General features: G+C 40.6%; 1 protein-coding gene across 1 annotated transcript; it reads left to right on the plus strand.

The window, feature by feature from the left end:
* The first annotated feature begins 49,242 nt into the window (after positions 1–49,242).
* LOC124555001 lies at positions 49,243–181,792 on the plus strand. Its single transcript, XM_047128744.1, has 16 exons — positions 49,243–49,312; positions 124,210–124,297; positions 131,307–131,439; positions 138,061–138,197; positions 144,309–144,430; positions 149,067–149,211; positions 155,645–155,757; positions 162,571–162,796; positions 162,884–163,003; positions 163,720–163,895; positions 169,277–169,410; positions 178,262–178,401; positions 179,378–179,459; positions 179,565–179,709; positions 179,833–180,031; positions 180,227–181,792. The coding sequence occupies exons 2-16, from the start codon at positions 124,216–124,218 to the stop codon at positions 180,376–180,378; spliced, it is 2,106 nt and encodes a 701-aa protein (XP_046984700.1). The 5' UTR covers positions 49,243–49,312; positions 124,210–124,215; the 3' UTR covers positions 180,379–181,792.
* Positions 181,793–241,555: the final 59,763 nt, after the last annotated feature.

Here is a 241,555-nt window from a genome sequence, read left to right on the forward strand (position 1 = left end):
AATGGGGGTCTACGAATTAGTGTGAAGACATAAACATTTTCATAAAATATGTTTGTCTGCATGGTGGTCTTCTGCAGCAGCTGTTAAATATAAATTATTACTGAGGTTTTCGTTTTAAGCTTACTGCAATTAAAGAATATTTTTCAGCAGACGCGTCTCGCTTTTTGATCGTAAAGCATCCACTTTGTGGTCATTCTGGAAATATGGTAGAAATAACATTTCTAAATTTTTGTTATTTATTTCTTCATGAAATTGGAGCACAGCTTACTTATACTGTTTTTGCCTCTTGTTTACGTATTATGAAGTCCACTGTTTTCTCCTTAGTTATTAGTGAAGGTTGAAATTGAAAGAAACTTGGTTGTAGTTTCACTTTCGATAATGTCTTCGATTTTTCTTACACTACATTTGTCTTTTTTCCACTTCACTTCATTAACTATAAACATTACAAGAGCGACAGTACTGTAATTTCACTTGTTCCGCACTCAACACAGTGTTTATATTTATGCATTTTTTTACCGTGTACGTTGTGAGTACTACCAACGTGTGAATGCATTTCTTGTTTCTCGTATTTGTGTGTGTGTGTGTGTGTGTGTGTGTGTGTGTGTGTGTGAGTGAGAGAGAGAGAGAGAGAGAGAGAGAGAGAGAGAGAGAGAGAGAGCGACGGCAGACAGAGAGAGAGAAAGAGCGACAGAGAGAGAGAGAGAGAAAGAGAGAGTGGGAGAGAGAGACAGAGAGAGGCCGACAAGGCAGACAGATTAGAGTAAGGGGGCAGAGAGAAGGAAATAATAAATTTCCTTGCTAAACGATTGAGAAAATGAAAGGAGTTAATAAAATCTTGAGGTCTTTTACTATACCACCTACCACATAAGCAGTGAGCTCATTGTCATCTTTAAATCATTTCCCTAGTAGATGAGCCTTCAATCGTCCCAGCTGACGTATACCTAATGACATTTTCATTCCTTTTAAGAGGACATCGTCTTCATGCAGTCTTGTTTGCATGTTCTATATGCATAATAAAAAGGATTTTTATTTCTTTAGTATTATTTCATGTCCCTCGCACAATATGAGTGGTGGGTCAGGGATCAGCGGTTCATAAATCCAATTCCCCGGTCAAAAAATTTAAAAGCCCATAAAGATGAAACAATAAAATTAATGAATGAAATATTAAATATTTCTAAATAAATATAAGACGAATTTCGTTGATGGTATGCATATTGCTTGACAAAAAAGTGAAGCACCCACAGTGGGAGGAAGATACGAAATGAAACTTCGCCGGTCCAAAGGGTATGTATTGTTATTTCAGTGATTGCAAAATCGAGTAAAATTTGTGAAGAACTTGGCAGTAGGAACCCACTTGTCACAAAAGTGTTGCATCCCCTCTGGCCTGGATGCATGCACTAATTCGACAGGGGAGGGTGACAAAATGACGTTGTATTCCCTCCTGAGGCAAACTGGCCCACAACTGTTGCAAATGGTCCTTGATGTCATGGATACTGGCGCTGGGACGGAATTGACGTCCAAGATGGTCCCACACATTTTCTATCATAGACAGATCTGGGGATCTTGCTGGCCACGGTAATACGTTAACATCATGCAGATAGTTGATAGAAACCCGTCTCATATGTGGACTACCATTGCCATGTTGAAAAACGGCACCACCATACTGTCGCATGGGAGCTAACATATGAGGAGGCGGGATGTCTGACGTTGCATTGTCAGAGTTCCCTCAATTGCCATCAACCATGTCTTGAAGTCATACCTGATGGCTCCCCACGCCATAACACCAGAAGTAATACCCCTGTGTCCCTCAAAAACATTGGAAGAATGGGACCTCTCTCCACGTCGTCGACATACTCGACAACGATTGTCATCCATGATAGTGCAGAACCATGATTCATCACTGAACACAGTGTGAAGCCATTCATCAACACTTAATGCTTCCTGGTCAGGGCACCACCCGAAATGCAACTGTTTGTGGTTGGGCGTAATTCCATAGTTCAGCTGCTGCTGGTTTCTGGTCAGTGATGTGGGATGACACAGAATGTTGCAAGAAGTCCGTTACTTATAGTCAGATGGCAGATGAAGATGCAAATCAGTTACGATGTGCTTGGTGCACAATACAGTGATTAGCCCTTTGTGGTAATTAGGCGTGGTACACATGAACGTCGACAAAGAGTACGCCTGCCCTCACATTCCCATGCTGCCCAACATTGAATTGCTCTCACATCCCAGTGCCCCAAAAATCTGGATATTGCACGATTCAACCAGCTGGTCAAATGGAGACCCACAACGAAGTCCCTTTTCAAGTTCTGTTAGCTGCTGATAGCACTGTCTCAAACATGCATGCGGCATCACCATGTCCTGCACGGTGATCACTCGACATGACTTCTTTCATGCCACTTACGCCCAACCAGGCCTGGCAACAATGCTAAACCTGAACAATACTAATGCTCTCTGGTGGGCGTTCTACCTATCACAGAGAACTGCAACTCTAACCATTTACATAGTCGTTGATGGCATGTATGTTCACGAGGCTACAAAGACATCTGATCATGTCTTCTGGGTGCTTCCCTTTTTTTCAGTCATTGTGTATAAGATTAAGTGTTGCGTTTAACTCTTTTAAATTAGACTCTAAAGCTAAAACGTTAAATACAACAATAAAAAGGTATTCCAAAGTGGTTGCAAAGAGGTAACGATCTAAAACTGAAAAATTGCACTTTCTCTAAAAAGAACTCAAGGTATTCTCGCATTTAACAGTTTCTCCGTTAAAACGTCAGTTATCGACATATAGCTGTACAATGCAATAGTACTGTCACCTTTCTTTCCTAACCCACTCAAATATATTTATTCAGCAACGAACGACGAAACTTCTGCTGCTACCATCTCTTCCTGTTCCATTCGTGAATGGTGGGTGAAAAGAATGTCTTTCTCGTTGTGATCATTTCGTGATAACTGTGTGGGATGCTGTAATCGCTACAAACGTTTTCTTTAAGCCGTATGTAGAATAACACAATTGACTCGCTTTCGTGTTGTTCACAGATGAAGTCGTTTTTGCAAGATAGAGTGTGTTCAACAGAAGAAAAAGCTGTCTACGACTTAATGAAAACTCATACACACTCTGTCAATACAATTTCGTTGTGGACATATGGAATGGTAGTGTCATCGATTATGTAACTTAAACTTACTTACTTCCCGATACACTCAATGTAGTCATGCTCTTTTAACATGTCCTCCCACATATCCTTGAGTACGTTGTTTATCTCTCGGTAAAACCACATTAAACCACATTAACCACAATATTCTCATTGCAGTCATTTCGCGAGACGTACGTAGGAGGAAGTAACATGTTTACTGAGAAGACATAGAAGAAGGAGTAAACAGATCGCCTCTCAGCTCCGTTTTCTCAGAGTATCGATCCCCCCCCTCCAACACCCAATATTGTTGCACCATTCACGAATCTCCCAGTCTTCAATATATACCATTTGCATGTGTCCGATTATGAAATATAAAAACCGTTACATCACAATTCAGGCGCTAATACAAAAGCGTACCAATCCCTCGTTGTTTTAGAATAGTGGTTAAGTCAAGATTGAAGACGTCCAAAATTGAGTTTATGGCGTATCCTCCGCCATATAGACAGTTCGTGTGTCCATGAAACATTTATTTGGAAAGATGGACGAAAATTGTTGTTTAGTTGCACACAGATGATATCTATCTGGTACTCACACACACACACACACACACACACACACACACACACACACGCACACGCACACGCGCGCGCGCGCGCGCGCGCGTTTCACTTATGGGACTCCACCAATCAAAGTCTTGCAGTTTTGTGACAAATATGCCGTCTACTAACACAATACATTTCAAGATGTGTTACAGAACTCTCCTCTGGATCACTTCTACTGTTGCAACTGTGTAGCAGATCAGTCACAAACAGTCCTTGAACATGATTACTTTGTCAGTAGCAGTGTTCTGAAAACCACTTCTTTTGCAGGTGCATGAATCCGAGCAAAACATATCTTTTGTTTTGACTTCCTTTCACGCTTTGTGGTTTTTTAGTGGATACAGGAGCGAGGAACAGATGCTTTTCATCAATAGAGGATTCATATATTAATTTGCTCTATGTCTAATATCAAATACTGAAAATAATACATAACTTTGTTGCGGTAATTGCAGCGTCAGCTGCTAACAGTAGATTTGAATGCAGAAATATATTCAGATACAAAAGATTTATAAATGTGTCGCTCTTCAATAGAGGCCTGCCCACTCAGAAAGTCTGTAAATGTTATTCAGGTGGCAAACACGCAAAATGGGGGCAGTGCATGAATGTTCGAGCTTAAGTACACCAGCTGCAGGAACTCCGGAGAGGGGATGCTTGTATCTCATTGACGGCATCGTAATAGTGCATGGCAGCGCCCTTGTGCCACGGTGGCTGATGTAACACGGCGGCATAATTGGCGGCCCGCATATTCGAAAGTGTGGCCGACTATATAGCAACCGATACTGCACTCTTCTTCTGCTTTAGCTTCTTCCTGTGTGTTTTTTGTATGGTACTTAATGTTTGCGGCATTTGCGTACAGCAAGGATACAATGACCGCGGCCCGCAGGCACATGCGGCCCGCAATTGATCTGATAGAGGCCCGTCCCTAGCCGTTCGTACTTGTAATTATATTTAACCTTATGTTTCATTCCTTCCCAAACTTATTTTCGTACTTTCAAGATTGCAGCACAGTCAGCAATAGTGATAATCTAATATATAAGAAACTGTCAGCCTCGATTGCGGTAATGAAACCAAGCTTTACCTAGGTTTCAGCCCAAATAACTGAGCCTTCTTCAGAAGATATACCTGAATCTATAATATGTCTAAGAGGGCATGGTCTAGAAATAAAACTGAAACAGCCTGAATAGGCGTACTCACGTGTTAAAAATGAGGTACATAAGTCAACACCAAGACTTAACTTAAACTCTGGCGTACGCCTCGTCTCCATGGACGGCGTGCGGTGGGCCTCGGGAGCTCACGTGAAACTAAATTTCATTTGAGAATACGACAGGTAAAAAGCTTTGGGAAATACAACGTATTTCTCACGGGAACATATGGGTGGATTAGGGTACTTATGGGGGTACACAGACAATCATTTTTTAATCGAACAGTGCACGAGAGTGGGAAGGAAAGGTAGTAGATAATACTGGTATGATGTACCCTCCCACTTGCACTGTACAGTGGCTTGCGATGTATGTGTACAGGTGTAGAACGTTTTGTGGGTGATGGAGATGTCCATGTGAAGGCAGTAGCCAGTTCAGGAACACCTGTGGAGGATCGGTACAGAGACTGCCAGTTGACCTGAACTTAAGTAAATGTAACTATTGCACATGAAGAGGACCAGATTCATCATGTGTGTACAGACGTGCAACAACTTGCAAGCCACTCACTGTAATTATGTAAAGGCCGTAAATTCAAAAATAATGTGCAGTGACGCAAGTTGTTACTCCAAATTGAAATCTCCCTATCCCAATTCCAGACAGAATGGGCCAAAAGAACACATTTCTATATGGTTAAAAATAATTATAAGAACGAATGAGGAGGGGCGGGCCACACTCAGATCAACTGCAGGCCACGTGCAAAATCACCATAAACTTTCACTTCCATAAAGAAAATACCTAGGAGAAAGCCAAAACAGAAGAAGAATACGTTTTACTCGGATTCATTCCAGAAATATTAAAGGACTGCATTCCACCCATGACAGAAGTGGTTTTCACACATAATTACTGACAAAAGTCGCATCTATTTAAATGATTCAGTGGACAACTCCACAACACTGCTAGGAACGTATTACGTCAGTAGAAAGAAAGGATTGCATTTCTCATGAAACTGCAAGACTCTGATTGGGAATGCCGTATGTGAGTATTCGACGAGTGTGTGTGTGTGTGTGTGTGTGTGTGTGTGTGTGTGTGTGTGTGCCAGATAAACCCCATCTGCATGCTACTAAACACAATTCGCTTCCATCTTTGCAAAGAAATGCTTCTAAAATAATCATCGCATTGGACATGTGCACTGCCTGCATGGGAGAAGTTATACACCACTCTACCCTAAATCCGCTTTTGGAGTTCTCCGACCTTGAACGCTACCATCAAGTACAACTGAACATTTATAATATGCATAGCGGGTCTTCGCCGTCATAGGAATCGAGCAATTTCGTAGATGTGGAATGACTTTACCACTAAAGTAAAATAACGAGGGATGGGTACGCTTTGGATGATCACCTGAAGTTCAATTTAACGGTTGCAGAAAGAGAGAGAAGTTCTGACGACTACAGATCTCGCGAAAAGACTTCAGTTAGAAAATTGTGGCAAACACGGTTTTACCAAGAGATATTTTTACCACACCCCTTTCGACGAACAGTGGGAGGACATGTTGAAGGTGTCTTATTCACACGACTACGTTTAGTGTATCGGGAAGCAAGTTTAAATCTCATAATCGATACACTGTTACCCAAATATTCACAATGAAATTGTACTGATAGTGTGTGTATGGGTTTTCGTTATCCCATAGATAGCTTTTTTTCTGTTGAACACACCCTATCTTGAAAAAATGTCCTCATCTGTGACAATACGAAGTCAGGAGAATTGTGTTATTCTGAATAGGCTTACAAAACCTGTTTTCGGCTCATCACAGCATCCCACACAGTTATCACCAAATGATTACAACGACGAAGACATTCTGTCTACGCGCCATTCACGAACGGAAGAGGGTGATATGGTAGCAGTAGAGGTCCTGTCTTCCATTTCTGTATAAATATGTTTGAGTGGGGTAGGAAAGAGAGGCGATAATACCGACTGCATTGTACAGCTATACATCAATGGCTGAGGTTTTCATGGAGAAATTGTTGAATGAGAGAATATAGGGCAAAGTGGTATTATCCACAAAAGAATGGCTTACGAAACACGTTTTTAACTCGTCACGCCATCCCACACATGGTTGGCTCAAATGGCTCTGAGCACTATGGGACTCAACTGCTGAGGTCATTAGTCCCCTAGAACTTAGAACGAGTTAAACCTAACTAACCTAAGGACATCACAAACATCCATGCCCGAGGCAGGATTCGAACCTGCGACCGTAGCGGTCTTGCGGTTCCAGACTGCAGCGCCTTTAACCGCACGGCCACTTCGGCCGGCTATCCCACACATGTCTCACGAAACGATGACAATGAAAAAAGCATTCGTTACACAGCCATTCACAAATGGTTTGTGGTGCTAGAAAAAAAGACGTCATATTTCCTGCAAAACGGGATTGCACTCTGATCGGGAATTCCAAAAGTGAATGTTCCACCTGCGATTGTACACCAGATAAATCCCATCCTGTGCTATGACTGGTTGAGCCAATATTTCACTGCTCTGATTGGTTGAAAAATATAGGATATCGGTGACTGTAGTTTTAATGGAAGATTTGTTAATGGAAAGAAGCGATGTCCTTCGAAAACAGGGGGAAGGGGGGGGGGAGGGGGGCCCAGGCTGAAGGGCGAGGTCATTGTCGCTTCTTCTAAGTGTTATGAGCAAAAATATTACTCCCTTACATACATACACACACACACACACACACACACACACACACACACACAACTATATGAAAAAACGTAAATTAATTACGAACTACAGTGTGCACACACTTTATTCAACATGTAAACGTCTACAGTTATTCAGATTTAGGTTATGACATGTTCGATATTCCTGCCACCATTGGCGATGATGTAGCGCAGACGAATAGCGAAATTCTGCATGACCCGCTGAAGTGTCGGAACATCGATGCTGTGATGACCTCCTGAAAGACTGTTTTCTGCTCAGCAGTGGTTTTGGGGCTATTGCTGTACACCTTGTCTTTAATATAATCCCACAAAAAGGAGTCGCATGTGTTCAGATCCGGAGAATATGGCGGCCAATTGAGGCCCATGCCAGTGGCCTCCGGATACCCCTAAATCAGAATGCGGTCGCTATAGAACACCTGCAGGACATCAAACACTCTCCTGCCTCGATGGAGTCGAGCATCGTCTTGCATGAACCACATCTTGTCGTAATGAGGGTCACTTTGGATAACGGTGATGAAATCATCTTCCAAAATCTTCATGTACCAGAATGAGATTTTCACTCTGCAGCGGAGTGTGCGCTGATATGAAACTTCCTGGCAGATTAAAACTGTGTGCCGGACCGAGACTCGAACTCGGGACCTTTGCCTTTCACGGGCAAGTGCTCTACCAACTGAGGTCCCGAGTTCGAGTCTCGGTCCGGCACACAGTTTTAATCTGCCAGGAAGTTTCTTCATGTACCGTTCGGTAGTCGCCGTATCATCAAGGAATATTGCACCGATTAATCCGTGACTGGGCATTGTACACTACACAGTCACCCATTGAGAGTGAAGAGACTTCTCTATCGCGAAATGCGTATTCTCAGTCCTCCAAATGCGCCAATTTTACTTATTGATGAACCTATCCAAATGAAAGTGGGCTTCGTCCCTAAACCAAACCATGCACGTGCATACTAATTCCCATCACGCCCGGCAGCCAACCCTCCAGTTTGAACGTCCTAACGCAAGCCGTTCAGAAGTTATGACGTTTTTATTTCATATAGCTCAATAACTGTCACCCTGTATTAAATGCAGTGTACCTCCCAGCATTCAATGTACAATGGCCTGTGTAGTATGTGTATTTAGATAGGACGGCTGTAACAGCAGAGTTTTAACGGTTTATTTTTTCTCACTGTGATATCAGTCTTACATAGCCAGAGACAGATCGAGGAGGGTGGGGGATCGAGATGGCTTTTTAGCTAATGGGATAGCTCTGTTGTTTGTGATAAGAATTACCGATAATATCACGAAACACCTTAAGATGCATACAGTACCATTTATAATACAGAGAAATGAGAAACCACCCTAGGAATTCCATAACTATGTGCTTAGTACAGCTTCGTTGTGCAGCTATTCGATTGTATTCAGTGAACCCATACACGACATGTGTGTATTAGTTTAAAAAAAGAGAGAGAGACACAACCGAGCAGTGCTGAGTGCAAGCGTGAGGGCAAAGGGTAAAGTAGAAGTTGCCATCGTAAACAGGAAGTACCGTGAGTAAATGGAAAATGTTTGTTTCGAGACGAGATATACAAAACATACCGTCCACAATTTGTGGTCTACGTAGATATTTTCAGTGCAATACAATGAAAGCGGTGCATTAAACAATGTCTTTCAAACGATTTATTTTTTATGCGAGTTTTATGCCACTGGCTTTGTAGGGTGATATGAAATGTGACGTATTTGTTTACACACCACAAGCAACCAGGAGGAATGTAAAATCGTGCTTGTGGTCAGCACCGATCCGTAGAGCTATTAGAAAGGAAGTGGTCGAAGCCATCATCACATACAGGGGAACCCCAATGCCGGTTGCTACGAAAGATGGCCGCAGCGCAGTGGCCTTCGCTTATCTGTCTCTGGGCGCTAGGTGGGTGGGAGGGATGGGGTGGAGAACCCGTCAGCCAATCAAGAGAACACGATATGTGTACTCTTAATGTCCCGTTTACCCATGTGCACTTCGCAGCGCTCAGACTGGCTCTGGCACGCACTGTAGTGGATAATCTCCAGTCGCCAGTGTTAGCAGCAACGGTTATGCCGTAGGAATACACTGTTCCGAGTACAGAAGCTATTTTTATTTCTTTGTTCTTAAATAAAGTGCACAGTTCTCTCTTTACTGTTCTTACCCCTGTGGTAGTGGCGTGGGTTAGGAATATTAACGATGCATATAAAAATAGGAAGAAGAAATAAATACCTTGAGGTTTGCCAATGGCATGGTAATTCTGTCAGACACGGCAAAGGACATGGAAGAGCAGTTGAACGGAATGAACAGCACCTTGAAAGGAGAATGTAAGATTAACATAAAAAAAAGCAAAACGATGAAAATGGAATGCAGGGTGTTTCCGTAAGAGAATGCAAAAGTGTAACAGGACATAGAGAATACTCCACTGAACAATTTGAGGTAGGTAACCTGGGATCAAAGAAGCCAGCTTAAAGAGATACAGAAGTAAACTTGTATACCGCTTTGTCTAGCAATACCATTTTTCAGCTTATTTGCAACTAACCTGCGTAAAAGTTTACACGTACTGTGCTTTTTATTTACATGTACATTCTTTATTTCCTGGAAGGAAAAAAGGAGAACGATCATGATTACTAGGAAGTCATGATGTAGGTTTTGTTTACTTTACTTCTCCATAAGGCGGCTCTGTTCTGTAGTTTTTACATTGTCCCATGACAGAACGTGCTATGAATCAACGACAGACCATTCATTCCTTAGTGCTATTCATAGACGTAAAGTACAATACGATGGAGCAGTGTCAGTACAGTTTCGCAGATCTCACTGACATGCACCTCGTGTATGGGGCAGTACGTTGCAATGCTCTCGGTGCTGAAAGGTTGTACAGGGAACAATCTCCTAACAGGCATCATCCGCCACGACAAGTGTTTATTTTTCTCTATCGATAAATGCGGGAGGCTGATTCATTGGCAAGGAGAAACGAGAGACCTGGCAACATGAGGACCACTCGCACACCCGATTTTGAAGAGGAGGTGCTGGGTCGTGTAGCAGCGGACCCGCTACAAGTACTCGTCGTATTGCACGTGAAATGGGCGCTGCACAGACTAGCGTATGGCGAATACTCCATGAACAACAATTACACCCATATCTCCCCCAACGAGTCCATGCAATGCTTGTGATTGACTTTGCACCAGAGGTTACATTGTGTCATTGGTTGCTCCAACAACGAATTGATCGACCAGATTTCCTCACAATCGTGCTGTTTACTGACGACCTCTCATTTGATAGTGATAGTATTTCGGACGGCAGGGACAGCCATGTGTGGGATGAGTAAAACCCTCACGCTGTAGTAGGGTCACACCATCAAGCACGTTTTGCCGTGAATTTCTGGGGCAGCACTGTAGGCGACAACCTCATTGGACCACATCTTCTGCCTGGCCGTCTGAATGGTCACCTGTTTTTGAGGTTCGTGCAAATAATTCTGCCTGAGTTGTTGGAGAATGTACCCTTAGCTGTTCGTGTGAGGATGTGGATACAACATTCTGAGACATCATGGGATGACCAATTTAGTACTGAATACAGCAGCAGATTGAGAAGTATATTGCAGTAATTACTCAGAGATGAAGAGGCTTGCATAGGATAGACAAGCATGGAGAGCTGCCTCAAACCAGTCTTCAGACTGAAGACCACAACAACAGCAACTTACCTTTCTTTGTAGAAGCGCCCCCCCCCCCCCCCCAATTGTTTTTACACGTCTCATATAATCTTACAGCCTTAGGGGACCTGACAGTAACGTCACACACTAATAGTTCTGGGAGTAGTTCGTTCAAGTGAAACGTAGGACTGATGCAACATTTCTTGTGTAATGAAGCGAGAGACCAGGAGACGAATACAGTAAGCAGATTCAGAAAGATGTAGGTTGGAGTAGTTTTTCGGAGATGAAGAAGCTTGTACAGGATTGCAAGAAAAGCGTTGCTGAAGAAGAGAAATTAGTTAACATCGAATATAGAGTTAAGTGTCAGGAACTCTTTTCTGAATGTATTTTCCTGGAGCATAGCAATGTGTGGAAGTGAAACATGACAATAAATACCGTATACAAGAAGAGAATACAAGCTTTTGAAATGTGGTGCTACAGAATAATACTGAAGATTATATGGTTAGATCTGGGAAATAATGGGGAGGTACTAAATAGAACTAGGGAGAGAAGAAATTTGTGGTACAACTTGATTAAAAGAAGGGACTGGTTGATAGGATACATTCTGAGACATCAAGGTACCACCAGTTTAGTACGTGAGGGAAGTGTGGTGTGTGCGTGTGTGTGTGTGGGGGGGGGGGGGGGGGGGGGTGGAGGAAGGAGGGTAATGGTAGAGGGAGAATAACAGATGAATACAGTAAGCGGATTGAGAAGGATATTGCAGTAGTTAGAGATGAAGAGGTTTGCATAGGAAGAAGAAGCATGGAAAGCTGCATCAAACCACTCTTCGGACTGGAGACCACAACAACAACTTACCTTTCTCTGTAGAAACTGCCCCCGCCGTTATTTTTACAAGTCTCATATAATCTTACAGTCTTAGGGGACCTGACAGTACCGTCACACATTAATAGTTCTGGGAGTAGCTCATTTAAGTGAAAGGTAGGCCTGATGCAATATTTCTTGTGAAATTAAAATTGTTTTTAACGGTGAGTATACGTTTAATTTCTTAAACTGTCGTGATTTAGTAACTGGTTGACATATATTTTTATGTAAGTCTTCCTGAAAAAATTGACTGTGTATGAATTAATACAGAGAAAAACTGACGCTGGCGCTGTTGTTCAAGCAAGGTAAAGACCAAGAATGCCAAGTCACCTCTTAGAATGCTGTGGACACTAAGGGAAGGACCAGTAGGAACACACTGCACCGGTGGGGGAGAGGAGGCTCTATTATTGGGTTATAAATTACCATCTTTATGATGGCATTTGTCGAACACAGGGGTAAACATGAACCCAAGTGCACTATTCGGCCGCCATCTTGGTTATAAATAATCGTAATTATAATGACAGTTGTAGACCATTAATTGCTGTTATAGTGACAGTTCTTGCCCTTTAATTACATACTATATGAACAAAACAAGGGTCCAAGTGAGCCGTTTGTTGACATAATGGTCATTAATTTAAGCTAGAGCAACTGGCTGGTTTGGCCGCGGTGGTCTCGCGGTTCTAGGCGCGCAGTCCGGAACCGTGCGACTGCTACGGTCGCAGGTTCGAATCCTGCCTCGGGCATGGATGTGTGTGATGTCCTTAGGTTAGTTAGGTTTAAGTAGTTCTAAGTTCTAGGGGACTGATGACCACAGCAGTTGAGTCCCATAGTGCTCAGAGCCATTTGAACCAACTGGCTGGTTTGTTTAGATAAGAGAATGATGCTCCTCCCATTGAGGTTGGACTACTACAGTCCCGATACTGATATAGAGTGTGAGTAGGTGTACAGTTGGTGGACTGTGTCGGTATAGAAGCAGCAGTGTGAAAGAAGTGTAAATTAAAAGACAAATAACAGAATGGCTGGAGTCGAGTTTCTGGATAGTGAATGATGTACAGAGGTGTTTAATGTGAGTGAAGAGAGGTAGGAATTTGATGAGACGGTAAAGAATCGCTGTAATTGAGGTAAAGAGATGCGGAAAGTGAGCTAGAGTGTGTAAAGTTCCAGGATTTCAAGGGAGCGACAGAACTTCGGTGGATCGGATATCTATGATGCACTGGCATAGAAGAGAATAGTTCAAATCATTGTTTCGTAGGTGTGGATGATATTGGAGGTTTGTATTGATTTTAGTCCGTTTTGCACTTTTTGCTGGATGGTTAAAAGGTAGGGCTTCCACGTTAGATGCTGGTCGAGTGTTTGGCTAAGCAGAGAGAGGATGGAATCTTGGTGCACAACAACAGCAACATGAGGGATATGGGAATTGACGTTGCTAATAAAGGATGGACGATTGCTGCGGACAGGTGCAATAAGGTGAACAGAGTTGAGAAGAAATACATATGATGGAGTTTGGAAAGAAGGCTAAAATGACATACGTGAGCACATACTTTCTCAAGCTCAGGGAATACAAAAACTGCAGATTTTTGGTTATTAAGATGGTGGGATAGGAGTTGACTGGGGTACAGGAGTTGGTCATCAGAGGATAAGCTGGGACAGAATGGCACACCGATTAGCTGATATGCTGATTTAGGTGTTAACAGGTGCGATGAGAGGAGATGCATTCAAAGATGTTGTACATTCGTCATTTTTTCCGTTTTCTGTCGTTCCTTAGTTGCTTCAAAATTCATGGTGGTATGTTCCGCCTTTGCAACTAAATGAGGGCCTGTTTATTTTTTTCCGTAACTATTTCGCTTCTTTTATTTACAAGGCATCTTCAGTGACCTGTAAAACATGTTTGTTTTTATACATATAATAAATGCATTATCTAATAGTGCAGGTATGTTAATATGTTACCTTTTCTCATGTAATGTTGTTTTTCAGGATAGAAACGACTTTTGTATTTCGTGAGGTTAAATTATTGTTTGATGTTACTTACGATTTCCGTTGTTGTTAGTTCTTGTGTGTCATCCTAGAGATGTGTTTACTCTGTCTCCATATATCAGACGACCAGTTTTTGGCGTTTTCTGTCCCACAATTATCACAACACTTCCCAGTGTAGTGAATGTGTGTGTGTGTGTACAGTGTGTAGTGTTGCCAACTATCTCTGTGTGTGTTTATCTTTCGTCTTTGTTGTGTATAGGTGGTTTGATATTCATACATTTGTTGTGTGTGTGTGTGTGTGTGTGTGTGAGAGAGAGAGAGAGAGAGAGAGAGAGAGAGAGAGAGAGGAGGGGAAGGGGGATTAAATAATTATTTATTTTGGTTATGTTTTAAATTTCTGTTTGTTATGGTTTTAGTGACTAACAGTATCAGTGAGTTATGTTGATTTCGTCATTAATTACTTTCTTTTTCATTGCAAGGGCTCTTTGCATTTGAAGCAAGAACACTGCACTGTACATTGAACAAACACGTATGAAAAGTTAAAACACTCACTAACAAAAATAACCGGGATGAAAAACACAGCGTACAATACATCCATCTCCAGAAATTCCACCCAAAACTACGAAACCTCATAGATAAGGAATTAAAAGAGAAAGTAACACAACTGTTCTAACAAAAAGCCTCAGATACAATATCAGTACAAAGATAGACAACAACTGCACACAAAACTGATTTTAAGAACAGGAAACATCTTGACAGAGGCAGAGAAACAAGAAAATAACGCTGTAAATATTGGGCTAGCACACGAACTAGTGAAGGAAGACGTAAACAACTAATTCGCCATATCAAAGAAAGAGCAAAACAGGAAACTTCAAACAGAAATAAGCAATTAAAAGAAAAACTGCCCTCTAATAACATCACAGTAACAAGAGTCGATAAAGGTAACAGCACAGAACTAATCAATAAAGAACAATTGTAGAAACTACCAAAGATTTCATCTCTTCTAACAATATCACAAACTGAAATCTGATCTAACAGCATGTTTCCAGACACACATACACAACAAACTTAAAAACATTAAACATATAGTCAAAGATGAACAAAAACGACACATCATACAGAAGAACCCAAAGGTACTAACACTCAGAAGGCAACACAGAGTCCACGACGCTGTAACTCCAGTGAGCCCCGTTATTAATTTCATGAATGCTCAGTCATACCATGTGGCAAAACATATGAAATGGTTCAAATGGCTCTGAGCACTATGGGACTCAACTGCTGAGGTTATTAGTCCCCTAGAACTTAGAACTAGTTAAACCTAACTAACCTAAGGACATCACAAACATCCATGCCCGAGGCAGGATTCGAACCTGCGACCGTAGCGGTCTTGCGGTTCCAGACTGCAGCGCCTTTAACCGCACGGCCACTTCGGCCGGCAAAACATATGAACAAAATCATAATGCAGCGCTATGAAATGTAGAACAGAAGAACATTGAAAATCACAAATGAACTCATAATACAAATAAAAGACTTACACATTTCAAAAACAGCATCACTCATTTCTTTTGACATGGAGGACATCAAAACCCTTAAAGTAATCACATCCAAAAATTACTACCAGCAGAGACGTCTAGTTGATCTGCGATGTGATTGATTGTGATCCGTCGATCACATCGAATTAGAGTGTCCACACATTTCAACATTGTAGGAGTCACACTTGCGTGAGGTCGTCCAACACGTGGGAGGTCAGACAGTTTTGCGAGACCTTGTTGGGATGATGACAGACGCCTCGGCCAACGACTCACCATGGTCTTGGTCACTGCCAGCTCACCTTACACATTGTGCAAGCACCTATGAATATCTGCGATACAAATTCCGCGTCTCTTTTTTAACCGAAATTGGCTGAGAAAAAAATGTGCTGCATTACTTATTCAACACCCCTCAAACATTTCTTGCACACAACAATAAAGAGAGACAGCAACAACCACACATTTGACATCATCTGAAAGCCAGCAGCCACAGACACAGTGTTTCATGTCATTTCCAACTGCGCACAAAATTAAAAGTTAGCAGTCCTGCGACACATGCTGCACAGTGTAAGTAATATACAACTCAGTAAAGAAAATCATGAAAAAGAATTACAAACAATACAACTCACAGCTACAAACGATGGTTATAATACCCATATAGTACAAGAATTCAAACACAAAATCAAAACAAAACTAAAGAAAAATAAAAACAAGCAGAGAACGCAAACGCCACAGAACCCCACAAACAATACAGACACCGTAGCACACACAGAAACTCAAAACACTAGCACTCATCACACGACTAACAGAGAGAAGTGGTACACCTTAACACACAAAAGCAAATCAACATACAGAATAGCAAATATTAGCAAATATACCAAACAGACAAAGATTACAATTTTGTTACAAAACAAGAAACACACTCCGGTCACATTTACAAACAACAATAAACAAATCAGACAAATACCAAGGGGCAGGTATATACCAGTCAGAATGTCAAGAATGTGAATCAGTGTATCTGGTAACTACTCGCAGGAATTTCAAAACTAGGTAGAAAGAACATATATGTAACTGTAAGTATGAAAACAGCCATTCTATGTTTGCTGAACACCTGATATAACATCGACATGAAACATCCAACATGGAACAGGACGTGAAAATTATTAGAGTGAACAATCACAACAAAAAACTCTTGACATTACAGGAAACGTTTCATATACAAAGAGCCCATGCTATTCATGAAAGTGATTAATGATCAAATCAACATAAGCAATAACTCACTGATTATGTTAACCACTAAAACAACAGCAATCAGAACTGAAAAACATAATGAGACTACATAATTAATTAATCATCTCTCTCTCTCTCTCTCTCTCTCTCTCTCACACACACACACACACACACACACACACACACACAGACACACACAAAATAATACACTCACATATAATAAAACACACACGCGCAAAACAAATGAACAAATACACAACAGAAATAAAAGACGAAAATACACTGCGACAACTGTTAACACCACACGCTGTAAACATACACATTCGTCACACTGCGAAGTGCAAGTGAATTGGTGCAATAAATGTGGGCGACAAGACGCCGAAAACCGGTATTTGGAGTGTGGACTTCGTGTAATCATATCTCCAGGATGACGCACATGAACTAACAACATTAGAAATCCCAAGCAACTCCAAACGATAACTTAACCTCACGAAACTTGGGCTGCAAGTGGATTCCAACCTGAAAAAGAAGAGAGTGACGTGGAGAAACGTAATATATTAACATATTTGTCGCAGTGGTAACACCGGTTTCCGTCAGTTCACGGAAATTAAGCGCTGTCAGGCTGGGCTAGCACTTGGATGGGTGACCATCTAGTCTGCCGAGCGCTGTTGGCAAGTGGGGTCACTCAGCCCTTGTGATAGAAACTGAGGAGCTACTTGGTTGAGAAATAGCGGCTCTGCTCTCGTAAACTGAGGATCCGTATCCAGTGACACGGCGGCCGGTTGGTTCGGGCGGAATATATATATATAATGTGCGATTAGACCCTGTTGGATCACGCAAAGCTTCTTGATTCGTTTTCCTTTTTTTTCCATACTGCTGTAATTTTTTCTGCATGGGCTCCCTTTCCTTTCCTCTGTCCATTTTGTTCCTGCGTCCTTCGGAGCTTCATTCTCTGACTTAACTTCCCATCTGTCAACTTTTTGTTTAAATACCTTTCTGTCCAAAATAACTGAATAATTAATCTGAGCTTTTTGTAGGTCCTTTCTGACCTCTTGTATCCAGGGTACAGTTTTAACTCCTTCTATGCATTTAAGAATTTTGTGCGTAAGTCTTGTTTTGGGAAACCTACAGACGTGTCCATAAACTTTTAATCACCTTCTTCTAATGTCTGCTGCAAGGCTGGACAATTTCTCAGTTGTTTGACGAGATTTTAGTCCATAGCCCTCTTATGTTTCCTTTGGCCATAGTTCTGATGATTTTACGTTCTTCCTTTAATAAGTTCTCTAGGTCACCTTTTATGTGGACTGTCAGGGTTTCACTGGCATACTGGACTTCAGGTTTTAGTACTGTATTATAGTGCCTAATTTTAGTGTTTTTGGACAAGCATTTTTTATTGTACAACTTGTAGGTTCTCCCAAGGCTCCCTTTAGTTTTTGGAAAAATGGTTCATATGGCTCTGAGCACTATGGGACTTAACATCTGTGGTCATCAGTCCCCTAGAACTTAGAACTACTTAAACCTAATTAACCTAAGGACATCAGACACATCCATGCCCGAGGCAGGATTCGAACCTGCGACCGTAGTAGTCGCGCGGTTCCGGACTGAGCTCCTGAACCGCCGGCTTTAGTTTTTGGAGGCGAATGTTTTGTACTATTTTCTCTCGCGCCTGAGGTTCAAGTACTTCACCTAAGTATTTAAAATATAGGACTCTATTGGTGTGACCCTATTCTGTAGTCAGGTTTTGGGTGTCAATTGGCCGGCCGAAGTGGCCGTGCGGTTAAAGGCGCTGCAGTCTGGAACCGCAAGACCGCTACGGTCGCAGGTTCGAATCCTGCCTCGGGCATGGATGTTTGTGATATCCTTAGGTTAGTTAGGTTTAACTAGTTCTAAGTTCTAGGGGACTAATGACCTCAGCAGTTGAGTCCCATAGTGCTCACAGCCATTTTTGGGTGTCAATTTTTGTGGCGATGAACTCAGACTTTAGGAAAAACATTTGCAGACCAACTTCCTCTGCACATTCTTTAAGGGTTTCAACCAGTTCGATTGCTGTTCTCTCATCATCTGCTAGTAAGACCAAGTCGTCAGCAAAAGATAAAAATGAAATTCTTACGTCATCCTTGACTCGCCCCATCTGTATAGGTTTCCAGCAGTTTTTATTCTTCAATTCCTTTTCCCGTTCGCGGATGACCTTGTCCAGCACAAGTTTGAATAGGAGAGGAGACTGACCATCACCTTGTCGGATGCCAGTGTTGATCAGGAAGGGCTCGTATACTTCACCCATGAATTTCACCTTGAAGGTAGTATCGGTCAATGTTTCTTTGATGAGGTTAAGCGTTTTTGGATCGAACCCTTGTTCTTCAAGGATATCAAATAGTGCTTGTCGGTCAACTGAGTCGTATGCCTTTTTAAAGCCAATAAACGTGCAAATTATTGGGCTGTTTCTACTTTGCATTTTAGCATGGTCTTTAGATTGAAAATTTGTCCTTTGCAGGATCGACTGGGGCGAAAGCCACCTTGGTATTCACCAGTTTTATTTTCCAGATGCTCTTGTACTCTTTGAATAAAACAGGCTGATAGAAATTTGTATGCGACCTGAAGTATGGATATGCCTCGATAATTATTTACATCAGATTTGTCTCCCTTTTTGTGTAACGGATGAATAAGCGCACATTTCCACTCCTGGGGCAATTTTTCCGTCTCCCAAATATCTGCAATGATTTGGTTAACTCTCTGAGAGAATTTGGTCCTAGAGTATTCAGTAGCTCAGCAATTATCCCATCTTCACCACATGTTCTATTGTTTTTGAATTTAATAATATGTTTGTGAATTTCTTCTTATGTTGGTGAGGATGATTCAGGGTGCGTGTAAGAAGGTCTTTCTTTATGGAATCTCGAAGGTGGTTACGGACAATTAAGGAGTGTTGAAAAATAACGTGTCAGTTCCTTACAGTTTTCCTGGTTAGTGAGTGCAAATTTTCCAGTCAGATTTCTTGAAACATGAATTTTGTAGGCTAGATCCGCGAATTTTTTCTACAAAAGTTCTGTAAAAATCTCGTGCATTGTAGTTTCGGAAGTTTTCTTCGATTAAGTTCAGTTGGTTTTTCAGGTATTTTCTTTTAGTCTGCCTAATGATTTTGCCACTTGTTTCCTAGTTCCACAAAAGTATTGAAGATTTTCTGGTAAAGCATCTTCAGTGGCATATATGTATATAGCGTGTCCCACCTAACTCTGCCACTTCAAATATCTCTGGAACAACAATAGATAATCAAAAACGGCTTTCACGAGCATGAACGTACGGCAGGGACTTAGGAAACCAAATACTACGCGAAATTTTAAAACGTAAACAAATACTATTGTATTTTCAACACCAACTTGTGTATTTTTAAAAGGACACCCCTATTATTTCTTATGCAATCAATAGCATGAATAATCACAAAAATAATGGTGTTGGTTGTATCGCAATACGTCAATTACATCCCGAGAAATTGCGAAACGAAGTTGACACTTGAAATAAATGAAGCGCACAGCTAGCGCACGCCCTGACACTCAAGCGTGCACCTCATGCTGCTGGTAATCGTGATGTGATTGACGTACTACGTCAGTGGAGTGTTAGTGTATGGTGTGGTATTGTATGACAACACATCATTGGCCCAGACTTCATTGATGGTACTCCTAAAGGAGGATGGTTTAGCCCCTTCTTGAGCTGTACCTTACTTGAACCGGTCCACCTCTTATAATGTGTCAAATAATGCTGTGTCAAAATGATGGATGTCCTGCGCATAATGTTTATTGTTGCGAAATGACAACTAGAGGTACAGTTAGTGGTAACACACTTGGTTTCACGTTTCTAAACCTCATAAGTTCTGAAATATGTGGCTTGTAAAGGATAGCAACGGCGTCACAGTTTCTGACGTAATGCCTCGCATGTAGTACTGTGCTAAGAGCAGGGGTTGCCTGCACTGGCGTCTGTCTGTATCCTGCCGTAAACGTATCTACCTGGTCTGATGAACTGCTCTCATACTGTAACGTAATTCACATACGTTGCCACATTAAAACCTGTTTTCTTGGGGCTTGCTACATTTGCCGTCATCTGGTCGATATACCGGCCTTCAGTAATGAAGAAAAACTAGATATTATTTTAATTTATGGCGAATGTCACAGAAATGCAACCGGAGCTGTGACGCTGTATGCTGAACAATACCCAGATCAGCGGTGTCCGTCACGTCGAACTATTGGCAACATCTGCAAGACACTCACGGAAACAAGAAGCTGGACTCCCACAAAACGTTGACGTACAACGCCAGCGACTGGCAATGAAAACGATATTGCTGCTCTGGCTGCTGTAGCGCACAATCCTCAGGTGGGTGTACGAGAAATTGCACGGGGTGTAGGACTAAGCCGCAGTAGTGTGTGCAGAATCTTGCATCGGCATCGGTTTCACCTGTTTCATACCTCACTGTACCAAGAACTGTACGGAAATGACTTTGAATCCATATCTCACTGCACCAAGAACTGTACGGGAATGACTTTGAATCCAGCATTGCATTCTGTCGTTTTGCACTTCAGCAGTACCAAGTAATCCAGTATTCCTAAGCAGTACATTGTTTACGGAAGAGGCTTCATTTACAGATCATGGTAATGTGAATCTGCGGAACATGCACTACTGGTCCGTGCAAAATCCCCACTGGATTCGCCAAGTTGCTCATCAACGACAGTGGAGCGTCAATGTTTGGTGCGGTATCATTGCTAACTGTATTGTAGGTCCCTATTTTTACCGTGGAACATCGAATGGACGGCGATATGCATCATTTCTTCAACACATACTAGCGCTCCTCATGGAGGATCTAGGATTGGAAACTCTTCTATCAATGTGGTTTCAACATGATGGATGTCTCGCACACAATGCAAAAGTTGCCAGAGACGTTCTATATGCGAGATTTCCAAATAGGTGGATGGTCGGGAAGGTACTGTGCGATGGCCAGCACGGTCCCCCGACTTGACGCCATTAGACTTCTTCCTCTGTGGCGCAGTGAGAGACAGAGAACCCCTAAGGACAGTAGAGGATATGCAACATCGTATTACTGCGGCGTGTGCGGCAATATCTGTAGGAAACTCTACAATCTGTGCAACATTCTCTCGTTACCATCTGCAAACGAGTATTGATGCAAACGGAAGGCACTTCGAATATATGTTGACGTGACACTGTTTCATTGGTCAAGATGTGGGTGTATTTTCTATGCTGGATGTAATGCACAACAATACAGTTGCTGTGGGCGACATGGCACTAGGAAATGTGTTTAGCATAGTGAATTTAAGTGTGTTATTTCTAATTGTAGTTCTAGTCGTCATTTCACTAGAAAAAACAGACATTTACAATTTAGAAAACTTTGCGTTGGACATGTTACTTGTTTGCTTTTGTGGACTGGACATACCTTCCCATTGTGTGAGCCCCTGACACAGGCAGCGTGAAGTGCACACTTTAGTCTCAGGACGTGCTTTAGCTGTGCGCTTCATTTATTTCAAGCGTCAACTTCGCTTCGCAATTTCTCGGGATGTATTTGACGTATTACGATGCAACTAACGCCATTATTTTTGTGATTTTTCATGCTATTGATTGCATACGAAATAATAGGGGTGTCCATTTAAAAATATACAAGTTTGTGTTGAAAATAGTATTTGTTTACGTTTTAAAATTTCGCATAGTATTTGGTTTCCTAAGCCCCTGCCGTACGTTCATGCTGGTGAAAACCCGTTTTGTATACCTATTATTGTTGCAGAGATATTTGAGGTAGCAGGCGTTTCTAGGCGCTACAGTCTGGTACCGCGCGACCGCTACGGTCGCAGGTTCGAATCCAGCCTCGGGCATGGATGTGTGTGATGCCCTTAGGTTAGTTAGGTTTAAGTAGTTCTAAGTTCTAGGGGACTGATGACCTCAGAAGTTAAGTCCCATAGTGCTCAGAGCCATTTGAACCGTTTGAGGTGGCAGAGTTAGGTGAGACACACCCTATATATACATACAGGGTGTTTCACTAAATGTGTTTGCCTCTGTTAGTTACGAAATAATAGGTGACGGAAATATTTATTGTGGTAGGTCACCATAAGAAACGTTACACTGTCTGCGGAGCTATGAACATACTTTATTGTGTTATTATTCAAAGAGTTACAGCAAAAAGATACAATTTTTAAATGGAATAATAGTTGTTTCTATCATGCACTGGAATCAGTATCACCAGCTGTGTATACATCGATTTAAATTACACTCCTATCACTTTTAGCTTTGGAGCTACAACCCTTCGAAGTTTCAGGGGCAGATACCACAGACTGTACATAATACACGGCAGTGTGGTGGATGATGGATGTTCTGGCGGTGGAAAATTGATTTAAATGAGATATTCAAATGTGTGCCCAAGTTCCTGAATGCACAATTCAATGAGCCTTCTAAAGGATCTGCGGACGAGATGTAACATCGCCGGTGTCACGGAGCAACATGCGTCCTCGATGCGCTGTTTTAGATCATCTGGGGATGTGGGCTCAGTGACATAAACACGGTCCTTCAGATATACCCATAAAAAGAAATCTAATGGTGTTAAATCGGGCGACCTTGCAGGCCATGAATGAGGACCATGGCGCCCCAATCACCTTCCTGCAAACCTGTTGTTTAGTTCTTCCACAACAGCACACGCAGAATGGGCTGGGTGACCATAGTGCTGCATCCACATATGGACTCTCGTGTGTAGACACACATGTTCAAGGAGACCACCAAAACTGTCGACTGTAAACGCTCGATATAACTCACCCGTCAGTGTACCTGGGAAGTAGTGTGGACCGATGATTTCATCCCCAAGGATTCCACACTATACATTAATAGACCACCTACGTTGACGGTAGACAGGTCGTACCCACCGAGGATTGTCTGCAACCCAGTAGTGCACGTTATGGCGATTCACTGCACCATAATTTGTGAACGTGGACTCATCAGAGAACATAACACCTTGTAAAGTCTCCAGCGTGAAATTACGCATGGTCCATCCACAGAATGTAACTCTTGCACGGAAATCGTTCCCATGGAGCTCCTGGGTCAGTGACAGGCGGTACTGGTGAAACCTGTGGCTGTGTACTATACGCCACACAAATGTGAGAGTGACACCAGCGACTGCAGCAACGGCTCGTAAGCTGACATGAGGATCGTGGTGTACTTCAGCTAAAAGAAACACCTCCGGTTCCTCACTTCTTGCAGTTCTTCGTCTGTTACTGCGGTACATTATCAAGCTGCCTGTTTATGGAAGTCGTTGTTCGGCACGTAAGAACGTAATGGCTGCCGGAGCTCTTCACCTAGGATTCCTCACGGCGTACGCCATGGCTGCTTCAGTGGCATCGTGTCGGCACTCACCGAGCATCAGCAACATGTCAACTTACTCGTTGTTCGTGTATGCCATCTTCATCCGATGTCGGTAACTGTGGTATATTGAGCCTCGTTTGTTTGTGTGACTCGAACTGTCGGGTATACGGCCCTGTGCGGCGACAGTCGGCAGTCTAACAGCGCATCGAGGAAGTTTCTCGCTCTGTGACACCGGCGACGTTGCGACTCGGCCGCACCACATTTAGAAGGCGCATTGCATTATGCGCAGCGTGTGTGGTATCTGCCCTTGAAACTTTGAATGGTTGTAGCTCCCAAACTAAGAGTGATAGGAATGTAATTTAAATTGATGTATACACAGATGATGTTACTGATTCCAGTGCTTGATAGAAACAACTATTGTTCCATCGCCTGAAGCAAATCGACGGCCACGAATTTCGTTATTCAGGGCGCCAAAAACATGTAACAGCACGGGGAGGGATCGGAACTTATGGAGGATGTGTAGGGGCTTCCCAGCGAAACTTCTGCAGTGTACTCGAAACAACCTTGACAACTTTCTTCGGACGAAGAGGTGCATACCTGTGTACAATCATGTTTCCGTAGGCAACAGCAAATATTTATCCATGAAGGTATTGATCGTCTTGTCTCACAGTGGGATAAACGTATTAACAGTAACAGTAATGGCGATTATTTTAGAACTAATAAACAATTTACTTATTTTTTTCATCTGTCTCTTTTTCATTTGAGTACCCTTTTATGTAAACTCTAGTATACTGGCAGGCCGTAAAGCAAATTTCGTTATTTCGTATCTTTCCTGGTGCTGCAGTTTTAAAGGTCAGCGATGTGCAATAGAAATGATATAGTATAAAATGCAAATGGCTGTTTATTTTCTTTTACACACTACTTAAACCAAGTTACGCTCAGGACAACACACACACTCACGCCCGAGGGAGGACTCGAACCTCCGGCGGGAGGGACCGCGCAATTCGTGACAGGGCGCCTATAACCGCGCGGCCACTCCGAGCGGCGCAAATGGCTGTGGTGCTGCTGGTGTTAAGATGATGATGATTACGATGTTGCATCTACCAAGTCCCTTGATGTCATCCCCAGTAAATGTTCTGCGCGTAAAAAGAAAATATGGATGGATGGGGCGAAACAAGAAAACGCATGTATAGGGTGCACTTGAACTCCACCGACAGAATTTCTAAGGTTGTTCAAGGATATTTTCGAAGTATTTTGGTATAAGTGACCTAAGGTCCCCAGTGGCCGGTTACTTAAATTGCATTGAGTTAAGCAGTATACGAGGTTCATATTGGCTATCTCTTCATCAGTAAACCTACCCAAACTGAGTGTATCACTGTTACGGTAAACTGACACTGCCGGAGAAACAAACACGAGACAGAACCGAGTAATACTGAATGCAAGCTTGAGAGCGAAGAGTAAAGTGGCCATTGCTGTTGTCAGTACAAAGTACCATGAGTGAACGGAACAAGGTTGTTCCCAAACAAGATACACAGCGCATGCCGTCGAAATCTCCATTGTTGTACAGATATTATCAGAGCAATGCAGATACAAAGATACGTGGGGGTAACAAATCAAACTAAATGCAATTATTCTGTAAAGAGACAACGGAGACCACGGTTCTCTTATACAAAAATATCTCTGAACACTCTCTGTACTTCTGTTGATGGAGTTCTGGGTCACAATATAGTTAAGTTACCATGTCTGGGAGCGGGAAGATGATGGTGGGCTGGGCAGTGGGATGCAGTTGTTAAGCAGTTCAACACTGATTTCCAATCTTAAGTAGTCACTTAACTATACTCTTAGAAACTTTTGCTAGATTCTTGTTAATATGACAACCCCGTAATTCAATAATTTGTTCTTTTCGGCGTTTTTCTTATATATATATAAAGCTCATTAATATTATTTTCTTCTCGATAACACCATGCAGTCAAAACTAGTGTACAAAACTTAAACACGAAATTAACGTTCGTATGATATGTAATTTTCAAGTAACATAGCTCGATGAAAGTTGGACCATACGTAGAAAGAACTGCTAGAGTACAGAAGGCAACTGAAAGGAATACGCAATGAGATGAACAGAAACGACACTTTTATTCAAACGCAATAATTACATTGCAGTATCCTCGATTTATGATGGTCCTCTACGTATTACAAAAGGCACGACATGTTTCTGTGATCTCCACGGAGGCCGGCCGCCGTGACCGAGCGGTTATCGGCGCTTCAGTCCGGAACCGTGCTGCTGCTACGGTCGCAGGTTCGAATCCTGCCTCGGGCATGGATGTGTGTGATGTCCTTAGGTTAGTTAGGTTTAAGTAGTTCTAAGTCCTGGGGACTGATGACCTCAGATGGTTGGTTGGTTTTGGGGAAGGAGACCAGACAGCGTGGTCATCGGTCTCATCGGATTAGGGAAGGATGGGGAAGGAAGTCGGCCGTGCCCTTTCAGAGGAACCATCCCGGCATTTGCCTGGATTGATTTAGGGAAATCACGGAAAACCTAAATCAGGATGGCCGGACGCGGGATTGAACCGTCGTCCTTCCGAATGCGAGTCCAGTGTCTAACCACTGCGCCACCTCGCTCGGTTGACCTCAGATGTTAAGTCCCATAGTGTTTAGAGCCATTTGAACCATTTTTTGATCATCACGGAGAGCAATGTGCGCTGTGCAACGTGCGCTCATGCCAGAAGTTTTTGTGGTACGGCCCGCATCTCGTGGTCGTGCGGTAGCGTTCTCGCTTCCCACGCCCGGGTTCCCGGGTTCGATTCCCGGCGGGGTCAGGGATTTTCTCCGCCTCGTGATGGCTGGGTGTTGTGTGATGTCCTTAGGTTAGTTAGGTTTAAGTAGTTCTAAGTTCTAGGGGACTGATGACCTTAGATGTTAAGTCCCATAGTGCTCAGAGCCATTTGAACCATTTTCTTTTTTTTTTTTTTTTTGTGGTACATACCTGCACCAACGCGGTTAACAACTTCCGGATGGTCGTTGGGGCATGAGAATGTACTGCAGTATGTCTCCCCACACGTGCTCGGTATGATTTAGGTCGGGGGAAAGTGACGCCAGTCCATTCGCCCAATTTTCTCTCGAGTCAAGAGCTCCACCTGCGCTGTTCGATACGGTCGTGCATTCTCACGCATGAAAATGAAGTCAGGGTAGAATGCACCCCTGAAACGACGCACACAGGGAAGGAGTATAGTGTCACAATACCGTTGACCGGTGAGTTGGCCGTGTTCAAAGATTTGGAGCTCAGTACGCCCATGCAGCATTATGCCTCACCACACAATACCACCTGAACCACCAAAACGATGATGTGCGACCTAACGCGTTAGTGAGAACAAAAGATAATAAAGATAACTTTTCAACAGCATGACTTTACTGACATAACAAAAACTAAACTCACTCTATGTAGTGGGTTGTTGTTATACTACACTCATGATCATAAATTAAGGATAATGCTGATACATGGTGAAACAACGCTCTGGTGGGCGGTTTGCGGGTTTAAATCATCTCGAGGTATGACCATGCGGTGCATCTGACTTGCGGTCGTCGCACGGTGGCGCTGGCAGCAGTCCACATACGCAGAGGTGTGTTGGTGCATGTCAGAGTACGGTGCAGCGAGTAAGTGTGCAGACGTTTCCAGACGTGCTAATGGTGACTGTGTGTTGAAAATGGCTCAAAGAACACATATTGATGACGTTATGAGAGGTAGAATACTTGGGTGACTGGATTCTAGTCAAACACAGCAGGTCGTAGCACGGGCCTTCCGTGTGCCACATAGCGTGATCTCAAGATTATGGCAACGATTCCAGCAGACAGGAAACGTGTCTAGGCGCTACAGTACGGGACGTCCACAGTGTACAAAACCACAAGAAGACCGATATTTCACCATCAGTGCCCGTAGACGGGCACGGAGTATTGCACTTAGCCTTGCTCGGGACCTTACCGCAGCCACTGGAACAGTTGTCTCCAGACACACAGTCTACAGACGACTGAACAGACATGGTTTATTCGCCCGAAGACCTGCAAGGTGCATTCCACTGGCCCCTGGTCACATGAGAGCCCGTTAAAGCCTGGTATCAAGGACACAGTACATGGTCATTGGAACAGCGGTCCCAGGTTATGTTCACGTACGAGTCCAGGTATAGTCTGAACAGCGATCCTCACCGGGTTTTCATCTGGCGTGAACCAAGAACCAGATACCAAGCCCTTAATGTCCTTGAAAGGGATCTGTATGGAGGTCGTGGCTTGATGTTGTGGGGAGGGATTATGATTGGTGCACGTACACCCCTGCATGTCTTTGACAGAGGAACTGTAACAGGTCAGGTGTATCTGGACGTCATTTTGCACCAGTATGTCCACCTTTTCAGGGGTGTTGTGGGTCCCACCTTCCTCCTGTTGGATGATAATGCACGGCCCTACCGAGCTGCCATCGTGGAGGAGTACCTTGTAACAGAAGATATCAGACGAATGGAGTGGCCTGCCTGTTCTCCAGACCTAAACCCCATCGAGCACGTCTGGGATACTCTCGGTCGACGTATCGCTGCACGTCTTCAAACCCCTACGACACTTCAGGAGCTCCGACAGGCACCGGTGCAAGAATGGGAGGTTATACCCCAGCAGCTGTTCGACCACCTGATCCAGAGTATGCCAACCCGTTGTGCGGCCTGTGTACGTGTACATGGTTGTCATATCCCATATTGATGTCGGGTACATGCCCAGAAAACAGTGGCGTTTTGTAGCACATGTGTTTCGGGACCGTTTTCTCAACTTATCACCATACCGTGGACTTACAGACCTGTGTCGAGTGTGTTCCCTATGTACCTATGCTATTAGCGCCAGTTTTGTGTAGTGCCACGCTCTATGGCACCACATTCTGCGCCGGCCGGAGTGGCCGTGCGGTTATAGGCGCTACAGTCTGGAACCGCGTGACCGCTAAGGTCGCAGGTTCGAATCCTGCCTCGGGCATGGATGTGTGTGATGTCCTTAGGTTAGTTAGGTTTAAGTAGTTCTAAGTTCTAGGGGACTGATGACCACAGTAGTTAAGTCCCATAGTGCTCAGAGCCATTTGAACCATTTTTGAACCACATTCTGCCATTATCCTTAATTTATGAGCATGAGTGTATATGTGAACCGCAGATATCAATCTAGAAACCTAGCGCAGCTGGCCTCGGCACCGGAGTCGGCATGGCTGCACATCCCTGTCGGTTACTTTCATGACCTCATTGACTCTCTTCACGTCTCGCGCTGCGAAAGGTGGTTATTCAGGCTTTTGACAGCTGATCACAATATTGTGACTGGGTCCTATATACAACACTGCCAACTGATGGGTCAATGTATTGGTAATGTGTACACAGGGTGTAACAAAAATGTAAGGCACAAATTGCAGGACACATTTCTCACACGTAGACGAAGAAATTATGTTATATAAACAGTGGTCTGGAAATGTTTTGTTTCTAGGTTACAACTCATTTTCTCCAACTCATTAATCACGGGGAAGACACACGAACAGAACACACCAGCATACCACATGCAACTCTTTCTCACAGGAGATGTTCAATACGCCTTCCTTGGGCATTGTTGCATCCGTCAGCCTGCCGCCTATTGAAGTTGTGTGTTTCACCTCTCGTCATAAGAGAGTACATCCAGCATTGTGGAACAATTAGAAGCGGTTTGCTTATCTTGAGACTGCGTAACTGACAGCGAGAAAATACCCGGATTTTATTCATCCACAATTTGAGAACAAGAGCACTTAGCGACTACTAACAAACTTAATACACAATTTCAAACCCTTAGTAATCGTTTTCTCACTGACAACCCCACAAATTGATGAAAGGAAAAAAGATTTTCGCGTACTGCATTTTCGCTGTTCATGCAGTCAGACTTCAGCATCAGACATGACATTCATTATTACTTCTTTAATACAGATTCTATTCGAAAAATATCTTACGGACGGCAGCAGCGTATACCACTAAATACACGAGCAAAATTATATCATTGTACGTCACACAATTCAGGAGATATGAAGTCATAAAAATTTAGATAAGTGAAAAACTAGCTTATGCTCAAAATAGAGCGCCAATTACCCAGATTATATTCATTCATTGTTTTATAATGAGAGCAATTAGGGACTTCCAACAAACTTGAGGTACAATTTCAAGCCGACCGATGTGGTCGAGCGGTTCTAGGCGCTTCAGTCTGGAACCCCGCAACCGCTACGGTCGCAGGTTCGAATCCTACCTCGGGCATAGATGTGTGTGATGTCTTTAGGTTAGTTAGGTTTAATTAGTTCTAAGTTCTAGGGGACTGATGACCTCAGATGTTAAGTCCCATAGTGCTCAGTGCCATTTGAACCATATAATTTCAACCCTTATCTAAACTTATGCTCGCTTACGTATTTCACGTCAAATATTTAACGCATTATCTCACTTGCAAAGTAATCAGATTTTGAAATTGTTTTATACATGGGAGCTCGATTCTTTAAAGAACAGGAGAGTCACAGGTTGTCTCTAAACCAGGGGTAGTCAAACTTTTTTGCCTACCGCCCTCCTGTGTATCTCTGTTTGTAGTTAAATTTTTTAACCGCCCTCAAGTTCTACAGTAATGGTGTTTTATAAAGTAAGAGAGTAAAATATAAAAGAGAGTAAAGTACAAAATTTATAAAGCAGATTTGCAGCAAGTAAAGCCTATAATAACAATTACTTACCAAATATTTTATGTCAAAATTTTATGAAAACCTAAAGAAAATATATTTTTATTCCCCGAGCGTGTTCCGCCCATCATGAAAGCTGGAATGCCCACTAGTGGGCGGTAGGGACCAGGTTGACTACCGCTGCGTTAAACAATATTTCAACTTCTTCTGTTCTCGCGGAGACCTTTTGCTGTAGATCAACATAATTGTGACATTCAATAGGACGGCTAGTATCATCTGCGAATGATATTGCCTCTGCCACTGACAGCTGACATGGTTAATGATGTACAAAAATCAAACATAACATACGGCCTAATAGAGTGCCTTGGGATACGTCTTAACTAATTTTCCTGTACGTGAGAAGTAATTTCTTATTTCATGACGTTTATACCATATTTTATCTGCCATAAAGGTATGAGCTAAAACCAGTTCTAGGCAACTCCACGGATACCATACTTGTTTAATTCCCTAAGCAGTAAATTGTGGTTCATCAAATCAAAGTCATAGACAAAGGTATAAACAGTCCACGGTATAAATCATCTTCGTCTACAGCATTAAGGGCTTGCTTCAAGAAGTCAAGTTCAAATTCAGTACATTTCTTTTTCCTGTAGGCAATTTGAGGATTAACAAATATTATATTTTTATTCAAAGGTAGATAATTTTTCATGGATGATACTTTCAGTTGTTTTAGCAAAGCTAGGTAATAGTGAGACCTGTCTACGGTTTTTCGTGTCTTGTGTATCATCACGTCTTTACAGTGGTTTTACTATTGTCTGTGTTAGGTTGTTTTGGAATGTTCCTGTGCGAGATGAAACACTGATGATATCAGTTAACTGAGATCCAGTTTTGCTTGAACTTTAACGGCCTTATCTTATATACACTCAGGACTAGATGTTTTATGTATATACATACAGTTTTTTTTTTTTTTTTTTTTTTTTTTTTTTGCAAGGGCGTGCTGAAAAGTAATGCCTCCGAATTTTTTATGTGAAAACGATCAATGCTTTTTAAATAAGAGATTTTACATCTTTATTCTTCACTTTACACATTTGCAGCCCTCTACCGTTAAAGGTCTTCGAATTGTAACATGGAGTATGTAACATGGCTGTGTGTAGCGTAACTACACTGGTATACAAAATTAAATTGCGTTTACTTTGCCACGAAACACTATAATCAGGTGACCGTAAAGTAGAAACAATATAAAGAATATACAACATGAAGAACTGCAGCATGCATAACGGTAGACAAAAATTTTCTTCTTTTTTTTTCGACTTAACGGATCTACACACACATTCCGACAACTGGTTAATGCGCTCAGTATGGGGTGTGACCACCTCTGACAGACATACAGGCCTGACAAACGATGGGGCATGCTGTGAATGGTGTCATCAATCTCATGTTGAAGCAATAACGCCCATTGTTCCTGTAGCGTTGCTCGTAAGTCTTGGAGAGTGGTTGGTGGATGCTGACGTGAAGTAATCCATGTCCCTAGCGCATCCGACGTGCTATATGGGATTCAAATTGGGAGAGCAAGCAGGCCGCACCAGGAGTGCAGTATCTTCCATTTCCAAGAAAACATGAACACCCATGCTCTATGACGTCGAGCATTATCTTCCATCGATAAGAACTCTGGGCCCATAGCACCCAGCAACAACCGCACATGAGGTCCCAAGATCTCGTCACGATACCTGACAGCAATTAAACTTTGCCGATTTAACAGCACAATTTCATGAAGAGGTTTTCGAGTGGTCAACATAATCCCTGCCCACACCATATCATCCTCGATATCAGTCTCTTTACACAACGGGTTGGGTCCCGAAACCGTGTTCCACATTTCCACCAGATGCGAATCCACTGAGAATCACTCTCCAGACCAAATGAGGACTTATCTGTGAAAAGAACATTGACCCACTGTTCGACCGTCTAGGTGGCATGTTGACGGCTCCACTCTAGACGTTCCCTTCTGTGAAGACCTGTCAGAGGTACACATACAGCAGGTCTCCGACAATAAAGGCCACTCTGGCAAAGCCATCTGTACACCGTTTGCTTCGATACAACACATCCAGTGGAAGCTGCGAGGTCAGATGCCATGCAGTACAAAGCCGGTACCGTTGTGCCCTTATAAAATAACGATTCTCTCTTCCTGATGCCGGCCGGTGTGGCCGAGCCGTTCTAGGCGCGTCAGTCTGGAATCGCGCGGCCGCTGCAGTCGCAGGTTCGAATCCTGCCTCGGGCATGGATGTGTGTGATGTCCTTAGGTTAGTTAGGTTTAAGTAGTTCTAAGTTATAGGGGACTGGTGACCTCAGATGTTAAGTCCCATAGTGCTCAGAGCCATTTGAACCATTTTTTTCTTCCTTATGTTGCATGTGCTTGTCCCCGCCCTGGTCTTCGGGATACACTTTCGGTCTCTATAAATTGTCGCCACATCAGAAAAACAACAGAACATTTCACATTAAGCCATCAGGCCACATCAGTTTGCTGCTTCCATTCTTTGCATGGCTCTCCACTACAGACGGCCTGATACACGCCTTTTCTGTGACATACTGCCCTGTCTGTGACTGTGTACACAGCGATTGTAAATGTGGGATCACTCGGCAAACATTATCCTGTTTGATAGGTGGCCTGATGTCATCGTTGGCGTGGTGGTCCGTTGACCAGGATGCCATCTTCCATGCAGAACACGATCGTACGGACATCTGTTGACAGGTTGTATGATTATATCTTGAATTAGACACAGGACGGAGAAACAATAGTTGGTTGCTTTAATTTTGGACACCGGTGTATGTAGGTGCGTGGAAACAGCGTGTTATAAAATCGAATTTCGTATTCGAAGAGTTCGACCACACATGGAGCATCCTCTCCTTCAGCATGACAATGCCAGACCACACACGATAGCTGCAAACTCTGCAACAGACCGACGACTTAGGTTCACAGTTTTCTATCATCCCATACAGTTCCGACTTGGCCCCACCCGATTTTCATCTATTTCCAAAACTTAAAGAACGCCTTCGACGCATTCACTTTGATAGTGATGAAGCAGTGCAAGCAGAAGTGAAGTTGTGGGTTCGTCAACAAAGTCAAACGTTCTACAGTGACGGTATCAACATACCCGGTCTCTCGTTGGAAGAAATGTGTTCGTCACCAGGGTGACTACGTTGACGCACAGATATGTAGACATAATGACAGAAATGTAGAAGAGTTTTCACATAAAAATTTCGAAGGCATCACTTTTCAGCTCGCCCTCGTACTTCTCTTCCCGTCTCTGGATACTGAAGATAGGTCTTCATAGGATATGGGTTCCGCCTTTTTGCAAACACACAGTTTTTTCTTCTTGCCCAAACATGTTTCAGTACATCTGTGTTATCATCAGAGGATTTTTGTTTATAGAAAACTGCAATAAGTGAAAATATTTTATGTCACAATTGATTTAACAAAGTGAGGCCCAAAGAAAATTTTTGTTCGTTTTGCTTCTTACTGTGATTTTACATTATATGGTTTTGCAGGACCATCTGTCTGGTGTCCTGCACTGATAGCACGTCATCCGAAAACCATACGATGTATGCCTTGATATTTAAAAATATGTGGTTTCTCTCTCTCTCTCTCTCTCTCTCTCTCTCTGTGTGTGTGTGTGTGTGTGTGTGTGTGTGTGTGTGTGTGTGTATGTAAGCTCTTTTAACTGTTTGTGTTGCCTTTTCTGTAAAGTTCACACACACACACACACACACACACACACAGAAGAGAGAGAAAAAGTAAACAAAATTTAAATTCGGCGTCAAATTCTCTCGGGAACAAATTAACGCCGACGGGGGTAGGAAACGCAACTGCACAGTGCTCACCCCGATTTGCGAATTAAAAAGGCGTTTATAAAGAAACAAATTACACAAAGTACATTAATATGTGTGTGCAGTGTCATTGGAACCTTAAAGAAGAAGAATCAGACACAACAAAACCTGAGTAGTAACAATTATACACGCAAAACATTTTGACACGCCAAAATCAGGTTTTTAAAAATCGAGGGCTGTGTTAACTCGCCGATGAAATTTACATTTACATAGGTTGGTTTGCAGATGACAAGCTATTAATGCAGGACACCATACAGTTGGTCCTGCAAAACCATATAATGTAAGAGACAAAACGAACAAAAATTTTCTTTAGGCCTAAATAGTTTTAATTTTTAGAGTTCTGAATAAACAAAAACCCACTGATGATGGCACAGAGGTGCTGAAAAATGTTTCAGCTGCAGATCCAAAAGATGAAGAACGTGATACTTTCATTGTATAGGATTTTCACATAATTAGTTGGGTCATATCTCCCGTGTGGGGTTGTTAGAGCCCCCATCTGGCGCCTCCTCAGGTGGCGGATAGGAGAAAACCTCCCAGATATGGATGGTACTGGGGAAATGAAATACTCATAGTGGAGCAAATACTAACTTAGATGTCTTGATCTTAACAAAAAAGTCTTTAACATTTGTGATGTCCAACAGAGATCACCACAATCACCTTCAATTTGAAAAAAATCGTGATGGAACAACAGGAAAAGTATTCACTGCCTCAGGCCCCAGAATATATTCTGGGCTTTCCCTGTCATCGGATTCTGGGGAACCAGGAACATCATGAAAACGAGAAGAGTCGGTGCTTCTCGAAACCTCTTCGAAAACGCTATATTGGCATACTGAAAACAATATTCGCTGGTTGAGACAGGCAAACTCAAACAACTTGCGGATGTTTCGGGAAAAATTTCACACCAAAATACTCGCAATACAAGAGACGCGTGTCACAGACGAAAACCACTTCAACACAGGGAACTATAGGATATACAAAGGAAAACCGGCTGCCAGAAGAGGAACACCAACAATGTTTGGCACAGGATTTGAAGTTCATAAATCAGTCATAGGCAACACCCTACATTTCAGTTCAGTATCAGACAGAATATCTAAAATAACCTTCAAAACGGAAACAAAAGCCATACAGTCATCAGTGCATGCACCTACAAACGCTCACAACAGAAAGAAACCACAAGAAGTCGAAGATTTTTGGGAAGACACGGAAGAAATAACAAATAAAATACCAGAAATACATGTTAAAATTGTATTAGGAGACTTCAATGCACAACTAGGCATAGAGAAGTAGTACAAACAAATCACAGGCACACACACAGCACAAAAACGCACCATCGAGAATGGAGGACATCTCATACATTACTGTCAAAATTTTAACTTAAGCCTGCCGCTGTGGACGAGCGGCTCTAGGCGCTTCAGTCCGGAACCACGCGGTTCATACAGTCGCAGGTTCTAATCCTGCCTCGGACATGGTTGTGTGTGATGTCCTTAGGTTAGTTAGGTTTAAGTAGTTCTAAGTCTAGGGGACTGATGACCTCAGATGTTAAGTCCCATAGTACTTACAAGGGAACCTCCCCATCGCACCCCCCTCAGATTTAGTTATAAATTGGCACAGTGGATAGGCCTTGAAAAACTGAACACAGATCAATCGAGAAAATAGGAAGAAGTTATGCGGAACTATGAAAAATCAAGCAAAATATACAAACTGAGTAGTCCATGCGCAAGATAGGTAACATGATGGCGAGTGTGAATACAGGAGCGCCGTGGCCCCGTGGTTAGCGTGAGCAGCTGCGGAATGAGAGGTCCTTGGTTCAAGTATGCCCTCGAGTGAAAAGTTTTCTTTATTTTCAGACAATTATCAAAGTTCAGGCACTCACACATAATCAAATTCACTCTCCAATATTCCAGGACATGTTCAGATTTCCTTGGACATATGCAGGGTTTGATGGTCTACACACGGAAAAATTTGAAAACGTTAAAAACATATGTTTTGACAGAGCACAGGGAAAACTGTGCGACTGTGAAACTGTTGCATTCATTTGTTGCAGTTTATGTGACAAACTCTTACGTTTTCATCACTTTTTTGGGAGTGATTATCACATCCACAAGAAAACCTAAATCGGGCAAGGTAGAAGAATCTTTTTACCCATTCGCCAAGTGTACAAGTTAGGTGGGTCGACAACATATTGCTGTCATGTGACGCACATGCCGTCACCATTGTCGTATAGAATACATCAGACGTGTTTTCCTGTGGAGGAATCGGTTGACCTATGATCTTGCGATCAAATGTTTTCGGTCCCCATTGGAGAGGCACGTCCTTTCGTCTACTAATTGCACGGTTTTGCGGTGCGGTCGCAAAACACCGACGCTAAACTTATTACAGTGAACAGAGACGTCAATGAACGAACGGAGAGATCATAACTTAAAAAAAAGAAAAAAAAGTAAACTCTTCATTCACGGGAAGACTTGAACCAAGGACCTCTCGTTCCGCAGCTGCTCACGCTACCCACGGGACCACGGCGCTCCTGTCTTCAGATTAGCCATGATGTTGCCTATCTTGCGTTTGGACTACTCAGTTTGTATATTTTGCTTATTTTTTTCATAGTTCCGCATAACTTTTGCCTGTTTTCTCGATTGATCTGTGTTCAGTTTTTCAAGGCCTATCCACTGTGCCAACTTATAACTAAATCTGAGGGGGCTACGATGGGGAGGTTCCCTTGTTAGAGCCATTTGAACCATTTTTTTAAATTAAAAATTATGTCAACGCAATTTAAAAATTCAAATCTAAACATCACTACATGTAAAATGCCCAAAAACATATGGGGAGTATTTTAGATAGATCGTGTAGCCACAACAAATAAAAATACAAGCGAAATGCTGAATGTGAGAACGCGCAAAAGGATTCTTCGAGTCTGGCCGTCACTTGCTACAAGTAAAAATTAGGCCAATAGCAAGAAACAGAAAGGTAAAACAGAAAAAATATAAGATCAGACCCAGGATATTTAAAGATAAATAAAGACAAAATTATTGAAGTAATTAATTTAAGTTCAACATAAAATTGGACACACCTAGTGAAGACAATTCAGAATTCAATGCGTTGGGGTCAACCGCATAGGAAACGAAAAGGTACAGTAGCTGGTGGAGCGCAACTTGTGACCTTGCCATTGAACGTAGAATCCAGGCCTGGAAAAGTTTAGCAGTAACAGAACAAAAGAGGCGTGGTAGGATTTTCATAAATTCCAAAAACAATCCTCGAAAGATATTAGAAGAGTGAAAAAGGCTTATGACAAAAATAGACTAAATGAAATAGAGGAAGACCGCAAGAGAAATAACAAGAGAAATTTCTACAGAATAATCGGAGAAAATATAAAGGATTATCAGCCTCCAAATATTTGCTTCAAAAGAACAGAACAGACGGATCTCTGGAAACAAATACTGAAGAAAACTGCAAAATTCCTAAAAACTATTTTGATAAACTCCTCAACTGTGAGATTCCTAAAGAATAATTACACTTCACGAAAGCAGTACCAAACCCAGATTCAGAACCGCATTCAATAACAGGGGTAGAGCAGATTATAAAACAACTAAAAACATTAGAGCCCCAGGAGATGACATCTCCAAGACCTGGAAACTCAAAGGTCAAATCTCACGCAGAAAATCCATAAAATCCTCACAGAAATATGGAATACAGAGAAAATTCCACAAGAATGGAAATGTTCGTTGATTCACCCACTCCACAAAGAGAGCGACAAGACAGCCCCTCATAACTACAGACGTATCTCATTATTACTGGTGACCTAAAACATTCTCTCCAAAGCATTACTCAACAGATTAGAACCACAATCTGATACAAAGACAGATGAATATGAAGCAGGCTTCAGAAAAGGAAGGTCGTGTGTTGAACAGATTTGGAACCTGCGAACGCTCCTGAAGGTCAGACAACAACACAGTAGTCACATTCGTGGACCTTAAAAAGGCCTACGACTCCACAGACAGGCAGATTCTCTTTGAAATTCTAGAAGAATATGGAATAGACTGGAAGACTGGAACACTCATACAACAGACACTTACAGACACCACATCCAAAATGAAAGTCATGGGAGAAATCTTAGACCCATTCGAAATACATACAGATGTCAGACAAGGAGATGGTCTCTCACCGCTTTTATTCAACATGGTCTTGGAAAAAATTGTCAAACAATGGGAAGGAAAAGTAAAAGGAATTAAGTTAGGAAGTACCTACGCAAAGAATACGACCATAAAATGCCTGGAATTTGCAGATGACCTGTCGATACTCAGCGAGAATAGACAAAAAGCACAAGGAGCACTGGAATACTTACATGACGTCTCTGTCAAAACATGTCTATAATATCACGTGAGAAAACGCAGTACATGGAAAGAAAGAACAGCAACTACCAAGCCACGTACACAACATACGTAAAAGTTAACAGAGTGAAAAAATTCAAATATCTTGGTGAATATATACAAACAGGATGATCAAACAAAGCATCCAACATAGAAGGAAGAGAAAAATTTCAGAAAGCGTTCAAACTGACATGGATGCAGTACAATAAAAGAAATATTTCAAGACAGGCCAAACTTAGGCACTACAGCACAGCTGTACTACCAGAAGCACTCTACGCATCAGAAACGACCACAATCGGAGCATCAGGCATCACAGACACAGAAAAAAAAATAGAACTCAAAATCCACAGAAAAATTTTTAGAGCAGTACACAGAGATCGTATATGGATGAAGAGACCAACCAAAGATTGAAATGAAGGCACAAACAGACTCACTGACATGATCAGAAAACGCCGACTAACATTCTGTGGAATATACATAGAATGAATAACCACAGACTCACAAAGAGGAGTTTTGATGTATTAAACAGTTCAGTCAAAAGCATCAATTGATTGCAAGAAATAGAAGAAGATCTAAAACAAGCAGGGACCAGTATTGAAATGATAAACGAAAGAGACAAATTCAGAAACAAAATTATGAACACGAAATTTGAAGTAAGAGAAAGGAAGAAAACACGCAAAATATGGACAGAACAAAGGAAACCTGAACGCAGCCAAAGCATGAAGAGGTTTTAGGAATAGAAAAAGAAGAACGAAACAAGAAAAAAATGAATAATCATGTAATATTCAAGTTAACCAATGTCCTGGAGGCAAAAATGTGCAATAATAATAATAGTAACTGAGTTTCTCTATTTTCATGTGTAATGACTGAAATAATGATGTACATATTTAACAGTATAGCAACAAAGGGTACCTCATTGCATCGTTACTCAAGGTCTGTAGTTTCGAAATTTTTTGCACTAGGTTACAATAATTTCTCAAAGTTTACAAAGGTAAAGTGATAATTCTTTTCACTGCCTGATGTCTGATCGTCGTTTGCGTAGACTACTTGCAAGGTTCCTAATTGTCGATGAGCGTGGGACTGTACTCACTCCTTCTTCTGCATAAACTTACCTTGTGACAGATGGGTGTGTTCGTCGTACGCCAGTCTGCTTGACTTCAGCTGTTTCATTGGTAAGTCCTAAAGGGATGACCACACTGAGATATGTTTGTAATTCCGTTTTACTCATTTCATAGCCGAGATCTACGTAGATGTGGTGGGCCAGTATTCGACGGCTCCGGAAGATTATCCGATAGCTTTACGTCTGAGCTTCATTTACTTTGGCATTAATCTGGACAATATGAGCACTTTTCAGGCTGCACGAAAACGTACGAAAGGAATCTGCTATGAGCACGGTTCTGTCCACGCTACTCGAGAGGTTTCAGCAAGCCTCAGGTAAAAATTATCTAGCGAAAGCAGTATAATTTGCCTATTACGTAAATGCTTATTCCGCAGAACTTCACAAGATGTCTGTTATTTTATTTGAACCACCATCCTTTTAGAAAAAATGATCGAAGTACGATTTGGATTAATCGGAGAACATATGTCTAATTGATTTCAATCTGCAGCTTCCATGGGATGAAACATGTTCATTACGCTCACACGAGCGATTTTCCTTTAACTTACGTATAAGACTATTTTATCTGTAGATGACAGTATGGAGAACTGTTCAAAAGTATTGGATCCATTACACGGTGAGCTGACAAGCAATAGTAAAAATATTCAGAGAAGCTTCACACGGGTAATTAAGATACATTATTTTAAATAAAAGAACTCTGGGAAACTGGCAATGAGTGATGCTGTTTCCGTCTGCAGAAGGAGACAGGTGGTCTTATAAAGTGCTATTGAGTAATATACAAGTTCATATAATCAAAAATAACATAAAAATTTTTGCAGCCTCCAACGTATCTCATATTTAGGAAGCGGAAAAGCAAGGTTAAACTAATTATTACAAGCACCTAGGCATATAAATAATTATTCTTCCATTTACGTATCTATGACAGAAACAAAATAAGGCTCCGGTAGTAATGAACACATCAGAAAGAAATATGTCAGTCACCACAATAACGTATGGGCATACGGTAATATAAATTACTCGAAAATTGTAGTCAAGTCTTTAAGATTTATTGTCCACACTACAAATCTCATTTAAAGTCTCGTCAACGACGAGGTCATTAGGAACGTGGCACCAGACGCTGGAACAGCGTCTGTGGTCCAAAGAGTAAGACCATTCCAGATATGTGCTAAATCTAAATCTGGTTGCGTGCATGCAGTTTTTCGTGAATATAAATACAAATTTCATACTGCACTTAATTTTTAGCGATGAAGCGACGTTTTGTCCTACCGATCGCAGTGCGAGAAGAATTCAAGCATCACGCCGTTGTGGAGCACGAGCGAGACCATTCCTTAGCGTGCGTGTTTTATATCATTTTTCACACAATGCTTTATGGCGCTTTACTTTTAAAGAGAAACGCGATTAAGAGAGAAATATCTGGAAATACTGGAGGCTTGGCTTTCTCATAATTCAACAAAGACTTGACTAACACAGAGCATCCACTCGCTGGCACAACGTTCGATAGTTGCTAAATAACACCCTCTCGTCGATGTTTGTTTGACTGTCAGATGTCTCCAAACACGATACAGTTGGACATGAAAAAAAGTGTTTTTCTTTCATTTTGACTGATGGCCATTAATGAAATAAAAAATAAAAAGACACAAAGCGGTGATATAAAGCCACACAGGAGGAAAGTGAGCATGGTAAACCATATACAGTGGAATCTCGCTTCACGAGCACCTCCCACAATGAGCAATTCGCATAACGAGAAAAAAGAAATTTTAAAAAATGTCTGGCTTAACGAGCGATGGTTTGCATAACGAGCGACGACGATTTAGTGTAACGTCACCAGCCATTCGCACGCGACAGGGGAAACGTTCAACAATAGGAACACCATCAAGCGTTTTGTGTAAGTCTGCAGGCTTTCGTGGCCGTTGTCACTGAAGTTAAAATCTTCTGGGTTATTAGGCTGCGTCATATTTCTTCTAAAATGATCGACGTTTCAACCCCTCTGCTGGGATCTCCCTCAGGATCTTCTGGTGTCGACTACTGTTAGAACACCTTTCATTGTCGGCAGCGACATATGAACAATGTCTTTAGTACGTACTGCAGTCTGGGTTCAGCGCTCTTTTTGTTATCATCTTAGCGCAACTTGTGATCACACATTTTTCTAAACTTGTGTTCACACAGTGTTTTTTTGTGTGCAAATTTTCATAACTTTCTTAGAAATGTCCCAGAAGACAAAACCGCAAGAAGACGCCGGCAAGAGAAGGAAAATGACCTTAGAAATGAAACGTAAATTCATTGAAAAACGCGAACGTGGTGTGAGCGATGCTGATTTAGCACGCACATACAATCGCCTTACATCAACTCTTTGCACTAGGACAAGACTAAGGAGACAGTTGCTTCAAAGGGCGTGACAAGAGAATCTAAACAACGGTTTTGTCAAAACGTTGCTCCTTATATGGATAAATGAAAATCAAATGCAAGGTGACTCTATTAACGTGAACATCATTTGTGAGAAGGTGAGGATGATTCCCGCCGACCTCGATAGAAAGATCCCAGGGTCATAAGCAGTCGAAGAGGTGTTTAAAGGAAGCCGTGGATGGTTCAAGAAGTTTAGGAAAAGAACCGACATCCACAGCGTTATGAGGCACGGTGAGGCAGCCAGCTCCGACACAAAGGCAGCAGAGGACTTCATCAGCAACTTCAAGATGCTCGTATATTCTGAGGGTTATCTGCTGCAACAGGTTTTTAACTGTGACGAGACGGGTCTATTCTGGAGAAAGATGCCGAAGCGTACCATTATAACAGCAGAGGAGAATGCACTGCCCGGTCACAAGCCAATGAAAGACCGTCTCACACTGCTATTCTGTGCAATTGCAAGCGGCGATTTGAAAATTAAACCGCTGCTTCATTACCATTCAGAAACTCCACTAACCTTCAAGAAGTCCAGAAGAGCAGGTTAAAACTGATGTGGAGGTCCAACAACAAGACTTGGGTTACACGTGATCTTTTTTGTGATTAGGTCAATTAATATTTGCTTGAGATGAATCTGACACTCTATGTCTTGCTTATTATGGGCAACGCTCCTGCCCATTCTCCAGGCGTACAAGACCACCTCCTTGAAGAATTTAAATTCATCAAGATACAATTTCTGCCTCTCAACACCACTCCGTTACTCCAGCATATGGACCAGCACATTATTTCTAACTTTAAGAAGCTCTACCTTAAAGCGGTCTTCGAGCATTGCTTTCAGTTGACTGAAGCTACCAATCTCACTCTCAGAGAGTTTTGTAAATAGTACTTAAACATCGTTTCCTGCGTCAATATGATCGAAAAGGGGTTCCCAAGAGAACTCTCGCTTGTGAGTGGAAGAAGCTTTGGCCGGAGTGCGTTGTCCAATGTGACTCTGAGGCATTTGAGTCAGTACCTGTGGAGCCTGTAGTCAACGAGATTGTATCTTTGGCCGAGAGCATGGGACTAGAAGTGGATAACAATGATATCGATGAGCTTGTGGAAGATCACAGCCAAGAAATGACTACCGAAGAGCTTATGGAGTTACAGTGTGTTTCACAGGAGGAATTTGCGGAGAGGAGTTCCACAGAGGTGGAGAAGGAAGCGGTAACAGTAAAGCAGCAATCTTCTAGCGCAATAAGGGAAATGCTGAAAGCATGGGAATCGGTTGCATCGTACACTGAAAATCATCACCTCAATAAAGCAGTGGCTGCGCGCGCTACAAATTTATTTTACGATAATGCTGTGTCGCATTCACGCCAAGTGTTGAAGCGTCGGCAAAAAAAAAGAATATAGATAGCTTCCTAGTAAAACGGAATTAGTTACATATCGTGAATAATAAAGTACATAATACTGTGCGCTGCCTCGGGCATGGATGTGTGTGATGTCTTTAGGTTAGTTAGGTTTAAGTAGTTCTAAGTTCTAGGGGACTGATGACCTCAGAAGTTAAGTCCCATAGTGCTGAGAGCCATTTGAACCATAATACTGTGCGTATAATTTCCTTTGAGTAAATGGCGTGGACAAAACTTTTAGTACTTTTTGCTGCACGGAACACATTATCGTATTGCACATTAATTTCTGTGGGATAACTGTTTCGCTTAACGAGTGTTTCGCACTACGAGTGATAAATGTCGTGTGACTAGGGCCTCCCGTCGGGTAGACCGTTCGCCGGGCACAAGTCTTTCGATTTGACGCCACTTCGACGACTTGCGCGTCGATGGAGATGAAATGAAGATGATTAGGACAACACAACACCCAGTCCAAGAGCGGAGAAAAATCTCCGACCCAGCCGGGAATCGAACCCAGGCCCTTAGGACTGATATTCTGCCGCGCTGACCACTCAGGTACCGGGAGCGGACGCACTACGAGTGAGATTCTGGAACAGATTATGCTCGCTATGCGAGGTTCCACTGCATGTAGTCTGCAGAAAGCTGAGTAGGTCACAAGGTAATAAGACCTTAACTGAATACAAAATAACTTTGTTGATCCAAAATTACGGGTTCCGGCGTATGCCATCATCAAATAATCCTTGCATTCAAGATAAGATGAAACACTGCCAGTACTGATGAATATTTACGGGCTACTGCACAAACAAACTGAAACAGAATCAATCAACCGGGAGTGGAATTATAACTACTGATGACAAAAGTAAATTATGTAATGTTTAAGGCTGCTACGACTAAACTTCCGGCTGACCTGAAGTGACAGTACCTATACGTTTAGGTCTGATGTATTTCTGAACTACTACCTGCTAAGGATCTTGCTCGGATTTAATTCATTCATTCATATACTTACTTTCATCCTATTGTACATACGTATCAATGACACAACGGCATCAACAAGTCGTAGCATATGCATAACTTTATTTAAAAAATTAAATTTTGAGATCCCATCATGAAAATAACCTTGAAAACAACAACAATAATAAATTTTGTTATTATTTAAAACGATCCTTCGAACTTTTTTACTATAGAAAACAAGTACGGCGTGGCCGAGCGGTTCTAGGCGCTTCAGTCTGGAACCGCGCGACCGCTACGGTCGCAGGTTCGAATCCTGCCTCGGGCATGGATGAATGCGATGTCCTTAGGTTAGTTAGCTTTAAGTAGTTCTAAGTTCTAGGGAACTGATGACCTCAGATGTTAAGTCCCATAGTGCTCAGAGCCATTTGAAACATTCGAAAACAAGTATTCGTAATTTTTTCTTTCTGATTTTATTTATTTATTTTTTTCCTTTCGTCACAGTTCTTTTCATTCTTTCGGCCCGTTGTCTGCTGTGTTCCTCAGTGATCGTTCTTCATCATTTGATTTTCTTTTCTTGAAAACAGAGAAAATTTGTGTTTTGCATATTTCTTTGCTATGAATGCCATCATCCGATATAACCATTTCTTTAAATTATTTTTTTTAATGTCATTAGACCATTTATTTTTGTTGGAATACTGAAAAGTCTGTTTGTTAATTCTACGTTGTTCCATTCATATCTGTGATTTGTTTCTAACATCCTTCAATTTAAGTATAAGCCTACTGAAAATGTGTGTTGGAGAATGTTGTAGCCTTTTTTTAACAGGGCTTAAGCACGTTTTCATTACACAAATATCGTTCCTCTGTCTTGGTTCACACAATGGATGCTACTGTTCCCTTTAAATGACTACATGTTGGCCACAACTCTCAATAGCGAGTTGATATACCGCAATATGTGTGTAAGACTAAATAACTTGTTTAACTGAGTGCACCTGAGTTTCATGGATTAACAACACGTATATCGCTGATGGCTCTGTTTTATTCTAAATACGTGCTTTTCGCTTGATCTAAGTTGCCCCAACATACTATCCCGCATGCTGTCAAGGAATGGAATCAGCAAAGTGTCATACTCAAGAAAGCGTCCACACCCTTCATAATTCGTAATAGTTGTGACTGTCGACAATAACATTGTTTCAGATTGCAGCATGTGGTTGCTTTGTACCATACTGACTTATCCATGTCAAACATTATGTACAGTTCTATATTCCTAACCACGGCACTGTTCGTTACGCATCTGATATGTTGCTGTTGTTGTTGTTCTTGTTACGGCAGCCATCAGTCCGAAAATTGATGCAGCTCTTCACGGTAGTCTATCTTGTCCAAGCCTCTTCATCTTTGCATAACTATTGCAACCTTCGTACTTTTGTATTGACTTTCTGTCGTCTCCCTCTAAAATTTTAATCCCACTCCCATCTCGAAACTTCCCTCCACTACCAAATTAACAATTCCATGATGCCTCAAAATGTGCCCTACTAACCTATCCCTTGCTTTATGGAAATTGGCCACACAGCTCCTTGCTCCCTAGTTCCCCACAGTACCTCATCGTTCTTCACTCGATCTTCATACCTAGTCTTCTACAGCACCTCATTTCAAAAGCTCCTATTCTCCTCTTCTTCTGTACTGTTTATGTCCACGTTTCAAATTCGAAACAAATAGTTTAAGAAACGTTTTCCTGACACATAAATTTGTACTCTATGTTTACATACTTTCCTTTTTCATGAAAGTTTTTCCTACTATTGCCAGCCCTTTTTATTTCTGATGTTGTTAGTTACTTTGCTGCCCAAATATCAAAAGTCGTCTGCTACTGTCAGCGTATTATTTCCTGAATTCCCTGTACATCACCTTATTTAATTGGACTACATTCCATTATCCTTGTTTTACCTTCGATGTTATTCATCTTACAATCTCTTTTAAGGAGCTATCCACCCCGTTCAACTACTATTTGCAGAACTTTGTCGTCTCTGACATAATTACGGCATCGAAAAACTTTAAAGTGATTATCCTATGTGGTAAAGTGTTATGGTAGGATACTCGTGGTTAGCAGCTATCAATGGATGAACATTTTTCAATGAATCGATGTAGACCGTCTGACTAAAAGTATCAGGACACCTATTAGTACCTTAACATGGGTCGTGTGCATCCTTCGCCCTTATGACGGTTTGACTCTGTTGGCGACACCTTCAGTGAGGTATCTGAATGTCTGTGGATGGTGATGATGTTTGGTTTGTGGAGCACTCAACTGCGCGGTCATCAGCACTCGTACAAATTCATAATCTGTACGCAGTCCAATCTAGACACTTTCACGAATGATGACGAAATGATGAGGACAACACAAACACCCAATCCCCAGGCAGAGAAAATCCCAACCCGGCCGGGAATCGAACCTGGGACCCCGTGATCCAGAAGTAGCAACGCTGGACACTAGACCACGAGCTACAGACAATGTCTGTGGAGGGATGGCAGCCCAAGGGCCGACACCAGAGAAAGTAGTGATGTTGGACGTTAGGGTCTGGAGCGAAGTCGACATTCTATCGCATCCTAAAGGTGTTCCATTGGGTTCAGGACTGGATTCTGGGCACGCTATTCCATTTCAGGAATGTTATTGCCTCGCAGATTTTGCTTTATGACGGGATGCATTGTTATGTTGATACAGTCAATCATCGTCTCAGAACTGTTCCTCTACTGTAAGCAGTACACAATGCTGTAAAATGTATTCATACCTTCCACATGTAGCGTGCTCTTAATCACAATAAGAGGATAACAGTCTAACCACGAGAAACACCCCCATATACTGAGTAACATCACCTCCTCCGTACCACACTGTTGTCACTACACCTGATGGCAGGTAACGATCACCAGCCGTTCCCCAAACCCTTTCATATGTTTGTATGATTCAGCACTTCAAATCACTCGTTTCCAGTCATTCACTGTCCCGTGATGTCGCTCGTTACGCCATCTCAGGCGTCTCTTAGCACTGGCTACAGAAATTTATGGCTTATGGGGTACTGCTCGATCATTGTACCCTACTTATTTTGACTCCCTACATACGGTCCTTGCTCTAGACAGATTGCTGGTAGCACTTTGTAACTCACAATTGATTTCTCCCGCTTTTCCATGAGATTTTTACAGCCATCCTTCGCAGTGCTCATCGGTCCCTGTCCCGTCAGTACTAGAGATCTGCCTGGTATTTGTTTAGCTGAGGCTGTTCCATCGCGTTTCCACTTGACGCTCACATCACCAATAGTCGACTTTGGGAGTTTTAGAAGGGTTGAAATGTCCGTGATGTATTTTATTTTTTTTATTCAGGTGACATCCACTGAATAGTCTACCTCTAAGTTACTCAACCCACCTAACCGACCCAGTCGAAGCGTACTGTTTCTCTACTGACAACACGCCGGCCGCTGTGGCCGAGCGCTTCTAGGCGCTTCAGTCCGGAACCGCGTTGCTGCTACGGTCGCAGGTTCGAATCCTGCCTCGGACATGGCTGTGTGTGATGTCCTTAGGTTAGTTTTAAGTAGTTCTAAGTCTAGGGACGGATGACCTCAGTTGTTAAGTCCCATAGTGCTAAAAAGAAAAAAAAACTACTGACAACACAACACTCCCCCCAACCACCCTTCTTCTTATACTGGCGGGTCCGCCTTTCGTGACTTGTAGTGGTCACTTCCACATTGCGTAAGGGTGTCCCTAATCTTTTGATAAGGTACGGTATACACGAATGGCTTCCCAGTTACATCTAATGATGTAGTGAATATTCCAAAATCGATTTGGCGTGTTGAGTGAATGATCAACGTCAATAAAAAAACATTGTCACAAGTTATGTCTAAATCTACAAATGCTGCTTGTGATATAAAATTCATGTCACATATACCTTTCTCTGTCATGCAGTTTCCAGAAATTGTAGCGCATTTTAATTTTCTGAAAATTGTATTTTTTTCCGGACGTGTAGTAGGGCTAATCAAACTTGCAGACGTATTCTGTATTACATTCTGTTTTCATTGACACATACAAGTACTTGTACTAGGAATGTTCTTTCAGGAAGAGGCAGTATTAATGGCGTAAACAATGAGATGAAAGACGCAGGATGGAGCTGCATCTCGCCCACCGCCTCCCACTCCCAGCCAACAATGGAGCAGCAGCGGCGGCAGCAGGGAGCAGTGACCATGACGCGGCCGCAGCAGCCGCGGCCAATGGCGGCGCGCCTCACCTGCAGACACCGTTGGCCACCACACTTATAAAACTGTGGCGCCGCCAGACCCACTGCCAGTTTGCCAAGTGCAGTGCGCCGCTACCGCACGTCTGCTCCTCAGCCTCGCCTACAGGTACGTGCTCAGATGGTCACCGTTACACACTCCATCTTTATAACAACCGTTACCTTCGACAGGTAGATTTGGTACATTTACCTACGTGTAGTTTGCCACCACTGTTCTTTCAATTCCGTGCGTGTTTTAACGTAAAAAAATGCCTGTAAAAGGACACGAAAGTTTACGTTCTCTCTTGTCTCGGCCTCCCAGTTTTTGCAGCGAAGCGCTTCGGATATTCCTAGAGAGACCGAAGCACTTCCGCATCACTTCAAGAAATTTTAATTTAATTGTTGTGAGATACTGGCGTCTGTATAACGCCAGTCCGATAAAACACCAAATTAGAGCGAAGTTTCTAAAACGTAGTATTTTCTTTTACATTAAAGATTTTATTTGTGCAGTTGTTTTACAGTACTCCATGTGATTTAAAATTCTTTGATCGTCCTCGATCTAATATTTCATCGTATTCAACAGTTATAATATTGGTCCCGCTTGTCATAGAGGAGCAACGACGAAGACTCTGCATTCCCTCGGTCTCAAAATACATAAATCGTGATTCGTGGTGTAGACAGTAAATGGCAGAAAGAAGGTAAAGGGATCAAACAAGAATTTTGCCTCTACGTTTACTACTGTCTGTGTCAGAAATGTAGTGCTGCAGATAGTAACTCTAGTTTCTGTGATAGTGATTTGTTGGCACCAATATTTATTTAGAAGTTCCGCTTTATGCTTCCGAAGCTAGCTACTTTAATCAAGGAGTATTCTGAAACTGATAAAGTAGCTTAGCAGAAAATACTTCCAAAATTTTCTGGACGCGAATCTCTTCCTTCGTATTTGCGCGCAGCAGCACGGAAAATTATCAGCATACTATGTTCTTCTTTCTCTATCTTAACTTTATTTTTTAGCGTGTGCGCGTCTGAAAACGAATTTTTATTGTTTGGTATCAACTTTCATAGTTCTTAATTCTCAGTAGCATAATTTCTGACGCCGTATTTGTTATGACTGAAGTTACACGCAAACCAAGGTGGGTAGCCGGCCGCGGAGGCCGAGCGGTTCTAGGCGCTTCAGTCCGGAACCGCGTGACTGCTACGGTCGCAGGTTCGAATCCCGCCTCGGGCATGGATGTGTGTGATGTCCTTAGGTTAGTTAGGTTTAAGTAGTTCTAAGCTCTAGGGGACTGATGACCTCAGAACTTAAGTCCCATAGTACTCAGAGCCATTTGAACCAAAGTGGGTAGTATTTTCGAGCAAACTTTTGTTTAATTGGCTTCCGGAATGTGACAATACAGCCATCTCTACACTGGAAATGTTATACTACAGTTTCTTTCGACAATTTAGAGTATATATTGGTTTAAGTCGAACCTTGCTACGAAGTTACATAGGCTCAACAAAGGACAGATTTCGATATAAAATAAATTTTACATCCACGGTATACAGAAACGATGCGAGTGTTGTATCCCTGTCTTTTTTTTCCCTGTCGTTAATGTAACTGACAATGTTGCAATAGTCATTCGTGACACAAATTATACAACTTTCGTGCCCTAGAAATTTTCCGAACTATTAATGTTAGTAGACTGGTAATTCGCTGCAGTCTGAAAAAAATTCCAAGTGAATTTCGTTTCTCTAAAAAAGAATGCATTACACAGGAGGTTCGCAGGAGGACTGTAGCGTTAAAGTTCAGTGAACCTGCAGACCGTTCAGTATATTAAAAGTTCAGAACGCTTTCATCGCCAGACCAACTGGTTCCCCACGTATCAGAGTGTGATATTATCCAGGTTAATGTTGCGGGCCCTTGCTAATAGGGCCACCTTTCTTCGTGTAATGCTGTCGATAGTCAGATAAACAGTTCGCCAGCGGCATCCTAGGTGCTTTTTTATGAGTTTTTGTTCACCTTATCTGTATTCTAGGAAGTGCCTCGAGATGTTAATAGGCAGTCTGTAGGAAACAAGAATCCAGAACTGTTTACTCTGTAGCTGTGACAAAAAGTAACCTCTGGTGGAGGTACTCCAGATCTGGATCGTAGCTACCGTCGGAATATAAATTGTTAGAAGCGCTTCCAGTCTATGGAATTGTTAGTGTTTAATTTCCCATATACGGCTGTGTCATTAAATCTGCTCGGTTTTTTCTTGCTCTCTTTTGTAACACTTCTTTTTAATCTTTAGAGGGAAGCTACCTCAGAATGGTCGAGGACTGAGGGGAGAATCGGAGGAGACAGCAACACACGATGAATAACTCACCTGGAGAAATTTATACTGACTCCCTGAAAACTTAATCATGACGGTCACAAGGGGCTCTGCCAGCCATCTCGCTGGTCGCAGTTTCGATCTTCCTAGTGCTTCCCAGACGGCGAAGTTACTGCAAGCGTCGCTCAGAATAGCCGAATGGGACTCAAACCGAGCTACTGTTCGATACGTCCTGTATATTGCCGCGATGCACACTCACCAAATAACAGAAATAATTAGGGGAGAACTTTTGCGAAGATTGTGAAGTAGGGGAGAGAAAGCCTCATAAGTTGCGGGAGCAGGTCGTCAATCGAACGTGGGTAGTTTCGTCGACAGGAGCATTGTCCGCGAAACGCGAGCTTCCGGGTTCGAGTCCCGTCTCAGCTCACAGTTTTAAACTGACTGGAAGCTGAAGTTTCAAAATAACTTGTTTCAACCTAGACTAGTAGTACAAATAATTAAGTAATAATGCTTATTTCTTCATACATACTTTGCTTTGTATTGATTTTTGCTGCAAATCTGCCCATTGCTGACAGGTTATAGATTCTAGAAGGATAAGGCTGTGTTAAAACACACACTTTTTTCCCGAAAGTAACATGTGTCCTATGCATTCATTGTAGTAAAAATGCGACGGTAAAATCTCGATAAGAGTCTTTATTTGAAGTACAGGGCTTTGCGACATGGTCACTTCCTGAAACTGACTTTAACAAACTACTGGCGTTACATTTCAGCGCTCTGGTTAATTTACCTACAGGACCCAGTACTTCGTAATGACAGAGTGGCCTTTTTGCGAGGTAGGGGAATCGCGTTTGACACTGGATTTTTCTGCTGCAAGGAAGGCGGTCAGTAACGGTGTTCCCTGAAACTCGTGAGGTCAGCTGAAGAGCGGCGTTCATGCGGAGAAGGCGCCTCGCAGAGATTTTATTACAGGCCACGCTATAGCAGTCTACCAGGCCGTAACACTAGAGAAGCTTTGGTCGAGTACGAAGAGTGGTGTTACCTCTTACTTCTTTTTTCTGAGACCGCATTGGGTAAGACACTGGAATAAGACCTAGAAGAGCGAAGAAAATCAAGTTAAAAGTAAGCCTTATATGACAGGAGCTTTCCTAGCCAAAATATTTCGTGATATACCGACTGTACAACGGTACTCGTAGTTTATTGGTGCCTTCTTCATGGGGCAAAACTCCATTTACAAGCTAATTAAGTAGAAACAACTACAGACGTGTTTTTTTCTGCTTCGCAATGCGTCAGTATCCCAGTCTGACAGAATGTGCGGAAGATATCAACTGTAGCCAAATTTAAGGAAGAATTTCAGGACTTACTTAGAGTGATTTGCGAAAATCGTGCGAGATTTAAATCAAATTACCCGGTCTCAAATTCCAACCCAGCTTTTCCTGTTTAATCGCCCAGTATTGCACCGATGGGCTCGGTTGAACGAAATTAATGCAGGTCTAAAAATTACGGATTCTATCGTAACTCTTCGCTGTCGTTCTCCTTAAGACTTGAAATTGAAACAGATGTCTTCACAGTAGCTTTCCGTACAACTTTGGCTTTCGTGGCTGTTGCAGAAATAGCGCACGTATACATGTAAGCGTATTTGCATTAAGCCTTCAGTACTTCTACATCAATATTTGCAGTTTTCAGGAGAGAAATACAAGGAACATCAGTCAGTGTAATACAGAGAGCTACTGACGGACGTTCGTCTCTCAAGTCGATTTCTGCACAGGATCTGCGTCACTCGTCACGAAAATGGCATCAGTTTCTTTCTTCCAGCATACGAACATGAACGTTGAATGGAATTTATGACGCAAGTTACTATTGTTCGCTGGGGAGATGTAACAAACCTTATACGGATGACAGAGAAATTTCTTTGAGATTACGAACTAACAGTCAAAAATGAATACTTAGCTGCTGTTTTCTTCTTGTTTATATAAACAACTTACACCTTGTAGTGATTACGTAAACCCAACGCAGTAACTACTGTTCGGAGTAAATACCTCCAATTTCAATGCGTATATAGAATTATGCGGTACTCTCTCGAATATCCAAACAGTAGAGTGACGCAGGCAGCTAGGACCAGTTGCTCTGCAGTTTCCACTTGAGTTTTATTCACCAATGACCGCATGTAGCCCCACGGGAAATAAACATTTGGAGTTAAATTCGATGATTTCGCTGGCCATGGAGCACCAGGTAAAGTGCTCCATTCAAATGGATGGCAGCAAATAAGGTTATGTTAGTTGATCGTGTATAATTCCACCCGACAGATGATATGAGACTGCGGTATTTTATCACACCGAACGTGTCTATTGTAGCAGCTCATAACGTCATCACAGTTGAAATAAGTTTCAACCATGAAGAAAAAATGGCTTCAAATGGCTCTGAACACTATGGGACTTAACATCTGAGGTCATCAGTCCCCAAGAACTTGGAACTACTTAAACCTAACCAACCTAAAGACATCACACACATCCATGCCCCAGGCAGGATTCGAACCTGCGACCGTACCGGTCTCACGGTTCCACACTGAAGCGCCTAGAACCGCTCGGCCACACCGGCCGGCATGAAGGACAAAAGGTCACGTACTGTCAGCAGTATTCATTTCCGATCATTGTGTTTTAATCCCAAATGCTGATTTTGGGATCCTCCCCTGTCTTTATAGTTTTAAGACTGTAGGCTTGGAACACACTGTATAGGGAACGCAATGGAATTTCGTCTGCCTGTCGTGGAAAACTTGTCCGTCTACCCGTGTTCGAAGCAATATCGCTTCGATTTCGAAGAGGATCCTTAGCAGAGAAATAGGTGCACTGCAACGGCAACGGCGACGGGCTCATCCAGCAACGCCTTTTTTAACGCTATCTACGCTTCAGTTGCATTTGTTGACAACGAGTAACCTACACTCAGAACGGAAGAAGTCAAAGACGTTTTCCGTTTGGCTTTGGACGTTAATTTACAGAAATGATACTGTCACCAAAATATTAGTACCGTCCCTATGGCAAAGTCTGAGAAGCTTATGAGACAAATAATGATAACAGTTATCCGTAGCTTAACTTTCGACTCTCTCTTAATTTCTATTATCCATCATACTGAAGTGTGACAACTTTAAGAAACTAGAAATCCTCTCTCGATATCTGTTGCCGATATTTGTCAGTTAACAAACTAGAAACATCAACTTTTGAGCAGATTTGCGCTCTTACTAATTTCGTTGCTCCTCGTTTCCCTCCTGAGCCTGTAATCTGCTATCACAAGTTTCACATTGTAATTGCGAAACTCTTAAAGATCAAATTAAATCGAATTGGTGTAATTTTCACTTGTTATTTGCACACCCCATCTTCTCTTCCGTTTGAAATACGCGTATAGGAAGCGTAACAAGCGCCAGAACATGTTGTAAATGATTTGGAAAGAGCCGAAGATATTTTTTCTCGGTTTTTAACTTCGCCTTTTACGTCATTTCTGGGAACGACGAGGGCATAATGAGCTGTGTACGATTCAAAACTAACATGCCGTGATTTAGGGAAAATGCGAAGTATCGAAATCGGAGTGGTTTAGTTTTACTTCTTTGTTCCGAAACTTTCCGTACTGTTACATATGTGACTCCATATGAGAAATGTTAATTTAATAAAACGTCAGTAATAGACGAAATTATTACAGTGGATTCTCACCGGTGTAACAGTTAAGCTTAAACGAAAATACTGTGGTATCGGAATGCGACGGTAGCCTTTCTGCAGGAAGTGTAGGACACAGCTTTGACTTCCGTGTCTTCCTCCCGTACCCAAGTAGCGTCGTCAAATTTCCGGCCGGAGGCAGACACTCCCTCTGCACACTGCTTACTGCTCACGGTCGCATTGTCTGTCTGGTTGCCTTCTATGGTAGGCCGGGGGTTCTTTCCTCCTGTACTAATTTGGCATTTATTTCTAGGAAAGTCGTATGAACCATTCCCAAAACGTCTTGGAGAAACAAACGGATCTCGCGTAATCAACAGAATTTTTTTATCGAAGAAATAATAAAAACAAACAAAGTTAGCAGTACCCTTACGCACAGATTTGCTTACCACGGCAATGAACTCGTCTATTCGTATGCTCAGTGATGTTTGAGATGTACATTCCAACGAGGTTTGCACAAAACAACACAGAATCACTCAAGAAACGTTGTTCTGAATTTACTCAACTAGTCGCACACTGGAATTCAATAATGACAGCATATTCAATAAATTCTCTATACAAAACGATCATATGAAAAGCATCTCACGTACCTTATACGATTGCCTTCAAGTACAACGAGAAATACTCCGTACTTTTCAATGGATGTTAATATGATGGCGAACTACCGTCCCGGTAATGGCTTAAGCCACAAGTGCCACTGATGGCGATTTGACAAATTTTCATCCAGTAAGTGTGTTTCGTAGGCTTTCCAGAATTATTCCACAAGGAGATCTCAGTTTTTGTATGACATATCTAAACGTGAGTTTGTGAGAAGTGTTCCCAAAAATCACCCTTTCACACAGCTCATTCTGACTGTGCACATGTGTCTGTGTGTGTGTGTGTGTGTGTGTGTGTGTGTGTGTGTGTGTGTCTTTTCTTGATTATCTCTCAAAATATGTTTGATAGCTAAACATTTCTCTACAGTAATTGCCTTTATAATAATAAAGGTCGTGAGTATGGGGGAGGGGGGGGGGGGGGCGGTGGGGCTGGAAAAGCTAAATTTTCGTTCTGAACACAGGACTGTAAATATACACAAATTGGATGTTTTCGCACTAGCTCGATGAGTTGTGAATCATCCATTTTGAGCATCAAAACTGTCAGATCGAGGTGAACTGCAATGACAACGCTCTCGATCACGAGCGGATATTATGGCTCGACTGCTCGACAGAGCATCATCTCAGCCGCCGCAATGGACTCGCACCTTAAGGTCAGGTACGAAAATGAATCACTTAATTCCTTAGAAGGGGATGACCTAGATACAGAGGTAACACAGACTTTTCCTAATTATCTCAATAGATTCAATATAAGAAGCACTGATAGAATCATTTATGGGAAAACGGGAACATGTAGTGGCAGAGCGCTTCGATCAAAGGCTTACACTGGATGCAGAGATAAGACTGTTTAAGAGGCCGTAGTTTATATGTTATTACATGTGACAGGGAAGCACGTGCTGTTTTGATTAGACTATCAGACACATTTTCCAGGAGAGAGGAAGTGAACAAGAAGCTCGGTAATGTCAATCAGGACTGCATCATTGTAAACCCTGCGTCAGATGAGACAGTGTAAGGAAATGATGTTTGACGTCAGCATTAGTAATCTAACTCCTTTGTTCCCGATGAGTACCAGTGGTTCCGGCTTCGTAGTCGCCCGCTGAGACCGAGCGGTTCTAGGCGCTTCAGTCCGGAACCGCGCTGCTGCTACGGTCGCAGGTTCGAATCCTGCCTTGGGCATGAATGTATGTGATGTCCTTAGGTTAGTTAGGTTTAAATAGTTCTAAGTCTAGGGGACTGATGACCTCAGATGTTAAGTCCCATACTGCTTAGAGCCATTTGAACCATTTTGAACCGGCTTCGTGCGCACTCCAGCAGAAAAAAGGATAACAGCACGCTACATCTACAGGGTCTCTAAAGATAAAAGGCAAGCTGAAGTCTGTGGCGCAAACCAGTGACTGGGCTACTGGCCTGACTGCAGGCAGAGTGCAGCCTTCCTTCACTGCGGCACTAGGAGGGGTAGGGTGGTGGATTCATCGAACCGGCGCCTTTTACCCCAGAGAATGATCCATGGTGCTGATTTGATAGCAGGCCGAATGGACCTGGGGCCATCCTGGAGGGACTAGAAGGAGTAAAATCCGCACTCCTATCCAGGATTGAACCCGGGACCTCCAGGAGTGGAGTCTGTTGCTCTACCTTCTTTTTTTCCCATAGACCACCTCGGCCACCAACAGGATCTGTCGTGGGGACAAAGGAGAGAACCACAGCGACATCCTACGTGCCAAAAACCTGAAGACCAGTGTTAATCCTACACTAACAGTCAACAGTTGTAGAATGAAAGAGGCTACATTTATCGAGACTGAAACTCGGCGTCGGATTCGAATGATGTGGACTTCATCATTCTAGCAGATGTTGACAGTCAATCTAGGATTGACACTGGACTTCATGTTTTTACTGGCTGTGATCAGTAGACTGCCTTTTATCATGTGCAAATAAAACAATAGCGGGATTATCCGAGCGGTCTGGGCGCTGCAGTCATGGACTGTGCAGCTGGTCCCGGCGGAGGTTCGAATCCTCCCTCGGGCATGGGTGTGTGTGTTTGTCCTTAGGGTAATTTACGTCAAGTAGTGTGTAAGCTTAGGGACTGATGACCTTACCAATTAAGTCCCATAAGATTTCACACACATTTGAACATCTTGATAAAACAATAACAGCGTAATGAATAATTCCTACTTAAGCCTACTGTCGTCTCTTTAATTTTCTTACTGTATTTTACCATAGCTGCCAAATTCTTTTCATTATTTTTAATGTTTGCCTCTAGTTAAGTTGTACGTTGTTTTTGTTAATCTCACACTCTCCTTTTCTCCTATCTTTTCTTCTTCTCTAGATCAGTTTCTTTTCATTAATTATTTTTCTACTTTTTAAATAGTTAAGTAGTGTAACGAGGTGGTGGGTTTCGGGGCTGTTCAGATAATTGCACATAAAAGAAGGAAACAGTTTTATTTATGTATTGTAATAGTAACGATAGCAACTGTGAAACGCGGCCTTCAGCTGCTTCTGTGGTGCATGTTACACATAAAAATTAAACCAACTAAACTCCGCCCACCGGTCTTGGCAGCCCCAGCGGGGCTTCATTGGATCGGTATGAAGCACACCGCTCGCCTAACCGTTGTGTTTTCGTCCCATGGAGCCGCTACTACTCGGTCAAGTAGTTCTTCAGTTGGCACCTCGAAGCTGAATAAACCCGTTTCAGTCCTTCTGTCAAGAAAAACATTGCTGGCAGTACCGGGAATCGAACCAGGTTCCTCTACATGAGGGACAGCCATGCTAATCACTGTCTCTGTTTATCTCTTTTTTTTTTCGTTATTCGTCGTTGCATGTGTTCGAGGCGGACGTCGCATGACACCTGTTCAAGTCCATCGTTGATCCAGTTACTCATTCTTTTTACTACAGAGGGCAGTTAGCGCTCTGACCGAACAAGATGAGCCACCATGCCGGCAAATAAATATAAAGTAAGTAAAAAGACACAGTAAAGGTGGCAAAACAGTTGCGCACTAATACAACAGGGCAAATATTCCTCTAGTAATGCACGCTGTGTCGTTTATTTTGTGCTGAACTGGTAGAAGAAGCTGTGACACGTTTACGGCTTCGCAAGCCGCTGAGTGGTGTAAACTTTTCAGGATGGGTGTCCATGACTTCTGTATTGTTGGTGTAGCTTCTACCGCCACCGTAGTTAACTGTCTCATGGAAGAACAATGTTCAATGTCCAGTACTGCCAAAGAATTTTTCTTGGTGGGAGGATTGGAACGGGTGTGCACTCCGTTATGCAATGGTCGATTTGCAGGGCGATGCTCTTACGCAGCGAGGGTGATGCGGAGGTACCGCACTGTTGCTCTCTGACACTAATAAACGCAAGACTGTCAGCCACCCAGTGTTATTTCAGCTTTCGTATTGGCTGCGACCAGCGGAGGAAGGAAGGGAAGATTGAATTTAATATTCTGCAAGCGTCGAGGTTATGGGAGACTGTTTTTGACTGCTGTTTCAGGTGAATTCCGAAGTTGATACGGCACGGAGATGCGGAGTTATGCTAGCAGAAATAGGGTGAAATGCTGATGATCATAATGGTTAGGTGCGAGGCGCAGTAGACAGCTCAGGGTCTGCAAGCGAATGTAGACATTCGCGTCTTCAATATGTGGTGTCCTTCCGTGTCGCAGTTAAAACGGCTGCAGGCGACCCGTTATCATAGAATAGAATTGCATTTGTATTAGACAATTCCGCCATATTTTTATATGCTAAATAGCCACAGTGCATCTGTAAAACCATTCATCAGCATGAGGTCGTCAACTTTTGATGATACATGCTCTCAGACAATGCTAGTTTCCATAAGCTTAAGGACAGTTCTGAGGAAATCAAATTGAAATTGAAATGCACAAGTTTCCCACTGCAAGACAAGTGCTCTGCTGTTACTTCTTCTCGCTCACAAGGAGTCCCAGGCCACCGATAACGCAAGTTACCATGAGGCAACGACCACTTACACTCTCATCTTCGTCACCAAGACCAGAGACCTTCCGGCCAAGTTATACGTAGCATTTACCAAAATACAGTGGCATTCATCTCGCTGGATTCATTACTGCTGCAGGTGAACATAAACCGAGTTTCCACTACCAACATTAAGTTGGCTCTTAGACTACAATTGCAGCTCGTAATTGTCTGAGATGATGCCGAATTAAGCTCCATCCACGGGGTTAACAAAATATTAACAGTCGCGGAGAGCTACTGCTAAAGTGTTATTACGACAGCGTCGATGACTGAGAACTGCACGTACAGAGCCATAAGTGTCTACGCCGCCATAAACACAGTCTGGAAATAATTATCTCCCTCCTCCGATATTCCAGACCTAATAGCATTTCTTAGCGAAGAGAATTTCCTCAAGGCCTATATGGTATGTAAGAAAGAGTCGCAGTCCCATCTGAAGAATTTCTGTGGACAAAAGTCGACTGAAGATAATAGGTCTATTAGTGAGCCATTTGTGAGTTCCTCTAGTACCGGAGTTATAAGTAGTCATGTTCTTTGGCAATACAAGTAAAATTGATTATCACCACACCCCTTATTTTCGTTCCCTTGCGTCTGTTTTCTTTCCTAAACACGATAATAGCTGCGGAAGATCAGAGTTATTACATAAAACTGGAGAAAAAGAGTTGTTCAGCCATCCAGCTATCGCCATTTTACTTTACTGGAACAAATAGTTCAACAGATAGTGATCTAGCAATGTTTCACATCTGAATAAATATGGAAAACTACTGGTATATGAAAGGCATATAACAGATTCCGGGTACACATTTGGTCAGTTCATCCACAAGAGATGATTAAACGATTTAGATAAATATGTTTAGAAAGCTGTATCTTCTGTTTTCCTCGCCCTTGCAAGTTTCACAATCATTCCTTTATTTACATAACAGGAGACGTTGTTGTTAATGTCGCTGTTCGTCTTCTGCAGTGCAACCGATAATTCAATACAGTACATTTTTGTTGTTAGTAATCGTTGTAAACTATACTTGTAACGAGGACTCTTTCGCTGTTTTCGGTTGATTCAGCAGTTGAATACAAGTATTTGTATTACGTCTCTGTCCTCGTGTACCGTCACTCGAATCAGTAATTAACTATCTAATGAGAGAAAACAAGAAAGATTGGACATTTTATTTCCAGAGCATAGTCGAAAATGAAAGATTCTCTTAAGTAAAATGATGTTTAGCTCCAGTAAAACTACACTATCAAAGGAGAAATAACCCAGCCAACCGGTTGCAAATAAGTTTGACAGAAACATTAACAAAGATGAAAAATGTCATGACATCGAAAGGTTACTTGCGTACAGTTACACTGCGAGCAGGCAATAGTCAAAGTTACGAGCAGACACGCTCAAGTCAAAAATTTAAAGTGAAAAATGTTCCAGCATTTGGTAGGTGTATCTTGCAATGAACATCAGACTTTACGGTCCAGTGGCTTACATTGCTGCCACGAAAACAGGACAAGTTGCGAGCCTTTCGGGTGCGGACATTTGAGACATTATAACAGATGTAATCGAATTAAATACCTCTTAATTACGAAACAACAAAATTCAAAGGGTGAGAGCTTAACGAATCTTTGAAAGTACAAAATAGTCAAGCAAATGAAGTACAACTGAGAGCCATCTATTAGGCTTTACAGAAATGGCCATGACATGAAGTCCAGAATATTGTAGAATATTTATACAAACAGCTGCACAGTCCAAAAAAACATCCCCATGAAGGAAACTTTAGTAGTACGTATCTATATGAGGTTGTAAGAAACAGATGTTTCGGAACTAGAGGCAGAAAAACATAGTAAAAAATAAAGAAATCAAAATTTTGCGAGTAGTGGATTAAAGCCATAATTCGTTACGTAACTGCTTTTTGAGGATGAGGCCATTGTTCTTAGAAATATGCTTGAAAATCTCCAGCTCTTCGAGTACGTCGTGCCCCTGACCTTTCTTTTCCCTATGTAAAATGGAAATTTCTTCAACACTTTTCGACTTGTGACCAGAAATTAACAAATGATCAGCAAAGTGGAATTATGTACATTAGAGCCTCTTTTTCCCAACAAATGTTTCTTGTACCTGACACTGTAAGATCTTCCAGTTTGCCTTACTTAAAATCCGGACGCGTACCGCAAGTGATCTAATAAACTACGCTAAGTACCCGTACAGGTTACAGCGGTGGAATTCTAATTATGGCAAGAGATGTACTCAGTAGTAAAGCCGCATTATAAAAAAGGAGAAAGGGATAATGTAGACGATTATAGACCTATTTCTACACCATCAGTGTTTGCTAAAGCTATTGAAAAAGCTGTGTATGTAAGGATAATTGGTCATTTTATATCACATAATTTGCTATCAGATGTACAGTTCGGCTTTAGAAGTCGTTTAACAACTGAAAATGCTATATTCTCTTTTCTCTGTGAAGTACAGGTTGGATTAAACAAAAGGTTTGGAACGCTAGGCAATTTTTTGATTTAACTAAGGCGTTTGATTGTGATGATCACGAAATATTGCTCCAGAAGTTGGACCATTACAGAAGTTAGCTTATTGAAAATGGATGCAGCTGTATACTGCACACCTTTCTACACAAGAGTTAAGGAAGCACGACTCAAATGCAGATTGGGTTTCTGCCGAATATTAACTGAGTGAAAGTTGCTAATTACTGGGATTAAGCTGATATCGTTAACAAGAAACGACAGTAAAGAATATATATATTGAGAGGCCAATGTCAAAATACCCAGACTAGTGAACAGGGATCGACAAGAGGTTCGCGAACTTACACCACTTGATGCCCGAACTGCCCGTTTCTGAGCCAAAAATAGCCTTTTAAAAAGGGACGAGTTACTCCAAAATATAATACCATACGACATAAGCAAATGAAAATAAGGGAAGTACACTAATTTTCGTGTCGAGCGATCACTTACTTCAGATACAGAATGGGCATATGATTAGTGAAACAGAACAGTTCAAGTTTCTAGGTGTTCGGGCAGATAGTTAACTGTCGTGGAAAGCCCACGTTCAGGATCTTGTTCAAAGACTTAATGCTCCCATTTTTACTTTTCAAACGGTTTCTGAAGTAAGATATCGCTCGACACGAAAATTAGTGTACTTTGCTTATTTTCATTTGCTTATGTCGTGTGGTATTATATTTTGGAATAACTCGTCCCATTTTAAAAGGCTATTTTTGGCTCAGAAACGGGCAGTTCGGGCAATAAGTGGTGTAAGTTCGCGAATGTCTTGTCGAACCCTGTTCACTAGTCTGGGTGTTTTGACATTGGCCTCTCAATATAAATATTCTTTATTGTCGTTTCTTGTTAATGATATCAGCTTATTCCCAGAAATTAGCAGCTTTCACTCAGTTAATATTCGGCGGAAACATACATTACCTGATCGAAATAATCCGAACACGGCTAGGTAATGTTGATTTGACTACAAGATGTCTTGAAAGGGGAACCTGACAATATTAAATGAGGCGGGGAGTATAGTGTTGTCAGTAGAGAAGCAATTACAGCAGAAATTGTCTGTCAGGAGAGCTTAGTGACTTCGAACGTGGAATAGTCATTGGATGTCACCTGAGTAACAAATGCATCAGGGACATTTCAACCCTTCTAACACCGTCTAAGTCGACTGTTGATGACTTGGTTGTGAAGTGGAGATGCGAAGTAACAACCACAGTTAAACCAAGACTAGGCAGACATTACGTACTGACAGACAGGGACCGTCGAGTACAGCGGACGGTGGTGGTAAAAAATCACGTGAAATCAGCGAAAGGAGTCACTCGTGGATTCCGTAGAGCTACAAGCAGTTGAGCTAGTTGTGAGTAGGGAGTTAAAAAGAAGCTGTAACAATGGTCGAGCAACCCCTGATATGCTATAAATTTCTGTAGTCAGTGCCAACGGACACTTGAGACGGTGTGAAGAAGGACGCCACTGGACACTGGGTGACTGGAAACGAGTATTTTGGAGTGATGAATCACGTTATACCCTTTAGCAATCCGATGAAAGAGATTGCCTGGAGTACACTGCCTGCCATCATGTGTGGTGCCAACAGTAAAGCACCGAGGATGTGTTGTTACAGTATGGAGGTGTTTTTCTGGTTAGATTGTGGTCCTTTTATTGCGCTTAAGAAAACGCTAAATGCGGAATGTATGAACACATTTTACAGCAGTGTGTACTGCTTACAGTAGAGGAACAGTCCGGAGACGATGACTGACTGTATCGGGATGACAATGCACGCTGTCATAAAGCAGCGTCTGTGAGGCAATGGTTTGTGGACAATAATGTTTCTGAACTGGACTAGCGTACCCAGGGCCCCGTTCATAAACCCAATGAAACAAAAAAATGGTTCAAATGGCTCTGAGCACTATGGGACTTAACTTCTGAAGTCCCTAGAACTTAGAACTACTTAAACCTAACTAACCTAAGGACATCATACACATCTATGCCCGAGGCAGGATTCGAACCTGCGACCGTAACAGCAGTGCGTTTCCTGGCTGAAGCGCCTAGAACCGCTCGGCCACAGCGGCCGGCCCAATGGAACACCTTTAGAATGTATTAGAATGTCGACTTAGCTCCAGACCCTATCGTCCAACGTCACCAACTTCTCTCGTTTCGGCTCATGATGAAAAACGGCCTGTCATCCCTCCACAGGCATTCAGAGACCTCACTGAAAGTGTCGCCACTAGAGTCCGAGCCTTCATAAAGGCGAAGCGTGGACACGTCCGATATTAACGTCCACTAGTCTGGATACATTTGATCAGATAGTGTATCTTCCTCGTGATCTTTACACTAGTCTTTCAAAATTTTGTATTCATGTATACAAGTGTAAATAATACGAGGACGATATTCAACAGCGATGTCATTTTCAACCAAAAGCAACAAAATCCACAAATTCGATTTTTTCGAAGGTCCTGCAATGATCAACTAATATACTGAAGATGAAGCTGTGCTTCGAAATGTACTTTAGCGAATAAATACGCTCTTAAAGAGAGAATTGACGGACTTTTAGATTAGGATTTCAGTTTTTATTTACAATGTATGCATGAGAAACTCAGAATCGAAAGAAAAATCTGATGACGCGTGTTTCTTACAAAAGAGAAGACTGTCGATAAGGCGTCCAGCTGAGCGGGCACAGGTGCGTGCGGTTCGTTCCGTTGTTTGACAATGAGGACATGACGGTCACGGCAACGGGATCCGGCGACCGCGAGCGCCAGCACCAGATAACGTACAGGAATGCTTCCCCTACCCTCAGCCGGTCCGCCCCCACCACCGGCGCTCGCTCGGCCGGAAGACTCCGGCGGACGGCACGGCACGGCACGCCGCGCGTACCGACCGGTTACCTCCGCGCCCAGCCACGCTACCGGGCTTCCTTTTAAAAAATACCTGTTCCGGTCGCTCATTGAGGGGCCTAGCAGCACCACGTCAAACGCTGACTCTAATTATCTATCTCCGTTAGTTTCCTCGCCTTTATCTGTGTCCGGACATAAGTTTATGTGAAGTGTTTAGCAGGTCTTCCGCACACTACGTTTACACAAGACACAACTTCCGGAAGACGGAAACCGAATTTCGGAAACCATTTATCGGTGTCGTGTTCACATGTTAAGGCTTCACAGACTGACTAAATACGGCGTCTGGAAATCAGGCGTTCTGGTTTCCGATTCGCTCACCACAATGGCTGTTTCCCTTCATTTAAATTACACGCTCAGTGTAACATATCTACTTCTTCACTGGACCAAAACTCACTCCATCCAGATTAGCCGATTTTTTTAAGTAACACGTTTAAAAATCGGTTGTGCGTTTACATGGAAGAGTTTGTGGAAGTGGGAATTCGGCAGCTAGAACCGGATTTCCGGAACCGGTATTGTAGTATTTACGCGACCAACCAGAAGCGGTATTAGGAAATCGGTTTGCGGAATCCAGTTTTGGGAATCCCATGTAAATGTAGTAATAGGAAGGTCTTTGAGGCTGGGCAACGAAGGACTTATCTGTATCTGCTAGGGCCTGCGAAAGAACCGTTTGCAACACTAATTATGATAGCATTTCCCACTGTACAGTATAGTCTCGGTGGTACGATTTAGGCTTCTGTCCGATACAGATGTTGTTCTAATCATCCGTAAGTTGCAAAAGGCATGTTGCGTTCAGTATAGATCTGTGGCTGAAATGGACAGCCAATCACGAGAAATACAAAATTTGAAATCCGGTAAAGTTCAACTGATAGAATTGTTATGTAAATAAATAAATATACTGTTCACATATTCCAAATTCGCAACAGTTTTCTTGGGCATGTGGCACAGTGAGGAAAGTACAAAAGTGGAGCATAGACGAATGGGGAATCATTCTAATGGGGAAATCTTCTCACTTAAGCGACTCTGACAAAGGGTAGACTGTTATGGCCCAACGCCTGGGAACGAACATCTCTCAAACAGCGAAGCTCGTCGGCTGTTGGCGTCCTACTCTCGAGAACATCTGCGGAAAGTGGTTGAAGGTCGGTCAAACCACGAGTAGGCGACAAAGTGTTGGGTGTCCACGCCTCATCACAGAACATGGAGGCTTGAGGCTTGCCCGTACTGTTAATCAGGATAGGTGTTCCACATCTGATGTCTCCTAAGTTTCCCTATGTTCACTGAAAGACATCCTCAGTTACGATTTTAGTGGGGTGGGATCATCAAGATTTGACCGTGGATCAATGGAAACGTGTCGCCTGGTCGGACGAATCATGCTTTTATTACACCAAGTAGATTATAGCGTTCGAATATACAATCATTCAGGCGAATGGCTGCTCGAAACAAGCACCGCGCCACGGGCGCAGGCCGGTCGAGGCAGCATTATGCTGTGGAGGTATTCACCTGAGCTTCCATGGGACCTGTGGCAATAATTGAACACACCATGACAGCAGCGGACTACGTGAATATTACTGCGGACCACCTGCAACCAATCATAACTGATGTCTTCCCGGAGGGTGATAACATCTTCCAGTATGACAATGTCCGTGTCACAAGGCCAGGATCGTACTACAGTAGTTTGAGGAGCATGATAATAAAATCACGTTGATGTCTTGGCCTCCAAATCTGCTTGATCTGAACCTGATGGAACACATCTGGGACACTACTGAGCGCTAGCTCCGCGCCCTCAAACAATCAGCCAGTAACTTACGTGACCTATGCGTAGACATCTAACGCCGCATACACCCAGAAAACTACCAAGGCCTTGTCGAATCTCTCTCACGCAGAGTCACTGCTGCATTACGTTCCCAATGTGAAGCAACACGCTATTAAACAGCTGGTCATAATTTTTTGGCTTATCGGCGTAGCTTCACTCGATCAGAAAATAAAATTGTATATTGTCATGCAGAATCCGGAATCAAGTAACAGTTACGAGAGCAGGATCATCAACAGGAACTAACATTTCACACTGAAAGAAAGTTTATTAAGCACATATAAAATACACGCTGAGCTGATCTGTCTCTCTCCAGAAGGTGTTCCTGTTCGTACTTATACAGAATGTTCTGGCAAATTACAGTATTTCATAAATAATTAAGTGCCTCCAGAAACATCGAAGCATAATTAATAGTAGGAGGTGGGATTCGAACCGAGGACCCGCACGTCGCTAGCCAGTTACGCTACATAGGACAACACAATGCACGTGGTAACATTGATGACACTTTCTGACGAACAATTCTGATTTTCTCGGCCCTTTATGTTGTGATACGAAGGTCTGTGCAGTATAATATGCTGCAGCCCGGAAGCTACCGATTATGAAATGGAAGCAGTTGATTCAGTACTCGCCACGATCCTTTTCAGCCCACAGCTCTCGCGTTGTACATGTCGCTGCACGTACTCACAGTACTAACTGTTGCCGCGAGACAAACAACCTCTTTCGTACTGGATCACCTACGCATCTTTCATATGGAAACAAAATACTGTTTTCAAGTTTGCTGAAACAGTTTGCCATCTGCAAAGCTGTTCATATAGCACACGGAGTGAGACACTAAACGAGCCTCCATACACAGAATCCTGGTTTCAATAATTCTTTAGAGTAAACTTCAGTATAAAATATAGTGCTCTAGTTTATTGCTTTCGATCTACTCCTCTTCATTTATCTCTTTTTTTATTCTTCCATGCCTCGAATTCCGCAAAAATTTGCGAAAGTAATGTTATTTTACAGGACAAACATATATTGTAAAGTATTGTCTTTAGTCTTCTTCTTTTGTCTTTATCCTGCAGCTAACTTACACGGGTTCGTCATGTTAATTATCGTAAATTACATTCTTAATGATAGTGGTTGGACCGATGCCCTTCTTGTTGCCACTCCTTAGCACGCAAAAACGGAAGTTGTTTACTCCATCTGTCTGCGTCTAATGTTATTCACCAGAAAGTTTGCGAAAGTTTCCCTACATGTTTTCAAATCACGTAACTGAGGCGGGACGTGGGTACCGGCCCAGTATTCTCCCAGATGAATGTGGAAAATCACTTATAAAACCACAACCAGTCCTCGTCGTTAATCCGCCTGACGGGTTCGATCCGAGGCCGGCACGCTCTCCTCAAGCACGCGCAACTATGCAGGCGTTTAGAAATGTCGATAAAACCCAAATCGTTGAAGCTGTATGCTACCACAAAAGGTTGCACGTTCATGGGGCTTGTTGAGCAGAAGTAATCACGGGCGCGTGACTTTTTTATGTCACTTCTGTCACCTAATAGTAATATCCTAGAAGTCGACGGTACCGTGAGAAGCCTACCGATATGATATTCCCTCAACTTGCATTCCAACTGTTAAGGTCTTCTAGGCGTCCAGCAAAGGGGTGCGTGAATAACAAGTTGCTTACGAACGAATAAATGCTGGTCGCAGATTACCCCACTGATATTTTCATATGCAAGGTGTAACTTCCCATGTCATTTTACGGTACGACCATACCATGAACAACAATTAATTTTGTTTGGGGTCTAAGCTTCGTCGATTTTTAAGTCATCGAGAGACCCATCTAACTAACTGTCATTTATTGTAGCTATGCAGAACTGTGACTGCGTGAAATAGTTATTTGTATTTTTCTGCTACCAGTCACATTTATTTATTTTATGTTTGATTTATCACATTGCAACTGAGAGATCTTTATGTAATATCTGTAGGCATAAAAAAATAAAATGTGGATGGTAGCAGTAAAATACAAATAATATCTGATTCTGGTTTCCTTACTCAAAAAGCAACTGCAATTTCAATTTTTAATGGAAATTGCACTGCCTTGTGAATCAGAAGTTGTGTTCGTGAAAATAGTGCGAGAGGTTAAGGCGGAGGCTGTGAATCTACAAGGCCATTCAAAATCAGACTCGAGCTGGTCTTTTCGTCACTTTTCAGAAAATGAAACTGAATCACGACACGTCTCCGTTGACTTAGAACCCCGCAGTGAACACAGAACCCGAACGTAAAAATTAATGATGAAACATCAAATTTTTTCGCCACAACTGATTGAGACGACGGATTAGTAAAGTCATTTGATTCGCATTCTAGAGTATCAGGATTAAAATCCCTTTCTGGTGATCCAGGTTCAGCTTCTCTACGGTTTCCCTAAATTACTTTAGTGAAATGCTAGGATGGCTGTAGCCATAACCGATATCCTGCTCCAAACATCTCCAGTATAGACTTGTTTCCAATCTCTAATGACCTACTCGTCGAGAGAACGATACGTCCTTATCTCCCCTTTTCTCGCCATATTCCAGTGAGGACGACAAGCACAGCCACCACCGTCTCGAATAATGATGAGCATACAAATTTACTGACAGGACTGGAAACTGGCAAAACGTTGTCTTTCCGCGGGAAAGGCATAAATATGCGACCCGGTCGAGCAAGCAGCCAGTCTCAGGGAACACCTGATGAAGACGTCAAGTAATGACGTCGAAATATCGTGTTTGGAAGACGCTGATATCCGGCAGAAAACCCGATTTCCACGAGTAGATTGTTTGTATTTAACATTTACAAATAATTGAATATAAATCCCAGAAACCAGTTTACTGATATATACAATTTCTGACGATCCTAGAGCTACACTCAAGACCTCGAGTCACCTGGATCGTACCTGAGACTGAATAATTGTATCTTTCAGTCACGATTCTGGCAGTCGTTTGCAGATTAGTGTTTAGCACGTCCTTTTTGCAATTTTACTCGAAGGGGGAGCCTGTTTTACATTAAAAAGTTAGTACTGTTATAATCCACGAAGCCAACAATTTGTATGTACGGTTACAAAGCTAATGTCACATGAGAACAATTTCACTAGCGGTAATTGTAATAGGGGATGGCTTACTTAGGTAAAAAGGTACGGAAATCGGGAACATAAGCTTTTGGTCTGATTTTGATGTATCTGATTTCGTAAGATAATCGGAGCACTGATAAGATACAGTGGAGCGCTAAACAAACTGGTATAGGGTTGCACTTTCAAATACAAAAAATGGTTCAAATGGCTCTGAGCACTATGGGACTTAACATCTATGGTCATCAGTCCCCTAGAACTTAGAACTAATTAAACCTAACTAACCTAAGGACATCACACAACACCCAGCCATCACGAGGCAGAGAAAATCCCTGACCCCGCCGGGAATCGAACCCGGGAACCCGGGCGTGGGAAGCGAGAATGCTACCGCACGACCACGAGATGCGGGCTTTCAAATACAGAGATGTGTAAACAGGCAGAATACGGCACTGCAGACGGCAATGCCTATATAAAACAACAAGTGTCCACTGCAGTTGTTAGATCGGTTACAGCTGCTACAACGGCAGATTGTTAAGATTTAAGTGAGTTTGAACGTGGTGTTATAGTCGGTGCACGAGCGATGGGACACAGCATCTCCGAGGTAGTGATGACGTAGGGATTTTCCCATACGACCATTTCACGAGTGTACCGTGAATATCAGGAATCCAGTAAAACATCAAATCTCCGACATTGCTTCGGCTGGAAAAAGACCCTGCAAGAACAGGACCAACGACGACTGAAGAGAATCGTTCACCCTGTCAGAAGTACAACACTTCCGCAAATTGCTGCACATTTCAATGCTGGGTCATCAACAAGTGACAGCGTGCGAACCATTCAACGAAACATCATCGATATGGGCTTTTGGAGACGAAGGTCCACTCGTGTACCCTTGATGACTGCATGACACAAAGCTGTATGCCTCGCCTGGGCCCGTCAACACCGACATCGGACTGTTGATGACTGGAAACATGTTGCTGGCAGGACGAGTCTCGTTTCAAATTGTATCGAGCGAATGGACGTGCACAGGTACGGAGACAATCTCATGAACCCATGGACCCTGCATGTCAACAAAGGACTGTTCAAGTTGATGGAGGCTCTGTAATGATGTTGGGCGAGTTCAGTTGGAGTGATATGGGACCTCTAATACGTCTAGATACGACTCTGACAGGTGACACGAACGTAAGCGTCTTGTCTGATCACCTGCATATATTCATGTCAATTGTGCATTCCGACGGACTTGGGCAATTTCAGCAGGACAATGCGGCACCCCACACGTCCAATATTGCAAAGGAGTGACTCAAGGAATACTCTTCTGAGTTTAAACACTTCCGCTGGTCGCCAGACTTCCCAGACATAAACATTATTGAGCATATCTGGGATGCCTTGCAACGAGCTGAGATCTCCACCCCTCGTACTCTTACGGATTTATAGACAGCCCTGCAGGATTCATGGTGTCAACTCACTCCAGCACTACTTCAGACATTCGTCGAGTCCGTGCCAAGTGTTGCGGTACTTCTGCGTGTTCGCGGGGGCCCTACACGATAGTAGGTAGGTGTACCCGTTTCTTTGGCTCTTCAGTGTATATCGTAACACGACATTTAGGTCGTATGTGCTTTACTTTTTGGATTACTCTGCCAGCTGCTTCCCGGTGAGATGAGAAGGTGAACACTTCATGCATTTCAGAGAGAGAGAGAGAGAGAGAGAGAGAGAGAGAGACCTACAGTGTTATGTGACAAGCTACCCCGCAGGAAAGTGGAACATTTACTCGCTGCTGCGCACCACAGACGAAAGTGAGCGCGTTTCGTTGTCCGAGAGAAAGTTATGTAATGTCGCAGGAGCTGTCCATTCTAGGCGCCTGTGAAAACCTTCAGAGGTGCATCTTATTATTATGTGTGGCACACCTATCACCAAAACGGAAAACGACGGACAATCAATTTTAAATTATTCCATCGGCGCAGTTGTGTGGTAAATATGTTCAAATGTGTGTGAATTCCTAAGGGACCAAACTGCTTATGTCATCGGTCCGTAGACTTACACACTAATTAAACTGACTCATGCTAAGAACAATACACACACCCATGCCCGATGGAGGACTCGAACCTCCGGCGGGAGGGGCCGTGCAGTCCGTGACATGACGCCTCAAACCGTGCGGCCCCTCCGCGCAGCTGTGGCAAATATTTTAACGGACTATTTTGTACACCCGAAGAACTTTTTATCAGTTTTAAGAGAGAAAAGGACACAAACTACAGTTTTTCTACAAAAATTTATTTATTATGAGTCAGTTGTCGGATTTTTATACCATAGTCAGGTAACAAATGACTATCGTCCACAAAGAAGGTAATGTAAAAGAAACCAATCCCTGAAACGTATAGTATACAGGGCAGAATGCATCAGATCGAAACGTTGTGCTCCTAAATATTCAACATTTGTTACATTTCTGCATCGATACACTAGATAAAACTGTTTAAGTAGGAACATAACCAATTGCTGTCTGCCTTACAGGAGCATTGCTATTTTCAGCATGCCTTAGCAGTAAGAAAAGAGAATGTTTAGTGTTTAACATTGTGTCCACGTTTAGTTGATGAGAGAGAGAACGACTAAGGATGTGGGAGGAAACCAATCTTCTCCTTTGTAATGAAACCATTCTATCATTCGTCTATACCAACTAAGAGAAAGCTAATTGAGCATTTGACTTTATGGATGCTCCTCCAGAATGCACGCGAAGTGTGATAACCACTGCGCCATCTCCTTCGTCAGCAGCACAATCAATATATAATACCGTCGATGCAGTCTACAAGCAATCAGTCCTGATAGTCTAGCAGTACAGGGCGTGCTTGGAAACCGAGAGGTCCCAGGGTCAAAGCCTGATCGGACCCCGGAAATTTCCTGTCTCTCATTAACCTAGCTAGCCAACACCTATCAACGATGTGAGTAATCACCAGCAACGATATGTGATTCGAATTCCACGTTAATCTGTGGGTCTCCTTTCGCCGGTTAGACAACTGAGGTAGGTTAGGGACACGCAAGTCGCCGAAGAGGCGTCCAGTTGAAAGACATACACCCGGCAATTGAACCACACTCTATTATTATTAGTCTTCGAGACGGATCAGTATCATCCGTGCTCTCTGCAGATATCATAGTTGATTGGGAGACCATTTGATGTCAGGAGATTGGAAGGAGGATTATCTTCTAACATTCCGTCGACGACTAAGTCATTAGAGTAGGGCACAACCTCGGACTAGACACAGATAGAGAAGTATGGAAGGAAATCAGCCCTACTGTCAACGAATTCTTCCTGACATTCCTCTTAAGCGACTTAGGGTCTATACAAAACCTAAATCTGGAAAACCGGACGGAGTTTTGAATTCCTTTCCCTCCGATTACGAAGCCACTGTGCCACATCGCAGGCATCTTAGGAGGGGACCTGTCGTATCAGTGCGTACTAAGGACAAATGCTCATCATAGCTAAGCAGTCAGATGGATGGAAATGTAAAAGCGAGTAGGAAATAACCTCGAGGACAATTTGAGTATAGTTTGTCCATCAGGTTCGGCCAGTGGAGGCAGAAAACTATGCAGCTGCATTCGATTCTGCGATGCTTATTTTGTAAACGTGCAAATAATCACACTCGCTGGTTTGGTCCATCATCCTCGTTTTTCCACGGAGATTTAATCCATTTCCGCTGCGCAAGAGGTGTATTCAGTTTTGTGTGTTCTTTTTTTCCGGTTTGGGTATTATTAGCTATGAGGCGATCGGAGCCGGCTGGTAAGGGCCGCTAATTGCAGGAAGACGGAGCGGGACTGCTGCACGTAGAGCGGCTTCCCGTTACGTCGTGGCCTGGCCTACTCCCGCCGCGAGCGCTCACTGGAACCGAAGGCACTAGCTGACATCGCTGGAATCCCATTGTTTCCACTGCCGAGATAGTGCTGGCCAACGAGCTGAGAAAAGCAGCACACCTAGCCGAAACCTATTACGGTACGCCTTTATCGCACCATTCGTCCTTCTTTCTTTGGTATTGCCTCGTAACATTACTCCGTCTTCAGCTCCTACTATTAAAGCGCCTTTCGAAAGGTAGACTCGACAATGTCTTCGTTTACTTCACACCAGGATGATCACAAGTAATTTCGTGTTATCTGTTTAATATCTATACATATTATAAACTGGAGTCCCCGACCGCGATTTTCTGTCTGTATGTGAACGCAAAACTCACGAACTGCTGTAAGGATTTTGATATGGGTTTCACTAACAGAGAGACTGATTCACGAGGAAGGTTTGCGTATGCAGCTTATAACTGCTGGTATATAAGTATGTAATTTAGAGGATTACAATTATTGAACTGTATAAAATAAACTTAAATTAGTTACAGACTACGGCGTGCACGCACTTTATTCAACATGTAAACGTCGCTACAGACATTCGGATTTAGCTTATGACATATTCGATATGCCTGCCATCATTGGCAATGATGTGACGCAAACGAATAGCGAAACTCTGCATGACCCGTTGAATTGTCGGAATATCGATGCTGTCGGTGACCTTCTGAATGGCTGTTTTCAGCTCAGCATTGCTTTTGGGGTATTGCTGTACACCTTGTCTTTAATATAGCCCCACAAAAAGGAGTTGCAAGTGTTCACATCCAGATAATATGGCGGCCAATCGAGGCCCATGTCTGTGGCCTCTGGGTACCCTAGAGAAAGAATGCGGTCCGCAAAGTGCTCCTCCAGAACATCAAACACTATCGTGTTTCGATGGGGTCGAGCTCCATCTTGCATGAACGACATCTTGTCCAAATCAGAGTCACTTTGGATAATGGGGATGAAATCATCTTCCAAAACCTTCATGTACCATTCAGTAGTGACCGTGCCGTCAAGGAATATCGCACCGACTATGCCGTCACTAGACTTTGCACACCACACATTCACCCGTTGGGGATGAAAAGACTTCTCATTCGCGAGATATGGATTCTCAGTCCCCCAAATGCGCCAATTTTGCTGATTGACGAACCCACCCATATGAATGTGGGCTTCGTCGCTAAACCAAGTCATATTAACATCGAAGTTCCGTTAGTCAGTTCTGTGGACAATAGTGTTGGCGAAACACAACCGCTGTTCCATGGTCCTGAGACTAAATGGCTGATGAGTTTGAATTTTGTATGGGAAGAGATGCAGGTCTTCAACAACAATTTGTCGCAGTGCCTCCCAGTTGATTCTCGCCTGTGGAGTAGCTCGTCTGATCGATTTCCTGGGGCCGGTTTGAAACACAGCGCGTGTCTTCTCGATCTTTTCAGTCGTTTTCACACATTTTTGGATGACCGATATTGCCAACACTGTCTTCACGAACACTACCCTTTCTTTCAAACTTGCGAATCAAATTCTTGATTGTTAGCACACTTGGACCGGTTGTCTTCAGCTTGAACTCGGTCGCAAACTTCCTTTAAGCCGCAGGTGGGCTGTTATTGCTCGCCTAGTAGGCCTTCACAAACGCCATACGCTCAGGCACGTTGTTGCACCGTGACATTTTCACGATCAAATGACCGACAACAACAAGGCGCGGGGTGCTCATGCAGAGACTAATTCTCATCATGCCCCGCGGCCAGTTTGAACGTCCTGACTCAAACCGTTCAGAAGTTATGACGATTTTATTTCATATAGTTCAATAATTGTCACCCTGCGTGTATTGTTATATCTAAACTGTCGCAACGAGTAACAGGAAAGTAGCATGGGAGAACTGTAATTTCAGTCCTGGAAGATTTAAATCATAAAGAGATATGAAGAAGATTCCAACGGAAAAGTAGCAAGTGCGCATATTCCACAGGCAGCTACACTTAAACAGTGAAGGACGGCGTTGGTGTTCTACATAGTCGCCGTACTTCTTCAGACATTGCTATTAGTGACACATACAAGCATCGACACCGTCATCTGTGTAACGACATCGTTGTGTTTTACCTATCACACAAGTAAAGCGTATACGCGAAAATTACGGGGTGCCAGCTCTGTGCTCTGACACTCATGATTTCCGTCCGTGTCGGCCATTACCGAAAACTTGGCAGTGGGTTCGCAACCGATTTGAACCTCCAGCACGCCGTCAGATCGTGAGTTCACGTATATATGCTTTAGTACAACGATAAAACAAATGCTTAAAGAAGCATGAATGTTGTGTTTAAAAGTAATATGGTCCACTGCCATACAACAGTGACTCAGTGTACCTCACATTGGGAAAGAATGGGGAAGAAAAGCTACCATGTTCTTTCAAAATAACCATCAAAAAATTCCTTAAAACGATGTAGGAAAATTACGGAAAATCTGTATTTAGATGGTCGGACGAGTATATGAACCGATGTCCTCCCTGACGTGAGTCCAGCAGCACTGGAAATGGCCGTACGGGGATTTGAAACGTCGTCCTCCTCGATGTGAGTCCAGCGGCATCTTTGTAGTAATTTGTGAAACTGATCCTTCTTCAGACGCGTATCTGAAGCATCTCGCCCGACGTAGTTATTATGTTGTTTATTACGATAATGTATATAGTTGGTCGTTAAAATTGTTAAGCCAGGAAGGAGAGCAAATAACGAAATTTTACTTACTCCACACACACAGTGTAGTAGGGAGAATACATTATTAAATTTGAGGTTATTTGGGATTATGAAGAGTGCGAAATATAGTACACAGATCTACCTCCTCTGGCAACGAGTCGGACTTAGCTTGGATGACAGACACGGCCATGTCATTCCCAGCTGCTTCATTCTATGCCAGAGTTCGTCAACCGTAATGACTGTCGAATGTTAGCGTGCCAGTCTCTCGTCAACCAATGACATCAAGGAAACCTCGAAGCCAGGGAACAGGCACCGACCTCTAGATGTCGTCACACTATTCTTGTGGACACGTGACTTGCTGCGAACAAGTCCATGTCCTGACCCAACGTATGAGACGTGGCTGTACGATCCTGCACGGTCGAATGGACAATAAGTCTACCTTCGCGGAAGCCAGTCGTACGGAACCGTTGAGATCCTGCATGGTGCTAAGAATGACCCTCCTGAACCCATCGGCTCCATATTCACATGACAGTCGTGGACCCCCACCAATGCGAAAAGTAACATGACACAATGATAAACTGCTGGCTCAAAAGGGCACAGTCCTGCCGCTGTTGAATTCCAGCACGTGCTGTAGACGGTTCTCTTTCTTGCACGACGCATAACATGATTTTTTCACTAACAACAGACATTAAAATGCTATTTCTGAATGAGAAACGCGCACTTGTCTTTCCTAATACACAGAATGCAGATTGTGTCACTCCTGTGTGCATTGTACGGTTGCGCTGTAATGCTAATCATTTGCATATCCCAACTTCTAATACACTGCATGCCAATTTGACGTTCGTTGCATGCTGTCTTCATGGTGTTGCGATTTCAACGACCAGCAATGTACTTGTGAACCAGATAACAAAATTAGATGAGAGAAGGGTGGTACACTAGCAGGTACCGACCAGGGCTGCACCGAACGAAGTGATACGATCGTTAGTAGCAGATTCGACGGGTATCCAGGAGAGGCAGGGTCCACCTTCCTATCCAGGTTTCCAGCTTTGCGTTTCTGTTTTACCCTGAGGGAAATGCCAGAATAGAACATATGCGGATCAGTAGTTGTCGTGGAGCAAGTAGTCAGTTTTACATGCAGTACACAGCGTCCAAAGTCACACAGTGCACAGTATGTGAAACTGAATACTTGCTCCGCAACTATGATGACGTTCTGTAAATGAAAGAAGCCAGATGTCACTGTGCAAAAGTGCGACAGCAGACTGTAAAATAAGATGTTATCATAAATCATATTTCAAATTGTTTTTTGGAACCTCTTTTACTAAATATGGTGATTGACACAATTCGCACTTCATTTCACTTTAGGAATTTTCACTGAAGTCTAATATTTTCTTCGTGATCTTTCCTTAGCAACTGGAATTTAATACACAATAAGAAATATTTACTGAAATATCCTAGACATGCATCGTAATTTAGTGACAAAAATACAGGCTTACCGAGTATAGGACCAGATTTATGACTGGATCCAGATTTTTCTTGCAGAGAGAGGTCATAACGTTGCTCTTAACGGAACAAAATCGACAGATGTAAAGGTAATTTCAGGAGAGCCCCATGGAAGTGTGATAGGATGGCTCTGAGCACTATCGGACTTAACAGCTGAGGTTATCAGTCCCCTAGAACTTAGAACTGCTTAAACCTAACTAACCTAAGGACATCACACACATCCATGCCCGAGGCAGGATTCGAACCTGCGACCGTAGCGGTCGCGCGGTTCCAGACTGAAGCACCTAGAACCGCTCGGCCACACTGGCCGGCTGAAGTGTGATAGGACCGTCACTGTTAACAGTATTTATAAATGCTCTAGTGCATAACGCCGGACGCTCCATGAGGCTGTTTTTAGATTATGCGTTAGCCTATAAGAAGGTAGCAACGCAAGAAGACTGTAGCGAACTACAGAAAGACCTGCAGAGGATGGACTGGTAGTTGACCCTAAACATAAATAAATGTAACCTATTGCACCTACGTAGCAGAAGAATCCACCGTTGTACAATTGCATCATTGGTGACAAATCGATGGAAACGGTAACTACCGTAAAATATCTACAAGTAACCACCCAGGGTGACCTTAAGTGGAAACATCGCACAAAAAAAAAGCAGGAAAAGCAAAGGCCTAGTTGAAATTCATAGGAACAATATCACGCAAATGTAATTCAACCACAAACACTTGCTCGACTGATTCTTGAGTGTTGGCCAGTAGTCTGGGAACCTTGCCAGGTTGGATTAATAGAAGAGATAGGCAAAATACAACGAAGAGCGACACGGTCCGTCACGGGATCGTTTAGCCCGCGCGAGACCTTTCCGACAATGCTCAACCAGCTACAGGGGCAGACGCTGCAAGAGAAAAAAATGGTTCAAATGGCTTTGAGCACTATGGGATTTAACATCTGAGGTCATCAGTCCCCGAAAACTTAGAACTACTTAAACCTAACTAACCTAAGGACATCACACACATCTATGCCCGAGGCAGGATTCGAACCTGCGACCGTAGCGGTCGCGCGGTTCCAGACTGAAGCGCCTAGAACCGCTCGGCCACAACGGCCGGCTCTACAAGAGAGGCGTTGTGCATCACTGAGAGGTTTTCTATTAAAATACAGAGAGGGATCGTTCTGGGAAGAGTCGGGCATCTTTTTACGTCCTCCCACATACATCTCGCGAAATGATCACAACGAGAAAATTCGAGAAATTGGAGCTAGTACGGAGGTTTACCGACAATCACCCTTTCAACGCGCCCTTCGCGAGTGGTACAGGGAATGGAGGATCAGATATGGGTATCAGACATATGTCTATCCTCTGCCACACATCTTAAGAGGACTTGCACAGTATAAATGTAGCTATAGATATCAATTTTAAGTTGGCAGAAAATACGACCACTCTCTGTACGGACGCAATACTGTTATGTATCTTTTCCAAGCCAGTAGGGACAGGTTGTAGGAGAAATAATTATTCCATCCAGATTTCAGTCGTGTGCTATAATTGCAGATTGAATGACATCCGCTGTCGTTGAGACGACAGCATTTTTGGAAGACGTTCTTAACAGCACGGGAGCTGAAATACTCTATTCACCGCCAGACATAGAAAGGTGGGTTGGACTTTTCCCACATCCGAGCATAGTGTGGCAGTCGGAAAAGCTTTCAAATATTCAGATGGAAGTAGTGAGAACTTTGAACGTCATTCATTTGCAAATTAGGTTACACCTGTTACTGTTACGTGACAGCACTGAAGAAGGCTGCAATTAATGGTAGAGAGGTCTGAACCATAGAGGGTAGCGTAGCGGAGAGACAAGCTGATTGTTCTGCAACCACAAGTTGATTGGCTAAAAGGCCTCAAATGTTAAACAAATTTCGAGAATTGCGGACAGTCCACCGGGACCAGGTCTTGACCTGATGTCGGCATATCCGACCTTCGGAGGAAAATGCCGTTGTTTTATGGAGGCAGCGATCCTGCAGTGAAGACTAATAGCCAGTAGCTAATTTCCAAGTCGAGTGTACGGCACTTAGAGCCAACGGGTGCGAATATTCGGAACTTTGAATTAGATAGGGGAGGAGGTGCTGGTCGAAGAAACGGATATTAAGATAGGAACATATGATATTGTTTCCGTGGGACCTGAAGTGCGTTTATGACAATCACATCTCGAACACCTACCCAAGACTTGTTATCAGCTGAGAATGTTAAAAGATGCTATTTGAAGGTTAAACGGAAACTGCCCACGCTGTAGGTTCTCATTTCAGTGCCCGGATCTAGAAATTTCCACGGGTACCGCAGGAGTACACCAAGATCAGCGATATGAGTTGTCTAACAGGTCAAAGAGGGACTCTCGACTCTTATTAAAAATTATTTCGTTAATACGCCAAAGCAGAGAACTGGCCTGAGTTAACCATTTAATAATTCCCACGCCAAATAGTGCAATTACGTCGCGCAGCAAGATCACGAGCGCCGCGAACGAGTGGGTGTATCGATCTCCACACGGAGCTATTTTTGCGAATTGCACACTTAAGAAGATAAGGGAATTCTTACAGGGTCGCAGGTTTAAAAGTCTTATAAGCAGTACGAACACCTTGTTACAAACGTATGCAAGTCGATGTCAGAAGCGATACTATTTCAGCACGAGGGGAGAGTGTCACGGACGTGATAAGGATTTGGGTTGACATCATTTAAACAAAGGCATTTCTCGCTGCGGAGTGGATCTTCTCACGAAATTTCAATCACCATCTTTCTGCTCCGAATGCGAAAATATTTTGTTGACGCCAGCTAAATGTGGAGAAGCGATCATCGTTATAAAATAACGGAAATCAGAGCTCGCACGGAATGCTATAGATGTTCGTTTCTTACGCGTTGGTGTTTGACAGTGGACTAACAGAGAATTTTTGTGAAGGTGTTTCGATGAACCCCCTGCCAGGCAATTAAGTGTGATTTGCAGAGTAACAGTGTAGATGTAGATGACCCATTAACGTTCTCTTAGGTACAGTGGTGCGTGAGAACTAAATTGCAAAGATAACAAAACTGGATGAAGAGAGAGTAACGAATCGAAGTACAGAATCTACCGGCGCGGTCTCCGTTGGGTAACAACCACGCGCGGGAAAGAAAATGTGTGAGTAACGAAATGAATAAGGGAGTGCTTAACCTACACTTAGCGTCTCGTAGAATATCTGTTACTGTATAACGAAACCACATGTTTTCCAACAGCCCTAGTGTCGACCTGTACTAGGAGAACGGCCGCTGTCACATAACGCCAGCGTGCGTGGTGTGTCGGTGGACCGTGTTCCCGTGCGTAGCTCTTCTGGCCCGTGACGGCCTTGGTGACGCGGAAGCCGGCAGAGCAGTGGCAGCGGGTCAGCGGCACGGGTCACGCCCAAGTGGGTCAGCGCCATGTAACGGAGCCCAGCACTCCTCACCGCTCCTCCGCTCTCTCTCTTTCTCTCTCCACAGGTTAGCTGTTTCTGCTTCAAGCTCCTCCCATACTTTTCTTCTTTTGGTCCATACTACCACCTCTGAAAGTTATTGGTGCAGTTCTGGTTCGCCCATTGTATATGCACCGTCTGACACAGTAAAGGACCCAAAAGACAAGGATGATGTCAATGTTACTTCGCACTAGTACACACCATCCGCGGGTACGTAAATTCTTTGAGTGGCAGTTCTCTGTGACAGGTAACGGCCACAAAAGTCCATTAGTGTTGTTCATGTTTAGTGTTGTTACCAGGCCTGGTAGGGCGTGAATAGCGTCAGATGTTGAGCAATCACCGTGAAGGACTCGGAGAAGCCGCGTACTCGTGTGCGACAGCGTTGTCATGTTTTTCGAAATTCCTTCACCAAAGAAGACGAAATAAACATTCCAGAATTCTAATCAAGAACAGCTACCAACATGAGTAACTTAGAAGGAGATATCCACGACGTAACGAAGGAGTTTAAATCACTTAATAAAGGCAAGTCTTTCGGTCCAGATTATACAGTAACTGCTGATACAATAGCTCCATACTTCGTAAAATCACTGCAACTGCTCGCTCGACGAAATATCCGTACCTAACGACTGGAAAGTTGCACAGGTCACGCCAATATATAAAAAAGGAAATACGAGTAATCCGCTGAATTACAGACCCATATCACTGACGTCGATTTGCAGTACGCTTTTGGAACATATGATGTGGTCGAACTTCATGAAGTACATCGATGAGAACGATCTGTTGACAAATAGCATGGATTGAGAAAGTATAGCTCCTTAGAAACACAACTATCGCTTTCTTCACACTAATTAATGTGTGCTATCGGCATATGGTATCAAATTGATTTCATATTTCTAGATTTCCAAAGGCTTTTGACACCGCACTAGTGACTTCTAAAGGCGTGCCTGCGTAGTATTTTCTCAGCTGTGCGACTGGATTCGTGATTTCGAGTTTGAAAGGTAGTTGAAAAGTCATCGAGTAAGACAGAAGTGATATCTGGCGTTCCCCAAGGAAGTGTTATAGGCCGTTTTCTGTTCCTAATCCATATAAACGATTTAGGAGACAATCTGAGCAGCGTTCTTAGATTGTTTGCCGGTGATGCTCTCATTTGCCGTCTTGTAAAATCAACAAAAGATCAAAACCAACTGCAAAATGATGGTACAGACAAGACATGTGTATTTTGCGAAAAATGTAAATTGACTCTAAATAATGGAAAATGTTAAGTTATCCGCATAGATATTAAAAATAGTTCGTTAAATTTCGGTTAGACAATAAATCATACATATCTAAAGACTGTCATTTCAACAAAGTACACTCCATTTCGGATAATTCCTTCGTGGTGCAACTCTTTTTGTCTCAGACTGTGCATACGAATTAAAATTACGAATAACTTAAAGTGGAACGATCACATAGATAAAGTCGTTGGGAAAGCGAACCAAACACTTAGATGATGAAATAAGTGTACTAAAGAGACTACCTACATACGCCTCTCCGCCTTCTTCTGGATTATTGCTGCGCGGTATGGGACCCGTATCAATAGGATAAACGGAGGACATCGAAAAAGTTCAAAAAAGGACAGTTCGTTCTGTATTATGGCGAAATAGGGGTGAGAGCTTCATGGTTATGGTACGTGAGTTGGGGTGGCAATCAATAAAACATGTACTACATGAAAAATACGTTACAGCTTCAACAGCGATCAAGATGTGTCTCATTAGCGCATCACTCTACCTGTCAGTCTACAAATCTCGTGCTTCGGGGTTCAATCCTCAGGCAGTAGGAGAATTATTCCGTCACTTACCACTTCTTCCACCTCTGACAACGAGTTGTGTATGTGAAAAATGTTATGTTGCATCGTGGTTCAGGGTACTTGCTAAACTATAGGCTACCTATAACTGACTGAGGAAGTCACTTCAGATATGAGGAGAAGGCGAGGGTATACCACTTCCGATGTGAGCGTACCTAGTAAAGCACTGTGCAGTTTTAAACCAACCTTTGGATTGAGAACAGTTTTATGGAAGTCAACTGGCCACGTTCAATAAACACAGCAACAATCGATAGTGCCTTAAAGAAAGCGAGACTTGCGAACGTACATAATTTGGCTTGGCGTAACAAATTCATATCTCAGTCTCTGCTGCATTATTGTTCCAATTCCGACAATAGTTTCTGGTTTATACCAGAATAGGTCACATACGTTATTCACATTCTCAGTAAATTTTGTCGCAGAACTGTTGCTGCTGTATGTCTGAAGCATGTGCTACTCTTGCAGACAATCTGAAGAGTTCAATAGCTTAACGTTTAATTTATCTACTCATAATTGTCTGTTACGTTTTTCGCTGTAACTGCAGATAATTATTACCAGACTGGGTGGCGCACTCGTCGTCCTCTTCCGGAGAAGTAGGATTCTGTATCCCTTTGCGTTGTCTTCATTTATATCTAAATCTACGTCCACTCTCTGCAAACGTTTGTGAAATGCATGGCAGAGGGTACGTCTACTATCCACTGTTCCGGATATAAGGGTTTCTTGCCGGTGCAATCGCGTAAGGAACGCGGGAAGAATGACTAAATTACTTTGTGCGGGCTGCAATTAGACTAAAACTGTCTTCGCGGCCGCTACGAGAGCGATACGTTGGGACTGTAGTATATTGCTAGATTCTTCATTTAATACTCGCACTTTAAACCATGTAAATAGACTGTAAGTGGCGCCAATCTTCGAGCATCTGCCAATTCAGGTTTTTTAGCATCTCCGTGACGCTATCCCGTGGCTCATATAAACCTGTGGCCATTTCTGCTGTACTTTTAAGAATGCGTTAAATACCCCCTGTTAGTCCCATCTGGTATGGGTCTCACACACTGGAGCACTATTGTAAGATGACATGCACAAGCGTTTTCTAAGTATCTTCTTTGTGTACTGACTACATTTTCTCTGTAGATAACGTCGGAGGTTCCAGGAGGCGTTTTGCGGGTAATACTGTTGTATAGCCGTTGTGAGGCTAGAAAATTGTAGCGAAATAGAGGAATACCTGCAGAGGATCGACGCTTAGTGCAGGGAGTGGCAATTGACCCTTAACGTAACAAATGTAGAGTGTTGGGAATACATAGATAGAAAAACGCTTTATTGTATGAGTATACAATTGCATAACAATCACTAGAAGCAGTTGCTTCATAAAATAACCAGCAGTATGTGTGTGCGGAGCGATTTGAAATGGAGCGACCACACAAAATTAATAACATGTAAGTAAGATGCCAGACTAATCGCATTTAAGGCAGATTCCAGACTGAGATTCATTGGAAAGATCCTCAGGAAATGTAGTCCATCAACAAAGAAAGTAGTTTACAAAACTGCTTCGACCAATACTTGAAAATTGCTCGTTAGTATGGTATTCGTACCACATAGGACTGATAGAGGAAATAGAGAAGATCCAAAGATGAGCAGCACGTTTCGTTACAGTTTCATTCCGTAAGCGCGAAAGCGTCATGGAGATGCTCAGCCAGATAGAGTGACAGACATTGCAACACAGGCGTTCTCCATCACGGTATAGTCTACTGTTAAAGTTCCGAGAACGTGCAGTCCTAGAAGAGTCAACCAATGTATTGCTTCCTCCTACATATATCTTGCGAGAAGACCATGAAGATAAAATTTGAGAATTTCGAAGCTTACCAGCGATCGTTCTTTCCACGAACCAAACGCAACAGGAAACTGGGGAAGTGACACTGGTACAAAAAGTACACTCCGCCATACATCGTAAGGCGGCTTGCGGAGCATGGATGTATGATATATCATACCAAAGAACATAAGTCTGCCACCTGCTTTACTTACGATTCAGCCTACGTAATCATTCTATTTCACACTCTCACAAATTACTAGACCCATATATTTGTAAGACTTGACTGATTTCAGTTAGGATTGACTGGCACTTTAATCACAGGATACTTCATTCCTCCCTTCAGTGAAGTGCACTTTCCCGATGTACGTTGAAGTAGACCAAGACTAGGTTTTTGCCGTAATTGTCGATACTAAAATATTAATGTATCTGTGATGTTGTAGATAGGATATTAAACCCTGATGCAGAGAAGTTCTTCCAGAAATTGTACTATATCCTTCCACATACCTCCGCTGATCGTTCGTCGGCATCTGTGTAAGCGTATTTCTTTATGAATTTAGTTTTAGAGCGCTTTATTTGGGTTCAAGTACCTCAAAACAGATCAAGAGGTGGATCGCCAAAATGGGAAGCTGTATTGTCGCGAAGACTAATGTCCCGCGCAGCGGTACCAGAGAGTATATCCGACGCGTGACCTGCACTCCGATAGCGCCCCTCATTCTATTTGGAACCGCTACACGCCATAGATAGTTACCAGCTGTCGCGCTCCTAACGACAAGGACTACTAACCTTACAAAGTCATTGAGGACATTAGAGCGTGAGTATTTTTTCCCTTGGGGGCTTAACATGCGTGTACAACCAGCAGCAGCTCAGCCAGATTGGGTCCTCTGGTCCAACTGAACTGATCATTGATTGTAAATGGTTATGTTCGGCTACTTGGAGACGATTTGCAGTCATTCATCGACTTCATGTTCCCAAGCAACGGTGGAATTTTTATAGATGACAATGCGCCATTTCACCAGGCCGCAATTGTTTGCGATTGGTTTGAAGAACCTTCTGGACAACTCGAGCGAATGATTTGGCCACACAGATTGCCCGACATGAAACCCGACGAACGCTTGTGGAACATAATGGAGAGGTCAGTTCTTGCACAAAATCCTGCACCGGCAACATTTTCGCCGTTATGGACTGCTATAGAGGCAGCGTGGCTCAGTATACTCGCAGGGAACTTCCAGCGACTTGTTGAGTCCATGCCACGTTGAGCTGCTGGACTACGCCGGCCAAAATGAGGCCCGAGATTATATTAAGAGGTATCCCATGACTTTTGAAACCACAGCGTATCAGCTTCTCCATGTCTGGAGTGTGCTGATTCTGCAACTGTTGTTCAGTCAATGAAAAGTCTCTGCAGTTGTTTTCTTTAGAACTTAATTACTTCATACGACCGGTTTCGGCCTTTATATTAGCACATTATCAATTGTATCTGAAAGTTATGCTGTAGAGGAGCAATGTCAAACGATAATTTTTTTGATAATCTGACATTGCTTCTCTGCAACATAACTTTCAGATACACCTGATAATGGCCTAAAATAAAGGCCGAAAGCGGCCATGTGAACTTTATTAAGTTCCAAGAAAAGCAACTTAAGTGGCTTTTCGTTAATTAATATTGCTAAGTGCGCGAGTTGTGGCTGCGGCCGCAAGTGCGATACTGCGCCAGTTTCCAGTTCCACAAAGCTATCTTCACTCAATCTGAGCAGTTTCGCAGTGTCGCTGACCATTTTTTGTCATCATATTTACTTGATAGCCCAGGTGTTGTTCCCAGAAGAGGATAATAACATTAATAATTTTGTGTGGCTCGACGTCCTGGTCCAAGTCTTTCAATTGGTCGTCATTTCGCTGACTTGCAAATCCCTAACCCACTCCAGTTATTCAGATGGGAAAAGAGGACCTACAGTTTAACATGGAATCCAATTAAGTGTCGTTTCTGGCGACTCCTCACATAGGTGAGAGGTGAAGGCTGGGTTAAAACGCAGAATGAAAAATCTGTGGTCCGACCGGGATTCGATTCCACGGCCTCTCAGCTTCCAGGCACGCGCTTTACACCTTTTTTTCGTTCTGGCTTTTGATCTTTTCGTCATTTTTTGTCAGTACTTCTATGCGGATGTCGCTTGACACCCCTCAGTTTCATCAATGAAAACTTCACTCAGTAGCCCACCAGGCCCGACTAGGAGGGGTGACATCTACTAACACAATAATGCCTCTTTTCTGCTACGGCAGCAGCCCATTAACGCCAAATTTCGCCGCACTTTCCTAGTGTTGTTTTTCTGTTAGCACTGAGAACACTACAGATGCGCCACTGCTCTCGGTAGTTAAGTGTAGACCGTCGGCCACTGCGTTGTCCGTGGTGAGAGACAATTCCTGAAATTTGTTAATCTCGGCACACTCTTGATAGTGTGGCTCTCAGAATACTGACTTCCCTAACTATTTCCAAAATGGAATGTCCCATGCGTCTAGTTCCAACTACCATTCCGCATTGAAAGTCTGCTAATTTCCGTCGTGCGTCCACAATCACGTCCGAAATCTTTTCACATGGATCATCTGAGTACCAATGACAGCTCGACCAATACACTGCCCTTTTATACATGGTGTACGCAATACTACCGCCATCTGTACATGAGCACATCGCTATCCCATTACTTTCGTCACCTCAGTGTAAAAGGTTTTTGATCGAAGAGGTACGCAGTGCAGAAATAATAAATTATTAGCCTGTCACCTTCCTGGAGTATCTATCGAAGAGTTGAAATAAGTTCAAAATGGTTCAAATGGCTCTGAGCACTATGGGACTCAACTGCTGAGGTCATTAGTCCCCTAGAACTTAGAACTAGTTAAACCTAACTAACCTAAGGACATCACACACATCCATGCCCGAGGCAGGATTCGAACCTGCGACCGTAGCGGTCTCGCGGTTCCAGACTGCAGCGCCAGAACCGCGCGGCCATTTCGGCCGGCTTGAAATAAGTCTCCATTCACGGGACATCCACAACTGTTACTCATTGTCAATGGTAAAATCCGCTGCAGTTGTAAAAGTTATTTGTTTCTAAAAAGGGATACACTGCCCGCTTACAGTACATACTCCTATGTCCCATCTTCAGGTGCATGTTAAAATGCGAGTCCATAAAGGATGCATAACTAAGAATAAAATAGGTTAAAATACGAAAAATTAGTTGAAATAAGTAAGAAAGATTTGTATTTAACACCCCCTCGATGGCGAAGACATTACAGACAGAATTCAAGTTCGAATATGATCATGAGGAAAAAAATTGGGCGTCTCCTTCGTGATTCTTGCGTTGAAGGAATTACAAGAAAAAATAAATGTCTAGGACATATTGAACCTGCACATACAACAGTTAGGTTCATAGCCGCCTGTTCTATAAAGGCAGGAAACAGCGCCGCTCATACGAGAGACGAGGCAACTGCGAGGAGCAGCTTTGGCGATGCAGGGACGCGCTTGGCAATGACGTCAGCGGCCGGTCGTCACTCCCGAACCCGGACAGCATCCTGCCGTCTCTCAATACCTGCAATCAAACGTCTAACGTTATCACAAATTATAATATTCATTTTCTCTTATTTTATAGCTAGCTCTGTCCACAAAATAAATAGTGAGCGAGTGGTATAGAACTTACCTTTTGACGAGCAATTACCATTTCAGCTAGTGCTAGCGACAGTTATTGGCCTTTTTCATAAACTAGACCGATACAGACGCTCTTCGGAATATTATAATCTAATAAACGCGTACAACTTGTACAGAAACAAGGCTACAGTGAAGAGTCGAAGGACATTAAAGAGAACCAGGAGATGAGAAGGGAGTGAGACAGGATTGTTGCCTCTCACCGAAGTTATTCAACCCGTACAATTAGCGAGCTTGAAGGAAACTAGAGAGAAATTTGTAAAGGAATTAGAGTTCAGAGAGAACAAATTAAAACTCTGAGGTTTGCCGATGGCATTGTCATTGTGTCAGAGACGGCAGAAGAGCATTTGAAAAGAATAGATAGTGTCTTGAAAAGAGGGTATAAGATGAACACTAACAAAAGTAAAACAAGGATAATGGGATACAGTCAATTTAATTAGGCAATACTGAGGGAATTAGATTAGGAAATGAGACATTAAAGTAGTACACGAGTTTTGCCGTTTGGACAGCAAAATAACTGACAATGGACGAAGTAGGGAGGATGTAAAACGTAAGCTGGTAATAGCAAAAAATGTATTACTATGAAGAACAGAAATTTGTTAACATGGGATAACGTAACTTTGGATCTAGCATTCACCTCACAATGATGTCGAAAGGTTCGTATTCCAAGCTAAATTGTAGTTCCCCTTTCCCAGGTTGGATAACTGGAGCAGGTTAGGAACATTCAAATAGACGAAGTGGTGCCTTATTGAAAGACGTGCACCAGGCCAATGAGCAACACGAAATTATTATTATAGTTGTTATTAGTGTTAGGAAGTCTTTTGTACGCAAGTGAAACGTGAACGATAAACATTTCAGACAAGAAGCGAATAGAAGTTTTTGAAACATGGTGTGACGAAATAATGCTGAATAATGCTAGATCGCGTAACTAACGAGGATGTTCGAAATGGAATTGGGCAAAAGAAAAATCTATGGAGCAACTAGACTAAAAGAAAGGATCGATTGATAGGGCATGTGCTGAGGCGTGATGGTATCTACAGTTTGGTAACAGAGGAAAGAGTGGGGGAGGGGGGGGGATCGTAAAAATTGTAGATGGAGATCAAGGAATACTGTTGAGTACGGCTTTAGAGTCGTTTTTCGCAGTCCCATGAACGAAACGCGAAAAAATTAAGAACCAGTGATATCACGGCAGTATAATAACATGACCGTCACGAATGGCTTGATGGAGACAGACAACTTGACTCACGTCTAGGGTTTTCTTGCTGTTTTCAGTTTGCGTTCTGGGGTCAGTTAAAATCGTCTTGGTGAGCTTATAATACTTGTGTGCGTATGAGTAGGCAATGGCAACAACGCGTATTTTGCTGCTCGAGTACTTGGGCATCCTTGGAAGGTAAAAAAGAAAAGAGATCAGTCCCATCAACGTTGAGGTCATTAGAGACAGAGTATTTTTGTTCGGCAACACTCTCCCCACACTGTCAATTTGGTAACGTTTTACTGGAGGGTAAAGTGTGTGGGCTCACGTATCGGCTACGTAAGCCAGTCTCTGTTTAATCCCAATTCTTCATTTTTCCCAAAAATCTAATGCAATCTACCCCCTTTGCAATTAGGTTTTCTCCTTTGTATGTGATCATTCGTATACTCTGGCACCTATTAAAACAGAGAAAAAATTTTCTGGGTGCTTCTTTGCTAGCCTTTTAAGTTTAGTACGCTTGGCGAAAGTTCTATTTTGGGAAGAACGACATTTCAATCGAGTCTGAGAAGTCTGTGATCGTTGAAATGCTTGTATTGAAAATAATTTATTTTCCTGCACCATCGCAACCATTTCACTACGAATTACCTCTTTCTTCTGTCACCGTCCATCTTCAGATCTACAAAATAAATCATTTTAAAGGTTAAAAGAGATGTTATGTGCGAGATTGCGTCAAATTTAAAATCCAGTAAAATAACGTGTTGTTAGACAATAAGACAGATGCAGGGTTTCACTCAGACAACTGAGGAAACCACAGTGTCAACGAATATTCGTCAGGAGAGTCCTGTATACATAAGCTAATCTCCAAGTGAGCTAATAATTAACTATTCATGTGCTACTGACATATTTCAACAAAATTAAAAAAGTACATCAGTCAGTCCAATGTATAAAATTACAATAAATATTTGCAATTGCCTTATTTTACAACAGAATGTGATGCACTATTGAGAAGTAGATACATTATATAAAATGGTATGACAGTATGCCAATAAGCTTAAGACAGTCAAATTTTAATTTTTTTAAAATATTAATAACTCTAGAAATTCGTATTGCACAAGAAGGGTCTCTTACATAGACAGTACTGTGAATAGTGAGCATTGAACGTACACCGTGACTTGCATGATGCAGATGATTTCATTTTTGACCAGCAAAGGGCATCTAAGTTGACGTCGTGTTCGCTGTGCACGTACTCATTTCCTTGTTGACAGCCCTCTCGAAAAAATAGTTCAAATGGCTCTAAGCACTATGGGACTTAACATCTTAGGTCATCAGTTCCCTAGACTTAGAACTACTTAAACCCAACTAACCTAAGGACATCCCACACATCCATGCCCGAGGCAGGATTCGAACCTGCGGCCGTAGCAGCAGCGCGGTTCCAGACTGAAGCGCCTAGAACCACTCGGCCACATCGGCCGGCCAGCCCTGTCGCTCACACCGTACTGTCGCATCTGTGCCATAAATTACGCCAACTGCAGACTACTTAATGTAATTTTAAACAGTTTATTGACCAAAGTGCTTCTGCACAGTCTTCTTAGCTTTTTTGTACAGGACCCACGTCAATATGTGAACCACAGCATCTGTCTTATGGTATGACAACACTTCATTTTACTGTATTTAAAATTTGACGTAATCTGCATAGCTTCTCTCTTAACTTTTAAACTTATTTGTCTTGTAGGTCTGAATATGGTCGGCAACGGCCAAAACTACTAATTTCGTATTGAAGTTTTTGTTATTGTGTCCGAAAACAAATTATTTTCAAAACAAGCAAAAGCTTTAGTTTTTGCAGAGCCTGTAGTCTGTAGTTCGTAATACTGCAGAAATTAATGCCTATGCCACATTTACCAGTGTCGTCTACAGAACGCGTATTGTGAACACCTTGGTTCTTTTCCTTCGAGCCCGCATCTCGTGGTCGTGCGGTAGCGTTCTCGCTTCCCACGCCCGGGTTCCAGGGTTCGATTCCCGGCGGGGTCAGGGATTTTCTCTGCCTCGTGATGGCTGGGTGTTGTGTGCTGTCCTTAGGTTAGTTAGGTTTAAGTAGTTCTAAGTTCTAGGGGACTGATGACCATAGATGTTCAGTCCCATAGTGCTCAGAGCCATTTGAACCATTTTTTTAGTGTGGAATTCGTGTCTTTCCTACGTGCGTGCAATAAATGCGCAAACGTCAACTATGGCGTCGCTATTACCAAATGCGTCCAAACAGGACCAACATACAATTATTCTGTTCTTGGCTATCGAAGAACAAATACTGGTAGGCGTCCATAAGGGCGGGCGCACACGGGAGACTTACTGTAGCGCAACCATTTCGTCTTTGTCGCTTTCCCGTTGCTTCGGTTTTTGAGAGCTCGCACACGATGAGCAACCCATTTTCAAGGGTTTTTGTAGTGCAGTCGATCAGTGCACAGAGATGGATTGTTTTGAGAGTGCAGTTTCAACCGTAGGCATACAACTACTCGTCGTATGGTTGAATGCACATTTGGCATATTGCCGAACAAATGGAGTATTTTCCATAGACCTCTTGATGTTACCATCGATTTCTGCGATACAGTAATCAGAGCATGTTGTGTGCTGCACAATTTTGTGCGCAGAAGAGATGGAATAAATTTTACAGATATGGCTTATGAATGTCCACTGCAGAGTATAGACATTGAACACCAGGGTAGAACGATATCTGCTGTCAATATACGCAACTATTTTGCAACCTATTTTACGTCCCCTCGAGGATCTGTTCCGTGGCAGTACGATGGACTCCGATTTCACTACGACTCAACAACATTGAAAAACTTACTTGTCCTATTCACAAAACATTATTAAGAAGTGTAATATAATAACAATGTTAAAAATATGTAAATAAAAGCAGCTTTGTAAAATAATAACTTACCTGCTTGCTTTTTTGTGTAGAGAGTTGTCCCCAGATCGTACTCCACACGTTTACACACACTTCTTCCCATAGTTTGCTTTTCAAATTAGCGTCAGAATAATCTTTTAAAGTTTTATTGAACAATGCAGGACTCTTTTCTACTTCATTTATGAGCAATTCAGGGAGACAGGACGGAGACAGTTGCGTGGCCCTTCTGTCGGCGGCCAGAGCAACGGAAAAGTTGTGCCGCTGTCGCGTCGCTCCGTGTGCGCTCTTACATATGATTGTACAGACTCTGTGGAAAAGACGAGACAGTTGCACGATAAAAAGTCTGCCGTGTGCGCCCGCCCTAACAGAATGAAGAATGTGCATAGGGTGGCACGTCTGTCGAAAACCACCGTTCTGGAGTAGTCCGGCAAGGGGTGCTGCTGCTTCATAATAACGTACGTCCCCACACCGCAAATGTCGTAAAGCAGAAGTTACGTCAACTCAAGTGGGAGACACTCGAGCACACGCCCTATAGTCCTGATCTCTTCCCATGTGATTATCACGCCTTCGGTCCCTTAAACAAGACCTTGAATGGTCGACGATTCCTGTCGGACAAGGATGTACAGGAGGCAGTTACGAACTTCTTCAAGCAGCAGGACACAGTGTCTTACCGAACGTGTGTCTTCAACCTGAACCGTCGATGGGATGATTGCCTCAACGTTCACGGTGATTTTACCTGATTGGCATACCGATTCTGGACTGTACGGCCTTCGGATGGGAACTTTTTGATCGCCCCTTATCTTTAGGGCAACTATTAAAACCTAAATCTGCATTTGAACTGCCGTCCTCACGAAAGCGAGATTAATGCCTTAATCGTGGGCCATCTTGCAGTTGCTTTCCTGGCAAGACGCATGTGATCACGTCCCACCAGCTATGGCGGTGGTGTGACCTTGTGCGGAGCCATGGTACCAAACATTGTCAGTTGAAGAGCGTTTGCAAGACATGGTAACATAGCTGTCGTGTGATACGATGGCTGAATTGAGGACAATGCAGGACTCTTTTCTACTTCATTTATGAGCAATTCAGGGATACAGGACGGAGACAGTTGCGTCGCCCTTCTGTCGGCGGCCAGAGCAACTGAAAAGTGTCGCTGTCGCGTCGCTCCGTGTGCGCTCTTACATATGATTGTACAGACTCTGTGGAAAAGACGATACATTTGCACGTGAAGAAACTACACTACTTATGGGAGCGAAAAGGAAAGCACCACCATCACTCACTGATTACAAATAGAGAACGAACTTTTTGTTGCTGATATAACGAAGCATTTAAGTAAACTGCAGTAAGGATCTACTGAGCATTAACATGTGTGATAATATTACTGTATTCATTGACAAATTGCGTCTATTTCAAGGCAAACAGAGTAGAGAGAAAATATTTGAGAACTTTATCATCTACTCTTTATTAAGATTAATTATAGCAAATAATTATTTAAGCAAATAAACCTGTTCTGGTATCGTGTCGTACGTATAGAAGAATTTCCCAAGTGACGGTTATCATAGCAACTTTATAGGCGTGAAAATAATAAAAAACTGAAAATGGTCCTATATTCACTATGCAATAATGCGAAGCATTTTATGTCTTGCTTGACACCAGATCACTTGTAAATAAAAATAAATGCCACGTTGTGAAAATATAACAAAATGTTTTGGCATGAAAACAAAAACTGGAAAAGGTCCTATATTCACTATGCAATAATGAGGAGAGTTTTACGTCTTGCTTGACAACAAATATTTCGTCACTTGTGAATGAAAAGAATGTTCCGAAAATATAACAAAATGTATGATTTGTGCTCTAGTTTAACTTTTTGGGGAGATAGTGCAGCTTGTTTCCACAGTGTTAAATCTCTCAGGTCTAAGGCCATTTTACTTTTAAAAGCATAATTTTGAAACTTAATGAACTGCGAGATTCCGAGTAGAGATCTGAACTGCCAACCTCTCGAATACGAGTCTAGTGCTCCTTACCAGCTGTAATATTGTGAAAGAAAACGTGCCCCAGTTGTCTCTCTTCATGGAATCCTAGTATTATTATTTCAACTGCTAGTTAATCACAGACGCGTTTTTGGAAATCTTTTGTGACCTATAAATGTAAGATTATCCTTGAACTTCTTTCCTTCTCAAAGGAAAAATGAGCTTTTACTGTTTAAGATAAACACTACAACACAAACAGAAAACTAAAGTTTTGCACCCCATCAGACGTATAACATCTTTCTCCTCACCATACGGTATCCGGCAGTGTTTCGCTCCCGCGTGAGGTGTTCGCCCGTATGGACGTGCTCGCTGCACCTGCCACAGCCTGTTCATTACGCTCTTGTCGCAAAGGCAAATTCCTCCCAATGCCCCCTTCAGAAACGGCCATCATGCTTGTTAATACAGATGCCCACGTAACACTCGTTCTTACTTAAATTCATTGCAAAGCAGTTACCATTAAAAGCGTCAATTGCGGTCTTCTAAGATCATATAAGTATTCCATTTTTTACATTTGAATCAATGCGCAGCATCTTGAATCGGCATACAGAAGTCATTACATACCATGGGATCATCTTTCTTGACGACTTGGATACAGATTTTGACAGACAGGGAAATAATACATCTAATAGATAACTGCAACATTCATCAGACAACAGCGTGGCTCGTGTTCCTCATTTTCTGTTTTTTTTTTCTGTTGAGTCAGTGTTTTTGTATTTTAATGCCCTAGAGTAGTCGAATCCACAGACCTAATAAAGGTAGTGACTAAGGCCTTTCTTAGCGCAAGAACGTATTTCTCTTCTGAACTGACTAGGAGAATGCACAATATCAAATCAACAATAAAAGCCAGAAAAATTTTATCTTCCCTTGAGGGAGTGAGATAAGCTGCTTGTGAGTTTTGCGAACCTCCGTGTCAGAATACACCTTTCATTAACAGACTGAACTGACGAAGCCATATAGAGCGCACGTGTAACAGATTGAACTCATCCATGTTGAGCTGTTCGGCAGCTTTGTTCAGAGGAGTCCTAATTAACTACGCCCTATCACGACACTTTTGCTGTTGAAAGTATCTTAAAATTCAAATACACAACTCATCATTGCTGGCAGAGAGTAAAGGTAGACCCTGCGACATAAGTAGGGAAAGAGAGGTCGAGACTGTGACATTTTCAGGGCACCGCCCGCTGCAAGTCTGCAGGTAAGAGCGCAAAAGCAGTTCACCTTGCATCGTGCAAACTACTGAAGGCTGCTATAGTTTCGCCGTAACTATTCGCAGCCGGGTATGAAAAGCTGGCTCAGCAACTAGTCCTAGGCTGAATGTCAGCCACTTCCTGACGCAGTCGTCCTCTTCGTCTTAGACTTAGTAACATAACACGTGCAACTGATTCTGGCTGTCAGAAATGTACACAATGTACGACGAACAGCACAAAAATAATAGCTATAGCGTTTATCAGTGGAGCCGATACCCCGAGAGCTGCAGAAATCGGATCCATTTGTCGTATCAGTACTAAAGTTCTTTCACCTCCAATCAGTTCTTTACAGCCTACTGACCCACAGGACATGTCCCAACCCACGCAAATGCCGAAGCGTTCTACCTACTCCTACATGTCGCACACCACACCTAACTATTATTGTACTCGCATTATTGGGTGGGAGACACGAACAGTTGTTCAGAAGGTTGGTATACACAATGGTGGAAGGAAAGGGGCCGGGGGGAGGGGAAGGGCACTTACTACCCTCCTGGTATCTGTAGTACAGATTTTTCATCCGTTGCAGTATTCCGATGCATTTATAGAAAGGATTATCTGTGATTCTACGAAACCACAGATTTGCCACTGTCGAGTGCGGAAAGAAATTGTGTGGATGTAGCAGTAACTACACACTATATGTTTATTTAGTTATCACGCTGTTCACGGGAAAATATCTCGTTTTTTTTGGCGCAGCTGCGGTTCCGGCGCTTCCCTACATTGAAAGAGAATATGAAGCTTTACAGAAAATTGCTCAAATAAAGTCCCCAATCTGTCGTCTGTCGCTTGCTCGCACAGCCCTTATCGAGCTGTAGAAAAGGACTGATTGGACACCCAGAGTCTAGTGCCATTTCCTAGGAAAGGCATTCCTCCCTCGACAGAGGTACGTAAACATAGTTGTGATATACCCCGCTGACATCCATCCCCAAATCCCACAACGGCTCCCTCTACCCATATTGCAAACTTATTCTCAATAGCAGTTTACCTATTGTCAAGTAAACTTAGACCCACGGTGGCTTAAAAAAAAAGTCCGTGTTACACTGTGCTTCACCTCTGGGGCCAAATGCAATGATCGGAAAGACAAAATGCTGTTTTCCGGGCTAAGAAAAGAGAAAAAAATTTTGAATTTCAAGGTTGAAAATACGTCAGTTTCACAAATTGAAACCGTCTTCATCTCTGTAGGGTTCAGCACAGAGCTACATGCAGTCATGGAGCTACAAATTCGGTATAGCGTGAAATTAAGGTGCCAAGCTGCGAAGGCGAAGACGGTTGAATCCTTGGCTGCTAAGAGTCGTTTCCACAGGCCAATTTACTGTTACGTTTTGGAGGTGTTCGATGTTTATCTAGTGGAATATTGGACCTAGAATTCACAAACTACTAAAAAAATGGAACTTCTAAGACATATGTCGCTAAGTTGTCATTAAAAAGATAGACTGCCTGGCAAAAAAAGTGAAGCATCCAGTATGGGAGGAGGAAACGATTTTAAACTTCACGGGTTGAGAGAGTACGTGATGGCATATCAGTGATCATAAACTCGAGTCAAATTTACGAAGGACTTGACACTATAGCCCACTTATCAGTATGAAGTTGTGCCACATCTGGCCTGGATACTTGCATCGCTTCGATTGGGAAGGGTATCATAAAAGCCGTTGTACCCTCTCCTGAGGCAAGTTGGCCCACAACTGTTTAGCTTTTTCAAGCTACTAATGTACTGGGTACATTGATGGTTGTCGTAATCGCTGACTGAAAGTGACTTTCAAATAACGCTTTGCATACATTCGTTTCTATCGCATTAAGTCATGTGCTAATGATTGTAATTAAAAATTTAGGGTTACTGACCTAATGAATATTAGAGTCTTAATGAAACAGTGATTGTAAAGATTATTTTTAAATAATGCATCATAGTGAATAAATCACACTTTAAATCTTTTTGTAAACAGTCCTCGGAAAATTAAATTTCACATCAGTTGTGAACCACAACACTTGGTATAATGCCAACGTAACGTCAAGCTGCTGAACATTGAAAGTGATCCTATAAGAGACCGTTCATCTTACAAAATTTCGCAATGATGTAACACCATTCACGAACTAACAATAGTTGTAGAGTTTCCTTAACGGTTAAAGCAAAATTCGTAGCGGATATTCTTGACAGAGATCGTATGTTGAATTCTACACACTGCTGGGAACTGAAAGAACAGAAAAAGTGTCGTACAACATCGACGTTTATTTTCTCGAGAAAATAAATACATACAAGTACATCAAAACATATTTAGAAAACAGTATTAGGTGACAAAGCGAACTGAAGCCCTGTGCAGAGTAGTTGCACCGTCTCGTTTACGCCTGAGAAACAACGTACACTCTCGTATTCTTACGAGTGGAGCTCTGTCACGCGTTGCATGCCATACGCTAATACTCTGCATAGCACAACAATAAAACTTTCACCGGCACTTTTGTTTAACGATACTCCCGCATACCATCACTTGACAACATTTACTCACACTGTGACGAATGCAGCTTCGCCTTTCGTCCCAATAAACAACTGAAAAAAACTTCGCGATCGGGCCCACAGGACCGTGTTATGTCGACCTGCCGCCGTCTGTACCTCTTCCATATGGCTTTATTCGGATGGTGTGTGGAGGGGCATGGAGTCCGCCACCGCTCTTCCGACCGTTGCTGGTCTTCCAGACACTTTTCATTTGAATAGCTCCTCACTTGGCATCATGCGGCTGCGTAGAACCCGATCCAGCCCTCCCATCAGGGAAAATTCCTGGCAATACAGCGAACTGAGCACAGGTCCTCCCGCATGATAAGTAGACAGATACGATGACTAGTCAGCTGCGGAGGCGACCTTATGCTTCATTTTTTTGTAACAGTCTAATGCAATATGCCTTTTTTAAATTCTATTTTAACTGGTTCGCATATGATAATTCCCTTATTCTGGCACCTTCTAAAATGTTGGTAGCCTAGAAGTCTAGATCTGTTGGTATTACTTTGTATTGGTCATGATACCGCAGGAATTTCTGTGTAATACCACACTTAGCTGCAATCGTCAGTGGGATATTTATTGTCTGCACTTCTTTGGGATAGATACTAGAATTCCATTCCACTTAGCCCTCATTTGCACAGTAACGGCATACTCAACGTTAACGTTTTTCTTCCACAATCCGCCACATTTTCCGGTAAGCAGTGTCACCCCTTTCTCCTTCTCATCGTCGGTTAATTTAATGATGTTAATAGCAGTTCGTCACAGTTGTCCACGCTGGCGTTTTCAGCGAGTGACCGCTTTTCGCGCTTGCACTGCGAAGTAACCATCGCGCTACTTTGAATTGAAACGTGGCTATACTTAATCATGTGACAGGTTAGTTCCCGCTACGGCCGGGTGGACAGTTCGCTTTATCATTTGCATCTTGTTTTCTTTGTGTTTGCGAAATACTGTTGAAACTATCTTCATAAAATCAACTTGTCATCAACTCACATTATTATTTACACATTATTTAGGCATTTTCTTATTCCAGGAATTGTATTTTGGAACTTGAATTACTTTTCGCTTTCAGATATTGGATTTCTCTTGTCATGAAAACAAAACAAGCAATAAAATGTAGATTATGAAGACAAATAATCACAAAATCGACTACAACAACATGAATGAGCACGGCGAGAATGGTTTACTTCCGATGATCGTAGATGACGTCACTGCTCCGTCACTCAAAACTTTCTTTTCGAGAATCGTTTCGTACACAGTCTGTGGAAATGCTGCAGTTCCAAATGCATTGTGGAATGTTTTGGCGTTCCGTTCCGTAATGCCCAGTAAGACTCGACCTTAACTCGATTTTTTCCCTTTCCTTCACGTCGAAGTACACTGCAAATACAAAAACCATTAAGTCACCAGTTAGGGAGAGACGTCTTTTTAGGGAAAAGCTTTGTAACTGCCAATGACTTGCAACATACGAGCCCTGTACACTGTCCAGTCGCAGTTATTTATGTTGTTGGTGGTGTTATTGTAGTACTCAGCCAGATGGCTGGGTTGATGCAACTCTCCGAGCTATTCTATCCTATGAAAGGCTCGTCATCTTCAAATAACTATTGCACCCGACATGCATTTGAACCTACTTATTGTATTCGTATCTTGGTCTCCCTAAACAATTTCCATCGCCTATACTTCCCTCCAGTACTAAAACGACGATTCCTTCATTTCTCAGAATGTGTCCTGTCAACCGATCCCTTCTTTTATTCAAGTTATGCCACATTTCTTTTTTCCTCAATTCCCTTCAGTATTTCGTCATTAGTTACGCCATCTACCTATCAAATCACCAACATTCTTCTGTAGCACCACATTTCAAAGGCTTCTATTCTGATCTTGTCTAAACTGCTTATCGTCCACGTTACACTTCCACACAAGGCTATATGACAGACAAATACTTTCAGAAGAGACTTCCTAACACTTAAATTTCTATTCGATGTTAACAAATTTCACTGTTACAGGAACGCTCGTCTTGCCATTGCCAGTCTACATTTTATATCCTCTCTACTCCGGCCATCATTAGTGATTTTGCTGCCCAAATAACGAAATTCGTCTACTACTTTTAGTATCACAGTTCCTAATCTAATTCCCTGAGCATCGCCTGTTTTAATTCGACTATATTCGATTACCTTTGTTTTATTTTTGTTGGTGTTCATCTTATATCCTGTCGATTCCATCGAAGTCTTTTGCAGTCCCTGGAAGAATTAAAATGTATTCTCTAAAAATTTCTTTCGTTTCGTTTACTGCTTGCTCATTGTACAGATTGAATAACATAGGGGACAGACTACAACTAGGTCTCACTCCCTTTTCTACCACTGCTTGCCTTTCGTGCACCTCGTCTCTTACAACTGCCGCTTGGTTTCTGTGCCACTTGTATATAACGTTTCGCTCCCTATATTTTACCCCTGCTACCTTCAGAATTTCAAATAGTGGATTCGAGTCAACATAACGAAAAGTTTTCTCTAATTATACAAACGCAATAAACATGGGTTTGCCTTTCTTTAACCTACCTTCTAAGATAAGTCATAGGGTCAGTATTGCCTCGCCTGTTCCTATTTATATGTTTGGTGAAATGTGAAATGTGAAGATCCAGGACAGCAGATAGAAAGTGCTTCTGAAAAAACTTAAGCAGGACTTGTTTAATAAAGGAAAAAAAATAATGCCAAATCTTTGTGTCACAACATAGAATCGTAGAACTATTTGGAAGGTGGTGCTTATGTTAGAGAACAGATGCAACTGGGGGCTAGTTTACGGCAACGTGTGCGACGGAAACAAGGCGACACATTCATGTTAATCTACTTCCACCGTCTGATTAGTAGTATCTCTGTCCTACATTTGCATCTACAGGGTGCCGCAGACATCTAAGGTTTCGACCCTAAATATCTCTTGATACATTAAACTAATAATACGTTCTAACCTCGACAAATATTTGTAGGCGACCCATAAAAAATGACTTTTTTTAACGATCTCCTCGTCAGGCCGTGAAGGCCGCCGTGACGCCTTCTGCCTTGCAGCATCATGCGAGTGCGGTTGGAGGGGCATGCGGTCAGCACACCGTTCTCCCGTCCGTTTTGCAGACTTTCTAGACTGTGCAGCCGCCACTGCTCGGTCAAGTAGCTCCTCACTTGATATCACGAGGCTGAGTGTACCCCGTACCAGTATTCTCACCTAGGAAAAATTCTTGGTATTGCCGGAAATCGAACCTGCATCCTCCGCATCTACACTGACCACTCAATTACAAAGGCGAAATAAAATAATACGAGATATTAGTTTCATATAGCGTGAAAAGAATTTGCAATATTGTTGCTCACAGTATTATACGCAGATGTAAAGGAGCTACATGTGCAGTATCGCTTTCCTCCTATTCATCATATATCCTGGTCTCCAGCAGACGACGCTTCATTTACTTCAAATCAACCGTCGATCGACCGTCGATATGTTAGAGCTCCATACCAGAGTCTTTCTAGAAATCTATCAGTGGTAGAGAGCCTTTTATTAATTGGTATTGTGTCAACACTAAACTTTCGAGTGACTGGTAAACCTCGCGTGGGTTTAAATAGCTCGCTTTGGTTGTCGAGCTCAGTGGCGAGTGCGACTGAGGGGTGATGCGAAGAGCAAAGTGAGGGCTGCTTCCGGACGCCGCTAGAGTCAAGAGGTTTGCTGACAATACTATTTGTGTTAAATTAGATTTACATTCTGCATTAGGAATACCATGGCGTCTACAAATTTCCCCCCCCCCCCCAAAAAAAGGGGGGGGGGGGGGCGGCGAAGCCACATCGTTTAACGCCAAATGGGAATAACTTTACTTTTCGTATCGTTTAAAAGCCATGCAACGTGATTAATATGTCATCGCACTATTATGAACTGTAAAAACACTTATTGGAACGTCATTACAACACCAGCCACGAAGATGATATGATGCACATGTCTTCTGAAGAGCGACAGTGAAAGCTAGCCGAACTGAAGGTGGCCGAAAAAAAAAATGAGTTAAGGGTAAGTAGAGTGGTGACAAAATCTTTTATTTTTTGTATATCCATCCTTTAGGCAGGCGGTCTTTGGGACGACGGCCGTTTACTATTGTGACAAAATAAAACAACTACAGCAGTCCTTATGATTTTATTTTATTTTGTTACAAACAGTTTCAGCTAGTTGATGGTTAGAGTGCTGACACATTATCTGCGTATACAGTTATGCTGGCAACTGATGCGATATATATAGGGATCGTATCTAGCCTTTCCGCATCAACTACAACCTGAAGATGGCGCACTGAAGCGCTGAAACTGGTTGCAACGAAATAAAATAAAATCATAAGGACGGCTGTAAGTGTTTCATTTTGTCACAAAATCTTTTATGGTCAACATCACCAATTATTTGAATTCACTAAAGGTCTTAATGCAAGGGAAGAATCATTTTGGTTACAGATATGGTGGGCGAGATTGATGCTATCAAACAAAAATCAATTCCGTGGAAAAATCACCTCGAAGTTCATGACAGAGAACGCTTCTCGGAACTTAAGACAGTCATTTTTTGTCCAGACATGACTGACTACGTTTCAGTAATTCAAACATTTCATCATGAGTTCTCAAATAAATTTTAAGATATTGCACGACCGAAGACCGATTTCGATTTATTTGTCAGACCGCTGTCGCTTTTGGCTGGTGAAGATGCCCATTATTTCCAACTTGACCTGATAGAGGTACGCTGTGGCAACCAGCTCAACAACCTGTTTGTACAATCCAGGAATTTACAACACTTTTATTAAATATTACCCCAAGAGCAATATCGTCGACTGCACGGGAAAGCCGCTAAACTTATTTCAGTGTTTGTTTCAACTCATGTCTACGATATTTTTTCTGTTATGAAATTGACAATATCCAGCCAAAATTCGGGTTTAACAGTTTTTAATCTCCGTAATGCCATGTGTTTCACTGTATCACGAACCATAGTTCCAGATGTACTGTATCACATATTCTAAAATAGAAATATGTGTAAATTTATAAACTCCGCATCTTAATGCGACTGCCTATATGTAAACCTTTTTGTAGTTCTGCTCACCGTATTAGCATTGTCTTTTGAACTTAATGAAGTAATAAAAGTTATTCCTTTGGCAGAAAAATGAAAAGTTGAAAATAAACACACATGATAAATTCCTACTCATAAAAGTATGCTGCTGTATTCGCCTATTAGAAGTAGTCGCACTGTGTTGCAAACTCGTCCTGCTAAGTTAGTTTCCCGCGTGTGCAGCCGCTGGCGAACACCCGTCTCACCTGCTCGGGAAAGCGCAGTGGGGAGGGGGGGGGGGGGGGGAAGCAAGCCGGAGCGCTGAGCAGACTCGGCTGCGCTTCCGAAGCACAAATCTTCGACAGGCCTGATGTAGACGAATGTGATACGAAACATTTCATTTAAATACTTGCGGACGTGAAAACTTTCAGCTCGCGCAAAGTGATAAGCACGGCTTCAGTGGCCATTAATCTCCCGAACATTTTGCCCACGCAAGTTCATTTGGCACGCCGAAGCTCGTACACGTGGACGTGACAGTAGCTCTGTGCTTAGCCGTTTGTACCAACATTCTTACTGCAGCATCGTCTGCGCGTGTTTAATCAATTTATGACGTACGTTCGACTCGGGTAGGATAGCGTCCAGCAGAAGACCTTAGATCTCGAGAGTGGCAGCGGGCTGTAGGAGGGAACGCTCGAGGCGTCCTTGCTGCGCTGCAGCTGTGCGGGTCATCAACCGGCCGCGCTACCTTCGCCGGAATTCTACCTGCGCCCCAAAATAGACGCAAAAAACTTCCGCGGGGATCTCAGGCTTCACACGCACAGCTTCCAGCTTCCAACTGGGTTGCGTGTCTTGTTCTGCCCAACAGAAGCCTTATGCCTCGCCTCTAAAACGACAGTCAGAGCTTTCACCTCTTCCAAAACGTTCCTTTTTCCATTTCCTGCCCCCACATACGCTGTCGAAAAATTCGAAAGTCGCCTTAACGAACTTAATGCATTTTACGAACTACTGATTACATTTCGTAAGGACTAGGAAGTAGTAAAAAAATCAGAAAAGGATTCGAATAACTCTGTCCTCCTCTCCCCACCCCCACCCCCAAATGATCCCCATAGTTTTTTTGATAAGATGTTAAAAATTTTGATGGGTGACAAAACACGGAAGGAGGAGATCTGAATTCTTTTATCCATAAGTCCCCGTGCATGTGCTGTAATACAGTATGACCCATCTATTTAGTCAAGTCGGTTTCAAGCGGGTTACAGTGTTACTTCTGCGTTTTTATGTAGGTATAAATGTGAATCAAAGCTGTGGAGTGGCGCTTCGTTGAAAATAACGAAAGATATCTCTGCATTGATATCACAATGCAATGAATGATTCAGCACACGCCTTCTTTGCAGTATAATGGCAGTATTGTGATTTCATTGTTTGCTTTAAATATAGCACTTCGAAAACATATATTCCCAGACCATTGCTGAACGTTTCTAATCAATGATAGCGGGAAACACAACAGAAGCACTGTCAGCCGCTAGGGACGGGCATTTCGACACGAAGCAGTTTCAGTAAAACCAAATAGTCTGGAAACGATCAGCTACCGTCAACTTTTTAAATTTGTTGCACGGTATGAGAAATTTCGTGCCATCTGTGGACATTATTGCACAATACCTTGCCAGCAGCTAGCAAGATTCGTTTACAGGACTTGATCTTCGTTCTTACTTTCTTCATAGTTCATGTTCGATTTTCATATTTTTCGTTATTACAAAGCCACTTGGAAAAAGAGGCAAAAAATGAAAGAAGGTCATTCATTATTAAATGCATATAACTGCCAGTATTTTACAGGCAATGTGGACTGTGGAGGTGTGTGAATATAACAACAGGCTATAGAAAAGTAACACGTGCGTACTGTTGCTCAGACACGTAAAAGGTACCCACAGTTTTGTGCAAATATCTGACAAAGGACTTCTACACGTTGAATACCAATATATGCGCAACTTCCTAAAGCAGAATATCTCTTTGTTGGATTTCTAGTGATGTATCAAATGTTTGTATAAAAGGATATGGTAACATTAACGTCGTTCCCGCTCGACTCTCCCATCGTATTACACGAATTCTTCATGCATTTTCCCCCTCTTCTTACAACAAAGTAGGGCAACTAACATAGCAGCAACATCTTGATGATCCATCATTTCGGACCGGACCACATAACTGCGTAACTTAATTGGGCTGTCTATAATAACATTGCACGTCATCATTGTAAAGTAGTATTGACGTCTTAAGGGCAGCTTCGCCGCAACACTTAATAAATAAGTTTTTAGTAAGAACGCATGACGGAAAAATTTAGTGAAAACATTTTGGATTACGCGATGGCCTACCATGCTGACAGAATCTTCCGATGTGGAATCTACAAGCCAAGTATAAACTATCCCGAACAAATCCTTCAGGTTGCAGCTGCAGCAAACTCCCGATTACCCGTATGTAGAGTATCGAGCTTGAGGATTATCCGTACATAGTTCGGCGATTTTTGAGAAAAAAAATAAAGCCTGAAATACTCTGTTATGCTATCATTTGAACAAATATTTTCGTTTAGAATGCAAGTTTCTGGCTGTGAAGACGTAGATGATCAAGACTTCCACGAGTGGGAAAACGGCATTTGAGTGGCTAGATGACGCGTAGAGAGTGGATAAAGCACGTTAGGTTGTGGAGGAGAGCAGAGACGAGCGATCGAGGAACTCGTCGTCACGCATACAGAAGCGCCGAAATTGTTAAACTGTTATTAGTGAGTGCAAGACAAAATTCGTGTGGATACATCCATTTCTTGTCTAGAAAATGAGGACCGTCGTCAGGTAAAAGTGAACGAGAAACGGAAAAAAAAAATTGACGCTTATTTCTCTAAAGTGAAATGAAAGCAAGTAATACGAAACAAGGTGTGTATTAAGTGTAATTTTGTAAATACGTTGTCAGTTTTCTACGACTGACGGGTAAATAAAGTAGTGATATGACATGTACATTGATGACCCGAAACATAATGACCACTGTCCACCGCAAAGTTGGATGCCGCCTGGTGACATTGCGAGCACGTGACGCGGTAACAAAGGTATGTAAGCGGAGCAGCCACGTACCGGGGACCGACCTAGCGAAGATAAGGGCTTCGCACGCCTAAGTGTTTCAGAGCACACCGCTCATGTACATGGAGATCCTCAGCAGACCTGCCGTACTCGTTCACGTGTTGAGCCAACGACATCGTCAGTTACGATTGCCGTGAGCACGGGACCATCGGAATTCGGCCGTCGATCGAAGGAAACGTGTCGGCTCTTCGGATGAATCACACTTTTGCTACACTAGGACGCCGGTCGTCTCCACAAACGCCGTCGCCGAGGTGAACGGCGGCTCGAAACGTGTAGCTGGCTATGGACGGAGGCTGGTAGGAGCAATATTATGCTTCGCTTGCATGGGACCTGTGGTAGTGATCGAAGACACGCTGACAGCTGCATATCCAAATGAACTTTGCTGCGTAATTCATAATAATACAGGCACTACAATATCGTATTTATCCGCCGACAACGGAGTACAGATTGTGAACGCATGGTTGATGACGTATACAAGTTTGGGTCTGGCCGTGAGTTGTGCACAGATAGCTAAAATGGTAAGGCGACTGCTCGCGATCAGCGGGATATCTGGGTTCGAGTTGCGGTCTGGCACAAATTTTCATTGTCGTCATTCCATTCTACAGCTGATGGTTTCCATATTCGCAATTGCGATTACATTTAATGTATTTCAAAACGGCTGTAGTCGCCGCAGTGCCATGCATGCGTGTCAAAAGGAACTTTGCATCGTAATTCAGAATAACACAGGCATTGCAATATCGTCTTCATGCTTGATGTCTTCCAAGACGGCGATGTCATCTTTCAGCAGTATAATTGTCCGTGTCTCGGAGCCACAACCGTGCTGCAGTAGTTTGAGGAGCATTACTGTGAACCCACGTCGATGTTTCAGCGACCAAATTCGCCTGATGTAAATCCTATGGAACCCATCTGGATCGCTATCGGGCGCTACCACAGCGTACACAAATCAGGGGTCTGTTATTTATGCGAAGTACATGACGTGTGTGTAGACATCTAATACCTCCGTAAACCTAGCAACGAACTGTCGGATCTCAGATAGGCAGAATCAGTGATGTAATTCGTTCCAAATACGGACAAGCAAGTTAATAAGCAGGTGGTCATAATGTTTTGGCTCATCATTGTAGTATGTTCCGGTAAAAACATGTATACTTCGGAATATACGTGTTTTTCGTTTATCCTTGCAGTCTTAGGTCCGCGTTAACCCGAATAGTTGGGAGCTTTCTGATTTAAATGTCTAAGAGATAACGGTATACACTTTTCATCAAACATCTTGTCTCTGTAGAGTCAGTTGCGGTGCCACTAGAACAGTTGTCACTATTAACAACCCCGACATCTAACAGCAACTGCTTAATCGAATTCAGTCAGAAAATACTCAGCAGAACAACATCTCATATAAAAAATTGCGACAGATTTCAGCCGCAACTGTTAAATATAAGAAACGATAAATCCATCTAAAAAGTTCGATTCTTCTTTTGTGTGTGTATTTGTTTGTTTTCATTGCTCATTGCTGTTCTGTATCAGGTCTGTGATATACGGTCGTCTCATTTCATATTACTTTACGAAGCGATCGTACGGGTACATTGTTTTGTCTGCGTTAGCTGTGACGAATAGCCCTTTTCAGAAGCAAATAACACACGCAGTCTTTAATTTACGCACGCAAAGTGTTACATATTCATTGATACCCCCATAACACTTTGGTGTGTGGCAGGTGTTCCGCACCGATCGAGGGGCGAGGGGACGCAGTGGTAACTCACTGGAGGACGGCGGTTCAAGTCTCCTCGGGCCATCCGCATTTAGTTTTTTCGTGATTTCCCTAAATCGCTTAAGATAGATAAAGGAAGGGTTTCTTTGAAAGAACATTGCCTATACTCTTAGGACCCTTCTCCAAACCAAACTTATGCTCTGCTTCTAATGACCTAGGCGTTGGCGGGAAGTTAAACATCAATCTTCATTCCTTCAGTTCTCCTAGCAGAGACCCTGATTTCATCCCACTGCTATTTCTGTAACTCTTAACGTCTGTCGTGCGGATTAATGTCTGAACCAGTACCACTGAATCATTGAACATATTCTTAGCTTAAACGCAATGGGGTGCCTCAAACAGAATGACCGTCTTCATGGCAACCAGCTTGGATTCCGTAAACATCGATGATGTGAAATATAACTTGCCCTTTCCTCAAATGACGTACTGAAACCCACGGAACAAGGCCGTCAGGTATACGCAGTATTTATCGACTTTCAAAAAGTATTTTTCTCCGTACCACAACTACTCTTATTATTAAAGGAACGATCGTATGTGTTATCAAGCGGAATTTGTGCCTAGGTTGAATATTTTTTGATAGGGAGGAGACAGCATGTTATTTTGCATGGAGAAACATCGAAAGATGTAGAAATAACTTCGCAAGTTCCCCAGGGACGAGTGTTGAGAGCCTTGCTGTTCCTATTGTATATTAATGATCGTGCACACAATATTAATAGTAACCTCAGTTACTTCATGCAGTCATCTGTAATAAGGTAGAGTCTCAAAGAGGCTGTACCGGTACTAATATTCAGTCAAATCGTGAAAAGATTTCAAAGTTGTGTAAAGATTGGGAACTTGATTTAAATATTTAGAAACGTAAAATTGTGGACATCTCAAAACGAAAAAAACATAATATTCTTTGACTATAATATCAATGAGCCACATCTGGAATCGGTAAGTTCATACAAAAACCTGCCTGTAGCTCTTTGTAGGGATGTGAAATGAAAAGACCACGTAGGCTCAGATACAGGCAGAGCAGATGGTAGACTTCGGTTTATTGGTAAAATTCCATGGAAATGCAGTCAGTCTACAAAGGTGATTGCTTACAAATCACTCGTGCGACACATCCTAGAATATTGCTCAGGTATGTTGGACCCGTACGAAATAGGACACTGTACGTATACAGAGAAGGGCAGCATAAATGGTCACATGTTCGACTGACCCGTGTGAGAGATTCACGGAGATGCTGAAAGAACTGGCAGACTCTTGAAGATAGACGTACACTATCCCGATAAAAGCCTGCTTACAGAGTTTCGAGAACTGGCATTACATGAGGACTCTTGAAATATACTAAAATCCTCTATGTATCGCTCCAGTAGGCAGTAGGAATCGTGAGGATAAGACACATTAATTATAGTGCGCATAGAGACATTTAAATAGTCATTCTTTCCACGCTCCGTGCGTGAATGGAACGGTAAGATGCTCTAATAACTTGTACAATGGGACTTACCCTCTGCCACGCACTTCAGGGTAGTTTTCAGAGTAGATGTGGATGCACATTGACATCTTTTATTATCACTGAAATCCATCTGTTGTAAAATTTTACACCATATTCTGGGCTCAGACACATTGAGGTATCTCGAACACAATGACCTTCTGCACACCAGCCAGCATGAGAAACGAAACTTGCGCTCACATGACATCCAGAAAGCCGTGGCAATCAGATGGATTCAGTATTTCTTGACTACCGAAAATCAATTGACTCGATATCACAGCAACGCTTATTAACGGAAGTACAATCACACAGGGTATCAAACGAAATTTATAATTGGCTTGAGCATTTCATTGTAGGGGACGCAACACATATAGTTCGGCGGACAGTCATCGACGGATGTAGAAGTACGCTATGAGATCAGAAGTATCCAGACACCCCCAAAACATAAGTTTTTCATATTAGGTGCATTGTACTGCCACCTACTGCCATTACACATCGTGAGAGAGCAGACTGGGGCGCTCCGCCGAACCCTCGGAATTTGAACGTGGTCAGGTGGTTGGGTGTCACTTGTGTCATACGTCTGTACGCGAGATTTCCACACTCCTAAACATCCCTAGGTCCACTGTTTCCGATGTGATAGTGAAGTGGACACGTACAGCACAAAAGCGTACAGGCTGACCTCGTCTGTTGACTGACAGAGACCGTCGACAGTTGAAGAGGCTCGTAATGTGTAATAGGCAGACATCTATCCAGACCAGCACACAGGACTTCCAGACTGCATCAGGCTGCACTGCAAGTACTATGACAGTTAGGCGGCAGGTGAGAAAACGGATCTATGGTCGAGCGGCTACTCATAAGCTACACATCACGCCGGTAAATGCCAGACGACGCCTCGCTTGATGTAAGGAGCGTAAACATTGGGCGATTCAACAGTGGAAAAACGTTGTGTGGAGTGACACATTGCGGTACACAATGTGGCGCTCCGATGGCAGGGTGTGGGTACGGCGAATGCCCGATGAACGTCATCTGGCTCTGAGCACTATGGGACTTAACATCTATGTTCATCAGTCCCCTAGAACTTAGAACTACTTAAACCTAACTAACCTAAGGACATCACTCAACACCCAGCCATCACGAGGCATAGAAAATCCCTGACCCCGCCGGGAATCGAACCCGGGAACCCGGGCGTGGGAAGCGAGAACGCTACCGCACGACCACGAGATGCGGGCGAACGTCATCTGCCAGCGTGTATGGTGCCAACACTATCACATCACAGGCCTACATTGATGTTTTAAGCACCTTGTTGCTTCCCACTACTGAAGAGCAATTCGGGGTTGGCGATCGCATCTTTCAACGAGACCTGTTCGTAACGCACGGCATGAGGCGGAGTGGTTACACGACAATAACATCCCTGTAATGGACCAGCCTGCACAGAGTACTGACCTGAATCCTATAGAACACCTTTGGGATGTTTTGGAACGCCGACTTCGCGCCAGGACTCATCGACCGACATCGATACCTCTCCTTAGTGCAGCACTCCGTGAAGAATGGGCTGCCATTCCCCAAGAAACCTTCCAGCACCTGATTGAACGTAGGCATGCGAAGCTGTCATCAATGCTAAGAGTGGGCAAACACCATACTTATTTCCAGCATTACCAGTGGAGGGCGCCACTAACTTGTAAGGCATTTTCAGCCAGGCGTCCGGATACTTTTGATCACATAGTGTAAGTTGAGGCAAGCCCCTGAGCTGTGTGTTGGAACATTTGCGGTTCACGCTGTACATTAATGACCAGACTGATCATATTAACAGTAACCTCGAACTTTTTACAGATAATGCAGTTAAGAAACATAGTCACAGTTGGAATCAATCAGATCATACAAACAGCTACGTGCAAAGACGTAGCCAAACGGGGGAGAGGTAGAGGGGTAGGATAGGTTGCAGGAGTTCCGGACAACCCCCCCTCCACCCCACAACCTAACTGAAATTTCACACGAACTATTTGCCATATAGTCCAGTTGAAAAATATAAGGGGCAATCAATGAGTTTCTGTTTGAGGGCGTTACTACAGAGTTTATGCAACGTATCACCGACATGTAGGCAAAGGATAAGTGTGGCATTCGTGTCTTTCCGACAGGCGTGTGGTAAACGTGGAAACGTGAACCATGACTACGTTATTACCAAATGCCTCTAAACAGGACCAACATGCTGTTATCGTTTTCTTGACTGCTGTAGGACAAGCACTGGTTGACATCCATCGGAGATGAAAAATATGTAATGGGCAGCATTTCTGTCGATAAGCGCCGTTGTGGAATGGTGCGACAAGCGGTGCTGCTGCTTCATGATAACGCACGTCCGCATATCGCAAATGTAACGCAGAAGTTACACCAACTCAAGTAGGAAACACTCAAGTATCTGCCTTACGGTCTTCGTCCCTCCCGATGCGATTTTCACGCCTTCGGTCCCTCAAAAAAGGCCTTGGAGCGTCGACGGCTCCTGTTGGACGAGGATGTGCAGCAGGCAGTTACGGACTCCTTCACGCAGCAGTACACGATGTTTTACCAAACGTGTATCTTCAATCTGCTATGATGATGGGGTGATTGCCTCAATGCCCAAGGCGATTTTGCCTGAGTGACATACCAATTCTGGACTGTATGGCCTTCGGACAGAAACTTTTTGATCGTCCCTATATTTTGTTTTTCAATCATACGACGAGAAAGGGATACATTAGAAGTCTAGTTGAAATTAATGCTTGAATCAATGTTAAGATCCCATTTCTGAAGCTCATAGTATCTGTGTATTCTGTTTTGTTTCACTAATAAATTTGATTGTTATGGTTTATAATTTATATAAAAGCAGCTACCAGCCACATTTCTGGATCTCAAAATATCAAACATAAATAACAAACACCATTTTGGTATCTTTCGAAAACCAACAACCACAGATGTTACCATCAGCAACACATCCTGCCACCCGAACCTACATAAGATGGCTAATTTCCGGTCAATGCTACATCGTATGCATAAAGTCCCCCTCACCCCCACTGAACAGCACAAAGAAATCAGCATAATCAAATCAATTGCCCAAAATAATGGCTATGATGCTTCAATCATAGACACACTCTCTCAAGAAACAAAAGTAAAAATTGCTAGAAATAAGTCTTTGCAACAAGCAACAGCCACAATAACTATGAAAGACAAAAAATCAGTAAAATATGTAGCCCTACCATATATAGGCCCACTTTCATATAAAATTTCCAACTTATTCAAGAAGAAGAATTTCAAAATCAGTTTCTCTACCAATAACAAACTCCAACAAAGAGTCATACACTCACTCCCACACAATAGTATACCCCATAAAAGATCTGGAATTTATAGACTCAAGTGTAACAACTGTCCTAAATTCTACATTGGCCAAACAGGTAGAGCTTTTGAAACAAGATTCAAGGAACACCTTGATGCCCTACGTCTGAAAAACCTAAGCAAATCTGCTTTTGCCACCCATCTTGCAGAAAACAATCATACAGTTGAGAATATAGAAAACAACCTGCAGATATTACACCTCAAAGACAAAGGTTTCACATCGAATCTCCTAGAGGAGATTGAGATTCATACACATAAAAACAGGTTCCCTGATCTCATTTTGAATGAACAGACAGAGTCAGTTAACACCCCCTTCTTAAATAACTTTGAAGAAGCTTTTACTTTTTTAAAATAACTTAAGCCCAATATTCCATCAAAAACATTCAGTATACAGTCCCCAAAAACTGCTTATATGTCATTGAAAAATTGCATAATGAAAACATGTGCTTTGCATATTATGTCATATATTAGAATTTATCTCCTACTATTGTAACAACTAATTAGTAACACACAGTAATTCTGTACTACATATAATGTTTGTAATCTTATTTGTATGTAATATTATTTATTCCGTTTTAGATTAATTTCATACAATAGTAAATACATGTGGCTGGTAGCTGTTTTTTATATAAATTATAAACCTTAAGTACAACAGCCACGTTTCTCAACATGTCGACTTTCGACAAAATAGCGTTGATTGTTATGGTTTCAAGCTGATTATTGAAATAATAATTTTAAAAATTTCTTGATCACTTAAGGAAATTGAAGATTTTTTATGAAATGAGAGATCATTTAATAAAACTTGAGACTGAATTGAGGAACTTCGGATGCTTTGATGTGCTGGAGAAATCTGACTTGCTTCAGATAAACCATAAATTTTACATAAGATTATAGCAGGAGAAAAATTACTATTGTTAAAGTAGGTATGAACCCGCTTAACTTTATAATTTATTCAACCCAATGTTAAGATTTTTCTGCTCTGCGATAGTGAACCTTGTATTAGAAGACTGAGCTGTGTTTTGTTAGCAAAGAGGAATATATATAGGGTGAAGCGAAATTCGCGCACTCGGGGTTCGCAGCCCGACTCCTCACATGCCAGCGATAAAAATTGTCTCTCACAAAATTTCGTCTGGCGAGTACATCCGGCAGAAACAGGACGTTAAAGAGTGGCAATCTGGCAGCACTGTAACAACACGTAGCGTAGCTACCTCTGACAGCACTTATTACTTGTGGTGTACAGTTGTTGCAGTGGATAGAGTTTTGGGTTAGCATGCAGGAGGCCGAGGGTTCAGCCCAGGGATGGGTCGCATTTTTTTTGTTTACTGATTTCATTCTGAAATTTCATACTGTAATATACACCGTTTCTTATGTCACATGTATCCTAAATTTACAACATTTTGTAACGCTGAATGCAACAAATACGTGGTTAGACAAATAAGAAACAGACTGTTGAAACAATTAATGGGACCATGGTGATAACACTTACAAATAGTAACCGAGTTTGGATATTATTCGAAAAGGACGTTGCTAGTCCTACTGGTAACCTAAGGCCCTAACGAAATGTAATGGACCTGAACGAGGCAAGAATAATAGTTGGTACTAATGTATGTGACCATTAGAGGAGGGTACAAAGAAAACAGGCTTCGCATCGAGTAGATGGTGCGAATAAATTCGAGCCCACGACGTGGAAAGGGCTTCTTTCAAAGCTGACCACTCTTCCATTTCTACGATTGTCGTATGTAAGTGCAAATGTTATCCAGATGACCTGTTGTAATCGCTGTTGACGATTAAGATGCCAGATACCATACCCCCTGGACTACATTTACCAAATAAAAAGCATATGCTTGAATTCCAGATCGGACTGTCGACCTCCTGCATGCTAACCCAAAACTCTATCCATTGCACCAACTGTACAGCACGACTAGTACGTTCTGTCAGAGATAGTTACGGTTCGTGTTGTTACGGTGTCGCCAGATTGCCACTCTTTAACGACCTTTTTCTGCTGGATGTAATCGCTAGACGAAATTTTGTGAGAGACTTTTTTTATCGTTGGCATGTGAGGAGGAGTCGCACTGCGAAGCCCGAGTGCGCGAATTTCGCTTCACCCTGTATGTTACTGTTGGGTATATATAATAAATAAAAGTATTTTCATCCCTGCCCGCCCCCCCCCCCCCCCCCCCCCACCGCCTGTTTCACAAAAAACTGGCTATGTCCCTGCCATGTATAACAACCTGTGACGATATGAAATAGAATGGTCAAGTAGGGCTGAGTCGTAGGTAAAACAAGTGAGAAACATCATTCATTAGTAGAACGCTGGGAAAAAGTAATTAGTCTGCGAAAGACTGCTAAGGAGATTGCGTGCAAAACACTCGTGAGACCCTCAGATGTGTGAGACCAATACCAAACTGAACCACCATGTGATAGTGACCGTATACAAAGGAGGATAGCACGAATGGTGACAGGTTTATTCGACTCAAGGGAGAGTATCAAGACGTCAGCTATCCAGTGAAAGCCTACTTACAAAGCTTCAAGAACCAGTCTTAAGGAAGGAATATACCAGAGTCCCCAACTTGATGCTCCCAAAGCGACCGCGAGGACTGGATTAGAATGATTTTAGTACGCTCACAATCATTTAAGCCGCTATTCCTGCTGCACTCCATTCGCTAATGGAACGGGAAGAAATCGTAATACTTGGTACAATGGGGAAGAGACCTACGCTTGTGCTTAATTTCGGCCGGGACGCCCCGGAACGGCGTTCCGGAACCTCCTAGGGATTTTTTTTTTAACTCACAGGAACAAGTCGGCACCGGAGATTAAAAATAGTACGCGTGCATTAAATCGCAACGTAGCTATAATTTGGCGCTGCGCCAGCACCAGTGAACGTGACAATGGGTAGCTATAATACAACCGTTTAAAGTTCCTGTTGGCAGAAGTTGAAAACATGGCGTGATAGTCACGAAAACTACTGACTTGTGCGGATATGTATCTAGCAGAACTAGGGAGCAAAGTGGCACTATTACGAACACAGATGGTACCACCTGTCATTTATATTAAATATTATCGTTTTATTGTTTTGATAATAAGAAATTATGTTTTAAATGCCTAAATTTTAGAGTACTATTTTGTAAAAAAAGATTTTTCATTGTAAGTTTTATCACAAGTTTTCAAAAATCGAAACTTTTGTGTTTTATGGCTGAGGGGGTGGCGGGGATGTTGTATGGCGGAAAAGATGTGTTTCGGCACCTGCAATTTTATAAACTAAGCACGTTACAGTAGTTTACAGAATGTGTGTGATGGTGTAAAAACTTTGTTCGGATTATTGTTAACAGTAATGAATCTGCCTGCAACAAAAGTTCGATGAGAAACTGTTAGATTCACTATTCTAAGTCCGCAGCTCGTGGTCGTGCGGTAGCGTTCTCGATTTCCGCGCACGGGTTCCCGGGTTCGATTCCCGGCGGGGTCAAGGATTTTCTCTGCCTCGTGATGACTGGGTGTTGTGTGATGTCCTTAGGTTAGTTAGGTTTAAGTAGTTCTAAGTTCTAGGGGACTGATGACCATAGATGCTAAGTCTCATAGTGCTCAGAGCCATTTGAACCATTTTTGAACCACTATTCCAACATCCACACACGATTTTGAAAAACAAGGAAAGAGTCCAGAATGAGATTTTCACTCTGCAGCGGAGTGTGTGCTGATATGAAACTTCCTGGCAGATTAAAACTGTGTGCCGGACCGAGACTCGAACTCGGGACCTTTGCGTTTGGTAGAGCACTTGCCCGCGAAAGGCAAAGGTCCAGAGTTCGAGTCTCGGTCCGGCACACAGTTTTAATCTGCCAGGAAGTTTCAAGGAAAGAGTCGACGCTGTGCCCCAAATCGTAATAGGAATTGCGGAAGCAGCACCGTTATTTTATTTACTGGATCACTTTAACTATCTTCGATGACAGTTACGTAGGGAGTCTGTCTGCAGTTTCCCTTTTTGTTTTACAGGATAACTTCCTTCAAATAATATTTTGATGACAGTTTCAATGTTATGTTATGAATGATGTTACATTTAAAGAGAGAGGAGGAGGAGGATATTGGTGTTTAACGTCCCGTCGACAACGGGGTCATTAGAGACGGAGCACAAGCTCGGATTAGGGAAGGATAGGGAAGGAAGTCGGCCGTGCCCTTTGAAAGGAACCATCCCGGCATTTGCCTGGAGTGATCTAGGGAAATCACGGAAAACCTAAATCAGGATGGCCGGACGCGGGATTGAACCGTCGTCCTCCCGAATGCGAGTCCAGTGTGCTAACCACTGCGCCACCTCGCTCGGTAAAGAGAGACGTTGTTGTTTTATTGTGGGTGATAGGGTGTTTGAGTAAGAAACAATGAATTACCGGTACATTAACATTAGTCACCGAGGCTGCTGGACGTCTTTCCGAGTAGCAGGTTGAACAAGGGTATTGATTAGATGCTATGCACAGGTGAGCCAAAACATTATGACCACCTGCTTAATAGCTCCTTTGTCCATCTGTGGGATGAAATACATCGCTGATTCTGCGTATCAGGGATCCGGCAGTTTGTTGATGGTTTGTGGAAGTATGTGGCATTAGATGTCTACGCACAGGTCATGTACTTCGCGTAAATAACGGGCCACTGATTTGCGTACGCGGCGATGGCGCCCGATAGCGACCCAGATGGGTTCCGTAGGATTTACATCAGGCGAATTTTGTCGCCGAGACATTGACGTGAGTTCACAACAATGCTCCTCAGACCACTGCAGCACGGTTGTGGCTCCGAGCCACGGACAATTATACTGCTGAAAGGTGACATCGCCGTCGGAGAAGGCATTATGTATTAAGGAACGCAGGTGGTTCGCAGCTGTCAGCGTGTCTTCGGTTACTACCACAGATCCCATGCAAGCGCAGGAGAATGTCTCCCATAGCATAATACTGCTCTATCAGTCTGCGTCCGTGGCGCGCTGCACGTTTCAAGTCGCCATTCACCTCAATGACGGCGTTTGTGGAGACGATCATCGCCCTAGTGTAACAAAAAATGTGATTCACCCGAAGAGCCGAAACATTCCCATTGATCGAAGGTCGAATCCCGATGGTTCCGCGCTCGCTGCAGTCGTAACTGACGATGCCGTTGGGTCAACATGTGTACATGTATGAATATTCTGCTGAGGAGCTCCATGTCCAACAATGTACGATGAATGGCGTGCTCCAAAACACGTGAGCGTGCACTAGCATTGTGCTCTTTAGACAGAGATGCCACATATCACCATCTACCCTACTTTACAGAACAGGCAAGATTCCGAACCCCACGTTCTGTGAAGAGTTGTGGACTTGATGATTTACCGCCTAGTGGTAGTTTCCCTTTCTAGATACTCGTTCAGAGACTGAGTAATAATAATCTGCCCTTTTCAAAGCCACTTGTCTCAATGTATTTCCCCATTTGCAGCCCATATCTTCGCTAGGGTGGTTCCCAGTCCGTGGCTGCTCCGCTTACATACTTTTGTTACCGCGTCACGTGCTCGCACAGTTACCAGGAGGCATCCAACGTCGTGGTGGACAGCGTTCGTAATGTTTTGGCTGTTCAGTGTATGAAGTCCGCGGAATATTACACCCGACTGCACTCTCAGTCTGCATCGCCTTCATCTACATATATGTACATCTGCTTCTGTATTCCATTAGCAGGTGATGTGGGCAAGAAAGATATCGGTACTGATAACTCTCTGAACTCTCCCGAATTTTTTTGATTTTCCCCTTGTGACTCTTAAGGGGCTCCGGAACGGCTCAAAATCATGAAAAGTTCAATTTTTACTTTTTTGCGTTTTCTGAATCTGCAGACTATTACCTTTTAATAGATATATAATTTATTCAATTCCGAAGACTACAACTATTTTTAAATTTTTTTTGAAATGTGTTCCACATGGGCGTGACCCCCTGTGGCGCTGTTAAACTGTTGTCAAATGGTGTTATTATTAACGTCCGTGTTCATCAGGTACATTTTAGTGATGTGAGATAAAGTATGTGTTACTTACCATGGAGGTAAGAATAAGGGGAGATGGCGCTACGTATCCCAGCCGTACTACGTATTGACGCCATGGGGGCGTGGCTCGCTGCCATCACACTCTGACCAAAACATTGCCAGTGTGCTATAGCGCTGCGTGTATTTCAGTCGCTAATTGCACCATATACGCATGTAACGTCATCGGATTGGTTGTTTCAAAGTTTTTGTTTAAAATAAAAACTCGTAAAGGCGAAATTCCGCGTTTCTTCTGATTAAAAATAGTTTTTAATGTAATATTACGAATAGCTAGCCTTCAATGTAAACGATACAATTTTGTTAATTCAGTAATAAATGTGTATCACAAACTAAATAATAGAAACTGAGAACTAAGTTAGCTATACCCTCCCTCCAAAGCCCCATAAATACATCTTGTTTGTAATACGTACTGGGACATTTCAGTTACGTTACGCTACTGGGAAACACTGTTCATTACCACCAATATTTACTGAAATACGGTACATAGAATAGCAAATCTACACAGTGTCCTGTTTAGGCCTATACTTTACGCCAGTTAATGTAGTGTTAGCTTTTAATTTGGTACATGATGAAGACAAAGCGAGTTACTCAACACTTGGATTATCGACGATACGTATGTATTATACTGAAACGTGAACTTGAAAACTAAGAATTTAATTCTTTGAATTAACATACCTTTTGCAAATGTTTTGGGTGTGTAGGGAAAACTGATGGTACAGCATTTTCTCGGAGCCTTACTGTTGAAAGGGAAGTTCGATCTATGTTCTCTTCTCGGAAATGCTGAGAACATATAGTGCTCCATTTAGACGCACGCCAATTCTTCCTCCTCACGGCATTCTCCCACAGACCTTTCCGACTATCATTTTTAGGAAATCTAAAATCATACAGGAGACAAACACGCTATAGTACAAGTACCGATGTAGCACACGTTCATTCACAATGCAGTTGTAAAATCACACTTAACGAGACAACTTACACATGAAATGTTATTCCCTCCGATTTCGCATCACAATCAGAACGATTCGTACATCCGAACACCACGCAAATCACCATAATAGCGCAAAATCCTTCCAAAAGCGAGGGACAAGCCTATGCACACAAGCTTACAGCAGCAATGTTTTGGTCGGATTGAGATGGCTACCCTCGGCTTCACATAGCTTCACAGCTGTGACGTCACGGCGTCTCCCTCTATTCTTACCTCCATGGTTGTGGCTAACCTGTGATGGTTCAATATATATTGCTGGTGTGATTGTCGATTGTTTCATGTTTATTTACTCTGTCGTTATCTCGAAAATATTCGTACTTAATTCTGTTTCTTGAGACTCTGTTTTGTTGAAGTATAATAATGAGTAAAAGTAAAGTTATTAGAAATCCTCTGAAGGCTTTTAAGAAAAGGAGAAATGTTGGAAAGCCAAAGGTATGTGTTATTACTGTAAACAATAAAGACGATAACCAAGTGAGTGAACCTAACCTCTCAAGTACACCTGCCCATAGCAGTCAAAGTGGGAAAGAAAATACTTCACAGATGAAGCTTGGTTCAATGAGTGAAAACTATGAATGTTGTATGGGCGAATCGGATGTGAATGAAATATTTGATATGTCAGTTCTCAAAGGAATTTTTTCAAACTGTGTAAGATGTATTCATTGTAGTGAAGTTGGCCTGGAACTCTCCATAATAAAGCACATAAGACTTGCTAGTGAAATACAACTGAAATGTGATAAGTGTTCATACATGACCACCTTTTGGAACAGTGTTGCAGTAACTGCAACTGAAGAAAATGGTAGCAAAATCTACGAACACAACATTAGATTTGTTTATTCCTTGCGTTCAGTTGGTAAGGGTGCTACTGCAGGTGCAATTTTCTGTGGCATCATGAATCTTCCAAATCCCCCAACCAAGTTTACAATCTATAATAAATTAATAGGGTCTAAAGTAGAAGATGTCTGTATAGAATCTATGAAGAACGCTGTGGAAGAGGCAGTAATGGAAAATAATGGTAACAGAGATTTGACTGCAGCGTTCGATGGTACCTGGCATAAACGGGGACACACATCGCTTCATGGTGTAGTATCTGCCACCAGTATGTATACAGGGAAAGTTTTAGATGTAGCAGTAATATCAAAGTATTGTAGATGTCCACAAAAATATAAAGGTACACATGAAAATAATTGCAGAGCTAACTATAGTGGCAGTAGTGGAGGAATGGAAGTGGCTGGTGTTGCCAGTATATTCCAGCGTTCTGAGGCGTGTGATAAAGTGCGATATGTTAATTACCTTGGTGATGGTGATTCTAAAAGTTTCAAACATGTTCAAGGACTGAAGCCCTATGGTGATGATGTTGTAGTGCAGAAATTTGAGTGTATTGGACACGTACAGAAGCGAATGGGAACAAGACTTCGGCGACTGAAAGCTTCGTACAAAAAACAAAAACTCAGTGATGGTAAATGGTTGGATGGGAAGGGAAGGTTAACTGACAGTGTAATTGACAAAATACAGAACTATTATGGAATGGCTATTAGGCAAAATACACAAAGTGTCGACGAAATGAAGAAGGCTGTTTGGGCTCTTGTTTTTCATACTTCTTCAACCGATGAAAATCCCCAACATAGCTTGTGTCCCAAAGAAGAAGACAGTTGGTGTAAATATTACAAAGGATTGCTAACTGGTGAAGTGTACACTCTTAAGCATAGTCTGCCTCATGCAATAATGGAGATGATAAAACCTATTTTCAGAGACTTAGCAGCACCTGAACTGTTGAAAAAGTGTATTCACGGAAAAACTCAAAACCCCAATGAAAGTGTAAATAGTGTTATATGGTCGAGAATCCCCAAGACTGTATTTGTTGGAATAGAAACACTTCACTTTGGTGTGTATGATGCTGTTGCGACTCTCAATGATGGCAACATTGTAAGGTGCAAGGTATTTAGAAATATGGGAATGAAGATAGGTTCTAACATGGTACAAGCGATGCTTGCTTTAGACAAGGAATGCCTTCGGGCTGCAGACAGGGCTGTAAAGAGTCTAGAAATACAAGCAAGAGTAAACAGGAGGAGGAACAAGAGGAAGCTGGAGGAGGAGTTTGCAGAGGATGAAGATAATACATCCTATGGACCTGGAATGCACTAAAAAGTTAATCCAATCTTTGTCGCTCGATTTTTATTTTCTCATACTTATTACATGTTTTCTAAGGATCTTCCAAACATATTTGTTTCAAACTTTCAGTAAATGTTACACAGTACCTTCTGCATAATTTAACACAGCCTTTTTCCAAAAAACTGTATATTTTTGAATATATAAATAAAAAATTGCAAAAAAATATTGTGAATTTTCATTAGAAGTGAAAAAAAATCATCTTTAATAACTGAACTAAAATTTTGTAAAATCCCTGTGTTAAGTTGTAGCCCATATTCCAATAAATAATCTGTAAAAAGTTCAACTTCCTACCTCAAATACTTTGTGAGGAAAGATGTAATTTATAAGCGTTATTTTAACATTGCAAGTATAGGGCGTTCCGGAGCCCCTTAAGCGAGTTTTAAGCTGGAAAAAAGCAGACGATTGCCACATCCCACTTCAGATCATTCAAAACGGTGCTGTCCTGTTTGTTCATCAACTGCAGATAGACGGGGAAAGAACAAGATAGTATCAGATGCAGCACTCTAACCGTGAACTTTTGGAGCCTGTCAGTACGAAGTGATGTGAAATGGAGCGAATACCTGACATAAGTGGCAAGAAATGCATACTGGTACTGGCATGGAATAATCCTGGAAAAGCGCAGTGCATTTATTAGTGGAACCGAGTACAAGATTCTACTGCAACATTTTCGGTGCGGTTCTGCTCCAGTTTTGGGATCCTTAGCCAATGGACTTGACAGAAGAAATCGAAGGACTCCTAAGGTGCGCCGGTGGGGGCATAGCAGATCAATATAGCCCATAACAAAGTTTGACAGAAATGCTGAAAAAATTTCAGTGGGAACCCGCTAAAGGACAATCTGCCAGACCCACGACGATCCTGCGACAAAATGCAGCGATGTAACACCACCACGGGCAAAAGACATGACGAGCATAAATTCTGAATTCCTGACCATTTAACAGTGATTTAATATCAGAAGATTGTGACCGCGTAGCAATCGAAATGCACTGCTCCGTCGATAATCACCTAGTAATCTAATGGCAAACCATTGTGTCACCGAACTGTTGAGACTTTCGTGGTCACTTGTTGATTTATTGATTGTTGGGTTTTGTGCCAGGACCTTAAGTCGACGTTGAGGGTGAACCTTTGACAATGCTAACCACTAGCGCTGGCGAAACGTGGAAAATATCGTTAAACGAACGTCGATCGAAGATCCCGAGAGAAAAGCCAACATGCAATAGATCCTTAGCCAATGTTACCACTTTGAAGGAAAGTTTAGGCATGGAAAATGAGTGTCAAGGCTGTGGACAATAGGGAAATTCCACTCTGCACTAAATTTTAAAATCTAAGGCAGCGCATTCCCTCATCAGACGCAATACTAATATATTTGAAAGTCAACCTATATTTTAACAAACTCCGTCTTTATTGTGCTGGTTTTAATCAACGACATCTCAACGATGAATTAAAATGAGCAGCCTTCACTCTCACATTCAGCTAATATCAAGTTCTTTCTTAAGAAGGGGACGCACCAGACACATCTTTACTGTATAATACAAACAATTCACTTGGAGCGGCTAGTGCAGCTGCTGCTTTTTTTTTTTTTTTTTGCATGTAGTTGCAGTTCGGCGCTCATTTGGACTGCAATCGTATAATGGTCCGCGTGTTTGTTTTAGACCGTCATGAGCAGCAGCACGTTAGTCCGGCTGCGATGGATGCTGGTCGTTGCTGCAGCTCTTCTGGGCGGGGTCGCTTCCGTCAGAGGTAAGTTCCCTAGTCACGGTGCGTACATTATAAATATCCTCATGTTCCTACTACAGCCAAGAAAACACCAGCCAAGTTCGGCCCTATTTGCTAGAAGAGCGTTTCCAATAAAACGTCAAAAATACCATGTTTTCATAAACGTTTATCTTCATTTAAGTCTCAAAACAAGTTTAGTTTATATAATTAGCCCTATTTTTCCGGAAGCTTAATTACTTGCATGATTATTATAATATGATTATCATCATCACTGCAGTCGACGGATTTGTGGATAGTGTGAAGGTCTTCCGCACTCCATGTTCATGGATTCAACCCGAGTTGACACTGGGGATTGTTTTTCTATTTCTTATTGCAGTACAAAATCCATCAGATGCCATACAGAAATCAAGTCACTAAATCAACCTTTCACTATCTCTCAAGCATTTCCATTAAAATTTGAACTTTGGATTTTGCATCCATATTGTTACTAGTGACACAGTACTGAAAACAAAATCAGTGAGAAACTGACCACTGTACTTTTACACATTGTCCTATAGCCAGTCAGTATTTGTATGAGTGACTAATCATAGTTCTTTCACTTTGCAGCCTAATTTGTCACTGCACTGCTGTTCTTTTTTACAATTAAATCTCACAAGTTCTTACTAAACCAATTACTGATAGATTAGGATTGGTGTATGATCCTCTGGGTACTATGGTCTACGGTAGTGTCTTCAAATACCTCTAAAACAGAGGTCATGGATTCAGGGTTTGAGCCAAGCCACACCTTAAATTTTGAATAAAAAGCCATCAGCTATGCCAGCCGAAGACTTCTGATGCAAGGAGTGACCCTCATTCCACCAGTTGCCTTGTCAATGGAGGGTGAAAAAGCAGATAGAGGTTCAGGGTACTCTCTTGCTTTAGACATGGGAGACTAGCTGTAAAGATGGAACAACAAGCAATGCTAAATTACCTGAGGATGCAGAAGGCAATGGAACCATTGTATTAGAGCCACCACAACGTTTCCCCACAGGACATATAGCCCTCTATCATAGTCGCATGATGACCAGTTCGTCTGCATAAAAATCCAGAGATAAACAAGTCCATTTTTAGGTCTCCAGATGAAGACTGGTCAGAAGAGGGTTATCAGGAGGGTGAAGAATAGAGGAAAATGTTCTATGAATCAGGGTGTCGAATGTTAGGCGTCTGAATTTCATAGAGAAATTGGATAATCTATAAAGAGGTAAAGGTGCAGATCCAAGTTTTGGTTCTGGGGAGGATCACAGTTTGTTACTGCCTGTGTCTTCCCAGCACCCTCCAAAAACCTTTGATAATGGCATCATGCACACAGTATGAAATTGCGCACTCACAATTACAAGTGTTTCACTAAGCAATACAATTGTGAACTCTGGGCTGCAAACTATGACTATACAAACATGTTAATGTGGAAATTCTGTTTCTTTGAATCACTTCTACCTATATTTTTCTGTTTTCTGCTTTTTTCCCCTTGTGGTTTTCCTTAGTGGAGATTATTACCCTTTCTCTCTTCCCTTACTCAGATACCTGTAATTTGCCTCTTCTTCTTGTGAACTCATGAGCCATTTGTTGCTGACATTTGGTAGGTCAGCCTGTGCACCTAACCTGGTTGAAATGTTACTGGTCAGGCCGCAAACCCATCCACTTGAGAAGGTCCTCACATAAACACTTAATTAAACAGGGCTTGTAAGTTCTAGATTTTCTTGCCATCTTGGAACTCATAGTTTTCACGACACTTTATTTTCCAATTTTTAGCGATGAAATCTGGAAATTATATATGTAAAAATACAAACACTATTAATAATTCCTCCTTGGGATGTGGGGTAATGACCGTCCACCCGCTCCCACTTGGATCCTCACCTGAAGAGATAAAAAGCAGGTTTAATTACACTACTGGCCATTAAAATTGCTACACCAAGAAGAAATTCAGATGATAAACGGGTATTCATTGGACAAATGTATTATACTAGAACTGACATGTGATTACGTTTTCGCGCAATTTGGGTGCATAGATCCTGAGAAATCAGTACCCAGAACAACCACCTCTGACCGTAATAACAGCCTTGATACGACTGGGCATTGAGTCTAACACAGCTTGGATGGCGTGTACAGGTACAGCTGCCCATGCAGCTTCAACATAATACCACAGTTCGTCAAGAGTAGTGACTGGCGTATTGTGACGAGCCAGTTGCTCGGCCACCATTGACCAGACGTTTTCAATTGGTGAGAGATCTGGAGAATGTGCTGGCCAGGGCAGCATCGAACATTTTCTGTATCCAGAAAGGCCCGTACAGGACCTGCAACATGCGGTCGTGCATTATCCTGCTGAAATGTAGGCTTTCGCAGGGATCGAATTAAGGGTAGAGCCACGGGTCGTAACACATCTGAAATGGTACGTCCACTGTTCAAACGGCCGTCAATTCGAACAAGAGGTGACCGAGACGTGTAACCAATGGCACCCCATACCATCACGCTGGGTGATACACCAGTATGGTGATGACGAATACACACTTCCAATATGCATTCACCACGATGTCGCCAAACACGAATGCGACCATCATGATGCTGTAAACAGAACCTGGATTCATCCGAAAAAATGACGTTTTGCCATTCGTGCACCCAGGTTCGTCATTGAGTACGCCATCGCAGGTGCTCTTGTCTGTGATGCAGCGTCAAGGGTAACCGCAGCCATGGTCTCCGAGCTGATAGTCCATGCTGCTACAAACGTCGTCGAACTGTTGGTGCAGATGGTTGTTGTCTTGCAAACTTCCCCATCTGTTGACTCAGGGATCGAGACTTGGCTGCACGATCCGTTACAGCCATGCGGATAAGATGTCTGTCATCTCGACTGCTAGTGATACGAGGCCATTGGGATCCAGCACGGCGTTCCGTATTACCCTCCTGCTCCCACCGATTCCATATTCTGCTAACAGTCATTGAATCTCGACCAACGCGAGCAGCAATGTAGCGATACGGTAAACCGCAATCACGATAGGCTACAATCCGACCTTTATCGAAGTCAGAAACGTGATGGTATGCATTTCTCCTCCTTACACGAGGCATCACAATAACGTTTCACCAGGCAACGCCGGTCAACTGCTGATTTTCTATGAGAAATCGGTTGGAAACTTTCCTCTTGTCAGCACGTTGTAGGTGTCGCCATCTGTGCAAACCTTGTGTGAATGCTCTGAAAAGCTAATCATTTGCATATCACACCATCTTCTTCCTGTCGGTTAAATTTCGTGTCTGTAGCACGTCATCTTTGTGGTGTAGCAATTTTAATGGCCAGTAGGGTAACTTAGATTTAGTAGAGATTAGTGAAGTGAAATGGAAAGAAGACAAAGATTTCTCGTCAGATGAGTCTAAGATAATAGCAACAGCATCAGTGACCAAATGATTCTTCTGAGGATTGAAAGTAATCCAACAGCAACCACACTTGTGGAAGTTTACATGCTCACATCACAAACTGATCATGAAGAAACACACATAATATATGTGGCAACAGAGGAACTGATAAAATTTGTGAAGGGGGATGAAAATTTGATAGTCTTAGGTGATTGGACCACTGTTATAGGAATGGGAGTGGAAGACAGAGTTCTTGGGGAATATAGCCTTGAAGAAAAGAATGGGAGTAGAGAGAGTCTATTAGAGTTTTTCCACTGGTCCCAACTCGTAGAAAAGTCCGTCTCCCAGAATCACAGTAGAGGAAGCTATACTTGGCAAATACCTGGAGATACCAATTAGACATCATCATGGTTAGACAAGAATTAGAAATCAAATACTCAAATGCAAAGTGTACTCAAATTGTTATGAAGCAAGCTGGGATAATTTTACTTTCCTCTTGTTTTGCCATCTACCTCCTTAAAATTCGCCCTCCTATCAGAGGTTCGAGTCCTCCCTTGGGCATGGATGTGTGTGTCGTTCTTAGCGTAAGTTAGTTTAAGTAGTGTGTAAGTCTAGGGGCCAATGACCTCAGCAGTTTGATCCCTTAAAGATTCACACACACACACACACACACACACACACCCACCTTAAAATTCATTTTGTTCTTAACTAATTACCATTAACATACGTGGTCATAATCTGCATTTTCATAAAAGAGATAGGTTGGACCTCAGTGTTGAAGAATATAACACTAGATCTAATTTTGTGCTTAGTTTTATGTATGTAATTGATTTCCTAATTTATTTTTACTATGCCTAGTTAGTATCTTTTGTTATAGGGTGAAATCCGTGACTGTTTCATAAATTAAATTCTATTGTTGACGTATAAACAAATATAAATTCTGTACTAAATATAATCATTTGGGTGAACAACTAAAAACATTCTTTAAGCGTTTATTTGACTTGATTCGAAAACATGTTAGCAAAGCCCGCCCTTAATGAATTCCAAAGTAATTAACAGTTTTGTCAAAAGTATTGTTTGCATAACTATATATGTTAATTTCATGATTTAAACAAATAATTTGGCTTAAACCTTCTAGTAGAAGAAACTCTTAAAAAGAACCAATTTTTGATGTATTCAGTTAATTTAATGAGTTAAGTTTTAAATTTAATTTATGTAAATTTAACTTTGAACAATGTGTAGTTTACATACCTATTATTGTGAGGACATATAAGAGCTCGATTTTTGGTCCCGAGACAGTCAGTCTATGACCGAGCTTCAGACAAGAAACCTGTGATGATTAGAACAACAACATGCTTCAACTTAATTGTGAAATAAGTGTTACACAATTAGGCTGTGTATTAAAACAATGACAGTGTCTGCTCCACGTGTACCTTTCTATTCTTCAAGAACTGTGAACTTTGTGGTTAGGTTTTTACTGCTCGTAGATGTTCAATAGTAAACTATTGTAGCAGTATATACTTATATGGATATGGTTTCTGTTCTTTCGGACATGTCTGGAAGAACAGACACCATATCCATATAAGTATATTGTTCTGGCAATACTGGCTATGACCATCTTCTACTGTGCGGATGCACACATATTCCTCAAACTCTTACAGGACTTGGTAAGAATGTCTTCCACGAGTAATGAGTATGTTGGGGTGGGACATTACAAATGTAGTGTGTGGACATACGAGGTGAGAATGTGGGTCTCGCAGGAGGTGTGCATGACATAATCCCTGCAGCCGCACTATCCTCTGTGTCCTTGGTGGCTCAGATGGATAGAACGTCTGCCATGTAAGCAGGAGATCCCGGGTTCGAGTCCCGGTCGGGGCACACATTTTCGCCTGTCCTCGTTGATATATATCAACACCCATCAGCAGCTGAAGGTATTAATATAATTCTAATTTCATTGTAGCAGTATGTGGAGGTTTGCCTGGAAACTATTAATAAGTCTTATGTAAAGTTAAAACAATACTGCACTGGCCATATATAATTGTGGATTTGTGGGGGTTTGTGAACAGTGAAAGTAAACTACTGTGAAATGCAACTGTGCACCTGTTGGCTACGTTATTTAAAGTAGTCAGTGTTGTACTTTTGCACCTCATGTTTCAGGCAGTATCACGTCACAGTACATCGACACCAAGGGCAACAAACAAAGAAATGAAGAAAGAAGGCAGAACTGTCACAAAATCCATACTCAGACCATAACCTAGCAGTGATGAATAGCAGGTTGAGATTTAAGACGATAAAAAAGGACTTTATCATGAAATGGAATACTGAAAATTGAGGACAGAATGAGACAAAGTGGAAATCCTATGAGGCAGTGACAAATGGCCTAGGTAAAAGTGTCAAGAGTAATACAGTAGAATAATTCAGTAGAAGAGAAGTGGAACTTAACAAAGAAGGAAGCAATTAAGGAAGGAGAGGACATTTAACGTGTAGCAAAAGTAAAGATAGAGAAGTCATGACCATGAATAACTCAAGAAACACTTGATCTTACAGACAGAAGAAGAATAAACAACAGTCTTAATATTGAAGTAGAAAGTCATTAGTATCAGGTTACCTAAGAATAAAATTAACAAAAAATGCAAACAAGCAAAGTCAGAATGGATGAGAGAAACATCTTAAGGCACTGAGAAAGATATAATTGTAGTAAAGAATTATACAGCCTATAAGAAGGTTAAACAGAACTCCAGAGAAATAAAATATGAAGGTTTAAACTTATTAGGTGCAGATGAAAAACCACTATTCAATGCAGAAGAAAGAGCAGGCAGATGGCAAGAATACATCAAAGGCCTGTATAATGGAGAGTAACTGTTCTGAAGTGTAATAGTAGAGTAGGAAGAAGTTGGTGTGGAAGAATTAGGTGATCCAGTAATGAGTTGACAGTTCAACAGAGCTAAGGAAGGCAGCAGGAGTCAGTAACATACCTTCAAAGATATTGAAATCTTTGTTAGATGCAGGAACTGCAAAGTTATCTGAACTGGTGTCAAAAATCTACTAAACATGCAACTTATCTTTCAGGTCCAAGCAAAAACGTTATCATCACATTGCCAAACAAAACATCTGCAGATAAATGTGAAGCCTATCAGACTGTTAGAGTCTGTAATACCAGTAATCTGCTGACCAGAATAATATGTACTTTGCTTGCTTATAAGAGCTGCTCATCAATGATAGTTATATGTTCCCAGCTTTTGACTGTATTCTTACATCTGACATTGTTCATGAGATTTAACAGTTAAGTTTATTAGGTTCTACATGTTATTCATTTAATGGTGTATTTTTCATTTTGTGTCATGTACTTCATTGTTTCTGTCTACAGATAGTTTATCAGCTTTAGAGTTCTCAGTTATGGCTGGTAGACAGCTCAATACATTTATTTTTTAACTTACCAAGGTACCTAATGTAACTTGAGAGGCCAAAAGTTGTCGTAGGCTTTTTTTAAAAGAAAAAAGATCTGTTACTGCCACCAATTAAATAATAGTTTCATTTCATTTTAAGTATAAAGGTGATTGGTAATATGGAAGAAAAAGAAAGGAAAAAACAGCTAAAATACCCACAGATATACAACTTCATCATCTTAGTTTTAAAGCTTTTTCTCATTTTACAGGTCGTACAGCATTCGAGAAGCTTACAGACCAGGACTATCGGGGCACAACATATTACTCTGTGAAGAATCTGACATTGTATGAGTGCCAAGGTTGGTGCCGGGAAGAAGCCGACTGCCAAGCAGCTGCTTTCAGGTAAGCTGATTTACCATTATTGCTTCACTTGGCACTCCTAAGTGTGATGCTAGATTTACAAACAAGTGATACACATTATGAAATTTTTTAGCAATGAAATATGATTAAGTGTGAATTGTTTAACCTTCATTGTTTCTTTCAGTATGCTTTTTCAGAAATTGTTTCTTGATTGTAGGTTTGTTAAAGATTTTTACACTTATGTAATTTTTATTATTTTTAGCCTGAATTAGTTTCATCTGTATGTAAACTAACATGCATTTTCCATCTGTTAATTAACTAAAAGAAAGCATACAACAGACTAAACCAACTCAAATTACTAACTGGACAAAAATGGTGACTGCACTTTGCAACAATCCTCATTTATGAAGCTATAAAATGTAGATCCAAATCATCTACACCTACATCAGTGTTATCTGTATTTCTGCTGAGATGCAGTAACATGTTTCGCTCCAAAGTCTCGACCTATCACAACAATATATTCAGCATTCTGCCATCACCCCATTCTGGAATACATCCTGATATCTACTCAGCTTATCAAATCTGATTTACACACTCTTCCCAGTCTCCCCCATGCTTCTCCTCTTGCTTCCAGATATCAGGACTCATTCTTCTTCCAGAACCCTCCTTAAACCATCATATGGTTCCATCTCTATTCAGATTCTCCTGACTCACTCCACATCCTCTTCCATCACTAAGAATTCACTCATGAAACTGCTTATCTATCTCAGCATAGCCTCTCTCCACATTCACTGTCATATCCCACAGTAGAATAATACTTTCATTCATCCTCCTCTTAGCATATTCAGCTTTGGTGCAGTTTCTTCATTAGGAATTTTTCTTTGAGCAACATTACCAACCTTATGTTTCTCATGATAAATGTAATTTAAGTTGCAACTGAGAAAGAATGGCTGCAAATATTGACAATAGCTTCACACTAGTTTCATGTGTGACTTGAAAATAATTACTTATAATAAAAAGGTCAGATTACTAGCCATGTAACAGAGTCATACAGCAGAATTTTAAGAAACTGCATATTCACCATCTTTTCCTGAAGGTGATGAGAAGGAACTCTGTGAAACATTGCTGCACTGTCATTTGGTCACAGCCTGTATACTTATGAATAATAATTAATTATTCAAGCAAGACAGATGAAAGGAAAGAACCTGTTTAACTCAACTCTTAAACAGTAAATTTTGTGCACAGAGTAATTTAACCAGGTATTCCTCTAAGTCTGTTCTCTATGCCACTTCTCCAAAAAGCATGTTTTTAAAGGAAACATTTCTTCATGATTGCTTGGTAAAATGCCTTTGACAAAGTTTTATTTGTATGTATTCTCACCAACCTTTCTTACTGTTTACATTTTAATAGTTATGAAAACGAAGACAATCAGCAATTTTTATCCTCTAAATGAATTCATAGATTCATTTTTAAGTAGTAATGGCATAATTTCATGCTTACGCTTGGCTAGTTGCATATAGTTTTCTTCATTATCAAGTCTTGAATAACAATATTTTGGACAAATTCGTTCAAAACAGCTTCTCCAATTAGTCAGCCGACTGGACCTGGCCGCTCACATAGTCATTCATTTGTAGTGTAAAGCTGGCTTAATTTACCTGACCTCATTGGTTTGTGATTATCTCCTTAGCATTTTTCCTTCTGGAAGAATACAGTGAGTATTCATTTTGTGATATTGCAATAGCTGTAACTCTCTGCATATTCTGTTTGGTGACTAAACTGATATCTCTTGTTTGGTCAAATTCACAATTTGATTAAACTGTATGCTGGAACTTATACTTAAATGGTGCATTAGACCTATAGAATAATAGGAGAGTCTTTGTTGTGGTGGAAACTGCAGAAGAAAATTATTGACAAGTGGTGTTTTGGTACAGGCTATAAGGCATGCACTCATGTGTCTTGATTGGTAAAGTATTATTCATGACAGCTTAAATTCTGGGTTGCAGTCTTAATGCAATGAATACTTTTATCTATTAGGTATGCCAACTTTTATTAATGCTCTATTGATAAGTTCAGCTTTTATTCTAAAACAATTCTGCATAATGTATAGGTGTTTTTTCAAGATTAATTTGAATATTTATGATTTTTCATGATATTTTAATGTACTGTGATGCAAAAGTAATTTATAGTCCTTTTAATGCTGAGTAAAATTGAATACTGGCATGTGGATGTCCCAGTAGCCCGCAAAAAAATGTTAGAGACAGAAGAAAATGACATTATGCCAGATATTTTCCACTTAATTTACTAACAAGTAATAGAGTACTCCACAGAATAGACAATGTATGAGGAACAACCAATGGGTCTGTACAGTTCTGCAAATGACATTGTCTAAACTAACCACTCAAACACCCCCAGTATGTTAAAAGAAAATATAAAGTAGTCTCTAATACAAAGTTTGATTTCAGCACTCCAGTGCTACACTCCTGGAAATTGAAATAAGAACACCGTGAATTCATTGTCCCAGGAAGGGGAAACTTTATTGACACATTCCTGGGGTCAGATACATCACATGATCACACTGACAGAACCACAGGCACATAGACACAGGCAACAGAGCATGCACAATGTCGGCACTAGTACAGTGTATATCCACCTTTCGCAGCAATGCAGGCTGCTATTCTCCCATGGAGACGATCGTAGAGATGCTGGATGTAGTCCTGTGGAACGGCTTGCCATGCCATTTCCACCTGGCGCCTCAGTTGGACCAGCGTTCGTGCTGGGCGTGCAGACCGCGTGAGACGACGCTTCATCCAGTCCCAAACATGCTCAATGGGGGACAGATCCGGAGATCTTGCTGGCCAGGGTAGTTGACTTACACCTTCTAGAGCACGTTGGGTGGCACGGGATACATGCGGACGTGCATTGTCCTGTTGGAACAGCAAGTTCCCTTGCCGGTCTAGGAATGGTAGAACGATGGGTTCGATGACGGTTTGGATGTACCGTGCACTATTCAGTGTCCCTTCGACGATCACCAGTGGTGTACGGCCAGTGTAGGAGATCGCTCCCCACACCATGATGCCGGGTGTTGGCCCTGTGTGCCTCGGTCGTATGCAGTCCTGATTGTGGCGCTCACCTGCACGGCGCCAAACACGCATACGACCATCATTGGCACCAAGGCAGAAGCGACTCTCATCGCTGAAGACGACACGTCTCCATTCGTCCCTCCATTCACGCCTGTCGCGACACTACTGGAGGCGGGCTGCACGATGTTGGGGCGTGAGCGGAAGACGGCCTAACGGTGTGCGGGACCGTAGCCCAGCTTCATGGAGACGGTTGCGAATGGTCCTCGCCGATACCCCAGGAGCAACAGTGTCCCTAATTTGCTGGGAAGTGGCGGTGCGGTCCCCTACGGCACTGCGTAGGATCCTACGGTCTTGGCGTGCATCCGTGCGTCGCTGCGGTCCGGTCCCAGGTCGACGGGCACGTGCACCTTCCGCCGACCACTGGCGACAACATCGATGTACTGTGGAGACCTCACGCCCCACGTGTTGAGCAATTCGGCGGTACGTCCACCCGGCCTCCCGCATGCCCACTATACACCCTCGCTCAAAGTCCGTCAACTGCACATACGGTTCACGTTCACGCTGTCGCGGCATGCTACCAGTGTTAAAGACTGCGATGGAGCTCCGTATGCCACGGCAAACTGGCTGACACTGACGGCGGCGGTGCACAAATGCTGCGCAGCTAGCGCCATTCGACGGCCAACACCGCGGTTCCTGGTGAGTCCGCTGTGCCGTGCGTGTGATCATTGCTTCTACAGCCCTCTCGCAGTGTCCGGAGCAAGTATGGTGGGTCTGACACACCGGTGTCAATGTGTTCTTTTTCCGTTTCCAGGAGTGTATTTAAGACAGTACAATATTCTAGATGGTATTCCCATATGCCTGTGCTTTTCTTCAACCATCTATTGATAGGTCTACATTTGAATCATGGTGGCATTTTTAACTTACACAAAATATTTTCAGAGGTGAAACTGAAGTAAAAAGCATGAAAATAAAAAGCTCAAAAACTTTTTGAGGCTTTTGTGGCCACTTTTTGACATATTGCATGTTGTCTTACATCTCAGGTACTTCAGTAACATTTGTTTGTTTTCCTGACATTTTGTCAGCATGAATGGCTGCCATTGTCAAAGGTTCACCCTCTCAGTCTGCCACCAGCAGTGGAGGTTGAACCTTTGACAGGGTCAGCCACTCATGCTAGCAAAAGTCAGGAAAATTGTTAAAGAAACATTGGCCAAAGAACCCTAGACAGAAGACAACAGGCAATACATCAGCTCAGAAATGTTTGCACCACCCGTATGTCTACAACTATGTTTGAGCTTAGGCTCATGAGGAGCAGGGAATGAAAGAATAAGCTTTATGAACCAATAAAGAGAAAAAGGAACTTGTTTACTGTAAAACAAAAAGAAAACCATAAACAAAATAAAAGAAATCTGTTTGAAATTGTTAATTTTGTGGCATCAGTGAAATCAAAATCTGCTCCTTGTAACAATCAACATAATGTCACTCCACCCTATGCACTGTAACATGCTTGGATCCTCCTTGGAATGTTGTCCACAACTTGATTGAGACTATGCTGCTTAGGCCTGTCCACGTATTCAACAGACGCTCTCCTGGACATCCTGTGTGTCTAGACCATTCATGCAACAAGGCACTGCAAGTTTCAACTGGTCCCAAGCCTCCTCAACTGGATTCATGTCAGCAGATACTGCAGGCCATTCCATTCACTTGATTCCTGCCTCCTGGAGGTGGTTGGGTGTGGTGTTCTTATGTATTATCATACTGAAAGATGAACTCATCACTAAAATGCAGAAACATGACTGACCCCCATCCCCTTCCACCTTCCATACACGATATGGGCAAAACCATGAGTGATCCACATAGGGCTGGTTTAAGGCCTAAAAGGCACAAACAGCCACTTGAGGTGCCAAGCTAAGAGATGTGCCAGAGGTGTGACAACTGTAAGACTTCCAAACAGTACATATCACAATTAGAAGCAGCCACTGAGGCACCAACCTTCTACAAGACCAGGGATGCCCATGTGCAACCTTTGTATACAGCACATATCACTGACATGGGTGAATGTATACATATGGAAAGGGGGGGGGGGGAGATGTGCCAAATGATAAGTCACTCATGTGGAGAAATTTTCTCGAACCAGCCATTGGTACCTGGCCATCTCCACATTTGTTTATGATGATCACCAAGTATGAAACAAATCATTTACTTGTCAGTGAAGGGAACTTGATGCTACTGTTCCAGATTCCATTCTAGGTGCCCCCTTGCCCACTTTCCATGTGCAACATGGTGCTGATGAGTTTGTAATGTTGTTTGTAATGGATACCTAAAGACAAAATTGATTATGTAGACAAAGCTTCATATAGCCTGATCAATACAACCATTCACATTGCCCCCAAAAAGGCAGCACACAGTTCTCTTGGATTCTGTCTAGGCTATCTAAAAGCCATTATTTGTAGGCAGTGATCAAGAGCTGGTGTTTTGGATCACAAGTGACTATGGTGAGGTAGATATTCAATGTTTTGTGCCTCACATTAGTGGTGAATATTTTAATGTTGTCACCATGGTTCATACTGCTTCGGCAAGCAATTGTCCATGCTGGCAACTATTTTCACTGTAAAGTGACATGGTACACAGGGGCTAAGCTAGAAATGATCCTCTGAGGCATGTTGATAGATGATCAATGTACACAACTTACATTGGTCCATTGCCTACTGAACTGCACTGAAAATGGAAATTTACTTTTCCTCAATTTCCCAGGTATGTGGTGATTTCATGCACCAAAACAAGTATTAAGGAAGAGGTTACTGTTTTTAACTATGCAAGTCATAAAAGTCATACAAAATGTTGTTTGAGCAGTTTATGGTCACAGGACTGACCAAGAACTGTCCCTGAAATTCTGGAGTTTTAGTCTGGCATTCCCCTCATAAGTCAATAAGCTCTTCCAGATAAGCAGATGTGTGTGACTCCATTAAGTTATTAGAGTAAATACTCCTTTGTTTGACCACACTCTGTATTTGCCTTGGCTCACTGACACATGCACTTCTTCGTTACACACGAGATCATAAAGTGAGGCACCACAGACTGGCGTGCCTTATAAATTTGGGAAATATGTCTATATGTATATATATTTAAATGCCACATATCTCTCATGGAATTTTGAGTGATGTGTAAATGGAATCCTATGAATATTTCTTAGTTATAGTTCTTCCATTGTCAATTTACTTAATTATTTACTTACTTAGTTATTTACTTGCTGCTAATGTGGAACTGTGGATCTAGTTTCTTTTTTTTACCTGATAGAATGAGATGACATTTTGAATTGTGCTATATGCAGTATTAAAATTTTTCAGGTGCAAATGTATGTATAAAGTATTCCTGCTTTCAGTTTTATTAATTGTTCACTCAAGTATGAAATTTGCATAAATGATACATGTTCTTAAGAAGTGACACAAAAATTTCATAATATTCTGTCATGTTCCTCAAGTTAATGAGAAGTCTCATGTTGAAGCCTTTTTGAAACCTACCCTGACTTCTCAAATAAATATAAATAAGAATAGTCCACATAAATCTTTTGTTTCTGTTGTTGCAGCTTTGTAGTTAATCCATTAACACCAAAGCAAGAAACATTGTGTGAACTCCAAAATGAAACTTCAGCAACAAATCCATCAGTAACACCTCAGCGATCTGTTAACATGTATTACATGGTCAAACTTCAGATAAGATCAGGTAATGAATACGTATTTTAACCATATGTGAGATAAGGCAATCATAATTAATATAAAAAATTCATTAATATCAATACTTCCAAATTAAAAGACTTTTAATGATTGTGCAGTTATTAATCTTCCATGTTCAGCAAATATATATCCAGTCTTACTATGGATCTTTAGAAATATGATGTATGAGGAAATGTAAAGATACACACAGCAGAGAAACATATTTTTTCCCTGCTCCTCTTTTTATTATATAACTGTAGAACACTCTAATACTGTAACATTCATTAGCAAAGTCCTGGAGTGGTAACTTCACACAGAATAAAAACAATAGGAGAATTACACTTTTTTTATTTTATAATATGATAACAATCATCACTTGTTTTGGCCATATTCATTTTCTGTACCTATAGTGTCTGAAGATGGCCAATGTATACGATATGAAGATGGCCAATGCATGGCCAAAATCACTAATGATGGTTATCATATTACAAATGTGATGTGTTAAAACAGAACTTACTGAATAAAATGTCCACCACTTGTGTCCATAAACAGAATTTCATTTTTCAGTGTACTATTGATACATTGTTTAGAATAAAGCATGGAAGTGGTAACACACAAGAAAAGTTAGTGGTATTTGATGTGACCAAACATATCTGACTATATTCTTACATATGCAAGATAAAAATGCTTTTTCTGCTACCAGTTGTTGTTGGTAATTGTTCAAAATTTCTTTTCTTTCTCTATTTATAAAGTGTGCACTATTAATTTAGAACTGGATAGCTTCTAGTTATTTCTTGTCTGTTGGAGATTTACTTGTTATTTTTATATCATGGACATACATTACAGTTTACTTGTTCTCTAGTCCACTTAATGATCTTTTGCCAGTGGGACCAACATCTTTTTTGGCATTCTATTTTATCTCATTTCTTTGGAATAGTTTGTCCAATTTTTCTCCTTAATCTTCCTGTAAACACATTTTAATTCCTTATTCTTGCCCGATTATTGTATTTAGTTTCCTATCATGTACCCTGCAGCTAGTGACACTTCTTAAAAAATATTGTCTCTGCAGTATGGAGTCCATATTTATTTCCTGTTGTTACTACCCTAGTCTCACTGCCATATATAACACACGGCATTTCCATTGTCTTGTAATAATGTCAAGAAAGTTTATTTTCTCAGTTTGCTATTGAAGATATTGTAAGTGGCCACATTCATATAATTGAATTTTTATACTACAGTGTTGGAAATTCATGGACAGAACAATGTATGACATAAGGGAAAGGCAACCACTCACTCACAGTGGACTAATATGTGGCACATAGACACATCCAACAGAAAACAGTATTCACTACCTTTTGAGCTCTGGCTCTTTTTCTAGCAAAAGTATACACATTCACACAAACAATCAAACAGACACCCAGACACCCAGACACCCAAACATTCACTCCTGTGGTGAGACTGATTCTAGATTTTTGAGAGCAGTTGTCTGGACCGATGGAGGTGGGAAGGGAGTAGGGAAAGATGCATGTGGCAAAGGATGGGGAGGAGGGAGGGGGTAGCAGGATAGTGCGAGACAGGTCTTTAGCAGATGACTCAGCAGCTGAACAACAATACTAAAGGAGTTCAAAAGGTAGAGTATATAAGAGATATAGAGAGAGGGAAAGGAGGAAAGGTAGAAAGGGGAAAGGAGAGGAAGTTGGAGATGAAGAAGGAGACAGGAAGGGGGGAGAGAAACAGGGATGGGTGGGATATGGGGGAGAGGGGGAGGAGTGGGAGAGAGAGAGAGAGAGAGAGAGAGAGAGAGAGAGAGAGAGAGAATGTCCGCAGGGGGGAGATGGGAGGGGTCATGGGAGGAACAGTGGGGGCAGAAGGCAGTACACAGTCTGGACAGAGAAGGAGTGGAGAGGACAGTCACCGAAGAGAGAAAGGAAAAGGTAGGGAGAGACAGTGGGGAACACGTTAACAGAGGTTTAGGGGACAGGGGGATTGTGAGAATGTAGGACATGCTACAGAGAAACTTGTGCTGCAAGGGAGTATCCAAGTGGCCTGTGTAGTGCAGCAGCAGTTAAAACTGAGTGAGGGAACACTGTGGTTAACACACTGGACTTTCATTTGAGAGGACAGCAGTTCAAATCTGTGTCTGACCATCCACATCCAGGTTTTCTGTGATTTTTCTAAATCACTCTAGGCAAATGAAGGGATGGTTCCTTTAAAAGGGAACAACAGCTTTATTTCCTCTAAGTCTAATCTTACGTTTCAACTGTTAAAATTACTTGTATAATGGGGTGCAGAATTTTTGTTACTGGCTGGTCAGTTTTGCAGTTTGCCAGAGTTTGGCGGTGGCTGTTCATGCAAATAGACAGTTGGTTACCTGTCATGCCCACATAGAATGCTGTACAGTAACTGCAACATAGCTGATATATAACATCGCTGCTTTCACACATGGCCCTGTCTTTTATTGGGCAGAAAATACCTGTGACTGGACTGCAGTAGAAGATGGTGACTGGATGTATGGGACAAGTTTTGTACCTGGGCCGACCACAAGGGAATGATCTAAGTGGTGCAGGATTGGAAGCAAAGTCAGAGTAGGGATGGACAAGGAAGAATATTCCATAGGTTGGGTGGATGGCAGAACACTACTTTGGGTTATGCAAGTAGGATTTTGGGCAAGATATTCCTCGGCTCAGGACATGACAAGGAGTAGACGAAGTCCTGATGAAGGATGTGGTTGAGCTTTTCAAGGTGAGGGTGACATTGGGTGATCAGAGGAGTGCTAGCTGTGGCTGGTTAACAGATTCACTGTTGTCAGAGGAGCAGACAGCATGGGAGATCTGTTTATGGATGAGATGAATAGAATAATGCTGTCAGTAAATACTTTGGTAAGATTATCAGTATATTTTGATAATTGTTTTCGACTGCAAATGTAACATCCACTGGTGGCATATCTGTAAGGAAGAGACTTTTTGACAAAATGGATAACAGGTCATCTGGTTCACATTCATTGATGGCACTTTCATGATCTGGACTCATGGGAAGGACAATCTTTGCTTCTTCCTCCATAACCTCAACACCTGCTCCCAAATTTACTTCAGCTTGTCCTTCTCAACTTCACGAGCCATTTTCTTAGATGTTGATCTCCACCTCTGAGATGGGTGTCTGTGTGTTTGTGTGTGTGAATGTGCATACTTTTGTTAGGAAAAAAAGCCAGTGTTCACAAGCAAGTCTGTCTTCTATTATGTATGTCTATGTGGCACACATTATTCCACTACAAGTAAATGGTTGCCTTTCGCTTATTTCATGTGTTGAATTTTTATGTTTCATTTGATAGAACTATTTGGTGAAAAACAAAGTATTTCTGAAGTAACTGACCTCCTGTACTCTTTATGTTGTTTCACTTCTGTCACTAAGCATCTATATTCATTATTAATTGTTTGTTTTGTAGCCAGTTTTGAACTCTGCCACTTCCCATTATTCATTCCAATATTTTTTTATCTGTTTGATAGCTTAGACTTCCCTTTATTTCATCATTCCATGTATTTCATTAATGTTTATGGTATTCTGATGGAAAATTATTTTAACAAGTAGTTAGTCCACTACTTTTGTAGCATTTCTTTTCCTTATAATCTTTCACAAACTTTTGCTTCATCCATCTAATTTTAATACATACTGTTGTCATTAGTATACAATGATATGTCTCTCTCCCCTTTACATTCCTTGAGGTTACTTCTTAACTTGTAAAAAAATTATCTGTTATTGACTGATGTTCTCTCACATTCCAGTTAATTTTGTATGCTTTGTTATGTCAGAAATATGTATTCCTGATTCAGTTATTGTTGAAGTATGTAGATTTTTCCAAAGGATTCCCTCTGGAATACAAACAGTGGTGTGAGTAAAGATATTCCCCACATTGCTATCTATTGGGGCGTCCTCCACCCTTCCAGTAATATTTCCAACTTTATTTCGATTTTTTGGCAGGAAGGATGGTGTCTCCTAATAGCATGAAGAGTATGCAATGGTTGTGGGGTGGGCCTTCCATACTAGAGCTGCCAGGTCTTAATCTTTGAACATCCCACTTCTTCACAAGGAAGTAGCTTGTATTCCTAGTTCACTTCACTATAGCTATCACCATTTTCTCCACTACTGCTGCTGCAGAACACTTCATGCCATGTTAGTCATCACTAGTCTTGCAATGTATGGATTCCCATACTGTATCACCTCAACAAACAGTCACTTACTTTGTAGTGTTGTCTACCTCCTGAGATACACTTTGGGATGGGAGAATACATTTTTGTGAGACTGAAATTTCTTTTAATTTTAACATGTTTTCAGTTGAAGTTAATTTATTGTGTTAATAACTGATAAAGCTGCTGTTGCCCACATATTTATTTATAGCTGTTCTCAAGACATTGTGCATGTGGAATTTATTTTTAAACAATGGAAAATCCATGATGGAATATGACAATATTATGAAAAGGATAGTTGCAACTCAACAGTTAGTGGAGATGCTGAGTCACAGATAGGCGCAACAAAAAGACTGTCGGCAAGTAAGCTTTCGACCAACAAGACCTTCATTAGAAATAGACAAAACACACACACACACACACACAGACACACACACACACACACACACACACACACACACACACACACACACACACACATGGGGATATAAACAGAGAGCTTGTTAGCTTCATTAATATGGGAGAGCCACACAGAGCTGGCCATGCAAAAAGCAACTGACACTAAGGTCCATGCATGCAACACGCAACACGTGACCTTATGCTTTGTTTATGGTCGTAGCATAACTCAAGGTCACTGGGAATTCTACAAATGTAATGCAAAGTTGTCAATTTTTAGGAATAAGCAAGATTAGTGGTACAAAAACCCACTCACCTACACCATTCCCATCAAAATTTCTGCTTCTACAACATTACATTGGAGAGAAGTAACTTTCAGCCTCTGTGAGTGAAAGGTTCTGAGGAGCTAGATAATGCATGATTCTTTTGAGCAGAGTTGCATTGCACCTTGCTTTTGCTTTTGGAACGAGTCTCCAAAGAGTGAGCTAAAGCCTGATGATCTTGAGCCACAGTGAGTCTCACCTCATGATCTTCACTGGATTCTTGAGACAGAATGTTGCTCAGTCATTTAGTAGCTCTGCTGTATTCAGAAAGACTTGATCATCTTTTAGACATTTTTACTTGTAATGAAAAGGAAATCAAAACGTAATCAGTAAACACCCAAATCACAAAGCAATTTTAATAAATGTGTTTCCCTTGGCAAAGAATATAAATAATATCCAGCCACATAAATTTACTGTTAATTTGTATTCATAAAGATAAAATTGTGGTGTTTCATTCTGTCAGTGATGTAAAATTCTGAAAACACTTCTGTTGCTGAGGTAAAACAAACTTTCCTAGGAAAGAAGTTAAATACAAATAAAACCTATTAAAAGAAGGAAAACACTGTCATTAAGTGTTTAATACACAAAGTGAAATCAGTAAATCTGCATATGCTAGCCAAGTAAATTAAATGTTATGTTGTATTTGCAAAGATGAGATCGTGGCACTTAATTCTGTCACTGATGTAAACTTCCAAAAATACTTCTATCACAGAGGTAAAAGAAAGCTAACAGTGCCATCTACTGGTTCTGTGGTGTACTACAAAACTAAAAGTGCCACCTATTGGTTCCTTAGTGTACTATGCCATAATGATTAAACATCCAAACTATTAACCTGAGCAGATGATTTTTAAGTAAACTTTAAATTATAATAGCCTTTTTTCTGTGTTCCAATTTTGAGGAAATACAGCCTATACATTGCTCCAGACTATACTCAAGTGTAGTTGATTTGGAGATAGCATGTTCAAACAGACAGACATGATACTTTTACAGTTTTATTATTAGTATAGATTTCAAAATTTCCTTCTTGCAGAAACGAGTTACCTGATATACAGTCATTTAGTTTTGTGACAAGAGTTCCATAAAAACTACTGCTGACCATTACAAACAATTTGCTCCTGAGTGCTGAATTGTGACTGATATCTGTGTTTGTGCATGCCAAAAGAGTTGTGAGTGCCCCACTGTCTACTGCAAGAAATTTAAAACTTATAAAATGACTTTCAGATAATGTGTGCCTTCGACCCTGGGCATTTGAAAGAGTTCCAAATAAAATGATACGTGGACTAGACAATGCTCTTATCTACACATCTACAAAAGAAGCCTGCCAAGCTGCTTGTCTGAATGAGGTATGTTTCTAGGTATAATCATATAAAAATCCACCATGTTTATATGGGAAATGGATCATGTTTCCCAAGAACAGGACCTATGATACCTTTCAGAAGTCAAGAAATGGTATTAAACACAAAAAGAAAAAGAAAATTCGAGAAATTTAGCGTAGCTTAACTCTTTGAGGGATAATCTTAAAGTTTTAGTTATCACTTCAAGGAAGTTACATAATTAATATTTTTATTTGTTAGCAGGTGTACATCTGTACTCCTGGTACACACTGAAATCCTCACAAGAGGAGCCAAAACAAAATGGCATAGCCCATTGACAATGTGCTGAACCACATGGTAATCTGTGTACTTTATTTTAAGGAAAAGAACACTGCAACAATCTATCCTGAGTTAGTGGAAGTGTATGGAAATAGATGCTTTCATTGTAGCCAAATAAGTCTGAATGACAAACAACAAAGTGGCAAATCATCCCTCTGTGAAGAACTAGAAATTGTGAGAGAGGTGGAGGTCTAGGTGCTCAAAGACTAGCATATTGCAGTCAGAGTGATAGTGGATTGTGGAAGAAGTGAAAATCAGTCATGGTTCAGTTCTCAACCTCTCACACAAATTCTGTATGTGGCCAAGGTCAGTGCCAACTGGGTGCTGTGACTGCTCATACCCATTCAAAAAAGCCTGCCAGACCAAAACAGCAGTGGAAACATTGTAGTTGTGTTAGGACATCCAGATGACTTCTTTAACCACCTCATCACCACATACAAGTTCAGCTCGTATCCCTGTGAGCTCAAGACACAGAAACAAAACAAACATTGAAAATACATGGATTCTACATCTACATCTACATTTATACTCCGCAAGCCACCCAACAGTGTGTGGCAGAGGGCACTTTATGTGCCACTGTCCTTACCTCCCTTTCCTGTTCCAGTCATGTATGGTTCGCGGGAAGAACGACTGCCGGAAAGCCTCCGTGCGTGCTCGAATCTCTCTAATTTTACATTCGTGATCTCCTCGGGAGGTATAAGTAGGGGAAAGCAATAAATTCAATACCTCATCCAGAAACGCACCCTCTCGAAACCTGGACAGCAAGCCACACCACGATGCAGAGCGCCTCTCTTGCAGAGTCTGCCACTTGAGTTTGTTAAACATCTCCGTAACGCTATCACTGTTACCAAATAACCCAGTGACGAAACGCGCCGCTCTTCTTTGGATCTTCTCTATCTCCTCTTCGTTCTTCCCACGCACAATTCGTGAATGGAACAGGGAAGGGGGGATCATATAGTGGTACAATAAGTACCCTCCGCCACACACCGTAAGGTGGCTCGCGGAGTATAGATGTAGATGTAGATGTAGATGTCAACCCGACCTGGTACGGATCCCACACTGATGAGCAATACTCAAGTATAGGTTGAATGAGTGTTTTGTAAGCCACCTCCTTTGTTGATGGACTACATTTTCTAAGGACTCTCCCAATGGATCTCAACCTGGCACCCACCTTACCAACAATTAATTTTATATGATCATTCCACTTCAAATCATTCCGTACGCATACTCCCAGATATTTTACAGAAGTAACTGCTACCAGTGTTTGTTCTGCTATCATATAATCATACAACAAAGGATCCTTCTTTCTATGTATTCGCAATACATTACATATTGTCTATGTTAAGGGTCAGTTGCCACTCCCTGCACCAAGTGCCTATCCGCTGCAGATCTTCCTGCATTTTGCTGAAATTTTCTAATGCTGCAACTTCTCTGTATACTACAGCATCATATGCGAAAAGCCGCATGGAACTTCCGACACTATATACTAGATCATATATATATATTGTGAAAAGCAATGGTCCCATAACACTCCCCTGTGGCACACCAGAGGTTACTTTACCGTCTGTAGACGTCTCTCCATTGAGAACAACATGCTGTGTTCTGTTTGCTAAAAACTCTTCAATCCAGCCACACAGCTGGTCTGATATTCCATAGGTTCTTACTTTGTTTATCAGGTGACAGTGTGGAACTGTATTGAACACCTTCCGAAAGTCAAGGAAAATGGCATCTACCTGGGAGCCTGTATCTAATATTTTCTGGGTCTCATGATCAAATAAAGCAAGTTGGGTCTCACACAATTGCTGTTTCCAGAATCCATGTTGATTCCTAGAGAGCAGATTCTGGATTTCCAAAAATGACATGATACGTGAGCAAATAACATGTTCTAAACTTCTACAACAGATTGATGTCAGAGATGTAGGTCTATAGTTTTGTGCATCCACTTGACGACCCTTCTTGAAAACTGGAACTACCTGTGCTCTTTTACAATCATTTGGAACTTTCCATTCCTCTAGAGACTTGCGGTACACAGCTGTTAGAAGGGGAGCAAGTTCTTTCGTGTACTCTGTGTAGAACTGAATTGGTATCCCATCAGGTCCAGTGGACTTTCCTCTGTTGAGTGATTTCAGTTGCTTTTTTATTCCTTGGTCACTTATTTTGATGTCAGTCATTTTTTCATTCATGAGAGGATTTAGAGAAGGAACTGCAGTGCGGTCTTCCTCTGTGAAACAGCTTTGGAAAAAGGTGTTTAGTATTTCAGCTTTACGCATGTCATCCTCTGTTTTAATGCCATTAATATCCCAGAGTGTCTGGATATGCTGTTTCGATCCACTTACTGATTTAACGTAACTTCCTAGGATTTTCTGTCAAGTCAGTACAAAGAATTTTACTTTCAAATTCACTGAATGCTTCATGCATAGCCCTCCTTATGCTGACTTTGACATCGTTTGGCTTCTGTTTGTCTGAGAGGTTTTAGCTGCGTTTAAATTTGCAGTGAAGCTCTCTTTGCTTTCGCAGTAGTTTCCTAACTTTTTTGTTGAACCACAGTGGGTTTTTCCCATCCCTCACAGTTTTACTCAGCACGTACCTGTCTAAAACGCATTTTATGATTGCCTTGAACTTTTTCCATAAACACTCAACATTGTCAGTGTTGGAACAGAAATTTTTGTTTTGATCTGTTAGGTAGTCTGAAATCTGCCTCCTATTACTCTTGCTAAACAGATAAACCTTCCCCCTTTTTTTATATTTCTATTTACTTCCATATTCAGGGATGCTGCAGCAGCCTTATGATCACTGATTCCCTATTTTGCACTTACAGAGTCGAAAAGTTTGGGTCTGTTTGTTGTCAGTGGGTCCATGATGTTATCTCCACGAGTTGGTTCTCTGTTTAATTGCTCGAGGTATAATATCACTCGATGCTCTGTCCCTACCACCCGTCCTAAACATCTGAGTGTCCCAGTCTATATCTGGATTCATCATCACTGGAAAATTTGAAGACCCACATATCACCAGGAAAGATGATGAGTGTTTTTGGGACTACCATGGTGTGATGCCAACAGATAAGAGGCAAATCTTCACAAGAGCATATTAGCAAAATCTCATGATGACGTTACAGGGTGTTGTCAAAATGAAGTGCTTCGTTAAGCTTTCCAATAGTATCTTTTTGCTCCATGAAAGTGCCCCAGCTCATAGTGCACAGTCACACATGCTGCTTCTTTATGCTATAAAATTTTGCTTGCTGCCCTCCCTCACATTCCCCATATTCTCCTGACATGGGACCCAGTGACTTCTTCCTGTTTCCTCATATGAAGAAATCGTTATATGACAGACATTTCCAGAATGAAATAAATGTGATTTTTGAGGTGGAACATTTCTGGAACAGCAAAAATGCAGATTTCTACAACCCAGCTCTCTGCCAAACTGTCCACCATTGTGAAAAATGTCACACTCAAGGGTCAATATGTAGAGAATGACTAATACCATCAACAAGTATCATAGTCACAGCTTTATTTTTTCCAAGGTTGTATTAGAAACTTTAATGACTCCTCAAAAACAGGTTTTATTACACAAAATTAATCTCTCTACATTTTGACTCTCAGCTCTCATTTAAGCCTTGATTCTTATCTCAAGTTTTCAGACACAGGGTCTTACTTCAGTACTTTTTCTTTAATCTGATGTTATTGGATATACAGTAAATTGAGTAATGAAAGTGAAAAACAAAGACACAGAGGTAAAACTGGTATATTCAATAACACTATCAATTGAAAATTTTCAGTATCATACCTAACAAAAGTTAAAATATGAAGTGATGTATTTGACCTATATGAATATTATTCACAGGTAAACTTTAAGGACGCATCTTTTGTAAGAATCAAAGTTGTAAATATTGTTCAAATATGTTTATGACTATAACTAGCCATTTCAACCTATGGCTCACATTTTTAAAACAATGTGTCAATTTAGCTTTCACAACAAGCAGAGGTATCATATTCAAAAAATTAATCAAAGAAAATTAAGTTCAATTCCACTATTGCCAAACTGATAACAAAAATTTATTTAAATGCTATTTTTAGCAGTGAATTTCATCCAAAATACGTTAATTAAATTTGATTTCCAGACATACTGTTTGCCCATCACTATAGGTTATCTTACTACTTTCATAGACAACACAAATTTCATAAACAATTTTTCTTTGGCTTCTCTGTTTAAGTGTGATATAAAGGAGAGAAACAATTAAATCCAATTTTTTTTCTCACCATTGATTGTATCATTTACAGTGTACTGACAAAGGATATAAATATTAAATAATGAATGTTCTTTCTTTTAGGATCGCTTCATATGTCGTTCACTGGAATATAATTATGTTACGTTGCAATGCCATCTCAGTGAATCTGATAGGCGTACTACAGGACAGTATGTTCAATTTGTTGATGCTCAAGGAGTAGACTACTTTGAGAATCTGTGCCTCAAATGTAAGTACATTTTATATGAAGTTCCACACATATCATCTTAATTGAAATATTGTATGCCAAATTGTGCAGCAGCCTGAAAGCAATAAATAAAAATAAGAAATAAGCTGCTTAAAATATTGGCCAGGCACATGAGAGGGTACTGTATGCAATTCTTGGTTCATGTATTCAGTAATCTTTGGCCACAGTAAAACATTACACACACACACACACACACACACACACACACACACACACACATTTGTGTTGAATATTCAGTATGGCCATAGACTTATTTAGTGTCTGACATCTAATTATGGTTCATCAAAAACTGTATAAACATAATAGCATTCATTTCTAAGGTTGTTCAGGTGTAAATCATACCAGTATGCAATACAAATACAAAAATACAGATTCACTGTGAAGGATACTTCCAAGGTGTATCATAATGACAAATAAGAGAAGTAGTGTATTTGTACAGAAAGGAACCAAATGTATAGCCACTGATTGTTCTGATTGTATGGGAGTATCAAGAAATTTTTAATAATAAGCTTTGATGATGCAACTGCCTTGGCAAAGTCACTTACATAAAAAAATTTAGGAACAATTTGCACATGTTGAATAGAATGTTTCTAAAGATTGTCGAATAAAGATCAGATACTTATACAGTCATCTTGATTTAGATTTTGTGTAACTTCCCTAAACCATTTTCAGTAAATGAAAGAATGGTGCAGTCAACAAAGCTATAACTGATTTCTTCCCACATCTTTGTTGCCAAAGTTGGTTAACAATCATTTTGTTGATGGGCTTTTAAACTATAGTTTTCTGAATGTCATCCAGGGTTGACTCTGAAAATTAATGATAGTGTTGAAACCACAACATCAATTGTAATTAGAATGGAAATTGTGCCACACATCTGTCCTTTAAGACACGCATATTCAGAAAAAACAGAACACCTTGAATGACTAGAGAGAGGATGTTCATATTCATAGGACAAGTACATTAGTATGTTCTGCAAAAATGAGTAGCATTTCAGTCACATCTGTTCAGCATGCATCCTGTTGCCTAGTAGGCACAGGGTCCACCATGGGCCCTGATAACTTGTTCCATGTGTGATGGCATCAACGTGTATAAGGCACGAATGGCATCCTGTGGTATAGCCTTCCATACTGCATTCATCTGGGTCCAAAGTTCTGTGGTGGTAGTTGGCATTGGGTCATACCACTGCACCTGTCATTTCACCATATCCCATACATTTTTGATTGTCAACTAGTATGATGGTCTGGAAGGCCAGGGCAAAAGGCTGACATCCTGAGACACCAAGAAGACAGGTGTGAATTCAGCATCATGTGGTCGTGCATTGCTTTGCTCAAAAATAGTGTCTGGGGTGTTGTGCAGAAAGGGTATGGCTATAGGACACAGGATGTTATTCACATAGGTAGGTGGAGAAGTGGATGATGTGCACATAACCCATGCCATAATAAACGGTGATAGACTGTCACCCCTGGTAGTGTATGATGTGTTCCACTGTTCCACTGTTTCACCAGCATAGAGGAGGATGCAGATCTGTCCTGCAATGCCATTCGCATGACGTGTTGATCTTCTTGGGGGATAGTCTGGGTGAAAAATAAAATATACCAGGATTATCACTCACCTTGACAACTTTGACATACTGTAATTAGCAGAAACCAATTTGGATTCAGAACAGTTATCTCTGCAACCAGTGCCATATTTTTATATACAAATAAAATTTTGGAATACCTTGACAAGAAAACATTGCCATCTGACATATTCTGAGAAATGTCTATGGCTTTTAATTCTGTCAGCCATAGGACACTTATGGAGAAAGAATGCTACTATGGAATCCAAGTACAACTGGATAATTGGCTAATATCCTATCTGCAGGACAGATGATAGAAAATAGTGTTAGATGGAAACAATACACAGTTAGTATGGGTAGAGTCTGACTGGAGCATAGTACATTATGGAGTTCCAAAAAGTTCTGTCCGTGTTCTGCTGCCTTTCTTTTTTTTATATAATCAACAACCTACCTCTGTCCTCCTGTCCTCCAACAGAGCAAGCAACTTCACAATGTTTTCAGATGACACAAGCATTATGATAGACAATAAAACATCTACCAACTTAAGACCCTTTACTTGAAGAGATTCTGAACTGGTTCACAGTATATTCTGTACCAATAAACCTCAGCAAAACTAATTACAATCAGCCCCATTCTGGTCACAAAGCCGTCAGGAGATTAATATTGCACATGTGAGCCAGCAGATACAGAGGGTACACTGTTCAAAATTCCTTGGTGTCCATGCCCATAATAGGCTTAATTGGGAACACCAAATCTTCCAAACCTTGGAAAGGCTTAGCTCAGCAACATTTGTCCTCTGATAATCTCCAAAATCAGAGACATCAATGTCTCAAAATCTGCCTGTTTTGACTACTTCCAATCATTGCTGTGTTACAGAATCATTTTATGAGGCAATTAACTGATATCGAAAAAAGTCTGTACCATTTAGAAAAAGATCATCAGAGTTGTATATAGAGTGTGTCCAACAATCTCCTCTCATAATCTTTTCAAGTAAGAAGTGATATTAACTACTGTCTCACAATATCTCTTTCTGATCATGTCATTTGTGCTTGACAATTATTCTCAACATGAAATGAGAGAGGCATACAACTACTAAATCACAAGAAGGAAATGTGAAATACACTGTGACCTGAAGAATTTTTTCTGGGGCAAGAAGGTGTAAAGTACAACAGCACAAATATCTTGAACACATTTCCAAGTAATATTAAGTCTACACACGGTAATAATCGATGACTTGTATGTAATATAAAGGAATCTTTGCTTGGAAAAAAGTTTCTAGTGTCTAGATGAATTCTTTAACAGAGACAGATATGACTGTCCCTTGTATCTTTCTGTTTTCTAGTTTTAATGCCTCATGCTACTTTAATTACACCTAATAAATCCCAGTGTTTGTTTCTGTAGGTCATGAAAATAGTCTTTGTACTTGGTAAATTAAACTCTTTGTTTAGATAATATCAGTGGTTTTTGTTTCTGACCTTTGTATATGATTGTTAATCAGTATTTATTGAGTGTTTATTTTGATTGTTAATTTGTATTTTTATCCTCAGTATGTGATTCCCTTTGCACACCTACATGCAAAAATAGCTCTATGGAACATATATTACAATACATAAAAATAAGTAAATAAACTTCTAAATAATACATGCCATATTCTTTGCTCTAGGCTTTTAGCTACAGAGTGTAGAATGTAGAATGTAGTTTATTCATCCCATAACATTCAGAATGTAGATACTGAAGTGTTAACTTCTCTGTACAGTTCCCCAATCCTATTCAATACCTCCTCATTAGTTATATGATCTATTCATGTGAACTATAAGCTTACATTGTGCTAATCACTTCGATATTCAAAAGAATAGGACTTAGTCACAAGATTAAAAGAGTTAGCTGCATTTGCAAATCTCTCATCATTTTCCATGTCAGTAGCACCACTTTGCATTCCATTCCAGTTAGAGAATCTGCAGCTGAGGATCAAATTTGAATCATGTCATATTACAGGTATGTGCACAAGAGTTTAATGTCCCATGGCCCTACTGACAGTAAATATGAAAACATACTGCTACTGGTACTAAAAATGTTACCAATCTCATTGTTGTTGTTGTTGTTGTTGTTGTGGTCTTCAGTCCTGAGGCTGGTTTGATGCAGCTCTCCAAGCTACTACATCCTGTGCAAGCTTCTTCATCTCCCAGTACCTACTGCGACCTACATCCTTCTGAATCTGTTTAGTGTATTCATCTCTTGGTCTCCCTCAACGATTTTTACCCTCCACGCTGCCCTCCAAAACTAAATTGATGATCCCTTAATGCCTCAGAACATGTCCTACCAACCAATCCCTTCTTCGAGTCAAGTTGTGCACAAACTTCTCTTCTCCCCAATCCTATTCAATACCTCCTCATTAGTTATATGATCTACCCATCTAATCTTCAGCATCCTTCTGTAGCACCACATTTCGAAAGCTTATATTCTCTTCTTGTCCAAACTAGTTATCATCCATGTTTCACTTCCATACATGGCTACAATCCATACGAATACTTTCAGAAACGACTTCCTGACACTTAAATCTATACTAGATGTTAACAAATTTCTCTTCTTCAGAAACGCTTTCCTTGCCATTTCCAGTCTACATTTTATATCCTCTCTACTTCGACCATCATCAGTTATTTTGCTCCCCAAATAGCATAACTCCTTTACTACTTTAAGTGTCTCATTTCCTAATCTAATTCCCTCAGCATCACCCAACTTAATTCGATGACATTCCATTATCCTCGTTTTGCTTTTGTTGATGTTCATCTTATATCCTCCTTTCAAGACACTATCCATTCCAATCAACTGCTCTTCCAAGTCCTTTGCTGTGTCTGACAGAATTACAATGTCATCGGTGAACCTCAAATTTTTTATTTCTTCTCCATGGAATTTAATACCTACTCCAAATTTTTCTTTTGTTTCTTTCACTGCTTGCTCAATATACAGATTGAATAACAATGGGGAGAGGCTACAACCCTGTCTCACTCCCTTCCCACCCACTGCTTCCCTTTCATGTCCCTTGACTCTTATAACTGCCATCTGGTTTCTGTACAAATTGTAAACAGCCTTTTGCTCCCTGTATTTTACCCCTGCCACCTTCAGAATTTGAAAGAGAGTATTCCAGTCAACATTGTCAAAAGCTTTCTCTAAGTCTACAAATGCTAGAAACGTAGGTTTGCCTTTCCTTAATCTATTTTCTAAGATAAGTCGTAGAGTCAGTATTGCCTCACGTGTTCCAATATTTCTACGGAATCCAAACTGATCTTCCCCGAGGTTGGCTTCTACCAGTTTTTCCATTCATCTGTAAAGAATTCGCATTAGTATTTTGCAACTGTGACTTATTAAACTGATTGTTCAGTAATTTTCACATCGGTCAACACCTGCTTTCTTTGGGATTGGAATTATTATATTCTTCTTGAAGTCTGAGGGTATTTCACCTGTCTCATACATCTTGCTCACCAAATGGTAGAGTTTTGTTAGGACTGGCACTCCCAAGGCCGTTAGTAGTTCTAATGGAATGTTGTCTACTCCCGGGGCCTTGTTTCGATTCAGGTCTTTCAGTGCTCTGTCAAACTCTTCATGCACTATCGTACCTCCTATTTCATCTTGATCTACATCCTCTTCCATTTCCATAATATTGTTCTCAAGTATATCACCCTTGTATAGACCCTCTATATACTCCTTCCACGTTTCTGCTTTCCCTTCTTTGCTTAGAACTGGGTTTCCATCTGAGCTCTTGATATTCATACAAGTGGGTCTCTTTTCTCCAAAGGTCTCTTTAATTTTCCTATAGGCAGTATCTATCTTACCCCTAGTGAGATAAGCCTCTACATCCTTGCATTTTTCCTCTAGCCATGCCTGCTTAGCCATTTTGCGCTTTCTGTTGATCTCATTTTTTAAACGTTTGTATTCCTTTTTGCCTTCTTCATTTACTGCATTTTTATATTTTCTCCTTTCATCAATTAAATTCAATATTTCTCCTGTTACCCAAGGATTTCTACTAGCCCTCGTCTTTTTACCTACTTCATCCTCTGCTGCCTTCACTACTTCATCTCTCAAAGCTACCCATTCTTCTTCTACTGTATTTCTTTCCCCCATTCCTGTCAATTGTTCTCTTATGCTCTCCCTGAAACTCTATACAACCTCTGGTTTAGTCAGTTTATCCAGGTCCCATCCCCTTAAATTCTCACCTTTTTGCAGTTTCTTCAGTTTTAATCTACAGTTCATAACCAATAGATTGTGGTCAGAGTCCACATCTGCCCCTGGAAATGTCTTACAATTTAAAACCTGGTTCCTAAATCTCTGTCTTACCAATCTCATTAGATCTCTGAAAACCTATAATTTACTTATGTTTCTTAGTGTTCCTAATAAAATATTAAACATTTGTGCTGTCTCAATGGGATACCCCTACAACTATCTTCGTAATCAGTCCATAAACTGCTGACGCAGCTCAGCTCTTCCAGTTGTCGCAGAGTTCCTGCACAGACTTTATTAACGTCATTATAATGAAATGCTGACCCACTTTTCTGAGTAGAGCTTAGTAACTGCCTTTCAATAAAGGATTCTTTACTGAGTATGGCATACACAGCGTTACAAATGAAGACCTGGCAGGCATAAACAAGAAAAATTCTCTTGTTAGCACTTTTTGGTTTTATCTTCTAGTCACAGTTTTTATTCAAATAAGAAATGGATGTTTTTGAAACATTGTACACTCAAAATAAGCATTTCTTCTGTATGAAATACAAATTGTATGATATTAGAAAGCAATATATCTATTGTGAGATGATTTCAATTTTCATCCATGTAATTCCAGAAAAAAAACTTGTTCTATTTCAGCTAACCAAGCATGCAAAGGCAACAGACAGTACATCTCCCCAAGGATTGGGGTTTCAGATGATAAAGTTGCACAGTATGCCAGTCTACACTATTATGTTGACAAGGAACTACAGGTACACATATTATAATACAAAATCCTGTAATATGACCATGAAACCTTTCATAAAGAAATGCTACATTGTTAGTAGTATGGGTTTTATTAATGTTCAAATCTTGTACATTTATGGTTAATTGTTTCACTTCTGTTAAACTGAAATGCTCCTTGAAGTTTGTACATTAGCTACAAGACAAGTAGCAGTGTTTGTTGTAAGGCTATGGTAAGCAGTAATATACTGCAAATAGGATTCACATCAATATTTACAGATGTAGGTACATATGTTCCTTGAAAAATACTATTGTAATCAAGTATACATGAAGCCGCTAATAGCAAGAGAAACAGAACTCTGTAGTATAACTTAGAAGGCAACAGTTGACAGCTTTCTTCCTAATTTGGCCAATTACATTTATATGGTATAAGCATGAGTAGAACTAACCAATACTACTTAGTGAAAGTTTATTGTTAATATAGTATATGAAACAGTTTCTGTTATTGTCTTGTCTTTTATTAACATACACCTAGACTTGTACCACATCCCTGAAGGTTATCCTCCTCCGTGAGATCTACAGAACACGAAGAGGAATGGATGAATTAATTAATTAATTCATCAGAGCAATAATTAAGAATGAGTTAGTTCTTCTGCTAATGAAAAATTGTATTTTTCTCTTCCACTCCAATTTTTATTTATTCATTTTGACAAAATGGGTTTCACCTTCTTTTGAAACAAAATAGTAAATTCAGCAATCATGTATTTTGCCACAAAAAGAAGTGACAGTAAATAATGTCATTTGTCATTTGATTTCCATCCTATAGGACACTGCAACATTTTGCTCTGTCTTTTTATTTCAACTAAATTTTATATCCTGACTATTTGTATAGTGTAAATGACACACCGTGCTAATACTGTATTAATAATGTGTTCAATATTTCAAATTTGTGACATATTTGTTGAAATGGCTATGTCCAAAAGATTTCAGTCATCTTCTCATGTGTGTGATTAGAGTTCCTCTGATAAATTAAAGACTTTCAGAACTAAGTTTTCCCATCTGGGCGAGAAATGTGGTAAAAAACAGTCATATTCAGAGAATTCAATTCCAGCTAAAATATAAATACTTTACTATTATCATTGGTTCCTCTCACATCACAAATTAGTGAATTTAACAATGAAGACCTTTAGCACTCTGTTAAAGAGATCAGATTCATATTCAGTAGGACCATGCTTATAATCCCCATCTAACCACCTAGATTTAGGTGTTTATGGATTCTTGAAGTCACCTGAAGTAGATGTCATGGTTGTTCCTTGAACAAAGCAACATTCAAGTTCCTTCTCCATTCTTACCCAATCTGAATTTATATTCTGTCTTTAATGACTTGGATGCCAGTAAGACATTACATTTTATGTTTTCTCCCTTGCTTGGCACTGAGAAGTGAATGAGATGAATACTCTACGTGTTAATTTAACACAGCATAGCTCTTTTCTCTAGAAGAAACAAGAAAATTTTGTTTAATATCTCAATGCCATCAAATAATTGTCTTTAGTTAAAAAATAAATAAACTGGATATTACAGCATAATACATTTGGTCACTGCTATACTGCTATATACACTATATGTACAGTAATCTCTACAGCCATAATTTAACAATCTATTCTTCTTGTATCCTCCTCTTCATTTAATGTGTCTTTGGTCTCAATGGACACTTTGTACAGTACTACATGATCCAAAAGTAACAGAAAACAGGGAGAAAAATTGTTTGGAATGTATTGAAAGTAGTGTGATGCTATTTCATAAAAATTTAGAGAAACATTTTTGATTCACTGGAGTCCAAAATTAAAGCAACAAAAGGAAATTTTGCAAATTTGTGTTTATTTTGCCACAAAAAAGTATAAGCAGGTGATAGTAAAGTAGAAACAATATAAAAAATACAGAATGCAAACAACTGCAACATGCATAAGAGTAAACAAAAATGATGGGGCATGTTGTGAATGATGTCACCAATCTCATGTTGAGGCAGTAGCACCCATTCTTCCAGCAGAGCTGCTTGCAGTCTTGGAGAGTGGTTGGTGGATGCTGACATGGTGCAAGCCATCTCCGTAGTGCATCCCAGGCATGGTCTATGGGATTCAAATTGGGAGAGTGAGGAGGCCATGCGATGCACACAGTATCTTCTGTTTCCAAAAAAAACATCAACCAAATGTGCTCTATGAGGTTGAGCAGTATAATCCATCAGTAAGACATCTGGACCCACAGTACCTAGCAACAACTGCAAATGAGGTCCCAAGATCTCATCACGATATCTGACAGCAGTTAAACCTTGCCAATTGACCCGTACAATTTCATGAAGAGTGGTTTAAGGGGTAAACACAATCCCTGCCCACACTATTAGGGATCCTCCTCAATCTTGGTTGCCTTCCAAAATTTTTGGGTCCTGAAATAATATTCCACATTCCCTCCAGATATGAATCCATTAAGAATCACTCTCCAGACTGAATCAGGACTCATCTGTGAAAACAACATTGTCCCACTCTTCGATTGTCAAGGTGGCATGTTGATAACTCCACTCTAGACGTTCTCTTCTATGAATACATATCCTTCCGCATACCGTTTGCCTTGATACAACATGTCCAGCGAATGCTGCGAGCTCATATGCCAGTTGCTGTGCAGTACTAAGGTGGTAATGTCATGACCTCACAGTCAAATAACAGTCCTCTCTTCTGAAGTCACATGTGGTCAGCCCTGCCCTCATCTGTGGGATACAGTCTCAGTCTCTATAAACTGTCACCATATCTGAGAAACAACAGAATGATTCACATTAAGCCATTGGGCCATATCAGTTTGCTACTGTCCCGTTTCCTTTCTTTCTATTGCTCTCCACCACATCTTCTCTGTGCCATATTGCAGTGTCTGTGACTGTGTACCCAACAATTGTGGATGTGAGGCTACCCAGCAATCACAACCTCATTTCCTAGGTACCCTGCTGTCATAGTTGGAATGGTTGTCCATTGACCAGAATGCTATCCACCCATGTAGAATATGACCATATGGACATATCATGAATTAGACACAGGATGGGGACAAACCTATCAATTCAGTATCAGCTTGAAGAAAGCCAGAACACGTAATGGAAATGGAGTAATAGCATTCATTTCATTTTTCCTTCCTTTCTTCGCAATGAAGAGTAAACAAGACTAATAATGTTAATATATCTGAGAAATCTCACAACTATTGCATCATTCACTATGAAACTAACATGAGTTGCCACCAGTTGCCCCCCGCCCCCCTCCCTTTTTTAGCGCAGGCCTTGTTATTATACATGTTACTGTTGTGTTTTCAGTCCAAAGATTGGTTTGACGTAGTTCTCCATTTGAACCTGCTTACTCTATTCATCTTTTGGTATCACTCTATTGTTTTTACCCTCCACACTTCCCTCCAGTATCAAATTGATGATATCTTGATGTCTCAGAATGTGTCCTATCAAATTATCCCTTCTTTTAGTCAAGTAATGCCACAAATTTCTTTTCTCTCCAATTCTATTCAGTACTTCCCCATTAGTTACAAGTTCTACTCATCTACTCTTCAGCATTCTTCTGTAGCACAAGTTTTTAGAGGCTTCTATTATCTTCTTCTCTGACCTGCTAATCATCCATGTTTCACTTCCATACAAGGCTACACTACAGACAAATACCTTGAGAAAAGACTTCTTGACTCTTAAATTTGTACCCAATGTTAACAAATTTATCTTATTTAGAAATGATTTTCTTGCCATTGTCAGTCTACATTTTGTATCCTCTCTAATCTCTCCATCACCAATTATTTTACACCCCAAATAGCAAAATTCATCTAGTACTTTTAGTGTCTCATTTCCTAATCCAATTCCCTCAGTATCACCTGATTTAATTTCAGTGCATTCCATTACCCTTGTTTTGCTTTTGTTTATGTTCATCTTACATTCTCCTTTCCAGGCAATGTCCATTCTGTTCAACTGCTCTTCCAAATTCTTTCCCAGAAAGAATTATGATGTCATTGGCAAACCTCAAAGTTTTTATTTCTTCTCTCTGAGCTTTAATTGTTACTCCAAATTTTTTCCTTTGTTTTCATTACTGCTTGCTCAGTGTACAGATTAAATAACATCAGTGATAGGTTACAATCCTGGCTCGCTCCCTCCTGAACCATTACTTCCCTTTCATGCACTTTGGCTCATAACAGGGATCTGGTTTCTGTACAACTTGTATATAACCTTTCACTCTCTATAATGTTACTGCTGCTTCCTTCAGCATTTCAAATAGCGTATTCCAGCTGCCATTGACAAAAGCTTTATCCAAATCTACAAAAGCTATAAATGTAGGTTTGCCTTCTAAGATAAGTTGTATTGCTTTGTGTGTTCCTAAATTTCTCCAAAACCCAAACTGATCTTCCCTGAGGTCAGCTTCCACTAGTTTTCCATTCTTCGGTAAATAACTCATGTCAGTATTTTGGAACCATGGCATTAAATTGATAGTTCAGTACTGGAACTGGAACTATTACCTTATTTTAGAAGCATGATGGTATTTCCCCTGTCTCATATAAATATTACATACCTGGTGGAATAGTTGAGTCATGGCTGGCTCTCCTAAGGATAACGGGAATTCTGAGGAAATGTTGTTTACTCCAGTAGCCTTGTTTCAGCTTAGATCTTTCAGTGTTCTGCTAAATTCTTCTCATAGTATCATATCTCTTATCACATCTTCATCTACTTCCTCTTCCCTTTCTATAATATAGCCTTCAAGTTCATTTCTCTTGCATAGCCTCTCTGTATATTCCTTCCAACTTTCAGCATTCCCTTCTTTGCTTAGCATTGGTTTTCCATTTGAGCTCTTAATATTCATACAGTTGCTTCTCTTTTCTCCAAATTCTTCTTTAATTTTCCTACAAGCAGTATCTGTATGTCACCTTTTTACATATGCTCCCAGAATATGCTCCTCTATATAACATTTGTTGGCATACAGGAGAAATTAAGAACATTAAAGCTGTTTCACTGTTGAAAGAAGGAGTCAGTAGTAACACAGTAATCACAGGGGGATCAATTTTCTGAATGCTTCTTATAAAATCTACAGTAAATTAATTATTGAAAGGCTTCAAAACATCTCTGATTCAATTTTATTAGAACGGCAAGCAGGCTTCCATGTAGAAGACCTTGTGCAAATGATACTTTCACTCTGAAACAAATTAGACAAAAAAGATGAGAATTCAGTTTTGAGACACACTTTATATTTATTGACTTTGAGAAAGCATTTGACCATATCAGCAGAAAAAGCTCTGGTCAACAATGAAGAAAACAAGCTTCCCGTAACACCTGGTAACAGTATGCTGTGCTTTATACAAAAACACCAAAGTAAGAATAGATACTGGCAAAGAGATGACACCTGAAATAGAGATAAACCAGGGAGTAAGGCAAGGCTGTAGTATGTCACCAACACTGTTCAACACCTACATCAACAACTGGGTCAGGGAATGGATGATGGGCAGGATATGTCAAGGTATAAGACTTGCACCAGGTAAATTTCTAAATACAATGCTTTTTGATGACAGTCAGGTAATCATGCAGGACAGTAAAGACAAATTGCAAATAGTGGTACATAGATTAAACAATATAAGCCTAAATTAGAATCTAAAGATATCAACAACAAAAACATAAACAATGGCATTTTTATGAAAGTACCCTATAAGTATTAATAACGTAACAACAAAACAGGTGTCTCATTTGCAGTATCTAGGATGTGACATAACTTTTGCAAAATAGAAAGATATAAATGAGAAAATTAACACCTATCAACAAATATGTGGCATGATAAAAAGAACATCAAAGGGTAAAACTGGAAATGTTGTAAAGTCATGGCATTACTCATAGTACTATATGGAGCAGAGAGTTGGATATTAAGATCAAAAGACCTAAGACAACTTGAAACATCAAATATGAAATTCCTTAGATCAGTGAAAGGCTGCACAAGAGAAGAAAATAAGAAATGAAGAAATAAGGAAGGGACCAGGGGTACAGGCATTAACTGGAAAAATAAACCAACAAAATCAGGATTGGAAAGGAAGCAGGATGTATTGCATATGTCACCTCAGAGAACCCTCAACAAACAGTGGACTACAATACTATTGGACAAAGGGGTGTGGGAAGGCAAGGAAGAGATGATGAGGCTGGAACAGGTCATAGGGCCTAATCATGGATTGGCAGAAGAAGAAGAGACTTGCGTTTGTTCTCTAGTAATTCCTGCTTAGCTATTTTGCCCTATCTGTCAATCTCATTTTATAGACATCTGTATTCACTTTCATCTGCTCTATTTCTTACATTTTTATATTTTCTCCTTTCATCTTTTGAATTCATTATCTCCTGTGATATCCAAGGATTTCCATTAGGCCTTATCTTTTTACCTATTTGATCCCATGACTGTGAGTTTTGACCAAATAGAGGTATCAATTTCTGTCATTGTGAATATTGAAGCTAAATCTTCTGCACTAAATATTTGTCACTGAAGTTCAATTTTCTATTCAAGTGAGGCCTGTTATATTTAGTAAATGATTACCTCATTTGGTAATGGCCAAAGTTTTGAGGGTTCACTTCTATTAATATCATTTATAGTAGTACAAATTGAAAAAAAAAACTTGAAAACTGCCTTGTTTCTTCATGTCCTTCTAGTCGCAGATGAATAGTTTTCATATATCTAACTTTTTGTGAAGCTATTAGTCCAGAATAACTTGATCACTTCTATTTTTTTCTAATAAGCACATAACCATGTACAGTTCTATGCCTACGTTTCATCATTCTCTGTTCCATTATTGTACAGGTGAACAGTGAAGCAGCTTGCCGGCTTGCATGTGAAATAGAGAGTGAGTTTCTTTGTCGGTCATTTATTTACCAAGGACCTCCAATTGGAAGTGCATACAATTGTCGCCTGTTTCATCTTGATCACAAAACACTACCTGATGGACCAAGCACCTATTTAAAAGCTGAGCGTCCACTTATAGACAATGGAGAGCGCATTGGTTCATACTATGAAAATGCGTGTGAAAGTGAGTAAATGGAATAATTATTTAAGATTAGATCTGTTCCTACAAAATACATTACATTAATAATGTAATCCTTGCTTTTTTCAACAGAGTCAAGCAATCCATCACTGGAAACATTACCTGTTGTCTTTGATACTACAGAAGATCCTAGTGTGAACAATCAGAGTCGTACAGATATCAACTGTGATAAGACCGGCACCTGTTATGATGGTGAGGATAAAACTATACATTTTAAAATTCAGTGGAATAGTACTATGATGAAAATAAATGCAGAATGTATAGTTATCACCCATATATGTGACAAGCAAGTTTAATTCTTACATTGCTCTGATATTAATCACAATAAAATTTTATGAACACATTAATAAAAATCAAGAACTGTCACAAAATTCAAACAGTTTTGTAATGTCAGTATTATTATCTACTAGAAGATTCACCAAGAATAATAATTAAATATTAATTAACATTTTGTACATGATTCTCAAACTAGCAAACTAGTTGGGGTGTAATAGAGTTTATTTATCCTTTTCTCACTCTATTACAGCTGTAACTGACACTCATCCAGCTAGTAAACTCACACCACAGGGAAGTGTATATTTGATACTACTGACATTTGTAACTGTTGTATGTTTGTCAAGAGATGCTGAGTCCAGTGCTTTTTACTTCCCTACTTCCTACTGTGCAGCTGTTGACCTGAAGTGAAACATATGACCTACTAGGTGTACTCTCATAACAGGCCACACATAGACATTGTCTTGTGGAACAATAGTTATATGTGGACAGTACTACTTTGTGTCTCATTCAGGATGTAATCCTAAAATATAAAGTACTATAAATTACAGATATAGTATTACAAACAGATACTGTCTGATATTTTTGTGTTTTATCTTACAAGTAATATTCTAATTCACAAATCTGTTACACAGTTTCAGTTAACTGTAAAGATACCAGAATTGCTGTCCAGGTGCGTACAAACAAACCTTTCAATGGGCGCATATATGCACTTGGACGATCAGAAACTTGTAACATTGATGTTCAGAACAGCAACCTTTTCCGGTTGGATTTAACAATGAGTGGCCAAGACTGCAACACACAATCAGTTGTAAGTGCACTTGCTGATAACATTCATCTTAGCTGTTGCTTGATATTGAGAAAAGTGTTTGGATCTAGAATAAGTATATTTTAATGCAAACTTCCCAATTTGGAATATAGTTTAATTAATTATGGAAACTTAAGTCACAAATGATGTCTGAGAGATAATTGGTTCTGTTGTGATTTTAATAATGTTTAAGTTATGAACCCAGTTTGAAATTTCTTATAAACTGACACAGGATTAATATGCATCAATATAAGGTTGAAATATATAATTGAAAAATGTCAACCAGCTTTTTTAAAAGTAGCAATTTTCCTCCTAATTTTATCATGTTAAATTTAGTGTAAGTTATCACAAAACCTTAAACTAAAAATTTACTTCACTCAGTCATGTAAAAGATACCATACATCAGACTTGTAGTTCATTTAATGTTCACAGCAGTCTTGGTGAACTCACACCTAAAATGTCCTCATTTAATGTGGTTTATAGCAGTTTAAGATAATCAGCTATGACTGATAGTTTCTAATAGCTGCTTCTATTTATTGATTTACAGAGTCACTCTTTCTATTTTTCTATGTATTGTTCTTCATGATGAGGCCAATGAAAGATGAAGAATGGCTGAATCTATTAATTAAAAATGACTCATAGGCAAAAACATGAACCTCCACAACAAGCACTTTTAGTTGTTTCTCCCATTATTTTCAGTGAAATTTCAGTAAACCTGTCTCATCACCAAGTCTGCAGGAAATGAATTACAAGGAAGCTTCTTGAGACCAAATTTACAAAGGAAGAGAGATGGCCTTAAGCATCTTACCAGTGACAACGTCATTAGAGATGAAGTACAAAATGGTTCAAACGGCTCTGAGCACTATGGGACTTAACATCTGAGGTCATCAGTCCCCTAGAACTTAGAACTACTTCAACCAAACTAACCTAAGGACATCACACACATCCATGCCCGAGACAGGATTCGAACCTGTGACCGTAGCAGTCGCGCAATTCCAGACTGAAGTGCCAAGAACCGCTTGGCCACCGCGGCCAGCAGATGAAGTACAGTTTTAGAATAAACAAGGATGAGGAAGAAATTGGCCATGATTTCCCGCATCCCTCCCTCTTTCCATCCTCCCCCCAAAGGAAGCAGCCCAGCATTCACTTTGATCAAAATTTAAGCAAACTATGCAAAGCTTAAAGCTTGATAACTACACAAGAACCTGAACAACACTCCTCCTGAACCAAGCTCTGTGCCATAACTGTTGCACCACCTTCCTTGGTGACAGGACTTACAGAATAACAATGTGCTTCATAAAAAAATTATGTACATGTGTAGGAACATGAGAAAGTAATGATTACCTACTCCAAAGTGGAATCATTCAAGCTACTCTTTATCAAATAGAATAATTATATCATCTTAATAGTAAGCACTGTGTGGTATGAAATGCGCAGAAAATAAGAATGTAATGGTATGGACTATGTAGGGAGAAGTGGGGAGCTCAAAAATTCATTTAAAAGGTATCTTATTTAAATACCATGTAACAGTATCATAGAAGTATGCTATAATCTTATGGCATTTTTTGACATTGTGCATTATCAACTCCCCAACATACAACAATGTAAGTCAGCAGTATTCACATATACATATTTTGAGAACAATGCTCCACAAAACTTCAATTGGAATAATTAACTATTCATATTTTACATCCTACATATTCATTCTGGGCATGTAATACTTCGTTTTATGACCCACTATTTCAGTTACATATTTGCACAACCATATCTTTGAAAGCAAACCATCCATATAGCAAATGTTGCAATTAAGATTTATGGTGCAGCTATAAAATGTTTAAATAAGGTCTTTCAGTAACTCAGTGTATTGATGACATTGGATTCTTTAGACCTGTCAAAGATTAAATGGAAACAGATGGAAGGGTGACATTTAAATGGGGATTTAATGAACAATATATAGGAAATCAGATATGACATGAAACAGAGGTGCGGCAACAGTAAGGGGTGAATTTGAGAAAGATAGAAAATACACATACAGATGGGAAGACGAAAATTTATAGGACTGAATATATATAGTTCAAGAATTGAAAATATGAATGGAATACTCTGCTGGAATATCTGAGATGTCATAAAACAGCTGGTTTGAAAGATAAATCCCATATCAATATGATAATACTGGAGAGCTAAGAAATATTCATTGGCTCTTATTTGTAGTTGTACAGCTGAGAGTAAATAGATGGCCATCACATGACAAGTAAAAAATATAGGATAGTAAAACATACTTAAAATTCACTAAATATGAGCAAAACACATTTGAAGAAGCAGGATATTAAAAAGAAAGGATGCTGTTAGAAGTGCCTAAAATGTATGAAGGATAATGAAAAAGTGATGAAAGGAAAAATCACATTGCAAGGATAAAACTAAAGGGAACAAAAGTAAAAAAATTGATAATTTTACAAAAAAAATAATCTAAAATGCTAACAGAAGAAGTATCTTAAAATAAGACAAGAAAAAAGGAAATGATCACCACAACAATAGGGAAGGAAAAGGCTATGATAGATAATTGCAGACAGGTGACAGCAAATTAATATGAATGCTCAAGATAATGCATTTAGAAACATAGAATGAAAAATAAAAGAGCTAACAGAAAATTCTTGGATGAGGTTTCATAAACAAAAAATGGGGTAAACTTAAATTTTACGGTCTCTTCTTGAAATGTATTCATTTCAGGGCCAATATTACCTGTAATGTAACACTGTTTTCAAATGCTGAACCCACTAAAATGTCATAAAATAGCGTTGATCAGAAATATATTTAAATGGCAGACCCATAGACCTCTTCTTTCTCTCCACTATCACCTTTCATAGTCAAATGTGATCATAAGATACACTCTTTCTGTGAGTAAGCATTAATATATTTTTAACTTCATATACTTTCAACCCTCTTGTCACAATTACTGCCAGAGAAAAATTCACTGTATATAAGCAGGATTAGACTTTATTATAGGCATAGACTTCACCCTTCCCTCTTCTGGCACCTATAATAACACCAAACACTTTAATTACCACCAGAAAATAAAAGGAATAAAGTTCATTATCTTTGGAAATGGGTAAATGACCCAGTAAAATTTTAACTCACCCAACTATTTCATTGTCTGAAAGATCTCATGCCAAATCTGTTAATTTATTATTTCTTACCCTATGATTTCCCTAAATGCCATAATGGTCCCTTCACCAAGGCTAGGCTACATTCAGTCCTCATTATCATTCAGCTGAGCTATTACCTCATCTATAACTTCAATATCAATGACACATTAAACTCTAAACATTATTTCTTTCTTATTGCTGAGCACCATATGTTTCTTGAAAAGAAAAATAGAGAACTATTTTAACTCAAACTGTTATAAGAACTTTTTGTTTAAGTCTTCCACACTTTTTGTCAGTAAGCAGCAGCACTAAAAAGTAAATGTAGATTTCTATAATCTTAGCACTTGCCCCTAAGTTTTCTACTTTCACTCATCCCTAGGAGTCACTTCCTTTTTGTCATTATTTTCTGTACTTCCCTTCTTGCTATCAACTGCCACTGCATCCCTACTCTGGATTCTAGCATTCATTTATTTCACACCATAACCCTACAACATGCCCCACTATGTAATGCTGCTATCCAAAAATCAGTCCAGCAAGCCAACAGTAAGGCACCAAAAGACCCTCAGAATATTTTTCTCCACCTGAACACAAAACAACCTTTAAATAATAAGACTCAGCACATCACTTAAATGATCCTTTTACCAAACTTTGTCTCCAGCTACAGCAACTCTTCAACTAACAGTGTACGAGATGGTAACACCTATAATCATTAGCTCTGTCTTCTCTCTCTGTCATCTCTCCTCTCCCCTCCCCCCCCCTTCCTCACTCCCACCACCACTTTAACCATAATATAACATCTCTGAGTGAACCAAACTTCCCATTAGCATAATAGAAAACACTGACAGGCTCCACACTCAAGTTAACAGGAAAACAAAATGAGCTTTCTGCCAATACCTATGTAAATGAGTTATAACTCACAATACATTTTTCAGTATACACAGTAATGCTTTCAGATACAAGATCAACTTATCAAAAGTATGCTATTGTCAAACAATAGTTCCATTTTCGATTCCAGGCATCAAAAAGCCTAGATTCTGGCAAGGAACTCCATTATGCCTGACACAGCAAGGCACACCTGAACCGTAAATCTCTAGTTCACATGAATCATGTCCATTTTCCACATTCAGTCTAGTTCTAGTTCTTGATACTAAATCTAGATAAAATAAATTTTGTTCAAAAGTGTGTTTTCTGCAAGGCTCATAAATAATTTATGAACAGCCTTCAAAGAAAAATGGGATAACAAATTAAAACAATTAAAAACAATCTTTATCAATTAGTTTTCTTTTCTTCCAAAGTCCATGTCATATTAAGTGAAACAGTGGTTTATATGAGAATTTCCTTTATTGGATCTTGCCATTGATGTGCCGTACACACCAATTTTAAGACATTACAAAAAAAAAGCACACTACATGTTTTTGCATATACACATTTGCATATAAAAATTTTACCATTGATTAAAGAGTAAGTAGTAGATTCAGTCATGATAAAGATTTTTTATTAACAAATTTATTTTCAAAATTATTTATTTGTGACTTGTAGAGACCACGCTTCATATGCTTCATTTAAACACAAAGAATTTGTTACATACATCCTTACACAAGCATCACTAATCTCATTAATTGTTGAATGAAGTTTCAACTCAGTAATGTAGTACCCAGTATAATTCTTCCTGTTCTTTTCAATTACGGTGTTCTTTATTGCCCTAAAACACTTTTATTAATAGAGTCAGATGTCTTCTTATGTTAAAAATGGACAGATACATATTTTTTTGTTTTGTAATTTTTATTTTTTAGTGTTATACTACTGTTGTGTAAGAATGGCAGAAGCAATACACTCAATTTAATTCAATTCAATTTATTATAATCCATTTTATCATATACATGATATAGGAATTGTCATATAATATAGAAAGAAAGAGAGAGAGAGAGAGAGAGAGAGAGAGAGAGAGAGAGAGAGAGAGAGAGAGAGAGCATGATTTATATTTTTAACAATTAAGGGAAATAACATTTTGTTAGTTACACTTTACATATTTTGTCTTCTTTTTACATGAAATATGAGAAAAAAAATTTACAAGGTTTATACAAAGAAAAATCCATTAATGAGAGTAACATTTTCTTAATTACACTTAAATATTTTTCTTAATTAAACTTCACATATTTTGTCTTCTATTTACATGCAAATTGGAAAAAAACGAAGTGCAAGCATTAAATAATATAAGCTCTGCTATTTTTTCTTTTACAGACAGGTGTCTATACTAACACTGTAGTTCTGCAACACCACAGTGTGGTCATGACAAAGGCTGATAAGATATACAAAGTGAAATGTACTTATGACATGTCTTCAAAGAATATAACATTTGGAATGATGCCAATCAGGTAATTTTTGATGACATAATATTTATTTTCTATAGTTAGTGCTCAAAAATGATTAATTATTGCAATTTTAGAATGCACTGTTGAATACACTTTTTGTCACTCAAAGACAACCTGAATTTGACAAAAATCAATACTCAAAACAAAAAATAAAGTACAGCTGTGAATTAAATACTGCAGTTCCTGAAGTAATAATTATTTCTGCCAGTTAATATTCAGTTTCATTATTTTTAAGGAAAGACAACAAGCAGAAGTATTCACCTATGTCATAGCTGCTAGGAATATATTTTAAAGTATACTGGTATTGCAATGAAGAAACCTTTACATATGAAACACTCATAAGCATGATCAACATCATAAAATTACAATGATGCAATGAATAAACATTGTAATCCAGATGCCATTTATGTCTCCTTCCAGCATTATGAACTGATGATATCACTGTGTATGACTCGTGATGGCCTATAGGATGCAGTACCCCTCTCTTCCGCACACTGGACTCGCATTCAGGAGGATGACGGTTCAATCCCGCATCTGGCCGTCCTGATTTAGGTTTTCCATGATTTCCCTAAATTGCTCCAGGCAAATGCCAGGATGGTTCCTTTCAAAGGGCATGGCCGAATTCCTTCCCCATTCTTTCCTAATCTGATGAGACCAATGACCATGCTGTTTGGTCTCCTCCCCCAAACAACCCAACCCCCCCTCCCTCTCTCCCCTTGAATTGTGTGGTGTCACTAGTGGACAGCCTCCTGTAGGGCATTTGCATCATTGAAAGTCCTTCTTCTTAAAGTTTTTTTCGTTTTTATTGAAGATATTGTTGCTACATTATGAGAACAGGGAATGAAATAAGACTAGGATTTAATACCCCATTGATGATAAGATCATAAGAAACAGGGCACAGAATTGATGATCTTAGCAAAAGAAATCAACCATGATCTTGTTCAAGGTATTGTCTTGGCATTGCACTGAGTTATTAATGGTAACCAGAAAAACACTAAATCAGGATGTTCAGATGTGAATTTTAACCTCACTCCTCCCAAATGTAAGTCCACTGGGCAACTCACTGCACCAGTTCACACATCAGGAAAATAAGAGAAGGGAAAGGGGGGTAGGGAAGGTCTATGTACCCATTTTCATCCAGTCTAGTTCCTGATTGCAGTAACATGTTGAGAAGGCAGTACCCTACAACAGTAGTATTTTGCATATGGATTCTGTGTCATAGACATCCTGCAAGAATTCAGTAAGTATTTCCATTCAGTCTCTCCTGCATGGGTCAATAGATGAGCAGAATTCATTTTGAATACTAAAATATTGATGGCAATGGATTTTCACATCTGAGGGCAGATGCAGATTTTCTTAGGTAACAACTTCTGGAAGTAAAGAAACTTAGAGTTTAACACCTAATCAACATTGAGAACATTAGAGACAGAGTAACATTTCAGTCTGAGAAGGAAATCGCTATAGATTGTTTAAGAACTCTTTGTACAATATCCCTGATGTGACTTTCTGTGATCCATTGGAAACTTAAATCATGATGTCTGAGTTGCAGTTATTCTTTCTGAACATGAGTCCAGTGTCTTATCTACTGTGACATGTTGCTTTGTAGAAGTCGCTAAAAAGTGGCCATATCTGAATCAAGAGTCATAACTAGCTGTCAGTTGAGAAAAAGGAGCCAGTGGACTGTTGCCATTAATTGCCAGCAATTATTTGTTGTATTTAATCTACTCACACTTTTGCTTATGTGCCTGTTTATGAGGTAGCACACTGCACACAAAACTCCTCCAATTTCATATTGTTTTCAATAACTGAATATTAGCTGCTGCCCCCAAACTTTGTTAAATGTGTGTTTTGTATGAAGAGACTGGAAATAAAAATATGCAGAAGTATTTCTGTCATGCCTCACCTACTAGGCTGTTAGGTCTTGCTGATGCCCTCAGGGGCTCAGCATTCCTTTGCTGGGTACAGGCTTGGTGAACCCACAGTTCCTGAGCTGCAGACTCAGTTGCCTCCAGAATTCACATTATTTGATGCCAAATTATCTGTGATCTTGAGGGCACTGGAACAGATGAGATGTTCCATGCCTGCTAAATTCCCCATCCATTCCAACTCACTGAGTGCCTTTCAGTCTCTGCGAAGTTTGTACCCAGCTGATAATGTAGTCCAGGATATCCATAACACCCTTCTCCACATACAAAGGCTGGGGAAGGAGGTGACTTTCTGCTGGATGGCAGGGAACATAGGTATTGCGGGGAGCAAAAAGGTGGAAGTAGCAGCCGAGGAGACATGTCATGATCCTCAGTTAGTTCAGTGTGCCATCCCCCTGCATGCTATCATCTCACTGTTGAGGTGCAAAGTCATGCATAGATGGAAATATGAATGGCTGAAAGTGACAGGCAATAGCTCTGTCTAGGGAGATGCAAAATGTGGCAATAGTGTACCTCCTTCCAGCTACACAGATGAGACAAGGTTCTCGTTACTCATCTTCGCATAGGCCACAGCCCTATTGACTTATGGCTTCTTGCTCCAGTGAGAGGACCCTCCAATGTGTGGTGCTTGCTCCACATTTTATTATAGTGAGTTTTATTTTCACACCAAATGACAGTGGCAGACTTTCTGAGAGGTCTGCCCTCTATTTTAAGTAACATTCAAATGAATGTTGTGAAAATTTAAAGGTTTTGTGATTTGTCCAACTTATTTCCTAAAACTTTAGGGTAATGTTCTTCATGTATTAACAAGGTTACAGGAGACCCACTGTTTTTTGTAAGTGGTCAGCTAGTCACACTTCCCTGTGCCTTACTCTTGTCTCCTGTCATTTTACTTATTTTTAATCCCAGGTATATCACATTTCACCCTTTTTCCATTGTCTTAAGCCATGTGAGATAGAGTGATTGTGCAGGTCAATGTGAGTGAGGTGCACACACGCACACACACACACACACACACACACACACACACACACACACACACACTTTCTCTCTCTCTCTCTCTCTCTCTCTCTCTCTCTCTCTCTCTCTCTCTCTCTCTCCCCTTGCTCACTTGCCATCACATTTCGTCCTATTGTCAAAGTACTTGTACCATCTAAACACTGTTTTAAACTTTGGGTCAGTGTCTCTCCATATTTCTGTTAGCTGCTGGTGAATTTCACCTACACTATCATGTTCATTTCACTGAAACCATGCTGTCTAGAGTAGTCAATGATAAGTGCACTCCATTTATAGTCCACAAACCTTGTCAGTACTAAAAGACAACAACATGTCAAATGGTCCTAATTGCAATGGGTGGTGCCAAATCATGTCATTCTCTACCACCTATGCATATTCCATCAAGTGTCATTAATTCATTCATACATCTGTTTCTGTATCGCATTTTTAGGAAGAATCCCAAAGAACTTTGAATGAGTCAAAATATTAATTCCCATTGAGATACAGTTATTATAAACTGCTCTTGCAGAGTATGTTAACAACTACCATTGAAGACAGGATGCATATATTATTTGCCAAAACACACTGTACTCCATATTTAAAAAGCCTGAAAATCATTGGCTTACTTAATTAATTGAAATGTAGCTACTTTCAAAAAGGCTGCTCTTCTTATAATCATACTATTCACCCTATGTTCATATATTATCACATAGTTTAAATTTCTTTGAGTATAAAGAGTATTGTATTGTATTTATTGGTCCAGTAAATCTTACATGTACAGTACAGCACATCAGATATTGGACAGGTCAAAGTATATCTTACAATTAAAACACTTTAGAAACTAGAAAATTATGGTCACAAAATTTTACAGCACTTCATATACTGGGTAAGTCAATGTGTAAGTTATAATTAAACCACATTAGAAACTTGAAGTTTACAACTGAATGCATGTATAAGCCAATATTAACAATTACAGTATTTGCATGATCCTCACTTAAGCTCTAAGGTTTTTTGAGGAACTATTCTACACTATGAATTGACATGTACACTAGAGAATTACATTCACAGAATTTTACTTCATATACTGGGCAAGTCGGTATACAACTTATACTTGAACCCCATTAGAAACTTGAGAATTACATCTGAATGTATTTCTAGGCCAATATTAATGGTTACAGTATTTGCATAATCACCACTTAGACTCTCGAGGATTTTGGAGGAACTCTTCCACACTATAAAAGCAATGTGTCAACAGATATTCTTTTAATGCTGCTTTAAAATTTTTTACATCAGTCTTTACTTTAATTTCTCTTGGCAATTTACTGTAGATAATTTTTCCATGGTGTAATGTTCCTTTTTGGCACAAACTGGTTTTTGTATGGAGTACATGAAAGTTTTCTGACTTGTATTATGATGACGAACATTTTCATTTTTGGGAGGATACTAGGATTTGTTATTGTATATTTCTTTATAAACATTGCACTTTCAAATAGGAAAATACATGGAAGGGGAAGAATCCCCATCCTTTTAAATAATGGTCTACATGGTTTGTTCCATTTTATTCCAGCCATGATTCTCACTATTCTTTTTTGCATCCTGAAGAGTCTTAGGCAGGATGGCGAGTTACCCCAAAAAGTGAGCCCATATTTTAGGACAGAATGTATATTAGAATAGTAAACTGTCATTAGACAGTCCTTATGACAGCAGTTTTCTAGCACTCTCATTAAATAACACATGGTACTTAGCTTCTTTAATATGTTGTCAATGTGAGTTTCCCATCTAAGATTATCCTGTAGCCAGACCCCCAGAAATTTTGTATTAGGCACACTTGCAATATCCGTGTCTGACATCTGAATTCTTATATCCTCTTCAATGTTTCTCTTGAAACTATGAAAATTTAATGCTACTGTTTTACTTTTATTTATTATTAGTTTGTTTTGGTTGAACCAGTTTACAACATTTGTTAATGCCTCAGACAGTCTTGTCTGTAGTATCTCTGCAGTCTTCCCGCTGACTAATATGCTTTTGTAGGATAACAGTTATGTACTGTATGATCGCATTTTACAATGAAAATAGTTCACCTTAGTGTTAACAGAGATTTGTTAATAAGGAACCAAATATTATAACAATTTACAGGTTGCAACATCCATATGGAAACTATATTAGATCTTGTGTTACCGTCAATGTATTTTACTGGTAGTTTGTTTAAAGATAATCTCTTATTATTATCTATGAATAACTGTAAAATCAAATGAATTTACATACATGGGTAAGAAAACTTCTGAAAACTTTTTGGATTATAAATATTGCATAATATTCTTATTGCTTCATATCATATTAAGTACTTCATTAAGCACAGAAATGTTGCCCTAAAAGATTATTCTATAAGACAGCATAGAATGAAAGTATTCAAAATATGCTAGAATTCCTGTCTGGAGGATAAGACTGCAAGATGCGGATAAGAGCTAAACAGGATGAACTGAGCTTTTAATCTATGTATTGGTTCCATCTTAATTTTGAATGAATCATTTATGCTTGAAATCTTTCTCCCTATTATCTGCCATTATTAAACATGCAATAATTAAACAAAAATATTTTTCATCTATTTTGCTTGATGTTTTTAGTTCACCAAAACTGCAAGACATTAATTACACCACATTCTTAGTTGGAAGTGAACATCTCACTGTAACATAGATTGTTGTAAATTTAGTGTTAGTACAGTAGTTATCTACTGTTCTTAATTTAAAATCATGTTAAATAATCTTCAGCTTTTTACTGTATTAAGTCAGACACTTTTCTTCACATTCTTGGTTTATTTGATGATTCCAGAGAACATTTAAAATTCCAAATAACTGACACTGAGGCAAAATGAGATATACAGAGCCAAACTGGACTGTGTGGTCACAGCTGCAATCAGATTTATAAAATTTTATTAATGAATACATTTCTTTCTTTGTTGGAAACATAATTACTATAAATTTTATTATACTTGGACAGTTTTATGGGAGACTTCTTCATTGAATTATTTAATATTTTCAGCTGAAATTATTGACATCCCTTTACAAATATGAACTTCCTGATACAAGTACATGATTTTTTTTTCATGTGAGTGATACATTCCTTTCACGTCCATATATATTCAGTAATAGCTCATCATATATATTTTTTTATCATCACTATGTCTGCCCTGGTAGCTGAGTGGTCAGCGTGACGGACTGTCAATCCCAAGGGCCCGGGTTCGATTCCCGGCTGGGTCGGAAATTTTCTCCGCTCAGGGACTGGGTGTTGTGTTGTCCTAATCATCATCATTTCATCCCCATTGACGCGCAGGTCGCTGAAGTGGCGTCAAATCGAAAGACCTGCACCAGGCGAACGGTCTACCCGACGGGAGGCCCTAGCCACACGACATTTCATTTCATTTATCATCACTATTATTTTTATGTGAGAAATTGCAATTTTACATTGTTAAAACACTGAAGTGCACTTGCATATTTTTATCAGACATTATTACTTTTGCCAGTTATGATATTTCACTACAGACTGAAACAAAATCCCAAATTACTGACCAAAAGTGTTTACTGTGTGCTCAAAATTATATGTTGATGCAAAAATCCTAAAATGACAAGGTACTGGACTGAGACATAAATATGTATTGGGTTCTACACTAATGCTGTGAATCACATACTACTTTATAATATTAATAATGGGTGACAGTCTCATGAGAGGTGCAAAACCTTATAATTTAAAAAAAAAAATATTTATTGGAACAGATTCAGTTGCAATTAGTCACACTAGATAACTAGTTTCAATCACATTCAATGATCATCTGAGATCTGATTAGTCCCAAGTTGTGAAAGACAGATTTCTTTAAAAAGACAGCCAAAATATGTAAAATAAAAGGAACAGCACTGCATTACTCTTCTGACAACGTTCAGTTGTATTCATCATTTTACTCAAATGATTTTGTCTGTGCCTCACATATCATGCACTGCTCAACAGTGGATGCTGAAAGTCAGTGTTTGTTAAATTGACTGTTTCTTTGACTATGCTTATGAATTTCAGTCTTATGATTATTATGGATGAAGCAATGGAAAATCCAGGACGGAATAACAACAACATTATGAAAAGGGTAGATTGCTACTCACCATATAAAGGAGACACAACAAAAAGACTACTAAGCATTTGAGCTTTCAGCAAAAAGGCCTTCTTCTAAAGTAGAAAACACACACACACACACACACACACACACACACACACACACACACACACATACACACATTCATACAAGCAGAACTCATACACACATGACCAGTGGCCAGAGACAGTGGTCATGTGTGTGTGTGAGCTGTGCTTGTGTGAATGTGTGTTCTTTCTGTTTTAGAAGTTCTTTTGGCCAAAAGCTCAAATGTACAGCAGTCTTCTTGTTGTGCCCATCTGCGACTCAATATCTCCTCTGTGTGGTGAGTAGCAATCAATCCTTTTCGTAGTAGTGTGATTATTATGAATTTTAATTCTAAATATTATTATTATTATTATTATTATTATTACACATTTTTGCCTCCACGACAGTGGTCAACTTAATGTTACATGATTATTAATTTTTTCTTTGTTTCTTTCTTCTTTTCCTCTTCTGAAAACCACTTTGTTCTCTGGCTGTGTTCCTGTTTCCTTTGTTTTGTTTCTATTTTGCCTGTTTTCTTCCTGTCTTTTACTTCAAATTTTGTGTTTGTAATTTTGTTTCTGGATTTGTCTCTTTCATTTACCATTTCAATACTGATCCCTGCTTGTTTCAGATCTTCTTCTATTTCTTGAAACGAATTGGCTTTTTTCATTGGACTGTTTACTGCATCAAAAATACTCTTTTTGAGTCTGTTGTTGTTCATTCTATGCATGTGTCCACAGCATCTTAGTTGGCATTTCCTGATCATATCTGTGAGCCTGTCTGTGCATTGATATAATTCTTCGGTTGGTCTCTTCATCCATATACCATCCCAGTGTACTACTTCAGAAATGTTTCTGAGGATTTTACATTCAATTTTTTTCTGTCTCTGTGATGCCTGATGCTATGGTTGTGGTCATTTCTGACCTGTAGAGTATTTCTAGTAGTACAACTGTATTGTAGTGCCCAGATTTGGCCTGTCTTGAAATATTTCTTTTATTGTAGTGTGTCTATGTCAGTTTGTACACTTTGTGAAGTTTTCCTGTTCTCTCTATGTTGGACACTTTGTCAGATTCTCCTAATTGTACATATTCCCCAAGATATTGGAATTTTCCCACTCTGATAACCTTCCCGTACCACGTGTACATGGCTAGGTTACTGTTGTTATTATTATTATTATTAATGTTGGTTTTAGACAATAAAATAACATATAGTCTGTAGGTCCTATGCGAATAAATAACTCACTAGTTTACTTTTTTTTTTTCCCCCTTGTAACCAACAGCCTATATCTGAGACCTATTAATTAGGTTTTAGTTATTTTAAGCTTAAATTTCTTATAATTCTGCCCAATTTGTTCTAACTTTCCTGATTATAAAACAAGAACATAGCTGCCATAATAAATACTTTTTCATCGTTCAGATTCTGTGGACTGAAGTGTACATCAGCAACAAAAATTTCACCACTGATATATACTTTGTGCCCTTGAAAACCTCTCCTTCAGTAACTTTTGTCACTAGGTTACCATGATTTATTCAATAAGAGGTTTTGAACAGTCTAATTGCATGTTACCCTGTTTTGTTTTAACAAATTTATCAACAATATAATGTGAAATGTTGGTCTCAAAGGGACATTTCTCATCAAAATATTTGTCCTGCTGTTCTCTAAGGAGCTCATATATCCAAGTAAAAGCAACAGTGAGAACTTCTGAACAGAAGAAAGTGTCTATGCTTTCAAATTACATCACATAATAACAACCATTATTATTTTTGTTTAGGGATCCAGAGATGATCAGTATTACTTCTGCACCAGAAGCACCTCCACCACGTATCAGAATTTTGGACAGTAGAGGTCGTGAGGTGGAGACAGTGCGCATTGGTGACAAGCTGACATTCCGCATTGAAATTCCAGATGATAGTAAGGAATATTATGTAATTTTATCAGAAAATGTTACAGTTTCATAGTGACAAATAAAAAGTTGCACATAAATGAAAATTATAACCTTAAACTAAGAACCAAGATATATTAACCTAGATTTTAGGTAGCAAATTTTATAGTTACAAAGCATTCTGTATCAATTTTGAAAATTATTTTTCTTAGTAGACAGCTTTAACAAACATTCTAGCTAGAACACTAAAACTGTGTGATTTTGAAGATTAATAATTTATTGCAATTCTCAGAAAACGTAGTTCTTTTTAGAATGATCTCAGACTTTTAAAGGTGGTATTACATACATTAAACTCTTCATCTACCCTAACTTAAATACAGAGTAAAGTAACACTAATAATTATTGAGGAAAAATGCAAAATAAACACAGCATTCATTATCCACTTCAAATTTGGACAAAAAAATCAGAATTGGTTCTTAGTGGTAATGATTACAAATACAGATAATATAATTTAAAGAACTTGTGTTTTCTACTGAATTTAAAATTTTTGATGAAAAAATACTGTGGAGACAATGAAAAATATTTCTTGTAATGAACGCATCCAAAACAATTATGTCTGCAGTTTAGAAAACCATGGTTATGTAAACAATATAGTTGCAAGGAAATAAGATAATTAACATTTCCAGTTCCTGATCCTCAAATGACCACAATTCATTGATGTTGCATGAGGGTAGTAGTATCTTCTTGCATGGTACACAGGCAAACAAATATCATTACAGAATGAATATCTATTTGTATGAAGAAAACTGGAACTGATATAGTCCTGTCTTCATAGTTATTAAAAATTATAACCACCAATGTTTAAAGTAACACACATTAAAATGAATGTTTACATTTTGGCACCTAATTGTATTACTTTAGTTTCTCTTTTTCCTTTCTTTTCAAATACGTATTTCATTCATACATAGCATTTGTAACTAATTTTAAATGTGTTTTTATTTCCAGCTCCATATGGTATATTTGCACGAAGCTGTGTTGCAATGGCAAAAGATTCAAAGAGCACGTTTCAGATAATTGATGATGAGGGGTAAGAAAAAATTAATATGACAGATAACAAAGTGGTGAAAAATTATAAAATGTGCACTGATACAACTTATTTTGTTCTGTACTGATACAACTTATTTTGTTCTAGCTGTCCAATAGATCCCAGTATATTCCCAGCATTCACTCCAGATGGTAATGGGCTGCAGTCAGTTTATGAAGCCTTCAGATTCACTGAATCCTATGGTGTCATATTTCAGTGCAATGTGAAGTACTGCCTTGGGCCTTGTGAACCAGTGAGTACAGCTGACTAGATATGTAGAAAATGTTCTCCATCTATGTGCTTTAGAATGAAAATTTCAAAATGGCACATTCAGTTAATGAGCTTCATATTAATCTTTTTTTTTTTTCTTTTTAAGGCTGTCTGTGAGTGGGGACATGAGTCTGTTGAATCATGGGGGAGACGTAAGAGATCTATTGCCTCCAATCACAGCAACACTGAATCATCAGAAAATGATGATATGACTCTTAGCCAGGAAATTCTGGTTCTTGATTTTGGTGATGAGAAAAACAGTGAATTTCTCCGCAATGAAGCTCCATTTTCAGATTTTTCAAAAGGTAAAGAGAGAAAGGTTATAATGACACTAATGAGAATGTTCCATAAAGTCTCATGTTTATAGATCTATAGTTCATTATTTACTGCCATTTAATTGGGTACTGCTTCAGAAAATTACAAGCAGAACAATATGTTTAAATCACTGATAAAGCTCATAAGTTTGCTTATGTTCATTATTTTTCTGCTTTTCTTTCCAGATAAGACAGTTACAATTGTGGAACCTTGTCCAACAAAAACATCTGTTCTTGCTCTCGGAGTCACATGTGCACTTCTGATACTGATTTACATCAGCACAGTTTTCTGCTACTACATGAAGAAGTGGATGTCTCCCAGGAAGGTGCTGGGTTGAAATTCACGATATTTCCATTATTACGTGAAATCAAAATACCAGCAACAAAGTCTAAGACAGTTCAACAAACAGCATTAATTTTACACATAGGGACATCCAGCTACACGTCTGTGCATAGAGGGTTGCTGTATGATAAATGTTGCCCAGTGGAAATAATTACTGCCATCACGTTGAACTTAAGTTTGATGCATGCAAGAAACATGAAGAACCATTCAGATCAAACATTTGAAGTGCTGTGTGAAATACTTCACTTTAAACTAATTCTTCTCAGTTTCAGAAGTGAAATTTTAAAATACTGATGCAAAATGCTTTAATGTTCTTGTTACGGATGCGGATATGTGATACCCATTTTGCCGTAACACTTCTGCTCTTTTGCTCGTCATGTACTCTAAGTCCTAATGATTAGTGGGGCCTCCCTAATTTCGTATGATTAAGCCCAAATCTTCAGCTATCAGTGTATGTTGGTTGCACAGTGATTTACAAACAATTTAAATTAAAGAAATTTTGAATTGTATCAAAAAGAAATTTCAGTTGAGAAAACCATTAAATTATGAGGCAGGATCATTGAACCGTACTTGTCTTCACGAGTCAAAGTTAGTATTGCTCCCTCAGGAAGTGATATATTTAGTACTACATTTTCTCTGTGTTTATGATATTTTTTCATGTTTAGCTAACCTCTTTCTTTGTTTAGCACAGTACTAAATATTTTGCCTCCTGAAGAAATTCTGAATTATTATTTATATGGCCAGTATTTGGAACACATTTTGTTTCATGTCCCACAAGTTAAACTTTCATTAGAAGTTTAAATGAATGTAGTAAACATAATACAGGGAAAAATAAATATAATTTTATAGTTTGTGTGGTGTAGATAGAAACAATACACAATCTGCTTTTTCAATTTTCAAACATTTTTTGGATCATCTTTGTAAGACCACCACCATACTAATTAAAGGCATGTTCAGTATTATGCAATGAAAACTTGATGTGGGATTAAAATGTCAGAAGAGATTGATAATTGTATTATATTTAGTTAAATGAACAATTGGTAAAGTGATACTATTATTTGAAAAATCTTTTGGAAATAGTAGATTATTATGTACCTTAGACATAGCTGCCATTTGCTGTCAACAAAATCTGAAGATTTGGGTCTTATTCATATGATACTGTAGTAAAATTGATGAATACAAAAAGCCTAGGAATAATGAGGGTTCAAAACTCATGTAAATAATTATTTACAAGGCTTTTTGGCACATTTTGGGACAATGGCTGTGGGTGTGGTGGAAGAATACTCATTAGCATGTAAGTAACAGTATCAGCTGCTATTCATATTTTGTATATATTCTACATTTCATAAGTTTATTTATGTAATTAATTAAAATAAATAAGCTACATTTGTAGCAATGCAACAGCAGTATGCATTTTTGTTTCATTGTATCAATTATACAAAAGCTGTTACTTCCTCTTTATATGCCATGAGGGGATTTGTAACTTACCAGTTTTGATTTTCCCAATATGACTGCATAAATTTTCACAAAAATAATTTAATTATGACATACACAGTACATTCTCAACCCATAACATGTAGGGAAATATAAGTAACTTTTACTCCCATTACACAACCTTATTTTTTATGTTCATATTTTTGAACTTACGTGATCTCTGTGGAGTCAGATTATGTTATATACCATGCAGCTCATTTGTACACATAAAATTATTACCTTAAAAAATAAGTATTATACCACCTTCTGAAACTTCCTGGCAGATTAAAGCTGTATGCCCATGTAGAACGTGAACTTAGAACCTTGACTTCCATGGGCAATGGTCGCTATCCAGGCATGACTCATGATCCAGCCCCACATCTCCATTTTGGACAGTACTTCTCACCTGAACTTGTGAGCATGGGTTGTGTGTTGTGACTCATTAGGTCAGTCTGTAACAGTATTGCACATAAAAGGCAAGAACCATTCAGATCAAACATTTGAAGTGCTGTGTGAAATACTTCACTTTAAACTAATTCTTCTCAGTTTCAGAAGTGAAATTTTAAAATACTGATGCAAAATGCTTTAATGTTCTTGTTACGGATGCGGATATGTGATACCCATTTTGCCGTAACACTTCTGCTCTTTTGCTCGTCATGTACTCTAAGTCCTAATGATTAGTGGGGCCTCCCTAATTTCGTATGATTAAGCCCAAATCTTCAGCTATCAGTGTATGTTGGTTGCACAGTGATTTACAAACAATTTAAATTAAAGAAATTTTGAATTGTATCAAAAAGAAATTTCAGTTGAGAAAACCATTAAATTATGAGGCAGGATCATTGAACCGTACTTGTCTTCACGAGTCAAAGTTAGTATTGCTCCCTCAGGAAGTGATATATTTAGTACTACATTTTCTCTGTGTTTATGATATTTTTTCATGTTTAGCTAACCTCTTTCTTTGTTTAGCACAGTACTAAATATTTTGCCTCCTGAAGAAATTCTGAATTATTATTTATATGGCCAGTATTTGGAACACATTTTGTTTCATGTCCCACAAGTTAAACTTTCATTAGAAGTTTAAATGAATGTAGTAAACATAATACAGGGAAAAATAAATATAATTTTATAGTTTGTGTGGTGTAGATAGAAACAATACACAATCTGCTTTTTCAATTTTCAAACATTTTTTGGATCATCTTTGTAAGACCACCACCATACTAATTAAAGGCATGTTCAGTATTATGCAATGAAAACTTGATGTGGGATTAAAATGTCAGAAGAGATTGATAATTGTATTATATTTAGTTAAATGAACAATTGGTAAAGTGATACTATTATTTGAAAAATCTTTTGGAAATAGTAGATTATTATGTACCTTAGACATAGCTGCCATTTGCTGTCAACAAAATCTGAAGATTTGGGTCTTATTCATATGATACTGTAGTAAAATTGATGAATACAAAAAGCCTAGGAATAATGAGGGTTCAAAACTCATGTAAATAATTATTTACAAGGCTTTTTGGCACATTTTGGGACAATGGCTGTGGGTGTGGTGGAAGAATACTCATTAGCATGTAAGTAACAGTATCAGCTGCTATTCATATTTTGTATATATTCTACATTTCATAAGTTTATTTATGTAATTAATTAAAATAAATAAGCTACATTTGTAGCAATGCAACAGCAGTATGCATTTTTGTTTCATTGTATCAATTATACAAAAGCTGTTACTTCCTCTTTATATGCCATGAGGGGATTTGTAACTTACCAGTTTTGATTTTCCCAATATGACTGCATAAATTTTCACAAAAATAATTTAATTATGACATACACAGTACATTCTCAACCCATAACATGTAGGGAAATATAAGTAACTTTTACTCCCATTACACAACCTTATTTTTTATGTTCATATTTTTGAACTTACGTGATCTCTGTGGAGTCAGATTATGTTATATACCATGCAGCTCATTTGTACACATAAAATTATTACCTTAAAAAATAAGTATTATACCACCTTCTGAAACTTCCTGGCAGATTAAAGCTGTATGCCCATGTAGAACGTGAACTTAGAACCTTGACTTCCATGGGCAATGGTCGCTATCCAGGCATGACTCATGATCCAGCCCCACATCTCCATTTTGGACAGTACTTCTCACCTGAACTTGTGAGCATGGGTTGTGTGTTGTGACTCATTAGGTCAGTCTGTAACAGTATTGCACATAAAAGGCAAGGTTCTGGGTTTGTGATTTAATCTGCCAGGTAATTTCAAAACAGCATACACTCTGCTACAGGGTAAAAGATTCGTTCTGCATAATAACTTATGATAACCTCAGCTAAGTCTCTTTGGAGGCATACACACTCCAACTTCGTATAAATTATCTCAGCTGTCCACAAAATGCACTTTCAGTGACAATCTACATAAGGTAAACATAAAATGCAATCTGCAAATTGATGCTGCGCAAACTGAGCTACAAGGATTTTACTACAAACTTCTGGAATCAATAATTTAATACATGCTGCATGGTGTGTGAAAAGATGTTTTCCCACTGTGAAGAACATGCTGCTTCAGAAAACATAAGTAACATGGAAACATGCCTAACCATCTTGTCAACTACTCATCAATCTACAAAATGTGCTCTCTACCTCTTTCAACAAAAGGAAAATGAACTAAAAGTGTTATAGTCAGTCTCTATGTTTTTTATTTTCCTTCCATAACTGTTTCCTACATAAGAAATAGGACACTTTTAAACTATTACCTACAATGCCATGAAACTTCTAGTATCTGTCCATTTGCTGGCCACTCCTGCTTCCAGCATAATGCCTTTGACCATGTGTAGTTCACTCCAGAGCCACAGGTGCTTTTCCTTTGGAGACTGTTTACACACCTCATGAGTGCATTGCACATTCACAAACTGTACTTTCAATAAACTACCTGTTTACACACTGGTGGCTAACAGTCATCACCAGGGGCACCATCATCACTCATAGGCAGTGTGCACAGCAGCAACATGCCCATGCTTGTGAACCACCTGAGGACATGCCTCCACCTGCTGTGTATTTTGGTGGCTCAGCTTCCAGCTGGCAGCACTTCATTCAAAGTGCTAGCTGTATCCCATGACCCATTCATCAGGGTTTTCCACTGAGTCTACACTGCACTGAACCACGATGCTCCTGCAGCTACCAGGAATGCCACTTAGCAATGTATATCAGAGCCTCCTGCTCCTTCAGACCCTAGCCATCCCATGATCCCATGCCACTGCATCAGTAGTGCCACTATGAAATGTTTACTGTATACTTGTGTTAGTGTGAGCATTGGACCAACACCACTACAGAATTTCATTCTGTTACTCATCAGATCAAGAACAATTCCAGTTGTTATTCCATTTTATGTTTAACTATGCTTTGTTGTGATGCTGTAATAAAAGTGTACTTAAACATAACCTGGGAATCATCACATCAATCAGCTATTTGTGTGCAACATTTACAAAAACAGGTATAAAAGCTGACAACAAGAGGAAAAGAAGCATTTCTCAGTGTAATCGTCTGGTGTCACAATTATTGGTCCTTTCTCCCATTATGTCCTGCCTAGGTCTTGCCCTCTGTCTAAGCCTGATACTGTTCCAATAACTTCGAGACGATGTAGACATGGTTGGCTGTCCAGGAGAGTGTGGTGCAACACTTTGTGCTTCTTCTTCTGGGTAAATTATAATAACACATTGTTTTTCTTGACTGCCTTAATCCTTTGTCATTTCTTCTTCTTTTCATTTCTGCAGTGTGATCTGACTGGCGTTCTTGCACACACCTATTTTGTTGCATTTTGTTGCTGTGGTGTAGGTCCTTCTTGGATCCTCCCTGTTTCTTCAGGGCAGTGGTAGTGCTTTTCTCTCTTCTCATGCCCCTGTGTCAGTTTTTCTTTGACGATATTTTTCATGGTCCTTAGCTTTTTTTCCTCTCCTGGTCTTTTCCTTTCACAGATTCCTACACATTCCATATTATCTATGCTCCAGGCATCATGAATGCTGAATTGTAACTATTGTTCTGTTCTGTTCTTCAAGTTTTCAGGCCTTTCAGCTCTTCCTTTTCTCAGAACCCACAGCGCTCCCACAACACAGTCCCATTTCCAACTCCCAGATGTTTCCCTCTTTCCATGGTTTCCACACATTTCTTTATTTGGGGGCCTCTGCCCCACAAGCTTCCTGGCTGTCACATTGTCATATTTTTGGTGATATCCACCCCTGGTAGCTGAGTGGTCAGCATGACAGAACGTCATACCTAATGGCCTGGGTTCGATTCCCAACTGGGTCTGCTCGGGGACTGGGTGTTGTGTTGCCCCTATCATCATCATTTCATCCCCATCGACACACAAGTCACTGAAGTGGTGTCAACTTGAAAGACTTGCACCAGGCGAACGGTCTACCAGACGGGGTACCCTAGCCACACGGCACTTCGTTTATGGTGGCCACTTGATTGAGTTCTGTTTCCCAGTACCACTGGCATTCTGCGGTTGCCGCATTGTCCACTAGCACCATTGTGTTCCCAATGGCTACATTGATTGAACCCTGTCTTCCACTGCTCCTGGCACCTCATCAGCCACCATACCACTGCACCAGCAGCTGTATGTGTCAGACCTTGTCAGCTGTTGCACTGGTGGCTGCATTGGCCGATCTCTGTCTCCTAGTGTTGCTGGAATCCTGTTGATTCATCTGCCCCAACACCTTCCATCTTCCAGCTGCCACATTGTTTGAGCCCTGTCTCTCAGTGCTGCCAGTACCCACTGACATCTTCACATTGCTGGCTGTGCCTGTGGTTTTCGTTGACTATTTCCAGCAGTGTATGTGCACCTTACCAGTTGGCTCCAGTCAGTCACCATGTTTGCTTCCATGGGCCACCAGCTGGGCATGTCTGACCCCATGGTCATTCCTTCCAGACCCACTCCACCAGCATGCTACATCATTCTGCACCTCTAGTGCCACAGTTCTCTTGCACTTTTTTTCATTTCAGCTCTACATCTCCTTTACAGCCATGACCATGCTGCCCACCACTTCTATGGACACCACAGCTCTGTCATTATGCACCTCTAGTGCCACAGTTCTCCTGCACTTTTTTTCATTTCACCTCTACAGCTCCTTTACATCATGCCCAGGCTGCCCACCACCTCTGTGGACACCACTTCTCCACTTAAGGACCCAGGTTCTTGAGACAGGGTTCCGGCCACCAAGAGCTCCTATCACTCTTGGATAGCCTCTGCATCAACTCAGGAGGAGGCAGCCCCTTCCAGTGGACACTTGGCTGCACTGTGATGTCCTTCTTTAGTTGGCTCCCAATCTGAGGGGTAGCTTGCACCATCTTTTGGCTGGTGTTAAGATGGATCTGCCATCTTTTCTTTAACGAGAAGAGAGGTATAGTATCTGACCATTTGTGGGCCATTCCTACATTTGCACAATGCCCACGACAAGCAGGTTGTCTGCTCCAGGGCCTTAGGCACACCTCCTTCAGAGATTGTTTATGTGCCTCACTAGTACATCACATCTGGAGCCTGTATTGTCAATAAACAATCTGTTTACACACAAATCGCTAACAGGTGCCACCAGTGGCACCATCATCACTCATAGGCATTGTGTGCTGTAGCAACACTGGCACTGCAATTGTGGAAAATAGCTTTTATCCATAGGTCATGTGCTCGTGAAGTGCCCATGTGAATATTTCTCTGCCTGCTGTGTATTTAAGTGGCAGTTCAACCTCCAGTAGGTAACTCTTCACTCAGCTCTTGGCCAAGCACTGACCACATCCCATGGCAAATTTGTTTGAGCTTTCCACCAAGTCTACACTGTACTGCTCCATGATGCTGCTCCTGCAGCTACCAGAGAAGACACTCCACGTAAAGTGGCCAGCAATCTTTGTCTGAGCCTCCTGCTTCCTCTGATCCTGGCTTTCCCAGGACCACATGCCACTGTACTGGTAGTGCTACTGTGAAACTTTGACTGAATGGTTGTGATAGTGTGATCACTTGATCAACATCTCTACAGATTTTGATTCTGTTACTCACATCTGATCAAAGACAATCATTTAATTTGTTATTCTTTTTAATGTTGAACTTTGCTTTGTCATGATGCTATAATAAAAGTGTACCTAAATTCAACCTGGGAATCATCACATCAATCAGCTTCACAACTAAGTATATAAAATTTCTCACAGATATACTGCTTCACATTACTAGGATCTAAATATTGTGGAGTTCAGGGTTCAATAAGATGCTACAGCAAAACTGCAACAAAGTTAATAAGGGCAAATGCCATTCTAGGCTTTCTGGACAGTATCTTCATTTGCAGCAGTCACTCAGACTGGAGCTCTAATTGCATCTTCTGAAACCATTTATCCATCAAATAACTTATAAAGATTAGGACTTACTCTAGATTTCTCAGTCCACACAATCATGAGACTGCTCTAGTTTACTTGTATCATAGGCTTCCACACAAATAGTGGAAGGCAACAATAATGACTGAACTAACCAAGTAGAGAATGTCATGTATTGTCATACAATGAGCAAACATAATACCCAAATTAGTTGTTATGCTTTTACACAAATATGTGAATGCTGAAAGTAGAGAGATCTCAGCCTTAAAAAAGATAAAATACAAAGCAAAACAAACTAACTGGTAATTAACTGTATAGGGTGTTCATTTTAAATGAATACATTGAGATACCTTGAAAACTATGCATAGGATCAAAAAAGGTATAATTCCAATTTGTCTGTCTCAGAGGGGGACATCTAATGATAATACACTCAACCCCGCCACCCCACCCTGTGTGTGGGTGGCGGGGAACAACTTTGAAATCTTCAATGGGAACCCCCATTTTTTATTGCAGATTAAGATTCTATGGCAAAATCTACATAAATGTTGTCTGAAGCATTTGCTTCATTTCACCACAGATGGTGCTGTCACCAGAGGAATAGAAATGGGTACGTAATCATAATTTACCATATGCTACTCAATGGCACTTGAATATCCAATGGCATGTGGGACCCCACCTCCATGGTGCACGGATAGGACAGGCCAGTATTTCATAACTTCTAATCGGAAACCCCATTCACAAGGTTGTATTCCTCCAACATATCGAACAAGGGACTGCTGTGGCCATGGCTTGAGGCGAGTGCTACTCTACCTTTCCAATTAGAGTAAGTGTTCAAATGTAGTACCACCAACTTCAATACACTTAGTGATCCATTTTTCAAATGACTGTGCACAGTACAGAAGCATATCTGTGGGAATGTCAGCACTGGTGTTTCTGATGCGGTCGACCTGTTGGCACTTGTTGGTACATCTTATCTTTTAAATATCGCCACAGAAAGAAATCTGGTGATGTAGTGGACCAAATAAGGGGGCCACCTCTGCTGATCTACTGATCAGTGTAAACATGGTCTAATACCTCCTGTGCTCCAATTGCGTAATGTGCTGGGCAACCATGGAGGTGGAGTCTCACATGCCATTGAATATTCAAAGGCCATTGAGTAGCACATCATAAATTACTATTGTGTAACCATTTCTATTGCTCTGATTACAGCACCATCTATGGTGTCATGAAGAAAATGCTTCAGACAAGACATACGTAGAGTTTTCTGTAGGATTGTTATCTGCAATAAAAAACGGTGGTTCCCACTGAAGATTTCAAAGTTGCCCCCCTACCCCCTACTACCCACAAACAGGGTAGTGTGGTGGGTCAAGTGTGGTATTGTTGGGTGTCCTCATCTGAGAAAAGAAATTGAACATATCACTTTTTTTATCTGATGTGTAGTTTTTGAGATATTTCAGTGTCTTCATTTAAAATGAACACCCTGTATATTTAAACCTCTCCAGGAAGCTTTATCTCTAAAGTTTCAGATATGACATTCTATTCTCCTACCAACAACTCTGTACTCATTTTCTGAAATTTGCCAAAAGATTATGGTGTTTTCTCAATAACTGATGCTGTTTACCGAGGTAATATTTGCAAACAATGTGTGTACATAACATTCTTATATAACCCAGAAACACAATTACAGCAATAGGAAATTTATTTAAATTACATAAAAACCTATGATTTATGAGACATTACAGATTTTTCCAATATATACTAAATGGCAATGGCAAACAATCTAACCATAGTAAGGAAACTATTATCTGCCACCACTCTAATAAACAGAGGACTAGCACACAATGAAACCATTGCATTATTTTAAGTTACCAGCTGCAAGTAAAAGAAATGAGAATTACAGGAAAAGAGCATCGTTTTTAGCATAAGTATTTTGCCTGAATGTGGCATTTAATATGAAGATAGAACGCTAAATTCTGGGATTTAATAGGCTGAGCAGTAGAGCACTGCAAGTATGTAGCCAATCTGAGTGGTCTTTACTTGGCTGCCACATGCAAGAGATAGGGTGAATAAACTGCACTTAGTTTGTATTAAATTGCTAAAGATGGCAAATACCACATCATCTAATGAAAAAAACACCTGAACGGCATTTATAGCCCCACAGATCTCACTTGACAGCCCTCACTCGCACATAGGCTGTGAAGTCGCAATGTGTGCGGGTGCAATACACCACCTTAACTCAGCACTATACTTCACAGGGCAGTGTGACAGAGTTTACAACCATGTTTCCTTAGCCACCTGGAAGGGTCGTGTATTTGTTGTCATACTTGCCATGTGCTTACCTCCGTGAAGGTGACTAAGGAAACTGCCTGCTGAGTGAAGTCGAGTGATGAAAGTGAGTGATGGGAATCAGTGTCTCTCTCCTGGTTTTCCTTGTGGATGCACTGTGCTGAGTCATCCGAACAAGACACAGGCAGGGCAAAAGCAGCATAGGCACAAAGATGGATGGGAGCTGGTGCCAGTGCCATAGAGACTCATCACTTGCTGGAGTTCCACCAGCGCCACGGGTGGCACTGCAGATGAAGATATCAACTTTGCCTCAGCAATTGCCAGCTGAGTACAGTCCACCAATGGCTGGGCAACAATGGACAGAAGCGTACTCGGAAGGTAGAAGAGCAGCTCTTGCCCACTTGGCTATAGATCATCTTCCCAGGTTGACTTAGATAGAGAACATCATGTAGTAAACTCTTAAAGTGAACATACAGTTGTTGTAAACTGCATTTGCTATGTACTGTGAAATCTACTTATGATTATTTGCACTTAGCCATTGAGGGGCTTTTTTGTGTTATATTACAAGCAGTGTTGCAGACTTAATCATTCAACAAGTCACAAAGGTAAGTAAACCTTTTAACTCATTTGTGTGACTTTGTTACTAATTTGTTGGAGTATTGTAGAACCTTCATTCTTCTATCCTGTTACCTGACCCTGAGGCATAGCTGTGTAAAAGTGGCAGGGAGGAACTGTCTTAGCGGTGTACTGCACCAGAAGTCATTGCATGAACCCACAAACTCGGCCTCCACAGCAGTAGCGACAAGGCCTTTACAAAATTGGCTTCGAGGGTTTACAAAACAGAGCTCTACTATACGATGTGAATGACATAACAAGACATCTCACATTTTCAATAAACTGATCAAAATTTTCAACAAGTAGCAGTACACAAAAGGATGAGTATTTCACAGTATGGTTAATACTTATAACTTTTTATGAGCCAATTATGGTTCTAAGAACACGAAATTATGCAGTTGTTAAATTAAATTCAAGCCCTGTTGGAATGAGACCTGAAGTAATATCATCATGTCAAAATTGCAATCAAGTCCAAATCTGAAGGCAGAGTCATCAATGAAGCAAACTCTCAGAATTGAAAGCACATTTATTAATGACAAAAGAGAACTCAACTGCTGGAAAGAGATTGCAGTTATTTGTACAAACATCAAATATTCCAGAATGCTGGTATTTATACAAACATTAAATATTCTAGAATATACAAATATAAGATGTTTCAAGAACATTACAGAAATGATAACTAATTGCTGGTGGTTGGGTTAAAACTGCTGACCAACAGCAAGCCAATATATTAGGTGGTGGTTGTGGTGGTGGTGGTGGTGGTGGTGGTGGTGGAGGTAGTAGTAGTAGTAGTAGTTGTTGTTAGATTAGATTAGATTAGATTTACTTTCATTCCAATTGATCCGTAGTGAGGAGGTCCTCCAGGATGTGGAACATGTCAGAAAAACAACAATACATGACAAATATTTAAACTAAAACAAATAAGCTAATGTACCATTCCACAGGTCCCAAGTGGAATGATCGTCATTTTTTAATGAACACTAAGAGTCATTTTACAAATACTATTGCACTGAATTTAAAATAAAAAAGTTTTATATTTATTTATAAGGTAAGAAACATGTAATACAACTACTGTAATACTTATTTACGATGAACACATTACTGCACTGAAATGGTGCAGAAGTTAGATTATACTTACACACACACACACACACACACACACACACACACACACACACACACACACAAATTTTCAGTGAACACATTACTGCACTGAAATTGTGCAGAAGTTATGTTGTACTTATATACAAATCAGTTGGTTTTCCTCAGAAATTCATCAATGGAGTAGAAGGAGTTGGCCACCAATAAATCCTTTAGGCTTCTCTTAAACTGAATTTCATTGGTTGTTAAGCTTTTTATGGCTGCTGGCAAGTTATTGAAAATGTGTGTTCCTGAATAATGCACACCTTTTTGTACAAGACTAAGTGACTTTAAATCCTTGTGAAGATTATTCTTATTTCTAGTATTGATTCCATGAATTGAGCTGTTGGTTTGAAAAAGTGATATATTTTTAATGACAAATTTCATTAAGGAATAAATATATTGGGAAGCTGTAGTTAGTATCCCTAGTTCCCTAAACAGGCTTCTGCAGGATGTTCTTGAGTTCACACCACATATAATTCTTACTGCACGTTTTTGTGCCCGGAAAACTTTAGCTTGGCTTGATGAATTACCCCAGAAAATAATCCCATATGACATTATGGAATGAAAGTAAGCATAGTATGCCAGCTTTTTCATTTTTATATCCCCTATGTCTGACAAAATTCGCATTGCAAACAGAGATTTGTTAAGACGCTTCAGCAGTTCTGTGGTGTGCTCCTCCCAGTTGAATTTATTATCAAGCTGTAATCCCAAGAATTTAACACCGTCCACTTCTTCTATCTTCTTGTCATCATATGTTAGACTTATACTCTTGGGACACCCCTTACAAGTTCTGAACTGCATGTAGTGTGTTTTTTCAAAGTTTAGTGACAAAGAATTGGCTAGGAACCAGTGATTAATGTCTACAAATATTTTATTGGCTGATCTTTCTAAGACTACACTTGATTTGCTATTTATTGCAATGTTTGTATCATCAGCAAACAAAACAAACTTGGCATCTGGTAATGTTACTGATGAAAGGTCATTGATATACACAAGAAAAAGTAAGGGCCCCAAAATGGAACCTTGTGGGACCCCACATGTAATTAGTTCCCAGTTGGATGATGCCTGATAGCTTGATACATGTCTCTTTCCTAATAACACCCTTTGTTTCCTGCCAGAGATATAAGATTTGAACCATTTTGCAGCATTTCCTGTTACACTATAATATTCTAGTTTACTTAAAAGGATATTGTGATTTACACAGTCAAATGCCTTTGACAGATCACAAAATATACCAGTTGCCTGCAATTTTTTGTCTAATGAATTAAGTACATTTTCACTGTAAGTGTAGATAGCCTTCTCAATATCAGAACCTTTTAGAAATCCAAACTGTGACTTTGACAGTATGTTATTTGAGATAAGATGGTTATAAAGACGACTGTACATTACTTTTTCGAAAATTTTTGAGAATGCTGGCAACAGTGAAATTGGACGGAAATTTGATGCTATTTCTTTATCTCCCTTCTTAAACAGTGGCTTAACTTCAGCATATTTCAGCCATTCGGGAAATATTCCACTGATAAACGACTGGTTACACAGATAGCTTAATATGTTACTTAGCTCAGAATCACATTCTTTAATTAACTTTGTTGATATTTCATCATACCCACTAGATGTTTTTGATTTTAAAGATTTTATGATGGACATTATTTCTGTTGGGGTAGTGAGGGTCAAATTCATATTATGGAAGTTACTTGAAATGTCTGGTCTAAGGTAATCCATAGCAGCATCTACCGAACCTGACAACCCCATCTTTTCAGTAACAGTTATAAAATGTTTGTTAAAAAGTTCTGCAACACTATACACATCTGTCACCAATGCATCATTTACTCTTAATGCTATTTGTTCCTCTTCATGTCTGGTTCTACCGGTCTCCTCCTTCACTATATCCCATATTGTCTTTATTTTGTTATCTGATATGACTATCTTTTCCTTGTAATATATTTGCTTTGACATCCGTATTACAGTCTTTAATATTTTGCAGTATTTCTTATAATGTGCTATAGCATCAACATTGGAAATGTTTCGGATTGACAGATACAGTTTTCTTTTTGTTTTACAAGATACCCCTATTCCTCGAGTAATCCATGGCTTCTTTGTAGACTTTGCTCTAACCTTGGTAAGTTTTGGGGGAAAGCAGTGTTCAAATAAGGTAAGCACTTTATTAGCAAAAATGTTATATTTTTCATTCATGCCATGAGCACTGTAAACATCAGTCCAGTGAATGTCTCTGAGGAGTGTCCTAAAATAATCAATTTTTGGCTTACTGATTACCCTCTTGAGCTCAGATTTAACAGATTTTATATCCTGTTCAGTATTAACATTTAACAGAAGGAACTGCATGTCATGGTCTGAGAGGCCATTGACTATTGGTTTTGTAATATAATTTTGTTCATTTGACTTTTCTATAAAGATATTATCAATGGCTGTTTGTGAGCAAGTGGTTATCCTAGTGGGGAACTTTACTGTGGGAATTAAGTTGAATGATAGTGTTGCTAACTCAAATAGGTTCTTATTGGGAGAGTCTTTAAGGAAATCTACATTGAAATCACCAGCAACCACTATTTCTTTGTTTTTGGTTGTTAAATGGGCCAGTACAGCTTCAAGGTGGTTTACAAACAGATTAAAGTTACCTGCAGGTGCTCGATATACACTTAATATTATGAAAGATTTTTTGTGAAAATCTAATTCTGTTGCACATGCTTCCATATGCTGTTCTAGGCAAAATTTATGAATGTCTATGTTCTTAAATTTATGACAGTTCCTGATGAATGTGGCAACTCCTCCTTTCTCCATTTCTGATCTACAATAGTGAGATGCTAACCTAAACCCTGTAACACTTAAAAGTTCTATACCAGTGGTCACATGATGTTCAGAGAGGCAGATTATGTCAGCTGGGTTTGAAGACTCTAATTCATCTATGCAGATAGTTAATTCATTAATTTTATTTCTCAGTCCTCGAATATTTTGATGCAATAAAGATAGCTGACATGTCACATTGACTGACTTAAAATTGGATGGAGTTAAAATATCTGCTGACAGTTGAAAATTCTTAACCAATGGCTGTTTATGTTGATGTAATAAGCTGGAATTATGTTTTTTGATTTCTTTCTCAAACTGAAGGTTTGTCTCAGTTCTAACCTCTCTTAAAATTTGTTTTCTTTCTATCCTCCCTACCCTAAAAAAGGGTCTTTTCTGAATCCTATAACCACTGGTATTTTACCACTCATGACAGTGCCTCCCCCCTTTAACTTTCCTGCTATTTCCCCAGCCAATTTACCCTTCCCCTTCCTGTTGAGGTGAAGGCCATGCCTAGTATAATCCCACCTACTGACAGAATCAACATGAACCACACCAATGTGTGACCCCGCACCCGACATGAGCAGCTGTTCCAGCTCCAAATTAACTCTCTTGACAGAAGAGTTCAAATGAGGTCGGTCATGGCGCCCAAGAACAGATACAAACTCAACACTGGTATGCCTCGATGCTGATGCAATCTTCGCCAGGTCACACTCTATGCTGTACCCAGGATCTCTGTCAATACTGTTACCTGCCCCACCCACTATAACCACGGTGTCTTCCTTAGTGAAATCTTTGCAAAGTGATCCTAAATCCTCTGTCACCTGCTCCAGACCAGCACTAGGTTTAAAAAAATTGGTGACCTGGTATTCTGATCCTAGTTCATCCTGCAAGAGTTGGCCAACACCTCTTCCATGGGAACTACCTAACAACAACACTTTCTTTCTCTTTACTGATTTCCCTACATTCTTACTTTTCAATTTGCTGCTGAAAGTTTGTTGTGCCCTGTCTACACCTGTAACTGCTTGAGGCTCACCAGCTTCTAACTGAAGCAACAGTTCAAATCTATTTTCCACATTCACCATAAAGCTGTCAGACAAAGTTCTAGGCCTGTTCCTCCTGTTGCCTGTTGCCACTTCCCACCTCTCTTTACCCTTCTCCCTCCTTAACCTGTCAAGATCTCCCCTGGCCTTGTCTAACTCAGCCTGAAGGGCAGCAATTTTCCCCTCCTGTTCCAGTATCTTCCTATCTCTACTACAAATCCTACAAAACCACTGATGAGTCTCATTTACTTCCCCTATTCCCACGCCACTACAGTCACCCACATGGAAAAAACTACAGCACCCATCACACCAAAGCCCCGACCTAACAATTCTACGGCAAGTCAAGCACTTTTCACTCATGATAAACGTAATAATTTATTAAGAATAAGTCAATTAAATTACAGATAAACACGAAAATATGGTTACACAAATTTGGCCTATACGCAACTGTGTGTAAACAAAAACAAAAGTGCAAAGTTTCTGAAACAACAAGTTAAACTTTACGCTACTTTCCGGAGATGCTAGTTAAATAATGAAGAGGTACGCTAAGTTAAATTGCTGGAGAGAGCAAGGAACAACTAAACGAAATTCTATAGATTTGCTGCAGCAGAACGTAAACAGAAAATACGACTGTACGGTCTTTTCGCGTTTTCTGCTATATTACGTAATGAGAAATGAAACCTTTAATGGTACACTTAAACGGCACACTAATACACTTATTTACCACGTAATCAGTACTAATCTATGTGTTTTATAATCTAAAATAACTTATCTTTACGAGAACACCAAACCTCGCGCTAGTCGCTTGGCTGCAGGGCTGTTGTTGTTGTAGTAGCAGCAGTAGTAATAGTCATCTTTTGGATTTGCAGCTATTGTGTTTTTTCCATGTCAGCAGTTAAAATTATTGGGTATAGGTTCCACCTTTTATATAAAGCACTGTTTTTTTCTTGTTACCCAAAAGTGTTTCAGCACCTCTGTGCTATCATCAGTGCCACTGATGCTGGCACACAGGTGCCAAAATATGTTTGAGTAACAAGAAAAAACAGTGCTTTGCATCAAAAACACAATCTATATCCAGTAGTAGTAGTAGTAGTAGTAGTGGTGATGGTGGTTTCATTTATCTGTGCATCAGTTTTATATGGGTGTTGGACATGTTGCTGTATTACAATGAAAGACTAAAAAAGCATGATTCATTTACAAGGTGAATCAACTAAAACTTGCAGCACAAATATTGCAGAAATGGGAAGTGCTATTGATGTGATGTGTGGTTTTCACAGAATGGATTGATAGTCAGGGGCTCATATTGTTAGCCAATCAACAGAGTGTAATAATACTTAGAAGTGCATTTTTTGTGCAAACATACACTTTTTTAAATGGGTAGTGCCTACTGATATTAACAAACTAAAGGTATGGTAAATTAGACTATGAGTGGTGTTTGTTGCAGAATTCTAGTGAGAGTCAGTTATATGTCATTCAGTCTGCATAGTTGCTAGGCCTGATGTCATTGTACTTGCTTACACACGGTGTGCTTGTGTGTTCCTTGAGTGCACTATGACTTGCTGATCAGTTAGTGTGAGACAGTCCTAGCAGTAGATCATGAGTTGATCATGGGATTTATCAGAGTAGGAAAAGCCAACATGCTCATGATGTGTGAAGAATGTAGGAAGAATGCAGTTCATTCTTGTATGGTACACACGGCAAGATATTCCAACAGACATCAACCATCTTGGCAATTATTTATCAACCTCTTCAACTATTTATGTGGAAGTGGTAGTATAACACCCAGACAACATAACAGAAGGAAACAAATGATGACAGGCAAATTAATGCTCCTGCTGCTGTTGCAGTTGCTCTGCATGTTAGTTCCTGCTCAATCGCATGAGGAAGTGGCATGAGTCAGGCAAGTGTCATACACATTCTTCATTGACATAGGTTACATCCCTATCAAATCTCTCTCCATCAACAGATGCATGGAAGTGATTATGAGAGCTGTGTTAACTTCTGTACATGAGCATTAATACAGGATACTTCAGATGTATCATGTATCTTGTTCAGTGATGAAGTCACATTTACCAATCATTGCCAGGTAAATGACCAGTGCTATTGGCCTGTTAACAATCCCTATTGGCTTCATCAGGTGGAATGTTAGCGTCCATTGAGTATAAACATGTGGTGCAGCACAGTGAACCATGTGCTCATAGGCCCATTTTTTGTAGACAGAACACTGAACATGTAGAAGTATTGCAGCCTCCTAACAGACCATCTCAGAATGATGCTAGACAATGTTCTTCTGCAGATTAAGAGGAACCTGTGGTGTCAATATGATGGCTGTCCAGCTCATAGTGCACAAAATACTACAGCATGTCTTCACAAATTGTTTCCAAATCATTGGATTGGATGCAGAGGGCCAGCACCTCGGCCAGCCCATTCCATGGATTTGATGACGGTAGACTTTATTCTGTGGGGAAAGCTGAAAGACGCTGTCCACAAGGACATATCAACTACAGTCAATGATATGCAATGATGTATTACTGCAGCCTGTTCATACTTCTCCGTTGAAATGTTAGGATGTGTGCAGCAGTTGTTCCATACAAAACTGGAAGTGTGTACTGCCGCTGCCGGTGGTCATTTTGAACAGAACCTGTGATGGTCAGTTGTCTCATTACTGGTCAGAATCCACATAACTAGTGCTTCCACTTGTTTTGTTCTGTAGTGTGTGCTACCACAGGTATCGCACAAGTGTAGGTGTGGGAACGTTTCAAAGTACGATATCTCATAAATCCCTCAAACTAGAATCCTGTAACAAACATCACTGAGATTCTAATTTACTCTACTTTCAGTCTGTTAATGTCAACAGGCATTGTTCAAGTTAAAGAAGTGTAAATTTTCAGAAAAATACACTTTCTAAGTATTATTACAATATGTTGATTGGCTAACAATATGAGCACCTTATTGTCAGTTGATTCTGTGAAAATTGTACATCAGTAGCACTTTCCATTTCCACAATATCTGTGGTGCAAGTTTTAGGTGATTTAACCTGCATACAAGCATTTACATACTCTCAGGTCTAGTTTGACAACTTAGCCGTAACCTTACATTAGGAACCGTCCTGGTATCTGACTGAAGTGATTTTGGGAAGCCACAAAAAACCCGAATCAGAATGGCTGGATGGGGATTAAAGCCTCCATCCTCCTGAGTAGAATATTGGTTTGTTCAATCATTCTTCCAGAAAGTTACTTCATGATGTAGAAAGCTAGATTTACAATATCCATTCATTTCTCAACACCAATTACCACACACACAACACACTATAGAGCATGGTTGATAGTATGGACACAGCCTTCTAAAACAAAAACAAGTGGATAAATATAAATTTAAAGTCAAGTAGTATGATATGGAGGGCAGGGTTCAAACAAGGGTAATTATGTGTAAGACATGATTTTAAGCAAGTGAAGATCACTTAGCCTCTCCTACTCAATTCTGTTTCTCACCTCCATGTTGGTGAACACCGGGAACCTGAGCAGCCCTGTGCAAGATTGGATACCCAACCTTAGTGGAAAACAGAGTCAGGCCAAACGAGAGTGAGAGAAATAGTCCTTCAAAGAATAGGGGTTGGTCTATGGGCTGATAACACATACCCAGAAGAAATCCTTACTATAAAAGCTCAAGGAAATACAGCCAGATGGACTCTAAGGCAAAGACATGGCAAAGTAAAAAGGAATATGAGAATTGGATCATGGAATGTACAGATGTTATATAGAATTGGAGCCCCTGGAAGCCTGATTGAAATAGTAACAACATAGAGGGTGGATATCATGGCCTTGCAGGAGATAAGATGGATTGGACAGGGTACCTTCCAGAAACAGCAGAGTACTGTGTTCTACAGAGGCCATCACAGGGAACACATATTTGATGTGGGGTTGATAGTCAATTGAAGCACTGAACAACTAGTAATAAGATTTAAAGCAATAACTTCAAGGGTATGTTATATGCAAATAAACAGGAAATTCCTTAACTACAGTCTCCCAAATGTACATACCCATCCTGAGGAGAAGACAGCAGAAGAGCAGCTCTTCTATGAGGAAGTGGAGAAAGCTTATCAACAGCATAAAATGGTGACAGGATACATGACTGCTTAGGTAGAGCAGGAGCAGGTATTCTTCCCTACCACTGGTAAATACAACCTCCATAAACAGAGTAATAACAATAGACTCTGCCTGATAAATTTTGCAGCGTCACTTACAATGACACTTTGTAGCACATGGTTCTGTTGTAATAGTATACATAAAATGACCTAGTTGTCATCAGACAATAATACTAGGAACCAAACTGATCATATATTAATACATACCAGACATGTTTCTGATTTACTAGACTGCCATAGTTTCATAGGTGGTAATATGGATTCTGATCATTATCACCTCACACCAAAAATTAAACAGAGAATTTCAAATGCAAATAAAGTTAAAGGAGAAAGACAAAATAAGTATAATATTTCAGAGCTTAAGGACCAAGGAAGGCTGACCACCTAACTATAAGTCTGAAAAATACATTGACAGGAATCCTGCAGAACTATAACATAAATGAGCAGTGGAATAAAATCAGAAATGGAATACAGGCTGCTGCAGAGGAAGTAATTGGCATGGAAAAACAGACCAGAAGGAATGAATGGTATGATGTGTGAGGGGGCAACAAGAACAGGGAATGACGCATATAAAAGGATGCAGGCCTCAAGAACAAGAATTCTTGTGGATGACTATAAGGAAAAAAGGTGTGTAGAAAAGCAGATTCTGAAAGCAAGAAAGAGATGCTTTTTCAAAAGACAGGCGAAGGACATTGAGTCACTGAATAATACAGGAAATAATGCAGGAAATTCTATAGAAATGACAGTAGCTTTAGGAAGGAATTTCAACCAAAGACAACACAGTGTAGAGGAAAAATGGTGAACTAATAGCATCACAGTAAGGAGTGTTACATTGCTGGGCAGAATATTTTAAGGAATTATTAAACCCAGAGCATGCTGAAACATGGGAACAAACTGAAAGCCAATAAGTGGAAGAAGAGGGAAATGGAATGCCCTCAATGTAAGAGATTCTACTAGCAATAAAGAAACTAGCCAACAAGTCACCTGACAATGACATCCTTATTAAGTGTGGTGGGGAACATTTAGTTAGATGCATGCATGCCCTGATCTCAGGTATATGGACGCAAAAAGTCATCCCAGATGATTGAAATATTGGCAAGATATGTGTTATGCATAAGAAAAGGGATATCCCAGAATGTACAAACTATACAGAAATTACATTTTTGAACACTGCATATAAAATTATTATCCTCCCTGCTTTGCACCCATGTAAAACCTTTTGCAGAAAAAGCAGGTTTAAGATCTTGCAAATCAATTATTGACCTTATATCCACCCTGAGGCAGTTATTGGAAAAAACAGGTGAGTCCAATATAGGAACATGTCATATATTTATTTATTTTAAAGTAGAATATGACACCATAAAAAGAAATAACCATATTGTAACCATGAATGAATGGGGCTTACTACAACATTTAATATGCCTCATAAGTTTGACTATGGAGAAAGTAACATGCGAAGTATGGATACAAAGAAATTTGACATCAAATTTTGAAACTAACTGTGGACTGTATACTTTTTTAACATAGCACTTGATAAGGTAATAATGATAGCTGAAATCAACACAACAGGCACAATGTACAACAGAATGGTGCAGCTTCTGTCCTATGCAGATAACATGGATATTCTTGCAAGAATAGAACTAGCAGCTAAAGAAACACATAGGGCACTGGTGGTAGTAGCGATAGAAATGGGACTGGAAGTGAACATCACTAGAACAAAATACATACAACCAGAACTAAATACAATGTTAGGAATTGGCCAGGTACAAATAGAATCTGTTACTGAATTTGTCTATCTGAGAACATAAGTAACATAACAAAATGATATTAGTATGGAAATAAAGCAGCACAGCCGCCTAGTTAATAAATTCTATAATGGGCTGGCCCCACAACTTAAGTCAAGAAATCAATCCAGAACAAAATGCTGATTGTATAAAGCTTTCATATATCAGCTATTAACATGTGGCTCAGAAACCTGACACTGACACAAAAATGTGAAGAGCTAATAGGATGTTTCGAAGGAAAGGCATTACACAAAATCTATGGGGTGACTAATGGAAATGGAGCACAGCATAGACAATATAATTTTGAATTTTACAGATTATATAAAGATCTCAAAATAATAAAGTTCATTAAAATAAACTGCCTGAAATGGGCTGGCCATGTTTTTCATATGGAACATGAGAACTCAACAGTAATAGCACTGCTGCCAAAATCCTGTGTGACAAAAAAGCTGGGTAACACCAAGACTTTGATACTTGGATGACACCCAAGACGTTTTAAAAATTATTGGTGTCAGAGGATGGAGATGTAAGACACTGGACAGGGGTGAATGGAATGATGTCCTAGAGCACGCCAAGACCTATCAAGGGCTGTAGAGCCAGGAAGAAGTATGATATGGTGGAGTGTGAAACCTGGGGGGGGGGGGGGGGGGGGGGGCATGTAACAAACATGGCAGCCATTTGGGAAGCCACCATATTGGCTGCAGGTCAGTTGTCAAGTGGAAAAAGGGTCATGTAACATACTATATGGAGATATAATGGAAGGAAACATTCCACGTGGGAAAAATTATATATAAAAACAAAGATGAGGTGACTTACCGAACAAAAGTGCTGGCAGGTCGATAGACACACAAACAAACACAAACATACACACAAAATTCAAGCTTTAGCAACAAACTGTTGCCTCATCAGGAGAGAGGGAAGGAGAGGGGAAGACGAAAGGAAGTGGGTTTTAAAGGAGAGGGTAAGGAGTTATTCCAATCCCGGGAGCGGAAAGACTTACCTTAGGGGGAAAAAAGGACAGGTATACACTCGCACACACGCACATATCCATCCACACATACAGACACAAGCAGACATATCTTTAAATATGTCTGCTTGTGTCTGTATGTGTGGATGGATATGTGTGTGTGTGCGAGTGTATACCTGTCCTTTTTTCCCCCTAAGGTAAGTCTTTCCGCTCCCGGGATTGGAATGACTCCTTACCCTCTCCTTTAAAACCCACTTCCTTTCGTCTTCCCCTCTCCTTCCCTCTCTCCTGATGAGGCAACAGTTTGTTGCTAAAGCTTGAATTTTGTGTGTATGTTTGTGTTTGTTTGTGTGTCTATCGACCTGCCAGCACTTTTGTTCGGTAAGTCACCTCATCTTTGTTTTTATATATAAATACTATATGGAGAATTACACAAGAAAACAATGTTATTTTTCATTTGAGCATAGCATTATTCATTTTCAAGTTTCAACTGACATTTCTTTCTTATGTGTGTTGAGAATTCTGACTGCTTTAACTTAAGACAAATAAACTGAGATCAAACTTCCTGGCAGATTAAAACTGTGTGCCTGACTGAGACTCGAACTCGGGACCTTTGCCTTTCGCGGGCAAGTGCTCTGCTCCACTGCAGAGTGAAGATCTCATTCTGGAAACATCCCCCAGGCTGTGGCTAAGCCATGTCTCCACAATATCCTTTCTTTGAGGAGTGCTAGTTCTGCATGGTTCGCAGGAGAGCTTCTGTGAAGTTTGGAAGGTAGGAGATGAGGTACTGGCAGAAGTAAAGCTGTGAGTACCGGGCGTGAGTCGTGCTTCGGTAGCTCAGATGGTAGAGCACTTGCCCGCGAAAGGCAAAGGTCCTGAGTTTGAGTCTCGGTCGGCCACACAGTTTTAATCTGCCAGGAAGTTTCATATCAGCGCACACTCTGCTGCAGAGTGAAGATCTCATTCTGGAAACTGAGATCATCCTGACATCAGAAGAGAGAAGCACCTGTGACAGAGGATTTCAACCAATGCCACCCAGACCAACCACGCATTATCCACAGCAAGGTGGCAAAATGTCTTACAAAATTTCATGAAACTGGCTTCATTGCACACAAACTGAAAGCTGGATGATCACAAATGACTACCGGTGAATCAACATCAACATCAATGTCTGTTCTGACACTGTTCAGTTAGAGTCCAGAACACAGTACTCGGTGCATCTCACTGAAGACTGGGGGACAACCATACAACAATAATGAGAATTTTGCCCAGATGTAAGTACCAACCTTTAAAGCAATGCAAAGGTTACATATGACGTACTTTTTACATATGAAGCTAATTTTTATGTGAACAGAGAGATAAATAAGCATAATCACAGATGCCACTCAGGTGTCAATCTTCATTGGATGGAACCACTGAAGGTAGCTGGCACACTGAAAGTGATAGTTTTGTTTGGAAAATAGGGTTCTCATATTGTTGGGGCCTCAGTTATTCAGAGTACACTAACAGCAATCCGTTATCTGCAGTTGTTCAGTAAAGATCTGCTGCTGTCAAGTATTGTCTGAAGGGGTGGGACATTTACAAGTTCTTTCAGTATGATGGTGATAATGGTCCCCCACAGCATTACAGGTTAGCTGTCCGGGCATACCTGGATATCCAGTTTCCCCAAGGTTGATAGGTCATAAGGCCTGCTAGAGTGACCACCACAGTATTTGGATTTAAGGTCATTAGATTTCCATCCGTGGGGACATGTGAAGCCAGTTATGTATGCAGTGAATATCAGAAACTCTGCACACTTTAGAGAGCAGATTGTTGATGATTATGCATGCATTGCAGTAGACATGTGTGTTAAATTCCTTGAGGAATGGATGAAGTGTGTAACAACAAACTTGCAACATGTTGGGTGACACATCAGCACATCCTGCATGCTTTATGTTTTGTCACTAACATTTGTTACGGTCTGTACAAAATGTGACAAACTCTAGGAGGAATAAAGATATGCTCAAATGAGAGACACTATTTTTTTCCCCTCATGTAATTCTCTATCTGCTTATAAGCTTTATCCGAGATGGTGGCTTCCTCACCAGGGAAGTGCTTTGCCATTTGTTTCCATCCCTAATTCAGCTTCCCCAAGTACTGGCAAAACAAATGGAGCTTTTCAATTCTCTCTGACAAGAATTTATATAGTCTTCTCTATGGACCTTGCATATTCTGCAAGCAGTGTCCTTATGGTACAGTGAAAAACTCTACTTCAAAACAAGGTTAGTTTGACTCATTGTTCAGCTGGATTAGAGTCACAATGGCAGCGCTCTGTACTAAATTTTGCTCCCTGTATACCCCCAAACCACCTAAAAATTTAATAATTTATTCTTCCTATTTTGTTGTATACACAATATACATACAATTGTGCTATTTCTTATCCTCCATGGGGCTGTAATTTTAATGGCAAACAGTGCATTTCACAGCAGTCTTATTACCTTACTTAGAAAAAATTTGCTTACCACAAAGTCAGTATTTAGAAAGAGTTCATCAGCTGTTATGCACTAATGAATTTTCACCGAGTTGCTATTGAGACTGTTTAATTTTGGTGAGCTTAGATAAATAGAATAATTCATCAGGTTAAGACTTTTGACTTCTGCAATATTAGGACCCACAATGCAATAGGTTGAAATTTACTGCAGTGTGAACACAGCTACATAGAGCGGAATTTTTTGGATGAGTTTGGTCACATTTTGAGCTTATTTATGATGCATGTTGAAAGAGAAGTCTCATTTTTTTTTTAATGCCAAATCTGTGAATACCTGGTCATGCATGAGCCTATAATTTGATTTCATATTGAAAGACTTACAAAAAGTGCTATTAGTTTAAAGTCAATATACATATGCACATGAAGATCACATGTGTAATCATTCACAATTCTATTCCATAAATCTTTCATTTAATACTGTGTCCCAATTAAAATGTTGAATCAGGACTGAACAACCTAACTGGGACACACTATGGTAGTATGTGATCTCCCCTACATCAGTAAAGCCAAGTAATTCTGAAGGCCATGGGACCACATGCAAAAGATAAATTTGTGAGAGTCCAGGGATACTGCATTAATGTTTTAACTGCTGCACCATCTGTGCGGGGTAGGTTTTCTTACTGGGGACACCATTTATTTGAAAAAAAAAATGGGACACCTTGTATTCATTTGAGAGCCTTTGGGCACGGTTTATTGGTCCTTGAGGCCCACAGTCTTGGTATTTTATATATACTTATTGTTGCTTCGTTGTTTTGTTGTGATCTTTCTGATTTGATTTACATCTTGGTTCTTAGTTGTATTGTAATATGGATAGCGGAACTCTTATTTTGTGCCAAGGGGCTGGTTCTACAGTTGCCAATTCTTGTAATTGCTGTCTGGTAGGTCTGAGCCTTTCTATTTTTTCGAAGAGTCTTCTTGTAGAGATGTTGATTTGGTTGTCCACTGTCGGCATGTTTAGTTCTTCGTGTATTTGATTAGTACTCGTCCACCATGGGGCGTTAAGAGTGAGCTTTAAGCATCTGTTTTGAAGTGTCTGAAGTGGTTTCCTGTTGGTTTTACTGGTTATGCCCCACGCCGAGTAGCCGTAGAGCATCATTGGTTGGACTATAGCTTTGTATATGTTTAGTTTTGTTCTTTGAAACATTTCTTTGCTGGCCAGAAGAGGGTAAATTGCGTGGATGGTTTTTGATATGCGTTGTCATTATTGTTCTATGTGTTGCTTGAATAACATTTTATTGTCTATTGTTATGCCAAGGCATTTTACTGATGTTGTCCATGGAATTTGCGTACCGTTTAACTCGATTTGGTCATGGATTTGTGGTCGGCGTCATGCAAATATGATGGCGACTGTCTTCTCTGGGTTTATTTTGATCTTGTTTAGTTTGGCCCATTTTTCTGTGTAGTCAACTTGTTTTTATAGTCTATTTATTGTTGTTGATAGTCATCTGTGCGTTTCCAGAAGTGCTGTATCATCTGTGAATCGCGCTATTGTTGAGGTTTCTGTTTTTGGGATGTCGTTTACATACACGGTGAATAGATTGCCTATCTATTTGCTAAAACAAGTGAATGAAAAGAAATGGTTTCAGCAATACAAGAATCACAAAAGCTGAACACATATCAAGTGGACCAACAAATCTACTTTTGCCAGTTTCAAGTCATGTTCAGATGGAGAATGCCAAGGGAACAGTACAACTCAGTCAGTCTTATTTTAATTGTGCTGCATGGGTGGAGGATCTGTGATGTTTTGGGTCATCACATTGTGGTATTAATTGTATCTTGTGGTTACACAAAAAGGAAAGGTAAGTGGCAAGGTCTCAGACTATTGTGGGTGATCATATTCATTCTGTGATATTGTTCCCAGACATGGGCTGCATCTTCCAAGATGCCCCTACTCACACAGGTCAGAATGTCCGAGATTGGGGTGATGAGCATGATGATGAAACCACACATCCTCTCTGATATCTTATAATAATCATATTTTAATATTATTGATCTTCCGTGCCCCATGTTAAAAGACCAATTAACAGAACATTAACATCTTCTTGCATCTCTCAGTGAATTTGAAGAGTTTCCTTGTTAGGAATGGTATAAAATCCCATTGACAATATTCACAGTTTACATTCATTGAATGCATGAGGATTAATGTTGCTTAGGGTGCCAGAGATGACTTGACAGCATATTATGCAAGTCTTTGTTTTACTTTGTCCAGGTCTTGGATGTATAACACTATATTTGAATGTTCAGCTGTTTAATTGCTTTATGGTGGACTATGTACACAATTTTGAGGCAAGAAGGCCTATGTCATTCACACAGAACACTTTTAAATGCAAATTGACAACAGACAGTAACTTTGTAATAGTACAGAGAATGGATTCTATTGATATACTAAATATGGTTAATAAATTTTGTAGCTATAGGACACAGTATGCTGTCATCAGTCCTGTACAATGCCAGCTTCCCAGTAGCAAAAATGCTACAAAAATCTTCTCTGTTGTCTAGGTGATGTTCCCATTTCTAGTTACAACATAGCCATCACTCAGCACAGTTGACATTTCTTATCTTCCTTCTTTCTTTGCCAAAAATCCTCTTAAACTGGTTATTTGTCATGGCAGGAATACCTGAAATTCATTAGTCATTTATTTTATCACTTTAAGATTTATTGTATACCCACATTTCACCAATTTGCTGAAAATATCTGCCACATACTAGCCCTGATTGTGGAACAACACGCTTCTTGGTTCACCTAAGAAATGTAGAATGAATGCCTCAGCAGCACTATCAACCTTGCTTGTGGTATAATTTCACATATACTTGATTTTATTCATGGTTTTAAAGAAGACCATCCTCCACCTAACATCCATTTGGATGAAACTTGTTATTTGTCATGGCAGGAATACCTGAAATTCATTAGTCATTCATTTGATCACTTTAAGATTTACTGTATACCCACATTTCACCAATTCAGCTGAAAATATCTGCCATATACTTGCCCTGATTGTGGAACAACATGCAGCTTAGTTCACCTAAGAGATGTAGAATGAATGCCTCAGAAGCACTATCAACCTTGCTTGCGGTATAATTTCACATATGCTTGATTTTGTTCATGGTTTTAAATAAGGCCATCCTCCATCTAACATCCATTTGGATGTGTAGTGGCCAGTTAAATGTATGACCAGAATCCAATAAGTTTTGACTTTGATTTCCATTTCTCAAAAGTCATTCTATCTGCTAAATGAACCCAGACTAGCAAGTGGTTTCTGGCACGCATACATTAATTGCTTTTGGACTGAGTGCTCAGTAACAGTTATATGGCAGGACTGGCTCAGAGACCCTCAAGAGGGACATTCAGCTGTGAGCAAGTCTTACAATAGCATACCATGTCAGCGATTTGCATCCCCCTAAGATACCCTAGTAATCCTGCCAAGGAAAGGGGGCTAAAGCATAATGTGGAATCCGTACCATGTATCATTCCTGATATATCTTCATATCATTCAGAAGTGAAGGCTAGCATAAAGGAAGATGGAAAAACTTCAAGTTGTGATCAGGATTCAGTACCTTGAACTTATGGTTTCTAGGCATGTGCTTTACCACTCATCAATGAGTGCTATCACCAAGAGCATGAGAACAAAATGGTAGATGAATGGGAAGAACAACTGCGTTTCAGCACTGGTGATCATTGTCTGTTACTGTATCAAATGACAAATGATGCTCAATGATTATCTCAATAAATGGACAGCCTGGGCTGTATGTGAACATACTACTTTTTTTCATTAAATTGGCCTAGGAAAACTGGAGTTGTGCAACAATGATCTTGAGAGCTTTAGTGTATGGAGGATCATGGCCAGACAGGTACTGTCAGCAGAATGAGACACAGATTATAAGATTTACTGCCTATAAATCAGTGGTGGAAGATGTTGGCAAGGAATAATATGTTACTGATCAGTAACTCATTCTGCTTTTCTCATCGCTTTCACCACATTCATTCTTTAGATCCAGTCTCTAAGCCCCTTATCAAAGGTGCATTAGAATATTTAAAATGGCTCTTTTTTTCTGTAGCAGAAGTTTCTCTCCCTGTACAAGATGCTTATGCCCTCCATATGAATTTACTTATTATTCCACTGGGTCACTGTGAGACAGGCAAATGGTTTTGGAACATATAATGGTCTCAGAGGTGGAGGAGGAATCCTAGCTCCCAACAGCAGGGAGAGTGGAAAAATCTAATGGAGAAAACCATGAAAAATAATCATTTAGGATTAACAATTAATCTTAGCTTGGAATTTATTTCCTACCATGTACAATTTCTATTTGGTTATTGTTTCGCTTTAGGGCACAAAAAACAACTGGGGTCATACGCACCCAAGTCAAAACTATACAACACAAAGACATAGATGAGTTAAAAAAAACTATGTCAGTCCCAATTGACATAATAGGAGACAGCTAAAAACAGGTAAGTGGAAAAAAAGATAAAAAAGACACCATACAGAAACAGAGGTCCAAAACTAAAAATTAAATGGCCTTTACCATATCACTTTGGCAGGTGAATGGCCCACACGTCATTCATTAAAATGGCTGATAACTCAGACAGCAAACCCAAGTGCGAAGGTAAACTGTTAAAAAATGGACATTCCATCAGGAAGTGGCAGACAGTTAAAACTTGGGTGCAATGTGTACAGTGTGGTAGGGTAGCACCATTTATCAAATGAAAATGGCTAAAAAGGCAATGTCCAGTACGCAGCCTATTTAAAATGACCTTCTCCCAGCAGGAGGGCCAAGAGGAGGTCATCCAAGCTGCTGGGAGAGGCTTAATAAGCCAGAACCTATTCTCATGAACCGAGGACATTTGGCAATGCCGAAGAGACACCACCTCCTGACAGACGGCAACATACAGATCATCAGAGGGAATATAGGAACTCGCGGGCTGAGGTATGAGGACTGCAGCCTTGGCAGCACTGTCAGAAGCCTCATTTCCTGGCAGACTGAAATGACCAGGAACCCACAGAAACATCACACTGGCTCCACCAAGAGTGAGCAAGTGACAGTTTTCCTGGACCCGCTGTACTAAGGGATTGGCAGTGTACAGCACACATACGACTTTGAAGGGCACTGAGTGAGTCTGAGCAGACAACACAATTGAAAAGGCTGTGTCACCGGATGTAGTTCATGGCCTGATACAGGGCGAAGATATCAGCTGTAAATTCTAAGCAGTGTGCCAGAAGCCAATACCGAAAGACACGGATGCCAATGACGAAGGAACACCCAACCCCACGGTCAGTTTGAGAGCCATCAGTGTGTACAAAGGTGCTATCGTGAAGTTCCATGCAAAGGTCGTTAAACTGAAGGCAATAGACTGGGGTTGGAGTAGTGTCCTTAGGAAGCAAATGAAAGCCAAGATTAACATGGGCCGCTTCACAAGGACAAGGTGGTGAAAGGTTCACTCCCACTGGGAAAGTTGCAAGTAGTGTGCAGTTAAGCTGCTGTAGCAAGTGCCAAAAGCAGACTCCAGGAGATAACAGAGAAGAGGGACACACCCCATACTGTCGATCAAAGGATGGGTGGACATGCATGGCAGACAAATAGCACGCATACCTGCTGAGGAGAAGGTCGCGGCAGTAGGACAGTAGTAGTTCAGCAGCTTCAACATACAGACTCTCAACCAGGCTAATGTAAAAGGTTCCCATTGCCAAACAGATGCCACAATGGTGGATAGTGTTGAGACGGTGTAAGGGGGATTGACATGCAGATGCATAAACAAAGCACCCATAGTTGAGTTTTAAATGGACAAGGGACCGATACAAATGGAGGAGGGTGGTTCGATCGGCATCCCAGGAAGTACCATTGAGGACACGTAGGGCATTGAGGAACTGCGAACAGTGGACTGCCAGGTAAGACAGGTGGCAGGACCAAGAGAGTTTCTTATTGAGCTTGAGCCCCACGAATTTTGTAGTTTCAATCAATGGAAGGGCAACAAGCCCAAGATGTAATGATGGTGGGAGAAACCAATTGTGTCGCCAGAAATTCATACAGACGGTTTTGGCAGTGGAAAAGCGAAAGCCATTATCGATACTTCAGGAGTAAATATGATCAAGACGTCACTGAAGACGCCGCTCAGTGAGACAGGTCCATGGAGAACTGCAATAGACGGCAAAATCGTCAGCAAAAAGGGAGTCAGAGATGACCAGCAGAAGACAGGCCATTATAGTGTTAGTGGCAATAGCAAAGAGGATGGAACCCTGAGGCACACTGTTTTCCTGGATAAAGGTGTCCGACAAGGCAGAACTGACACACACCTTGAAAACTCAGTCTTTCAACACAATTTCTACTGCAGAAAGGAAAGTCCTCTAAAAGTAAGCACTACCCAACATGGTAACTCAAAAGAGGAATCCACCATCGCTTTATGCAATGCATCAGGGCCCATGGTTCTGGGGAGTCCCAACATTTGCAGTAAGGGAGAGTCAGAGAATCCTTGATATCCTTCCAAACTCAAGTTCAAAAGGAAATTCTTCACAAAGATCTTGAATGTAAACTCATTACCAAAAATTGGTAAACATAAAGAACTTTTAATTCTCTTAGACGAGAATGAAATACAAATTTTAGTAGTAGAAGAAACCAGGTTTTTGAATAAAAATGTTATAGAAACCAAAAACCACAGAATTTTTAAGGATAAATCAGCAACAAAAATCATGAAAAGCATGCCAATACTTGGTACTGCCAGTGGCAGATACAGAAAAACCTCAAGGAGGGGGTGCTAAAGATATCTTGAGCTACCTTTACTTTTACTGTGATAAAATATGATCAAGTTACATGCAAAGTTTAAGAAAGTTTTATTTAAACTGATTACACACGTATACGAGACAATGCCAGCTTATGATTTAAAAAGTTACAATTGTGTTTCTCTTCTTTAGATGATGAATTCTATGTGCCTTTTCTTCTTGGAAAATTGGTTAATTACATCAGCAATAGGACGATCAATGTGAGTGTGTGTGTTCAGAAGAGCTAAGCCATTGAGTCGACCCTGCTTCATTGTTTACCTCTGCCATGTCTTTGTATGCCACAATGTTGAAAAACTTCTTTCTACTGTAGCAATAGATGCAGGTACACAAGCAAATATTTTGTACAGTGTGTGCAAAGTAGGACAGTTAGATCTAGGACAAACAGGCAATGCTTGTGTAACAGAATCATGACCATTAAGGGTGTTTATGATCATTTGCTTGTACTGGAGAACCTCTCCTATTAATCTCTTTTTAATCACGAAGAGCGATTCTTCTGCAAAGAGTGATATTTCAGTTAACCACTGATTCAATTTATGTGGATAAATATTTTCTTCAGCAAAATGTTCTCTCATGTCAGTTGTAACATGGTCCAGTGTTGGAATAAAAACAGTTCTTTTCCAATATGTCGTAACATCATCATTATGATCGTAGTTTCCCCTGTGTCTTTGCTTGCCTGTTAGATGAGGAACACTCATCATAACTGCCTTCACCTCTTCAACACTATGAGCAAAGTGGGCATCAGTATTAGCTCTCATGCCATCATACACCTTGAGCATCAAATCTAATTTTGCTTTTGCCTTCACGACGTCCAAGCTAGGGCCTTGTAAGATTTTGCTGACTGGATATGTTACGCTTATAACGTCACTCAGTGTAAACAGAGTGATAATAAACTCACAATTAGAGGGAGCCTGAAGGAGAATCTATATCTACATCTACATCTACATCCATACTCCGCAAGCCATCTGACGGTGTGTGGCGGAGGGTACTTTGTGTACCTCTATCTGTTCTCCCTTCCATTCCAGTCTCGTATTGTTCGTGGAAAGAAGGATTGTCGATATGCCTCTGTGTGGACTCTAATCTCTCTGATTTTATCCTCATGGTCTCTTCGCAAGATATACATAGGAGGGAGCAATATACTGCTTGACTCCTCAGTGAAGGTATGTTCTCAAAACTTCAACAAAACCCCATACCGAGCTACTGAACGTCTCTCCTGCAGAGTCTTCCACTGGAGTTTATCTATCATCTCCGTAACACTTTTGCAATTACTAAATGATCCTTTAACGAAGTGCGCTGCTCTCCGTTGGATCTTCTCTATCTCTTCTATCAACCCTATCTGGTACGGATCCCACACTGCTGAGCAGTATTCAAGCAATGGGTGAACAAGCATACTGTAACCTATTTCCATTGTTTTTGGATTGCATTTCCTTAGGCTTCTTCCAATGCATCTCAGTCAGGCATCTGCTTTACCAACAATCAACTTTATATGATCATTCCATTTTAAATCACTCCTAATCCGTACTCCCAGATAATTTATGGAATTAACTGCTTCCAGTTGCTGACCTGCTATATTGTAGCTAAATGATAAGGGATCTTTCTTTCAATGTATTTGCAGCACATTACACTTGTCTACATTGAGATTCAATTGCCATTCCCTGCACCATGCGTCAATTTGCTGCAGATCCTCAGTACAATTGTCCATTGTTACAATCTCTCAATATACCACAGCATCATCCGCAAAAAGCCTCAGTGAACTTCCGATGTGATCCACAAGGGCATTTATGTATATTGTGAATAGCAACATTCCTACGACACTCCCCCGTGGCACAACTGAAATCACTCTTACTTCAGAAGACTTCTCCCCATTGAGAATGACATGGTGTGTTCTGTTATCTAGGAACTCTTCAATCCAATCACACAATTGGTCTGATAGTCCATATGCTCTTACTTTGTTCACTAAATGACTGTGGGGAACTGTATCGAATGCCTTGCAGAAGTCAAGAAACATGGGATCTACCTGGGAACCCATGTCTATGGCCCTCTGAGTCTCGTGGACGAATAGCGCGAGCTGGGTTTCACACAATTGACTTTTTCGAAAACCATGCTGATTCCTACAGAGTAGATTTCTAGTCTCCAGGGAAGTCATTATACTTCAACATAATATGTGTTCCAAAATTCTACAACTGATCGACGTTAGAGATATAAGTCTATAGTTCTGCACATCTGTTCGACGTCCCTTCTTCAAAACGAGGGGGGTGGGGGGGGGGGGGGGGGGGGGGAGAGGGGCGGGGACCTGTGCCCTTTTCCAATCCTTTGGAACGTTACACTCTTCTAGAGACCTACGGTACACCGCTGCAAGAAGGGGGGCAAGTTCCTTCGCGTACTCTGTAAAATCCAACTGGCATCCCATCAGTTCCAGTGGCCTTTACTCTTTTGAGCGATTTTAATTTTGTCATATATTTCGATATATACCATTTTGTCATCTGTGCGACAATATAGAGAAAGAATTACAGTGCAGTCTCCCACTATGAAACAGAGGCTTTGGCAGCCATTGTTCTATCCCTGGAACTTTGGATTTCTTTGAGAACTTTGCAAACTGTTCTGAGGTCAGCTGCAAATTTAATAACAACACCATGTTGCTCAAACCATCTTGTTTGACAATGTGACTGCAACAAGTGTTTTAGGTGACTCTTCAATATTGCAAACCGCTTGCTAGATGCTATAAAGAACAATACTACTTCTTCAATAGCGCCAAGTGAGTTTCTCACACTTGTAACTTCGCAACTGCAAGAGACAGTGAGATTGAGCTGATGACTTCGACTTGGTGCTACTTGCATGTGGATAGCTTTCTTTTTATTGTAGCCACAGCTCCTTTCAGGTTGAACATATTAACTGAGCAGTCATCACAGCCCATACCCACACAGTTCTCCAGTGACAGAAAAAGGCTTTCCATTCTCCTTAGAATCATAGTACCTAATACTTTAACGGTAACGTAACAATCTTCATCTTGTCTCTTGAGTTTCATTGTCAATGTCTCCACTACAATCACTGTCTTTATGGATGTCAACAAAACCCAAAAATCTTTTGTGCAATTTGCCATCACCATCAACATATCTTGCAGCTAAACTCAGTTGAGCGATGTGCGCTATGTCCATAGTCTCATTGAAGATTATGCTGTATTCTCTGTCTTGACAACTGATTTATGACCTCAAGTTCACAATTGTCTCATGTCACCAAAAATAATTTTGCATCTGTTGATGCTTCAATGTGGCACCTGAGCTGAGAGTGGGTCTCAAGGTCACCATCGTCACCAGTAAGTTTGGCAAACTTTGTTAGTAGTTCAGTCACAAGTTTCTTAGCGATAATGGATTTCTTTCCTCCAACCATTTTTTATTCACAAAAATTGAGCAGTTAATGCAAAGAAGTCCCTTTTTAACTTTTGAGAACACCAGCCATGGATACTGTTCAAAGTGACTATCATGCACTTGTCTGCGTTCAACTCGTCCATCTTGTTGTGCTCAGAAGTAGGAAAGATATAACCTTTTTCAGGTTCCTTGGAACTATGAGAAGCTTGTGTTTTATATTGTAAATAATATTTCCTGATGCTAATATATCCAAATAATTGTCAATATTGGTGGGATTAAAGGAATCAGTTGATGAGCTTCGTTGTGGAAGTTTCGATGAAGTGCTGGGCTCTGCCTGTACACCTGGTGGTGTTTTTGGGGCTGAATGGTGACTGGGATCTTCAGATGTTTCTACTTTTCTTTTTTTTATTACATAATGATCCATTTTATTATATTGTTACAATGTAGGTAAATTAGATGCAAATTATTCTCGAATAAACACTTTATTCGCACTGAAAACTGAAACACTAGTACATTTATCACTAAAACACATGTGGTCATACTCCATGTATTTCTAATATCACTAAGCCCAACAGTGACTGAAGACCAGTTCACTTTTTATCACTTCCAAGTTATGGCACGATTGTAACTTTCAAACTGACTACCTGGCAGTGACTCTGCTTCCCTTATATTTGTGGCTTGGTTGTTTCTAGAACATTCACTGCCAGAATGTTCACTTCCAGTCTTTTATGGAGTGTGAACAAATACCTACTGTGAAAGCAACAAGCCAATATGTACCTTACAACGTATAAGGACGAGTTTCCAATGATGACGTCATCTGGCAATTTATGTGTGTGCAACTTTTATTATCAATTCTGTTCTGTTCTGTTCTAGTGCATTCAATAAGGGCCTATATAGTAACAATGCATTTTTAGGAATCTTCTCGAAAGTCACTAATACCGGAGATATACACATCAATAGTTTCCCATACCTAACTCTTACTATGAGTTAGGCATGGGAAACTATTGTTACAGTATCAGTAAAAATATTGTTACGTGTCTTGTAACAATGTTTTTACTGAGAAATTACTATTATTAATACTTCACAATCAACTGGTCACACTCACTCTTGACTAATCTTCACACTTGGACTTGCTACAACTAGGACTTTTTACTTATTCATTCTTCAGTCTTAATATTTCTGCTTTTGAACATAACTATCTTCCTATTTGGTAAACAGTCCATATTTACAATGCTATGTATCGAAGGTTCTCTGTACAAGAAAACATAGAATATTTGCGACTTTTCTCAAACAGATCCCAGACAGAATAACGTATCAAGATCACTAAAATGGCTGTGACTTTTCTCGTAGGCATGTGTTAGCTATCTATGTGCCAGACAGAAACATATAAAACACAGTGATGCAGATGTGCGTGCTATGTAGAAATGTACAACTACTCAATAACTCAATTCAGTCAAGTCGACTGATGAAAGAAATGAACAAATAGTGTGTGCCCCCATATGTATCTGACACTGGGTACTGCTTTCTACATTCATAAGAATTTAGCAGATAACATTACAGAATTCAAATCCAGTTCAGAAAGACTCTATCTTCTCACAGTGAAATGCAAAAACAAACAATATACCTTTGTTAATTGCTATGCTCCAACCAATGATGACAATGAGAAAAATCCAAGTAAAGTAGAAGCATTCTGGGAACTTTTAGAAAATGAAATATTAACAATTCCAAAATCAAATGATACTATAGTGGATTTTAGTGCAATAATAGGGAGGGAGAAAGCTTTTTGAAAAATAGTAGAAGAATAACCAGCCCATAAAAGAATGAACAAAAATGGTACAGAACTAATTAATCTTTGTAAAATATTTTAGTTGAAGCTACTGTCAACTTCCCTCAAAAAAATTGCTAAGAAAATTAAAAATTATGAATATCTCGAAATATAATAGTATGGGAGCTCCAGTTAGTGGTGTAGGTGGTGGTGGTGGTGGTGGTAGTGGTGGTGGTGGTGGTGGTGGTGGTGGTGGTTGGTCGGTTGGTTGGTTTTGGGGTTTGATAGGGGCTAAACATTGAGGTCATCAGTCCCCTGTTCCAAACAGACATACTTGTAAAAGGCCTATACAGTAAAAGCATAACCTCTGCACCCAGAGGGAGGGAACACCAAGGGGTACAGAGCTAAAATGAACACTGCAATAACACCAAATTGAGGACACTTAAAAGGAGCAGAGCAAATAGTTGACTCGATTAAAACAGACTACAGTGGTTGATGGATCAGGGAAAAGGTCAACCACTCAACTACAAACAAAGAACCACCAGCTGGAAAGCATTGATAGAGGTACCAACACAACTTGTTGCCATAAAAGACACTATTCTGGTATCCACGTCACAATTGTAAGTTGCTGGAGTGGGTGTAGCCTGAGAAATCATGCAAGAGCGCCCACACTAGAGTGAGTGATAAAACCCAGCTACACGGATAAAATGTAAAATTGAGTCAACTATAGAGGCATCATCACCTAGAATTAAGGGAAGTGCAGCTGGTAAATTAAAGGACTGCCGCAAGGGGGCTAAAAGGGGGCAGTCCATCTGAAGATGGACCACTCTCAGCTCTGCATCACAGCTACACTTGGGCGGGTTCTCACAGCGAAGGAGATAGCTGTGGGTCAACTGCGTATGTCCAATTCGGAGATGGCAGAGAACAACTGAGTCCCAATGCGTGCTCCTCAAGGATGAGTTCCATATGGCCATGGACGACTTGACCATGCAGAGCTTATTTGGTGTGTTCAAGACAGACCATTCAGAGCTCCAGACATTGCAGACCTTGTGATGTAGAGCTGACCGGAGGTCTCTTTCCACGAGACCAAGCTCCAGGGGTGGCAAAGTGGTGGCCTGCTTGGCCAACCGATCGACATGTTCGTTTCCTGGAATGCCAATGTGGCCCGGGGTCCACACAAACGTCGCTTAACGACCACACTCGGCGAGAGCAAAACGAGCATCTTGAATACTGTGCGCCAAAGGGTCCTGAGGAAAACACTGGTCGAGTACTTGCAATCCACTCAGGGAGTCACTTCATATGACAAATGACTCCGCAGGGCAGGAGGAAAGGTGAGCGAGTGCACGATAAAGAGCAACCAGCTCCACAGTGAAAACACTGCTCCCACAAGGCAGGGAATGCTGCTCAATGTAGTCGCCATGGATGAAAGCAAACCCAGTGCATCCATCGACCACAAAACCATCGGTGTAGACTACATCGGCATTGCGAAACGAGGCAAGAAGAGTCATGAATTGTTGACGAAGACTGGCAAGTGGAACAGAGGACTTGGAGTCACAGGACAAATCCAAGCAAAGCCGCAAGCGAGGAAGGGACCAAGGAGGGGTAGAAGAAGAGGGCCGGAAGGATGGAGGAAGGGGAAAGAACTCGAGTGACGAGAGACGAGAATGAACGCAGACCGCGATTGGAAGACCCAACCTAGGCTACCGTCGTGGGGAGGGGAGTGCAGAAGTTGGAAAAAATAGCCTGCTGTTTGGGTGGTTGGGGGAGGCATAGACGCAGGTGATGTATGACGCAAGCGACTGTTGTCGGCGGAATCATAGGGAAGGGATTCCAGCTTCTGCAAGAAGGCTAGTCACCAGATCAGTGCGGAAGGCACCTGTCGCCAGTCTGACGCCACAAAGGAGAATCGGGTCGAGGATCTGCAACATTGAAGGTGCTGCTGAGTCGTACACCGCACTCCCGTAGTCGAGACAGGACTGGACTAAGGCCTTATAGAGCTGTAGGAGGGTTGTTCGTGTAGCCCCCCGAATGGTGTGGCTGAGGCAGCGAAGGATGTTGAGGTGCCACCAGCACCGTTGTTTAAGCTCACGAAGATGAGGTGTCCAAGTGAGCTGTGCATCAAACAGCATGCCAAGAAAGTGATGTGTCTCCTCTATACGAAGGGGTTCATTGGCAAGGTAGAGCTCTGGATGGAGGTGGACCATTCGATGATGACAGAAATGCATCACTCGGGTTTTAGCGGCTGAGAACTGAAAACCATGGTTGGATGCCCAAAAATGTGCCTTATGGATAGCTCCCTGCAGCCACCGTTCAGCGACACTGATGCTTGGGGAACTGTAATAAAGACAAAAGTCATCGGCATATAGAGAGGAACTGACCAATGAGCCTTCCGCAGCTGCAAGACCATTAATCACCACCAAAAAGAGGGGAACACTGAGAACCGTGTCCTGCGGGACACCATTCTCCTGAATATGAGCAGAGATAAAATAAGTGCCAACTCTAACCCGAAAGGAGCGATTGGAGAGAAAATTTTGTAGAAAAATTGGAAGTGGATCCTGTAAGCCCCATCCGTGCAGCATAGCAAGGATATGATGGCGCCAGGTGGTATTGTACGCCTTCCAAAGATCAAAGAAAACAGCAACTAGATGTTCTCGCTGGGTAAAAGCTGTACGAATAGCTGACTCTAGCGAGACTAAACTCGCTGAGCGGCCCTGACGGAAGCCCCCCCCCCCCCTGTTGCTGGGCCAGGAGGCCCCAAGCTTCGAGGATCCACATAAGCCGCTGACTCACCATCCATTCCAGGAGTTTGCACATAACGTTGGTAAGGCTGATAGGGCGATAGCTATCAACCACCAGTGGATCTGCACCAGGTTTCAGCACTGGGATGGTAACGCTATCCTGCCAATGAATTTGGAAAATGCCCTCCGTCCAGATGCAGTTAAACAGGACGAGTAATTCACCCTGACAGTGCGCCGAGAGATGGCGAAGAAATTGGTTGTGAATTCGGTCTGGACCTGGAGATCTATTGGGGCAAGCTGTAAGGGCACTTTGGAACTCCCATTCACTAAACGGGGTGTTGTCTCGTTCCCAACAGTGTGTGCGAAACGACAACTGCATACGCTCAACCTGCTCTTTAATGGCGCAGAATTCTGCACAGTAGCCTGCTGTCACGGAACTACGAGTGAAGTACTCTGCCAGATGTTCGGTGATGGTGATTGGGTCAGTACAAAGTGTACGCCGAAGAGAGAGGCAAGGGACAGACGCATGAGGGCGAAAGCCAAAAATGCACCAAACCTGCAACCACATCTGAGATGGGGAGTTTCAAGAACCTATAGTGGTAACATATCATTCCCAGCAGTCCTCTTTGCTCCGCCGGATTAACCGCCGAGCCCGGGCTCACAGCTGTTTAAAGGCAACAAGATTCTCTAGGGAAGGATGGTGCTGGTGTCGTTGCAGGGCTCGCCGGCGGTCCCGGATAGCTTCTGCAATCTCTGGTGTCCACCAAGGGACTGGTGGTGGTGGTGGTTAGTGTTTAAAGTCCCGTTGACAACGAGGTCATTAGAGACGGAGCGCAAGCTCGGGTTAGGGAAGGATTGGGAAGGAAATCGGCCGTGCCCTGTCAAAGGAACCATCCCGGCATTCGCCTGAAACGATTTAGGGAAATCACGGAAAACCTAAATCAGGATGGCCGGAGACGGGATTGAACCGTCGTCCTCCCGAATGCGAGTCCAGTGTGCTAACCACTGCGCCACCTCGCTCGGTACCAAGGGACTGACTTACATCTAGGGTACTTGAAGAGCAGGGGACAGTTGCCTCAGCAGCAGAAACAATGGCCATAGTGACCTCGTCCACTGCCAAATCAATGTCACCAGGAAGCGGAGCAATGGCCATAGTAGCTGAGGTGTAGGCTGCCCAATCAGTTCCACAAAGAGACCATCGTGGCAGCTGGTCAGAGGGTTGGAATTGAAGAAGAGAAACCAGGATAGGAAATTGGTCGCTTCCATATAGGTCATCGTGGAACCTCCAACTGAGGTATGGAAGAAGACTTGGGCTACTAAGAGAGAGGTCAATGGCCGAGCATGTGCCATGAGTCAAGGTAAAGTATGTGGGAGCACCAGTGTTAAGGAGGCAAATGTCCTGCTGTGCCAAGAGAGCTTCAGCGTTCCTACCCCGGCCTGAGATCTGGGGCCCACCCCATAATGGGTGGTGCGCATTAAAGTCCCCCAAAAGGAGGAATGGCGGGGGGAGCTGAGCGAACAAGGCAGCTAGGTCAGCAAGAGGGACAATCTCATCCGGGGGAAGGTAGAGGGAACAGATGGTAAGCTCCATTCCTGCCCGGATTCTAACAGCCACAGCCTCGAGAGCCATGTGAAGTGGCACTGGGGCATTAGGAACAGTGTCAAGAACATAAACACAGACACTGCCAGACACCCTGTCATATTCTATGTGGTTCTTATAGTAACCCCGGTAGCCACAGAGGGAGGGGGTCCACCAAACAGGAAACCAGGTTACCTGTAGGGTCAGACAAGTGGCACGGAAGCGGCACAAAAGCTGTTTCAACTCAGCAAGGTGGTGGAAAAAACCACGGCAATTCCATTGAAGGATAATGGTATCCGACTGTGAAGACATGTAAAAGGGGGGGGGGGGGGGGGGGATAGGTCACGCCTTGGAAGCGCTCGCCACCACCGATTGCAAAGTAGCCTGATCAACTTCCATAGGAGATGTGGGTCGAGCAACATCTAGCTCCTGAGTGGACAGTAGATGCTCCATATCATCCTCAGGTGCAGTAGTGAACTCCTTTTCTGTCTCTATGTCCTTCTCCTTTTGCTTTTTCTTCTTTTTGGTAGGATCCCGTTTGTCCTTCGGTTTATCAGACTGAGTGGTTTTTTTCGACCCAGTCTCATGGACCGAGGAAGACCTGGAAGCCCTACAGCCCTCAGATGGTGGCTTTTTCAGCCACTGGCTGACATCTGGAGGGGCAGTAACCATGGAAGGGAGGGCACCAAGTGATCCCTTCTGCACGAGGGGAGCCGGAGGAGGCGGGCACTTCTCCGGCTCAGAGGTTCGGAAGAGGGTGTTCCCCCAACTACCAGGGGGACAGGAATAGACGGCCGGGCTGGAGGACCCACAAAAAGCAGCTGAGCTTGGGGGCTCATCGCCAGGGATGGCGACATCGAAGCTGCTACAGCATATGTCGATGAAATGCGCACAGGGTGATGTCGGTCGTACTTGCGTTTAGCTTCGGTGAAAGTGAGCCTGTCCAAGGTCTTATACTCCATAATCTCTTGTTCTTTTTGATAAATCGCACAGTCTGACGAGCAAGGTGAATGGTTCTGTCCGCAGTTGACACAAACAGGGGGCAGCGAACATGGGACGTTGGGGTGGGAGGCACATCCACAATCGTGACAGGTAGGGCTGGCGTCACATCTCTATGACATATGCCCAAACCTCCAGCACTAACAGCAGCGCATGGGAGGAGGGACGTAAGGCTTAACATCACAGCAATGTATCATCACCTTGACCTTCTCGGGCAGGGTGTCACCCTCGAAAGTCAAGATGAAGGTGCCGGTGGCGACCCTACTATCTTTCGGTCCCCTGAAGACATGTCGTACAAAGTGGACACCACAGCGTTCCAGATTTGTACGGAGCTCAGCGTCAGACTGCAACAACAGGTCACGATGAAAAATAAGTCCCTGAACCATATTGAGGCTCTTATGAGGCATAATGGAGACTGCAACATCACCAAGCTTGTCACAAGCAAGCAATGCCTGTGACTGTGCTGGGGATGCTGTCTGTATGAGGACTGCTCCAGACCTCATTTTAGACATGCCCTCAACTTCTCCAAACTTGTCCTCTAAATTTTCCATAAAAAACTGAGGCTTTGTGGTCAGAAATGAGTCACTAAGAGGCTGCAAACCAGAAATCGAGGAGAATATGTCTCACCAGGTAATTTAGACCGCCATTCCTCCCCTAGTGTGGGCAGGGAAGGGAACAATTGGGGGTCACACTTTAAAGCATTGAACTTTCCTTTCTTAGAGACTTGTGCTTGCGCACTATTCATATTTCTTTTCATGGTGGTCCCACGAGCAGCTAGGGAAAGGAATGTCCATCCAGACAGAGCCCCGCTTGTCTGGGTAAGCCTAATACAACCGGGGGGGGGGGGGGGGGCAGGTTCCCCAGAGGTCGCCCACTAGCAACTGTTCTACCTCAACAGCCATGCGTCTCCTCGGCGCGCAGCACACCTTGAGACTGAGGTTTTTTTTATAGAGGTTTATACCATCCTGGTGACCCAGGCAGTTAAGCCAAGCTCCCCGGGCACTGTACCATACAACGTTCCACCGTCACACCTTATAGTGGTCGCTGAAGCACGCTCAGAGCTTATGGTATTGAGGACTGTGAGTAGTGGCCTTTTGTGAGGTACCAAACTCCGAGTGTCCATTCCATGCAGTTCCCTTTGCAGTGTTCCTCCTGAAATTGGTTGAGATGTACCTGCATCCACTGGTAGGAGCAATTTCCGTTGTATATGAAACCAACTGCAACTGACAAGGTGTGACACTCATCTGATGTCCCTGTCAGTTACGAACATTTTACATCACTATTCTTATGCCACATTACATTGTTGCAAGTGGTACGCTATTAATTGTACACCCATTGGACAGTCCACATTAATACACCAACACATTGGTTAACTTCATTCCCATTATGGTCATGGGCACATCTAAACATGACAAAACCTTTCTACCATTCTGTCACGTCTTCATGTCAGCCTACCTTATGGTGCTGATTCCATGTACCCAACTGGCGTATACAAACCACTTCACTGCAATGACTTACACCAACAGTGGAGAGTTATATGACTGCTTGTCATTGGTTCTACACCATCTAAAATGCTCCAAATCAACAAGCGTTCTCTTTGAAAGGGTTATTAGTATTTTGTCCAGTAAGCTTATGCTGATCGAGTTTTCCCATATCATTCCAGGCAAATGCTGAGATAATTTCCAACAGTAAGTTTTGGCTGTCAGCTTCAAGATTCCATAGCCATTACCAATTACTGGTATGATATTAATGTATTATGCTGGTACATTCTTCTTCTTCCCATTTGGGTCAGGTCATCTAAAGACCACTTGCTAATTTCAATGCTTCCACTTTTTTGTTCTTTCTTCTTCCTCCAGTATTCTTTCCTCTTCTCATTATGTACAGGGCTATTACAAATGATTGAAGCGATTTCATAAATTCACTGTAGCTCCATTCATTGACATATGGTCACGACACACTACAGATACGTAGAAAAACTCATAAAGTTTTGTTTGGCTGAAGCCGCACTTCAGGTTTCTGCCGCCAGAGCGCTCGAGAGCGCAGTGAGACAAAATGGCGACAGGAGCCAAGAAAGCGTATGTCGTGCTTGAAATGCACTCACATCAGTCAGTCATAACAGTGCAACGACACTTCAGGACGAAGTTCAACAAAGATCCACCAACTGCTAACTCCATTCGGCGATGGCATGCGCAGTTTAAAGCTTCTGGATGCCTCTGTAAGGGGAAATCAACGGGTCGGCCTGCAGTGAGCGAAGAAACGGTTGCACGCGTGCGGGAAAGTTTCACGCGTAGCCGCGGAAGTCGACGAATAAAGCAAGCAGGGAGCTAAACGTACCACAGCCAATGGTTTGGAAAATCTTACGGAAAAGGCTAAAGCAGAAGCATTTCTTAAACAGGAGATTGGAAAACCGATGGATCGGTCGTGGCGGAGATCATGATAAACAATTCATGTCATGGCCTCCACACTCTCCCGACTTAACCCCATGTGATTTCTTTCTGTGGGGTTATGTGAAAGATTCAGTGTTTAAACCTCCTCTACCAAGAAACGTGCCAGAACTGCGAGCTCGCATCAACGATGCTTTCGAACTCATTGATGGGGACATGCTGCGCCGAGTGTGGGAGGAACTTGATTATCGGCTTGATGTCTGCCGAATCACTAAAGGGGCACATATCGAACATTTGTGAATGCCTAAAAAAACTTTTTGAGTTTTTGTATGTGTGTGAAAAGCATTGTGAAAATATCTCAAATAATAAAGTTACTGTAGAGCTGTGAAATCGCTTCAATCATTTGTAATAACCCTGTATCTTGTTTCTCTCCTCAGACCATTTTGACCCCGTCTTCTTCTCCTCCTTCCTGTAAATACTACAATTTTTAACACTTTTTTCTTAAAAATCTCTCTTTCTGTTGCATCTTTTTCACTTATGTTGTTTCTTTCCTAACTTCTTGAATCCAGGCTTCTTGTCCCAAAGATATTAAAAATCTGTTTGGTTAACCTGTTGCCATTCGTTCTATGTTGCAGCATACTTCTTAATTTCCATGCCTCTGTATTTATTAGGGGACCAAATATTTTTTGAATGATTCTTCTTTTTAGGACTTCAAGTTTGTGTAATTTGTAATTCAACACTAAACATTCACTTGCATAAAGACATTCTGGTTTTATTACTATGTTGTAGTGTCGTATTTTCAAATTTTTGGACAGAGAGCTTTTGTTGTGTTCCTGGTTATACCATACACTCCCTCCATTTTACATACTCTTTCTTCTACAGCAAATGTTTCTAAGCCATTTTCTCGAATCATTTCTCCCAAATATTTAAATTTATTAACCCTCTTTATCTGTCAAGTATCTGTTACTAGGACTGCTGGACCATTTTTTATATTTGTCATAACTTTTTTTCTACATAAATTCTTAAACCTACGTTGCTAGTGATTTTTTCTAAGAGATTGATTTGTATTTCTGCATTTGGTAGGTTTTCAGAAAGAATGACAAAATTATCTGCAAATGCTACACTGGATCAGTTTACCTGGTGTTTCCCTGTCAACTGAATCAAATGCTTTTTTAAAATCTATAAATGTTACAACTGTTCTTTAGAATTTGTAAATCTGTTACAAATTATGGACTTCAAATTGAAACTTTCTTCTGAGCAAAATCTGCCCTTTCTAAATCCACTCTGATATTCTCCCAAATGGCTCTCAGGTGTTGCTTCTACCTTGTTTAGTAACATTGTTGAAAATATTTTACAATGCACTGGCAATAGAGATATACCTCTATAGTTATTCACATCAGGTTTATCACCTTTCTTGTGCAAAGGATGGATAAGAGCCACTTTCCAGTCTTCTGGAATCTTTTCATTTTTCCATATTTCTTCAAACATGATCTGATGGTTGGTTATAATTTTTAATTGACACTACAGTCTTTTCCTCTAACTTTTTTGTTTTTCAGGGTATTTAGAGGTTTTTTAATTTCTTCAGCTCTAGATGGTGGATCTGTTTCTTTTTTTCATGAATATTTGGAAATTCCAGCTTATAGTTTGGTTCTTCACAGTTCAAGAGCTTTTCAAAGTACTTTCTTAGTATTTCACAGTTCTAAGTACTGCTTAGACCTATTTTACCACTTTAATCTCTGAAGCAAAGACTTCTAGCTTGGTAGCCCTTAGATGATTTTTAAACATCCGATACAAATTCTTGTTATTTTTAACAAAGCTGTTTTGTATGCCAAGAAGTTGTTTCTTTCCTTTGCATTTTAAATTCATCAAAATGCTCAGTTTTCCCAGAACACTTCAATTTTTTCCATTGTTTTGTTCTTTCTGCAACTGCTTTTTTACATGTTTCATTCCATAGGACTTCCTTCTTCATTTTTGTTGATTCAGATGCATTCTTCACTGCCCTGTTGATTTCTTTGGATAATTCATCCCATTTACCTGATTTACCTATTTTAATTTCTTCTTGAAGATGTTTTATTGCCTCTTTTGTGATGTTGAGCCCGTCTGTGTTATATTAATTCAGTGTTTGCTGTATCTTTTGGTTTTTATTAGTGATAAGTTTCAGTTTAATTTCACTCGGACAATGATTAGAGTCAAACTGCCTGTTTGTTGTTGCTTTTACATTCATGATTTCCTTAATACTGCATTGAGAAATAGCCACACAATCTTACTGGAACTAAGAACCAATGACTTCAGCAGCTTGGTCCCATAGGCACTTACCAGCCCCCCCCCCCAAACCCCCCACCCCCCTCTTGGGGCTCAGCATTTAGTTGCTGGGAACGGGCTTGTCGACCCTGGGGTCCCTGTTTGGTTCAGAAAAAGAAAGGAATACAGTAGTACAATTCACTTGGGAAGATTGAGCAAAATAGCTGAAGGGAAAATGTGAAGATAATGAAAAAGAAGTTTTCCGCAACAGGACAGATTCAGTATATAAAAAAGTTGGAATAAATTATGGCAAAATTAAAAGCAAAAGCCCCAACATTAAGAATGCCAAAAAAGAGAAATCAGAGGAGAGAGTGGATAGGTGGAAACAGTACATTGAGGGCATCCATGAGGGGACGGGATTGTCTGTAGATGTGTTGAAGAAGAAATTGGTGTTGATCTGAAAGGCACACAGGATCCAGTATGAAGTGTTAGAATTTGACAGTTTTGAAAAAATTCCTTTGGAATTTCTAAAATCATCAGGGGAAGTGAAAATTAACTGATTAATCAGGTTAGTGTGTAGAATCTATGAGACTTGAGGCATATCATCAAACTTCTTGGGAGAATATCATCCACATAATATTGAAAGTGGCAAAGATAGATAAGTGCAATAACTATTGTGCGATCAGCTTAACAGCTCAGGCATCCAAGTTGCTGATGAGAATTGAAAAGAAAATCAAGAATCTGTTTGAAGAGGAGCAGTTTGGCTTCATGAAAGGAAAATGCAACAAACCGGAAAGTCAAAAACATCAACACAGTTTTACAGGATTTCTCACCCAAAGCAAGCATCCAGCAGTATAAAATCATGCAAGATGTTTGAAATTATCAGGAAAATAGGTGTAATCTATAGGGAAAGACAGGTAATATACAGTATGTACAAGAACCAAGAAGGTACAGTAAGGACGGAACAAAATTAGATATTAGTTTGGATTAAAAAAGGTGTGGGGAGGAGTGGGGTTCCATCTTTCTCTCCTGTAGCTCACTGTGTACACTTAAGAAGGAATGATGGAAAAGAAATAAATGTTCAAAAGTGGTACTAAAATTTTGAGTGAAAGGGCAACAATGACAAAGGACACTGATGACATGGTTATCCTTAGTGAAAGTGAGGAAGTATTAAAGGGAATGTTAAATGGAATAAGTGGCCTACTAAGCACGTAACATGGACTGAGAATAAATGAAAGAAAAATGAAAGTAATAAGGAGTAGAACAAGTTTGACTACTGATAAATTTAACATTGAATACAGAGACCACATAGTACACCAAGAGAAGGCATTCTGCTACCTAGGAAGTTAAATAACTCACAATGGATGAAACAAGGACAACTTAAGAAGCAGATTAGCACACACACAAAAAGTGTACTCCTCAAGAGAAGTCTACTAATACGAAACAGAGGCCCTAATTTATGTAAGAAATTTTGGAGAATGTACATCTGGAGTGTAACATTCTATGGAAGTGAATCGTGGACTGTGGGAAAACTTGCAAAGAAGAGAATTGAAGCACTTGAGATGTGGTTTTACCGAAGGATGCTAAAAATGATTGGTTTCATAAAATAAGAGATGAACAGGTTCTCCTGAGAGGCAGAAAGGAAAGGAGTATATGGAATACGCTGGCTATAAGACACTACACAATGATAAGATGTGTGTTCAGGCATCAGTGGATAACTTCCCTGGTAGTAGAGGGAGTTGTAGAGGGCAAATACTGCAGGGGAAGAGAGAGATTTGAATATGTCCAACAAATAATTGAGAATGCTGGGTGTAAGCACTACTCTGAAGTGAAGAAGTAGGAACAGGAGAGGACGTCATTGCAGGCTGCATCAAACCAGTCAAAATACTGATGAAAACATGTAGAAAGAAGTAATATGTTGTTTGACTCTTCTTTCAACATGTTGTTGTTGTTGTTGTTGTAGTTCAAAGACTGGTTTGAAACAGCTCTCCACACTAGTCTATCCAGTGCAAGTCTCTGCATTTTTGCGTAACTAATGCAGCCTACATCCATTTGAACCTGCGTACAGTATCTGAACTGTGTTCTCCCTCAACAATTTTTAGCCCCACAATTCCCTCCATTACCGAACTGATGATTAATTGACGCATAAGAACGTGTCCTAACAGTCCATCCCTCCTTCTAGTCAAGTTATTAAAAAAATATTTTTTCTGCAACTTGTTTATCTCATTAGTCATTCAATCTACATATCTTATTACCAATATTTTTCTGCAACACCATATTTCAAAAGCTTCCACACTCTCCTGGTCTGAACCGTTCATCATTCATGTTTCTCATCCCTTCAAGGCAACACTGCAAATACCTTCAGAAAAGATTTTGTAGCATTTAAAATTTATATTCAGTGCTAACAAGTTTCTATTTTTCAGAAATTCTATTTTTCAGTAATTCTTTTCTTGCTGTTGCCAATCTGAATTTTATATCATCTCTAGTTTGCTCATCATCAGTTTTCTGCTACCCAAATAGCAAAACTCACTATTTCTGGTGTCTCATTTCCTAATCTAGTTCTATCAGCATAACCTGATTTAAACAGACTATAGTTCATTACCCTTGTTTAGCGTTTCCTGGTGTTCATTTTGTTCGCTCTTTTACAAGGCACTACTCTTTCCATTCAACTACTCTTCAAGTCCATCGCAGTCTCCAACAGAATGACTGTCAGCACACCTCAAAATTTTAATTTCTTGTCCTTCAACTTGAATTTCTTCTCCAAGTTTCTCTTTTGTTTCCTCTGTGTACAGACTGAACAACATTGCAGATAGTTTATAACCCTACCTCACTCCCTTCTCATTACTGCCTCCCTTCCACATCCTTCAATTCTTGTGCAGAAACCAGACTGCAGTTACAAGTTGTGAATTACTTTTCACTCTCTGTATTTTACCCCAATCAGAATGTCAGTGTAGTCCAGTGAAATTTTCCAAAAGCTTTCTTTAAGTCTACAAATGCTATAAGCATAGGTTATTCTGTCTTTAATCTTTCTTCTAAGACAAGATGTAGGATCAGTATTGCCTCAGATATACATTTATCTGGAACCCAAACTGATCTTCCCAGAGGTCAGCTTCTACCAGTATTCCCACTCTTCTGTAAATAATTTGTGGCAGAAATCTGCAAGCATAACTTATTAAACTAATACTTCAATAATATTTACAACTGTCAGCAACTATCTTATTTGAATTGGAATTGTTACGTTCTTCTTGAAGTCCGAGGATATTTCTTTCTGGCTTCATATATCTTGTTCACCATGTAGGATAGTTTAGTCACAGCTGGATGGAAGGAATGTAGTCTACTCTAATGGGCCTTGTTTCAATGTAGGCCTTTCAGTGCTTCACCAGATTCCTCTCGTAGTATCATATTTTCCATTTCATCTTCATTTCAAACTGTTGTCTTAAAGTTAATCTTCCTTGTATAGCCCTTCCATAAATTCCTTTCACCTTTCCATTCTTTGCTTAGCACTAGCATGCCATATAAGCTCTTGATATTCTATATGTGCCACCCATTTTTACCAGTCAGGAAGTGCTTCTACCGCCTTGTATTTGTCCTTTAACAGGGCTTTGTTTGTCATTTTGCACTTTCTATCAGTCTTGCACTATATGCATTTGGAATTTTAACAGTAAACTTACCCATGGTCAAGAGTACCTTACTTACAGTATCTGGCACTGCAGTTTGTTGATCATCTCTGTAATGCACTTGAGTTTACTATACAAATCCATAACAAAATGTGTACCCTTTCTTGGAACTCCTCTATTCATTCACTTTGGTCTGGGTCCCAGACTGATGAGTAACACTCAAGAATTACCTAAAAAATATTTTGAACGGCACTTCTTTGGGATACTTCTAATGAACCTCAGTATGGAATCTGCTTTTCCTACAACTAGCTTTATGTGGTTGTTCCACTTTAATGTTCTCTGAACAGATATTTTATAAATTTTACTCGTTCCGGTACAGGTACAGAATCTTTGAGGGCACCTCAGATGAAAAATGTGAACTATACAAAATCATAGTGTTTATTATTATTTAGAGTGGCTAAAACCTGCTGAACTCAGCTGGCATGCTCTAAGTTAGCTAGTTTCATGTTCCACATATCATTTGCACAACAAATCTTAAAGATGTGGAAAAAAGAGTAATTTTACATACACATCACAACTTGATTTTTAAATATGGCTACATGCTGAACAAGTATAAAGATTTTTTTAATTTTATTTTTATTTACTTATTTTAAAAGCATTAAATAATAAAATAGTGCCGGTTGGTGTTTTCTGTGACCTACGTATCTGTGTGGATCACAATATTCTCCTAGATAAATTGAAGTTTTATGGGATTGGTTGTATAGCCACCTAGCGGATAATGTCACACCTGACCTAAAAAACGCAGAAAGTTGTACTTATTAATTCAACCAATGTAGTCCAGGGAAATTATTCTGACTGGGGAGAAAAATCATGAATGGGGTTCCACAAATCTCAGTCTTAGGTCCACTATTGTTCCTCATGTACCGAAATGGTCTTTCACTTAATACACAACAAGCATAAATAGCTTTTTTTTTATGAAACTAGTATTGTAATCAATCCAAGCATGCATACAGAAACCGAAGAAATAGTAAACAATGTTCTTAAAAGTATCGCTGACTGATTCTCTGCGAATGGTCTCACCCTCAATTTTAAAAACACACACAATATTCAGTCCTGCACATCTAGGGGTACTACTACCGAGTGTAATACATGCTGAAGAAATAAAAAGTAAGGCGGAAACTTACTGTAGACGGGGTTTAAACTGGAAAAAAAAAAACACATTTTGGAACTCTAACTTAGTTCAGCCACATTTGCAGCTAGACTCATTGCAACTCTTGGGAAGAGACAAATCAGTAAGTTGACATATTTTGCACATTTTCATGCTCTAATGTCATATGGAATAATGTTCAGGGTAACTCATCTTTATTAAAGAAAGTTTTCATTGCTCAAAAACATGAGGTAAGAGTAATATGTTGCACACACTCACAATTCCCTTGTAGACATCTGTTTAGATGAAACTTCCTGGCAGATTAAAACTGTGTACCCGACCGAGACTCGAACTCGGAGCTGTGAGGACCGGGCGTGAGTCGTGCTTCGGTAGCTCAGATGATAGAGCACTTGCCCGGGAAAGGCAAAGGTCCCGAGTTCGAGTCTTGGTCGGGCACACAGTTTTAATCTGCCAGGAAATTTCATATCAGCGCACACTCCGCTGCAGAGTGAAAATCTCATTCTGGATCTGTTTAGATGTTGGGAATTCTGGCTACTGCTTCACAGTATATTTATTCCCTCATGAAGTCTGTTGTAAACAATCCAATGGTGTTCAAAATGAACAATGATATACATAACTACAAAACCAGAAGGAAAAATGACACTCATTACTCCACATTTAGATTGTCTTTAGCACGATAAGGAGTGCACTATGCTACAACCAAAGTTTTTGATAACTTACCCAGGGATATAATATGTCTTAGAGATAGCAAAGTAAAATTTGAAAACACACTGAAGAAATTTTTCTCCTTGACAACTCCTATGTTACAGAACAATTTCTATTACTGTAATGTGTAAAAGGTGGTGGGTAGGAATCACTAAAAAACATTGGTACATATCTCTTGGCAAAGGTTTTGATTTCTACAGTTAGCCCTATGTTTATTTCTGATTGCATTATATAACACGATAAGGGACTGCTTTGTTCCATACACATAATGTAATGAGATGGTGCAAGTTTGGAACGAGAATGAAGTTACTCGAATAAATTTGTGTAATAATGATACATTCTCATAATACTCTTATTCCAAAACATTTTCTTCAATGAATCATTTGGTTACTGATAACTTCACTGTGGAAATTTTGAGAAACTTTATTACATGAAAGAAACCTATTTTGAAGCAGTGTGAAGTGACCTCGTTTCCTACTGCATAAATAATAGAGAAACTAAATGCATGACTTTTGCATGATAACATAATCTTGTAACTTTTGAATGTCAGTCAGTACTGTTCAAAAGCTTTTGTTATGTCACAAAAGATATCTAATAACCAGTGTTTTCATCAAAGCCTATTGTTTCATGTAAGCAATATAGTCTATGGTCAACTTAACATCAGACCTTGAGTGTGATAATACATTACGGTTACTGAAGTAAGCAGCAGTTCAACTGCACACTGTACTATCAAATCTTCCTAAATCTATTCACATCCACCCCAAGTCTCTTGTTTGATGCATTGGGTACTTTGTACCAATATCAGCCACATCCTGTCCTATTTTACTGATATATGAAGAAAGGGATAAATTGCTACTTGCACACACCTATACACATCAGTTTCATTATTCCTGCAAGAGATACAATGGGAGCAGTAGAACAGTTGAACAATCTACAATGAAAACCAGTTCAATAAATTTATCTTACAGGGTTTTGTAAAAACAATATGACCTTTCTTCCAATTATTCTCATTTAACTTCTCTGAGTGTCTATATTATACATACATATGGTGTACACCAACTTATTATCATCTTAATAGTGTCAGGATTCTTTGATGCCTTCATAAATGTAGTCAAGGTGCAAGATTAGACACGTTTACTGCAAAATCTGTATCTACCATGTTTTCTAAGAAGTGATGGAAAATTAAGATCATATAACAAATCTTACGTGGCACCAGTATGAACAAAAGTAATATGATGCTCAGTCATAATTAAGACTGTAATACAGCTGTAATTTGTCACATGTTTTATAAATTCTAGAGGAATTTCATACAACTCATTATCAGATACAGTACACACGTTCCACGAGTGATGGTGGGGAAAGAAAACACCAACAAATTATCTGCTGCAAAAAGGAACTATAGATGCTTAATAATGTTCAAGTCTGAAGATTAAGTTGTCCAGGGGAAAAGCTGAAGTTAGTTCACATTTTTCAAAGCAATCCTAAACAAAATAAATCACAAAATACAACAGTGTCAGCATTAGAAATGTTATGCCCAGGCATTGATCTAATTGATCTACCCTCTTACAAAATTTCACTTCAGCCGGCAGTGGACCACAGTATGCAGTAAATTTCACTTATTTATACTTTTATAACTAATGCTACAGAAGACGTAACATTACTAGTAGGTAGGCTTGTCACACTTTTTTGGGCCTAAACCAGGAAATATTTTTTAAATTACTTGAAAGTCTTAACAGTTTACTGAAACATTAAAACTTACTTCATTCAGTTGTATTTTTCATTAGATGTAACAATAATTGCCTCAGTTTTGGCCCTAGAAAATGAAAATTTTGTGTCATAACTTTTTAAGCAGCTCAGATGTTTAGTCTGATTTTTTGAAACTGAGTTCATGTCTAGCACTGTGGTATGAAAATGCAGCACACTCCAGATCACAGTTATTCCTATTTTTTTGTTTGTTTAAAAAAAAAATTCTTGTTTGGTGAAACAGTTACTGTCATTACACAATTACAAAAATTTTTATTTTTGTTGGAGACTGACTTCAAACACACTTTCTTTTGCCCACTGCTAAATGATAAGACAAAAAACAAATATATATAAACACAAAATGTAGATGAGCTACTTCAAACATGAAAACAACAAACACATTGCCCACCACCACCACCACCACCACCACCACCACGACCACCACATATTTTGAACACACACACACACACACACACACACACACACACACACACACACTGGTCATTCCATTGTTAAAACTTTTACTTAAATAGGAGCTGTATTACAGTCTTAATTATGACTGAGCATCATATTACTTTTGTTCATACTGGTGCCACGTAAGATTTGTTATATGATCTTAATTTTCCATCACTTCTTAGAAAACATGGTAGATACAGATTTTGCAGTAAACGTGTCTAATCTTGCACCTTGACTACATTTATGAAGGCATCAAAGAATCCTGACACTATTAAGATGATAATAAGTTGGTGTACACCATATGTATGTATAATATAGACACTCAGAGAAGTTAAATGAGAATAATTGGAAGAAAGGTCATATTGTTTTTACAAAACCCTGTAAGATAAATTTATTGAACTGGTTTTCATTGTAGATTGTTCAACTGTTCTACTGCTCCCATTGTATCTCTTGCAGGAATAATGAAACTGATGTGTATAGGTGTGTGCAAGTAGCAATTTATCCCTTTCTTCATATATCAGTAAAATAGGACAGGATGTGGCTGATATTGGTACAAAGTACCCAATGCATCATACAAGAGACTTGGGGTGGATGTGAATAGATTTAGGAAGATTTGATAGTACAGTGTGCAGTTGAACTGCTGCTTACTTCAGTAACCGTAATGTATTATCACACTCAAGGTCTGATGTCCTTCACACCTTCAATGTAGAGCATATTCCAAAGAATAATTTGCTGGTAGATTATTTCATAATTATTTATATTTTGTATATGAATACTTTTATACACATAAAATAATCATGAATTGCATTTACATTGTGCAAAAGCTGAGCAACATAAGCACACAAAACGTATACAAAATTACTGTTATAAAGTAAGTTTATAAGTGAGTTTATGTACATACTGTTCATAAGGACACTTGTGAACATCAAAAACGAACACACACAGAATAAATCATTTAAGCAGTATCTCACAATTACATACAGACAAGTACTGAAAAACAATGAAAAACATTAACTACACAAAATCTTAAGTTTTTTAGTTATTCCTTTCAGTGGTAAAAACCTGCTGAATATATTTAAATGTGATTTGCAGAGTATCCATGTAGATGTCCTATTGGCAAAGGGTTTGGTTTTTGGAGTTAACCCTATATTTATTTCTGATTATTTTATAAAAGAGAAGGGGCTGTTCTGTGCCATATATATTGAACATACATGGTGCTTGTTTTGGAAAGAGTATGAAGTTTCTTGAATAAATGTGTGTAATGATGATGCATTATTTTAAAAAAATTCACATAATATTGTCACTATAAACACTTTCTCCAAAAACTCATTTGACTGTTGACAATTCATTATGGATACTCAGAAAAACATTATTACATGGAAAAAACACATTATTTGCCACTTGTTTGACCATCTATTTTTGCAATCAAGGTTTCAGTTCATTAGCCCAGTGTTTAGTATAATAACCCAAAACGCAGTAAGGAAAAATAAATAATCAATGAAATAAGTGGCAAAAATGTAGTTTCTAATATCCAATCAGTTATTATTAAAATAATAATAAAACAAACACACACCTGAGCATACACTCATCCCCCCCCCCCTCAAAACACACACACACACACACACACACACACACACACACACACACACACACACCCCAATCAGCCTGGTTCAATATAGCTGTGTAGATGTACATATCTATGTGTGTGTTGTTAATTCTAAAGGAAAACAATGTTTGAAAGCTTAGCAATGATTTTAGTCTTACATATGTTCCTATTAACACTTGAATTATACTTTTGCTCTTTCTATTATTAATATTCCACCAAGGAACTTCCATTAACATAGTCAACAGACAAAGACATGCATTAGAACATTAAGGTGTCAACAAGTTGGGGTTGGGGTTGGGTTGTTCGGGGAAGGAGACCAGACAGCAAGGTCATCGGTCTGATCGGATTAGGGAAGGACGGGGCAGGAAGTCGGCCGTGACCTTTCAAGGGAACCATCCCGGCATTTGCCTGGAGCGATTTATGGAAATCACAGAAAACCTAAATCAGGATGGCCGGATGTGGGATTGAACCACCGTCCTCCCGAATGCATGTGTCAACAAGTGTTCCAAATACACCTGTAGAGGTGTCGGCAAGAAAACTGAACACGGCTACTGAAACTGTAACTTGATATAACATCATGAAACATGAAAATGGTTATGAACACATGACACTAATGGGTGACTCTGGATACCAAAGGAAAGGGTGATTCAAGATATTTATTTCTGTTATCATGCAAAGGCGGGCTGCAGTGTGCAGATGTATGTCCTGAAATTCTGCATCTGCTTCCACAAAAATGTTTTTGCATTAGAAATTAACTGTAAAAAAAGAGAAACACTATTCCATTGTTGGACAATTTGGAAGCTCAAAGTACTCCCGTAATGTGATAGGTTGCAGTTAACGTATTCATTTAATTCATAGTTAAATAATAAAAACCTCTTTAGAGGACATAAAACATGTATTACTAAAAGTTTCATTCACTAAAATAAGGTCTGTGTGTTAGACGTGCAACTCAAATAATCAGGTAATTACACAAAACACATGTGTCAAAACACACTGAATATTTTCTGAACACCAAATATCAACCTTTTATATACTTTTTAACTATTGCTTAAACAAATGTTTTGTTTTTGTTATGGCTATCTAAAAATAGAACTACATTCTACATCACCAAATACCTAGATAGAAGTCTGTACAAAATTCATATGTAACAATGGTTTTAGCCTTAATAACATACCAGCACCAAAACACATAAAATCTGTTTATGTCCATTTCAGACTGCACAGCATAAAACTATGTTTTTTCTAGATCAATGCTGAACAGCATTGTCTTGGGCAACAATTACCCACAATGCAGTCCACAATTCTAGAACTAAACACAATCCCAACAGGGGTACTTACAAAACTGCAGTGTTCATATTCAAAACATTCACGGAAATCTATAAAAACATTAAAACACATGACATCTCAGATTGGAAAATGAGCTTTCCATCATTTGTAACAAAATTATTGGAACACTCCATAAGTACCAGGTCTTTCATTTACTATCAACAATAATTCAGTCTAAATTTTAGTCTCTACAAAAATCTTAACAGTATCCAAGTTTTCCAATGCAATGAAATTGCCTCCATCACTGAACATGATTTGTTTACTGAAAATGACATACGTAATGAGATCCCAAGTTCTGACAGCCACACAAACCTAATTCAAAACTGCACACAAAACCTATGTTGAACTAATAGACACTGATTTAACAAAACTCTGTTTATTTTATAGTCAATAAATGTATACATCTGCTAAGTCAAAACTGTGCAATCTATTAATTTATGCCACCCTGTGTGCATTGTTCAGAAATTCTAAGTACATCTTTTGGCTACTGCAAAATCATATTGTTTACTGTATGTGTTTAATAAATATAGTGTCAGTGACATTAATAACTTTGTGCAATTATGTAACTCGCAGTTACAACCAATAAATATTTTCTGGCAGCTAACACATATAGTTGTTACATGTTGACCACAGTGTTTATACTACTGTCACTAAATGACTAACACGGCATATGATATGATTCATAGTGTCATTGTACCATGTGGTAGGCTGCAGATGTTCAATTAATAAGATAATGAACTTGGCTGAAAACCACGTGATCAGTGTTAAATGTGATGCATACATGAAAAATGCATAGTAAAGATTAACATATGTTGTAGCAGAGTGACTGAGCAGGTGTATCTATGGACAATAAATTTAACTCATTCAGTCACAGTCCTCTAAACTACAATTTATTTACGAATGAAAAAGTTAAAATATAATCCTTCACTGCTTGTTAACTGTGATATTTTTTACCAAATCCGGCAAAAATTAAATAATTTAGGAATAAAGGAGACTACTCAATGAACAGCAGAAGCACTGAGTCATCGATCTGCACACACAAAAGAGAATGAAAATTTTAATAGCTTTTGTTATATGAAATCCTCTGATGGGCAAGAGAGTGACACACACACACACACACACACACACACACACACACATACACACACCAGTGCACCACCTACATCGTGCCAGCTAGACAGTCAATTCAGTGGGTGGCCTGGGTCGAGGGTTGTGTCGAGTTGGGTGGGTAGAGGAAGAAAGAGGAAGAAAGAGGAAGAAAGAGGCAGAAAGCTGGAGGAGGGATTGGGGACAGATAGCTAGTGACTCAGAGGAAGGCAGCAAGTGTGCACACAACTAATGTGGGAATGAAGGGTGCCAGGTGCCCAAGCTAAGCATGTGGCACATGGGGACCAGAGATGATGAGGTGCAGTGCACGAAGAAGATGGTGTGAAGGTCTGGATTGGGAGGAAGTGATAGGACAGACAAAGGGTAAAGTGTTAGATGGAGGGTGTGTGGAGAATTGATTGGCAGAGATTGAGGCCAGGAGGATTATAGTATTGAAAGACGTGTTACAAGGCTAACTCTCATCTATGTTAATCAGAAAAGCCGGTACTACAGAAAAGGAGTCAGCTGATATGGGTTGTGAAGCAGATATTGACCTCAAACATGCTGTGCTCAGCAATGTGCTATGCCACAAAGTGGTCAACTTTGTTCTCGGCCATTGTTTGTCAGTAGCCATTCATTCTGGTGGAAAGCTGTTGGTGGTCATGCCAATATAAAATGCTATGCAATTATTGCAGCAGAGCTAGTATATCATACAACTGCTTTCGCAGGTAGCCCTGTCTCTGATGGGGTAGGACAAGCCTGTGAGCAGCAGACTAGAGTAGAGTAAAGTAGGATGCGCTGCATGCACGAATCAGACAGGTGTTGTATGTGGGAATTCCACAAGGATATGACCCATGTGAACAAGGGGTTGGTAGTGGGAGCGGCATAAGAATGGGCAAGGATGTTGTGTAGATTGGGTGGATGACACAATATCACATTAGGTGTGAGGAGGATCTTTGGTAGGACGTTCATCATTTCCAGGGATGATAATAAATAATCAAAGCCCTGGTGAAAGACATGGTTCAATAGCTCCAGTCTAGGGTGATACTGGCCGGTGAGGGGGAAGCTCATTTGCAGCCGATTCTTGGGGGTGGTGGGAGGATTAGGGGTGTGAGGATATGACACGGGAAATCTGTTTGTGGACTAGGTTTGGGGGATAGTGTCTATGGCAGTACTCTTGCGCCGCATGCCTAGCCCACACAACTGCCACCCCTTCCTCTCACATTCCTAGCCTGCACATCTGTTACCTCCCTCTGAGCTGCCAGCTACCCATCCCTAACTCCCTTCCAGCTTCCAGCCTCTTTCTCCCTCTACCCATTCAACCCAACACAATCCCAAATCCAGTCCATCTGCTGAACTGTCTATCCAGGCAGCACACTGTAGGTGCACAGGTCCCAACACAATCCCAAATCCAGTCCATCTGCTGAACTGTCTATCCAGGCCGCACACTGTAGGTGCACAGGTGTGTGTGTGTGTGTGTGTGTGTGTGTGTGTGTGTGTGTGTGTGTGTGTGTGTGTGTGTGTGTGTGTGTGGGGAGGGGGGGGGGGGGGGTGCACGCGCGAGCACTCTCACTCATCAAACACTTTATCCCAAATGCTAGCAAAGTTTTCACTCATTTTATGTGTGTCTGTCGATGACCCAATGCTTCTGCTATTCGATATGTGGTCTCCTTTACTCCTAAATTATTTAAATTTTACCAATCCTTATTCCACAATAATTATGTGGAATTTCATTTTATTGTTAGAAATGCTTGAAATGACTATTTTACAATACTGTTTTACCTCACACAAAAATTAGCTAATGTGTATTACAGATTCTTATTGTCATGGGTAAATGGATGAAGGTGGGTTGACATTTAGGAGGTAAAAATACATTCTGCTGACACAGTGGGATACTGTACCAACAGTCTGCTCAACAATACTGAAGATGTGGTAACATATATGCATTCTGGATTAAACAACATAAAATTTGCTATCTCAGAATATAAAAGACCACCACCACTGCTCAATTAATATTGAACAGACAGTACGCAAGTACTTGATGCTGTGATTGTCTAGTGGCTCTGGGGGTCCAGAGTTCAATCCCAGATAGAGGTGGGGATTTTTCCTCGTTCCACTTTCTCCACGATGACCCCAGCTCCACTCAGCCTGCTATCAAATGAGTACTGGGGGATCAGTTTGAGGGTTAAAAGGTGGCTGGTGCAATGGGCCTGCCACCCTCCCCCTCCTAGTGCTATGGCAAAGAAAGACTGAACTCTACCTGCAGTTAGACCAATAGCCAGGTCGCATGCTTGTGCCACAGATTTTACCTTTTCTCTATGCAAGTATTTTGCTACCTCTATTTGTGTTCAGAAATAAATTTGATTCACTATGAAAATAAACTTTTTTTTTTTTTCATGGAAACAGAATCGCCTAAAGCATTCATGTATACTTCCACAGTGATTCTTTTCTTTATTTCCAGTTTTCAGGTCATTTGCAACAATTGCCAGA

Source organism: Schistocerca americana, chromosome X (assembly GCF_021461395.2).
Source record: "Schistocerca americana isolate TAMUIC-IGC-003095 chromosome X, iqSchAmer2.1, whole genome shotgun sequence".
Lineage (NCBI taxonomy): Eukaryota > Metazoa > Arthropoda > Insecta > Orthoptera > Acrididae > Schistocerca > Schistocerca americana.

Bases quoted from the DNA above. Each gene is read 5' to 3' on its own strand.
- LOC124555001 (XM_047128744.1), top strand. From the start codon at position 124,216: ATGAGCAGCAGCACGTTAGTCCGGCTGCGATGGATGCTGGTCGTTGCT. The intron at 144,431-149,066 runs GTATGTTTCTAG...TCTTTCTTTTAG, and splicing joins AAGCTGCTTGTCTGAATGAG to GATCGCTTCATATGTCGTTC. The intron at 163,896-169,276 runs GTAAGTGCACTT...TTTCTTTTACAG, and splicing joins ACTGCAACACACAATCAGTT to ACAGGTGTCTATACTAACAC.